The sequence below is a fragment of the Aulostomus chinensis genome, chromosome 5 (assembly GCF_037954235.1).
Source record: "Aulostomus chinensis isolate RoL2024-O1b breed Wild chromosome 5, RoL_Achi_v1.0, whole genome shotgun sequence".
Taxonomy (NCBI): domain Eukaryota; kingdom Metazoa; phylum Chordata; class Actinopteri; order Syngnathiformes; family Aulostomidae; genus Aulostomus; species Aulostomus chinensis.
The window spans coordinates 12,565,450-12,847,480 of NC_141324.1; the positions used below are offsets into that span (position 1 = coordinate 12,565,450).

General features: G+C 41.8%; 19 protein-coding genes, 2 long non-coding RNA genes and 1 pseudogene across 42 annotated transcripts; 14 read left to right on the top strand and 8 right to left on the bottom strand.

The window, feature by feature from the left end:
• The first annotated feature begins 11,059 nt into the window (after positions 1 to 11,059).
• Positions 11,060 to 16,332, top strand: rgs18 (regulator of G protein signaling 18). Its single transcript, XM_086203179.1, has 5 exons — positions 11,060 to 11,281; positions 12,353 to 12,457; positions 12,659 to 12,720; positions 13,316 to 13,482; positions 14,481 to 16,332. The coding sequence occupies exons 1-5, from the start codon at positions 11,160 to 11,162 to the stop codon at positions 14,733 to 14,735; spliced, it is 711 nt and encodes a 236-aa protein (XP_086059305.1). The 5' UTR covers positions 11,060 to 11,159; the 3' UTR covers positions 14,736 to 16,332.
• A 5,957-nt stretch (positions 16,333 to 22,289) lies between these two features.
• Positions 22,290 to 23,631, top strand: rgs1 (regulator of G protein signaling 1). The gene is made up of 4 exons (XM_086203181.1): positions 22,290 to 22,322; positions 22,539 to 22,623; positions 22,714 to 22,880; positions 23,455 to 23,631. The coding sequence occupies exons 1-4, from the start codon at positions 22,290 to 22,292 to the stop codon at positions 23,629 to 23,631; spliced, it is 462 nt and encodes a 153-aa protein (XP_086059307.1).
• A 3,447-nt stretch (positions 23,632 to 27,078) lies between these two features.
• On the top strand, positions 27,079 to 31,107 carry rgs13a (regulator of G protein signaling 13a). Of its 2 annotated transcripts, XM_086204872.1 has the most exons (5): positions 27,079 to 27,275; positions 27,363 to 27,422; positions 27,508 to 27,569; positions 27,655 to 27,821; positions 27,914 to 31,101. In XM_086204872.1, exons 1-5 carry the CDS (start codon positions 27,193 to 27,195, stop codon positions 28,097 to 28,099), a joined length of 558 nt encoding a protein of 185 aa, XP_086060998.1. In that variant the 5' UTR covers positions 27,079 to 27,192; the 3' UTR covers positions 28,100 to 31,101. The 2 variants fall into 2 exon arrangements, with proteins under 2 accessions (XP_086060998.1, XP_086060999.1); XM_086204873.1 differs by lacking the exon at positions 27,363 to 27,422 and having other exon boundaries at positions 27,914 to 31,107.
• Positions 31,108 to 35,202: 4,095 nt separating this feature from the next.
• On the top strand, positions 35,203 to 37,525 carry LOC147261233 (regulator of G protein signaling 21-like). Of its 4 annotated transcripts, none has more exons than XM_086204876.1 (6): positions 35,203 to 35,413; positions 35,519 to 35,595; positions 35,697 to 35,765; positions 35,858 to 35,916; positions 36,009 to 36,175; positions 36,367 to 37,525. In XM_086204876.1, exons 2-6 carry the CDS (start codon positions 35,543 to 35,545, stop codon positions 36,649 to 36,651), a joined length of 633 nt encoding a protein of 210 aa, XP_086061002.1. In that variant the 5' UTR covers positions 35,203 to 35,413; positions 35,519 to 35,542; the 3' UTR covers positions 36,652 to 37,525. The 4 variants fall into 4 exon arrangements, with proteins under 4 accessions (XP_086061002.1, XP_086061001.1, XP_086061000.1 ...); XM_086204875.1 differs by having other exon boundaries at positions 35,204 to 35,404; XM_086204874.1 differs by having other exon boundaries at positions 35,205 to 35,595.
• Positions 37,526 to 38,299: 774 nt separating this feature from the next.
• Positions 38,300 to 47,572, top strand: ro60 (Ro60, Y RNA binding protein). 3 transcript variants are annotated; one of them, XM_086203182.1, is made up of 9 exons: positions 38,300 to 38,409; positions 39,284 to 39,884; positions 40,556 to 40,776; positions 41,836 to 41,982; positions 42,062 to 42,199; positions 42,283 to 42,399; positions 42,838 to 42,954; positions 44,631 to 44,777; positions 45,630 to 47,572. In XM_086203182.1, the coding sequence occupies exons 2-9, from the start codon at positions 39,302 to 39,304 to the stop codon at positions 45,780 to 45,782; spliced, it is 1,623 nt and encodes a 540-aa protein (XP_086059308.1). In that variant the 5' UTR covers positions 38,300 to 38,409; positions 39,284 to 39,301; the 3' UTR covers positions 45,783 to 47,572. The 3 variants fall into 3 exon arrangements, with proteins under 3 accessions (XP_086059308.1, XP_086059310.1, XP_086059309.1); XM_086203183.1 differs by lacking the exon at positions 38,300 to 38,409 and adding an exon at positions 38,429 to 38,828; XM_086203184.1 differs by lacking the exon at positions 45,630 to 47,572 and having other exon boundaries at positions 42,749 to 42,954; positions 44,631 to 44,775.
• Positions 47,573 to 48,064: 492 nt separating this feature from the next.
• cdc73 (cell division cycle 73, Paf1/RNA polymerase II complex component, homolog (S. cerevisiae)) lies at positions 48,065 to 74,475 on the top strand. Its single transcript, XM_086203185.1, has 17 exons — positions 48,065 to 48,232; positions 49,109 to 49,214; positions 49,339 to 49,408; positions 49,527 to 49,589; positions 52,007 to 52,059; positions 52,485 to 52,573; positions 52,925 to 53,138; positions 55,400 to 55,498; positions 55,992 to 56,070; positions 56,852 to 56,916; positions 65,960 to 66,017; positions 68,701 to 68,736; positions 69,246 to 69,333; positions 72,393 to 72,554; positions 73,004 to 73,104; positions 73,437 to 73,578; positions 73,690 to 74,475. The coding sequence occupies exons 1-17, from the start codon at positions 48,102 to 48,104 to the stop codon at positions 73,724 to 73,726; spliced, it is 1,593 nt and encodes a 530-aa protein (XP_086059311.1). The 5' UTR covers positions 48,065 to 48,101; the 3' UTR covers positions 73,727 to 74,475.
• Positions 56,830 to 62,365, bottom strand: LOC147261236 (beta-1,3-galactosyltransferase 2-like). 2 transcript variants are annotated; one of them, XM_086203187.1, is made up of 2 exons: positions 61,672 to 62,365; positions 56,830 to 59,776 (listed from the first exon to the last, which is right to left on the bottom strand). In XM_086203187.1, the coding sequence occupies exon 2, from the start codon at positions 59,581 to 59,583 to the stop codon at positions 58,318 to 58,320; it is 1,266 nt and encodes a 421-aa protein (XP_086059313.1). In that variant the 5' UTR covers positions 59,584 to 59,776; positions 61,672 to 62,365; the 3' UTR covers positions 56,830 to 58,317. The 2 variants fall into 2 exon arrangements, with proteins under 2 accessions (XP_086059313.1, XP_086059312.1); XM_086203186.1 differs by having other exon boundaries at positions 61,615 to 62,365.
• Positions 74,371 to 76,060, bottom strand: LOC147261237 (uncharacterized). The gene is made up of 3 exons (XR_015115727.1): positions 76,035 to 76,060; positions 75,747 to 75,924; positions 74,371 to 75,316 (listed from the first exon to the last, which is right to left on the bottom strand). It is a non-coding gene; the product is annotated as an uncharacterized LOC147261237 (long non-coding RNA).
• Positions 76,061 to 78,834: 2,774 nt separating this feature from the next.
• Positions 78,835 to 84,378, top strand: LOC147261238 (complement factor H-related protein 1-like). Of its 2 annotated transcripts, none has more exons than XM_086203189.1 (7): positions 78,835 to 78,999; positions 79,088 to 79,279; positions 80,052 to 80,231; positions 80,333 to 80,524; positions 82,110 to 82,158; positions 83,158 to 83,183; positions 83,319 to 84,378. In XM_086203189.1, exons 1-6 carry the CDS (start codon positions 78,942 to 78,944, stop codon positions 83,162 to 83,164), a joined length of 678 nt encoding a protein of 225 aa, XP_086059315.1. In that variant the 5' UTR covers positions 78,835 to 78,941; the 3' UTR covers positions 83,165 to 83,183; positions 83,319 to 84,378. The 2 variants fall into 2 exon arrangements, with proteins under 2 accessions (XP_086059315.1, XP_086059316.1); XM_086203190.1 differs by having other exon boundaries at positions 80,052 to 80,111.
• Positions 84,379 to 91,482: 7,104 nt separating this feature from the next.
• Positions 91,483 to 99,441, bottom strand: zbtb41 (zinc finger and BTB domain containing 41). Of its 3 annotated transcripts, none has more exons than XM_086203192.1 (11): positions 99,228 to 99,441; positions 97,504 to 98,746; positions 96,407 to 96,614; positions 95,393 to 95,462; positions 95,124 to 95,271; positions 94,797 to 94,926; positions 94,612 to 94,707; positions 94,425 to 94,531; positions 94,192 to 94,297; positions 94,008 to 94,096; positions 91,483 to 92,967 (listed from the first exon to the last, which is right to left on the bottom strand). In XM_086203192.1, the coding sequence occupies exons 2-11, from the start codon at positions 98,711 to 98,713 to the stop codon at positions 92,345 to 92,347; spliced, it is 2,787 nt and encodes a 928-aa protein (XP_086059318.1). In that variant the 5' UTR covers positions 98,714 to 98,746; positions 99,228 to 99,441; the 3' UTR covers positions 91,483 to 92,344. The 3 variants fall into 3 exon arrangements, with proteins under 3 accessions (XP_086059318.1, XP_086059317.1, XP_086059319.1); XM_086203191.1 differs by having other exon boundaries at positions 99,119 to 99,441; XM_086203193.1 differs by lacking the exon at positions 99,228 to 99,441 and adding an exon at positions 98,832 to 98,885.
• A 1,672-nt stretch (positions 99,442 to 101,113) lies between these two features.
• LOC147261240 (protein crumbs homolog 1-like) lies at positions 101,114 to 109,419 on the top strand. Its single transcript, XM_086203194.1, has 8 exons — positions 101,114 to 101,270; positions 101,610 to 102,551; positions 103,526 to 104,076; positions 104,188 to 104,353; positions 105,291 to 106,191; positions 106,276 to 106,317; positions 106,411 to 106,533; positions 107,588 to 109,419. Exons 1-8 carry the CDS (start codon positions 101,222 to 101,224, stop codon positions 107,838 to 107,840), a joined length of 3,027 nt encoding a protein of 1,008 aa, XP_086059320.1. The 5' UTR covers positions 101,114 to 101,221; the 3' UTR covers positions 107,841 to 109,419.
• LOC147261241 (sentrin-specific protease 5-like) lies at positions 109,381 to 120,358 on the bottom strand. 4 transcript variants are annotated; one of them, XM_086203196.1, is made up of 10 exons: positions 120,166 to 120,358; positions 117,913 to 118,975; positions 117,718 to 117,823; positions 114,118 to 114,265; positions 113,988 to 114,035; positions 112,793 to 112,870; positions 112,501 to 112,638; positions 112,334 to 112,417; positions 110,106 to 110,156; positions 109,381 to 110,025 (listed from the first exon to the last, which is right to left on the bottom strand). In XM_086203196.1, exons 2-10 carry the CDS (start codon positions 118,673 to 118,675, stop codon positions 109,912 to 109,914), a joined length of 1,530 nt encoding a protein of 509 aa, XP_086059322.1. In that variant the 5' UTR covers positions 118,676 to 118,975; positions 120,166 to 120,358; the 3' UTR covers positions 109,381 to 109,911. The 4 variants fall into 4 exon arrangements, with proteins under 4 accessions (XP_086059322.1, XP_086059321.1, XP_086059325.1 ...); XM_086203195.1 differs by having other exon boundaries at positions 117,913 to 118,978; XM_086203199.1 differs by lacking the exon at positions 120,166 to 120,358 and adding an exon at positions 119,783 to 120,140.
• Positions 120,359 to 124,992: 4,634 nt separating this feature from the next.
• LOC147261242 (alpha-2-HS-glycoprotein-like) lies at positions 124,993 to 127,681 on the top strand. The gene is made up of 8 exons (XM_086203201.1): positions 124,993 to 125,070; positions 125,429 to 125,628; positions 125,925 to 126,035; positions 126,146 to 126,227; positions 126,316 to 126,470; positions 126,572 to 126,667; positions 126,790 to 126,861; positions 126,974 to 127,681. Exons 2-8 carry the CDS (start codon positions 125,431 to 125,433, stop codon positions 127,430 to 127,432), a joined length of 1,173 nt encoding a protein of 390 aa, XP_086059327.1. The 5' UTR covers positions 124,993 to 125,070; positions 125,429 to 125,430; the 3' UTR covers positions 127,433 to 127,681.
• On the bottom strand, positions 127,216 to 136,989 carry LOC147261243 (uncharacterized). Its single transcript, XM_086203200.1, has 6 exons — positions 136,583 to 136,989; positions 136,293 to 136,469; positions 136,079 to 136,200; positions 135,827 to 135,992; positions 134,058 to 134,173; positions 127,216 to 133,985 (listed from the first exon to the last, which is right to left on the bottom strand). Exons 1-6 carry the CDS (start codon positions 136,857 to 136,859, stop codon positions 129,669 to 129,671), a joined length of 5,175 nt encoding a protein of 1,724 aa, XP_086059326.1. The 5' UTR covers positions 136,860 to 136,989; the 3' UTR covers positions 127,216 to 129,668.
• A 1,668-nt stretch (positions 136,990 to 138,657) lies between these two features.
• LOC147261244 (profilin-2-like) lies at positions 138,658 to 143,613 on the bottom strand. Of its 2 annotated transcripts, none has more exons than XM_086203202.1 (3): positions 143,248 to 143,613; positions 141,959 to 142,151; positions 138,658 to 140,255 (listed from the first exon to the last, which is right to left on the bottom strand). In XM_086203202.1, the coding sequence occupies exons 1-3, from the start codon at positions 143,374 to 143,376 to the stop codon at positions 140,158 to 140,160; spliced, it is 420 nt and encodes a 139-aa protein (XP_086059328.1). In that variant the 5' UTR covers positions 143,377 to 143,613; the 3' UTR covers positions 138,658 to 140,157. The 2 variants fall into 2 exon arrangements, with proteins under 2 accessions (XP_086059328.1, XP_086059329.1); XM_086203203.1 differs by having other exon boundaries at positions 138,658 to 139,941; positions 143,248 to 143,611.
• Positions 143,614 to 145,993: 2,380 nt separating this feature from the next.
• LOC147261245 (TSC22 domain family protein 2-like) lies at positions 145,994 to 173,294 on the top strand. 4 transcript variants are annotated; one of them, XM_086203207.1, is made up of 4 exons: positions 145,994 to 148,425; positions 162,447 to 162,521; positions 171,301 to 171,352; positions 171,625 to 173,294. In XM_086203207.1, exons 1-4 carry the CDS (start codon positions 146,618 to 146,620, stop codon positions 171,982 to 171,984), a joined length of 2,295 nt encoding a protein of 764 aa, XP_086059333.1. In that variant the 5' UTR covers positions 145,994 to 146,617; the 3' UTR covers positions 171,985 to 173,294. The 4 variants fall into 4 exon arrangements, with proteins under 4 accessions (XP_086059333.1, XP_086059330.1, XP_086059332.1 ...); XM_086203204.1 differs by lacking the exon at positions 162,447 to 162,521; XM_086203206.1 differs by lacking the exons at positions 162,447 to 162,521; positions 171,301 to 171,352; positions 171,625 to 173,294 and adding an exon at positions 152,853 to 157,654.
• A 650-nt stretch (positions 173,295 to 173,944) lies between these two features.
• LOC147261246 (UAP56-interacting factor-like) lies at positions 173,945 to 179,138 on the bottom strand. Of its 2 annotated transcripts, none has more exons than XM_086204879.1 (9): positions 178,944 to 179,138; positions 178,652 to 178,792; positions 178,421 to 178,572; positions 175,235 to 175,383; positions 175,043 to 175,115; positions 174,910 to 174,965; positions 174,753 to 174,827; positions 174,495 to 174,621; positions 173,945 to 174,394 (listed from the first exon to the last, which is right to left on the bottom strand). In XM_086204879.1, the coding sequence occupies exons 1-9, from the start codon at positions 179,014 to 179,016 to the stop codon at positions 174,296 to 174,298; spliced, it is 945 nt and encodes a 314-aa protein (XP_086061005.1). In that variant the 5' UTR covers positions 179,017 to 179,138; the 3' UTR covers positions 173,945 to 174,295. The 2 variants fall into 2 exon arrangements, with proteins under 2 accessions (XP_086061005.1, XP_086061004.1); XM_086204878.1 differs by having other exon boundaries at positions 173,951 to 174,397; positions 178,944 to 179,137.
• An 892-nt stretch (positions 179,139 to 180,030) lies between these two features.
• On the top strand, positions 180,031 to 185,401 carry cpdp (CPD photolyase). The gene is made up of 10 exons (XM_086204881.1): positions 180,031 to 180,284; positions 180,420 to 180,760; positions 180,853 to 181,001; positions 181,498 to 181,680; positions 181,893 to 182,051; positions 182,422 to 182,620; positions 182,716 to 182,868; positions 183,242 to 183,363; positions 184,006 to 184,165; positions 184,267 to 185,401. Exons 1-10 carry the CDS (start codon positions 180,064 to 180,066, stop codon positions 184,413 to 184,415), a joined length of 1,836 nt encoding a protein of 611 aa, XP_086061007.1. The 5' UTR covers positions 180,031 to 180,063; the 3' UTR covers positions 184,416 to 185,401.
• A 5,487-nt stretch (positions 185,402 to 190,888) lies between these two features.
• On the bottom strand, positions 190,889 to 194,047 carry LOC147261248 (neuromedin-U receptor 1 pseudogene; annotated as a pseudogene).
• Positions 194,048 to 210,552: 16,505 nt separating this feature from the next.
• On the top strand, positions 210,553 to 212,723 carry LOC147261249 (uncharacterized). Of its 4 annotated transcripts, none has more exons than XR_015116092.1 (4): positions 210,553 to 210,607; positions 210,746 to 210,948; positions 211,178 to 211,321; positions 211,420 to 212,723. It is a non-coding gene; the product is annotated as an uncharacterized LOC147261249 (long non-coding RNA). The 4 variants fall into 4 exon arrangements; XR_015116093.1 differs by having other exon boundaries at positions 210,557 to 210,607; positions 210,798 to 210,948; XR_015116091.1 differs by lacking the exon at positions 210,553 to 210,607 and having other exon boundaries at positions 210,625 to 210,948; positions 211,420 to 211,493; positions 212,225 to 212,723.
• Positions 212,724 to 215,596: 2,873 nt separating this feature from the next.
• Positions 215,597 to 219,440, top strand: LOC147261250 (homeodomain-interacting protein kinase 1-like). The gene is made up of 11 exons (XM_086204882.1): positions 215,597 to 215,958; positions 216,094 to 216,285; positions 216,379 to 216,557; positions 216,633 to 216,756; positions 217,186 to 217,305; positions 217,651 to 217,737; positions 217,853 to 218,040; positions 218,317 to 218,559; positions 218,667 to 218,838; positions 218,946 to 219,119; positions 219,229 to 219,440. The coding sequence occupies exons 1-9, from the start codon at positions 215,746 to 215,748 to the stop codon at positions 218,824 to 218,826; spliced, it is 1,506 nt and encodes a 501-aa protein (XP_086061008.1). The 5' UTR covers positions 215,597 to 215,745; the 3' UTR covers positions 218,827 to 218,838; positions 218,946 to 219,119; positions 219,229 to 219,440.
• A 12,187-nt stretch (positions 219,441 to 231,627) lies between these two features.
• On the top strand, positions 231,628 to 263,801 carry ephb3a (eph receptor B3a). Its single transcript, XM_086203208.1, has 15 exons — positions 231,628 to 232,194; positions 240,028 to 240,092; positions 242,820 to 243,492; positions 245,450 to 245,605; positions 248,276 to 248,611; positions 249,366 to 249,490; positions 249,905 to 250,061; positions 250,242 to 250,350; positions 250,639 to 250,691; positions 251,505 to 251,627; positions 252,319 to 252,566; positions 255,894 to 256,109; positions 256,459 to 256,608; positions 258,123 to 258,316; positions 262,107 to 263,801. Exons 1-15 carry the CDS (start codon positions 232,131 to 232,133, stop codon positions 262,216 to 262,218), a joined length of 2,781 nt encoding a protein of 926 aa, XP_086059334.1. The 5' UTR covers positions 231,628 to 232,130; the 3' UTR covers positions 262,219 to 263,801.
• The last annotated feature ends 18,230 nt before the right edge of the window (positions 263,802 to 282,031 follow it).

Here is a 282,031-nt window from a genome sequence, read left to right on the forward strand (position 1 = left end):
ACTGCATCATGGAGGTCAAAACAACACAGTTTTCTGCAGTTTAATTTTAACAAAACTGAAATCATTCTGTTTGGACCTCCCAAGCAAACTCAGGTCCTGAAGAAACATCTTGGCCCCCTTACTGCATCTAGTAAGCCACTAGTCAGAAACCCTGGTGTGCTACTTTCCCCTGATTTAAAATTTGATAGGCAAATAAATGCTGTTGAAAATGGTAGCTTTGTGAGCTTGGATTGAAAGCTAAATTAAAATAGTTTTTAACTTCTTCAGATATTTAGAAACTCACACATGCTTTTATTACTTCAAGACTTGACTATGGCAGTGCACTTTATACGGGTATCTGTGACTCATCTCTTGTATGTTTTCAGTTGGTCCAAAATGCAGTAGCCAGACTGCTTACTGGAACAAGGAAAGGTGACCACATCACTCCTGTACTAGCAGCTCTTCACTGGCTTCCTGTGAGGTTTAGAATACAATCTAAATAGCATTGACAGTTTTGTAAAGCTTTACATGGGCGTGCTACAAGCTACATAATGGACATGTTATTCCTGCATGCCTCAACATGAACCAGATTCGCAGCCCAGGGACAGCTGATTGTCCCACGCTCATGACTGTCCATGAAAAGGGGCCGGGCCTTTAGAGTTTATGCCCCACGCTTCTGCAACAGTCTACCAATGGAACTCAGACCTGCAGCTTCAGAGCCTGTGTTCAAAGTTGGACTCAAAACATATTTGTTTAAACTTGCCTTCAATCACCACTGAGTTTGTGGGGTTTCTGGGATGGAGGTCCCTACACTTGTGTTTGTACTGTCTTATACATTGTTTTGTTGTTCTGTTTAGTCTGTCAGTACTGGTGTCTGTACATTTTATTCTAATTTGTCTCTTTCTTTTACTGTGAAGCACTTTGGTTTAAATGTGCTGCATAAATTAAATTTACTTACTTACTTTCTCATTTACTTACTTACTTACACATATGATCAAAATAGAAGTCATGCGTACATGAAACATCACACATGAGTTGCCATGCAAAATCAAACATGAGCTCAGAAACATACATTTCTCTGTAGAATTTGTGCTCACCAACTAACACTGGAAAAAATAATGTGTAAACTGATGTTGCCTCTGTATACAGGCAACACAATGGTTCTTAAAGGAACATTCCATGGTTATAACTGTGACAAGCTTAAAGGAATACGGGAAGGTTCTTTTCCCTAAAAAGGACACTTAAAACCTTTTGTTGTACTAATTTTAAGTCTGCACTAACATGGGCAAATTTAGGCATAAACTGTGAGGCAATACTTCTAGTTTGTTTGTTATTCTCTTGTTTCTCTGGCATTTAAGTTTGATGAGAAAAATGTGCAGACGAGACATGCGTGAGCAGATCTCTTCAGACAGGAAGTAACAACACCCGTCTTCCACTTCACACATCAGCACTTTGCCTCAGCACTTTGCCTTTTTCCACTTCCCTTTTCAATGAGCAACATTCAGAATGTTATAAAGATCTATTTGCATATTTGGTTAATCCACAGTACTGTTGGGTTATACGTCATGTTTTAGAAAAAACATGAGAACATTAATGTTGGGTACACATATGAGATTAACAATAAATCTGAGCTGAATTGCATTCAGACAAATGTTTCCTAAAACAACACAATCATCCCTTTGTTTTTCCCTAACTCTCTGCTGACAGTATATGCACAGGTCACAATGCTACTACAGTTGTTTCATAATTACAACTGTTTATGAGAATATTATTTCAAATGATAAAATTAAAGACTCCTCATCTTTTGAGCCCAGCTGGCAGCAGCACCTTGGTACTGCTAGTGTATCGATTTTGGTGGTTCTATCATCTGGTATGTTGACAAGAGGCAAATACATCGCGTGAAACTAAATGACTGCTATTCATTTGGTTTTAGTGATTCAGCTGCCCACTGTTTACCTGAAGCGAAAGGATGCTGCAGCTTGACTTTATTGGATCATTGGTGCACAGCTGCATACATACATTTGCAGCACACAATTTGTCTCTCATAATCAATGTGTGTTGTTGTTAATGGGGGTTTTAGGACAGCTTTGATTTAGCCTGAAGTTACACAAGTGTATGAGTTTCTCTTTGCACTATATGCTGGTTTCACAATTTACCGCATGGCAATGTACAGATGCAAAGTACATGCATTAAATCTATTGTAAGACAACAGTATAACACATTTCACAAATACTTCCCCAAGAGTGTGTGTGTGTGTGTCTGTGTGTGTGTGTGTGTGTGTGTGTCTGTGTGTCTGTGTGAAAGTAAATTGTAGTTCTGCAATTCTAAAATTCTACAATTTCATTTGGCAGACGCTTTTGTCCAAAGTGACGTACAACACAAGCAAGAATTTAGACCAGAGAGAAAAACCTTAGTAAGTATGACAAAGTGCTTGAAGTTCGATTGGACACAGGGGCTGCCATCTAGGTGCAGAAGAAGTGCCAGTTTTTTGTTGTTTTTTTTTATATAATGTAACCACAACTGACCATAACCAATTAATTCATTGTCAACAATATCTTTCAACATTCAACACATTCAGTGTTCAACATCATCAGTGCTAAGTATTCATTAAGAGCTGGAAGTTTAACCTCCTGATGTCACGGCTCAGGCGCGCTCTCCATCAGCCATGGCCGCGCTCCAACGCAGTTGCTCACAATCCACAATCAGCCCACCTGACACTGATGAGAACGCTGCACTCTATAAGAGCCAGCGCGCCCTACGTGCCAGTGCCAGAACATAGCCTTCTGTTGGTAACCCCCCGGTGCTCTTCCTCAGGACCTGACTAACTTCCCCGAGCCCCCCGCTCTGCTACAGCTCCGCTCCCATGGACCGAGAAGCTTCCCCACACTCTGCCTCCACACTCCCATGGACCTACAGTACTGTTCCCCCGACCCCCGCGCTCTGCCTCCTTGTTCCCACGGACCCAACCCGTTCTCCAGTCCCCCACTCTCCCAAGGACTCCCTCGCCTCTTGTGCCTCTCAGACCCTGGTCCTCTCGCCTGGCCTCGACCTTCTCCAAGCCCCTCCCATGGACTTCGCATCCACTCACTTGCATCAAACATCCCGCTGGTATGTTTCCACATAATATCTTCAAATAGTCATTGCACCATACATTTAGTTAGATACATACTCCATAGTTATTCTTTGTTTAAATAAATATCTAAGTTAAGATTTGCTCCTGTCTCTGTGCCGCCTCCCTCCCCGTACTGTTACATCTGACTCATTCTACCCCTGAGGACAAAGAGGGGAAGGGTCAGATTGAAGAGCCTAGGTGTTCCCTGAACAGTAGTGCTGTACAGCAAGTAATATGATGGTATTTAAAAAGGCTCTTCTCTCATGGGTTCCTGGTAAATTAATTTGAACAGCTAATGCAACTATGAAATACTTCAAGGACAGAGATTGTGTGCCATCTCCCCATTACACTGCTGTCAAAATTTGCTATTTTTCTGACAAAGTAAGATGGCATTTGATATTTACCGGTCATTTCACTACCTGTAGCTAACTAGTTGTCTATGCACCAACTACATGCATCCAGATGTCTTTAAGATGTTATTTGAGTGTCCGTGTGTTGTGTTTGCCCATGTAATTTTTTTTTTTGCCATTATTCAGTTTTGCGTTTCCTGTTTTACAGTCATCCATTGCATTCATTCACACATTCAGCCTTTCCCAGAAATGTCTGAGCATTTTCCCTGGAAAAGATCATGTGTGAATAAGACCCAGATTAAATTTTCTGGGATATCTGCTCTGCCAATTTTTGAACCTCAAGAATTTATAATATTACAGGGAAGGCTGTGATGGCAATTGACCTGTAAGTGTGAATGCATTGTGCTTATGTCACAGACCTGTCTGGACTGTGACCACTTTTGTAGTTTTTGAATTTCAATTATAGATTCAGTTTGGACATTATTTCTCTTGTGTTTTTGTTTTGCATTGTTTTTCATGTTACTTGTCAGTTCCTGTCTTATTTTGAAGTGTACTCCCATCATGCATTACTCCTTGTCTTTTTCTCTACCAATTGGATTTATGTTACTAATGAATACAATGCAACAAGCATTCAGTGTCATGGATGCTTTTTTGGGGGATCAAATAAGGTAACTCTATCATAGAGGTAATGTGCTAAGCAGTTGACAGAATGGTTTCCAACTGCTCCTTAAAATACAGAATTGTCCCTTATTAGGGAACTAAGAGACATGTCCATTAGTAACAAGGGATGTACTTTGCCCCTTATTTCTGAAAATCTGTCAGCACAAACTTTATCAAATTGAAAGTAGTCACATTGATTGTTACCAGCTGTTTTGTTCTCTCTCTGGCTGTCTGGAGTAATGTGCTTCCTGTTGACCAATGAGAAGTGCTTATACTGTTGCTGCAATACACCTGTGAGGCTGCACAGATTAAAAAAAATTATGGACACTACCCAGTCAGACTCCAGTTTGCCTGTGCACAAAAAAAAGAAACGCTTGCAAAAATACGGGATTGTATGGGGAAAAGAAAATGAATGTCTGCGAGCAGTGCGTGACAACGTAGATCAGGCTTGAGTTTGCACTGATCGTTATATTCCAAAGAATATACAGTATGTTGTTGCTTGTTGTTTCGCACTTCTGAAAAACATGTTACATGTTCTATATGTTTACTTCTATTCATATTTTATTCAGATTTGTTTTAATTTAATTGTATTCTAAAGAATGGTACACTGGTGAGAGTACTTTGCACTTTGTTCATACAGAATAAAATAGAAAGGATCAAATTCAGTGTGTATTTGTCATGATGCAGGGGTCATAAAAATGCTCAGTCCTCAGGTATCATTTTCGGAGATTTAATATAACACGCTGGGCTCGGTCACATGTTTATACCTGGAGACAACATGCCTCTGACTTCAGTGAAAAATCAGTTTCAGTTCTCATATCACCCTTGTGTAGCATTTTACTGAACCACCTCAGCCTGCCAATTTAGTTATGTCACAAATCTCAGCTTAGATCTCAACTGAGACTCAATGTGAGTAAGTTTTCTGCCTTAGGCAGATGCACAACAACAACATTCATTATTCTGCACAAAGAAGCTCAAGTAACATTGACTTTCAGGAACTCGTAATCTTCAAATTGAATAAAACTATTGTATGACTAATTCACCATTATGAGCTTTCCCTTGCTTGTGTTTATTTCAGTTCAAAACGAGGGAAACATTGTCAAGGTCTTCTCCTTGATATTTATAAAGACAGACTCTCTCGCTCTAACAAAGACATCACATTTGTCTCCATTTGTCCTGAACTCACCTTTTCCCAGTTGCTTTCAGCTGTGTCACATTGAGTTTGCCTTTCTCCACTAAAGCTCTGATGTGCAGGGAAGAGCTAAGAACAGACTCTGCGTAAACACTTTTTATTATCCATTACATTTGAGTCTTTCTGCAAAGTCTGTTCTTCCTGGTGGTGGGAGTTTTCAAAATGTCTGGCCATTTATGACGTCCAGGAGCCCCAACATCCCATGTATTAGCATGCTTGATGTTTTTGTCCAGTTACACATTTGGTCGATTATTTATTTTCATACCACTCTGTTAACAGCTTTGCTCACAGTCAGAGGTTAAAAAAAAAAAAAGTTTGGTAAAACCTAATTTCTGGCTTGGCATAGAGTCAGATGACCAAAATTTGGACACTTCGTTGCACAGATAATTTTGTAGTTGAGTCCATAGAGTTTTATTTCATCTGTTTTCTTTAGCAGTTCAGTGATATTAATCTTTGAAGGGTACTAAAGCCACAAAACATATAACATATTCAAGCTAGAGATGCTTTAAAGACAGTTCCAAGAGCAAAACCTTTCGGGCATATTTTCAGATGTTTTATTTGTGTCTTGAAGTTGTGTTGTAAGAATGTTTCTCCAAGAGTAGTGAGTCTTAAAGTAAACCCATTAACCCCAACCCTCATTTATTGATATTTACAATATCAATATAATCAATCTTTGGCTGAGGTGAGCTAGATCAGAACATTTTGGGTGTGAAATATGGTTGTCGCTGCATCACCAATGAACTGCCAATTTTCATGGTTGAGAGGAAGAATCAGTTAAAATTAAAGCTGCAAGCAGCGTTGTTAGGGCCTGAGCCCCTGCGCGGCCTGCGGCCGCATCCTTGACTCCGGCCTGAATCCAAGAGTGTCTTGGTCAAATCCCTGGGCCTTGAAGTTTAGGAATTAGAAGCCTGAGTCTGATCAGAGAGTGAGAGCAGAGCTGAGAGCTGGCCCTTTAAGAACCCCTCCCCCACTGCTCTGTCTTTGATCTGTGCTAGAGTGGAGAGCAGAGCTGAGAGCTGGCCCTTTAAGAACCCCTCCCCCACTGATCTGTCTCTGATCTGTGCTAGAGTGAGAGCAGAGCTGAGAGCTGGCCCTTTAAGAACCCCTCCCCCACTGATCTGTCTCTGATCTGTGCTAGAGTGAGAGCAGAGCTGAGAGCTGGCTCTTTAAGAACCCCTCCCCCACTGCTCTGTCTTTGATCTGTTCTAGAGTGAGAGCAGAGCTGAGAGCTGGCCCTTTAAGAACCCCTCCCCCACTGCTCTGTCTCTGATCTGTGCTAGAGTGGAGAGCAGAGCTGAGAGCTGGCCCTTTAAGAACCCCTCCCCCACTGCTCTGTCTTTGATCTGTGCTAGAGTGGAGAGCAGAGCTGAGAGCTGGCCCTTTAAGAACCCCTCCCCCACTGCTCTGTCTCTGATCTGTGCTAGAGTGAGAGCAGAGCTGAGAGCTGGCCCTTTAAGAACCCCTCCCCCACTGCTCTGTCTTTGATCTGTGCTAGAGTGAGAGCAGAGCTGAGAGCTGGCCCTTTAAGAACCCCTCCCCCACTGCTCTGTCTTTGATCTGTGCTAGAGTGAGAGCAGAGCTGAGAGCTGGCCCTTTAAGAACCCCTCCCCCACTGCTCTGTCTCTGATCTGTGCTAGAGTGAGAGCAGAGCTGAGAGCTGGCCCTTTAAGAACCCCTCCCCCACTGATCTGTCTCTGATCTGTGCTAGAGTGAGAGCAGAGCTGAGAGCTGGCTCTTTAAGAACCCCTCCCCCACTGCTCTGTCTTTGATCTGTTCTAGAGTGAGAGCAGAGCTGAGAGCTGGCCCTTTAAGAACCCCTCCCCCACTGCTCTGTCTCTGATCTGTGCTAGAGTGGAGAGAGAGGAGAGCTGGCCCTTTAAGAACCCCTCCCCCACTGCTCTGTCTTTGATCTGTGCTAGAGTGAGAGCAGAGCTGAGAGCTGGCCCTTTAAGAACCCCTCCCCCACTGCTCTGTCTTTGATCTGTGCTAGAGTGAGAGCAGAGCTGAGAGCTGGCCCTTTAAGAACCCCTCCCCCACTGCTCTGTCTTTGATCTGTGCTAGAGTGAGAGCAGAGCTGAGAGCTGGCCCTTTAAGAACCCCTCCCCCACTGCTCTGTCTTTGATCTGTGCTAGAGTGAGAGCAGAGCTGAGAGCTGGCCCTTTAAGAACTCCTCCCCCACTGCTCTGTCTTTGATCTGTGCTAGAGTGGAGAGCAGAGCTGAGAGCTGGCCCTTTAAGAACCCCTCCCCCACTGCTCTGTCTTTGATCTGTGCTAGAGTGGAGAGCAGAGCTGAGAGCTGGCCCTTTAAGAACCCCTCCCCCACTGCTCTGTCTCTGATCTGTGCTAGAGTGGAGAGAGAGGAGAGCTGGCCCTTTAAGAACCCCTCCCCACTGCTCTCTGCTGTCTGTGTCAGAGTGGAGAGAGAGGAGGATCAACAGAATTGGAGTGGGGACAATTCTACAATTCTACAATTTCATTTAGCAGACGCTTTTGTCCAAAGCGACGTACAACACAAGCAAGAATTTAGACCTAATTAAGGAAAAGTCCATAGGAAGCACAAAAGTGCTTCAGCTGTGATTTGGTCACAGGTACTGCCATCTAGTGGTAGTACCTGTTTTTTTTTTTAATTTTTATATAACAGACATACAACATGACACAACACAGTTAGTGCTACATAGTCACTAAGTGCTGGGTCTTGGACCCTCTGACTTATTCCACCCCACAGGACAAAGAGGAGGAGAGTCAGGTTCAGTGCCTCGGTGCTCTCTGAACAATTGAGTCTTCAATTGTCTCTTAAAAGTAGAAAGGGACTCAGCAGAATGCACAGAGTTTGGTAGTTCGTTCCACCATTTGGGAACAACAGAAGAGAAGAGTCTGGCTAGGGATTTGGAGCAGCGCTGGGCTGGAAGCACCAGGCGTCTTTGGCATGCAGAGCGTAGTGGGCGAGAAGGAGAGTAGACCTGGATCAGGGATTCCAGGTAGGCTGGAGCCGTTCTTGGGATTGTTTTGTAAGCCAAGAGAAGTGCCTTGAATTTGATCCTGGCTGCCACTGGAAGCCAGTGAAGAGGAAGAAGTTGGCATACGTTGGTCAAAAGTAACACATAATACCATATTTTTGTAGGGATTTTTGTCAGGAATGCAGTGGTGTGTTTGTTAAAGCTGTGGGATGGATGGTGTAGACGTGAGAAGCATTTGTTTGACAGTATGTAACCTGAGAGGACACGGTCTCCCCAGCCTTTGTTTCCAGACACACTCGTTACTGTACGATATGGAATCTCAGCAGAAGTAAAAAATGTTTGCACAAGGTAGAGTCCTTCCTCCGGTCCGTGCTCTGGATTAAAAATAAATGATCCACACAAGAAGCGATGTGATGAATCATGTATCTGAGTAATGCAACAGTACACAGTATGAGTTAACACCATTGATCATTTTCAAGGTGCTGCATTGCTGGAAAATAAAACAGCTGCGTGATGCAAAGCTGTTGCCACATACTACTGTGCAACAGTGTGGGGCTCTAATGTAAAATGATATGGGTGGCTGGTGTGTTTTAGCCATACTATTACTGTTAATGTACATTTCAATCATCTACATGTTAATCTGTGCTCATTTTATCCGATTGACACTTACAATTCGCCAACCTAAAATTAAGCAGTTGGCTGCGTTACCAGTGCACTCTGAGTGGTCTGGCTGCTAGCGAGGGCAGAGGGTTGCAAGTTAGATTCGCTGAAAACATCTCAATATCTCGTGTTTAACTTCTACAGATATATTTGAGCAAAAAGCAAACCTGAGCATAACACACCCACATAAAGACTGAGACAAGATTATTTCTCTGTAGTGCAACATGAGTAATCAGTAGAGTTTGGCAGCATGCTTTAGCTGCTTCCAGCCCCTGGGGATCACTTTCAGTATCTGTCTCTGTTAATCCACTGTAGGAGGTTTTCTTAATGTTTCGCATTGTGACAACACCTGATAACTGTTACTTGGTGAAAGCACACTCCTTATAAATATGTGTAACAGTCCTGGCAGCTGAGACCACCCTTCCATCAGGCGGAGAATACGATGAGTGAATTCTGGTTTGCAAGGAGATTCAAGCTGGGAGGCTTGCCATCAGGAGGACTGGATCTGCAGAATTCTCATTCTGTCCATAAGACCTGACTGAGATGGTTGGGCCTTCTTCTAGGTTGATTTAGGGAACTTTGGGGAAATAATACAACTTGGGCTGTATTGTTTTGTCACTTTCTGTTCGTCTTCTTTGTGTCATGCAGATTACAGGTACGTCAGGACCTGTCAATCATATTCAACTCGAGGGTTTTAACAGTTATGCGTTCGGTGTGACTATTCACCCTCTGCTTATTAAAGTGAAATAAATAAAATATAAATAAATAAATATAATAAATAAATATATTAATTTAACCTCAACGCCAGCTCCATCAATTCCATGAGCCCTCAGCCCTCATTACCACAGATAATTGAGAATGGAGGAAACATAACATCTAAGTTCTGTCTTGCTATGTTGTTCAATATGAGTTGTGGATATTAAGAGGAGCAAAACACATTTTTCTCATAATGCCTTAAATATAGAATATGTGGTGGTGGCAGAACCAGGGAGAAAAAAAATCATTTTGTTCCCGAATGGACTTGAAACACATGCACCATCAATTTAAACAGCCTTGATTTTATAACTAGGCTCATTGTTTTGTGGATTTTCTGCAATTACAGCAGCTGTAAGACTAAAGCCATCATTAGATGAAGGACCAGGCTTTAAAATATCTTTTGCTATTAGAAAAATGCATCTGAATCTGCTTGATGTAACCATAATTACGACATCTCCTTGTTTCCATGGGTAATCAGAAAGGGTACCCCAAAGCTTTTAAAACATCCCCCCATACAAGGCTCATCCTCCAGTGATTACGATTGTGACTTCTGATGGACTGTCACTCGTGGTGATGGGTGAGTGAATGGGGGCCAGTTTGGATCAGTTTGTCCCCTTTGTCTGACTCAGGATGTTAGTGATGTCAGCATCCAGCTTACTCGTGCAGCTCCTGAGCGTGAATTTGTCTGCTACATGTTTGTGTCAACAAAGAGGGGTGAATCAGTCGGTAAGCCCCTTGGCACATAACAGAGTCAGCCCTCGTCAAGTGAAAAATGCCAACATACAGTGCTCTATGCTGAGCAGAAGCTTAATGCCTCATCAGGCTGCTAATATTTGTAGCATAGCATGAAAAAACTTAAAAGATATCACCTCAGGAAACAGACATGTTTTTTTTTAATATTAACTGGTTAGTTACTGGTTAATGGGTGTCAGGCTAAAAGCAAAATTTAGCAAAAATGACACCATTTGAATGTGTATATACTGCATAGAGAGTAATATGAGGTTTCGGTGGATTATATCGAAAGGTTGTTTTAATATTGTTTAAAAACATTATGGTTTTAAGAATAAAATTCTGATGAGTCCGACCCCAATGCAGAATTTACTAATCGTAAGTAATAATAACACAGGTATTATTATGGTTTCAAAGGCAGAATGAAAGGAAAAGTTGGATCCCAAGAAGGCTGCTTTGTTTCTGTATTTGTGTCCTTTACCTCACTGCACCATACCACAACAAAGTGCTTGAACTCTGCTGTCTTTGTCAAATTACTGAGTAAAGTGTTGACAGGATGTTGAACACTGAGTTTTCTGTATTACCGATAGAGCTTTTAACAGTAAGAGGTTACACCATGACAGGAAGTAGAGCAAAAGGTGTAGGAAGTGAAATGTGAGCTGGGTTTATAAAAGACAAGGTGGTTCTTCGTATGATGGGTTAAATATTTTTCAGAGAGCTATTTGTGGCTTGCTGGCTCACACGCTTGATATAGACAGAACAGCATGGAAACACTTCTGTTTCTATTTCCTCAATTCAACTACATGGCCCCAAAGGAGGAAGCAAATTTCAAAATGCTTGGTCCAGACGACTTGAAAGCACCAACAATGAAAGACGATACGAGCAGGTTGGTGTGTGACCCTAAATCATATTTTTTTGTGTTGGCTCAGTTTGGAAATGGATAATTTGAACAATTTAGTAACTGTTACAGCTGTTGTCAGAAATCTGAGTGTTGCAACTAAGTCATCAGGTTACACGGTAGTTTTAGAGATCTTACTTTGTTCATCATACTACCATCACATCAGACGGGGGATCTTTCTTTTAATTTAGTGTGATTTAAAGTCACAGCAACTGATATACATGTAAGTCTGACTTTTACACGCTACTGTCCTCTTTAATGAGTGTAATCGGCCTTGTTATATATTCAGTTGTGCATATGGGACTTGTCTTGTGATGTGAATAAAACCACAGAGATGTTGTGTAATTGCTTTCACAAAGGAGGTTATGTTTTCAATGCCATCTGTCTGTCTTTTGGCAGGATTTCGTAGAAACTTTCAGACTGATTTTCACAAAGCTTGGTAGAGGGGTGGAGCATGGGCCAAGGAAGCATTCACCCATTACATTTTGCTGTGAATCCTAATCACTGGGGCAGATATGGCATTGATTTTCTTTGTAATTTTTGTGGCAGAGGGGAATAGATACGTTAAGTACCCAATTTTTAGGCCATCGTGGCAACCTTGAATTGCAGTTGACGCCTCCCAGCTTTTTGAGATTGACTCATTCGAGTGTTTCTCTGATGTCGGTGAAGTCTACCAAACCCTTGACCAACATTTCTGTCATTCTCGTTTCTCTTTTACCTCATGCTATTGTTTCCAAGCGTTGCTTCATCATGTAGTCTAAGATTTTGAGTAATAAGCAGGATTCAGCCATTGCCGATGCCCACTAAGAGTGTGTAGTGATATGTTAAAAATAAAAATCTCACATGACATTTTAACTGATTTCTCAGTAGATATTACATGGCCCTTGGTGAAGGTCTGTGCTCTCTTAATTCTCTGCTAGTTCATATTATGCCATGTAAAACACTTGGAAATACGTCAGTGAGTAGTAATTCTTTGATAAGTTGCTGAATTGGTGAATACTGCCATAGCAGCGAATTCAGCCAGCTTGTGAAACTTGATGTACTCTCCTTTGTTCGCAGACAGAAAGACAAGGAGAGGAAGAGCCGACTAAGCCTTTTTCTCACCAAGTCTGGCTCTCATGAAAATGTCAGCCCTCATAAAAAGACAAACACGTCATCCAGCAAGTGAGGCAAAATCCCTTAATTTCATGTACTGATAATGTTGTTTTGTCATATATTAATCATTTATCGCCTCACTTTTGAGCACTGTCTCAGAGTACTGCACATTTACAAAAACATGCCATCTAGTTGTTTCATGAGATGAGAGTCTGAAACATTTTCGCTGCATCATTAAGGAGGAGCTGATCGCTCTCTGATTTTTCTCAGCACCTCACCAGAGGCAGCTTTGCAGTGGAGCGACTCCTTTGATGAACTGCTGAAGCACTCAGGTCAGATTAAAGCTCCAAATTTTTCAAAAATGTTGTGTTGAAAAGCTGTCCAAAGCAATTTCTTCTTCTGTCAACAATTTGCTCCATTTGAATTGTAAACTGTTAGGGAGCACTGCAGGAAATAAATAGTTAATGGCAAGAGAAGTGAGTTTCAGTACATCTTTCTGTGTTTAGCACAGAGAGTAATGCAGAAACTGCAACTTCCTCATGTAAAATTACACTTTTTCGTCACATTGGAACACTTACCCTTAACAATTTCTCAAGTGAGGATAATAAATGTCATGATTGATATAACCAAAGCTATTACAAATTCCTGTATAATTAAATTGTTTATACAGAAAGCCCATTTAAGTGGCTTTATGATGTTATGGAAAGTTTATTCCCCCAATTCATTGTTCTACAATCCAGTATGAACCTCACTCCCGCAGCATGCAAAGTAAATGTACCAATCTAATCAGCTATCCATTTTATTTTACTCTAGGTACTAACGGTGTGTGTGTGTGTGTGTGTGCGTGTGTGCGTGCGCGCGTGTGTGTGTGTGTGTGTGTGTGTGCGCGCGTGTGTGTGTGTGTGTGTACACGTGTGTCTATCTCAGATGGAGTGGAAACCTTCTCTCAGTTCCTCAGAACGGAGTTCAGTGAGGAAAACATTGAGTTTTGGTTGGCCTGTGAAGAATATAAGACATATGATTCCGAGAAGAAACTGCTGTCCAAAGCCAAATGCATTTATACAATATTTATTGAATCGGATGCCCCTAAAGAGGTATGATATGTTTATTTTTCATAAACTGCATGGATGATAAGTGGCAAAATAGGCCATAAAGTGGATTTGAATATGCCTAAATAGACCCTGTGGTTTTGCATTTTCTTTGGCTTATTTGTCACGGAGGTCTGTTGGTGGTTTGAAATATTGATGTCATTGCAATAAAAATAACAGTGGAGAATACTGAAGCACTACATAGTCATGAGCCCACAGCTGGCTGACCTTTCAGAGCAGTTATTAGGAGCAGCAGCTTGTTAAGGTCATGCATGGAATGCATGCACTACTGCAAAGCACCAGGGTTATTTCTGTGAGTGCGGATTCAAAGGTTTTCCATCGTTAGCTGATGGTGTGACCACCAACCAGGGCCTGCAGCAGATTGGACTGTTAGTAGCTGCTGTCTGGTTTGAGGATGTAACATTCTTCTGCAGAACTGGAGAGGTTATCACCCACACACTTTCAGTCCAAGATGAATGCACATATGAAATTTAAAAAAGTATAGTAGCATCCACGCATATACCGGCTTGAATGACGAGTATGGAGATCCAAATGTAAATGAATTTGACCTTTAATACTTGATGGAATGTAGTGGAGTGTATTATACATTTGAACTTTGAGAGCAGCTGTTTGGGTGACTATTGTCAGATGCTTAAAAACTTTTGTTAAAAAAAAAATTCACAATCTAGTCGTGGTTATTATGATCGCCTTAATCATTATTTTCATCATTCATAAAACTAGGAGCTGGAAAATTGACTCCGTTATCTATGATGATAACCGCAATATATTTTGGGATCAGATGTGTCAGTAATTGTTTATTTTAGCTTTAAACTCTGTTTGTAATTCATAAAGAATGAGACCAAATCCCAAGCTCATGCTTTCAGATCCAAAGTGTGTATGAACATTTAGTTGTGTGAATTTAAGGAACTGCCATGTGACCGTAACTGTTCATCTGCATCCTTTTCATCATTATATTTCCTCTTATGTTCTTCTGTCTAACTCAGGTAAACATTGACTACACCACCAAGATGGCTATCCAGAAAGACATAGTAAAGCCCACAAAGAGCTGTTTTGAAGCAGCCCAGATGAAAGTCTACAGCCTGATGAAAAAGGATTCCTACCCCAGGTTTCTGCAATCTGACATTTATTTGCGTCTCACCAGGAGGAAAGCCCCAGGAGCCACCATGTTTCGCAGAAGGTCACGCTCCTGTGTATTCAATGAAAGAGGCGAGGCCACAACGGAACCTTCACCGTGGTAGTTTATAGACATAGGAGCTTGTTTGTGAAATAGTTTACAGTAAAATAAGTCCTAATGTTTCATTTCTTTCTTGAGTGAAGAAACAGCATTCACTTTTTTATTTCTCCATGAAGTTGCTAGTCAAATAACCCTCCTTAAAACTATAACTTGTTGGTATTACACCTCTGTACTCTGAGCCGGGGCTCAAACCCAGAACCTTCTTGCTGTGAGGCGACAGTGCTAACAACTGCACCACCGTGCCGCCCTTTTTTCTACTTCATTATGTTCCAAATTTAAACATCATTTTCCACTTTTATAATAAGTTAGATTAAGGTTGATATGTTTCTTGATAGTTTAGGAAAAGCTGAATGCAAGACTGATGATAAAGCCTGTGCATCATGTGTTAACAGTTCAGTCTGATAGGCTGGTACTGACATGGTAGTGGTCCTCGTGTTCTTGTCTAACTTTTAGCAACAAAGCACAAAGAAAAGTCCCTAAAGTTATCACATACTGCACTTCTGTGTAACAGCACAAACTACTAGCCTTTGGTACATGGCAGCATGTGTGTTTAAAGATGAGAAATTTACTTGCTTTGAGCCAAAATGAGTGTATTCATTGTTAATTTAAGTCATACTAAATAGTCAGGATGATTTTGATGTTTAGTTCAAGAAATGTTTATATGTCATGTAGCTAGTTTTTGTAGTTTGTTTGTAGTTAATGTTAGACTTGTGGCAATACCAGAATCATATTAACAAACTGTCATTGTAACTAAAATCAATCCTTAGAGTTATTTCATTTCATTTCATTTCATTAAACAGCAATCCATTTGTTTGCCACTTTGCTGGATTTTGACATCAGAAATGAAGCATTTTTTTTAGACCCATGGTCGTTATGTGAGCATATACAGTACACTATTTGTAAAGATTCTGAAAGAGGATTGGACACTTTTTCCTGTGACAAATTGAATATCCTTCCAGTCTCTCAGGGCTTGTGATTCAAACTGTATTATCCATCCATCCATCCAGTGGGGGGCTGGAGCCTATTCCAGCTGACATTGGGCGAGAGGTGGAGTACACCCTGGACGGGTTGCCAGACCCTTCACATTTTGCAAATCTTGAGTGATAATGTCAGACTGGATATAGTATCAGATTCTATATACTGACTGTATCCAGCCAACTGTACAACCGAACCATTACTTGTTGCCTTTGTCTTCTATTTTAGCAACAGCACCTTAAACAATATTAATTCAGTTGATAGCTAATTTGACCATATCTCATTAAAATAGATTCATGATTTTATCTTAATCTCAATGCCTATCCACCTCCAGAAACTAACTGCAAAAGCCTGCAGCCATCGCAACTGCAAGGCCGGGAAACTTTTTAATGAGGAATATAGATCTCTTACTTCTGTCATCATTTGAAATACATCCTTTTTCAGACACAGAAAATGCATATATCTTCTTTGAATTGTAATGTTGCATCTCAATAATGAAGCTGTATGGGTGAGCACACATTTTGGTAAATACAAACACATACAGTATATATCAGTTTTGCCTTGCTGTTAAATGTAAAATGTACATATTATAATATGTTGAATTATCTAAATAAACACTTTTTGTAGATGTAGTTTAATGAGTCTTTTTAGTGTCATTAATAAGTTTGAATGGCCAAATGTAAATGAGATGAATGGAGCCATAATGTGTGCATATTACACCAGTGGGGAAAATTGTGATCCTCTGTGGCTCCCTATTCTAAATCACTAAAAAATTAATAGAACTTATCAACTCCCACCACTCTAGCACAGAATAATTCATGTTACTGTATATACAAGCACAATTTTTACCTCTTGCACAAACAAATACATATTAATTCAAAATTGTCCAGTTGAATTCACCCCCAAAACTTGTGAAAAGAGAATATGTAGTGCCTGCATAAAGCCAGATACACTTGCACGCATACTCCCAGGTTGTTCAGATCATTAAAATGAGATGTCAAGGTTTCCAGGATCATTCTGAAGGATGAGTCTACCTCCAACTGAAGTTACAGGCATTTTAGAAAAACCAACATGGATTACCTCACAGTTCACATAAATCATGCATCAGTGGAGAGGGCAGCAGCATGCCCGTAGTGCACTTCATGATGTCATCTTTTCAAGTAGTCAAAGAAAAGGAAAACCTGATGATGTGTTGACAAAGGTGGGAACACAGGTAGCCTGCCAAATTCATCACAGCTCGAGATTAGTTGCCTGCTAAGAATTTTAAGTTCCTCCCCTTGGTATTTAAACGTATGATTCAGTCTCCTCTAAAAACTTTGAAATAATCCACAAGTTTAAGACATGCTGTAGAGCCTGCGACTAGAAACAAAGCAGCTGGCTTTGAGATATGCAGCGTAGATCAATACTTGACTATGTGGAGTTTAAAACATTTATTGTAAGGTGTTGCTGAAGTTTTACAGATCCTCTCAAAGAAATCGGCTTCCATTTCAAAGATACCTCACAATCTCAGATAAAGCCTGTCAGTAGTTTCATGCCCTTGGGCTCCGGACTGCACAGGTTCCCATATTAAGAGGCAGTTTGTTCCAGGGTTCCCCATCTCAAAGCTCTTTCATCTGATTCTACGTGAGCCAAGTTTAGTAAAGGATTTTCTGACTCTAAGGAGATATTGAGTTGTGAAATTTCCCCCATACAAATCAGTTTGCTGTTCGCCTGCAACAATATTGACAAACCCGCATAAATTTCAGGGCAAATGCAAGCACAAGTTTCCCATCAATCTGAAAGTTTTAAGGTCTTAAGGAGTTTTTAACCCTCCCTCAACACTGTACTTAAATTGATGTGTTTGGAGCATATTGATGGAAAGAAATTCATCCAGTTGAATTAGTCCTACTTGTTTAAAAACTTTACTTCCTTCTGAAAGAGGTTCAAGGATTGAATGTTCAACATTGAGAATGCTTCAGAATTCTGCAAGTATTAAATAACTGAGAAATCATCTTTTCATTTTAAATATTGTTCAAACTTGCGAGGGAAGCTTTACATCACTTACAATAGGCTTGTAGAGGCATGCTGAGGAAAATCATTACTGACTAGAGGGCATTTAGAGAGCACATACATCCACCAAGGTGAACTCAGCCAAACCCAATGTAATAAAAATGCCATTCTTTGTGATGCCAAAAAGATCTGATGAAGATTTTATGAGTTTCTTCTTGGTCGATGCTCCTCATCTTCACTGGGTTTGGTCAAATTTGGCCCCCCTATTTTTTTCTGTAATCCTGCTAAAAAACAAAACAACGAATGGACAGCCAAAAATATTTCTTCCTGGGTGGAGGTAAAAAATAGGGAGATGGCGAGATGGCGAGATGGTGCACTGTGCAGCAGAAGAAATACATCTATCTGTACAGAAATGGCACTATGTTTTCAACATAGGAGCTACAGTACATTTAAGTCCAGGGTGTTCAAAGTGTTAGGGGTGAAATGAGGTGAAAGACAATTAGTTCTCATAGGACATCGTATAGAAATGTCAATACAGATGAAATGATCCTAAAGGGGCATTCAGAAACAAAGCTACGTGTAATGTAAAGAGGCATAACAGGGACACATTTTCCCAAGATACTAAAGGGAGACCCACAATCTCAGACTTTGACAACCTCCACTCGAGTCTGATCTTGCAATCATTGTGGGATCTTACATGATCTTGTGAATCCAGCTGTCTTGCAAAGTGACCTGATTTGGCCGAAACTGTAAATTAGAAGCAGGAGAAAACATTCAAACCAGTTCAAGATCGAGGTGAAAAACTTCAGTTGTTGTATTTAAGTTCCAAATAAAATGATTACTTCTTGGCCATTTGAAATTACGTAACATCTCTATTGTGATGTGTATCTTTATGAATATTAAACTACTCAACTATAGGCCACAACAGTCACTGGTGCACCTGCTTCAGCCTTTGATGCAGACTTTTTTCCCTCAGCCTGATTAAGATTGTGTTGTTTTCCTTGGCAGAATAGGTGTTCATCGTAGCTTCTTTCTATTGTTGTTTATTTGTCTTTATATGTTACAACAGGAGGAATAAAACACTCCCTGCTTTCCCATGCTCAGAGAAAACAGCTTGAGAGAAAGATGGCACTTTCTGATAAAATCATATACACTGAATGTCTGTCTGGGGCTCAGAATGGCAATCAATTCCTATCCAATCCCCACCTTGCTGTCTGTTATGAGCTGGACCAACAGTGCAGAGAAACACAGACATCTAAATGGTGTAAACATTTACAGGGAAAGGCGAACACTTGAGGGAACTGTATAATAGAGGAGGGCTGGGGAGGACTAGAGTGCCACCTGGTGTGTTCTAGAAAAACTGCAACTCAGTGTGATTCCATAGTGAATGTGTATTGTTTCTCAAGCACGTTGACTTTGTTGAAGTGGGCATGAGAACAAGCTAGCTTTTTCTCAAAAGCTTCCATTTTAGGTTTGTATCGATTTCCTTTGTCCTCGGATGCTTTTTATTTTTATCTATTATTTTATTTATTTTATTTATTGACACCGTGTAAATAATATTTGATATGTATGATAATTAAATCACAGCAGGAAAAAAAAAACTACTGAGACGCTCTGCAGTGGATTCACACTGGCAGCACTTCTCACTAGCCATCATATCTTTCCTGGCTGTGCCCTTCTTTGAAAAACAAATTTGACGACCTTGTGAGTCCACACATATGCAAATAGGGGCAGCCTGGGTGTTTTCCATTACCTTATGATTTACATTCTTGGTGGGTTTGGGCACATCACACCTCCCCAAGTGGTCAGGGAGGTTAGAACATGTTCAAATTCTCACAGTGGACATCCATCCATTTTCTTCCGCTTGTCCTGTTCAGGGTCACGGGGGGCTGGAGCCTATCTCAGCAGCTTTTGGGCGAGAGGTGGGGTTCACCCTGGACGGGTCGCCATGGCGTCCATCACAGGGCCAACACATATAAACATACAGCAATTCAAACTCACAGTCACACCTACAGTCAATTTAGAGTATCAATCAGCCTCGTCCCCTCTTGATGTCTTTGGACTGTGGGAGGAAGCTGGAGTACCTGGAGAGAACCCACACAGAAACAGAGAGAACATGGAGACTCCACACAGAAAGAACCCATGCCCAAGTTGGGGCTCGAACCTAGAACCTTCTTGCAGTGAGGCGATAGTGCTGACCACTGCACCACCGTACCGCCCACAGTGGAAATGTTAATTGAAATTGATTGATTCACTGCGAGATACGATGGACAGGTGTTTCCATGTCATTCTCTGTAACTGTGTGGTGGCGCATCAGAATTGTGTTTCTTGTCTTGACCTATTTAATATGAAAAGAAAATGTCCCCATACCATATGAAATTACTAATTATTGTGCAAAAGCATTTGTGCATTCCACCTGTGAGAAAGTAAAGTGTGCTGCACATTCTGAATTAAACAATAAATACCAAATTATCTAAATAACATTTATCAGTCAACATTAAAGTGTGTAAGACTTTGAATAAGGCTGCTGACTCGGCACCGGGATGATTTGTGTATAATTGAAACTGAGTGACTATTTACCTCATGACTGACTGTGAATGGCAATGCCAGTAGCTCTGCCCACCACTGCGGTCCTGGCTGTAATATTTCAACCACTACATGAAATTTTGTTCAGCCTTTCTCAGAAGATGTATCCTGCTGGGTTTGATGAGTCCAAGATTCTTCCTGAAGCACGACAGCAGTTCTTGTTTTTGTGAACGGTTGAATTGATTAGCATCAAATTCAGCTCTGTGGTACGAGAAAGATGAATCATGCTGATCATATAGTGCCATCAGCGGGTTTCACATATCGTAAAAAAAAACAACAACTCATTAACTTGATGGATTGGCACAAAGTTTTCTACAGACATTTGTGGATCCTTGATGATGCATCCTAATTATCTGCTTCATATGAGAGTTAACCATCCATGAATTGCTATGAAAGTTAGAACAGACACAAACGTCAATAGATGAGCTTTATGGTAATAACTTGGTAATCCCTTAACTTTTCCTAATCCTTTGTGCTTTGTGCAGCAAGTGTGAGATACTAGTAGTCAGCAGGTAGAACACTGTGCAGAGTAAATGTCACTTCCTGACACCTTGAGTTCCAGCTGAAATGGCATTTTGAGTGTCGGACTGAACAACAATATTTCTTTGACTGTAGACATACATAATAAAAGCTTACGACTGATTCATGAGGGGACACGCACGAGTGTGAGCAAGTTGGTTTAACTGAATGCACCAGCTGTCCATGCTTATCCATGCTCAGTCGCGGTTGTGCTGTACCAGGAAATGTACTCTTTAGCTTTTTTTGTGCTCAAGTGAAAAGTTTAGGTTAATGGACACAATATCTATAATGGATAGCACATACATGGTTTTGAGCGGACAGTACCATTGAAAATTTTTAAACTGACATTTATGGACTAATTTGCTGCCCTTAGCAATTGGTGGCATGGGGCACCATTAGCCTCGTACTGAATATACGTGGCTCTGCTTTTCTGCTTTCTAGAGTCACAAGAAATGATGCAGTGGTGAAAAAACATTTTGAGCTCAAGGCACTTCTGGAGAGTACTTGAAAGGCAAAATCAATTTTGAATGAAGGGTTCCTTTTTGTGACATGCTTGCGGCAGTTTCTAGTTCCTATGAGTTTTCGCGTGTTTGCTAGCAAGCCCACATGCTACTGTACATGTTTTGTTTTCTCTCTCGCAGGGCACGACTTTGCTGATCCCTCGAGATTTACACTACCACACATAACTAAGAATGTGAACATGGGAGCATTGTACAAACTAAACAATTGTCATGATGCTATTTGATGGCATTAAGCTTACTCTGCCACCAGAGCTGCAAGCGTTTTCATCAAAATCACTAATTTCATGGATCAGCGATCGGTGAAGCTCTTGAATAAATATTATCAATGAATCACCTTGATGAATAATGAAAACAGCAGGCATGCAAATGCCAGAATGTTAAGCCTTTTGTTAATCGTGAATTTGTTTCTCATCATTTGTGTATGGTCAGTATTGTATCCGAAGCGGCATTATTTATTGCTTTAGTTAAATCTTATTCTGAATTTCCTGCATAGGACTCCTCTACAGACTAGCATGGTTTCAATCAACTGAAAAAAATTATTGTAGTGCTTTGTGTTAAAATGGCTAGATATGTGCTCATTAGTGACAAAAAAAAATTTGCTAAATATACAAATATGCAATACATAGAATATTTGCAAATGTTTGGGATGAGATGAGGTCAGCCAAAATCACATTCAGTCTCCTCTTTGAGGTGTGACAAACATGGAAGGATGCCCTATCTGTCCCAACAGCAACACTTTGCATACAGATTTCCATATATTCCATTCATGTTGGGGCGGGGGGTCTTTTTGATTTGTTCAGTCACTTGACTCCCTCATTTCCTAACAATCACAACCCAATCTTCAGTTTGGCAGCATCTTATCTCTGTCTCCCTTTGCAGAGGACAAGGAGATGGCGATAAAGTGAGTTACCGCATATTTGATTATTGGGCCTTTTACCATTGTCAGCAGACAGCAGCTTACAGAAGCTATGTGGAAAATACCAAGAAGGTTCTCACTCACTGTAAGTCTCATCGCACCATGTGTTCATTTTGGAAAAGGGCTGGTAATGATGGCAAGCAGCTCTCAGGTGCCGAGTGTATTAAAAGGAGTGTTTACAGGTCATTTCAAGGCATTGCAGGCACACTGCATGCTTTGAATGATTAATGATCTGTCAGTGTAGTTATCAAGGCTGTGTGTGTTCACTAGTCTAGTGATGGATCTTAATGCTCTTTTCAAGGGTAGGTTGTGTTGCTTTCCCAAGGATCCACTGGAGGATGTTGAGACATGGAGTGAGTCTGTGGACAAAGTCCTCAGTTGTAAAGGTGAGAGCCTCTTTTGAGTCCACTTTTGAGTCCCCCCTCTCTTTAGACTCTTTCACTTACTACCACCTTTCTCTCATCTGTGGTTTCTAGCTGGACAGATAGCTTTCCGGGAGTTCCTGAAGTCTGAGTACAGTGAGGAGAACATACTGTTTTGGCTTGCTTGTGAGGAGTATAAAAAAATCAAGACAATCCCAGAGATGATCTCTTCTGCCAACAGGATCTACTCAGAGTTTGTCCAAACAGAAGCGCCAAGACAGGTACCTGTACAGAGTTGCAAATGTGCAAATATTAATTACTTGAATAGAATGTCACAGAATGATATCTGGGGTGTGAAAAACATTGGGCACCTTTTAATGGTTGAATAAGTACAAAATGGGACTTTAAGTCACCTCAAGTTGTTCTTCCTAGAGCACTTAACTGCAAAAAACAAGTCTTGCCAAGTCCAATATACAAACATGTAACATGAGCATCTCGGTCAGGCAAAGAGGCTTGTTTTTAAGTCTGTCATCTTATTTCATAAAACCCTTCGTTTATTCTTTCATTCCATATACTGTACTGGCAGATTATTTTACTTTTTTTACAAGCAGGCAGGATGTTTTTATTTTGAATGAATAAAATGACTGGATAATGCTATCCGAAAGACAAGCCCCTCTATTTAATGAGGATGCTACTTTTAAGGCAGTCCGTCTTATAATGTGTAATTAATTTTTAATTACATTTTTGACAACAAATTTGACAAATGTCATTTGTAAGACTTTGATTTTTTTGTAGTGCAAGGATGGTGATAAGACTTGCTATAAGATGCCCTCGCGTGGTGTTGTTTGATTTCAGATCAACATAGATTGCGGCACCAGAGAAAACATAACAAAGAACATCTCCCAGCCGACCATGACTTCCTTTGATACAGCACAGAAGCTCATCTACAGCCTGATGGCCAGGGATTGCTACCCGCGCTTCCTTAAATCTGACATCTATCAGGGACTTCTGAGGAGAACTGATTCAAGGTGACTGTTTTCCCACTGACAGCCTCCCAGACACCCTCGCAAAGTACTCTCTCCAACGCTGATCTGCTGTAGCACGCTTTGATTTTCAGTGCGGATAACTGGTTTGTGCCACACAATCCAGAGCCTAAGTGTAGCTGAAAGAGCTTTTCTCAACCTGTGTGATTCAGTAGCGTCAAAGGGAATAGGTATTATGTTTTATCTCTTTAATTATGTAAGAAGGTAATAAAATTTGGTGCGCTAAGATCTGTTTTATCTGCCCTCTCTACCCTTAACTCTACCCTATAAAGTTAAGAATTCCTTTTCGTGAAGTATTATCAAAACTATAAATTCTAATAAACAGCAAAATTCAACTTGCTCTTGCAAATAAATATCTGATTCAAGAATTGTTTGTCTCTTTTTTCTGTATCTCTTGTCTATTTGTATCAAAACGAAGGCTAAATATACTGGATTGAATGACAGTCGTGTGGGTCCACTTTGAAATAACATTCAAATGGCTCGTGTCCTGAAAAGGCTTGTGTCATCACTTAAACAAACAGCAGATGGCAACACAGTCATTCAAGTCACATCTCTGTAGACAATGTCTGAGGAAACTTCCTCTAAATTTCCATGTTGTTTTTCTACAACCTCTTAGATGCAGTTTGAGGAACTTTGAGGTGTCTAGGAAAATAAGAACCCAATTATCAACTTGGACTTGCCCCGTTCCTGGGTGGTTTTCATGTTACGAGGTGGGGGGGGGGAAAAAAACCCAAGCAAGCTCGTTGTCCTTTATGAAAATATTTCTTCAAATCAAGTTTGTAATATTAGTTTAGGCCACAACATTCCACTCACAGCAACCTGCCACCTCCTATCAGCAGTTTTGCAGTGTTCTCGCCACAGACCACAGCTGCGTAGGAATACAGGAGGAAGTGTTTAAAATGCCTCTGACGTTCATTCTGCTTGGAGAACAAAAACGCACAGTCCTCCTCAGGTCCTCCTTCATTTACTGTATGCGTTTTCTTTTTTTTTTTTTTTTTTTTAATTTCCACGGGTAAATGGTAATTGTTTTGAAAACATCTCTTATAATTTTTGGCAGACCACTTGTTTATGTTTTATATGTATTTTTCTCATCTATTCACTTTTATACACTGCCAACATCATGTCTGCTGCTAGCTTCCTTGGAGATTAAGCCACAGTGGAATATGCTCATGCTACCAGATACAATGTTCAGATTCAAGATTCTCTTTGACTTGACTTGAGAACTTAAATAATTGTAACAAAAACATGTAAGTACAAATGCAAAGCTTGCAAAAATGCTGGACTCACATGTAGCTTGTGGCAACGAGTACACAGGGCTTAAATTAAAGCTACATAATGCATGGGATTGTCCTTTGCAGCTTGACATCTCTGTGTTTTGATGTGTTTTTGTGTGTTTTTGGAAAGTGGAAGTACAGGCGCAGTGGGGTGTCTCCATTACACTGCAAGACAAACATTTTGTTCTGTTTGCCTCAGTGCCATTGAATTTGTTGGGGGATTTATTTTAAGAGTGGTTTGGTAGAAACTGTGCTGTGCAGACAGTTAACCACAACTTCCTCCAGTTTATAAAACTGTCTGCATGCACCTCTACACGAAAGGATGGTTATATTTGTTTGTCCAATTAAAAACTGGGGGGAAAAACCATGTGATCTGGCGGTTATCACTTGCAGGAAGTGAAAACACGCACACAACTGAAAGTACAAAAAAAATGATACCTCACCGAGTGACAGCAGTCATTGAAGGAAACTTTATAGATAAGTGTTGCAAGTGATAAAGAAAATGTCGACGATAACTGTTTGGGTCAGCACAACAAGCTATCAACAGTCGTGTTCTAACACACCGTGACGCCGGCTGTCAGCTGCACAAACATGATAAAGAATGAGTCAACAGCTGTTAACCTCAAAAGCATTTACACGTCTTCAAGATTTATTGATTTGGAGGTCTTTTAGATTTCCCCCCCAATATTTTTACATTACTTTATCAATGTTTATTTAAAAATTGCAATATACACATCAACATAAAAACAATTTTCAGCGTTCAGATTTGAAGTCATTGAGCTTGAAAATCAACTGTGAAGGGGGCTTTTTAAGATGATTACTGTGCATGATATGCTATGACATTTTTGGACACATTTTACACTTGATAATGCAGGTGGATTGGACTATGAAAACATTTCACTACAATGCCACATAAGAATACTGACTGACCAGAAAGTCATAAAGACAGATATTCATATACAGCATTTTCCTTTCATAAAAGAACAAAAACCTTTGAAGGTTTTAATGTGTCACATAGCATCATTGGGTTGTAGGCATAAAATAAAACCGAAGAACCTCATCTCAGCCATGAACAGTTAATAAATAGAATTTTCTGAGGACGTGAAACTACTGTAATCTTTAAAAGTTATGTATAACTTTACTGAAACTGATTAATTCTTTCAGGGGAAATACTTAGTGGAGGACCATCCAGTGCTCACAACTTTGAACAATTTAATGTGTGACTGACATGAAAATATCATTGACATACTTTGCAATGTTTCAATAAGTACTTCGCTCCAGTTTCTGTAAGACGCAAAATCAGCTAAAGTGCATTACATATGTGTGTTTCTCAGCATTGTGCATTAGTTCTCCCAGTATATGACAACAACAAATCTGTTTTCCATAGGTTGAGAGACACACATTCATTTTGTTCTTGAGGAACAATAAAAGGACATTGATTTAACAATACAAAGAATTTAACATTTTTAAACAAGTTTTATGAAACCAATAAACCTGATCAAGGACTCTAGTCTATTATGCGTCCATGAGTCAGTGCTGCACTCCGGTCCCGTACGGTCAAACCCTGGCCCATGATGATCAGGGGATAAAAGAAAAAGCCACTATGATTGGAAGCAGTGAAGAAACCGCTGCCTGTACCGTAGATAAAGTGAAGATTTGAGTTTAATTCGTCATGAATTCAAATTTTCCTTTGTTAAAAGAAAATAATTGTTTGATTGTCTTTGGCTATCACTGTGCTTAAAGGGAGAGAGGGGAAACTTTGCTAATAGGATGCTTGTGCAAAGATGCAATCAGATGTTCATTGAGTTTTTGTGTTGCATGACGGTCACTACCTAATGTGCAAGCATCTCCACCAAGCTCGCCAGGATATCTTAACCATGATATTTGACATTAGAACATCTAGTTAGAAAAAAATGCCAGAAACAGTACAAGAGGAATTGGTTGTCAAAGAAAAATTCAACTGATGTGAGAGTGTTTGCGTATCTGTTACTGAAATCTCCACCGCTCCATTTGCATTTTCGTACAGCACACAAAAAACCCATTAAGCAGGTTATATTGACGGGGACTTGTAGTCGTAGTCAGCCCACATTTGCGTCATCCCAACTTCCTCTTTTTTGGTTTTTAAATGAGAGTGAGACAGTGACGCTACACCAACCTGATTTCAGACGTCTGCCGGATACAGAGAACAGACAGAGCGACAGCCGAAGGTTTCACAGCTCTTCTGAAAGCAGGCCAACATACATGGACGTACGACAGCATAGCTGAGCATTACTGCCATGCCAAATCTAGTCACATCACAAGCAAGGGAGCTGCAGCACCTCAACATGGACACTGAAAAAAAGAAAATGGAAAAAGAAAGGTAAATATTGTACTCAACTGGTGCACTGAAAACTTTTTTTTTTTTTTTTGATGCTTCGTTAAAGTTTATGCGTGTTTGGTTAACCAGGGGAGGAATCCTGAGGTCTCAACTGCAGTATAGATCATCTCATGTTACCAATACCAAGGGGTACGTGTAGAAACCTCTTGGTTCATTGAAAAAATTTCATAGGACTTCATGCATTCAGTGATGACATTGCATCCCTCCTCTGCAGACTTTGTCTTGAGGACATGGCCCAGTGGTCACACTCACTACAGAGACTTCTAGCATCCAAATGTAAGTTAATCAGTTGCTCCCAATGTTAAGTCACATCAATTGTCAGTTCTTAGCGTAGCTAATTGCTGCTCTTTTTCATGTTTAGATGGAATGCAGATATTTCAGGCCTTCTTGAAGTCTGAGTTCAGTGATGAGAACCTTGAGTTTTGGGTGGTTTGTGAGAAATACAAGAAAATCAAGTCTTCTTTTAGGATGGCATCCAGGGCCAAGGAGATCTTCAAGCGTTACATTCAAGCTGAAGCGCCAAGAGAGGTGAGCATGTGTTCATGACAGCTGAAGCAGTTAGTAGTGGCCAACATATCGCTAATATTCAGCAACCCTTATTCTATTTCTGTTGATTTCAGATTAACATTGACCACAAGACAAGGGATCTGATCAGGCGAAACATCCTGGCCCCCAGCGCAGTGTGCTTTGATGAAGCACAGAGGATTGTTTACGGCCTCATGGAGAAGGACTCTTACCCCCGTTTCCTCAGGTCTGACATCTACATGGCTTTACTGGACTCCATATCTGAATCGGCGAAAATGTAAAGAAAACACAAAGACTGTGTTTGGAGACTGTGAGGACATTCTACCTTAGAGAAGATGTGTGACAGCATCGATGTTTCACTTTGCTCTGGGACCACCAGGGATGCCTTTTTGACATCAAAAGGACATGTGATGCTGCAGCCACACTGGACTGGATTTATGAGAGGTAGCAGCCCTGTAGGAGATCAGTTGAAAACAGTTTGTTGAAGCAGCAAGCGAAATATATGATGGTGAAAATGGCTGCAGATTAACATGAATCAAAAGCGGTTGTAAAGCAAAAGGCTTCCCACCTTAATATGCAGGATTATTGAAGTCTTGTGAGTAACACCAAGATGTTTGAGTGACGTGATCAACAAGGAGGCCAGTTTCCGTTTGTGAAATTTTTTATGTAAATATTAAAATGGATTTGTAAATATGAAATCAAAAACACACTGAACCTGACTGTGTAGAAATTGTAGAGCTGGAGTGCAAAATGAAGTCCAATTCCCACAAAGTCATAAAAACCCATCATTTGAAGAATTCATGATGACCTTCTATCACAATTACACTCAAACTTATTATGACTTAAATGAGTGGACTGGGATAATACTCATATATACACATCCAAAATATTGAATTACCATTCGTTGTGTGTGTATTCAACAGGACCCCATGCAGCATTTTCTCATCATCTTTTTTATAAGCGATCAGCCTTTGGTGTGTTCAGTCATATTTCAAGTGCTACCACCTCCATCTATCCACCCATTTTCTACTCCACTTATCGGTAAAGGTCGCAGGGAGGGCTGGAGCCAACTCAGCTGACTTTGGGTGAGAGGTGCGGTTCACCCTGGACAGATATCCAGTCTGTGGCAGGTGCTTCCGCCTTTATGAGAGTATTTTAGCCTTTGTTTTTGTATTGGAGGCACATTATGGCATTCCATTGAGCTCCTAATGAATTCTTCTAAATGGAGCTGAAAGTTTTAAACACACACACACACACACACACGCACTCACATACACAAAGTACCAATGAAGAAGTTTGCCTGTGGAAATGTAACATATATCATTTTGAGAGAGGCTTCAGATATTAGGAGGAAGTGTTAAGACCTGACTGCTTGACCACATCCTCTTTTGATTTCATTTGTTCTTCCTTATGTCTGTGCACTCTCAACATACACACACACACACACACACACACACACACAAAATGATGCCTTTAAAACATTAAAACACTTAGAGATGCTCAGAACATCTTTTTCAAAGTCAAATAATAAATGATAGTTCCTGCTATATCCCCACTTGCTCTGCTTTTGTTTATTAGGAACTACATGAGGTAGATTTGTTGAAGTGAAGTTATTAAAGATAAACACAAGGTCATATCTGACAGACAAGATGTTTCAAATACCTTGTAACCACAGTCATGAGTAAGCAGAAGAAAATGCAAACTTCAACCAGCAGGTTGCTGAGTTTCTACATGCATCATGAGACAGAAGTCAGCCGTTTGAGCACATGGGCTGTAGGTCACTGGATTACTGTCTGATGTTTTTGCTTTACCAGTTAAACAAAGGAAGTTCTGTGTTAAAAATATTCCAGTGCAGGTTAAAAATGCTCCAAAGCAGAAACAATTTCAGCCAGATACATTTTTTGTGAGTTTAAAAATACTCATCCTTGGTATGAATAGTTCTTGAAAGAATCAAACCTCAAGGAAGTAGTTTATTCATTTATTGTTCCAGAGGTATAGATTAAATTAACAAGTGAGTTCAATATAAAGAGAATACATGTATCCATTTTTTTCATACTTCAACTTTCGTATTAAAATTGAAATTAGGAGAGGCTGCACAAGACTTGAGCCACTTGAAAGTGGATTTACCTCGTCTGGAGAGAGTTTACCCAGCATGAAGTACATCGCTCAACCATCATGAAGTATCAGGGTAAAATAAATACAGGGTCACCGGGGCAGCAGGTCTTTGTCTGAGCATGAAGAAAAGGAACATGCATGTTAACATTCAGATTCATGCAGTCACCTCAGCCACAGTGTTACTCTGCTCAGAACTGCAAATGAAAGGCTGCCATAACTGTATTATGTAAAACTAAAATGTGATCAAAGGTATGACTCTTTGAGACTGTTCAAGCAACCAGTCATCCAAACATATAATACTGTACGCAGTTATCACTACGACTGTTTATATACTAGTACGGTCACTGTTTAGGGGGATTTTATGGCCAAATTCATCACACAAAGAGCATGGACTGAATGCAAAGCATCCTCCCATCTCATTCAGAAAATTATGACAGTATTACTATCATTACACACACACACACACACACACACACACACTGTAATTCAACCCTTCTTGATTTGGTTTACTCAATGTGAGTTCCAAGTCACACAAACAAATTATTTTGTAATAAATCTAATTTTTTTTTTTTTTTATTATCAATCTTCACCTTGATGACATCTCTCCTCTCTCTACCACTCCTTCGGACGTTCAGGCTAATCTATCTTTCTTCAGCCAGGGTCACATGCCTGAGGTTGTGGGGTTGCTGTAGTTCATGAAAATTCACTCAACTACTCCATTATCTCCGTTAGACCCTTTTTCACCTTTTGAATTTCTAGCCTGTGATACATGGCGCCCTGCTGCTCTTCTTCCTTCTCAAATAAAGATCCCTCAAGCTCAGTTTTGAGCTGATGCAATGCTTTTCTAGCTCTGTTTTTTTCTGCTCTCCCTTAATTATACTTGCTGTAAAGATTGAAGAAGCCTTTAGAGATGCTCCAATCATGAGTGCACCTCCTCATATGTAATATTGTGTCTGTCCTCAACAGAATCATTTCGGTAAAACTATGTTGCATTGGTCAAAACTACAAAACAATTTAAAAAAATAAAATAAAGAGAGGATACAGAAAAACATGGCAGAGGTGGAAGTGATCCAAAAATGAGGACAACTGAAGGGTAAATACATACTAGATGTCAATACCTTTCTGATCTCATGGATATTCTAGCTGGTCGAGGCGGTCGGCCGCCCACTCTCCAAGGTTTCACCCATCACCGAATTCTTATACTCTGATACACTGATCTACCCTTCTGCTGATTATTATGTCTTGTTATATTTCAGTATTGCCTTGGTCTTGTATACCCCAGTGTGGAATGCCACAGCACAAGTGTCAAAAAGGTAGCATATTCAAGAATCCACGCACCCAGGTGACTTTGATGTCCTCTACAAGGTGTTTGAAGGTTTCCATCCCACTTATAACACAGAACTCCTGTCCACATATCACAGTATCAAAGAGATTGTCTGCCAAAAGCCTGCTGTCTGTCACAAGATCCAGGACTATGTGTCACGATGACAGGGCCCTCTCTGTCTTTGCAATTCTCTTTTCTTAATGCACATCTACTCATAAAACCTTTACTGTGCCTTACTTATGCAAGGTCATCAATCTAATTTTCCTGAAGTCTCTTTGGTCCGTGTTGTCAACATTTGCTGTGATTATGTGATTTTACAATTACCATTTCTACCAGGAGGTTCTCCATTCACCTGCCTGTTTGTATTTCTGCTGTAAGCTATGACAAACATTTTACCAGGCTAATTTTATTGACGCTGCGTGATGGGATAGCTATGGATCGAGGGAAAACTCACTATCTTTTGTGCTGGAATTTTTCAACATACTGAATGATTCTATGTTCTCTTGTGTTTCCCTTGTTGAACGCTGCAAGGCACATTAACAACTGTGCTGTGTGTTGAGTTGAGTATACGCCAATAATCAGAAAGTTCAAAGTCTACTATTTAAATCTAGCCTCTCTATTTATATCTGTTGCATAATGGAGTGATATGACTTCTTTCTTGGAACCATTTTGTTTTATAGGTTACAGAATGTTACTGAATTATTTGTTACAATACAATACAAAAGCTTACAGTGTTAATGTCCGAGCATTATGCTGACCCACTCTCAGTTTTATTGTATTGTAACAATCGATAACAGAGAGTTTGTGTATTCTGGCCTTGAGCGTCCTACAAAATCTGTGTTTTTGTATTGACGTAATGGTGTAACATGCAAAAGCAAACATACATATATTGTGTTTTGTTTCACGGCTCAGTGTATATGTCTCGATCTACTAATGAACTGAGCACTTGACACAAATTGGTCCCATTCTTAGGTTTTATATTAAATTCAGTTTCACTTCTCTCAGGCCATTTATCAATACACAGTATTATAATGCTTATTTAGACCAAAGAAAAGACATCAGGTGACATTAGTACATTATAAATGTAGGTCACACTTCACATGTACATTCATGTTGCATTATTCACCGGTTAAATATGTCACAACAAAGTTTTAGGTAAGATTAGCTTTTAGATTGCTTGTGTTGTACGTCGCTTTGGACAAAAGCGTCTGCTAAATGAAATTGTAGAATTGTAGAATTGTAGATAAAGAGCCAGAAAGTTAGAGGAAGTGACAGTCACTTTGATTTTGAATAAGATGTTTTATTATCTCTATGAACAAATTTAATAAAATTATGAATGGATTTTTTTTTTTTAGCTTTGATGATAAAAAGTCTTCAGCCAAGGAAGCACCATTGTTTTATATAGCCATGTTTTACATGTCAGTCCACTACCACTGACTAATTGCGTTGTACCAAGGATGAACCTCAAGTGTCCTCTCACTTTTATGAGTTAGGCATTTGCAGTTTTGAATGAAATGTCCAAAGAGCAACCCTCTAAAGATGAATTGCAATAACTTTAGTGATCCCTTCCCATCCAACCTGATTATCAGCTCAGAATTTGTAACTGATCCAAAAACAATGACACAAAATCAGCAGGTCACAGAGATCAGCTTAGCATGCTAATGTTAGCCCTACACAGCAGAAATATTCTGGGAGGCATGCACTCAATCCCAGATGATGGTAACTGGAACTGGTGCAGTGAGTGGAACCACTGAGATGTGTGATTAAATAAAGAATGAAAAAAAAAAACATGGTTATGGAGTGAGAGGATGGCTGAAGGAGTTCAACAATAAAGAATAAGCAATGACACAATAAACTGCTTCAATACTTTAAACTTGTCTGACATGAATATAGTTGTTCCATAGAACATGGCTCTACATCTCTAGCTAGGCTCTTCTCTGTTGTTCCAAAATGGTGGAATGGACTACCCATCTTCATACGATCTGCAGAGTCCCTTTCTACTTTTAAGAGACTCAACTGTTCAAGGAACGCAGAGGTACTTAAATCTGACCCTTCTCCTCTTTGTCCTCAGGGGTTGAATGAGTCAGAAGGTGTAAGATCCAGCTCTTCATGAATATTTAGCACTGATGATGTTGAATATTGAATGTGTTGAATGTTGAAAGATATTGTTGATGTTGAATTATTGGTTGTGGTCAGTTGAGGTTAAATTATATTAAGAAAAAAAATGGCACTTTTCTGCCACTAGATGGCAGCACCTGCCGCCAATCAAACTTGAAGCACTTTATCCTTCTTACTAAGACTTTCCCTCCTCTGTTTTCTTGCTTGTGTTGTATGTTGCTTTGGACAAAAGCGCCTGCCAAAAGAAACTGTAGAACTGTAAACGACTGGCCAATTTGACCCGGTCCCACACCATTTTTTAAAAACTGTGTCAAACAGAGCCACTGGTGGCATTAGCCTGAATAGTGTCAACGCCATTGCAGATGAATCCACATTATTAAGTAATCACTCATTTTTCTCTGAACTCATGTGCATCATGTCAGTTGTTTTGTGGTGAAATACTAAAGCAATGTAAAGAGCAAAACCTTCTGAAAACATTGTACATACAGGTCTACTCAATGCTTGCTACCTCCTTTTTACAGCAGTAGAGGTGTAACGATGCATCTACAGATCAGTGAATCGATTTCTTTTCCTACGATTCAACTGCATCGATCTGTGCTCGGCAAAGTGACCTACCGAACAGCATATCTCGATTAAATCGATACTGTGAAAATGTCCATTGGATTTAAGCACGGCAAACTTGAGAGATTGTGTGTTTTTGGCACTTTCAGACACGTTAAACGTTACTCGATTGAGTCTGCCTGTCCGTGCGGGCTGAAGCGCAAATCTCAGCAACAACACAGCATGGCGGATGGCAGAGGAGAGAAAGAAATTTTCCTGCCATCGTTTCGGTCAAGTGTATGGAAACACTTTGGCTTTTATGAAGGCGGAGGAGTTTAAAATAAGTCGGTCGCTGTTTGTAGAATAAGTAAATGTGAAATAAAAACAAAGTCAACACGACTAATCTGTTCAACCAGCCACTGAGGCGCCATGGGATTTCACACTGGCTGGCCGACCAGGACCGTCCAGGCAACTCCTCCAGCGTTACCACTGCTGCAGCACAGCAAGGTAACGCCAGCTCTGCAGGAAGCTCGAGTGTTGCTAGCATGTTTACAAAGAAACTCAGCCGAAACTCAGCTCGTGCAAAAGAAATTACACAAAAAAATCCAAATATCCATTATTTTAAACCTGATTCCCTTACAACAAACAGCAGAGATCTATGAAACTTCGCCTGAACTGTCCCGTATCCAGATAAAAGTTACTGAATCAATTTCAAGACACTAAATCGAATATAGTAATATTGTTCTAAATGAATTAAAATAGTCCTTGAATCGAATCGGCGACCATGAATCATGATTCGTATCGAATGGTTGTTAAAATGAGTCGTTACACCCCTACATAGCAGGCTTACAAATATGGTAATAAGTAACATCTAATGGGAGTGCAGGTAGAGGGGTTACACAGCAGGAGGTAAAGTATATCAGGAGATTTAGGACTTACAAAAGTTTGGGAACCACTCATTTATGTAATCAAAGAAAAAACTGGGCTTTAAAGCCTGGGTGATTTCACCCAATTTTGGCAGTGCTTTCAAAAAGAATTTTGTAAAAATAAAAACTCCAGACAACATTGTAAATAAAGACTTTCTCAGTTTCTCAATTTCTGACCCACAACAGACAACAAACTCATAAACTCTAAAAAACTCATGACCACTTGACTTGTGACTAAGAATAGCTCAGTCTTGAATGGGGAACTGAATGACGTAGAGACAGGATGACTTTCAACAGCCTATGTAATGCATTTAAGTGTGGAGAATATGATAGAGGGTTTGATATACAGCGAAGTTTTGTTCTATTATTAATCATTAAGGAAGAGCACAAGGTTTGACGCATTTGGAATTCATGTGGTTCCTTAATTGTGCAACAAGGCTGCATTTCAACAGGTTAAAAATAGCAAGACACAAGGAGGAAAGGGGCTGAGATCTTTGGCTGAGAGCAGAAGCATGATGTCTTGACATCACAGTCGAATCCCACTCTGGCATTAGCGCTCATCGGTGAGAAGAGTCAGTTCCATTCCAGTTGTGAGCTACAAGCTAGGAATTTGATGGGAAGTCATAGGATTTTAAAGCATCATGTTTACTGAGAAACATTTTATTTCTCATTCACAGAGGTAGTATCATCCAAATTAAACCATGAATGGGCTTTGTGAAACAGCTCCCGTGGATCTTCACGACACAAAGAGGATGTAAGTACAGCATGATTTGTTTGTGAGAGACTTCCTAAGAATTGTTTTTGTTTCACACATGGGATAGTTGTTTTGAATTTCCTGTTGTTTCTTATTTGTAGACATAATGCATGGAAGTCCAAAATGCATAACTTGATCCACAATCCATTTCCGAGGAAGAAAATAAACAGGTTTTGTTTTTATCATACAGTATATTAAGGTTTAATGTCTAAAGTAAATAAAATATCTATACACTCACACACATATTCTTTTCTTTTCTCAGCAGACATGCAGAAAATGAAACAAGCTCAGGTTCGCTTGACACTCTCCTTTCCCAGAAAAGTAATTTTAATTTGCTTCCAAGCTCTACAAAATGAATATCATCTTGGCTGGCTGTGTTCCTTCTAATGGGGATGTGTTCTCTTGCTTAAAAGGTGGGCAACTGGCATTTCGGGATTTTCTAAAGTCAGAGTTCTGTGAGGAGAACCTGGACTTCTGGATTGCCTGTGAGGAGTTCAAGGCTTTGGATGATCTGGAAGAGTTGACACACAGAGCAGCACTCATTTATGACAAGTTCATTAGTCCTGAGTCTCCTACACAGGTAAAACAAACTTCTGTGGGATAGTTGAGAATGAGATGGTTAAAGAATGTAGTCTGTGAAGACCAGCATTAAAAATAATAGTTTTTCATTTGTATTAATAGTGCAGGTGCATACAGAGTGTGTACTGTACATCAGATATCTTAAGTGAAATACAATTTGAAGTTATGTAACAGTTCTTCATGTCTTTGCAGGTAAACCTGGAGTTCTACACAAAAGAAATCATCAGGCAAAATCTCCACCAACCAAGTCCATCATGCTTTACTGAGGCACAAAAGAAAATTTTCAGTCTAATGCAGAATGGTGCCTACACGCGCTTCATTCAGTCAGGACGATTCAAATTACAACACGATACAACTTCTCAGCAAAGAAGCCTTGAGAAGCACCAAAAGGCCTTGAGGATAAAGAGCACTGGGGATCTAATACAGCATAAATCCAAACCCATCACCCTGCACAGTGACCTCTATCTTTTTGTATAATGACTGACACCATACATGTTGATGCTCTGGTGTTTCACCACCACAGGTTGAGAGCCACTGTTGACAGACACGGCGCAGGCTCTCCCCTTCCCGAACAATGTTGCTAGCAAGACTAAAAGCTGTACCGGAGACATGACAAACTGCAGGCAGTACTGGTGCAAGGTGAATGCTCGACACCAGCTAAATTAAAACTGTGGTTTAAATCCTCAGCGGCTGAGACAGCTCTTATCTTCGATGTTGACCTTGGTATTTACATGATTATATAAGCCAAATGCACATGACTGCGGGATTGTTATGTATGTTGGGACTTACTCGAGCACCTAGAATATATATTTATGAACACTGAAATGTGATGAATAATGAAGCATTATATGATTTTTAGTACATTTTGAAGGACAAAGTGTTGCACAAACTGTGCAAGTGAATAAATGGGTGACACTATGTCAAACACATCTCTACATTTTGTCTTCTACTGCCACCCTGTGGTGACAAGGAACTACCAACATGCAACACTGTGAAGAACATCAGCAACAACAACAAGAAAACATAATTATGGGTAATAATGACTGATAATAATTTCATTTATTTTTTTTGTCTCACTGTTACCTCTGCCAAAGAGGTTAGGTTTGACCTGCTGCATGTTTTTTTTTTGTTTTTTTTCCCGTCCATTAAACTTTAATGGACGATTAAAGTTTGACTAAAAATCCAAACAGATTCTTTTACCCTTTCTAATATTTTCAGGTCACAAATCTCCTTTGTGTAGATGAGTTGAAACTCACCTGAGCTTTTCTTCACATGACCAGAAAACCTCAAGTTCTGTAACCTGATGCATGCCATATACCCGCAGGTCCAGGTTCTTTTTTGTCAGATCAACACCAACAATAAAAACTTCAGTGCCTTGTGGTAAAAAGCAGTCAAAGTGGTGATTTAAATTTCTTTCCATGTGTAATTCCATGCAGATCTTAAGCTCTTCATCAGTCTTCAGGTCAGTCGTTTTTCCATCCATCCATTCACTTTCTATACCGCTTATCTGAGAGGTGCGGTACGCCCTTGACAGGCTGTCAGTCCATCACAGAGCCATCAGGAGCAATTAGGGTCTCAGTATCTTGCACGAGGATATTTCGACATGGTTCCCAGAGGAAGTTAGGATCAAACCAGCGACCCTTAGGCTGCTAGATGGCCACTCTACTCTAGCCATGCTGCCCATGACTCATTATTCTCATTTGTAAATTTTGTAAATTGAAACCTATGATCAAAAACTCTCTTTTTTCCCTTTAATAGATATTTTTGGGGCGGCACAGTGGTACAGGGGTTAGCACTGTTGCTTCACAGCAAGAAGGTTCTGGGTTTGGGCAAATTATATGGTTCTTAAGAGGGTAGTTTGTTCTCAAGTAGCATGGACTATCTCCTCCCTTGAGAGAGAGAGAGAGAGAGAGAATATATATGTATATATATATATATATATATACATATATATATATATATATATATATATATATATATATATATAAAGAGAGAGCGAGAGAGAGAGAGAGAGATAGGCACACTTACCAATATATATATGAGTGTGACTATCTCTCTCTCTCTCTCTCTCTCTCTCTCTCTCTCTATCTATCTATCTATCTCTTCCTCCGTGTGGTGGTACTCTGTCTCCCAGCATCCATCGCGGCACCGCCCCTGTCTCACTGTCACTGACCCAAGAAAGGCGGCCTTCTCGCTGATAGCTCTTAAGCTTGAACCCGGTGCTCATTTATTGTGGTAAGTTTATTTTTATGTAATGGGATTGTTGAGCGGAGCTTCTTCGATAGTATTAATCAGAGCCTGTATGTCTGTAGCAACTCTAGGACAATTTACTGAGAGTTAGCTTAGCTGAGGCGGGAGCAGCCCATCCCAGACGAGCTCCATCAAGCCTGCTGGCTCAACTTTCCGGTGTCCGGCCAGGAAAGCTTGGATGTAGGACTGTAGTTTGTGGTGTTCGCAGACTGGGATGCTTGTATTTCCATAGAGCAGGACCCGAGAAACATTACAAGCGGATCGCATTTGTTTTGCCACATGCCCAGCTATGGACCTATTGAATGTGTATTTAACATTGTTTACAATGCAAGTTAGCTCAGCTAACACGACTAACTTTGCACTGCCCTCTCTTGCCAACTGAACCTGGTTGCAAACCTGAAAGGGTATGTTTATGATCGATTTGTTTGGAATAGGCATGAGCCACATTTTGCGTGCTAAAGCTTTCTACCGTCTTCATTAAACAGGTCCGTGCGGCTTGTATTCGTGGAATGTGTATCATCATGTCCTCTAATCGGCTTTACGCTATTTCTGTCGGTGCACTTAACCAATGCGGATGTATTGCCCATGAAGTCAGCGTGATCTTGTGCTCATGAAGGCTTTCTCGTTGATCATTGATTTCCAGGCAGTTTATCCACGGTCATTCTTTTCGACACTTTTTGGTAATACGGCAGAGGTGGATGCTCTGCAATTTCAATGTTGCTTCTTCCAATCCCACAACAGTGCCCTCTCTGGTACCGTTCTGCTCAGTCCTGATTCGTACTGATCCACTGCTTCAAGGCTGTCCTCTTTTACCTGTACAGTAAATGTATTAAGTACATTCCTCCATCTGCTGTTTCAGGTGGGATCTAGAGTGTCAATGGAGCCATCAGGAAGTTCTACAACACATCAGAGCAACCATACTCTGAACTCAACTGGTGGTGGTTGTCCACGGGAGGTCAACGATAAGATCAGACTGTGTCGCTTCCTATGCTATGGCTCAGAGGGAGATATATATACTGCCAGAGAGGAGGGGGGTGTCAGCCTGGAGAGCGCTGGTGCCCTGCTTTCCCTGCTTCAAGAGGGCCGAGGTGCTGAGGTGGTTGAGGAGATAAAAAGGTTCGCTCAAGATGGGCGAGCTGTGAGACTTGGCCCCTCCTTTTTTGCATTGGCTTTGTGCTCCCAGCACTCTGAGCTGAAAACCAGACAGGCAGCGTTCAAAGCCCTGAAGGAAGTATGTCGGGACCCTGCCCATCTGTTTTCTTTCATCCAGTACAAGAAGGAACTGAAAGAGGGCATGAAGTGTGGAATTTGGGGACGTGCCCTGAGGAAGGCAGTGTCTGACTGGTACAATGAACAAGATGCCATCAGTCTGGCTGCAGCTGTGACCAAATGTAAACAGAGAGAGGGATGGTCACACCAGGATATGCTCAGGCTCTCTCACACCAAACCAGCACATGAAGGTGAATTTTAACAAGCCCTCATTATACACAGAACTTAACAGTTGATGGGCATAATATCATTTTTACATTATGGTTATTTTTTCTGTGCAGTAAGTTATATGTGAGGACACAGGGCATCGTTAACCCTCCATGTAGTCTGTAGCGAAGCCTAATGATTATAATTAACTCATTGTTCTTTATATTTGTTGTGTTCCTGTCGTGACCTTTAAAGTATTTGCAAGCCTAGATGTTTGCCAGTCACTTGCAGTACACATAGATGTCAGTGTTTTTAAGTTGTTCTCAAAACTTTGTAAAGTATAATGCAGTTAAGTGTCTAAAAGTCACTGTTGGAGATGTATTCCTTTTAATTGCTTATCTTTTGAAATGTGTCATCGCTGTTACGCATCAGACAGCAAAAAACTGAAAATTGGAAAGGTTTAAGCACAATACCAACTCGATGTTTTGTCAGCATCAATCAAGACTTGACTGCTACCACCTAAAGTCAAGGGCGTGTCTTCCGAAAATGAGAAAATATCAAAGTGATGACGATCGACACAAAAACTCCACATCATAATAGACAGTCATCAAAAACAACATAATATTACAAGCTACAGCATATCAACTTTAATTAACACGCTGTAATTAAATGTATCTAAAGGTGTATTATTGCTCCTACTGTCACTGTCTTTCAGCAATTGCCTTGATCAGCAAATATGTAACAAAAGGATGGGCAGAGGTCCAGGGGTCCTTCGCAGATAAAGAGAACTCAGAGGAAGTTATTAAAGTGCTTCAGTATCTTGAAGTGGTGGAGAAGGTCAAGCACAGTTGTGACGAAACGGAGGTCGTCAATTTAATAGAGGAACACAAACTGGAGAGGGAGCAGCTTCTGACAGACCACCTTAAGTCTAAACAGGTTAGTTTTTAACTGCTTCAGATTGCCAATGTTCACAGTAAACTGATTTCATACATAAATTAGCGATGCCCCAATTCCATCTGAGTTTTCGCTATCAGGCATTTATTAAGGTATCAGATCAGGCAGGAAATAAACCTGATCTTTTGCTTTTGGACACTTCTGTTCAGTCAGCTTTCGCACAGGTGTTGCACACAGGGAACACAATCACAAAAAAACTCACATGCAGGCACAGTAGAAGCCACAAAGGAATATCATTTCACACACATCAGACACCTGCTGCTGTGAATGGAGGAATCTTAAATGCTGCATGTCTCTATAAGCATCAGCATCAAAGCTCAGATCTCATGTGTAGGAAAATGTGTATTTAGTAGAGTAGTAAATAAGCTGCAACGCAGGCCTTGACTGTTCACTTAGAGCGATCAAACCAAAACACACACACACACACACACACACACTCTTCAAGTGCCACACTCAGAGAGTGCTTAAAGTTATGATAAACTTCTCTGCCATCAGAAAAGCCACAAGGTCACAGCCACTTCTGTCTGACTCCTCTCACATCATCTATTTAGAAAAAGCAACATCGCAGTGTTACTCTGACTGGTTTGTTCGTATCACTGTCTGTTCACTTTCACTTTGAAAAATTGGTGTTTATATATATATATATATATATATATATATATATATATATAATTTTATTTTTTCAGATTATCATTTTATTGTTATCATTATTAGCCAGTATTTTTCTCTGACTTAGTGATATATGGCTGTGCACCCGATGTGTCACTGGGTGCATGGATTGATTGATGTGCTGCTGTTAATCACTTATCATGACGCAAACCTTTGACGATTTAACTAATAGTATGAACCTTAAAATGTTCATTGCTGGTTAATCGGGTCACGTGAACATCCCACACACACTCAGTATTAATGTATCAGAAATGGATTGGAAACAAAACAACTGGGTCGGGACATCCCTAACACAAAATATTGAATGGAATCGTGTGTAATTTTGCAAGTTATATTGAACATCCCTTGAGTTTGAGGTGTGTATGTCTTGAGGTATGGCAGGCGCTGCTGAAGGAGATGCCTCTCCAGTCAATGCTTAGGATCTTAGGAAAGATGACTGCAAACAAGGTCCTTGAACCGGGGAGTTTAGAAACACAAGCTGTGTGTGAAAGGATCCAGAGCGAGACTGCACTAAAGAAGGTACGACCCATACATCCTCCTGATTAATTTAGCCAGTATTTATTATTTAAGTGTATCATGTCTCTTCTGAAATTTCTAGGCGAAGATCCACCCTTTCAGTATTCTCCTGGCTTCTGAAAACTACAAAAGAGGTCAAGGTTATCAGGGTAAAACAAAATGGGAGGCAGACAGCAGCATCCTCAAAGCCATGGACTCGGCGTTTTACAAGAGTTTTATGGTGGGTTGTGTTTATATTCATGACTTTTAACACATCATGCAAAAAAAAAAATCCACTAACAAGATGAACCCTTGTCACCCCAGAACGTGGAGCCAGTTGGTAAATGCTTTGTAGTGGCAGTGGATGTGAGCACATCACTGAGCAGCGTTGTGCCGGGGACATCGATCAGTACAGCCGTTGCTGCCGCAGCTATTACCATGGTAAGACAAGTCAAGAGACAACCCAGCGTGCTGGTGATTGTTTTAGTGTCTGGAACTGCTGCGCATGTAAGCAGTGTTCAGGCCATCTCATCTTTGGGGGAAGTCTGTGTCAAGGAATTGGTCTGTTGACTCATACCGGGAATTCCTGCAAAATTCCTTCCACGGCGTGATTATCTTAGTCTGTAGGCCCCTCTGGTATGATTAGCTGATCGGCAAGAAGGTTACTGATGTTTGCACTTAAACATGTGAAGGATGTGTGTTTTTGTTTTATTTAATTAGCAGCAATCGAAACTTCGGGCGGGGGGCGGGGGGCTGTTTAAGTCTTACTGATAATGTTTGATTTTTGCAGGGCTCTGTACCAAACAAGAATGTCCACTTACATCTGGAGAGTGTGTTTGGGTGGGTGGTTATTTCTTTGGGCCTCTGTGTCCTCCACAGATTTTTTCAAGAACAGAGGCACACACTCATGTGCTGTCCTACTCTGAAGGATTTTTGGTTCCATGCTCTATTTCTGCTGACATGTCTCTAGCACAAACAACAGTCGAACTAGTTAAGGTAAGGCCCTCAGTGCTTGCGCTCCACTCATTTCCCCCTCCTTTTACGGACACTTTAAAGTTTCAGTCTTGTATTGTTGATGTTCATTAACTTTCAGGATTTTAACACTTTTTAAATTCCCTTTTGTTTAAAAAGTGCCACTGTTTTTAAATGATGACTACTAAATGTTCGGTTATGTCCCACAAAAATGTCCCATTGAAACCAATTACAGCCAGAGGGCACATGCGTCAGCTCGGTCAATCCCAAAATCTATCGATTACTCTTCAACCTAAAGTCTATCATTTACCAAAATCTATACACAACCTTTCAAGTTTGCCTAATAATACTCAGAAAAACTAACTCGGACCTCCCATAACCTCGGTGATTGTGATAAACGACTCCCTTGAAAGACACATATTTTGATCCGCACAATTTGCAATTATACAGACCCACGCTAAATTGCACATTTTATTTTAACTTTTCATAATAAACATGCATGTATTTTTTTCACAGTTGTATATCTTTCTTGTGGAGAATTATCAAAATCTACATAACTGTCCCATTGCCAGTGTTGTGCCTAATTACTGAAAAACTAATTACCGGTAGTTATAGTTACTAGTTACTGCAATTCAAAACCAACTCAGTTACTAACTCAGTTATTAAAACCAAAAAGTAAAGCATTACTGTGAAAAGCAACTATTTTGTTACAAAAAAAAAGTTCAGAACTCTCATCATTGTAAGCTCTGTTCGACTTGACATGCATTTTCATCACTGAACTGAACTCCGCTAAGCAATATGGTCTCTATTCATACAAACACTAAGATGTTTCAGTGATTGGTTGATTAACTTTAGCCTGGCTAGCAGCACCACTCCCTCGTTGAAAAGAACAACTCAGGCGCTGTTGCTTTGGTGTGTCTGTGTCGGTGTCTGTGCCGGTCCCTGACCCGCTAGCTTTAGCAACAAGTTCCGTCGCCGCCTCATGCTGCGTGCCTGGATGCTTTAGTAGAGTAGAGCTGCTGTGTGCGGCCGCAGAGAGGCTCTTAGTTCCGAGACACAAGTTGCATTTAACATAAACATTTTTCTCCTTCTGCTCAACGAAGGAGAAGTAGTGAGCCTACTTCCGCGTGAAGAAACTCGCCCCAGGTTCCGCCATGATGTCTTGCACGTTCTTGCTGTTGTAAACAAACACGCCCCCGCAGCGCAGCTCACGCTCCTCCTGTCTCTTGCACTTCCCCCAAGCCCCCCCCCCCCCCCCCCCGACACAGGAAGTAAACACAGTGGCTCAGCCGAGATGGTAAAATAACGTAAAATAAACTCATAAACGGATCGTTTCGTAACTATAACTGAGTTATTGAATTTAAAAAAAATAATGCGATTGATTATTAGTCACTGCCAAAGTTACTTTTTTGGCAGTGACTAATAACGCAATAACGCGTTAGTCCCAACACTGCCCATTGCACAATGTTTTAAAAAAGTAATTTAAAAAAGAAAATCCCGGATCTTTGTCAGATCCACTCAAATTAATAACAGCGTTAGGGTTATTGTTGTGTTTAATTGAGATGTAGTTACAGTTAGTTAAATATCCTCACACATTTAAGTTGCAATCGTTTAATTAGAAAATTCGGTCAGTTAGGTAGCAGACTGTTGACATGCCTTGGCCTTGAGGTCTGACCTCTCTACTCAATGGTGTGTTCCAGATCCCAGGAGGGAGCACAGACTGTACTCTTCCTATCACTTGGGCCACGGAGAATGGCAAAGCTGTGGATGTGTTCCTTATTCTAACCAATAACCCCTTGTGGACATTTACTGCCAGCCCTGTGGAGTCTCTAAAGAAGCACAGACAAGTACCTTCATTATTCATTCATGTGTACTAGGGGAGGGGAGCTTCTTCAGATAATGACTACTCTCACAGTACATCAGCCGAATTAGTTTGTGATAAATACAGATTTATTCAGATACATTGAAGGAGGTTCTTTTTCAAACTGGAAACACTTTTCATGCACTTATTATGTTTCGCATGTTTTCAAACGTATATCATGTTTGTTGTCGACACGATTATCGTTCTGTGTCCGGCATCGTTAACTACCAACAGTCTCCAGACACAAGATGTACAGTAATGAAAGTCAGTGAAAAAAAAAATTGCCGAAGGATTTGATGCCTTTTTTTTTTCATGACATAAAAGAAGACATGGGATTTATTTTCATTGCACAAAGCTATTCCCTCACCATTGAGTGCAGTAATGTGATGGTGTACATTCATGCAGGGAGAAGCAAACCTGTTGAAATTCACTCAGCTAACCTGCTGACCAGTCTTTCTCTTCATCCATGAAGCAGGCAGGCACAAATTCCAAAGTTGTGTTCTCTAATTCTTTTGAGTGGAGCACCATTAAATTCTGATTGGTTTCCACCTGCATGGTTCATAGCTCTTAAAATTGTCTAGATTTCAACTATATCCTGATGCCCAAACCAGTCAAGTTGCTCAACCCCTGCTGGTTTCCATAGAATATTTATGACTTTCAGTAACTTCAATGGTCTTGCTGGTCGATGTGTGAATGTACAGCAAATAAATAGAGCGGAAATAAAAAAAAATTAAAAGAATCCCTTTTTTTCTTTTCTTTTCTTTTTTTTTTTTTGCTTGCACACCCAATGTTGTTGCAGAACCAACAAAATCAATATGCATGTGCCTTTTCTCAACAGAAATCAGGAGCGTATTCCAAATTGGTGATGTGCGGGCTGACATCCATCGGGCATGCCATTGCAGACACAGAAGACAGGGGTTTACTGAGCATCTGCGGCTTTGACCTTGGCGCTTTGAGTGTCATTCGTAACCTAGCACAAGATCTGATGTGATGTCAGTGTGATGTTTGGAAAAGCCCCTGAATGACATCAGTAGAGTACCACATGAAGGCACGAAGTGGACCGACATGGCTCATTTAGCATGTTAAGAGTGCCCTAAAAAAGCACCAATCCAAAAGACGGTGACATTTACAAGTCCAATTTCTTTTTTTGTATGATGTCGCTGACAAATTGACAAGGTGTCCAGCAGGCTGGACAACACTGGAAAAGTTATGTGCATATGTTGTCTTCTGAAACTTAAAAAAGGAATATGATAAGGCATTATATGTAACTGCACATTGTGCCGTCAAGAATTTTAAGTGCTTTGATGGCTCTTGGTGAGACATTCAAGGTTCTGATGCGCCAAGAAAGACGATGTTGCGAGTGTCTACACTGATGCACGATAAAACTACTATTAACAATACAGATACTTAGCACCTTGACTGAGCAGAACCTACACAAAAACTCTCCCCAGATGAGTTAGACAGCTATTTTTAAATGATGTATTTGCAGTTGTCATTGTTGGTGTGGACTGCCCTCAACAACCTTAACAAATTCTACTTACAATATCTTAGATGATCGAATAGCAGGAACAGAGCAAGAGTCAGGATGTTAGATTAGTGCAACTGCAGGTTTATTGCAAGGGGATTTGCTATTTCTAGCACATCTTTGATATGACTTAGCAGGTTTGATGTGACGGTCGAGGCATTTTAAATCTTAAAGCCTGTCCCTTTTGTTTTATCCAGCATCAATAAGAATCATTTAAAGACATAGCATAAGAGAGGGGAAGCACCCAAAGTCATCAGAATAACTGACATTTCGGATTATTCTGTTAAATTATGTTTTTTTTTATAATGATGTTAATGTCTAGAAGTGTGTTTTAAATACCTCTTGCCTTTAGTCCACCTACAATTATGATTCTATTACTATTTGTTTTCCCCATGCCAATTTTTCTTAAAAACTAAGATGTCTGTGCTGTTCTTGTCAAACTTGTTCTTTGAAAGAATAACCTTGGTGCTCTTAAAGGTGGTGATACATTATTGGGAAATTATTTAGGTTATTGTTTTTGGAGATATGGAATTTTTCTCATATTTTAGTCTGAATTCTATGCATCACACTTGGGCTTTTACTCCCATATTTTACATCCAGGAAGGACAAATCAAGTTATTAAACAACTTTACCTTTAATGAATCACCTAGCGTAGTAATTTTCTTTATTTTTGATGTAAAAGTTTCCGTTATGCAAAAACTAACTGTTAAATGTTCCCATAATGAAATGAACTGAATGTACTTTTGTAAAGCATGTGATAGTAGAATGCTTTATTTGTCTTGAAACACAGATTAAACATTGGGCTTGGAGGGTTTTGTGTTAGGGGCCACTTCATTTTGGGGTTATGCAATGAAATCACCAATATTTTATTGAACAATTGCTGTATTCACAGAGAGAATTCACATTCCACTTTTCAGCCCCCATCCTTTAAGGAAGGAGTAAATTTCTGACCATATTGCTGTTTAACATTTTTTTGTCTGGCATTTATACTGTCATTTTCAGTGTTAACCCATGTCCAATCCCCCCCCAGGTCAAAGTATGAAAGTATTACAAAGCTAAAATATAGGGATATGATATTGATACCATGTTTGTCGTTGACAGTCTGACAACAGATAATTACAGAGTTATGGTAGTTCACAAGTATTTCATCAGCTGGGTCAGTGTCTGATACAACATGTCTGTTGTATCCATTTTGCTTAACATGTAAGTACTTGACTGTAGTAGCAATGTAAACCCTAATAAACACTTGCTGCTCTTCAGACACTAATATGTGTTTGGCTTTACCTGTTACACAAACTTATTTTCTGGAAAGCCCTGCATTGATGCCAAGTGTCCAATGCATTATCTTTAAAATTCTGATTTTGCCCACACAAGTTGGGCCATGATCTCACCAAATATTTACCCAGTTTAAGCAGTTGTTTGTGAACACGTCTACCCTGGTGCATTCTACCAAAAGTAGTGTTACCGCATCAACCATTCGTATTTAGAAATGATGAAGACGGCCTTAATAATACCATTGCTTATATTATTTGTTTTTCAATATTCAGTGGAAGCGTCCATGAACTGGACCATTTTTGTTAACATAAATTATTAAGTATATTATCGTCGGAATATACCTGGTAATTCACGAAGAAAAAAAATCAACAACCACACACTGGAACATTTGTCTAATTTAAGTAAAATCAGTCCCGAAATATTTTAATTAAAATCAGGCGTTCCCCGAGTCCACATCGTGTTGTTATCTGGGGGCCTTGCAAAAGCACTTCTACATCAAGAGAAGTGAAGATGGCGGATGTATTGAGTGTTCTTCGTCAATATAACATCCAGAAAAAAGAAATCGTCGCTAAAGGAGATGAAGTTATATTTGGAGAGTTTTCCTGGCCGAAAAATGTCAAAACCAACTACATAATCTGGGGGTACGTCAATGTAAATATATCTATATGTATTTTGTGGGCCTCCGGCTGAAGCTCATCCGTGCCGTGTGCTGCTTGTCTGAGAGCTCCGATGCTACCAGATGCTAACATAACTCCGCGATTCGTCGTACTTCAAACTTAATACAGGGTGGTTACTTTAGCTTTGTGATTCAGACTTGTTTCCTAGATTAGAGGTCATAGTGAGCAAGTATTTGTAGATGTCACCCTATCTTCTTCAAACTTTTAGTTTGTCGTTACAATATGCACAACAAAAGTTACTGTAGTGTGTGATGCTAATGTTAATCACGCTAGCTGGCGCTTAGTTGAAATTTCCTTGATACTCTTGTGAATAATGAGAAATTAAATAAGGATTTAGTTTCTAAAAGTACTTATACTGTAAAAATAATCTCTTACAGTTGATTTAATTGTGTTAACCTGCAGGGTAACTTGTTTGTTGTTTCTTAATAACATGTCTAATATCTATCACAGTACTTTGTTTAAGGGCTGGGCAATATATTTATGTCGATGGCGTAATGCAAGGCTAGATTATAGATTATTTCTATCATTATAGTAATTTGAATATCGTCGTATTGCATAATTGTGTTCTAATCCTGGTTTTGAATGCCTCATCAGATTTAAGGTCGTAATTTCTGAATTTTTAACTTGAACGAACAGTTATATTTACATGCTGATCATTTATCAAAAATCGCATTGTGTTAACATTTTGTGAAAGCAACAATAGTCATCCCTACCACATTGTCACAATATAGGCATGGAGGTATTGGGTCAAAAATCTCATGACATTGGATTTAAACCTGCATCAGTTTGTTGCTTCTATTAAATCACTTATTTACATTTATTACTCTGTTATATCCTCAGAACTGGTAAAGAGGGCCAGCCCAAAGAGTACTATACCTTGGACTCTATCTTGTTCTTACTCAACAATGTACATCTCTCACATCCGTCCTATGTGCGAAGAGCTGCAGTAAGTATTATTGAATAGGCTGGATTTTGTCAACGGCCATTTTACAGGGTGGAAAGTAATTGAATTATTCTTTCTTTTTATTTTGGTGAAATAATAGTTTTTTGTTTTTGTTAAATTTGTGTAGACAGAGAATATACCTGTTGTCAGGCGACCTGACCGAAAGGGCTTGCTGTCCTATCTCAATGGCGATAGTTGTAAGTACTCAGGAGATGAACTGTAAGGTGTTCAGATGTTGTAACAGACACTCACACGTTCCACATTCAAGCCCGTGATGTAGGAGGTTAATAGTTGGTGTTTTTTTCCCCTTTACAGCAACATCGACCAGTATCGACAGAAGTGCACCCATAGAAATAGGTTTGCAGAGACCAACACAAGGTAGGTTTGCACTGTAATTATTACTTGGGATTTTAAGTTCCACCGGTTAATCATGATTCTGTGATTTCAAAACAACATCCAAATCATTTCAGACTTTGAGCTTGATTACTGTTTATGAATGATTTTGTGTTTATATGTTAAAGGATACTGTAAATATTTTTGAACTAAATCAGGGAAAACACAAATCAACTGTTTATGGCTGTTTACTGAAAATTTCAAACATTTAAATCAAGGCACATAGTGCTTGCAATAAAGATATATTTTGATAAAGTCTGCAATTTAGTTTTCAAGTAAAAAGTGTTTGCCTAAATAGCATCTTTACAGCTGTATATTTATTTATTTATTTTGGGGAAAATATTAAGTTAGGTCATTGACATGAGCAAGATGAAGTTGGTTAGAAGTTCTAGATCTGTGGTATACAAACTATTGTTTCCCTTGGAAACCCCAAACTAAAACTTTACGATGTACCATGAGCCAAAAAACAAAAACAAAAGTGTCATTCTGCTGCTTCATCACAATATGAAAACATAAATTAATATTTAAAGATAATCTTTACTTCACCAAAGACAAACAAAACTGTATGAATTGTTATTTACAGTATATGCATTTTTTTATTTGGGAAAACCCTGTTCTAAATATTGGTTTCCATCTAGTTTTGGATATTGAAATGCCAGCTGGTGCATCTTGGACACAGCTTAGGTGATGAATCCAGGGTCATAGGGTGTGTCAGGTCTTAAATCATTTGACACTATCACCTGGGCAGCCCAGGCAGGGGTGAGCCACCCCCTACTTGTGTCCAAGTGGAGGGCTATACCACCCCTCTTGATCCACAACCACCTTGATGCTTTTCTTCAGCTTAAATTATGTTCTTGCTCTGATACCAAGGAGACAGGGTGACTCATTTATGGACTACCCTGGAAAGGCTCTTGCAACCTACCTCAATGAGCTTTCAGCAGGCATTTCACCCATTCCTTCTGCAGTCCTCTACCCCATCAAGATACTTAGCCATGTTGCTCTTGTAGACCTCTTTCATTCAGTCTTCCCAAGGGACGGTGGGTTCCAGTAACACTGTTTGCTTGTAACACTCAGATGTTAAGACCATATCTGGCCTGAGTGTCTTTCTTGCGATATGGTCTGGGAACTTAAACTGCCTGTCTTGGGCCACCCTCAGCTACCAGTCTTGAACTGTTTGGGTGCTGATGTTTGGATTCTAGTACAGTTGCTGTCAGCTACTTTCCTCAGCACCTGGTAATGGTGGCATCTGCTCCTCCCTTCTCCCAAGGCTTTTGGGCAGCATCCTGAAGATGTGCTCTAAAGAACCTCCTGCTGGATACATTGGGCATGCTGGGGTATTGGCTAAACCACAGCAATGTAGGTTGATGGGCTTTGAAGGACATCATACAATGACTGGATCAGAAATTTGAGTCCGGCTGGTTCTGACCTCCGAAAGTTCTACTGATTTGATCCTACAGGCAGTTGAGTGGTCCTGATTAGTCCAAGCTCCATGCTTGTGCCTAGCCACTGTCCTGGCATGGGGTTCCTCTTCCACCTCTGCACGGATCTCTCCCCTGATCAGCTGAAGCCCCCCCCCCCCCTTTATATCAATGAGGTCTTGTATAGCTACCAATCCTGGGTCGTCCAGATGCCACAGTGTCAACCGGGATGCTGTGCCTCACTTCTGCGGTTCCACTGCCTCCTGTGCATGCTGCTTCCTCCTTGTCCTGGCTCTTATGCCTGCAGAGGAGAATGGAAACTGCAGCTCAGTTGTTAGCCCATAGAGGGCAGAGAAGCCATAGGCATCCTGGCACTCATGTTGCTGTGACTGTCAAGTGGTCCATGAAGGCTCTCATTGGAGGTTGAGGAATGCTGTATCTGGACCAGGAGCACCTGCATCCCACTTTTACTGTGTTGACAAGCATGGTCATTCCCAAAGCAAACAAGGACACCGATATGGTACAGCAAGTGACGATGGCTTTCTCTAGGTGATGTCATGCAAATGTTTTGTCCCTGAAACTGCTGTAGTAGTCCAGTATGAGGTCTTTTGATCTCTGGAACAGGATGTCTTGTCAGCACTGCTGCTGAAAGTTTATGTGCAATGGATCCATATGTGTTGACAAGGTTAAGTCAGACCTGGATAATTACTCTGCCCTTACTGAGACTGCATCAAATAAGATCTCATAAGATAAACCTTTATTTGTCCCTCAATTGGGAAATTGGCACTGTTAAAACAGCAGAACCAGAGAAGTAGCAGCAGAAAAAGTACAAGAGCAATAAATAGCAGAAACTATAATAAACTACAATCAAGCTTAAACTGCTTTTTTTTTTTTAGTTTAAATGAGTGCTTTCAGTGAGATAGACATCTGTATGTAATCAAATAAGTTTTGCACTGTCAGATAACATTCTTCGTTCTCTTTTAGTCAAAAGAGCAGCAGATGAGGTGTCTTCTGAAGCCAAAAAACCAAGAATTGAGGTAAATTTACATTAATTATACTGAAATGTTGAGCATGTCACGTTGATTATACAGCAGTTAGAGTCAATATGAAATTATATTTTATTGTAGTTGTATACTATATCATACACATCATCTCTATGAGTCAGTGTCCTGTGTCCCCTTTTGTCAAAAACTAGGGAGGGAGCAACTTGCCTAAGTGCAAAGAAAAAGCAACAGTAGTTGATCATGTAATCGTAAGGTTCCATATATAATACAGTATAAATAAGCATCCAGTAGAAGATTTTTAAATGAATCTTGCAGTACAGTTTTTATTCTAAATAAATAAGAGACTGTAAACGACACGCTTACACAAAGAATTTGGCGGTTATATGCAAAAGTGCAGTGTATTGTGATTTAATTTGTGGTGTGCTAATGATAATTACATCGTTTATTGTCATCCTCAGGATGAGGAACGTGTGCGTCTGGACAAGGAGCGTCTGGCTGCCCGTCTGGAAGGCCACAAAGAAGGCATTGTACAGACTGACCAGATCAGGTATAACCCTTTTTACTGTGTAAAATGGTAAATGGACTCAATTTTATATAGATCTTTTCTGCCTTAGCGGCACTCAAAGCGCTTTACAGTGTCGTCACATTCACACACTCACACACTGATGATGGAGGCTACCATGCAAGGCACCAACCTACTCATCAGGAGCAATTATGGGTTCAGTATCTTGCTCAAGGACACTTGGACATGGTCACCGGGGTCGAGGATCCAACCAGCGACCCTTTGGTAGCTAGACGGCCGCTCTACCCCCTGAGCCATGCCGCCCAATGTAGATGATTATTGCATATTAAAACCTGTGCCCGCACAAAGACTTGACTTATTCTCCTGTTTCACCAGATCCCTGTCTGAGGCCATGTCCGTGGAGAAAATTGCAGCCATCAAAGCCAAGATTATGGCAAAGAAACGCTCCACCATCAAAACCGATCTGGACGATGACATTACCCTGAAGCAGAGAAGCTTTGTGGATGCTGAAGTGGATGTCACTAGAGACATTGTCAGCAGAGAGAGGGTGTGGAGGACAAGGACAACCATTCTCCAGAGCACTGGAAAGGTTAGAATCCGCTTAAAATTAATGGTATTAATTATCACAGTTTCCCTCCTGATAACAAGATCCCCAAGGGTTTGGGACCACACAGTGTCTGTTAGACCAGGAAAGAACATTTGCATTTGAATCATAAATTCAAGGTTTCAGCTCTTTAACTTTTGACCAAACATAACTTTTTGAGTGTATGAATAGAAGTATTCAGACTCTTAACCAATGGCAACACATGATATACCATTTTATCATATCTGTGGATTTGTCATTTCATTGATACAAACAGGATAAGACCAACGTCCCAAGTGTAATGGTTTTGTCCTTCATCACAATAAAAAGGTGTGTTCTAAAAGCTGCAGAACCAAGCCACATTGAAGGATTCACAGGGATGTAGGCTTGCACCAAATATAGTAGCACAGCTGTTGATGTTTCCCAAATGTGGATTTTTTTGTTGAAGGCTCGTGTCACACGTTTAAATCAGTGTCAAATAAGTCTTACCTAGAATGGTCGAGCATTCTGCACAATCATAGAACATGAACCTGTCTGGTGTCATTTCTGCAGGTTTTAAAGACAGATGGTTCTGTTGTCCATTATGAGAGAGGAAGTGCAGTGAGGAGATGCTGGGCAATCAGATCTACATTGAAATAAGAGTGTATCCATTCTGAATAGTCAAGAAAATCAAGATGGGGCTGTCAGTGTTGATGTTACGAAAAGGGAAGGGATTTATCTTTTTATTCTAGACCACTTTTCCTCACTGCTCTCAAATCACCTCTGATGTATAGGTATCAAACAAACCTAGTCGTGGGGAAACTTCCAACGTTATTAAAATGTCCCAAACATGCCAGATAATGTTATTTTTAACCATTAGATGGCAGCAAATTACAATTTTTCTACCCTTATTGATTCCTAAAATGAGGGCTTTCCTTGGGTCGTTGAAGGATTTTGGAAATACTCATCTTTACATCAATAAAGTGGTGATTGGCTGTAATTTGAAAGCCAAAAGAAATTGTTTGGATTTTTATGTACATAACATCATTTTTTTTTTTTTTATATACAGATTTTGTTATTTAAAATTGAAACACGATCAACAGAAAGTTTCAAATCATGTAGTGGAGGAATACAATTTCAATGGACAGGAAAATATTTGAAATTTATATGAATTAAGTAACAATTGAAATCGACAGCTGCTTCAGAATACAGCATTTTGTAAAGACCAGTTGATCTCTGACTCCTGTTTTGATATTGCTCTGCCCTAAATTTTGCTGTTAGTGTCAGAACCCTCGATGACTTAATCTGCATTAACTCAGGAAGAGGCTAGCGGCAATGTGACAACAACAAGAGTGTGGAAAATCTGAGCAATTTACTGTCTTTGCCAAAGTGACAGGAGCTGTGTGTACGCAGCTGCAGCCATCTCAGGGTCTCTTCGACATACCAGCGTGTCCCTGTGTGTTCAAGAGGAGGAACACCATGGAGGCAGTGTGTCTGTGTAAACTCAAAAACCTTCTTTCAGATATGGTACTGAAGGGATATGCTGATCCACATTTTGGCAAGCAACCCAATTAAATGTATTTCACAATTCTTTTGATTGTCATTATCAGCCACCTAAATGCTTAAATCACTTTCCAAATCTGATCCATGCCAATGTCGTCAAATCTGAATTCGGATCTCTTTGCCCATTGTGGTCTCATTATGATTCTATTCTTATTCTTTTTAATGTTGTTATTATTATTATTATTGTTACAGACAGTGTTTTTGTCTGTCCTTCACGCTACTGTCTAGACAACTGATAATGTTGGCTTCTACAGATTGTCTAGACTAGACAGGAAGACAAAGGGTTGTGCTTGTATAAATTTTGGGTATCGATAAGGAATCGTGAATTCTTCAATCTCAGAGGAATGAAGATACATCCTAACACTGTTGACGTTGGCAACATCCCAGGTTTCTACCTGAAGAGTTGCTTTTCATCCTACATGACACGCGTGATGTTATGAAACTCAGTTTACATACACATACTTTGAAAAAAATAAGAATATAAAAAGCTTCTCACTTTGTATCATGCGCTCAAGTGCCTGAAATGGCAGTATCTTAATGTACTCTTGTAGATTTGGCCAATATGTACAAGTGCTTTAAAGGAATTAAAGGTGTTTTATATGATTTGTCCATTTTACATCAAAAACTGTCATGTGCCCAGAATGAATTTTCCACCAGGAATAAGAAAAACAATTTAAAAAAAAAAAATCTGTACAGGTCATTAAATCTGTATTGCTCCTCTGCAGAACTTCTCCAAGAACATCTTTGCCATCCTTCAGTCGGTGAAAGCCAGAGAAGAAGGGCGAGCCCCAGAGCAAAGACCTGCACAGAACACCGCCCAAGTGGTGAGATTTTAATTGTTTTCATGTATGTTCTCTAGCCGAACAATTTGGGAATTAACCTAATTGCAGTTTTTCTGACAGTACAATTGCAATTTGATTTGCGTTTGTTTTTTGTTTTTTTTCCCCTCCAAACTTCAGCGAAATAGTCACAGTGTAATAATTTTTGAAATGTGATTGATCAGTACTACTTGATGTCAGTGTATTTATATATTCAGTATTGTTTAAACTGCATCTGGGATCATGGATATGGTTTATGGGTTTCTATCTTATTATTCATCCTAATAACTGTTTATTAAATTATTGTTAATTTCACCATTGGACTGAAAAACAAATAGATGCTGACTCCAACTCAGTTCTAGTGACTCTCTGCCTCTTCAAACATACTAATCACATTGGCAAGGATTAACTTGATCGTTGTGTTGAAAGGCCTGTGGTTTGTATGAAGCCTGTGTTGGCAGTATTTATTGACATCTTTGATGATTTCCTATCATCCCAGGACCCATCCCTAAGGAACAAGCAGCCTGTCCCCGCAGCCTATAACCGATATGATCAGGAAAGATTCAAAGGAAAAGAGGGTGAGTTTTATTTCTGCTTCTGTGGCTAATTTTAGTCCTGCACACTTAAAAAGGAGATTGTGTTTGTGTGACCATTTTCCAAGTAATTAATGTTTTTTGCACACATCTGAGTGGTGACACATTCCAACAAATATTCACGAGAAGTCCAAGACAAGTGGGTCTGGTCTGAAATGATTGACTTCTCTCCTCATGTAACAGCTCACGTTGATCTAGAGACATGATTTATGTGTTATTTTGAAAAAGGACCTGCTCCTCGCAACCCCTGTTAATAATAAACTAGACATCTTTTGATGCTAAATACATCTGGAATGACAACTTTTGTCTTGAGTGATTATTGAAATTCCATGGAGTTTTTTTCCACCTCTGCCCACTTGTGAGCATCCAAGAGGAAAAAATACGGCAGCCACAGGGGCTAATTGACACACTTACCTGTAGAGGATCTCTGAAACACCACGGCTACAGCGAGAGTTGGGGGTGTTCAAAAAAATTGAATGCGGCCATGATGATGCTGTCATCAGAGCTACAAGTATCTTCTCCACTGTTGTTGGGTTCAGCTTAGCAGATATCTGTACTAAATTGCATTGGGATAAATGACTGTCCTTTTTTTAGATGGATTATCATTTGTAGTTCAGTGTTTATTGCAGACTGTTTTAAATACTGTTATGCATACACAGTACTTGTTTCATGTGTATCTGTTGTCACTGTCACACAATAAGACACAGTTAAAAATGTTGGTAATTTCGGCCAGTAATCTGGAACTGACTGTGTGGTGTCTTCTCAGAAACTGAGGGTTTCAGGATCGATACCATGAGAACCTACCACGGCATGACTCTTAAGTCAGTGACGGTAAGAACAAAGATTTTCTTGTTTTGCTTGCACTTTCATAAAAAGTGAGAAGAATTTAACTTGATACAAATTCCCATTACACATGTGGACAGACCCCAGCAGTATCATCTCTGGGCAATAGCTTTACTGAAGTCTGTTCTCAATAAAGAAAAAAACAGGATGTGTGAGAAATGATCAAATTAAATGATTGTGGACATGTTATAACTCACAGCATCAGTTAGTTACTGGTTCAATTATGGAATTAAAAGTCATATTTTAATACTTCTAGAATAACTTCTGACTGATAAGCAAGGTCTCTGTTGCAGCATAATGAAGCAGACAGGGAATCAGCACAAACAGGAAATTCTTTATCTGATTCTTTTGAATAAAGCAGATCATTGCAGTGTTTAAACTAACTTCAAAACCACTTTTTTCATCATGTTGCATCTCCATGATCTTTGCTGGAGTTTTGATGAGACAGACCCCACTCAAGTGTAGGGCTGGGTAGAGTTAGAAATGTTGGAACCTTTACTGATACATTTACTAAGATAATGGTAATTGAATGAAATCAGCATTTGTAACAAATATTTGGTAGAGTTTGAGCTCTTTGACATTTTCACACTCAAAACTGATTCAAAACATATTCATACCATGAAAATCTAAACAATTCCACCAAAATGTGGGTGAAAATAATTTGTCTGGTAATACTCTTTAGATGTATGTTTCACCATGTTGACATTTCAATCAGTTTTACATCATAAAGGATATGGTACAACTTGAGATTTGCTTTTCAGTTATTGGCATTTTGACTTGAAGGATGAGGAATCCTGCAGTTCTCAATAGTATTGAAACAACTTGATTAATAGCATAACAGCGTTCAGAGTTTGATACCCTGCTCCACTCATAAAAAGGTTGTTTTGTATCAGCTGTGAAACGTAAGACAACATTGAATCAAATTTGAATTTATTGTTTTCCATCTAATTGCCATTAGGGGCTCAGTATCGTGCTCAAGGATACTTGGACATGGTCACTGGAGAAAATGAGGATCGAACCAGCGACCCCTCAGCCACTCTACCACCAAGCAATGCTGCCCCTTAACAACATCAACCTTTTAATGAAAACATTTTGGCACTGTATTGACCCCCTTCAGGTTTAGCCTGTGTCTGCATATATTAAAGACACTGTAGATTTGCCATTATTACAAAAAGCACCCCAGTGAAACAATGGCAACGCTGATCTTTTGTAAAATAGTACTTTTTACATAAACTGTCCAGGTTTACTCAGACCTATAAACACGTCATCTTTATACAAAATTGGCAATTATTTCTATTGTGCTTCATCAGTGTTTTCACAACAATAATGCAGAATTTATGTTTGTATTGATTAAGATGTATGTATTGATGATATCAGCTATGTGCTTTTTCAATTACTGCGGTGGTCTCCATTCATTCTATGGGAGTGTGCTCTTCCCGCTCTTTCCTTATAAGTGTTGATGCAGGCATTGTGTTTGTTGCTCTGCAGGTGATGCCAATATTTAAGCAGTTCATTGGGATGAAAGCCATGTGATGTGATCAAATGGCTGTACTTGCAGCTTGAGTAGGACACTCGCCAGTGGTTGAACAAGAATCCGTTTGGTGGTGGGGTGGGCTCAATCCGCAGTTTGGCAAGGCATATTCCCACATACACATCCTCTAGATGCAGATAGCGGATACTTAGAGATGCTCTGTAAATTTTCTGTGCCAAGTCTCCAGAGAACACGTATCCTGTTCCAGAGCAGAAGGTGGGATACTTCTCACTTGGGTACAGCTCAGGGGGCATGTACCACTTGCTGTTTTTATTTCGGTTTGGGGCAAATCCTCTCATATTGTTCCCTGTGAAGTAGTCCTTTTTGGGCCTCAGTTCTGGCCTGAGCAGCTTGTGGATGAGGTACTCTGTGTTGACAAACATGTCACTGTCCGTCTTCATGACATAGCTGGCCTGCAGGCAATGCAGTGCCACCCAGTTCATTCCCATCAGTGTCTTTATGGTGAGGTTTTTGTAGGAATCAAGAAAGTCCTGCTGAATGATATCATGATGCCTCCGGCTCTCTGCTTCAAGCATATTTTGCTGTAGATTCCCCAACTCCCCCTCATTCTTACCAAGCAGAAACAACCGGATGAACCCCAGAGATGGAGCCACACTCTCATTTCCCCATGTCTGCCGTATAGCATTCCTTGCTTCTACCTGCCGAGCCTCTGTGGCTATCAGCAACACCAGAAATGGAGACAGTCTGCTCTTTGTACATTTGTCCGGCTCATTGATTATATATGGAAAAGGCCCATGGGTTATTGTGCCATTAAGGTTTCCCTCCTCACTTTGGCTACTGTTTGCCACCAAAGAGTTCTCAAAACCCTGAGGGTGGGAGACACCCCCCCTCTCTTGGGAGCTGATGTTAGCTTCAGCCTTGGAAGATGGCTGAGGTAGAATTACAAACCTCCAAGTTGAATGTTTGGCGCTCCCGTTCCATCTGACATTGGTGGTATGAGGTCTACCACCTCCATACACCACAGGGTGGCCTCTCCACCATGGCATGCCAGTGAACCTCGGCAGCCAAACCTGATAAACCAAAAAGATCAGAACGCCCAGCAAGGAAAGGAGATAGAGAAACTTTGCTGTGTGTGTACAGCAGTGGCGTCGTCTCCACTGCATGGTTCTGGCGGCGATAAATCACTGTCGGATTTCCAAGCTTCTGATCAGGTTTCAGTCACTGCTGGCAAAGTGGTCTGTATATGGGGGGCTGCCAGAGGGGCTTTCATATATTTAAATGACTTTTGTTGTTTTTTGTCAGATTGTTCAGGTACGAAGGGCCAATCCGCTCAAATGTTGCATGTCCAGTGGTTGCCTTGGAGACAGTGGAGAGAAGAGGATATATTCAAATAATTATATAGACAGCATGTCACACACATTAACCTCTTCCACTCACAGCATATTTTGAGGAAAAAACGCCTAAAAAGACATACCCATAGTAAATGTGGAATTACTACACTTTACTAAAGGCTATATGCATGTTCTTGGTGTCCTTGGACATCTAGGGACTTCAGAGAATGTGTTCCAAGTGTCAGAAGTGTTGTATCTGTCATTAAGCCTGAGTAAATTGGAATAAACAAGAGGAAAAATTACATTTTTTTTTTACTCTCACCAAAGTATTTTTTTTTTTGACAGAGGAAAACACTATGCTAGCAATGATTTCACCCAGACACCACTGATTAGCTTCATCCACTCCTTGAGCACAAATTTACCAAAGTTGATAGAATTTGGGCGAACAGTGAAGCCTACATCAAGGATTTTGTAAGGATACACCCTGGCGAGAACTCAGTTTTCAAATTGTGCCAAAGGGATTATTTTCTACCTCCTGATGAAAACTGGCTCCAAATTACAATAAATTTTAATTTTAGTTGTCTACTTCTAATTATTGAAGCTTTTGGCTTTTGTTCAGCGGTCTGCCTTTGTCTGTGGGGCGCTGCGTGTAAAAGACGGCGAGACCGCATAGTTTGCGCAGGTTTTACGCTCGAAGTTTTACGTAGCTGGGATTTGTAGTTCTTGGAATGGTAGGTGTCGATCGATTCAGTAGCTTCTCCCCTTTCCAAAGACTACAAACACTGCCGTAAAGAAGAAGTCTATGCGGCACTATTCAACTTTGATTCCGCTGTGGTCGCAAAATTTAAATGTCCCGATTTCATACCAAAACAGATTAAAATCACCACAAAAAGGTAACGTTTGCACTAAAACAGACACCCGACCCTGTTTTGTGAGCATTAGAGTCCAAACTTTGATAGAGAATTGAAAGTAAACTTTGCCGTTTAATTTCAGTACATTTTTACAGCGCCCAATTGCGTCCAGCGTTTTTCGGCCCTCCGGGCTATAAGGGTTAAGGTCAAGATCATCAGTTTTATACTCCTATTGTTGATTCACTGGAGACATTGTATTAATATGTTAGATCTCTTTTGGGCATAATTTTGTAACAGAGTGCACACTATTTTGTAAGGGTGAATATCTGTTTTGTGGTTAAAATTCTCAGCAGTTGTTGTTTGTGTCAAATACATGAACAAGACAAACACTCAAAAGGGTAGCAGTATTGGCACCAATTGTGTTCATTTATACCACGTTAGAGCAACTTAAGCTTTCGTTTACATTTTATGTGGAACCATTAGACTGTCAGATCTGGTATCCGCTCTAGACACCTGCACTACTGAGTTTCTTTGTTACTGCACCACATATCTCTTTGTAATTGGTGTAAAAATGTAAACATCAACTGTTTTCACACATTTTGCCACTTACTGATTCCATGAACACTAAAGTTTTGTTTCCTATTTTATTGTAGTTTAATGTATTACTAGCGGGAATATTTAATATGAATACTATGTTTAATTTTTTTGAATGATTTGAGCAATATATGTGTGTACTTTTTGCTTGTAGTAAATACAAGCTATCACAGGAAATATGCGGATTAAATAATTTGGTAACAGAAATTATGAAAGAGTGTATTTGCATATAGAGCAGTGAAGTGAGATCAAAACTAAAATGGTCACTGGAGATGCATGTTTATGCCAAGTGTGGACACTGACAAGAGAATGTTTCTCTGGCATGCATCAACAGAAATAAAGGTCTTTCCTTTATAAGACCCACCCTTTACATTCTGTATGGTACATGCACACTGATTTAATTACAAAGTTGTCTTGCCTGTAGCGTTGCCTTTCATGTATGTTCGCTTTTTAAGCCTTCATAACAGAAGCTCACCCACACGAATCCAAGCATTCTCATCTTTCAGGCGTCCATTGTTCCAGAACGTGGTGAATTTTAACTCATGCACGTTTATCCCCTTGTTTGTGTGTGAAGCTGTTCTTCACTGACATTGGATCAAATGGCCGCATAGTCCTCTTCCAAGCACATGTAGTTATCCACTACACATAGACACAATCTCGTCTGTGTGTGCTTGGGCAGAACATGTGTCAGAGCTCCAGCGTTGCAGTCTTTCTGTCTTCCTTGGCGCATTGTCCCCAGAGGCTTGATGCTAACGGTGCTGCGCTGATGCTACAGCCTCTGGCAAAAGGGAGAAGAGTCAGCAATTGGAAGTTAGCTGCAGCCCAGGGTCCTTTCAGTGTCCTCGCTTGTCATTTTGTGTACATCATAGCAGCGGTGGATAGATCTCTTGATCCATCAGCCTTTCATTTCTCTGCTCAGCCTTTCTTCTCATTTCAGTGCTGATCATTGTCGCCTCTCGCTCTTCCCCTTCAATTCACGTGCTCTCGTATTAACATCCTTCTCCATGTGCCTCTCTACCCCTTTTGTCTCAATTTTCCTCTTCTCACCCAATTCAGCATCCCCTCACGCTCTGTTCTTTGCTCATTATATTGTCTGTTACAAGTCTAGAGGGGTGAAATCAGCGGGGGAGGAGGAAGATGAACAGGATGTAGTGCTGTGTGTTGTGGGTCTGTTCTGAAAGGCAGCTCGAGGCTTGGTGGCAGCACGCTCTCCCACCACGTCATGCCGTCTCTGCTGCTATTGCTTCCTGTTCTGTTAAAGGGGAGGGGGGTTGGGCTCCTGACCTATTTGTATTCGCACCCTCTCACCAGTAAGAGAAATAAAAGTATTATGTCAATTTGGTGGGCTGTTAAACAAGAGGAGAAGGGAGCTTTCATGATGAGCCTCAGAGCCCTTGATGGTTCCTGATTGGCTGATCCGATATTATGCAATGATGCATTTAGGCTGTTTTTTGTTTTTTGTTTTCTTTTTTATGTATTGCATGCTGAATGATGATGATGAGAACAGTAAGTCAAACGAATCTGCCACAATCTTTAAATTTTGGTAATCTGCAACACTTAGCATTCACTGCCCTGCCAAGTCATGGACCCTCCTACAGAGATGAAATAGACGGGCACAACTTGAAGTAGTCCACACTGTCAACATTCTGATTGGTTGCCACCCATCTGCTTCTAAGCTCATCACCATAAAATTGCACATGTTTCAATGTAATTCAGAATGCTGTTAGTAGCTGCCACTGATATCCACTCTTTCAGAAAATGCTCACTTTGGTGCCCAAGCCAATTCTTGTGTTAACATACAGTTATAATGCCAGTTAGACTGACAGCAGTCAGACAGCTTTTTTTTTGCAAAGAGGGCAAGGGCAAAATGGATGCTTATTTTTCTCATCTGATGGTAATCAGAGTCCCTTCACTCAAGCCCTTTTAACTGACTCCTTTTAATTTTGTAGCTTTTCTCAGTGGATTTACACAGGATTTTAATTCTCTGAAATGTTGGGTGTGTAGGATGTGTCTTATAAGCTCACCACTTAGCCATGGAGAGGTAAAGGGCAATGGAATATTACGCTGGGAACAACTCCTGTCAGGTTAGGAAAAGATGTAACAAAAGGTACAAGATTTCTGAAATGCCTAGGTTGTTAAGCCGTTAAAGACAGCCTTTTCATTGCAGGAGTATTTGTCCATTGGTACACCTCAGATACAGAATGGGTGGAAATGATTATTTTGGTGACAAATTATTAGGGTTGAATCCAAAGCCTAAGAGAAATGCATGATGAAACAAAGAGGATTTTACTTGAATAATGTAAACTGAGCACAGTAACCTCAGCAAATGGTGTACATCTGTGCTCTTCTGATCTTGTGACACATGACCACTTATAGTTTGGCAAAGATACTAAGATATTATAAGACTTTAGGGATCCCTAACTCAAAGGAGAAATTTTCTTAAGATGCAAACAATGCATCTTTGCTACCATAATGATAAAGAATTTCATCTTGGATCCTTTGAACTTTCTTGTGCCTAATCCTCATAATTTGTATGTAAGGTTAAAAGATGGTCTGACCCCAGAGCCTTGAAGTTGGTCGGAGAATGAACCTGTGGGACCTTTCATAATTCTTTCATAATCGTAAAGTTGTAGTCTGAACATTTTACTAATCAGTAAGTGTTCACTTAAACTCACAGCGCCAGCGTTGTCTAGATGGGTAGCTGTGTATAGACTGTATGAAGGTCACATCCATGCAGAACGTTCTAATTCGGTATTACTGGTCATTGCCAACATAAGTATGATAGTTTATGAGGGGTGGAACTCAGATGTTCTGGAAGAGCTGACTCAACCTCATCTCACAGCAAACCTTGCACATCTGTCGTGGACGCCCGGTAAAGTGTCCGGTGTAAGCCATCTCTGAGTCTTCAGCCTGTTTCTTGTGCCTGACGAATTCCTTCATCACATAAAATTCCTCTACACGTAATAAGGCAGAATGTGCGCTACAACCTATTTTTTTAACAAACCATGCCATGCTCCAAGCTGGCCTAATTAAACTGTAATTGCTATGTAAAGCACACTGAGAGGTGTGTGCAGTCATTCTCAGCAAAATGCAAAAAATACTCAATACCTTCAGTAAAATGCAGGGTAGAGTCTCTGAAGTCACTTAACACATAAGTAGTCACCTGTTTTTATACTATAACACTTAATTTAACAAAAGAGGCTTTAGCTATTTCAGAGGAATTTTTATTGGAGAAAAACCTTTAATAACAACTCTGACAGTGTTGTACCATTATCCACTTACCATCGGGCCAATGCAAATTTCTTGGGAAGACACTGCATGTAGTATACATCTCTGTAAAACTGAAGTTTCCATACCCGTTTTTGTCAACCCAGTGAAACGTTTTCTTGTTGAAGTTTAACTCTGGGATGTTAGGATTGTTGCACACTTGCCAGTATTGACACAAATTCAGCCTAAGGTGGACCAGGTCTTCATGTGTCTGTAGGTCCCGTCAGCTCCTGCTCGCAGGAATGTCACCAGATGATAGATTACTGTTCAAGTGAGACCTCAGTCTGGTCACTCGTTTTAAAATTCTTCCCTTTTCTATACAAAGTGCAAGCATGCACGCACCCATCCAGACCGATGTACCAAACAGGGAATCAGTAATGAGGCGGAAGGAGAGGAGGATTAGCAGCTATCACTGTAGTGCCATGTTTTCAAATGAGGATTCCAATAACATTGAATCCAAAACAGCCACAGCCTTAAAATGTAACTTCTCTGCCAAGAAGTGCATCCATTATCTCCATGACAGTCAGGGCAGGAAGTATTACGTTTTTCAGCTAGTCTCACTTGGGTTAAAACCCCGGCTCAGGAATGTTTTCAGGGAATAAGGCATGCATTTCCACCGCAAGGATGAGTAAATTAGAATTTGATGTTCGCGGTGAACTGTGAAAACACCGTTTTGAGTACCACTAAGGTAGAAAGAATTGTATAAAATTGAGCCTGTTTACTTACCATTTAAAACAAAAAAAACCTTTGGAGATAATGCATAAAACAGTGCTTATAGTGATTTAAGAGTGGTGTAATGTGAATATTCAGTACTGATGATTGCTTCTTCATGTTTGCTGCTTTGTTTAAGTGGTTGACACGAATGGAACAGTACTGATGCTTATTTTACTATTTGTCTTACTATTGGTCAGCAGTTGACAATAAGTGAAAAGTATTGATGCTTATTTTACTGTTTGTCTTACTATTGGTCAGCAGTTGACAATAAGTGAAAAGTATTGATGCTTATTTTACTGTTTGTCTTACTATTGGTCAGCAGTTGACAATAAGTGAAAAGTATTGATGCTTATTTGACGACGTTATGCTGGACTTTATTTAAACGGTCATACATGACATTTAAATTTTTTTGTCTTGAAGTCAGTCATTTCATAAATTACCCTTCTTAGTACCTTAGAACAAGATTGATGCACAGTGACTATATTAAGGGTGTATCTTCAATCCAGGCCAAAATTTCATGATGTCGGTTGCACATGTTGGTCGTCTAGGATTAGCTAGCTCTAAAATTGGTATCAGGCTCAAAAGTCCCGTATGAGGTGACGCCCTGCTTTGCTGTCATCATCATCGTGTCTTGACTCACTGACCAGTGGTCCTCAACTTTGATAACTTTAACACCTCAGTTTTATTAACTATTAATTCACTCAAACACAAAGAGCACAAATTAGTTTGTTTAAAGGCTTATCGTGTTTGTGAATATGACCTTTGGCTTTCATTTTTTCCAGGAAGGGGCTTCTGCTCTGAAGGCCCAGACCCCTGCACTGCAGCCTGTCCCCCGTCCAGGTCTGTTTGAAAAATGTCCACGTACATGCAGCATGCTGCTTATTGCTCTCTTGTTTAATCCTGGTGTGGGAATGTTGCTTTTTTTATTTTTCACAAGTTACCAAAACAATTTTATTACTTCCTCTTAATAAAGCTCCACAACAATAGACAGTTTAATTCTTTAAAACAAAAATAAATGGGAGTAGTTAAAGATTACATCCTCATGTAAAGGCAACATCTAAGGTTGTTTAGCAGGTACCGTATAAAACCACTAAGGATATAATCAGCAAAGTAATGGAATTCTTCTTCCTCCAGAAACCTTCCCAGTGACTAGATCCTGGGAACGTACTGAGTGACTTTTACAAACTCACTGTCCAAAAAAATGCAGTGATGCATCATGTTCTTTCAGTATCTCATTTTTCATGCATTCCTCTTCTAATTGTAAAAGCAGTGAAAATCTCCCACTGGAGGACATTGTCAGTATTTTCTGGACGAAGCCGCCCTTCTTGTGTACGTGTACCGTCACAGTTGGGCTTTATTTTCTCATCACTCAGAAAATATTCAGTCTTCCTACAATGTTTGTCTTTTCATTCTCTACAATTCCTTCCTGTCACTGCTTGTGTATGGTTGACCTGACTTGATGTGCAGCTGCTTGAGTCCAGTCTTTCCTGCTGGTGCTGCCTGTCAGCTGTCTGCATTTGTCAGTTATATGAAGCCCACTTGGTATGGGTATCGTTTGGATTGTACTGATTCCGAGTCCAGTTCCAACTCTCAATATCGATTCCTGTTCTAAACGATTCTCGATTCCGATTCTTTGAGATGGAAGTCAACAGGTCACGGTCTATTCATCAGGCGATATAATTTTTTGTTCGAAAAAGCCTTAACAAAGGCCAATTTATTTATTCACGTTGCCAGTTTTAGTCAAAAAACAAAGATGTGCAGCCCAGTCGGATGTATATGGATATGATGCATGTACGACTCTGCTGGCTGGGGTCATCGGCTGCTTCACGTAGCAGCAGCAGGTTGTGACTGGCTAACGTTAGTGTCACTTTGCGAGCGTTCAACAACTATAAACAGATACACACAGTTTTAAGAATTGGTAGTCTACCACTTTAAGCAGGTTTGTTAGGAATGAGACAAGCATAGTTTTCACCTACCAGATTCTGTTTGCAACGAGTAGTTGCTGGCTGATGAAGGTTGAATGTCCGAAGTGGAGGAAGCAACGGGAGCAGGAGAGCGACGCAACAAGTTGAACACAGTACACTCGCTAATTGTTCCACCATGCAGGTGAAGGTGTTTCGTCATTTTTGTGGTGCATCCTCCTTTGGCAGAAGTTGTTTTTTTGCAGATGTTGCACTGTGCTACTCCGTCCCTTTTCAAATTAAAATGAAGCCATTCTTTCGATCGTTTTTTGTAGTCCATGTTCAGACGACTGATATTCTTGCTAGTGGGCGCATAGAGAAAGCCGAGCAGAGTAATACACACCCCGAAAACAAACTAGTGCGGGCACTCAGAACCAAAAAATAAGAACTGAAATTCTGAAAGCCGCTTAATGGTTCAGTACCCAACCATAAAGCCCACTACCCACAGCTTCTGCAGGGACAGTAATGAACAGTGAGGAGAAATAACATTACCTCACCAGCTCATCTGTCAGCCTGTAGATTTATACCCAATCTGAAGCTACATTTGAGTGTTTTTCTTTTCTCTTTTCCCTTTATATAAAAGCTTACAACATATGTAAAATGTCTAGGTGGGACGACCATTTATGGTCTTCTGGTGTAATTGTAGGTTGTTAAATGCTCTCAGACAACAGAAGACCACTCAGTCAGTTTCTGAAATCTGGGCTTGTTCCCCATTGGCTTGTGGCACATACTTTCACATGACTATAGCTTAGAAAATATGCTTGATTTCTGGATCAAACTGCCCCCCTGAAAGAGACTTTTGTTTGGCAAAAGAATTGCATGTCTGTGTGACTCCTCAGCAAAGAATTTTGTGCCAAGATGATGTTCTACAGCTTTTTAAAGACTGTGACAGTGAAACACAGTTGCATCAGTGTGTGTATGCGAGTCAGTGTTTCCACCAGGGTTTGGTGAGACTGTGGTGGGTGAACCTTGGACCTTGTAAGGGGTGCAGGGGCATGACACCCACTCCCCCACCACCCGGAAGAAGATTTTGTACATTTTTGAGCTAAATGCTTCAATCTGGTGCACTTTGAGAGCAAAGTAAGAGGCTAGATCTATGATGTTTTGTGCTCAAAACACAAAATCGGCTACACATACATTGCATACATTAGGGCCTTCAGAGAAGTGAAGCATAAGTGGTTAACTGGGTTGAACTGGTTTACTTTTTAGAAAAAAAGATATACTGGAGGAGCATACATTAGGGCTGAACAATTAATTGAAATATCAAAATGGCAATATAACCCAGTTCAAAATCACAGTATAACCCAGTGCAGTATCAAAATCACAGTATAGCTCTCAGGCATGTCTTGTAATCCCTGGCTGTGCTCCGTCCCACCTGAGGACACATCACAATTGTTTTCAATTCAACATGAGCATACCGCGCACCAATACTCTTGGATGAGCTATGCTAGCTCTTGTGACATTTGTTTGAGGAACAGTTCACACCAGGAAACCAGTTTCACTTTGAGTAACTAATGTTTGTTTTTGTCGTAAATGGATTTTCATTTCTTTTCATCTTGTAGTTTCACAAGCCAGACCACCACCCAATCAGAAGAAAGGCAAGTTACTTCTGTTTGGCATTGATGTGAATTACTGTCTACTTTTACAAATGCATGTCATTTACGAGATGTTATATTAATTTATGCATTTCACAATGAAATACACTGAAACATTTATATCGTAATAATATCCTGCATTAAATGCTGCCTTAACGAGGATGACGAAGTTCATTTTCCCGAACATTCGTTAAAGAAATGAAAACCTCCTTTTAAAATGAAGCATTTATAATCCTTTGTAGAGAGAAGTTATTACTTGGCTCTTACTCTACACTGCTGTCATTTGTTCATGTGTACCTAATAATGACAGTTAAGTAAATGACATGAGTGTATTATGTTATATAAACCACTATTATTTACATGTCTTTGCTCTAGGAAACTGCCCCTATGGCTCTTTCTAGCTTGTTCTCTATGTTGTCTGATAACTTAATAGCCTTTGTTTTTAAAAAAAAAACAAAAAAAAAAACTTTTTGATATATAACCGGTATATAAGACCTTTTATTACTTGACAGGGTCCCGAACACCCATCATCATCATCCCTGCCGCAACCACCTCACTAATCACCATGCTCAATGCTAAAGATCTTCTGCAGGATCTAAAGTAAGTCTGTTACACTACTACTTTTTTGATTCTCCTCATGGTGACACTGTAATGAACAAAAGGCAGCAGTTTTCTGCTGCCTTTGATGGTACAGTTGTTTTCTGAATTGACGGCAACATTTTTATTATCATTAAAGCACAGTTCATTCAGTATATCACACTTCATTGGGATGTTTTGATGTTTTTTTAAACGTATCATTCCATCTCATCGGATGTATCGGAGAGTGTAAACTTTAAGCTTATTGCTTGTTATTCATTGAATTTAATAAACTGAAGTGTAATTCAGCGCCTCATGTACCCCCACTACGGCTTGATCCTTCCAGTTGTGCCATCATCTCTCTCGAATTGCATCAGTTTAGTAGTGTGTTAGCAGGACAGCAACAGCCTATGACGCACAGCAGCCCACACGGAAGAGCGAGACACACTTTTAATAGAATTCATTGTGAAGTGTGATAGAACCAGGAATGAAAGCACAGACGTGCAGTTCTTACTGTGGCGAAAGGATGAGCTCGTTGGTAATAGAATATCAATGATAGATGATTTTTTTGAAACTACAAATAACAGATATTAGCACAGCTACACCGATGTGCAATGCTGGTGTGGCCAGTTTAAACAACCTTCAACTCGTAGTTTGACTAAAGGATGAACTGATTAGATTTTTAATACTTTTTAAGATCCACTTCATTCATGTATTTAAGGATGCTAAAATACCCTCAACCAATGCTGTGTATCTGACAGTAGTTTTTTTCTTGCAGAAAGCAGTTCAAATTTCCACGATAAAATCCTTGAAATGAACGTATGGGGTTTTTTTGTTTTGTTTTGTTTTTTCATGTCACGTGTTAAACGGCTGCTTAAACTACAAAGTCCACTCACACCGTTTGTGATCTGGGGGCTGCAAAGTTCTGCCACCTGATCCTTCTTGTGTGCTGAATTTGGGCCCAGAATCAGATTTGAAAATGTTTTTAATTCCACAAATCAAACTCATCCCCTCATGTAATCTGATTTTCGATGAGTACAAGATTCTCTGTTACCACTGAATGTGAAAACAGCCTTCTAATGTCACCGTCTGCAAATCCAACATTCTACAAAGTGAAACTCAAACATCCAACAGTGAAACAAGAAGATATTTGTGATTGTAGGCCATCTGGACTACATCATGTTTTTTAATCAGCTGCCAGTGGGACATATGCAACTGCAGCAAATCTGGGGTTTACCATACATCACACCTTCTGGGTTTTTCACAGAACAAGCTGCAGTACACCAAGCCCTCCTACAGACACTCGCATCAACTCTTTTGGAGAGAAGTGTTTAATCATAATCACACAATAGTCTTTTCCCCACTCTTTGTCCACCAGTACACATGGAGTGAGCAACTCTCAACAAACACAATGTGGGTTGAAGACAAAAAGCTCCAGCGCGTGGGGGGTTTGTTACCATTGCTGAGAGGTTGTCTGAAGGGTTTTTTTTTTGTTTGTTTGTTTTTTCGTGTGTAACTGAAGAAAAAGCTTTTTTTTTCTGCACCATGTCTTGTTACATCATACAGTAGCACACAATAGCGGGATAAAGGAGGGGAAGGAATTAACAGATGCAATTATGCGAATGCAGCTTTCCCATCTCCCACTGCGTTAAGTAGAAATGGAAGCTAAAAATTCTCTCTATGATCTGACAGCAAAACTTAACCCAACAAGTGTTGATTTGAGCTAAAAGCGAACAAAAATGACATATACAGGTAAGATCTGCTTTGGCGCTCTTTCTCGATGGTAGCCAGGTGCAAAGTCAATTGAAATTACTCGCTCATTCATGGGAGCATTGGACTGAGAATGTTATCCTCTGGTTTCAGCTCCAAACTGGGATTTGAAGTGATGGTAACTGTTCCAATTAAAACCTAACCCCTACATTGGGTCCACTTCAGAGACTGTAAATCTAAGTTCCATGGAGAACAACTTCTGGGGAGGTTATGTATTATATGTTTCTGTCTACTCCTACTCTGCAGTGAAAAAGCGTTCAGAAAATGCAATGCTATGAAATGGATATTCAGTTCAGCGCTGATTGACCTCTGACTTTAAGGTAGATTGTAGGGAATGTATTTTAATATATTATTATTATATTTTCTATTTTTCACATATGTGAACACTTTTAAATGAACTGGATGTTCTCACTTCGTTATTTTGTGTGTAAATTACTCTTCTCAGTTCATGTCTTATATTCGTGCATGTTTAGCCCTGACTGTATATAAAGATGCCCTCCACTCCCTTCACTTCTTGATAACAGTTTTTCTTCTAGTAAATAAACAATTTCCTGAAACCTTTTTATTTATCAAGTATTCTGCAGCACCTAAACATAAAATTTAAAATGGTTTGTTTGTGGTATGGATATAAAATATGTGTGTTGTATTTGTGTATGTTGGTGCACAATTAGCCTTTAACGAGTATTGCATTGTTTTTTGCAACCTGAAACTTGCACACGGCCGTACTGCAATTAATTTTGATTTATGTTACTACCCTGTTCTTAACACTCCAGTCCTACCAAAATTCTTTCAGCGACACTCACGTGTGAGTGTTTTTTCTCATCTGTGTGGCGGTTAACATGATTTCCTACTTTCACTTTTTTTTCTTTTCTTTTTTTTCTCTTTTTGTTTTTACTCTTGATATTGTGTTGACTGGCAGTAGTGCTTGCATCCAAGATGGTGGCAGATGAGCCTGCACGCAACCCTCATGTGTTCAGGGTAATTGGCAGCAAATGCAGCCCTGGGATGAAATCCTTCTCTAAGTCAGATTTCAAAATAGCTTCTGTTCTGCAGTGGTTTGACTTTATTCAAATTGGAACAGATCAAATGAAGGACGTTATCTCGTTATGTTATGGAGGACAAGGGATGCAAATGCTGTCTGGTCCTGCCTAATGCTGGTCATTGTGGGTACACATGCACAAATAAGGCAAGATTCTCCTTAAGCAGGTTACGACAGTGTTGTGAGTGTAATTTGTGCATTTCGTTAATAAACAAAACTGATAAGGCAGAACGTTTTTAGGAAAAGGAATAAGTAAACCTTTAAATCCTACCAGGTTCGTCACATCGGATGACAAGAAGAAACAAGGCATCCAGCGCGACAATGAAGTTCTGCTGCAGAGACGCAAAGATCAGATCCAGCCTGGCGGCACAACTCTGGCTGTCACTGTGCCATACCGCATCATTGATCAGCCTCTCAAACTAGCTCCTCAGGACTGGTAAGGATTCGTGTGAAATATATTCTCATGACACAATAACAGGCACCTGTGTAACGAGCCAGCCAGGACATACTTCCCATGCATTACCATTCGTTGTGCTAAGCTAACGAGCGCTGAGCTGGTCTCCGGGCCCCCAGCTCCTTAATGCAGTACAAAGGGTATCTTTATTTTTGTGCAGACTTAAAAGGGGAGGATGTGGTCTTCCATCAGTCTCAGTCACAGCTGACATCATTCTCCCATGATGTTAGAACTAAAGGTCTTTTATGTTACACAGGTCTCCTCAGCTCACAAACCTTGCAATGCAAGGGTCTAAAACTAACACGTTTCAAAAGAGTTAACCCATGACATGATATCCAGCCCACGTACCTGCCCACTTCATATCAACTGGTGATGAGTAGCTTGGCTTCCCGTGTCTCTTTCCAACATTGATCTGTGGATGTCACTTGCAGGGATCGAGTGGTGGCCGTGTTTGTGCAGGGTCCTGCCTGGCAGTTCAAGGGCTGGCCGTGGCTGTTGCCTGATGGATCACCTGTTGACATATTCGCCAAAAGTCAGTCACGGACTGTAAAGAGTTTCAAGACCTAACTAGTCATAAAATACAGCTGAAGCATGTGAAAGTACCCTTTATTTATTTATTTTTATTTTTGGCAAAAGTAACACTCTCCAAAATGGTGATTATGTAACATATAATTTTTTTGGTTGGTTTGTTTTTGTTTGGATATCGGAACAGGCATTATTCTGCATTTCCTAGTGTTTTTTTTTTTTATATTATTTTTTTTGTCACAAAAACTATTTTGGACAATCTATTAAGAAATGTAGTTGCAGTTGTAATTACACCCTACCATTTGTACATGGTTGTGTTTATGTGTGTGCTCCTTCCAGTTCGAGCCTTTCATCTGAAGTACGACGAGGCAAAGACAGACCCAAACGTGCAGAAGTGGGATGTGACCGTCCTGGAGCTGAGCCGTCACAGACGTCATCTGGACCGGCCTGTCTTTCTGCGCTTTTGGGAAACCCTTGACAGGTATTTGCTTCTTCTTTCTTGGGACACTTTTTTTTTGTTGTTGTTTTTTTATAGATTATGTAAAACCTGAAGTGGAGTTGACACCTTTCCTCCCCCTTCTTTGTTCATCAGATACATGGTGAAACACAAATCTCACCTCAGGTTTTAAGAGATCGCAGCATCCTTCCCCTGGAAACCTGACCCTGTCATCCAAACCGCCACCCCCATCTTCCAAAATGATCCCCATGGTAACAGGAGAAGAATGGCAGAGTATCCAGTGGACTCCTCCAGACAATTCTTGGAGGATTCCTGATGCAACATGCTGGATACGTTGCTCTGGACACCACAGACAGAGGAAATTTAGGGGATTTTTTTCTTCCTTTTTTTTTTTTGTGACTGTTTTCTTATGATTCCATGTAGTCTAGCAAACATACCAAAATCTGTTTTTTTATATAAAAAGCAAGATATTGTGGAAAAGATTTCAACAAAATAAGCATATGTGGTGGGGTCAAAGGGAGAGGAATCGACTGAAATTCCTATGGGTAGAAACAAAATGACCACTGAGTTTAAGGAAAGAGACTTTCCTGTCTCGTAATTTTTGATTTCAATTAAATTCTGGGTGTTGGTGGTCTGAATGTACATATATGATATAGCCTGTCAGAGACACAGCTCTTGGAGCAGAGAAGTGGACACAGGTAAGTGATTTGTTAATACGTTAGAAAAACTGGCTCAATTAGTCAAGCAGACAGTTCTCAGTTCTGTTGTCGGGACAGCTGGGCACATCTGTGGAATATGCGATGACCTTGTTCTTTTTCTGCTTTGTTGATGTTGTGATAGAGAAGAGAAATGATGGAAACTATTGCTTTAAGTCATCCCAGGAAAACAGACAATAAATCCTCAGTGAAATAAATCTGTGCACTTTTGTTTTATTAAAGCTACAGTCTAGTGTACACCTATGTAACGGCTTGTAATTGCAAATATCTGATCAGCCAATCACATGGCAGCAACTCAGTACATTTAGGACTGTAGACCAGGGTCAAGAAAATCTGAATCTGTTCAAACTGAGCATCAGAATGGGGAAGAAAGATGATATAAGGGACTTGAGATGTTGCGTGGCTGTTTTCGCCAGTCAGGCAGGGCTGATATTTCAGAAAGTGCTGACCTGGGATTTTCATGCAAAACAATCTCTTGGGTTTACAGAGAATCGTCTGAAGAAGCAGCAGTATCCAGTGAGGGGCAGTTCTCTGGGCCGAGCACTGTTAGCACTGTTGGCTCACAGCAAGGAGGTTCCAGGTTTGAGCCCCAGCTCGGGCACAGGATCTTTCTGTATGGAGTCTCCATGTTCTCCCTGTTCCTGTGTGGGTTCTCTCTGGTACTCCAGCTTCCTCCCACAGTCCAAAGACATCAAGAGGGGACGAGGCTGATTGATACTCTAAATTGACTGTAGGTGTGACTGTGAGTGTGAATGGTTGTTTGTCTCTATGTGTTGGCCCTGAGATGGACTGGTGACCTGTCCAGGGTGAACCCTGCCTCTCACCCAAAAGCCACTGGGATAGGCTCCAGGTGGTATCTGGCACTGTTGTGTAACAATAATTGCAGATTTTGTTGGGGCTGGGCTGGAGTTTTCTGTCTTTGTAGGGCTATAGTGTAGACATGCCTGCCGGTGGACCCACAGTCTGCTCTTGGTAGATCAGTCGTGTCACAGCCAGAAGCATCAACACACATCTGAGACTGTCCGCCTTTTCACATCTGTTTGCCCCTATGATGACATGGAGTGGAAAGTGACTGAAGAGTGTGTAACATTCACTGAAGAAAAAATATCCATCTCATGAAACTCAAAGATGAAACCGCTCTGCTCCTCAGTGGTTAGCTGAGAAACTTTTTAGTTTACGTTGGCTAGCAGCGATCTGCCATGAGGTCGGGATAAACTGAGCTTGGGCTCAGTATCGTGGTGGTACCACAGATTTTGTCAACTGCAGATGTATATTCACTGCAAGGCTTCTCTTGCAAATGCACAGTGGAAATCTTTTCAGTGATTTTTCCTGCTGAAGCAGCAGATTAAGTCTGTAGGGATTGTTGCCTAAATGAAAACTAATGAACTCTTTATCAGCAGTGCTCAGTCAACACAGCAGGAGATTAAGAGCCTGCCTCTGGCTGTTTTTGGAAAAAAAAAAAGAGCAGAAAATCACCTGTGACAAGACTGGAGGCAATTCGAACAACAATCAAAGGAAAAAGAAAGATGTTCCACGACGTTCTCAGTGGGTTCTCTGAAACCACACCAATGAATTTCATTCGTGTCAGCAAAAGCCCCCATCGATGATCCATCAGATCAGTTGTTTTCAGTCCTGGAAAGTTTGAGAAGAAAATCTAGAATGTGAGACAAGGTGGAGATTTAATGAGAGGAAAAACAAGAATTTAGAGAATGAGCCTCCTCATTAATCAGCAGGTGCAGACGGACAAGTAGAACGGATTCACACCTCTGAAGACAGCACTGTTGAAGTAGCCCTCAGAAGAGAGTCAGTCCTTTTTGGCCCACTTATATTTCTGCCACTGTTTAATGATGTCGAGCAATTCTTGCTGAGCCAACAGAAATGTGGTAAGTCAAATAAAGAGGCTGCACATGCAGTGCTGTCAGCGGAAACGGAGGTGGCCCTTGGAAGCAAAAACAGAAAAACACTGGAAGACACATAAGAAAAACGCAGAACACTCAATATCATTTCACAAAATTCACTCGCAACTCAGAAAGTTCACGTTTATTATAGCCAGCTGGTGAAGGAAGTACAGTCTCTGATGGGCTTTGGTTACAGCGAGACTGGCGTTCAGGTTCCACACACACACACCCGTTCCACAACCTGGCCATTAATGGAGATGAGAAGGTGCTGGACTGCATTTTTCCTGAAGTCAACAATGAGTTCTTTGGTTTTGGTTGCACGAGCATAAGTTTATTGTCTGCACACCTCTGCACCAGCTGTTCTGCTTCACTCCGGGAGGCAGTTTCCTCCCCATCCGATGTGAGGCCTGTAACAGTGGTGTCATCTGCAAACTTTAGCAGTTTGACGGATGCGGAATTTGATGTAAAAGTGTGAGTGTGAAGGGAGGAAAGTAGAGGTGACAAGACACGCCCTTGTGTGAAAACACCAACACATCCATCCAAACGGTAACACGCGACAATGAAGAAAACGTGAGCTCCAAAGAGAAAATGGATGTTTTATCATCAGCAATGTTATTTTTGTTCTATCACAGATTTTTCTGTCTAAATGTTTTTCCACATTTTTTTCTTAAATGTCTCTATGATATCCTATTTCATAAACAACCATTTTGTATATGATTTGTTACACTTTTTTTTACTGCTTTACAGTACCGACTTGGTAATTGGCGTCATGATATTGTGTCATATTAAAAAAAAGGGCCTCAAATTAAAGCTTGTTCCTGCTTAATGTCAAGATATTTTTATGGGGTGCACACATTTTTTTTTTTTTTTTAATAAAATCAGTTTTTAAACACGTGTTTTAAAAACACTATTTACAGGTGGATTTATCTCCTGCTGAGCCACAGGTGAGAAGTCCTCCCAAGAAATCGGCAGCCTGTTTTAATGAAGTGACCGATGCCTGCTAGTGGCTGTAAAAATTGTAGCAAAAGTGAAGAAGGAAAGCGCGAAACATTAAAATGAAGAGGGACCTTCAAATAACTACGTACTGTACTGTACTCCAGCCATATATATTCATCCATCCATCCTCTTATTCCTATTATTAAGGGTCACGGGGGGGCTGGAGCCTATCCCAGTGTCAGCGGGCCAGAGGCAGGGTTCACCCTGGACAGGTCGCCAGTCCATCACAGGGCCAACGCATAGAGACAGACAACCATTCACACTCACAGTCACACCTACAGTCAATTTAGAGTATCAATCAGCCTCGTCCCCTCTTGATGTCTTTGGACTGTGGGAGGAAGCTGGAGTACCAGAGAGAACCCACACAGGAACAGGGAGAACATGCAGACTCCACACAGGAAGATCCCGTGATGGAGCCGGGACTTGAACCAGGAACCTTCTTGCTGTGAGGCCACAGTGCTGACCACTGCACCACTGGACCACCGATATATAGATATGGATATAGATATAGATAGATAGATGGATAGATAGATAGACGGATAGATAGATGGATAGATAGACAGATAGATAGATAGATGATAGATAGACAGCTAGATAGATAGATAGATAGACAGCTAGACAGCTAGATAGATAAATAGATAGATAGATAGATGGATGGATAGATAGACAGCTAGATAGCTAGACAGCTAGATAGATAGATAGATGATAGATAGACAGCTAGACAGATAGATACACATACATACACAGTGCCTGTATGTTGATGATCTATGGTTGCATGTCTTATGTTGAAAACAAGCCATTCACAGACTGCGTGCGCCATCTGCAGTGTTACTGCACCGACCACAAGAGGTATTAAACACAACTGCTGAGCAGCAAATTCCTGAAAGACAGTTTGAAATTTCAAACCAAATTTGCGATGCTTTGTCCTCAGAGGTCTGATTTGGAACAAAAATCAAATCGCGGGTCTTTATTTTTTCAGGTGTGATTGGCTGGATGAACTCTAAAATCACTCCACAGTTACAGCACTCAGTTATTGCCTTCCAAATGTTTCACAATCTTGTGCTTTTTACAGAATTTCACCCTAAGTCTCTTTCGTCTGACCTCTGACCTCTGTCCTGGCTGTGTTTGCCATTTCATCATCTGTTACCGGTGATTACAGCAGTCCGGGAAATCCCTCTAAAATCTAAATAAACGAGTTCATGCTGTTTGTACCTTGGCAAACAGATTCAACAAAAACTCAGAACTGTACATGACAAACGTTTGCTGGAATTCAATTCTTTCTTCGGAGGTTTGGAAGCAACATAACACAAAAACACAGAAAACCTAAGACACCAACTCGTAAGTACAATATTTGATCAATGCAGAAACAATCGTCACAACGTTGACTCGCAGTTAAAGGTGGTTACGAAAATGCGTGTTTCACACAACTTGTTCATTCACGCTATTGCTTAGTGAGAATGTCCAAATTGTAAAATACTAACCATTGGTCTATCAACCCAACTGAGAAAACTCATAAATAACACAACACAATTTCACTCATTGTGTCATCATTCTGAATCACACATCAGCAGTCATCACGTTACAAGAAATGTATAATTAGTTAACCAGTAAAATCAGGGGGTTCTCGTGTACCGGCTGTAGAGGTGAGTCAGAGAAAAACAAAGATTACACCACCGTGACCTCATTGAGAAACTGTTCCTAACAATTATTAACTAGTTCTGATCTGAGTGAGGCCCTTTGCTCATTTTGGAAAGGCTTATTTTCAATTGCTGTCAAAATGCATCTTGGGCGTCTTGGATTTTTCCTCCTGGTTATTTTTCCTGGAGTAGTTCATTGTGAGAACTTTATACATTCTATCACTACAAATCCTTTCCACGTGTTGAAGAATGCACATCAGTGTCGTGCTCTCTCTTGCTGTTTCAGCTCAAAGTGCAGCAGAGCCTTGTCCTGCTCCCAAACTGGATAATGGGTTTTTTATCCCTCATCAAGAAACTTATTCTCATGGCACCAATCTCACTTATGCCTGCGACAGAGGATACAAACCACTGAGAGAGGGGTGGTGGGCCGAAAGCTCATGTCAGCATGGTGAATGGTCTCATGAGCCACAATGTTTGGGTAAGTATTTAATAACTCTCTCCCCCGTTCGCTCTTGATGCAAAGCTGAACATGCCGATTGGGTTTTTCCAACATGAACTAAGTCATACTTTACTTTGTTTTTTTCTATCCTCCTTGAACAGTTCACCATGTTAGTAGGTTTATAATGTATTTTGAACAGAAGTATCTATTGTGCAAAGGTCGCTCATCTCTCACCAGATGAGGGAATTTTTCTAACGAGCTCAGCCGTAGTTAGGGCCTCATCTTGGGGAGAGAGGGTGCCAGCGAGAGTGAAAGTGAAACCGATGCTGTCCGTGGTCCCGCTGCTCACGCTCTACGGAGTAAATGTCCATTTGTCTTGTCTCGTCAGTACTATAAACTAAAGGAAGAGTTCACTGCTCTGGTTTGTTTTTCAAGAGTTAAATGAAGTGATTGTCGCTCATGTCTGTGTTAACTGTAAGTCAGGAGGTGAGGAGACTCACTCAAGGTAAGCAGAAAGACTTGAAATCCTAACATGCCTTAAAGAAAGCAAAAAAACATTTACCAAACTGCCTGTCCCCATGTCCTCAGCACAAGGGAGGAATGCTTCACTATTTCCTCCTTTATGTATCCGACGGAGACATGAAATGCGAGTTTTTTTCGTGAGAATTGCATTCATTTCGTATGGTTTTTTTTGTTTGTAACATTTCAGAATTATAAATCCCTCCATATGCACATGTAAGACTAAAGATAGTCATAATGATAAAAGTGTCCAATTTTCTGTCTCCTCTTGCCCCCCCCCCCCCTCCCTCAGATGAAAAGGCCTGCTCTCCACCAGACATACCCAAAGCAAACTACACAGAAAGTCCAGAGGGTTGGTATGAGGAGGGAGTCACAATCAGGGTAACATGTGACAAAGGGTATGATTTGAAAGACTGGGGCGCAACAGCCAAATGTATCAATGGAACATGGCTCTCTGTGCCTGTCTGTGAGAGTAAGTCTATCACATGATGAGGCATCAGTTTAATATCAGTCAAAACATCAACCCTGAACATTTATTCTGTTCTTACTCATGCTTCATTGGCTTATTTATAGGAAGCAGTTTATCCTGCAGCACCCCCCCCAAAGTCCCGAATGCTGTAATAATTCTTCAGCAGTACCAGGACATTTTTGCTGTTGATACAGAACTGCAGTTTCGGTGCAAAGACGGATATGCCACTGAAGGAGCAAACACCAGACAGTCCATCGTTTGCATAGCTGGAACCTGGACACCAGCACTAACCTGCTGTAAGTGAACATAGCTGTGAGATGTGCAGTGATGAAACCGCTCGAAAACTTGGTAATTCAGCTTAAAAGGTGAAACTAGTATATTATATGGACTCATTGTGTGCAAAGCAAGATATTTCAAGCCTTTATTTGTTATCATTTTGATGATTATGGCTATCAGTGTATGAAAACCTCAAATTCAAAATCTCAGAAAATTAGATTACATGATATCAATTTTTTTTAAAAAGGACTTCAAATACAGAAATGTCAGTCCTCTGAAAACTGCAATCATATGTACTCAGTACTTGGTCTGGGCCCCTTTGCGTGAATTGCTGCCTCAGTGCGGCGTGGCATGGATGCTGTCAGCCTGTGGCACTGCTAAGGTGTTATGGAAGACCACGGCGATAACGGCCCTCAGCAGGTCTGCATTGCTCGGGCTCATGCCTCTCACCTGTCTCTTGGCAGTGCCCCATATATTCTCTGTGGGGTTCAGGTCAGGCGAGTTCGCTGGCTAGTCAAGCACAGTAGTCCCATGCTCACTGAACCAGGTTTTGGGACTTTTTAGCAGTGTGGGCAGGTGCCAAGTCCTGCTGGAAAATGAAGTCAGCATCTCCATAAAGCTTGTCTGCTGAAGGAAGCATGAAGTGCTCTAAAATGTCCTGGTGGCCAGCTGAGCCACCAGTCGACGACATGACTCCCCAAGTAAACACAGCCTGGACTTCAAGCATCTTGGATTGTGCGCCTCTCCGTTCTGCCTCCAGACTCTGGGACCTTCGTTTCCAAATGAGAAGCAGGATATGCTCTCATCTGAAAAGAGGACTTTGGACCGCTGAGCAACCAACCAGTTTTCTCTTCTTTTTTTTTTTAGCCCAGGTAAGATGCTTCTGACATTGTTTGTCGTTCAGGAGCGACTTGACATGAGGAATATGACATTTGAAGCCCATGTCCAGGATCCATCTGTGTGTGGTGGCTCTTGATGCACCAACGCCAGCCTCAGTCCACTCCTTGTGAAGCTCCCAAACACTTTTGAATGGCCTTTTCCTGACTTTCCTCTCCAGGCTGCGGTCCCCGCTGCTTGTGCACCTTTTTCTTCCACACTTTTTCCTTCCTCTTAACTTTCCATTCATGTGCTTTGATACAGCGCTCTGTGAACAGTCGACTTGTTTTGCAATTACCTTTTGAGGCTTTCGCTCCGTGTGGAGGGCATCGATGATGATTTTCCGCACGACTGTCAGGTCAGCAGTTTTCCCCATGATTGTGAATCCTACGGAACCAGAATGAGAGACCTTTTTAAAGGCTCAGGAACCCAGGTGTTTTGGATTAATTAGCTGATTAGAGTGTAACACTTTCAGCCTACAATATTGAACCTTTTCACATTATTCTAATTTTCTGAGAGTTTGAATTTAGGGTTTTCATAAGCTGTAAGCCATCATCATCGTAATTAGAACAAATAAAAGCTTGAAATATCTCACTTTGCATGTAATTATACACACACACACACACACACACACACACACACTTGCACTCCAATTTCACTGTATGCTATACAGTGAGAATAAAGGCTTGTGATCTTTTTGATCTTGATAACTCATACTTTTCTTCTCAGTTAGAGAAACCGGACCAAATATTTGGCCTGGAGATACATCTGGCATCCAGTAAGTAGATGTTGGTTTTTAATATGTTGTACCAGAGGCTTCTGTCAGGGTTGTCACATCTCTCCCTGGAGGTGGGTCACCCTTGATGATAGCATCATCCGAGGACAGCTTCACCTCTATCTGTGTTGATGAAGCACTTGCTTTTGTGGGCCCTTGCATGCTCAAAAGGCAGTTTCCGTTCCTCTGTCTTGAGGTGTTGGTCTTGGTGGTTTCTCCACCTGTGGTCAGCTGCTGGGCCCTCCAAGGACTTGATGTCACTGACCAGGACCTTCATGTCTTTGTCAAACAGACAAAGAGCAGATGGGCTGTTGGCTTGTTGTGTCCAGCAAGCACCGTCTGCACAGTCTTAGCAGACATGCTTGGGAGGACAATAAAGGTTCAGCGGAGTCACTGTGATATGCGCTGAAATTGGAGAAGCCCTCTCACATGGACTCTCTCAGATGGACACTTGTTCGAAGAGTGCCTGCTCCCCGACACTCTTAATCTGAGGATAAAGGAGAAGCTGTTTATGGTTGTCAACCTGAAGTATGAATATCTAGTTCACAGCTGTTGTGCTGATTTCTATTAGAGGATGTTTGTCACGTCAAACCTGCTTCCTCTAAGCAGTACATTCACCTTGCAAATGTTCTCAGGCCATGGCCTCTCATTCTGTCTTCTTGGCCCTTTCTTACTTTCCTTCTTTTGACTGTTCTTTGGCCCATAGCACATCCCTCCAACGAGTATTGTAAAAATCAGACTCTTAATTCTGCTTAATCCTGCTAACAGATGAACAATTGCCACAAAAGCTATAATCTCATTGTCATTTGTTGTGTTGACACTAATTGACACCATATTGTCACCTCAAGGATAGAACAGATCCTCAGCAGAAATGAAGTGTGTGTGTGTGTGTGTGTGTGTCTGTGTCTGTATGTCTGTGTGTGTGTGTGTGTGTGTGTCTGTGTTGAACTGTCTGGAGGAGTATCTACTGATTCACTGCTATTATTATGTTATTATTTTTAGGTTCTAAATACCAGGTGCACTAGCAAGTAAGTTTGTCTGTTCATTCTCAATCACATTTTTCGTGTTGGATTACACTACTTTTAACTGTGCAGTTTTAAAGCAGAAATTAACACTAAAGCATTTGTTCTCTGTTGTTTCTGTAATTTGTGTGTTGTAACCAGCACCGGTGCCCGAGGCGTCCGTTTCCAACAAAGCTTGGCAACTTGGAAACTTCAAGAGAAAATCCAAGAGAGGACTGAGTTGAGATTTAATTTTTCTTCAAAAATAATGTCTTCAGTTTGATTCAGGATATTAAATATACATCTGAAACAATAATGATTCATCAGTACTGTGCATGCATAAAAAAATATTCAACGACCAGTAGTGTGACCAAAGTCTTATCAAGAAATTCCAACTATTGTCTTCAATGTCAAGTCATCATAATTGTGACGGGAGGCACAGGAATCAGGACCCAAGATTGCTGAGTGGCGCACAACGTGGTTTATTAAGGAAACACAAAATCAGTTCTCCAGGGAACGAAAAAAGCTCAGGTCAAAGAAAGTCAAAACCAAAAAACGTCTCAATTAAAAATCACCAACAACGTGGGCTCAAAAAGAGTCACGAAAACCAAAAACAGTGGCAAGGCACCGAGGAAAACTCAAAGTCTTTACATAAACGCACGAAAACTAAGCGAGGGCGCGGTGAGAGGCCGGAGATCTGGCGAGGGCACGAAAGAGCTAGAGGTTCCGTCTGAGGCCCACGACAATCACCTGGCGCAGGCGACGGGGTGAGAGAGGCAGAAATACTGGAGTGATTAGGAATGAGCTGCAGGTGTGCCGGGAGCCCCGTGCCCTCACCGATCGCCCCGCCCCTCGCCACGCCTGCAGGGATGGGAAAAAAGGAAAACAGGATTACACACAAACCCAAAACCATGACAGTAATCAGATTATTAAGAAATGGATCTTTAATTCCCATCACTGAGACAGGGTCATAGGAAAATATGGAGACGGCATCAAGAGACTCACAAAGATGATGTCAGTGCTTGTTATGTTTGTGTATATGACATTAAATTCCCTCAAATGTACACTGTTATGCGTGACTGACATGTCACACTACTCATCACCATTATTGTCACTATGATTGCTTGTATCTTTGTGTTTTTCATTTGCCAATGTAAAGGACAATGACGTGTTCTAATTTAAGCATCTTGTTGGACAAAATAAAGAATAATCGCCTTTCATATTTACGTGTACCACTCATTCACTGTAATTAAATTTGAAAAGGGGATGTATGGCTGGATGTATGTTTCTGACATGCAAGATTCATAATTCATGGTGTTTCTTATCACTGTAAAATGTAATTTGTTTGCCTCAAAATTGCTCATGTTGACAAAGTTCGATCTTGAGTTGTCTGTTGTGTCAGTGATATTGGAGATCTATTTACATGTCCTCCAGCTGTCAGCAGCACGTTGTAAATATCCTTAATTAAAAGTTTATCGTAGAACTGAGGAAGATGATACGAGAAAACATGATTCTTAAGGATATCTTTTAGAAATTGGTCAGGAATAGAAGGAGTGCAGTGTGCGTGTTCATTCTAATCAACCCTAATTCATAAAAAAAATATCTGTTAGAAATCTTAATATCGTAGCCTTAATTCTACTGTAACTCACACAGAAGTTACAAAACCTTTCCATTATAACCTTAACTTTCAACCATAGCATGGTGATGCTAAATGAAGAATAATTAGGTTCTATGCCCAGAGCATTATGGATATGTCACTAGTTTTACGGCAATCTGCTGAAAAATTTAAATTCATAGCATGGAAAAGATAAATCTATTTAGAAAATGCAACCTTTCATTCTTTATTCACTTCTTGAAATTATGAAAGTAAAAGTAAACGTTTCAAAATGTCCGAGTCCCAAGGAGCAATTACAGCGTGACCTGTAGCCATGTAGAATATTAAAACTGAGCCTTGATCTGAAACTGGAATTGCAGCTGATTCAGATTGTAGGAGGTTGTGATCAGGCTTCAGCTCACTAGATGAAGAGGACATGGAGATCCAGCAGATGGCACCCACACTCTGAGGCTGACCTCGATGAAACCCATCACCACCACCGTCCCTTCCCATGTGTGACGGTCAGTGTTGAACATGTTTTTGTTTTTCATGAAATACAACTTTGCCGACTGTCTCCCCTGTTATTTGAGGGCTGTTACATCTCATGACTCTGCTTTGGTATTTCACAATGCTGACCTTTGATCAGAGGGGAAGTCATTTTGAAACTTGGACTCCAAGCAATCAGATCTTTGCTGAAAACTCTGTTGCTGTGAAATTTATGGACAAATGAATCACGGTGGGAATTTCCTCAAAAAATGATACGTACAAGAAGAAGAGAATATTAATCCGTCCGCACAGTCGAAAATTAATAAAACCCAGATGGAAGATGACGGCAGCAAGGGAAGCAGCAATATTACTCTAATTACATCACACAACATTAATTTGTGTATTTTATGAACTCAGCATTGTGTTTACTATTTCTTAACCTCCTAGCTGATAGTGGCCAAGAAAAGACAACAGAATAATAGATGGTTGATTTGAAAATGGCAATTTTCCTCCATACTGTCACCTTCTGAAAAATAATAGCCTGAGTCTTTTTTTGACAGCACTATTTTTTTTTTTTTTTTTTTGCCTAAATCAACTCCTTTATGATGTTTTGTCTCAATTTTTTTGTGTTTACTGAAAAACTTGGAAAAATGACTTGGACGAATATTTTAAGAAGGTGACGACGTGTCAGATTTAAGGAAAAATTACTTACAAATACTTACAAATTTGACGCTGTATTAAAGAAGTTGTTCCTGTTGGTTGGGATAGAAGTCCGGTTGAATGCTACTTACAACTACCCAAAATGCACCACAAGGCTTCAAGATGGTATGAGATGGGTCGTTGGGCAAATAATAATGGTAGCAGTAATGTCAAGATGATATAGGCGAAGGATTTGTCTTGTACACTACATGAAAAAACACGGGAGGGGACTCTTCACTTAACAATGATTTATGCTGGAAGTGTGGGGGAAAAAGTGGCACATTTATCCATGCATAATGGGATTGTTCTAAGATCCTTCCCCTGTGGATAACGTTATAGACGATATGAGCAAACTGTTTAATTGTGAACTTCCCAAGTCACCAAGACTATCTCTCCCTGGAGACAGAACTATGGTACCCCAGCTAAACAAATACATATTTTTTTGAATATTAAAAAAAAATTTAGTCATAAATCCCAAACCCAACATAAATTTCAATTCATTTGAAAGCCTTAATCTCAGTTTGTCTCATCCAGCCTGGAAAACTCTACAGCCACTTTTATTTATTATTGTGTACTGTCCTCCTGGTCCTGACTCTGAATTCTTATCTGAATTCTCAGAGTTTATAACCAGTTTAGTTCTCAAATCAGATCAAGTCATGATTGTAGGTGACTTCAATATTCATGTGGATGTTGATAACGACTGTCTGGGTGCTGCATTTCTCTCGCTTCTAGACTCAATTGGTTTCCATCAGTCTGTTCATGAACCCACTCACTGTCACAACCACACCCTCCACCTCGTCCTGACGTATGGATTTGAAGCTGAACATCCAGTTGTGTTTCCACAGAACTCTCTTTTACCTGACTATCAATTAATCACTTTTGTATTTGTACTAATCAACGACACTCCACTCAGGAAAACGGTGGTTTCCAGATGTTTGTCTGATCAGGCTGTAGCTGGATTTAAGGAAGCGATTCCATTGGCGCTAAATTCAGTGTCATGTCCCATTGTTACAGAGGACGCTGTTGTCAACCTTAGTCCCTCCAAATTGATTATTTTATCCATAGAGCAGCAGGCACCTTAAGAACAACTTTGGACTCAATTGCCCCACTAAAAAAGAAATCTATAAATCCAAGGAAACAAGCACCTTGGTACAATTCAGAAACCAGACAGTTTAAATAAAAAACCCAGAAACGAGAGAGAATATAGCGCTCCTCCAAACTGGAGGAGTCTCACATCATCTGGCAAGACAGCCTTAAAGCCTATAAGAAAGCCCTTCTTATAGCGAGAGCAGCCTACTACTCAGCTGTAACAGAGGAACACAAGAACAACCTCAGGTTCCTCTTCAGTACTGGAGCCAGACTGACAGAGAGCCACAGCTCTACTGAACCAAGCATTCCTGTTTCCCTGAGCAGGAAAGATTCACGGACTTCTTTCTTGACAAAATTCTCCTTATTAGAGAGAAAATTCACCTCCTCCTGCCATCAGCTGACAACATGGCACCGATAGCCTCAGAAGCCTTAGAGGCAGCTATAGAACCAGACACACACTTGGACAGTTTTTCTACCGTTAGCCTTCATGAGCTCAGTTCAATAATTTCCTCCTCTAAACCATCCACCTGTCTTCTAGACCCCATCCCAACTAAGCTGCTTAAAGACTCTCTACCCCTCGTTAGCACCTCTCTCTTGGACATGATCAATGTGTCACTGTTATCTGGTTCCGTCCCACAGTCCTTTAAAGTAGCAGTAATTAAACCCTTCTCAAAAAAGCAACCCTGGATCCAGAAGTTCTACCAACTACAGACCAATATCAAATCTTCCATTTCTCTCCAAAATCCTGGAGAAAGCAGTTGCTAAACAACTCTGTGACTTTTTCCACAGCAACAGCTTATTAGAGGATTTCCAGTCAGGGTTCAGGTTCATCATAGCACAGAAACAGCACTCGTCAAAGTTACCAATGACCTCCTACTGGCATCAGATGAGGGACTGGTCTCTGTGCTGGTCTTGTTAGATTTCAGAGCAGCTTTTGATATCATTGATCACCATATCCTTCTACAGAGACTGGAACCTGTCATTGGCATTAAAGGAACTGCACTAAACTGGTTCAGGTCATATTTACTCGGTCGATCTCAGTTTGTACTAACTAATGATATCCCCTCTGAAACCACTGCAGTCAGTTATGGTGTTCCACAAGGGTCTGTGCTTGGACCAATCCTCTTCACCCTTTATCTGCTTCCTCTAGGTCACATTATTAGGAAACTCTCAATTAATTTTCACTGCTATGCAGACGACACACAGCTGTACTTAACAATGCATCCTCATGAAATAAATCAGCTGACTAAACTGGAGGCCTGTCTAAAGGAAATAAAAATATGGATGACCCATAATTGCCTTCTGTTAAACTCTGAAAAAACTGAAGTCATTGTGTTGGGCCCAAAACATCTTAGAGACACCCTATCTGATGAGATAGGTACCCTGGAAGGAATTACCTTTGCCCCCAGCACGACCGTCAGGAACCTAGGAGTTCTCTTTGATCAGGATCTGTCCTTTAATGCCCACATAGAGCAATTTTCTAGGACTGCTTTCTTTCATTTACGAAACATTGCTAAGATCAGACACATCCTGTCTCAAAAGGATCTCCAGGCTGGATTACTGCACTTCCCTCCTATCAGGCTGCACCAGTAGGTCCCTAAAGACTCTCCAGCTGGTCCAAAATGCTGCTGCCCGCTTGTTGACTAGAACTCGTGGAAGAGACCATGTCTCTCCTGTACTGGCTTCTCTGCATTGGCTCCCTGTCAAATTCAGAATAGAATTCAAAATTCTCCTTCTAACTTACAAAGTCCTCGACAGTCAGGCTCCTTCATACCTGACAGAGCTCATAGTCCCCTATTATCCAGCTAGAACCCTTCGCTCCCAGGATGCAGGGTTACTGGTGGTTCCTAGAGTTTCTAAAAGTAGAATGGGAGCCAGAGCCCTCAGCTATCAGGCTCCCCTCCTGTGGAACCGTCTCCCAGTTTCAGTCCGTGATGCAGACACCCTCTCAACCTTTAAGAGCAGACTAAAGACCTTCCTTGTTGATCAGGCTTATAGTTGGGCTGCTTAGGCTGGCCCTTAGATATGCTGCTATAGGCTCAGGCTGCTGGGGGATCTCCCATGGTGCACTGGGCTTCTCTCTCCTCCTCTCGTCCCTCTCTGTCCTCCTATATTTGTCATACATAAATCATATTCATACGTATTACTAACTCATCTTCTTCTCCGGAGCCTTCGGGCTCCCCTCATCCCAGATCCTGGTGCTGCTGGAGGAGGCTGCAGACCTGAAGAGGCTCAAACTGCCACCCGTAGCTCCACCTTGTCACGTCCCCGTCTGTCCATCAGTCTCTTCCCTTTCTCTCTCTCTTTATCTCTGTCCCATTCTTTCCTTCTGCATATCTGTCTTCCACCATTATCTGTCTTTGTCTCTGCCCTGCTCTCCTGCTCTCTTTCCCCCGAACCGGTCAAAGCAGAAGGCCGTCCCCATTGATCCTGGATCTGCTCAACGTTCCTGCCTGTTAAAAGGAAGGTTTTCATCGCCGCTGTTGCAGGATGTGCTGCTGATGGAGAATTGTTGGGTGTAAATTCATTGAAGGACTGTGGTACTGGACCTGCTCTACCTGTAAAGTGTCATGAGATAACTTTTGTTGTGATTTGGCGCTATATAAATAAAATTGACTTGACTTGACTTAAAAAACTGGCCTAATGACACGTGCACGGACTATTCTGAGGTGTTGGAAGGAGCCTCAGGCCCCCATCCTGAGTATGTGGAACACCCAGATGATGGGGACCATGGCATGTGAGAAGATGTTGGGGAGATTGAATTGGGAAAATGACACAATGAAAGAAAAATGGGATGTTCTGGTGGACAGATGTGTTGAGTCGCCTATCCTACCTGCATATCTGCCTGCCTGCCTGTTTTGTTTTATTTCCATAATTAATTTTTTTATTGCCTCTATTCAGTCTGTTTTTTCTGTAATTTGTTTGTCTGTTTGTATTTGTTGTTGGCAATCATGAAAATTTAATAAAAACTTTGAATTATATATAAAAAAAAAAGAATTAAGGACACCGTATTTGTGATCCCAATGCAGGCTCTGTGGGGCAGGAAAACCTTACTCTCATCGAAAAAGATAAGGGGGCAGGGCCCTGTACAGCGTGGCCAGGTTGGACCTGAAAAGAGGTATCAGGGAGGCCAAAGCGGCCTATAAGACAAAAATTGAGGACCACTTCACAAAGAGAAAATCACTTCACAAACTACAGAAGTAGCAACCCTGTGACTGCAAGGACTGATGCCTGGCTGGCAGAGGAACTCAACTGCGTCTTTGCCCTCTTTGAGTCGGACAGGCCCTCAGGCGCCACACCACTCCCACCGCCCTCCAGCACTGGCACACTGTCACTCTAGGAGCATGTGCTAAGGACAGTGAACCCATGGAAGGCGACTGTCCCTTTCCCAGGATCTTTACCCTGTCCCTGTCACAGGCCTTCACATTGGTGGCAAAGAAGACCCAGCAGCGTCTCCACCATAGAGAGCATACTGGCGTACTGCAGGGGGCCAGCAGCAGACAGGAGAGCGCTGCAGAGGGTCATTAGCACAGCCCAGAATATCATTTGTTGCTCTGTGCCCAGCCTGGAGGACATTGCCAGCTCTCGCTACCTCAGCAGAGCCGTCAGCATCATAAAGAACTATGTGCACCCCAGCAATCACCTGTTCGACCTGCTACCCTTGGGTTGGCGCTACAGGTCACACAAAGCAGGACAAAGACTCAAAGATGATGGCTTCTTTCCTGGAGCTGTCACTGCAGTAAACAATCACAATAACAAATAACCTGCTTCACTACATTTTTATATTGATCATATTGATCATTAGATTGTTGAAATTGTTGTTCACATCCAAGTGAAGAAACTGCTTTATCCATGTGCAATAACTGTCTTATCCCTTTCTTGTGCAATGTCAATATCACACCACTGTTTCAACACTGACTTTTTTACTTCGCTGCAATTGTGTGAACATATAGAGAGATGGATAGATATAGTATATTTAGTTTTCTTCTAAATATTTATACAACTGTTGTACTTGTCTTTCTGTTAAATTGCACCAAAGGGAGTTGCACTCCAATGTCATTGTATGCTATACAACGACAATAAAGGCTTTTGATTTGATTGATTTTTGATTCTGATTGTTAGAGGTTGGCCGAGGAAAGAGGCTTATGGTTTCAATATTCTTTTGTGCTGCTACCTTTTGTTTTGTGAACACTGCTGAATATCCCCAGTGAATAATGTTGGACAAAAATATATAAAAGATGGTGAGATGGTGACACTGGAACGTGCGAAACATGACGGGTGATGGTGGAAACACTCAGCGGGGCTGTGAGGAAGTGGCAGAATGAGGTTTACCAGATATCAGTGTCCTTGATGCTTGTGACATATCATGTATAAAATCCCTTGAAAAGATTTTCCAACAGTATGATTACTAAAGGCAAGCTAAAATAAAGACTTCTTTCATAAGTGCAACTTTAATAAAATTACATTATTTTATTTATACAGGTAGATGGAGTTAATATGAAGCTGAAAGAAAAAGCCTGTCAACATAAAGGGTGGAGGGTGAGGGTTCCGTTTTAAGTTTTGTTAATTACAGAGGTACATTCTATTACACTGATCACAAATGTTCTATCTCGTAACCAGGGTTACAAAGGAGGGATCAGAGATGTGATTGACGTGAAATTTCGGCACAAACGACTGAATCCTCGAATCTTAATGGATAAGCAGTTTAGAAAATGGATGGACAGCTGTGTCTGTGTCGGTGTGTTTTCAGTTTTAAGAGACATTCTCCCTGCATCCAGCAGCCCTGTCTTTGTGGTTGGCAGTAAGAGAAGTAATGAACCTCTTACAACCGCAGGTGTGTTAAAGTCTCCTTGAGCAAGGAAAACTGCTCCTGATAAAATAAATCACATCTCTCATGGCAGCCTGAGCCAGCAGTGTATGAATGTGTGTGTGTGTGTCAATAATAAGCAAACACAAAACACTTCAGTAATAAACAATTTCATAAAATTGTCTTTAGGTTCATATTCATTATTTTTTCAATTTTCATTTCCAATTGTCAAAATAACAATCCTTAAAAACCTTGTGGCAACATAAACATGAAAATGATTCCAGCTAAATTTCCATTTATGACAAAAAGTTCAAAAGAAAGCACATAAAACACTGACATGCAATGGGGCTAAAATCTATGTACATGATCCTGTGTCTTAAATTCAGTTATTTTAAAGTTAACAATTTTTAAATGTAGATCATTATTAGTGGTCTTATATTGTTGCTCCTTTTGCATTCATAAATAACTGCTTCAGATTTTTGGATCCCGAGGCCAGATTTTGGTGGCCATACCTTAGCGATTGGGATTAGAGGTCTGCACTGAGGAAGTTGTGTCCAGTCCCAGCAGAGTACCCAGGTAGGATTGCTCCCGGGGGTCCAACATCTGATCAGGCCTCACAGGATGGACAATGTTGACAGGCTGCGGCGTGAGTGTGTACTTCTCCAAGAAGGCCAGGTCTGTAGCAGCCTGGTAACCGGAGTTCTGCTGCTGTCCTTGAGCCTGCAAGCTCACAACACTGGGAGTTTGGGGAGAGTGAGATGTGGCCTGGTTAGCATCCAAGTCACCCTGCGCTCCTGCAATCTGGACAGGCACTAGCGTGACAGGAACACAGACATTCGATGGTGAGGGGCTGCTCTGGAGAGTTGGCTTAGCTTTAGCACGATACAGCTTTGAGGTTTCCTGAAAAGGAATGGAGCCTATTTTGTCCTCACTGAGCACCCCAAGGGGCTGCTCTGTGAAGCGGGTGCTGTGCACGTGGTCAACGTGGTACTTGAGCTTGTCTTTTCTCTTAAAGGTGGCACTGCAGTGTTGGCAGTTGAAAGGACGAGCATCCGAGTGAATCACCATGTGCTTTGTCAAGGTCTTCTTAATTCGAAATGTCTGATGGCACTCTGGACATCTGTAGGGTTTCTCACCTTTTACATGAACACAAGACAAAATATAGCAAATATTTCAAAGATAGCATTGCAGATGAGACATCACAAGAGGACAACACAGTATATTTTTGATGTAAATGAAATGTTTCTTACGTCAGGTTCACCTCATGTAAACACTAGGTGGCTCTAAGACTTACATTCAGCTTGTAGATGTCTTCAGGCTGGAACTCACACCGAATGTGTGAAGGTCGGAAAAGATTTGACAAAGCGAGGCACCCCAGTGGCGCGCTGGTAAAGTGTGTACCATGTAGGCCAAGGCCTGGCAGAAAACTTGGATTGATTCCAGCCCAGGTTCAATTCTGCATGTCATCCCCCTCTCCCTTTTCCTGTCATTTCTTCACTATACTATCTAGCAGAGCATTAAAAATGAAAAAAAAAATTGACCATGTGGAATTCAGTTACAACTGTATCCTGTCCCGTGGATATAGAGGCCACATTGTTCCAGGGACAATTTAACAGAAACTCATGGTTCATCACAATGACCAATCACCAAGTTCTCAAGTTGTTTCTGACCAAATCTGAGAAGGACGAGTGCGTCAGAGTGTAGTTGCTTTTAGCCAGCAGGTGGAGCTACAACTTATTTGCCCTAAAATGTATTGGGTTCTTCCACAACCACACATAATTTTTGTGTTAACCCGCTAACAGACAAATCATCACCTGAATCCGTTCAGCCATCAGACTGCAATTTGACAGTTTTGGTTTGGACTCACAGTCCCGTTTTCAGCCTTGACAAGTAGCTGAGCAAAGAGCAAACCAGCAGTTGGCAACTACACGGTGAGCACGGAGGAGCTCTGAGTGGCTGAAAGGAAAATTCTAGTATTTTTCAAGCTGAGCTGCAGTGTCTGAATCAAAGTGATTAATAAGGACCGAAAATTATTTCAAAATGTTCCAAATTTAGGTAAGAGCATTATGACAGGCAACAAGGCGACAGCTGCAACTTAATATTACTGTCCATGTTAAAGTCTCTTCCTTTACCAGTGGAGGTGTGTATTTTCAGTCATCACCTGATTTCATTTTACCTGAATGGGTCCTGAAGTGCATTTCGAGACTTGACTTCCCTTTGAATTCTTTCTTGCAAACTTCACACTGATGCACGGCTGTTTTATACCTTTCAAATGAAATTGCGATACATTCATTTTGGCAGGAAACAGAATATCACTCGAATACATAAAGGATTATCGTGCCACTTTTCTGATAACATACTTCTGCCAAACTTTCTCTCCCAAATGAACACTTTTGTAGTGGACTGTTAAGTGATCGTGGCGCCTGAAGCACTTCCCACACTCTTCACACTGATGTGCTTTCTCACCTGTGATAAAGATGTGTTATATTAAAAAAAACTGCAGAGGAAAAACTTTTGATTGTTAATGGTAGCTTTCGGTGTGAACATTATTCAAATTCAAGAAAGATGAGCTGCTGCATATCTAACGCTGTACCAGAGTGTATTTTCTGATGCTTGGTCAGGTGGTCATGACGTATGAAGGTTTTCCCACATTCATCACACTCATAGCGCTTGTCATCATGATGGACTCTCAGGTGGAGCCTGTAAATGGAACAGATCGCTGCAGATTTGAGAGTTTGAAAACATCAATATAGAAAAGCTTCAAATGCCACAGGATGCACCTGTAGGAGCTGCCATGACGGAAACTTTGCCCACAGATACTACAGAGGTGAGGCTTCTCTCCACTGTGGATCCGCATGTGCTCTCTCAAGGTTGTCCTACGAGAAGAAAAAGACACCTTTCAAAACGAGAAATGTGGACTGTGAAGGGTGATGATGAAAACGTGAAGGAAGGCAGAGAGGCATACCTTTCTCTGACTGATTTCCCACAAACAAAGCAGGTCCACTTTCGTTTTCCTCCATGTGTGCATTCAATGTGCCTCTTTCTGTTGCCGGTGTCATTAAACTGTCTGCCACAGATCTCACAGGGAAAAGGGCCTTCAAGAGATGGCAAACAAACTTTTAACCAACACGCTGAGTACTTAAATTGCACCATCACTGACTTATCAATACAATTTCCTCCTCATGAAATCGAATCATACTTGTCTTCGTTTCAGTATTAAATTATATTTCCACTGACCAGAGAAAAGTTCTTCTAACACAGAAAATAACTTATTTTTCCACTTCGTGCTCACCCAAATGGTACTTTTCTTGGTGCTTGAGCCGGGCAAACCTGGACTTAAAGTATTCGTCACAGAAGGAACATTTGAAGGGGCGATCTTGGGTGTGTAGGATCATGTGCTCCTGCAAGTGAGGCCTGCGGGTGAAGGTCTTGAGACAAATCTGGTTCAGGAATGAGAGGAGCACAGCAGTGTCATCTTTGTGACTGAAGTTATAGATTATTAGTGTCATTACCATTTGCAGCTGCACGCTTATGTTGAAGAAGGAAAAAAACAGGTCTTACCGCACATTTCCAGCCTTCACTCTTCCTCTTCCTCTTGGTAATAAACTCCTGGATGTGTTCTGGATGAAACCTGACAGAGCAGTGAGATATAGGATCAGACAGCATAACTACCCTTTTTACCAACAACGCCATCAATTCATTTCATCAGTCACACAGCAAATGCGAGAAACTGTATTTCCAGAAGCATGGTTCTGATCATTGGAAAACTCCTACAATTCAACAAACAAAAAAATGTAATAAACAAAACAAAACAAAAAAAAGATTTGCTCTGATTTGGTAAATTGTCTACTTTGTTGATTAATTTGATCAACATGTTCAGAAGCCAAATTCAGCAGCCAAGACCTGTTGTTCACTGGGATCACAATGGGATTGAGATTTGAGATTAATTTGATTAATCAATTCATTTGAGATTAAAGCCTGACAAATTCAGGAGTATTGGAGTTGATAACAATACCGATATTTAGGAATAAGATAATTCTGATATTTACATGTTGACAAAAGTTTGTTCTTGATTTTCTCCTTGGCTAATTATGATCACTCAAACATGGTTGTCAAACATCTGTGACAAATATGTAATGACAGCAAGACAACTGACATTGTAGGAATAAAGTTTATAATCCAAACTGATGACATGAGTGCACTGAGTGCAGTGAATCTTAAAATTCACTTCACATAAAACTTGATATCAGCCTATATATTTTCACAATGGTGTCCCAAATATAGTCGGCAAAAACTTCTGAAAATGTGTGTAAAAGAAAAAGGATGTTTACAGTAAAAATAAATGTATTGTCCAAAATCGAATGGCTTCAATGCACTGAAATAATAAATTGCAATGAAAAGACAATACATTACGCTTTCATATCAGCGCATGTTTAGTATATATATGATTGAACAACACTGATCAATATTATCTGCCCAAGCAATATACGGTATCGTCACAGTTCACTTTAGCTTGACAAACTTTGTAAACTGGATGCAAACTCAAAACCCAAAGTGGAATTTGCCTTTTCTCACCTTCTGACATGCTTGGCTAGGGTTTTCTTGCTAGCATGGAGTTTGCTACAGAAGGGGCACTTATGCTCTTTCTTCGGGAGGGGGTCATCGTTTGCATGCTTCCTCTTGTGTGCAGTCAAGTTAGACTTGGTGGAGTAGTGCTGAAGACAGATGTCGCACTGGAATGGTTTCTCCCCTGTGTGCACTCTGGTGTGACTCTCATACTTCCCTGATAAATGCAGGATAAATCAAGGTCATCAGTGTCCGGTGTACACTCATCAGTAAGTACACTGAGAGACCATGACTGCGTATCATAGTTTGTACCAAGCAGTGACATCTAGAATTCTACATTTTAAAAAAAGATTCTTTCGCCATGGACTCCCTTTTAGCGCCTGTCTCAATTGACCCTTACATTATTTCAAGTATATTTAACCTAACCAAGGACAAAGCTACCAAGGCATTTTGTTACCCAAACTAAGAGTAGCCGAGGATTTTTTTGTTACCTAAACCAAACCAAAGGATTTCGTGGCCAAACCCTAACCAAGACAAAACTATTCAAAAGTATTAAATTGCCTGAACTTAACCAAGGTTACCAAAGATTAAAAAAAAAAGAAATCAAGAAATTTGAACACATTAATCCAGCCAATCAATTTCCTGAATCCAAGTCCTGTGTCAAATAAAGTGCCCTTTTCTACATTGTTTAAAGCATATTAAAACTAGGCTTAGTACCAGACTTAGTAGAACTAGTGTGTTCATGGCCTAAACTGACACCACTATCAGTTAATAATGTGAAATTATAGGATCTATTTTTCTGTTCCTCAAGTGACAGACTCCAAAAATTTGCCCATTCCAGCCACTCACTTTCAGTTTGATGGGGTTAGGAAACTCAAGACATTCTCTGGGGCTGTTGATACCTTTTAATTGTTTTGGAAAATGATGAATTTAACCAAAATCATATCAAAAAAAATTTGAAGACAGTAGTAAGTAGTGTCATTCTCCCCAAAGAGGGAACACAGACTATATTCTTTCACTAATAGTTAATAAAATATTCTTGTCTGACTGTGACTGTAAGTAAAAACATGTTCGCTAAAGTCTGAGGTGGCACAAAAACTACCCACCTGCGCGGTCAAAGGTCTTGTCACATTTCGGGCACTTGAGAGTCTTCTTGCTAGAGGTTTGAATGATGACTGGCGCCAGCCCTTCAGGGTATGCAGGATTCTGCCGTGAACTTCCTGCTGCTACCACGTTTGCCTCCACTTCTCCAGCAGCCTGCTGCTCAGTCCTCTCTCCATTAGAACCATCTGAACATTTGTCTGCTGCACAAACCTCAGCAACTTTATTCCGGACCACAGTGTCCTCAATGATGTCTCCCTCCTCTCCCTCTCCCTCATTCTCCTCCTCGCCCAATACTTCTTCCCCCTGAGTTGATTTAGAGGTGTCACTCATTGCCAGTTTGGGCATTTGGTTCTCCACTCCTGTTTCTTCCATTCCTTTTTTGTCCTGCTCACCTGGTGATAAAGTCCTTTGTGTCTCACCAGTGGTGTTGATTGCTGACTCAGAGACATCTTTCTTATACTTAGTGGAGGTTCTCCTACTTCGAGGGGACCTCCGCATGGAGGAAACCCTCCGACCGAACATTTTCTCTGTCTCAATATGCGTATCATTGTGAATTGAAGCCAGATGTCCCTGCAAAGATTTTTCTGTGTTACACTGACGACTGCATGAGCTTTGGAGGTCCAAGTTGACTGCTGGCAAGTCAATGGACATCATTTCCACTTCTGGGGACCCGCTTGACTCTTCTTGGGTCTGGATCCCTCTCACTAGGGTGTTGTCTCCTTCCTCGCTGAGCAGCTTTAATATATCCATCATGTCCAGGAAGCGCGCTGCTTCAGTTAGAGCCAGGCGCTCTGTCTCTGCTATAACACACTCAGAGGTGTACAAAAGTCCAAGCAGGTGCTGGAAGACAGAGGCTTCCACATGGTCAAGAGTCACAAGTGTCATGGCAGGGTTCTTGGACAGCTCAGCATGGAAGTAGCTGCTCCCATGGGCCAACACCACCTTATGGGCACTGTAAAGCTTTCCACCAACCGACACAGACACGTCACAGAACCTCTGCCGGGTTCTGTCTTCATTCAAGAACTTGAGGAGGTTGTGACTGTGCTGCGACATAGTCAGGTGCCTGTTTTGAGAGGACGGCTCTGGGACGATCTCAGAGTTTGGAGGGGCGTTGGAGCCCAGCACAGGACCTGAGGCTGGTGCACATCCATTTCTGGCACTGCTCTTTCTTCTGCGTTTGGGAAGCAAAGGGTTACTGGGCTTGTTCTTCATTGGTGTTAGTGTGTTGGGGTGCAGGAATCACCCCTGAAATTTAAAAAAAGAGTGCTGATTAGACATTAATACAGCTGAAACAGTGGGTAGGATTTGCTAACATTCAAGTGTAGATTACTTTATTAATGCAACGCTAGAACTCAGGAGTTATATATGAGGATGGCAAGTTGTCATAACACTGACCAAATAAAACACTCAATAGCTGTTTATTTTCTATTATCTGGTCTTTTCATACAGTTCAACATTCTGCACTGGCACATTCGCTCTCCACCTCAAGGACCCCTAACATAACATTACCAAGCTGACAGGCGGCGGGCCCCCCTCCGAGGAGCTGTTGACAAACGACCACAATGCTACCCGAGAGATTAACGTTCACATCCGGATGTTTGTGAACAAAAATCTTACCTCAGTAATACGAGCCGTCTTTACAAAGTATCATACTAGCCAACTGACATTACTAACGTCGATTTTAGTCGTACAAATAATAATTTCCTGAGTATCTGTAACGTCCCACCTTCTGGTTCCACCAGACATGACGTACATCGTAACAAACAGCTAGCCCATTGGCTGTCTGTGCTTTTGTCCTCTAGAGCTCTCGTGTAGAGGTGTAAACTGTAGTAAATTGTAATAAACGTTGGAAAAAATACGAGCTTTGATGATGCAATCTCTACATTAGCAGTAAAGTATGAATAACGCCAGAAAGAAGACGTGTTCTTGCCGAGCTAATTCAAAGCGTTCACTACACCAGTGTATCTTGGGTAATGAAGTCCAACTACCGATAAGCTAACTGATACCTTCGTTACTCATTCGTCACTGCTGGTCCACACACGTGCAGTATGTCTATCACTTCTATCTGTTTAGTCAATAAAACCACAACCAAGTCAATGCGACGTAAAGAAATTAATAATATTATTTATGCCCCTGTTCCATTTAGGTGGGCACAGGTGTGGGATAGTGTATGTTGGCTCACTGAAATAGTTGATTATTTACATAAAATGAGACAATAATTAGCGGCAGGGTAGTGCACTGGTAAGCACTGTCTCCTCACAGTTTTGAGCCGGGGTCTTTCCCTGTGCCTGCTTGGGTTCTCTCTGGCTTCCCCCCACAGTCCAAAGACACCAAGAGGGGACTAGGCTGATTGAACACTCTAAACTGACTGTAGGCATAGCTGTAAGTATGAATGGTTGTCTGTCTGTCTGTGTTGGCCCTGCGACGGACCGGCGACCTCTGGCCCGAAGGCAGCAAGGATAGTCTCCAGCCCCCCAGCGACCCTTAACAGGATAAGCGGTAGAAAATTGATGGACGGATGGAGACCATAATTAACCTGATTAATAAACCTTGCCGTAACCCGTTACAATGGCTCTACGAAAAAGACTAATTCTGGGCTATAGTAAGTTTTGAAAGAAGAATTCAGTTACTTGAGTAAAAGGGAAAATACTCAGATAAAAGAGAACCCTGGTAAAAGTATGCATTCAAAATTCTACTTAAGTAGAGAAGTATTGAGGTGACAATTATCATAAGCACAAGTTCAAATTCTACATGATGTGTGTGTATTTTAGTGCTTGGACCTGTAAAGGTCGTGGTAAAGTGGTGTGTGTTTCAGTTCAGCAGCACTGATTAAATGTTTAACGATTAAAACCTAATATGTTAGAGTACAGCATGTGTCATCTGCAACATTTGTCTTCAAAGTTACTGCAAACCAATGGATGTAGTGCAGTAAAAAAAAAAAAAAAAATCCAAAATTTCCTTTGAAATGTTGTGGATCAAAATCACAATGTTCATTTGTTTTGTCACTTTCTGGTTATTGGTTATTGCAAACTGTGACGTGTCACTGTGATTCCTGAATGAAAGTGAGCTGTAAGTATCACCCAAAAGGGTGGTAAGGAAAGATTATTTATGCACAAATGGAATTCTCCCAAGGATCTTCAAGGAAATTACAATAACAAATGTTCCTCCCTGAACAGAGCCAGTGACCTCAGTTGATGTCTTTCGAAGACGTACTGGGCCTCGGGCCAGCCAACTGCAGCAGCCAAAGAGTGCTTAATGAGGACATACCACTTTGTATCCACATGCACGTGTGCATTCCTTTTCTTGTTTCACAGTCAATTATGGAGACATAAATTGTGGGAGGGCATCCCTCAACAGAAAAACTTGCCAAACTGAGGTGCAGGTTGTGTTTTTGTGAAGCTCATCTTTTCATTCAACAGGGTTGCTGACACTTACATAACAGCAGTCTATCTAAGAAAGATGTTTGGAGTTGCTCAAATTAGAGCTCTGGCTGGACCTTCCCCGTTTGCCAACACAATTAATGTGTAAGTCATTGTAAGTGCATTAGCTTAATCCCTCCTATCTGGTTCGCAGCGCTCCAGGCATTTTACTGAACACACACTAGCAAGACAGAGCAGAGCTGAGGATGGAGCTGCACTCGCACCTTTTCTCCACCTGCCTTTAACCTGGACTGCAGATATTCTTGAATATCTATTTAAACCTGGAGATTTGTTGAGGACAATGTTGAGATTCACCGTGCATGTGTGGATGTTATGGTTGCTTTTTGCAGGTAATTTGTATATGCAATATTAATAGATGAGTTCTGATTAAATTGATTGCAAATGAAAGTCATCACTTTAAACATCAGACTTGCTAGATGTGTTGTATACTATCAATAAGGTGTTTAATGTATTTATATGCTGATTAGTCATGTTTTTTTTCTTTCATTGTCACTGTTCGGCTTAACTAAACCAGTGCCCGTTGTCATGCACAGCATCATTTTCTTCAGTTGAAAAAAATGACATATTTCTAATATCGAAGGCATGAATCTTAATGATCTTTTTTCTTTCAGTTCATCTTAAAACATATGAATATTTAATTGTTTTAAATCATGTCATTATCTCTTCAGGTGCTTTATCTGATGATGCCATCAGTGGATGTGAAGAGCAGCCATGCCAAAACGGTGGCATATGCGAGAGTTATGGTGGAGGTTTCAGATGCCTTTGTTCCCAACAGACCCTAAATGGGCGTCTGTACGGAGGGGAGACGTGCACAATTGAACTCTCAGGTTGTGATGACCACCAATGTGAAAATGGAGGGATATGCTCCCCCCTACTTGTAAATGGTCAGCACTCGTATGCCTGCATCTGCCTTGCTGGCTTCACAGGCCCTAAATGCCAGACCCCCACTGTCTTTTCATTTGAGTCCCCAGGCTACATGTATGTAGAGACTCAGCTCCTAGACCCAGAAGCCCCCCTTAATGTTACACTCAGCTTCCGCACAGAAAGACCTGTGGGCATCCTCTTGCAGCACCGAGTGGACAACCTACTCCTCAGCATTGAGCTGATAGATGGACGTCTTTGCCTCCTTAGCCTAAGAGACCAAGGATCCAGCACGCTGGTCCAGGAGCTCCCAGAATACATGTCCAACAACAAATGGCACACGGTTGAGGCATCACTAGGCGGTGTAGTCAGCCTGATCAGGCTACTCTGTACTGAAGGAAACTGCACCAGAGACACCAGCACAGAGATCCAGCTTCATGAGCCAGCCTATGCTCTCCCCCAGCCACAGACCATTCGTCAAAGCCTCTTCATAGGAGCAGAATTCAGAGCCGACAGTCCAGCTGCTTTTCTGGGCTGCTTCAGAGATGTGTTTGTGGACTCTCATTTGGTGGTGCCCGTTATAACACCAGAAGATGCAGACACGCAGTCAAACCTCACTCTGGGATGCAGCGACAAAGACAAGTGTGATGACAGTCCCTGCCAGAACCGAGGACGCTGTGTGAGCCGGGCATGGAGGAGCTACTCGTGTGTGTGCCACAGACCATATGAAGGCACGAACTGTGCTGAGGGTGAGACACACACACGCACACACACACACACACACACACACACACACACACACACGTGTACCTAAGTCGCCTTCATGGTATTTACATCAACTTGCATTCATTTCCTTGAGACTAACCCAACCTTAACTAACCCTAATATTAACCACTGATTGATCATTTACACCCCCCAATGCACACACACACACACGCACACACGCGCAATATAACTGTATGCCATTGTAATGTCTCAAAATCAATCCAATCTGTTTATTTAGTTAGTTCTTAATGTTGTCTCTTCATTTTGGCCTCATTTCCTTAAAGCTGAGCGTGTGCACGTCCTTGCCCCAAACAACAAAATATAATAACAAAAAAGCAATGGAAAACCTCTCAAAATAAGAGTGAATTTTAGCACCACTTTGAGTAGCTTTACACCTCTAAGAGATGTTGAAATTTCACTGATGTGTCAGAGACGAATATCACCTCACAAGTGTAGGAGGCAGAATTTGTTCAACTGTCATATTGTACACCAATGTTTGTATTTTGCATAAAACCAATAAAAAGATGGTTTTAAAAAAAAAAGTGCAGTTTCCAGTGGTGCATGCATGTTTTATGAGACAAACTTACAAACGCGTATGGGTCAAGTCAAGTTCAAACTCATGCATGTCACCCTTGGAGTCTCACTGGGTATCAAGGGAGCCAACCTACTGGATGATAAAGTTAGCAGGTAGATTTTAAAGGAGCTTACAGAGGAAATAGAAATAGCACAGAGTTCAGCCACTGTTATGCAATTAGGAGGCAATGAACTACACCTGTGCAAGGATTTAAAAAAAACGTGAGTTTCAGCTGTTGACCTGGAACAACCACACATTGACAATCAAGGCTTTGCAGAGGAAATATCAGTGGTTGGCATCTTGTGCATCTTGTCGAAAAATATTGCAGACTCTAAAATAGCTGTTTCTCAGGAAAAGCATTCCTCCCTGGTGTTTCTATTACAGAGTACATCACTGCCCGATTTGGAAGCAACGAACAGGAGAGTTATGCCATCTTCTCATTAGACGATGATTCTGATGATTCTGTGACCATATCAATGTTCATCCGCACCAGACAGCCCAGCGGCCTCCTCCTCATTCTGGCCAACAGCACCAGCCAGTACCTCCGCCTGTGGCTGGAGCAGGGTAAGGTCAAAGTTCAAGTCAACAACTTTGAGACCCTGCTTGGCCAGGGTGTTGTTAGTGATGGACATTTCCATTTGGTGACTGTAAAGTTGGAAAGATCCGAAGTTATTTTGATACAGTCAGCCCAGAACCAGGGCTCTTTACCCATCAGACACATCCAGACACATCCTGGGGATCTGGTGTTTGTTGGAGGACTGCCAGATCCAAGGGCATCTGCATCATTTGGTGGCTATTTTAAGGGATGTGTCCAGGATCTGAGGATTAACAGCAAACGACTCCAGTTCTATCCCATAACCACTTCAGTGGAATCATATGACCTTGATCAACTCAACGGTGTTACACAAGGATGCAGCAGTGATGACGCCTGTGCTGTGAGTCCTTCATGAGCTATCCTACTACTTGCACCTGTTCTGATCAGTAATGGTAGAAGATGCTGTAGAATTGACAGGTATTGATGTTTGAGTGCTTTTTTTCTCCACCAGGTTCACCCCTGTCTCAACGGTGGAGTGTGTTACTCCATGTGGGACGACTTCCTCTGTAACTGCCCCCCCAACACTGCCGGCCAGCGCTGTGAAGAGATGAAATGGTGTGAGCTGTCTCCCTGCCCCGCCTCTGCTGTTTGCCAGCCTTGCTCACAGGGCTTTGAGTGTGAGTGTCCTGTTGTTGCACTATTCCTGTCTCAAAAGACCATGGTCTTAAAATACACCACCATGGAGTGAAAAAAAAAAAAATCTTGAGTCTGTCAAGGAATGATTGAAGAATATAATCAAAATACACTGCATATAGGCACTGATACAACTTCTACTTGAAAACATCATTTTGTGTAAGACAAATATTTTTCCTGCATATTTCTGATCTTGGTTTGTATCCTACGAGGGAAAGTCTGCAGTGGGCGGTCCCTCCAGGCCACTCTCTGGTGTAGGCACACTTTAATTACACTTTGGCTGATTACAGGAGGGAACAGAGTTGAAGCAGGGATCTTGCACAGGATTCCTCTAAGACGCAGTAATCCCTGGTCAGATTAAGTCTGCCACCACATGCCTGGGGAAGTCTGTGATGACAAGTCTTCCCGGCGATATCACATGTCTATAGAGAGGAAAGGAAGGAAGCTGCTGATCCAGAGTCACTGCAAATCTAAGCATATCTGTGCTCTTAATGCTTTCAAGTGCCTGTATTTGAGCATATACTTAGAATAATAGATGTCCTCACTCTTTGGCATTCATTGTATGATTACTGACTTTTTGGGGGTCAGTTTGGAAGTTGTGTGGGGGGGACATATTAAGAAATCTAGATTATGATTTCTGGTAGCTGTATTTGCAGCATTTACATTTAAATCAAAGTGATACTCCCTAAATCTTCATAGTATTTCTCAAAAAGATTTGCAGTTATTATTATACAATGAATGAATTCTAGGAGAGGCTGTAAATTGAAATGTTTCTATAACCATGTGATGGACCACAAATGGACCCCTTCCATTTTGTCAAACTTGAAAGGAGGATGTCTTCACCCTTGAGTAAATGAGATTAATGATAGAAATAAACGGAGAAAAGAAAAAATAAACATCTCTTGCATTCCTCTGTAACAGGTTTGTCCAATGTGACATTTGGAGCTCAAAGTGGAATTTTGCACTACCGGAGCAACGGGAAGATCAAGCGCAGCCTGACCAGCATCTCCTTCAACTTCCGTACAAGACAGATTGCATCCACTATACTGCATGCACAAAAGAACTCAGCCTACCTCACCGTCTCCCTCCAGGACTCCAGTGTGCTCATGGAGCTGCAGGCTGGGGGAGGTGAGGTTCCTGCCAGGATTACTGTGCAGAGCCGGGGCTCAGTAAGCGATGGACAGTGGCACTCTGTGGAGCTCCAAGTGGATCATCAGACCTCCAGGTGGATCATGGCTGTGGATGGAACTAAAGAGTTGTCCAATTTAACTGCATGGGACCTGGACTTTGTGAGGGAGGAGGCAGACATCTTCCTTGGGGGACTAAATCTGGAGACTGGAGTGAGTCTGTCCGGCTGCCTGGGTCCTGTAGAGATTGGAGGCCTCTTACTTCCTTTTCACTTGGACACAGAGCTAAAACTCCCCAGACCCCAGGAGGAGCAGTTTGCAAGAATAAACACTGAGACTGCCCCACATTATGGGTGCTGGGGAGCCAGTGTGTGTGCATCCAACCCTTGTCAGAATGAGGGGGTGTGTGAGGACCTGTTTGACCTACATCACTGCACTTGTCCTTCTGAGTGGACAGGGCCACTATGCCAAGACCCGACAGCCCCTTGTTTCTCCAGCCCCTGCATCTTCGGCATATGCACCAACCTATCTGGCGGGTACAAGTGTGTGTGTGAGCTGGGATACAGTGGCGAACAATGTGAGGTAGAGTTGGATTTATGTGAAAATAGTAATTGCAGCAATGGCGCCACATGCCTCAAAGGCTTCCAGACCTACGGATGTCTCTGCCCTCAGAATCTGACAGGGCAATATTGCAAGTAAGTTCCCACCATTTTACTGTAACACACACTAAAACGGCTTAAACAGCTTAAATGTACTGATAATGAAAGTGTCTCTTACAGTGAGAAAATTCCCGAGATCCCCTGGTACATTGAGACAAACCCGTAAGTGTCTCAAGTCTAAATGCCAAAAATAAAAACAGTTCCTTCGTCTCACGGTATTTGGACACTGATGTTGGTTTTCTTTTATCTGTCCAGTCTTCCACAGCTGCCTGTGTCTACATGTAAGGGCACAAGGTGGAACTACAGCTGCTTTAATGGAGGAAACTGCTCAGTAGCAGATGACAACTGTTCCTGCCTGCCTGGTTTCACAGGACAGTGGTAGGACATGCTTACTTCACAATACTTAATCCTCTTTGCAGCCCGAAGGTCACAACCTCGTGGTTTCTCAACCTGCAGGTCACAACCAAATGGCCACACATAGGTCCTGTAGACATGCCAACAGGGAAACAGGGAAACTTTAAAAAACTGATACATTGATGTATGTGATGTATTTTTAAAATTCAATTTATACTTAATAGTTTAATTGATTTTTGTTTAATGTATTTCCATCCATTTTCTACCACTTAGCCTGTTAAGGGTTGGGGGGGGGGGGGGGCCACTGTTATCCTAGCTATCCTAGCTGCCTTCGGGCGAGAGGCGGGGTTCACCCTGGACAGGTCACCAGTTCATCACAGGGCCAACACATAGAGACAGACAACCATTCACACTCACAGTCACACCTACAGTCAATTTAGAGTATCAATCAGTCTCGTCCCCTCTTGATGTCTTTGGACTGTGGGAGGAAGCTGGAGTACCAGAGAGAACCCACACAGGAACAGGGAGAACATGCAGACTCCGCACTGAGAGACCCAGTGCTCGAGCCAGGACTTAAACCCTGAACCTTCTTGCTGTGAGGTGACAGTGCTGACCACTGCACCAACTGCATACAGTTAATGTAATATTCTGTAATATTTTTGGAGTAACAATGAATGGAATGACTGTATGTTATTGTAAAAAATGCATTTTGAGATGTAAAATTATCAGACTAAATTCATCAACACTCTGCAGAATGCTTTGTGTCTTTTAATTCTGTCTTACTTTTTCTGGCAAGCAGATTTACTGTTACTTATTTACTGTTTTGTTTTTTTTTGAAGCCACTGGTTGCTAATAAATTTGCCATGAATCATCTTAAAAGGGGAAAAGGTCAATGTTCTGGCTAGAAAAACTATCCTCAGTATCTGATATTTTGTGATATGTCAGTACATTCTCAGGCATGTCCACCAATTTTTTTCCTATCCATGTTTGATTGTATCTTAATCACTACACACTCTTGTGGCTGATTTATGTTCCTTTTCAAAAGCTGTGCTTTTTTTCTCCTTTCTCTTTCTTTCAGGTGTGAGAGGGATGTGGATGAATGTGCCTCGGAGCCCTGTATGAACGGAGGCTTCTGTGTCAACTACATCAACAGTTTTGAGTGTGTGTGTGATATGAATTACTCTGGTATCCACTGCCAAATGGATGTCAGTGACTTTTACTTGTACATCTTCCTGGGTTTGTGGCAGAACCTGTTTCAGTTGGTGTCCTACCTTGTTATACGCCTAGATGACGAGCCAGAAATTGAGTGGGGGTTTCATGTAAATGATTAGGCCTCTCCTCAGATGCTGTAATCTATCCGGATTATGAGTCTAGATTAAGACTACATTTGAATAAGTTTGAACATGAACAAATTAAAAAAAAAATTTTTTTAACGCCGCAGGCAACACTGTTAAACCAAATATATCAAAAGGACAAGAGCGTTGAGGGGCGCATGCCTCCATCAGTGCTGTATAGATGCAGTTGACAGATACAGAGGGAGTCACCTAACTGGTTCCTTACATGTTCACATTCAGTGCCACTTGTAATATGAGATTTTTCACATTTTAGTGTTTCTTGTTTATCCAACACACAGGACATTTTTTTGTCTTCTTGCAGCACAAAGCACAGTTAACACAACAATTAAGATTGTTCCCTTTTTAAAGCAAAATACCTGTGAACCCTTTTTTTCCCAGTATGATTAGTGTACTGACAATGGCAGTAACAGAAATGTGTCAATTATAAACAGATTGATCCGCTAATTAGTATTTACACCCATCCACCCATTGTCTTCCATTTATCCAGTTAAGGGTCGCAGGGGGGCTGGAGCCTATCCTAGCAGCCTTTAGGTGAGAGGTGGGGTTCACCCTGGACAGGTCACCAGTCCATCTCAGGACCAACACATAGAGACAGACAACCATTCACACTCACAGTCACACCTACAGTCAATTTAGAGTATCAATCAGCCTCGTCCCCTCTTGATGTCTTTGGACTGTGGGAGGAAGCTGAAGTACCAGAGAGAACCCACACAGGAACAGAGAGAACATGCAGACTCACACAGAAAGATCCTGTGCTGGAGCCGGGACTCGAACCTGGAACCTTCTTGCTGTGAGGCCACAGTGCTGACCACTGCACCACTGTGCCGCCCGAGTATGTACATGTTGCACCATATTTCTTTCAGTGTTTAACCTGGTCATTATACTGAAAAGAGAGTTTCCTTGTGCCTTATTATAGATTTTATCTGGAGCACAGCTCTGTTGTTGAACTTTAAGGGTAAAGATGACACTGATACCACTTTTTCCTTCTGGTAATAATATTGGCTGAAAATAAGTACTGATCTGATACCACTGTATTGCAATACATTCATTATTAGTAACGCAAGTGAACAGTTTATACTACTACCTTTTTTAATGTATATGTCAGTCGCCCCTCCAAACACACTACCGACATTCTGCCAGCTCTCTCCTTCTAACATTACATTTCAATCAATTCTTAACTGAAATAAAACCGTAGTAAGTGAGAGCACAGCACAACTTCCTGTGTGAGCTTGGACTCCTGTGTTGGAACAGTTCAAAAGAACTGAGTTAGGAAAAGAAAATGATAACCAAGCAAGCTGAAGTGGCAGGGTCCCATTTCAGGGCTTACAAACCATGTGGCATCAAATCAAGACACATCATTTTCAGTATGGTATCAGAATACTCAAGCTCAGGGAAACATTTACATACAGCTATCATATTTCAGATTTTTTAAAAATGTGTTCATAGCTAGAAATGTGTGTATTACAAAGACTTCTGTATCGTCTGATAAACTGATGGTCATCGTGATGAACATAAAATAAACTCAAGTATCTGCAAACTCTGATTTTATTTAAAACTTTAACATATTTTGTTCAGCAACAAACAAAAAAATAATTTTTACACAGTCCAGTTCACATAGTTCGGATGTCTTTTCTTTCATCAGCAGGGGAACTGTGACGCAAACTAATCTCAAACCACATGAGAACAAAACACCTCTAGATGGAAAATGCGCAAATAAAATGTACAAATATTCAGACAGAAAATCAGTTACAGCTAATCACAAGAATAAATAGAAAACAACTTGATTTATAATTGGGGGTTCTTCTAGAAGTTCAGTCAATTCAGTAAGGCTCTGTTGGTGCTCTGTGGCCTTAGGTAGATGTCTCACCGTGAATCTTAGACTTTGTCTCTTAAATAACATGCTGATTAAATACAGAGAAGATAAATACAGGAAGAATTAGCATGAAAGTTGTTTTCTGATTGAGTAGTGGACAGACACTCGTCTGACAATTTCAAAATGGAAGCAGCACACGATCATAGACACACTGTACATGTAAATGTAACATCCTCATCGGCTGTGGAGCTGACAGTCACAGAGCTCTTTGTAAATCCTCTTGCGTATCTTTGGTATGTCTTCCTGGGAAAACTGGAGGGGCTGTGCCAGGGCAAGGCATCTGGAATACTGAGAGAGGGAAGTAAGCGCAAGTCCGTCAAAATCATGTTTGGGATTAAGGACCACAATTCGGAAAAGTATACAAGTACCTCCAAGACAAAAACTCCACAGTCGTTTTCATTCGTCTGTTGGGGGACTTTCTGTGAAGAACGGCAGTGGGAGGGAGATATGACATCATGTCAACCATGAGAACATTTAAATGGAAGAAAATATTCAGATATTAACCTCATGAAGACTTTTATCTGACTATGACACTATCATATAAAAAGCATTTTCTGATCTACAGAATGAAGATCATGGAGTAAGCAATAGTTGAATCTGGGCAATAAAATATTAGAAATAATTGCATAATTGAAACATTCTCCAGTATGAAAAAATAAGTATGTATGGAAAATGTTCGATGATTGGTGGTGTTTAATTTAACGACACAGCAGGCTTTTACTTGAAAAGCAGCTGTGGGTTGTGACACGGGAAGCAGCGTGCGCGCTCCTTTGAGTTGACGTTCAAAGCAGCTAGGCTAACAGGCCAGTAGCCTGAGCTTAAAAAAGAAACTAAACAAACACAACAGGGTCTTCGCCTGAAGTAGCTTCAGGCTCAGGCCCTAATAAACTGTCCAGCTGGAGAAGAAGCAGCAGGAATGATCAACGCCAACAATGAAGACATCGTAGAAAAGAGAGGCCATTCATTTTCAGTAGTTCGGAGAGTCTGACAAAAAAACTTAAAAAGGTAAACTGCCGAAGCCACACACCAATGAAGACTGCAACCGCAAACAACATGAGCCACTGGTACACTAGAAATTACAATCATCAATGGACCACAGACAAACAGCACACTTGTATCCAGCAAAGAGACACTGCAGTGTCAGAGCAGGCGTCACATTAACATTTTCATCACAAAGGTTGAAGGAGATTCTCAGAGAACTTGAGCCCAGAGACCTTTGTAGGGAGGTGATGACATTAACGTCACTAGTGGTATGGGATCCAGTCACGTAACGGGACCTCATATGTGCCTCGCGATTAAGTTAGCAAATATTTTGGTTACGTATCGCATAAACACCATAAAAAAATGGTTGTGCAGGCTGATCACAACTCATATTTACATCAGTAGCTTGACAGTCAGATGACGGATACCTTAGTTGTCAGGAGGCTGTTTCATGCAGTGTGCTGCACTCTTTTTAAATGTCTAACAATTGCAAAAAAGTCTACAAAAAGTATCACAATTCACTTTGAGGGATTTGTGCATGACTAAAAGAATATTTCTTGAGATCACAAAAGAGAGCTCATTCTTTTGAGTTTCAGCCTTTCTGTTGGATGCGGCCTATAATAAACTAATATTTCAGCAGATTCTATGTATGGCTTACAATGTAGGTGCCCGTGTGACAATTACATCCTCACTTAATTCAAGGAAAGTAAAAAGAGTGAAAGGGAAATAACTTTTACATACTGGTCAAGCAGTTTGTTAGAACACTATGAGCCTCGCACAATTTCAGTCTTTTTGGGCAGCAATGTTTTGAATATGTTTTCAAGAAGAAAGGGAAGTATTCAAATGGATGTGCAGAACAGTTCGTATTAATTCAGTGATCATTTAACACAGTTACAGAAAGACGAAACCATTGTGTGTACATATATAAATATATGCATACATATATATATACACATATATACATATATATATATACACATACACACATATATACTGTATATACATATATATACACACACACATATATACATATATATATATATATATGCACATACACATATATAGACATACATTTATACATATATAGCTACAATTTTTTATATGTATATATATATATACACACACATATATAGACATACATTTATACATATATAGCTACAATTATATATATATATATATACATACACACACACATATATAGCTACAATTATATTGTATTAGATATATACATATAAAGCATAATTATATATACGTATCTATGTATACATACATATACACACATAAATATATACATGTACTGTATATATACACATGTATATATATTTGTATGTTGTATACATATATACATATAGATAGATAGATAATTAGATCGACAGATGGATCGATAGATAGATAGTATTCTTAATTTGGGGGTTTAGTTACCCTTTAAGTCATGTGAAGACGGTCACGGTCACATTTAAAAAAATAAAACAGTCAATAGTCAGACAATTTAAGTGTATCAGGTGAGAGTCAGCAGCAGGTGGCACTTTATACCTCTTTATGACCAACACAATTTTTGCCATCTAGTGCCACCAGTCTTTGTAGTCAATATGAGCTAAAATGAAAGGAAACATACCTCATCAAACGAAGCTGTCCAGCCATCCTCAAAGGCTGTTTGCTGCTTCTCCTTTGCTTCAGCCATCAAGTATTTCAGGATATTCTATGGTAGGCAGCGCAAGAAGCAATGACACTGAGCACATGAAAATGATCACCGTGTACATTGGCGGAGAGACTTCTTCTTACCCGTGCCACCTTTTGTAGTGCATTCCCTTGAGAGTCGTACAGGCAAATCTTCTTTTTGACGATGTCAGCAGTCACCAGACACCAGTGAACTTCCAGATGGATGGGCACTAGGAGCAGGTTCTTTGAGAACAAATCCACCTGCTCGAGACGAGAACAAGGACCCAAATTTAATCTGCTCCTAATGACTCTTGCTCCATTTCTCAGGCAATCTCATTTTCAAATATCAGAGCTAAGCTGCATGAATGCCAAGTCGATACATCAGCAACTTTGATCACATCGCCTCCATCCTCACCTGCTTGGTCCATCGTTTTACTCCTTCATACCCCTTGGTCATGAGCTGCCGGTGAAAGAAGCTGTTGAGAAAATGGACCTGGAAGTGATGGGAACAAAAATTAGAATAATGAAACAAATACTTATAAAATTAGCAGTGGTCAGCACTGTGGCCTCACAGCAAGAAGGTTCCTGGTTCAAGTCCCGGCTCCATCACAGGATCTTTCTGTGTGGAGTCTCCATGTTCTCCCTGTTCCTGTGTGGGTTCTCTCTGGTACTCCAGCTTCCTCCCACAGTCCAAAGACATCAAGAGGGGACGAGGCTGATTGCTACTCTAAATTGACCGTAGGAGTGACTGTGAGTGTGAATGGTTGTCTGTCTCTATGTGTTGGCCCTGCGATGGACTGGTGACCTGTCCAGGGTGAACCCCGCCTCTCGCCCGTTGACGCTGGGACTTGACTTGCAAAATCATTTAGGGTTCTTCAAGCACTGTGAGAAGGTCACGATAGCACACAGCAAACTGTGTCAACCAAGGCCTGAGACACACTTCTTGTGGCCTTCTCTGCAGCATGTCTCTGCTGCGTCATTTTTGGCGTAGTTGTTCACACATGCTGCATCTGTGGGCAGCACTGCCCGTAGCGATATATGTGTTGCTACACAACATCATCATTCAAATAACAGGAAATGAATGAATTCTTACAATAAATGTGCTTTGCGGCATTTTTTTTTTTTTGAAAGACCTCCAAGAGATGTTGAATCTACAGTCAGTGCTGCTGATATGATGTCAGTGTGACTGAGGACCGGTTATTTCTCTGTGCATCGTGTTTCACGCAGTGAAAACTGGCGAGCCTCATGATCAAAAGGGTTGTGCATCTCCGGTTTACAGTGCGGCTACTCTAATCTGCTTGTCACCAAAAAAATGAGTTGATGTGCATTAAACATTTGTCTGACACAGATGCTGGACACGTGTCCTGGGTGTAACGAGACAAAGACGGCGGTAATCCTGTCCCTGTTTCAAGTCTCACTGCAAAGCTAAGCTAACAGACTACTGTTGATAGCTTTATGTTTAGTGCGGATAAACGAGATTGAATTAATCTTCAAACTGAACATTCCGCAACAAAGCCACTTTCCAAAAAAACGACTGCTTTATTTACTGGCAAGTCTGAATGATACATAAAGTTGTAGCACTTATGATTAGAAATGACATCTAACGTTACCTTGTGTTGGCCACAGTCCATGATCAGCTCTCCATACATATTCATAACCTTCAGAGGAAAACAGATGATACACCAGTTACACCAAACATTTACGTTTTCGGACCGTCACATCATAGTTTGAGATGATCACCTGGTCATTGAGCCAGTTCTGATCTGCCAATGTGGACAAATCATCCAGTGTCAGAGTGTGTTTCTTGAAGACCACACGGAAGGAGGGAACAGGTTTCTGAACCACAGCAGATCGGTATTTAGTCACCTCTAAGTAGATGAGATTTTTCCTGCAGAAGCAGAGGAAATAACTTTACAATAATAATGATAATAATAATGAGTGAAGAACATTTTAACCATGCAACCACACAGCCGTATTACTCTACTTGCCATTTAAATCCTTAATTTTTGGACATGAAGGATTTTGATTATAGTTTCTGCTCTGCATAACTCGAGTCATCACGAGTATAAAGGCTGTGTTTGTCACCTTTTTCTTTTCCAAGAATTATAGAACATAGCCCACAGACCTGTGACATGCATGCACGTGAACAATACAGATATAAAACTGTATCACTATACATATATATTTTCTATGTTAAAAATATAAGTGCAAGGTGAAAATAGTTTTGGCCACAAGTCACATTTTCATACCATCTTGAAAGCCACAGAAACTAACATTGATTTAAAATAGAAACATTTTATCTTGATAATAATTGAATACCAGCAATACCAGTAGTTGTTTAAACCAAAGAGCAAAGGGCTGGAGGGCTGCAACGCTCAGATAGTAAAAAGAGTAATTTGAAGATGCTCTCTGGCAAAAAAGACGGTAATTAAAATTTTTTTTTTTTTTAAAAAGCAAGGTGCCAAGGCGCTGCTCTTATAATTAAAAACGCTTTAATGATCAAACTTAAAAACAATACCAACATGTTTCGGCCAACATCTCGGCCTTCATCATGAATAAATGAATGGACACTTTTGACACTGCTTCCTCTAGATCACATTATTAGGAAACTCTCAATTAATTTTCACTGCTATGCAGACGACACACAACTGTACTTATCAATGCATCCTCATGAAATAAATCAGCTGACTAAACTGGAGGCCTGTCTGAAGGAGATAAAAACTTGGATGACCCATAATTGCCTTTTATTAAACTCTGACAAAACTGAAGTCATTGTGCTGGGCCCAAAACACCTTAGAGACACCCTACCTAATGAGACAGGTACCCTGGATGGCATCACCCTGGCCCCCAGCACGACTGTAAGGAACCTAGGAGTTCTCTTTGATCAGGATCTGTCCTTTAATGCCCACATTAAGCAAATTTCTAGGACTGCTTTCTTTCATTTACGTAACATCGCTAAGATCAGACACATCCTGTCTCAAAAAGATACATAAAAACTAGTCCATGCTTTGGTCACTTCCAGGCTGGATTACTGCACTTCCCTCCTATCAGGCTGCACCAGTAGGTCCCTAAAGACTCTCCAGCTGGTCCAAAACACTGCTGCCCGCGTGTTGACAAGAACTAGTAGAAGAGACCAGGTCTCTCCTGTACTGGCTTCTCTGCATTGGCTCCCTGTCAAATTTAGATTAGAATTCAAAATTCTCCTTCTAACTTACAAAGTCCTCAACAATCAGGCTCCTTCATACCTGACAGAGCTCATAGTCCCCTATTATCCAGCTAGAACCCTTCGCTCCCAGGATGCAGGGCTACTGGTGGTTCCTAGAGTTTCTAAAAGTACAATGGGAGCCAGAGCCTTCAGCTATCAGGCTCCCCTCCTGTGGAACTGTCTCCCAGTTTCAGTCCGGGATGCAGACACCCTCTCTACCTTTAAGAGCAGACTAAGACCTTCCTTTTTGATCAGGCTTATAGTTGAACTGCTTAGGCTGGGCCTTAGATATGCTGCTGGAGGCTTAGGCTGCTGGGGGATCTCCCATGGTGCACTGGGCTTCTCTCTCTTCCTCTCTTTCCTCTCTGTCCTCCTATATTTGTCATACATAAATCATACTCATCCGTATTACAAACTCATCTTCTTCTCCGGAGCCTTCAGGCTCCCCTCATCCCAGATCCTGGTGCTGCTGGAGGAGGCTACAGACCTGAAGAGGCTCAAGCTACCACCCATAGCTCCACCTGTTCATGTCCCCATCTGTCCATCAGTGTCTTCCCTTTCTCTCTCTCTCTTGATCTCTGTCCCACTCTTTCCTTCTGCATATCTGTCTTCCTCCATTATCTGTCTGACTGTAAGAACTGTAATAGTGTGACCAAGGTAACAGGGTTTACTCACCCAGTTACACAACAAACCTTCACATCTTGAAGTGTTCTCTTTGTGTTGCTTTCTATGTTGGGCAGACTATATGTCGCCTTCAGGATTGACTTGCATAATTGCAGAATTTTGATTATGCCATGGTGAAACATTTTAAGGAAGTACACAACGATAATCTGGCTTTGCGATGGATCATGTTCCTTTAACTTCTAGAAGAGGAGATAGACAAAGAATGTTAAATCAGAAAGAGAGTTGCTGGATGCATAGACTTCATACAATGACTTTTCCAGGTCTTAATTAGGGTCTTAGGTTAGGTTGAATTTATTTATATGTTTTTTCTTTCTTTGATTGCTTTGACTCATTACCTAATTGAGGCCTGTTCGACTACATGGGTTGACTCTGCCTCCTTCACCTGGAGTGGATCAGCTGATTAATTGGTGTGTCTTTGAATCTTGTCTGTCGCACTGTTTGTTACCCTTGCCCTGATGAAGGCCTAGATGTTGGCATTGTTTTCAAGTTTGATCATGAACTAGCCTATTTAAGTATAAAAAAAGAGTGCCTTGGCGTCTTGCTTGCTTTTTGAGATTACCAGTAGTTGTTGCATGACTCAGAAATTGAAAAAAAAAACCTCTGAAAATGCAACACCAAAACTTGTAGGATTCATACTCCAGCCCAAAATATAAATGGAAATGGAAAAATATTTCTCTTCAGTAGGAGCGTAAACACACTAATTTTTTAAAACTTGCAAATATACCAGGGGCAGCAAAATATTAACAAGAATTATTATCATAAACAGGATTATACCAACATAATTAATAATATAAAATAGCACATTGTGAAAATGTAGAACTGGGGAGTTCTGGTTGTCACCTCTACCTGTTATGTGTCTACGGGTAATTCAGAACCATGGACAGCACCCCAGCAACGTATTTATGAATGGGAGGTGTGGCTGAAGGTGTCATTCATGATACACACTGAGGAGGCAGCTGAGGAACTTCTGATTGATATTTTTATGGATAGACTCAAACTCAAAAGTCAATTATCTTGGTTGAAGTATGAAAAAGGAAAGCTTCTAGTGTGAGAAATCCACAACAGCTTTTATTTGCTGTTTTAAAGGGAATTTTTGATCCTCAGCAGTGCCGAATTGTGGTTTCAATTGGAAAGTACTGCTTCTGTGCAGTTACGCGGTATGTGGTGTGCGGATGCATCGTAGGAATTTGTACGGTCGAAGCTGTGGATCCAAACGAAAGGACGACCTGAAAGGAATAATATAGTGGTAAAAATATGACATCTGCAACCTACAAGAAAAGGGATAATTTTGTGTGTGTGTGTGTGTGTGACTTAAACAGGTTTTTTTCAAAGACCCATCCTCAGCAGGCCATCACCGATACCCATATCTACTAAAGGTAAGGCCCTTACTGTGGATGACTACCTCATACAGACCAATTTCAATAAATCTGGCATAACCCTTTAAAATGTACCTGTCTTTGAAATCCATGTTAAACCTCCTTTTCAAGTGTCTCAGCACGTCACTCATCTGTAGAGGGATGAAACTTCCGTATATCCTGTAGAAGTCATTAAGAAATTCTAGAAGAGATTGGAAACACAGTCATCTAAGACAACTGTAGAAATTCAGTTCATTCAAGCTGTGTAAAAATGTCATACAGAAAACATACCCTGGATCTCCTTCACCAGTGCATTCAGGCCAATGTCCGTTTGGGGCCTTGTGTTTTTACTGGTGATTCTGTCGTCGGAATCTGGGATTAGACCCTGAGAAGCAGCGGTGTGTTGTCCTGATAGTTCCTTAACTGCAGCTGGAATCATTGTCCGTTGTTTCTTGTGTAAGAAGTGTGTAACTAATCCACATTCACCGCCGTCTTTACTCTTTAGGGGTCTGACTGCGAGAGAAGGTTCTGGGTTCTCTGTAGTTTCACTAAAAGTTTCTATTCCTTGAGAAGGCACCATCCCAGTTGTTGGGGTTTGACTGATGGTGAAGTTACTTGTCTCTGTAACCCGGCTGTGCAGGGACTTAGATGTCATGCAGGATTCTGATGAAGCAGCAGATTCACACAGTGTTAGGAGGACATTCTGTCCTCTGGGTGTGTCTGCTGAGTCTTCACTAGCACATCCCACAGGTGATGCAAGAGCAGAATGACTGACTTCGGAATTTTTGACGTTTGGAACTTTTATTTTACTTTTCCTTGAATGTGTTTTTAAGGTAAGGGAGGTGCCAAAGCTCCCACTCACTAGTTTTTTACCGAGGGTCAAACCAAAACGGCATTGTTCTCTCCGCTTCCTCCACATCCAGAGCTGTAATTTACAATACAAGCGTCTCTTTGCCCGCCTGGTGAAATGAGAAACTCCCTTGACTGAAGACATGAAGTCCTTCCTTCTCTTGATGCATTTTGCTTTGTTTTGGCAGCTCTGCGTCTGGTGCATCTGAGACGGACTGACTGACAGACTTCAGTGAATGACAGAGGATCACATGAGAGCATGAAGTGTAGGGTCTGAGCCAGACACCTTACAAACAATGCTGCTGACTGTGGACTTGTTTTCTCTTCTTCGGGAGAAAGAGACACTCAGGTCCAAGTCCATGGTCCGTCTTGCCTTGGTTTAAGTCAACTGTGTTAATCCTTATGGTCCACAGCTCTAAACTTTGACATCGTGCTGAATTTCCTCATCGCACAGTCCTTTGATTCCTTCCTGATTCCCCTGTAGAGACTTGTACAATCTGACCATCTGCTGCACAACATAAAGAATTTTGTAATATAAACAAACATGTCTTTGCCAAGGTGCAACTCGGTTCAACTATATATTAATAGATTATTTTCAGTTCATCAACAGAAATACAGAATAGTAATAACAAATAGAAGAATAGTTTCATTCAAATTAAATAAATGGAAAAAGGGATGAAAGTACATAGCAAATATGCAATGTTTGGTTTGCACGTCAACATGTAGCACAACAGGAACAATATGGAGTCAGACAATGAGTCCAGACCCTGGCAATTGAATTTACTGGCTGTTGTCTTCTTGCTGTAGTTTTTTGCCTCCTACAATTTACATGGATATTTTAATACAAAGTGCATTTCTATGAACTTTAACATTAACAAATTCAATCTCTCATCAAATCTTAATCATAAGGTTATTTAATACTATCAGTAACTGTTACTATTAAACAGAAATTACATGTTTTATTGTGAAGTATTATTATTTAGCTGTATCTTCCCACAGTTTCCCACCCTACCAGACAATAATGACAAATATTTTCTTGTTTGCATCAGCAAGTCAAGCGAGAAATGAAATTTTCAATGCATTTACCCAAGTATTATTTACTCATGCTCTCAGATTTGTACCTCACTAATCTGGACAACATATTTGACTCCTCAACTACATGTTACTACACGCATCACATGTTATTTGTGTTTTTCAAAATCATCAGAGGCAGAACGATAAATTAATCGTAACCATAATAATCAACTTCAAGCTTCAACATGAAGTAATAATATCAATATGAGGAAACAAAATTACAAACAAAAAAACTCACCACCAACTTGGGCCTTTCGGTTAAATTTCAACACATATTGCTGATAATTATTGTGCACTCTTCCTTGATTTTTGAGTTTTTCGCTACGTAAAGTGACCTTTATTACCTTCGTTAATATTCCTCAAAGGCACTAAACAGTTCTCTATGTTCTGTCACAACGTATTTCAAGCAACACACGACACAGTGAAATCGTCTTTGCTTCTGGTACTTTCAAAATCCAATATATACAAATAAACAAGTAAACCGAGATGGAAAAAACAAACGTCTTTTCAAAAGCTGTGCATCTACACGTGTCAAACACATCCGCTAACACAGCGAGGAGGTCGTAAACGAAGTGTGCGGACACAAATGGTGAGCAGCTACCCGCAAGCGCTCTTTCTTACCGTTTCCGTCTCGCTTGGTTCACGGAACCATGGCAACGACTGGAACTGTCGTTGCATTGTCGTCTACCATGTTTGCCTCCAAGAGATTTTGCCACAAAACTGTTTAATTCTCGGTATATTCCACCGTTCTGAGCCGAACCCGAGGCGCATTTGGCGACATGTATACAATTCATTGCACGTAAAGAGTCGCATGTTGATTACGTCGTACTAGTGCCGACCAATCAGAGTATGCTAACAAGATCATGGATATTTATCTTTGTTTTGTTGGAATGATTTCCAGTTCGTATGAAGCAACTTTATATTTACCAACAACTTATCATTTGTTTGGTGTCACTTTTTTTAATTTGAGAATTAAATCATGATATAAATTCTCTTCAGGTATGAAATGGAATGTGACTTTAGTTCTACAACATAAATGGAGAGAGGCTCTTAGTGACCTGTGATAGACAAGAAGCTGGTTGCAAAACTTAAAATAATAGCCACATAAAAGGTGAACTTTATTATTAATTGAACCTCACTTCCTGCATATTGGAAGTTTGGGCTTTTTTACTTCAAACTTCACATTCCGAACAAAAGGAAGTCCATTTTTAGATTTTTCAAAACGTACAATATCACAAATGTCCTTGAAACACCAAGAGTGAGATGTGTAGATGTCTGTGCTTGGTAGAGAGGTTTTAATGAATGCAATACTGTAGAAATAAATACAAATTACAAAAGGAGGATAAGTCTATTATTGTGTTTTTTTAATAATACAAAGTTATTGCTTCTTCAATTTGGAATATTTATTTGTGCAAGAAAATAATTAATTAATGATCAAGATTTACTTTATTCAAAGGCACAAAAATTTCCTTAAATGTAAGTTTTTTTCAATTATCGTAAATCTCATTTTTAAGAGTTGTATGAACGACAGTGACTGTCCATCCATCCATTTTCTTCCCTTTATTCCTGTTCAGGGTCGCGTGGGGGCTGGAGCCTATCCCAGAGGCTTTTGGGTGAGAGGTGGGTTCACCCTGGACAGGTTGCCAGTCCATCACAGGGCCAACACATTCAGACAACCATTCACACCTACGGGCAATTTAGAGTATCAATCAGCCTCGTCCTCTCTTGATGTCTTTGGACTGTGGGAGGAAGCCCGAGTACCCAGAGAGAACCCACACAGGAACAGGGAGAACATGGAGACTCCACACAGAAAGATCCTGTGCCCGAGCTAGGACTCGAACCCGGAACCTTCTTGTTGTGAGGTAACAGGGCTAACCACTGCACCACCGTGCCGCTGCCTAACAGTGATTTTTTTACTTTACAATTTATTTTTCCATTGCTATATCTATCTATCCTATTACACTGGCCTGCGTTTAAAAACTTTTTTAAAAAGGTCAAAGGTTTTTCACCTGATTTGTGTATATTTTGGTGCGCTGAATCCAAAAATAACACCCATTTTCTTTGATCAGGTCAAGTTTTTAAGATGTGATAAGTGCACGTTTTGACCCTCAAATAGTACTAATTCAAGAAAAACAAGGCTTTAGCTGGCCCAATCTTTGATTTTATATTAAAAATGAAACTATGGCAGCTTCAAACTGAAACAATTACCGAAACTGAATATATCTTTTACTTTAGGGAACTGAAACTGGAACTGAACTTTAAAAATGTTCTGTATACACCTGGGTGTATATGTCTTTAATTCTTGGAAACTGAAACTGAAGCTGTTTCTGTTCATACGTGGATGCTCATTTATTGTTCAGCAGAGCTCCAGAATGGATCGAAAATGTACAAATCATCCTGACAGGTTCTGTTATATATGTGGCACTGTGATTCTTCCTGGTCACCATGCAAAAATAACTGATTTTGTGATGAAGGCATATCATGCTTACTTTGGAGTTAAGCTTGGAGACCAGGACAAGCCATTTGCGCCCCATGTTAGCCGTAAACAATGTGTTGAGAACTTGCGGAATTGGAAAAATAAAAAAAGGAAAAGTATGCCATTCGCTGTTCCTATGGTATGGAGACAGGGAAAAGATCATGTGACAGACTGCTATTTTTGCATGACAAATCTTCAAGGAATCAATCGCAAGAACATGCATTGTGTTAAGTATCCTGATATTCCATCTGCCATAAGACCAGTCCCTCATGGTCCAGACCTACCTGTTCCTGATCCAGATGTTGCAAAGGAATCTAGCTCTGAATCTGAATCTGATAACACACCTGACAGAACAGATGGTGAAAAAAACATGCCAGAAGAGAATGACCGGCCAGTACCTCTAACCCAAGCAGATCTCAATGACCTCACACGAGACTTCAACCTCTGAAAAGGAATCAGCTCAGCTTCTGGGTTCTCGTCTTCGTAAGAAAAATTTGCTCTCACCTGAAACAACGTCCTACTGGTACCGAGAGCAAAGACAGAGAATTTAGACAGTTCTTCACTCGCCAGAAAGACTCGTCGTTGGTTTACTGCAACAACATTGCTGATTTGATGAAATCAATGGGGCTGGACTATGTTGCTACAGAATGGAGACTTTTTCCATAATGGAAACAAATATTCTTCAATCCTAATTGGTTATTCTATGTGAATGAAAGAAACCCACTACAACATGGATCAGTTGCTGTCTGCTCTGAACTACCATGATCATGGTTGGTTGATGTGTGGAGATCTCAAGGTCGTTGCATTGGTTTTAGGACTACGGGGTGGGTACACAAAGTATCCATGCTTTATGTGTTTGTGGGACAGTCGGGCTGACGATCAACATTATATAAGGCAGGAATGGCCAACAAGACAAGGGCTGGAACCGTCCTCTTGTTGAGCCAAACAAGATATTACTTCCACCCTTACATATCAAATTGGGACTTATGAAGAACTTTGTAAAGGCAATGGACAGGGAAGGCAGAGGGTTTAATTTCTTTGGCAGAAGTTTCCTAGGATAAGCTGAGAAAAGCTTAAGGCTGGCGTTTTTGATGGGCCTCAGATACGGGAACTCATGAAGGACTCAGTGTTTGATGCTGTGCTGAGTGCCACTGAGCTCTCTGCTTGGTTGTCGCTTAAGTCAGTAATTACGAACTCTCTTGGAAACAAATCGAAAGAAGTCGACGAACTTTTGAAGAACTTTCAAAAATTAGGGGCTCGCATGTCAGTCAAAATGCACTTTCTACAGTCTCACTTGGACTATTTCCCTCAAAACTGTGGAGACTTCAGTGAGGAACAGGGAGAGCGCTTCCACCAGGACATTCGTGTCATGGAAGAATGCTACCAAGGCCGGTGGGATGTGAATTTTCTTGCAGACTACTGTTGGTGTTTAAAACTGGACGTGGTGGCTACTCAGCACAGGAGAAAGTCACTAAAAAGGCCCTTCATCCATGATAAGCTTTTGGGTAATGTATAATCATTATTTTCTGAAGTTTGTTAGATAAAATGCTTGCTTTTTGTGAAGCACATTATCCGAAATAAAAGGTAGTAAATAGTAATAAAGGGAGTTAATAACAATTATTTTACAACCCCACATCTCAAAAACTTGACCTGATTGGACAAAATGAGCATGATTTTTGGATTTTGCAGAGCAAACTACCCTAAGATCACCTATCACATGCTTGACCTTTTTTTCTTGGCAGGCCAGTGTTCCAGTCTTCTGCTCACTTTCATTCATCCATCCATCCATCCATTTTTCTACACTGCTTATCTGTTAAAGGTGGCGTGGGGGCTGACGCAGAAGGCGGGGTTCACGCTGGATGGGTCACCAATCCATTGCTGGGCCATCAGGAGCAATTAGGGGCTCAGTAATTTGCACAAGGACACTTGGACATCGTCGAGGATCAAACCAGTGACCCTCCGGTTGCTAGACAGCCACTCTACCTCCGCCCCACAAACTATACTTTCAAATTACTAGAATGACACATTCCATTAACATTGGACCTTAGGACACCCATCCATCCAGCCATCATTCATCCATTTTGTACCACTAATCCTGTTAAGGGTCGCGGGGGGGGGGGGGGGACTGGAGCCTATCCCAGGTGGCCTTGGGTGAGAGGCGGGGTTCACCCTGGACAGGTCACCAGTCCATCGCAGGGCCAACACATAGAGACAGACAACCATTCACACTCACAGTCACACCTACGGTCAATTTAGAGTATCAATCAGCCTCGTCCTCTCTTGATGTCTTTGGACTGTGGGAGGAAGCTGGAGTACCAGAGAGAACCCACACAGGAACAGGGAGAACATGGAGACTCACACAGAAAGATCCCATGATCAAGCTGAGAACTTCCTTGCTGTGAGGCGACAGCACTCGTGCACCACCGTGCTGCTCCCCCTCTTTGGACCCAACTAATAAATTAAATGACCTCATTAATTTTTGTTGTCTCTGCAGAATAATATTGTGACTATTGACACAGTAGATTTAAATTTAATGATTACTCCTGAAACAAAACTCACAGATGTAACACTTTGCTCTGTAGTTCTTAATTATATTCTTCTTAATAACATAGTCTTGATATACTCTAATACCATTCTGAATGGATGACATCTTTCTAATCATTGTCATAATTGAAACCCCTGCACACACCACTTTACATTTTCCTATCACTCAAAACACAACACATTGGTCTAATATATAACTGCCATTTTACTAAAGATGCCAGGTGCAGAAAACCAGAAAACTGAAATGTGAAACAGTGAAAGATAATAAAGCATAGAACTGCAGAAACAATTGGTTCTTCTCGATCTTTACCTTGTTTCTGTTTGTAACCTAGAGTGACATGATTGGGCAGATTGTCTCCTGGAGAGTAAATATGTAGGAAGCATCAACTAGAGTCCCCCCCCCCCCCCCCCCCCCCCCCGTGCCAACATCCGTTTTGTTTCAGCGTCATTGAGCAGACAACTGCTTCCATCTGACCTCTATGGAAAGGAATCATTGGTGACCCAAGGTAGAGCCCTTCTTACGTTTGTAATAGATTTTCAAGAGTAATGTTAAAGGTTTAATCATCAGCTGTAAATCATAGATTGTGGCGTTCTTTTTAGTCTCATCATAATCACAGTGAACCATACCGGATTTAAACCAGAGGCCATTCATCCCACAGGGCTTGGTCAGCATGCATTTGTTTTGGCAGCAATCCTAAAACAAAGTGCAGCCCACATGTGACGCAGGAGTCAGGAGGGACAGTCATGGTGTTTAACTTGGTTGTTTTTCTGTTTAAAGTACAAGATATAAAGCGAATGCTGCATGAAGTTTGTCTTTCTTCCTTTGCTCTTAACCGCTTGAGTGGTCTAATCCCTCTCTTACAGAAATGAATCCTCTGGGCATCACCATGGTTCTGGGACTCCTGGCGGGGATATGTGCTCAGACCAATGTGCTATATCCCGAATGTGACTCTCCTGAGGCAGAGGAGGCTGCACTGGTGGCGCAAGGTTTTCTAAATGCTCAGCATACTCACGGCTACAAATATGCACTGAACAGGATAGATGACATCAAGATCTACACAATGGTGAGTCAGGTTTTGTCAGGTGCTAAGTAAGACGCAAAATATTTAATTTTTGATTACTTAATTTATGTTCCTAAAAATGTCCATCTTTATGCAGATATTTGTACAAAAATGTAACATGAAGAAAAATTTCAATATTTTACTCTCCAATGTCTTTAGAAGCTAAATATGAATATTCGTGCAGGTAAATGTGAGACGATAGCATTTATTTAGCTGCTGTCATACAGTTTCAGCAATTTTAACATTATTGATCTTGATTTTTTTAACAATAAAGTATATTTTGTCTTACCTCTCCTCAGCCTGATGGAGATAGAACATATGCCCTGGACATAGACCTCTTGGAAACAGACTGCCATGTGTTAGACCCCACACCTGTTGTCAACTGCACAGTCAGACCCAAAGTACTGACGGTGAGACTTCTAAATATCAGTGTGCAAATGTTTATATCAATTATGGCAATGCAATCAAATGTGAAGATAATATACATGTAATGCTATTTACAATATTTTATTCTTTTTAGGCAGTAGAAGGGGACTGTGACGTGGTGCTGAAGAGAGTTGGAGGGGTTCTGACTGTCACAGCATTCAAGTGTAAAACTGAGGGTAAAACTCTTAATAGGAACACTTGCAGAACACACCCACACAAGTGTCACTCACAAAAATAATTTTTTTACCCTCTGATGACATATAGAATCAACTGAGGACCTGTGCTTGGGTTGTCCTGCCCTGCTTCCACTGAACCACACCGTAGCTCTGGACTTTGTCCAGGCTTCTCTGGCAACCTTCAACAATAGAACAGTCAACATGACTTTCACTGTTCTTGAGGTTGGGAGGATGTCTTCACAGGTGGGCTCATGTCATCTGCTCAAAAAAACTGTACGAGCTTAGATGCAAATATTTTCTTAGTGCATGTCAGTACTTGAGTATATTTCCATACCTTGTTTCAGATTGTGTCTGGTGGGCCAGTTTACCTGGCTGAGTATGTGGTAGTTGAGGCAAATTGCACTGATGATATCTGTGAACCCCTGAATGACGCCATGGCTGTAAGTGTACAAAACATTGAATTTCCCACAAGAACATGATTTTGGAGGTTTTTAAAATACTTCTACAACAGTTCAAAACTGACAAAACTAAGGAAAAATAATGGTTCTGTTTCCTCCATCAGGTACAAGGCATTTGCACTGCTAAAGGGCTGAGCATTGCTCACACAGTCGACTGCAAGATTTTTCCCTTTATGGTAAGAGATACTTATTATACAAATATTGTTAAATGATGAACAGAAAGTGTGATTATACAATGCTAAACTTGTGATTTTTATTAAGCCAATGTTCATGCAAAACATTTTTCAGACGCCTCTTGTAGATGCCAACAGCACTGCAGCTGCAGCTCCAGCAGTCCATGTACACAGGGGTAGCCTCTCACCCAAGCATGGTCTGAGACACCACAAACTGACTCCGCTCCACAACCCCCATGTCAGCAGCCTTTTGTCTGCAGAGTCAGCAGAGTCCAGTGAAGTTGTACCTATAGTCCCTGCTGTAGTTCTTGACCCACCCCCACCAGTAGCTGATCCAGCAGTGCCTGCCCCTGATCCAGCACTGCCTGCCGCCGATCCAGCACTGCCTGCTGCCGATCCAGCTCCAGTTTCTGAGTCTGCATCAACCTCTGCTGCCTCAGCCAGTGAAGAGACTCCCCTTACTTTAGTAAAGCGAGATTTACCTGTAGCACCTGCCCCTGAGTTTATTTACTCCACTGTTAAAGAGCCAATTTCCCTTGTACCAGTGTGCCCTGGAAGGATCAGATTCTTCTAAATGTTCTTGTTACAACAATACAGACTTTGTCCTGCTTTCTTCAGATCACTGGCCCTAGTTTAATTTATAGTTGTAATTAAATACATCCTGTTGCAGGTAGATATACCAATATAACTCGCCTGCTTAAGAGGAATAGCCATTAACAAAAACGGTCCAATTGCACAAGAGCTTTTTGTATTGTTAAACATCTGTTGAAACCTGTAACTGGATTGAAGATTCACATGTAATGCTGCTTAATAAATCTTTAATCTCAAAAGTGTTGTTCCCTGTGTCTGAAGACCCATGCCCATTTTTCTTCATTTAACCTGGGCTGATACATTGACAAACAAAATGGAAGAAACTGTAAAATGTCTTGTGTGCAGAGAATCAGTGACTGTTATTCGGGACCACTCAGTTAAGATAGGGGAATTAACAGGAGGTAAACGCAAATCAGGGTCAGAACTATATACACATATAGACTGAGAAATTCATTCACGTCATTCACGAAAGTCTCTGCATGTCTCATTAAAGAGGCAGAGATTCTTAGTGAGCCGAGGATGACTTGACACCAATGAGGGCAAAAAGACTGATATGCATAGGAGTGGTAACTTTAGACAGTCTTTTTACTGTATCCCAGTCATGATTTTGATTCTGACAGGGAAACTCACTGATAGCTGTGTTTTTGTGAAAATGGTTTAGCAGCTTTTTGGAATACTCCTGCAACCAACTATCTTATGAATTTGCAAAGAGGTCATTCAATGACCTAAATTAAGTGTTTTCAGTCACAACTTCACTTTGAGCTGTTACAGAAATGCCATTTTATAACTAAAATGGCTCGTGGCAAAACAAGATCCAAGTTAGGATACAAAGGGAGTGATGTTGATAGCATAACAATGAAAAATTTTTAGGTTTTTATAGCATTGTAAAATTCTGTGACCTACACCACCTAATGCTCCTCTTAAACAAAAATATAAAACCTCATTGGTGGTACTGCGGCAGGGATAGCGCCTTCATTTACAAATAGAATCAGTCTCCCTTATAATTACAGCAACAGGGTTAGTTTTACATAAAACCAGTTCATTTTCTTACAATGCTGAAAAAAAACTTTGCGATTGAATTTCCAGGAAAAGCTGGGTCTATTTTGCATCTACAACCATTGTGATGACAAGTCCACTCTAGTGCCTCCCCACCACCCTGTTCAGACCCTAAAATGCATTGGCCCACCAGGACTCTACCCAACTCCACCATTAGTTGCAGGTTTGATTGAAAGTCCATACAGAAACATTTGAGGGCACCAAAATTAAAAAGGCATCTATTCATACTATACATCTTTTGAGTGATTGCAACACAACTGTTTGTCGATGGTGTTTACTCATGCCATTGACTCTGTCTGAACCCGCTGACATTTCCACTTAGAGCAAAATAATCTTTTCCCACATTGTAAACACTGAAGTCTTGAACAGTAAGACACGAGTCAAATTCAAACTGCTTTAAAATAAGGTAGTTCATATTTGTATCTAAATTGCAAAGCACTTTATCAGTGTTTGAAATGAGTGACATCTTTAAAATATCTGGTAACAGTCAAGTTAATGTGTTGACATAAAACTAATAGTTTCATCATTATTTATACTTGTTTTTTGGGTTCAACCCATATATTAATGAATGTTTTACTCCAGCTACACGAATGGGTCAACGTTCAGGAGGCACCAGTTCATTGGAAGTCAAAGGACAATGCACTGTTCAATTAAGAAAAGCAAAAAAGTTAGATTCAAGTGAGCTGAGATGATAAAATTCAGAAAAAGTTAGACTCCATACCACAAGAGATAGGGATTTCCAAAGATTCTATAATATTCACCAATTTTTTTGGGATAATAAAATAATGGTCTGGTATAAGTTGAATTTGTTTATTCACATCTAGGCAGCTTAGTTTTTGCTTACAATTTCAAATTCCTCTTGGGGTAGGTTGGTTCCTTTATACAAAAATATACAATATTAGCATGAATATTGCTTCAGACATTCAATGAGAGTCAGGGTGACGTACCATGTTCTTCATAGTTGGCTGCAGAGCTCAGCTGTTCAAATGACTTCCCAGGAGCATGTGAATGAAGCCAACAGCTGGAACTCACAGGAGCAATGAATTCCGTCTTTGAAAGACTGGAGGAATTTAGAACTAGATTTTGTTGCCAATTCATCTTCCAGCCTTAACATGTCGTCAGCAAAACCAGTTAAAGGACTGGTTATTCCTTTCCCTAGTCATTTAAGGGTGTTGCCGTTTTTTTGTGGGGGGGTGCTGAGGATGTTTGTGATGCCTTGCAAGATTTTGTGCCTGGACATTTGTCACGTCAGGAATCGGATCCTTCAGGTGCAGCCGAGATTCACGCAAATTATTGGTCTCCTTACCAGGTGGGTCATGCTTTAGCAGAACATATCCTTTTGCTTCAGAATGGGACTGCCCAGTCTGATAAAGTTTGGAAGTACTTCGATATAGCTGAGGATGTGATGTGTTGTCAGGAACCAGTGACTTGTTAAAAGTAGGGGCTTGAGCATCTTGAAGCATGTAGTAAGTCATTAAATGAGGATCAAATTCACTTTGAAGCATAGGTTGGGTTTGCTCTTTGGATTTATTAGGTTTTTCTTTGGATGGGTGTAGTTCCTCAACGGTAGGTTTTTGATTTGCATGCAGCTGCTGCAAAGACTGGGTGATATAAGACATGGCATTTTGCCCAGGGGGATAATTAATGTTAACAGATGAAAATTTGCCAATTTGCTGTATCTCTGGCTCCTTTTGTGCCACTGGATTTATTGGCTCATTAACCAGAATTTGAGGTTGAGAAGGCAGGCTGGAATGAGGCAATTGGCTCTGTGGTAAACTTTGCAGTTCCTCATTTTGTTGTAAATATTGCCAATTGGAAAATTGTGGATTTTGTACAAAAGAGTACATTATTTCAGGATTTGTTGGCTTGTGGGGATTAATGCCCGATTGTGCAGCAAAGTTGTCATCTGGTGGCTGGACATACAGCCAATTTTCATTTCCAGATGGTAAGGACTGGGATGAAATTGGATCAGGGGTGATGCTCTGGGTGTCAGATCCTTCTGGTAATTTTTGGGGCTGAGCAAAACCTAAGCCACTGATAAACCTAGAAAATGTGAAGTCATTTGAAGAAATGAATGGGAGCCCTGGATAAATTGCAGGACTCTCTTTACCAGTTCCAGGAGGGACAACATGATGGAGATGTTGATGAAAAGCAATTTGAGGACAGCAGTTAAAAAAGCCAGTTGGGCAAAACTGAGGGCAATACATGGGTGACACATATGCTGTGCCTGGCTGAGAACCTTCGGGGATAACATCACTGGGTTGAAGTGTGGTGGACTTCAGGGGTTTTTCATTTCCACTTGTCCCCTCCTGTGGTCTCTTAGAAGGGGGTAATGTTACAGAATGGGGGCTTGAGGGCTGCTGTGGAAGAAAATATGGGTGTTGCATCTGCCCATTGTGAGGATTGATTGTTGGATGCTTTGTATTTTCAAAGGGACTTTTACCATTTGGCCCACTGACTGGTATTGCAGGTGGTTGAGGGTAAAGAGGTTGGTGTACATGTCCTTTCGGAGTTTCAGTGGGGGTTTCAAGGGAAGCTGGCTTTTTAATTGGTTCTTTTTCAGGCCCTGGCACTGGATCCAAGGGCTGAGGGTAGACTGGCTGCTGCCCTTGACCCCGAGGAGCTTCAGTTTGTGACGGCTGGGGTTGCTTAGGAGCAGATGTAGGCCCAGGGTAGAAGGGATAAGGGAAAACTGGCTGCTGCCCTTGACCCCGAGGAGCTTCAGTTTGTGACGGCTGGGGTTGCTTAGGAGCAGATGTAGGCCCAGGGTAGAAGGGATAAGGGAAAACTGGCTGCTGCCCTTGACCCCGAGGAGCTTCAGTTTGTGACGGCTGGGGTTGCTTAGGAGCAGATGTAGGCCCAGGGTAGAAGGGATAAGGGAAAACTGGCTGCTGCCCTTGACCCCGAGGAGCTTCAGTTTGTGACGGCTGGGGTTGCTTAGGAGCAGATGTAGGCTCAGGGTAGAAGGGATAAGGGAAAACTGGCTGCTGCCCTTGACCCGGAGGCGCTTCAGTTTGTGACGGCTGGGGTTGCTTAGGAGCAGATGTAGGCCCAGGGTAGAAGGGATGGGGGAAAACTGGCTGCTGCCCTTGACCCCGAGGCACGTCAGTTTGTGACGGCTGGGGTTGCTTAGGAGCAGATGTAGGCCCAGGGTAGAAGGGATGGGGGAAAACTGGCTGCTGCCCTTGACCCCGAGGAGCTTCAGTTTGTGACGGCTGGGGTTGCTTAGGAGCAGATGTAGGCCCAGGGTAGAAGGGATAAGGGAAAACTGGCTGCTGCCCTTGACCCCGAGGAGCTTCAGTTTGTGACGGCTGGGGTTGCTTAGGAGCAGATGTAGGCCCAGGGTAGAAGGGATGGGGGAAAACTGGCTGCTGCCCTTGACCCCGAGGAGCTTCAGTTTGTGACGGCTGGGGTTGCTTAGGAGCAGATGTAGGCCCAGGGTAGAAGGGATAAGGGAAAACTGGCTGCTGCCCTTGACCCCGAGGAGCTTCAGTTTGTGACGGCTGGGGTTGCTTAGGAGCAGATGTAGGCCCAGGGTAGAAGGGATGGGGGAAAACTGGCTGCTGCCCTTGACCCGGAGGTGCTTCAGTTTGTGACGGCTGGGGTTGCTTAGGAGCAGATGTAGGCCCAGGGTAGAAGGGATGGGGGAAAACTGGCTGCTGCCCTTGACCCGGAGGCGCTTCAGTTTGTGACGGCTGGGGTTGCTTAGGAGCAGATGTAGGCCCAGGGTAGAAGGGATGGGGGAAAACTGGCTGTTGCCCTTGACCCGGAGGCGCTTCAGTTTGTGACGGCTGGGGTTGCTTAGGAGCAGATGTAGGCCCAGGGTAGAAGGGATGGGGGAAAACTGGCTGCTGCCCTTGACCCAGAGGCGCTTCAGTTTGTGACGGCTGGGGTTGCTTAGGAGCAGATGTAGGCCCAGGGTAGAAGGGATGAGGGAAAACTGGCTGCTGCCCTTGACCCTGAGGCATGTCAGTTTGTGATGGCTGGGGTTGCTTAGGAACAGATGTAGGTTCAGGGTAGAAGGGATAAGGGAAAACTGGCTGCTGCCCTTGACCCAGAGGCATGTCAGTTTGTGACGGCTGGGGTTGCTTAGGAGCAGATGTAGGCCCAGGGTAGAAGGGATGAGGGAAAACTGGCTGCTGCCCTTGACCCTGAGGCATGTCAGTTTGTGACGGCTGGGGTTGCTTAGGAGCAGATGTAGGTTCAGGGTAGAAGGGATAAGGGAAAACTGGCTGCTGCCCTTGACCCCGAGGCACGTCAGTTTGTGACGGCTGGGGTTGCTTAGGAGCAGATGTAGGTTCAGGGTAGAAGGGATAAGGGAAAACTGGCTGCTGCACTTGACCCTGAGGCGCTTCAGTTTGTGACGGCTGAGGTTGCTTTGGAGCAGATGTTGGCACAGGGTAGAAGGGATGAGGGAAAACTGGTTGCTGCACTTGACCCTGAGGGGCCTCAGTGTGTGATGTTCGGGGTTGCAGAGGAGCAGGAGTTGGCTGTGTAGGTACTTCCTTTTCAGGCACTGTCATTGTGTAGAAGGGATAAGGAAACACTGGCTTGTGCACCTGACCCTGTGGGGCCTCTGGCTGGGGTAGTTGAGGAGCAGGAGGTGGCATTGTACCCGGTTCCCTTTCAGGGACTTGCACTGGGTAGAAGGGATAAGGGTAGACTGGCTGCTGCTCTTGACCCCAAGGAGCCTCAGTTTGTGGTAGTTGGGGTTGCTGAGGAGAAGGAGTTTTTTCTGTAGCTTCTTTTCCAGGCACTGGCTTTGGGTAGAAGGGAAAGGGGAAAACCGGCTGGTGCACCTGAACCTGAGGGGCCTCTGGCTGTGATGGATGAGGGGCAAGTGTAGGCCCTGTGTTGAAGGGATGAGGGAACACTAGCTGATGCCCTTGACCCTGAGGGTTCTCAGGGTGTGGTGGTTGGTGTTGCTGAGGATTAGGAGGGTTCTTTGTAACTGGTTTCTTTTCAGGCCCTGGCTTTGGGTAGTATGGCTGAGGGAAGACTGGCTGCTGCACCTGACCCTCAGTATTTTGGGTAACTGGAGGAGATGTAGCTTTCGATTCTAGTCCATGTGCAGGGGGCACATTGTCAGGTTTTGGATTAATGTAGAATGGGTAGGGGTAAAGATGTTCCTTTTGGCCAATTGAAGGTTTGGTCAATGGATGCTTTTCAGGCACATCTGGTTGAGGGTGCCAGGGTAGCAATGGAATGACTGAGTGGTACATTTGCCCCCCAGGTTTAGCTGGCAGCATTGTAGGAACTACTTGAGATGGCAAGCTTTCCTTTGTCTGTGTAACAGGATGCAGGATTGAAGCTGAAGTATGTGTTGGGCTTGATGGGGACACCCCTTGACCTGGTGTTTCAGTTTGCTGGTCTGGACTCTTTGCTGGGTTTTTTGTGGGTGCAGGTTCAGATTGTGACAGTGATGGACAGGAAATCTTGGTTTCTCCATCACAAGCTAGTTCAATGGTGTACATCCCATCCTGTAACACCAAATATCAATTGTTCACTTTATGCAGATGAAATTAGTGGGGGAAACAAAAGTGTACAGTTACCTTTTCCTCCACACAAGGTGAGTAGCGAACAGAGATGACAACACCTTCAGGATGTACAACCAGACTGATCCCGCATCTGGGTGACGCACTAGTCAGAGATTCCCAATTGCCATTCACTGCAAAGTAATACATTAGTTAAACACTCAGTTCCTCCCCTTTGAAAATAGTTGCATGCCAATAGTAAGCTATATTTGTAATGTTGACTACAATGTAAAACTCAAATGACAATATATGGTAGACAGTCTTCATGCCATCCTTCAAAATTTATAATTCTGCAATTGTACTGTAGAACTACAAGTAAACAGGTTACAAACCTATTTGAGTTATCACTACACAAACTCAATTGAAACAGTTAAAGCATGTTCAAAGTAATGTGATTATTGAAACTTGGGAAGGGCTCATTTCATGGGTTAAGTGTGATTTCAATTAAGTAAAAGACATAAAATGTGCATTGTGACCAACAAAACGAGCAGCACTCCCTCCTTTGTCTTCCTCTACAAAAATAGTTCCACACTAGGCTGTTATGTGGAGAGGTAGGAAATAGAATTTAGCAGCTTTGTTCATTTTCAGCAGGGCGGCCCAAATTTGGGCCATTAGGCTCACTTGGCCGATCAAATGTTGAAGTCGGCCCAACGCTAAAAACATGTATGAAATCAGTTTGCTGTATTGTATATGGTGAAGTAAAATGTTCTCATTGTATATACACAATCTGTAATTATCCTTTTTCATTATTTGATCAGGCTACAGTGTGATACTTTGCATCATCGGGTTGGCTGCACAAGTAAGAAAGTCAGGGCAAGATTTTTTTAAAAATTTTAAATCTTTCTAAAGTAGATCCCAAGGGTATCATGTCACAAAAGATGGTTGGGTCCTGCTAAATAAAAAAAGGTGAATATTTAACCCTGAAAAATGTTGTCATGCAGCTTTACGAGTTACGACACTGATGGTTCACAGAGAAATATAGGCAAGTAATCACAAAGCAATGTGGTGTATACATATAAAAACATTTTATTTAAATTATACTGTCATGATGGACTGCCAGTTCAACAGCATGATGTACAATAGAGTACTGTCTAGTACTGCAATCATGAGCCCCTTTCACACAGCACCAAGAACACGGGTCAACATGGGTTTTGGGGCACTCTGAAAGGGTCGACTTTGCATTTCGACCCGCGTCGACCGACTCGCCAAGTGACTCGGGTGTTGAGCGGTTCGGCTCGCCTGCAGTGTGAAAAAGGCAACCCGTCGTCTCAGGTTTCACTTCCTTGTCGCATCCTGATTTTGTCACTGTGCCGCCTGTCAGGCTTTGCCTGTAGCTTCTTCGGCTCCCTTTCAGACTCGCCAAAGCGCCATCCTCCTTCGCTGCATTAGCGCTCGGACATTTTCCATTATGCGCCGAGTTAGTATGCTTTGCAGAAGAGACAACATCGCAATGCACGCAACAACAACGTGGACGTTCGACTCGGCGACGTCCACGTTGTCGTTTGTTTATCTCGGCGTTCCACCGCACGATTGCGTGAAATGATTATGTGGTCAGCGCGATGACGTACGAATAACAAACAAAACAGGCACGCAGCCCTCACAGCGGGAGTTCAGACCCGGGTCTTCTGGAAGCTTGAACGTTCCCTATTGCCGAGCAAACGCGGGTCCAAAAACCCACGTTGACACGCGTTTTTTAGTGTGAAAAGGGTAATTGTTTCATGTTTAGTGCAACGCAGTGGACTGGCTGTCAAAAATGTTGGATTATCTTAAATAGATGTGCAACTTACAGTTTACTTTAATTTTGGAAGCAGATGCAGTCCATTCCGTTTTCACAACCATGCCCTCTGCATGGCAGGTAACCATTGGAGGATTGGATGTAGACTGTCTCATCAAAGGGCATGACATCCTCACCGGTAACCCCCACCAGCGCAATGGGAGTACATAAGCATCCTCCTGAAACCACAAGAGATAGATTCTTAATTACTGATAGTTAGGATCATAAAATACATGCACACCTCTTTCAAAATGTAGTATCCCACCTCAAGAGTAACAAAGCAGCCATCGTAAGGTGCAACTAAAACCATGTCTCTCCTTGTTGACCTGACAGAGTAACCACAGCTTGGTGGCAACTGGGATAGGGGCAAGGGAGAAAGGCGACTCCCTACAAAAGACAAACCATACTATTAACAATGCACTGCAAGTTACTCTGAGAATACTTATAAAAATATTAAGTGTGAATCCATGAGAACTTACCCCTGTCAACAAAAAGCAGAGATCCAGGGGTGGAAGCAGCATTGAGCACTTGAAGTTTCATGGAGTCACTTGTACATTCAACCTTTGGTTCCATTTTCAGAAGCTGGTCAACCATTGAGTTATGTGGCATTAAAACCCCATCACCTTGACCTTTAAGTGGAGTGGGAACCTCCCAACCTTTAAAAACCCACAATATACACACACGTGTGTGAGTAGCCTTTTTATTATTAGGGCCTACTAGTCTAAGAGGAGGTTACAATGAATTCTCTGAATAGGTAAGCTTTACTTACTCATATCAGCTTGGTAGTCTGAATGAACATCTGTGAGGTTCCTTGAGGATTTGGTTCTTGTGACTTTACCATCTTGCTGAGGATTTATCCCAATTAAGAGCTGGCCATGATACAGATGACTACCTTCACCTTGATGGCGACTCAGTGTTATCTTTTTTCTTAATTTAGCTGCAGTCTTAAGCCCTGTTAGTTTTGCGCAATGGCAAAGTGAACTAGCAACCACTAAAAGTCCTAAGCATAGTAAAATCTTAGAGCCCCCGATCTCTACACACGCCATTGTACCGAGAGAAAGCGCTGCACTCAGGTAGGGAAGCGTGCAGCGCAGGCAGATCTCTCCTCTACACAAACAGTTTTGGAGGCCGACTTCCGCCTAATTTGCGATTAAAGAAAAGTTCGACCACAACAGGTGTTGCTAATAATGTAATTAAAGGTGTGATCCCGAAAGAAACCTTTTTATTTTGACCTGGCTTTACGGGTTAAACAGGTGTAACTGATTATATTAATGGCTCCGTTGGATTTCGAATGTCGCCATTCCAGCCGGTCAGTGTTCAATTTAGAAGGCACTGGGCTACCTAAATGAACAGCCTAACATTGAAATGATATTAATAAAGCCTTTTATGATATAAGTCATTTTTTTCTGATGACACAAGTCCTATTGAAAGTCGTTCTTATCCTCTACCATTAGTTCACATCCAGGGCTGTCTGTTTTACTTTGATGAGCAACATTTGAATATTTTTACCTCAAAAATATAAAATATTTTTAATATCCTCACCCCATGCTTGGCAGTGCAGAGAGAATTTAAAAACCATGAGGATAAGAAGCAGTTATCTTAACATGCACAATTTTTTTTCCACATATATTGCTTGATTAAGCGTCTTGTTTGAAACCTCTGTAGTTTGATATTTGACCATTATCCTTACATTAGTTAAATGCTTGGATTTATCAACTTTATTCATCTTACATCTTATTAAAGCCACAAGTCATTGACTTATATGCTAATTACAAAATTCTCCAATTAAAAAAAAAAGTTAAATTGCTCATCTAGGGTAACACTGACGATAAAAATTAGCTTTTTTTTTTTTTCTCAGTGCATACCTCTGGATCTTTATGAGCCACTTTTAGGAAATGTTCAGCATGTTATTTTCTTTAAAACTGAAAACAAAGCCTGATGGCTATTTCTAAGTCTTTGCTTCTGACATTTCATGTGTACTCCCTCTGTCAATGACCCAGGCTTGCAAAAGCTTCAATTTTGGCAGAACACAACAGATGTCAGGAACAATGAGTTACAAATGGCCAACAGGCTTTTTTCCTGTCAGTAGACTAAACTGTGGGATACAAAACAATGGCCATTTTAATTTTGCACTGCAAAAGTATAGTACATCGTTAAAAAGAATACTGAATTGAATGCCAGGGTTAAACTAGACCGATTCAGCTCATGTACAAGTTTAATGATCACAGCAACAGACAGGCCATACTGGCTTTACCTCTGGTTGGAATAACTTTTATTTGATCCGTCTGTAAACAAGATGTCTCATCAATTCATGGCATTTGAAATAGCAGATTTTGTGGTGGAAAGAATTTCCAACTCAAAAAGAAGACAACACAAACTTTTTTAAATTCTGTACATATTCCACAAGAGTCTGGAGATTACTGATGCCAAAATATCCCTTAGGGAAAGTGCCATTCAAAGTTACTTCTTGCTGGGGTAGCAGGTAAAAATTCAACTTGTCATAGCAACACATCAGAGCAATTTTATGGCACAGAATACAGTTATTCTCAGAAATTTTTCACAAGACAACTTACAAATGTTCTTATTCCAACCAACACCATTTTCTATATGTTTTAAGTACACAGCATTTTTTTTCTTTTAAATATACTTCTAAGTACCTTACTATGACAATTTGTGAATACATCTTTGATGACTAAAGCACAAGGCAAATAATTCCAAGGTGTTGGAGCCCAACAGCCTGGGTTTACAGTCAAAATGCATCCATGTGGTAAAATGACATTGCCGTTTCACTGGTTAATGAGCAAGAAGTTAGCAACAAATTAGTGAAGAGAACTTTAGGTAGTGTTGAAGTCTAAAAAAAAACAACAAAAAAAAAAAAACAGTTAAATGTTTTACAGCTATCTGAAGTCATCTTCATGATACACAGTCAACAGGTGATGCTAACAATCATCTATCAGAATGAGCCACTGATAATCCTCATATTGACAATTGGTCCGGGGGGGGGAACGGGACCTTACACAACATTAGTGTGTACTTGTTTACAGCAAATTTTACTATAGCTGACAAATGTCTGCGCCGTCAGAGTTGGAATGTCCACTGAGACTCCAGGATGTGTTGAAGTGTGACAACTTGTCCTTACACTACACTCAAACAACCCAACACCACATCATTAACTTTTACAACCACATTCAGGTACAACAGCAAAAGCGTGTGATGGTGGGTAAAATAAATTGTGCTTTGGCAGCAAACTGCTACACATACAGACTTTGTTGTTCTTTCGTGGAGGCTTGACGATGGATGCAAATGAAAGGTTGATTTTGGCTATTATGAAGATGAGGGCTGGGACCTAGCTGCTTCTGAGGATATGCATGCAACTTTTTAATGCCAACATGCTGATGAGGAGAAAAACAGAACAGCATCTCTACGTAGTGCTCAAATAGCTCAACTAACTGGCCCCACCATCTACATGTGTACTTTCCCTTTGAATATAAGCTATTTGTAAAGTGAATGGTATGCAAAGCAAGTCCAAATTTGTTGTACACTTTTATTACACTTTGCAAGTTTTTTTTTTTTTGCACACTCCTTTGGTTCAAAAACATTTAAACAATTTTAATTCACATGCCATCACTTGAGTGACAAACCAAGAAATACAATGTTAAAGTGGAGAGGGGGAAACATACAAACAAAAAACAATAAAACAGGGTTGCGGCGATAACAAAAAGGCTGTGTGTGTGTAATTATATATATATATATATATATATATATATATATATATATATATATATATATATATATATATATATATATATATATATATATATATATATATATATATATATATATATATATATATATGTGTGTGTGTGTGTGTGTGTGTGTGTGTGTGTGTGTGTGTGTGTGTGTGTACAAGAATAAAAAGACTGGGGGGGAAGTAACAATGCTTGTAATCCTGGAAGCAGTGTCAACACAATATGGTGAGTGGGAGTGAGCTGTTATGTTGATGAATGGGTAGAATAGTTGGAGAAGTTGCTTAATATCCAGACTTCCTCAGGTATTCAGCCATTGAATGTGCTTTCTTGTTAAGATTTCCACCATGGACCGCCTCCTTTCCCATGACTAAAACCAAGACTGGAGCACACAAGGAAAAAAGAGAAATGAACACATTTGAAGAGTCTCCTCCCCCCACAGGATGAAGGGGAGGGACAAAGGTGACAGCATCTTACCACCCTTCATTGCTATCAAAAGTTTCCATGAAATTTGACTGCTTGCAGGAGAAATCTTAACAGCAACATTTCTTTTCTCTTCTTTTTGTCCCTCAATTTTATCTAAGTGAAATTGAAAACATTAAAACCCTGAATCCCTCAAGTATTTTGCCATCGAGTACGCCTTCTTATTCAATCCACCTCCATGGACCCCTTCTTTGCCCATTACAAGAACCAAAACTGAAAGAGAAAAGATAGGAAACAAAAGGACAGTTAAGAAAAGGTGAAGAGGTACAGCAGCCCATTCCAAATCTTTCAGTGATTCCACCAGTGTGCCGTGAAGGGGTAATTCACTGTCCTACAGCGCCACCTTCTGCAGGTTCTCTTTGCTATGGAATACTTTTCCAGTACGACTGCAATTCTGACTGCTGCCACATTATAATTTGGATTTGGTGTTCAAAATTTATCATAACTCCCTAGTTTAATCAACTGGAAATAGACAGGGAGGGAATTAATAGAGATTTTAATCCAGCATAGTAAAGAGTAGAATACCTCTGTAGGGCCAAGTACTTTCTGTGATACTTGAATTTGATGGAAAAAAATTGGAAAGTATCATAGCATTTGAATGCATGAGTTTCTACAGTTGCCAGTTTCTTGGGCAGGACTCAGCTCCTGCTCCAAAACACCCATCACAGAGCCTCAGAGGGCTGAAGTAGTGTACTGATATAAAAGTGATACGATTCTCAAATGTGATTTTGTTGCAGTCCTCGGTCAAAATAAAAAGTAGACAATAGTACGGCTCAATTTAGAGTTGGGAAAAATCCAGATATGTCAGGAGCCATATCACAGATTTCATAGGGCCCTTTCATGACTTACGTTAAAAAAAAAAAAGACATAACAAATAGAAGCTGCAGGGAATCTAAGCAGTGGCTTCGTGGCCTTTTGATTTTTGCAACTGAACATTGACGAGCCAATGAACAGTATAAATATAGATTACACATGATAGGTACTTGTACTACATGCAACAGTTTGTGCATTTGTGATGACCCTTTGGAAACGACAACATGCAGAGCAGGAAAGCAACAGGCGGAAATGTCTGAAGGGAAAAGCAAACATTGATTTGGAAAATAGAATCTGATTCAGCGTTTCTCATGTCAGGAATAAAAGACAATTATCCTTTTACCCAATACAGTTGAGAACTGTTTTTAAAAACGGCCTGTCAGGGTTTGTTGTTCAAGTGGACCCATACTGAGATAGAATGGCTTGCAAACGCTACCATCTTGTTCTCAGAACCCCAACTGCAGAGAAATACTGAAGCAAATCAGAAAATGAAAACCACAGGAGCAAACAGGTGGGGTAAGTGAACACTATCTTATATGAGGCTAATTCTGCTAATAGGAATATTAATGAAATCTATGGGAGAGTTGCAGTTGACAAGTCTGCATCTACGCCAGTAAGCCATCCGATGGCCTGTTGCCTAAATGAAAAGTGAGTACTACCGAGACACTGATTTTAAAATGGTTGCAAATCAGAGTGGTAGCAACTGACTATTATTTAGTGAAGAAAGAGCAAATTGGTATTTATATGTGCTTGCTTCTAATCAGTGGGCACTTGCAGATTTTCAACTAACATTACAGTAAAGCCAAAACATTCCTGTATTCACACGCTGATCAACTAAAATCAAGTAAACAAAAAGGTCAACTTGGGCTCTAAGGAATTGTGATTTTTTCTAAGATATTCTGACACTGCAGAGAACAAATTAACCATTCCAAGGAAATAATGGTGTAGCTCAAAGTTATGAGATTTGTTTTGACTGAAAACAGATTGATTGAAAAGAAGACGATATAACCCTTTGCTGCAAAATATGGGAAAGCAGACTTGTTTGATTTGTACTCCCTCATGTCTCCTGCTATATGGGATCTAAAGTGATGAAATCTTGTTACCTTTTCCGGCTCTTCCCACAGAGACATTGTATGTTGGTTCTCCTCCTTGGCTCTTTGTCCTCAAGTCCATTGTCCAGTCTCCATCATCCTGGAGGCTGTCTCTGAGGACTGAACACTTCTTTGAACCCAAAGTGAGGCCACTGGTGTAAAAGGTCTCCCTGTCTTTACCAATGAGGACATCAATTTCTTGAGACTGAAATACAGACAAAACCAGAGAACTGAAGCAAATTGCTTGAATTAACAAAATCATTCTGAGCATAAACCGGACTACTAGTCCTCAGTCATACATGCAGCTGCAACAAGTCGTGTAAGTGACAAGATTACAGAGTAGTGATAATCTCTATACTGTAAAACATTTCGGCAACTTCACCTGCAACAATGGCAAATACTGCTGATTTCAGGCTAGAGAATGATTTTTAATCACATTCACTTGTTACTTACTGTATGCCACACTAAATTCGATAATTACACAAGTGATACTGGGCACGTTTAAACGTTTTATCGGTTCCATAATGGGAGACGAATAAATTATTTTTCAGATTACTGACAGTAAACCTATCAATCTTGGACCACTAGTGTGATAAAAATTTATGACAATCCCCTTAGATGTTACTGTAGTTGAGGCAGTGAAATAAATTTTACAATTCAAGCAATAATCTAGGCTAATAGCGTAGTGAGTCTACATCTGCAAACTCACAATGAATGAATAAAATATCACACATGGACGTCACCTCGAATTATTATATGTGACAGTAGGAATAGCTTAAAATCATGAAGCAAATGTGTTCATGACAGGCTAACACAAACTCGGGCATACAGCCTTTTTAACTCACAGGTAACCGGAAAGTAGCGGCTTAACATTCGCTAATCACGGAGGCTGTGCACACAAAAGCATGCACGCTCCTTTAGCTCAACCAAGGCATTCGCTGGTTTTATTATTAGCATGCAGCTGATTTATTGGTCCCTGAGATGTTTATTAATGCTTCGTACATGTCTCCAGAATGCCTTGAGCATTTTGGCACACGAATACCTCAATAAATGGCGTTATGTGGTCCACACGAGGTCTAACCCTGCAGTTTCTCTGGCAGGAAATAGCTGCGACAGGCCACTTGAGAGCTAGCTACAGCGTATTAGGCTAGCATGGTACATTTAGCCTGCTCGTCGTTTATACCCTGAGAGGTAACGGAAAACAGTTACCCCGACCGGTGAGCATCTGCGTGGGTGATTAATAACAACAATGTCAAACGGAACCACACTTCCACCGCATTGGCCTCAGTTAGATTACTTACTGTGATATTATTGAAAGTACCGCCCGCGTGTGCTGCCCAAACATATTTGGCGTCCGTATAACCAACAATGGCGCTATCCTGACAGCTGCCATCGGCCATCAGGTTTTCCACGTAGCTTTGCCAAGACATGTTAAAGAAACTGCTGCTGTATAAAAATCTCTAATGCTTTGAAAAGGAAGGTCTCCAAATGAAAGAGAATCAAATTGGGGGGGGGAGCCCTATTGACGAATTTAGATTCTCCAATGTAACCCGCACTCCGACGTTATCCAACGTCAAGGCTGGGGCAGCAAAGAAAGCCAGGATAGTGAGGCAGCGGCTGGGTGTAGTCCGAATCAGATCCCTCCGCACAATGAGCTCCCGGCGCTTTTATGGCAGCAGGCGGCGGAATAAAGAGGGACTTAACGGCTCAGCCAAGAGTTGCTGTCTGAGGGAATGCTGGGGTACACATAGCCTACAGGCTGCTGGGGATTTACTGATTGACTCATTTTGTCATTCATTCTTTCATTCATTGGGCTTGTTTCCATTTTGTAAATAACATGATAAGATGTCACACTAGTAGGAGAGATTTTACAGTTGCCATCATGCACACAGGCAACATCATACTTTACACTTCCTGTGGGTGCTGGTTTTTGAAATTATCTTTCCCAAATTTTTGAAATGGTTGGAGCCTGGTTGAAACTGGAAAACCTTTTAAATCCACCTATACTCTTTTGATAAATCTTGAAAGATGAATATTTTGCTTTCTTTGTGCCAAATGATGTTCGCTTCTATTTCTCTGAGCAAATACATTTCTGAGGATACGGACATGATTTTATATCATTCTGTGTCCATCATGGTTTCATAAAATAGAGGAGATCTTGTGTCAGTTTTTGTGTGTCATACATAGATTTGGGGTTTTCAGAGAATTTTCTCAAATGGGTTGAGATAGGATCCTATAATCTTTTTATCTTTTAATTTCAGAAGTTATTTATATTTGAGTAGATGACGGGCTTCAAAACTGACGAACTAGCTCTTCCCATCCACATATTTACATAAGCAGAGGGAAATGTTTCCAAAAGGAAATTCTTACCTTTGATGACATCAGGGATCAAATATGATGCCTTGACAAATTCCTAAATTGTTAAGTCCATGTTTGCATCACCCTGTTGTCATGCTATGCCTGGCATTACAAAAGCGAATTGTTTCATCATGTCCTCTTTATAAGTCATATTAAGTGATGAAAACAAAAGGTCATTTTACTTTAATCCATGATCAAGTTTTCTATTATAGTTGCTCTGTTTTGGGGCTAAAAGAATCTGGCAGGCCCAACTGGATCCACACACAGATAACCTGTTACTCTACTTTGTGAGTGACTCTATTGATTGTTTTTGAATGCTGCCAGTAGTGTAGTAGTTTCATATGTCTCCTCTATGACCCCTGAAGGTTGATCCAACCAGGTCGCATCAAAATGTAATTTTTATTCATGACAGATGGCAGCTCAAGATTGTAAGGTCCCTTTTACTTTTGTAATTTCTTAAATTTACAAAATTAACATAACCAAAGAGCAATGTTTGTGGAAATGTCCGTTGACTATGGGCATGGCTCATGCCCATAAAGAGGAGCAAATAAGAGTCAGATCTAGCAGTTTTATGATGTGATGAGTAAAACACACAAAATGCATGATTTCTGATAAAACAGCATTGTTGTTCTGTTTCACTGTTCACTATCAAATAAACATTTTTTTTATATCTGGTTTCGAGACCTCTGACTAATTCAAAAATACCTTTTTGGAACAACTTTGAAATAAGAATTAATATTAATATCAATATCAATAGCCATAAAACAATCTTATTCGGGGTTATAAATCGGGATAACAAAAAAGAAAGAAAGATGTTTGGCACACTGGAAATGCATTCCTTTGCCACCAGGGGCCGTGTTTCCTTCAATTTCTGGTTTGCTGCTTCTCTCTGGTGCAGGGCCATAAAAAACTGCATAAAAATTGCACATAATAATTGAATGGTTAAAGTATTTTTATGTGTCACTCTATATATATATATATATATATATATATATATATATTTGATATAGTATTATATAGTTTTTGTTCACCTTAAGTGCTTCAGCTTCAAGTCAATTCCATTAGATGATGGGGGGGTCGATAGATCATCAGATCCCTATGGACCAGAACCAGCCAAGTTAGATTTGATGAACAATAATTGTGTATCTAAATGTGAGGGTCAGTTATTTACTACAGTATATCTTATTTGAAAGGTGATAGCTATTGCAAATGAGGATTAAGTGGAAGCGTTATATCAATGATCTGGAACAAATTAAAATTAGAAAAAGACTGTATGAAAGGCTGGACAACAATTTCACTGTGGCTGATTTTTTTGATAAAGCATTCTCTTGGTATTATCAAATGTAAGTAGACTTATGTTCAAGCATCTGCACATGTTGCACTTGAAAATATCTGCATACTGTAAGTAAAGTAAACATCTTTCAACCATGTGCTTGCTTTTTTGGACACTCAAGGACAGGAGCAGAGGGGTTGTTGCAAAATGATGCTGTTCTCCTTTAGTGTTATTACTTTCAAGGCGTACTCCAAAGTAGTGCTCTTAAATTATTTTATCCGTGAGGGACAACCAAAGTCGCTAAAATGTTCAATTTTCTGATTTTATTGATGGACCATGAAGGCAGCTCTAAACGCATCGTACGTAAACATCCTTGCGCACTGTAGCTACCCACGATGCAGCGCGGTTGCATACAACATAGCCATCTTGTCAAGAGTGACTGAGTGAGGGAGGTAACTGTGGCCGCTGTTTAGACTCGTTTGTTTTTTTGAAATTTGGGATTTTTTAAAAGCCTTTTTCCTCCCTCGACTGGCGTTAGCTTTATATCGAGGATCGCCTCCGAGTGTCTTCCAGCTGTAGAAGTGAGCGGGTACAACGGACTGCTTTCGAGAAGATGTCTCGCATACTTGTTCCTACGTAGGGGGAGTGTGCAGCACCCAGTTGGCTTGACTTGCTAGCTTGCTCGGTGAGTGTAGGGCTACGGGCCCACCTCAGCTTAAACTAGCTCCTGTTGCTGAGAAAAAATCTCTTCAACCGAAAACTCTGTATCAGACATTCAGGCTGCTGGTTTCTGCGTCTAAAGCCGCATTGCTGGACAAGACGACGTGAAGTGTTGCGTTGCGTTATGAGCTCATGAAACGCAACAGGAGAGAAGAAAAAGGATGGCGCAGATTCATCTTGATTCCAGTTAGACAAGCGGAGTAAAATAGACCCAGGTGTTCTGCCTAGTATGAGTTATCATTTTGGAAGCTTCAACCAGCTCGTCCCATTTTGACGGAGGAGAAACATAGCCACACAAGACTTGGATTCAGCTTGTCAATATGTCGAAAATGCCGGCCAAGAAGAAAAGCTGTTTTCAGATCACAAGTGTGACACAGGCCCAGGTGGCGGCTATAGGTGCCACCGACGACACGGAAAGCCTGGATGACCCAGACGAATCACGGACTGAAGATGTGTCGTCAGGAATCTACGACATGTCCCGGGCTGAATACGAACCAGCATGCGATAGAAGTTCGTCTGAAGAAGCCCTTAACAATGCTGGAGAGCCAGAAGCGAGCGGCGTCATGCCACCACCACACATACCTCAGTTGTCTGCGCTGTCAAACAGTCCCTTGGGGGAGTATCGAGTGTCGGCCACATCTCAAGGTGGTCATCAGCCACCCGGGATTGGCGGTCCAGCTGGTTTACCCCTCATCACTCAGCCTGGGGCTATGCAGCATCAGGCTACTCCTGGCACCAGTGCTGTAGCCAGTGTGTCAGTGAATGCATCCCAACCAGCTTCAGCTACCAGTTCAGCTCCTCCTGCCACCTCCACGGTGAGTTGCACTTCACGCTTCAGGGTCATTAAACTCGACCATGGTACTGGGGAACCTTTTCGACGAGGCCGGTGGACATGTACAGAGTTTTATGAGAAAGACTCAGAGAGTTCTGCAGTTAGTCGGACTGGTGATAGTATTCGGCATGCCAGTGCAACACTGGAACCTGCTGCAGACAGAGACAGTGGGCTTGGGCATACAGGAGGCTCTGTGGTTGCCTTGGCAACACACTCAGGTCAGGGCTTGGGCTCTATGGCAGATGCTTCATTTTCTTCATCCCGCATGCATTCAGTGGAGACACAACCACAGCAGCCACAAATCCTTCATCAAAGCTACAGCACCCGGCAACAGGGTGCTAGTGGATCTGCTCTGTCTAGCAGCAAGCCCACCACTGCCCCAGCTCAGCAGCAGCCTTCACTGATGGCGCTCCAGCCTGCTGCTCACCAGAGTGTTTTGCCTGTTGGGCAAAATGGTTTGCCTCAAGTTGTCCACATCCAGAAGTCTCCCATCATGCCCCCATCAGCCCAGTCTATTGCTTACCCTCAGCAGCAGCAGCAGCAGCTTCCTAAGGGGCACCACCTGAGCAGCCAGGCACCTGGGTTGAAGGCAGAGTACTATCAGCAGCAGCCTGGACTTTCCACTGGCCAGTCACTTTCAGTATCCAGTCTGCCTGCAGCGTTGCAGAGTGTGGGACATGGAACTTCGTCTGTCATGCCTCCAGCCTCTGGAGGGGCTTCTGTGCCAAGTCAGGTTGGAGATGTCGCTGGAGGTGGAGGAGGATCTTTACTCTCTGTACAGCCAGTTCCAGTCCTCCTTCAGCAGCAGGCTGGAGGAATGGGAGGTGCCGGGGCCTCTATACTGGTGGGGGGATCTACTTTGCCGCAGCAGACTGTCAGTCAGTTTGCCACCACTGGACAGCCTCAACCCCATGGCCTCCACCCGACATCGTCAGGTGTACAAAACGTGCCTGCCATCGCAGCGAGCTCCAGTGTTCCCAGCACTGTGCCCACTGCTGTGCCCAGTGCCTCTAGTGCAGCCATGCCAAAGGTGACAAGCTCCAATTTGCCTCCCGCTCAGATACCCCTCAGCAAGACTCCAGGAGCTTTGGGGGCACAGGGCCTCCTTGCATCTGGATTTGGACAGGTGGAGGATGGCGGTGGAAGGAAGTCAGATGGTCTTATCAATGTACAGTCTTCTGTTGTCTCTGGAAAGGAAGCAGTGAAGCCCCTCATGCCAGAGAGCCTGCAGCTTGCCACTCCAACTGTCAACAGCCTGTTTGGAATCCACATACCTGTTGACGGGGATGAGGACAGGTAACATTCATTTCTTGTACACTCAAGTAACATTTTGATTGAAAGATTTCTGGGTGTTAAATTGCATCTCTTTGGAATAGCAACAATATCACATATTCTGCCTTAAATGTACTCTTGTAGAATGGGGGGAACATTTTACTGGCTATTTGTTGATGTGTATCTTGCCATGTGAACCAAAGTGTTATAGTGTGGCTCATTGAGTTTTGTCAGATGAGCAGGGTTTTTCCCACAGTTTCGGGGGAAGGGGGGGTAGAGGGAAGAGAGAAGCGGAAGGAAATGTGCTGTTTCTCATATGTTCTTAACAAAGTTCATAGCACATGTGAAGAGAACACTCATGGCCTCCACTAAAGGCAAGCATATACATGAAATGTGAGTGCCTTTTTAACACAGTTTGGCCTTTGTTTCAGGTTTTTCCACTCCCACATCTGCTATCACTCTCCAAGGTGTTTCTGCTGCATACTTAAAAGATGTGCTTTTTGCTAAAGTGCTTGGAGTTAACTTAGCTCTTCTCCAAGCCTTAGGCCAGTATGGCTCTTCTCCACATATATGGCATAGCTGACCTTTTGTAATAAATGCCATTGAAAAGACCTTCTGATACAAACATAGCAAGGACTTTTTGATTTTGTTGTTACCACATTTACAGCATGGTTTCCACTGTCAGCCCCATATGGCTCCCCCAAGGAGCGTTTGCTGAGAGTTTTACAGCATTGGCTGAAATAACAGTTGATTAGCTTGAAGTGTAAGTTGGTGAATGATCATTTAGGTTGCTGTTGAAAGATACCTTAGCTGGGATTTACGCATTTTAATGGGGGACTATAGTTTTAGAGCAATTAAGGTAGAATAGTTTGACAGTAATCTTTTGGGTTTTAGTGCTTTGTTGCGTTCCAGTTAATGGGAAGCATGATCAGAAATGATACAGTGCCTGAAATCTCTGTTTTCCTTTTACAGTCTCACAAACGCACTAGGTTGTAGACAAAGCTGCTGCAGAGCATTGGCTCTGTTTCTTTTCTTGTGTGGGTGGACAGCCTCTCCAATATTGTGACGTGTTACAGCATGGCATGTGCACTTTGGGGATGCTTCTTGGTCTTTGATCACAATTTTATTATTTTACATAAATAACAAACATCAATTTACACATTTCACTGAATTTAGTTACTCTTTTTAAATGCATGACCAGAGTCAGAACTAACCACCATTAATGGGAAAATGAATTTACTTAGTAAAACCTTTTCAAATTTTTAAAAAAATTACCGTTTTATGCCTTTGAATTTAGGTCCATGGCAATACAAGCAACCGCAAGCAGTGTTCTTTTCTTTTTTAGTACCAGTGTATTGCTTGTGAGAAGAACCAGCTCTCAGACTGATAAGAGCAGGAGTCTCTTACCTCAGCACAAGCCTATCAGACATTGAGCAGTGGTCTGTCCACTGTGCCCCTACTCTCCTGATAAGAGCCCTTGTCAATGGGTGTGTCTATCAACTATGCTTGCTACTGAACGTTAACTCTTTTAGAATTAAGATGGGAAACAAATGAAAGAACCTACGATGATTCGTGTCAAACAAGAATGCAGATGCTGCTGCGCAGAACACAAGGGTTGTGAAGCGATTTGGTGACAAATATGAAAAGGATGTGAGAATCATATGTTGTGGCCGTTGCTGTCAACAGCTCTCTCAGACAGACAGCAAGCTCTCCACCAGCATCATCAAAACACCAAATGAGGGAATATCTTCTGGGAGGATGATGTTAATCACTCTTCTAGAGTTCCAGAGAGACTTGTATAATCTGTGCCAAACGTGTTGAAACTCTTCAGTCACACTTTAACTAACTTACTAAAACGCTCTAGTTCATGTGTAACATTTCTTAGTGTACCAAGGAGGCACACAGCTTCCTGCAGGATTTATGGGCATTATGAACAAGTGCAGATGCTGCTTTGTAGATACTATCCGTCCAATGCCTAACAGAGAAGGCATGTCAGTTGTTGCTGTATAGACGAAATGCTGAGTGACATTCCTCTGCTGCAGCAGGAGTCAGGACGAGGAAGCTGTAGAGGGAAACTTTTTGTGTCTCGCTTCAAAAGGCTATGCCCCCCAACACACACACACACACACACACACACACACACACACACTTTTATACCTCCTGATTTGCTTAAAGGGATAGTTCAGCCGAAAATGAAAACTGTTGGCGTTTCACAGGAAAAGGGAACAAATATTATTTTAAAATGCATAATAAATCAACAATATGAAGTATTCCAAATGTCCTTAAACCTCAACATGCCTTATTGTTAAAACCATTTGTAACACCACGTTTTTAGCCTCATCATTCACTGTAACCTGGAGACCACAGCCTTGACTCCATGTTTCTAGGTTTAAAACATGGAGTCAGTGATTTAAAAAAAAAAAAAAATTTTTTTGGAACACCATTTTGCATGTCAAGGTTTCAGGACACTTTGATTACTTAAGACAGCTGTATGTAGGTGTTTTATGATTTTACTTTTGTTTTTTTTTTAACATTTGAGAATCAGTCACCATTCAGCTTTTTTTTGGGTTTTTTTTTTGGTGAAACTCCAGCAGTGTTTTGTTGAGTAGAAAAGCACCCAATCCTCTTTCGGCACGGGGGTGATTAGACGATGACTGACTTTTCATTTTCAGGTGAATTATACAATTAATATCTACACTTGTGTCTTCTTCCCTCATGTAACCCTCGACTGCTACCTCAGTAGCTAATTTAAAAGACACATGCACCCCCACATGCCCAGTACAGTGTGTGTGTGTGTGTGCGTGTGTGTGTGTATGAGTGACGTTTACAGAGATTACACAACCTTGAAAATAGCCATTTGGTTTGTCCCGTTACTCCTCCACCCTTTAGCACTTTCTGCAAGTAATTAAGGCACAACAGTGTTGATATAGACTAGATTCTGAGGATGTTGTCCACATACTTAGAATATGAATCGCAGAGGCTAATGTTTCCCAGATGGCATCAGCAACTGAAGGGGTAAAATAACAATGTGGGGTTGTCATAATGTCTTTGTGCAAATCGCAGTGGAATTGCTTCTATTTTGCAGAATCATTTGCATAAATGCATTGCGTCTGCAGTCTGCGTGTAATCAAACTCATGCTGAGGAGGTTTGGTTCATTGTCCTCACATAATGAGAGCTTATGTAAAATCAGAGTCTTCAGGAGGTTTGGGAGGGGAGAGGAGTCCAGCTTCAAGTGAAGCAGTTACAGCTACTGGGAATTGAGTGTGTGTGTGTGTGTGTTGGGTGGGTGGATGAGGGGTGTGTCTTCAGCAGGGGATGGGTTGGCTCAGTGTGTGTGTAGTATCCATTTTGGGGGCGGGGGGCCCTCTCGCTAAGGAAAGCGGCACTGTGTGGCAATAATCTTGGACAAGTTCATCTATACATATTCATCATATACACTTCTAAATTTGTGTATTCGAGAGAGAGTGACACTGACAGACACTGGGGTTTTCCCCTCTCTTGTTTGACCTCTGGTTTACTGCTATATCCTGTTTTCACTCGCAGTCCCTCATCTTGCTCCCCACCTCCTATTCATTTGATATTCCTCGGCTCACTCCCTACTTCCGTGCCGAGGCTCTCTGGTCATATCATGTGACATTTGGTGGGCACATTTTCCCCAGAGTGCCTCACAGAGCTAAAGGTACATACAACTTTATTGAAAATCAGTGGAGTTGGTGCAAGAGTCCGAAACGCGGCTGCCGTCATTCATGCCTTACAGCTTGTTGAGCTGGGCAGTGCCTTAACTGGAAATCTTATTTTCATGAGGATTATAATGTTCAGTTTTGCTGAGGGTGTCATATTTTTAAGGTTTTTATATCACTTTGTATAATAAAAAAGATCGGCACCATGACAACATCCTAAACATTTTTAAAGGGCCAGTGAAACAGACGTCAGAGTGCTATTTGTTTCCACATATTTACGTGTATTTGGTGGCAGAAGGAAAAAGTTGTCGTAGAGATTGATTTTACATTCGCCCGTAGTGCTGAATGCTAAAATTCATCACATTATGGTAGTGAAACAACTCATTTCGTGGGGATTTTGTCTAGCTCAAAACAATTTATCCACAGCTCTTCAGCCAAAGCCTGGAAGTTAACAATAAAACAAGTGGAGGGCTAAAAGTTAGTCCTTTAACTTGAATGTGAATAAACAATGGAATGTGAGCAAACCAATCATGTGATGGTAGTGAAATGGGCCATTTGTGTTCCTTGATGCTCCAAGCAATTTTTCCACCGTTCATTTGATGCCTCTTGCGATGTAAATCTGTAGGAAAAGTATTTTTGAGCCATGGTGCATTGGTTGTTAAATGGGGAAGGGACATACATGGATACAAGATAGCTTTTTCATTGGATAAAAATAAGCACAAGCCCCTGAGTGCAGGATGAGTCATCCAATGTTTTAATTGTTTTTACAGGAAGAGAAAAGACAGCGGGCGGTGTGGTGGTTAGCTCCGTTGCTCCACAGCAAGAAGGTTCTGGGTTCGAGTCCTGGCTCGAGCACGGGATCTTTCTGTGTGGAGTTTGCATGTTCTCCCTGTTCCTGTGTGGGTTCTCTCTGGTACTCCGGCTTCCTCCCACAGTCCAAAGACATCAAGAGGGGACGAGGCTGATTGATGCTCTAAATTGACTGTAGGTGTGACTGTGACTGTGAATGGTTGTCTGTCCATATGTGTTGACCCTGTGATGGACAGGTGACCCGCCCTGGGTGAACCCCTCCTCTCCCCCGAAGGCAGCTGGGATAGGCTCCAGCCCCCCCGCGAACCTTAACTGAATCAGCGGTAGAAAATTGATGGATTGATCGAGAAATGGCAGCGATTTTGATGTGAAAATACTCTTAATATTCATCTGGTATTTATTTTGACGTATCAAGATATACATGAACACTTACCACATGGACACAGAACTGAAACTCAGAAAATGTGTTTTCATTTCATGGGGCATTTAAGGTTTATTAAAAAACTCTTTAAAAAAAGTAATTTCATCAAGAACTGAGCATAATCATCTTTATTAGTGCTGGTTTTATTGAAAGCCTGTTGATTTGAATGCATCAGTTTAGCTAAGTGTACTTTATCTACCAAATCAACATTATTTAGCAGTGTTGCAATAAGCCTCTGCCCCTACTATGAACACTTCACTCTCTGTTTCTGTGTACACTTGTCAAGTTGTTTGTCCTATGTTAGCCCTGCCTTCTCTTAGCCTTAAAGCTATTTTGAAAAGAAAGATGTATTGTTCTGGATGTAATGACACTTCTCGTCAGCAGGTTTGTAGGCTTTGCGTCAGTCATCACCTCTGCCTCAGGTATGGAAGCCCTCCATTGTCCTGACAAGGCAGCAAAATAAGTCAAAGATTTAATGGCTTGAGCTGCACGTTCACAACTGGGGACATGCCGTACTGTGTTGTAGATAAGCTCTGCTAAAATATGCTTTTTATCTTGTTTTTGGAAAAAGTGCTACCGAAGGGACTGAGGCTCACTTTTCAGCTATTTTGTACATCAGTGTTTTTACTTTCTGGGCATATCTGAGATAAGTGACTTGAGACTTAAAATAGGTCGTTGTTCTTATCTATCTTTTTTTTTTTTTCATAACCAGTCAACTGTTATTTAAAGAAATTATTGATTTACTAAACGTTTCTTTCATCAGTTTTGTCAAAAGTCATAAAACACTGTTGATATGTTCAGATGCTTATTTGGTAGCAGCATGGAGAGAACCATTATATGTGAGTAAATTGTTAATTTGTATTTGCCCCACATTATAATGATGATTTAAATTGAAAACCTTCAAACTGTCGTGAAAGCACACAACTGTTATGCTTGGTTCATTTGCTCAAACAAACCCAAGCATGCTACCTCCCTGGTTTATAACAGCCAATCATACCCATAAAAAATGGGCCATGCTGTGATTGACTTGCGAACAGACAATTCAAAAGGTAGAAACCCTCCAACGGCTCAACACAAGCGGCTCATCGCAGCAGTTTTTATGAGCAGTTTTAGTTGCATGTGCTGGTGTCATGGTTCATTTGCATACACACTCCAGCAACAGCTTTGTCAACTATCAGCATGTGCTGAAAAAACAAAAGGCATATTGTGGGACTGCGCCATCAAGAAAGGCAGCAATGTTGCATGTAAAATGTATGATGCTTCTCTTCAGTTTTTAGTTTAGGCTTTAGTATGAACACTATGCTGTACCATTTTAAGAACAAGCACACGGCTGTGTCTGTAAATGCCTCTCAGCCATTAATGACATTATTGATATGCTGCTAGTCAGAACTACTATGACTAAACACAAAGAAAGTCCCTCAAGGAGAGCAGTGAGTGAAAAGTCAAGCTAACTTCTGACAAGTGCCTCGTTTCCCATACATAGACTTTAATTGGCGACCTGCCCAGGAAGACACAATCCGAATTCCACTTGTTTCTCAATCGACAATGTAATTTTACAGTGCACAGACCATCTGCCCTCCAGCCCCATCCACCTTGTCACACGTGTGCATGTGAGTAAATTACTTCTGGGGATGAGGCATGAAATCACCAGCTAATGTTAATGTGCATAGAAATGAAGTCGAAACTGACTTTATGTTTTGTGAGCTAAATTAGAGTCAACAGCTGAAATTATATTACCAACGTAACACTCACTACACAAACACTGAACTCATAGTCGTCATTACTCCTCATAATTTCTTCATTGTCTCTGTGTTGCGTTTTATTCCATAACACAGTGCCTCTCCCCATGACAGGTTCAGCGACTCTAGCACAAAGGTTAGCCAGCAAGTTCAGTCATTTTAATAGATGTTTTGCTCTTCAGCATCATTAATTATCCTATCTGGTGATGACGATCCCTGGCTATCATTTCTGTGCACAATTAATGAGCAGGCAGCCCATGGTTAATTTACATAAAATGCATGTGGTTCATTTGAATAAAAGCTAAGTAGGATTTGTTGCAAATTAAATGGGCATAAAACTCTAACCTCAAATATGGTGAACCTTTTCAGTTTAAACGTCACTTGGAGGTGACGAAATCAACATTCAACACTTTAGTTAGACATGGAAAGCTAGACTAACATAACCAAGTTAAGCCATGCCTTCCTTCTGTGAGCCTTGAAGCCGGTCGAGAATCATATGGGCCAGCACTGAATTATTCATAGATATTTAATCGAGATACCCGATTTAAACAATGCGATTGGCCAAATGCAACAGCTGCAATTAATCTTAAGTAATAATCATTTAGTATGGTTCATCTCCCTAAGAGTTTTTCAATATGTGGCAGACAGTCATGTTAACCAATCAGAAGTGTGTGCTCCTCAGTATCCGTCACTGCTATCTAATGAGAAGTGACCTAAGGCCACGTGTGCCAAGTGTTGCAGTCTCCCAAAACAAAAAATGACACTACACCGGGATACTTAAATGGCGGTTTGCCATGTCCTTGCTTTATTAAACCATAAGTTAAATATAGCAAGGAATCTGTCTCTGTGTGATTTTTGATAAACTAAATAATCCGCTCCGCTTTGTGCAGCTCGCAGCAGAGGGCGGAGCTTCAGGGATAGGCTACCTTGCTACAGGGTTCAGGGAGAGTGGAGAGATGAGGCTGAGAGGAGTCCAAGGAAAATGTCCAAAATCAGACTAATACACAGTGAAAAAAGCACATTCATCAAATCAGCTGAGGCGACTCCTCAGGGGGTATTCTGGTACATTGAGTGTAGGTCATCCCTATTTAGGAAGTGACTGGAGGCCAATATACATGGAGTTACGTTCAGTAATTGCAGCAAATACCTGTTTGTGCCTTATGCACTAAGATCTCTCTGTTACCACAGTCTCTCTGTTCGGTGCATGTCTGTCAACCTTGTAGAGGGGTTAACAGCTGGGGTGGAGACCTGGGGCCGTTGGCCTGCATCCCAGATGGGGGCTAACTCGCCAGTACACTTCCCCTGGACCATGATATGTGCAATCAAAACTGAAGTCCACAACCAGAATGCACTGGGCTTGTTGCCTTCAAAGGCTGCTGTGTTCCAATGTCACTGTTGCACTTACTTGATGGTCAGCTTTGCATTGCTTATTTGATGATAATGTGCTGGACAACTTATGCAGTTTTTGCAGCTGAGAGGTGCTTGTCTGACTGTCATGGTGGACGTACAATAATGTGGAAGTACTGTACAATGCGTAACTTATGCGCTGCTCTGCTAGTTGATGCATTTTTTTGCATCACCTATTACACTTTTGCAAGTAGCTGAGTGGCCATTCTGGGCACAGGCAACACAGAGGGAAGTTCAGCTCTGTCCATTTGCATGCACTAGCAAAGCTGGTTTGCCTCTAACAGACCTAACAGATGTGTTGCATCATCAACAGATGACACTGTTGCTACTTCAAGTATCAACCTAATACAAATGGATTTTACACTCAAAAAATGTGACAAAAATGGCAAAATTAAGTTTTATGTTGTGTGAATGCAACGGTTAATGTCTAGTTTACAGTACTGCAATCAAATACTTTACAAGTAAAGCTTGTGTTTGTTTTCCCCATCTTTTCTCTGAGTTTCTTTAGTTGACTGCCCAATTTTGCCTGCCTCCTCACAATGTTAAACAAGTCAGTGATGATCAGTACTGCAAATTCTACCACGATTCATCGTCCCTTGGAAGAGGCTTTTGGGAGAAACCTTAAGACATTCTAGAGTTCCTCTGTATTGGCTGTAGCTAGCTACCATTTTCTTCTGGTGATCATGTTGCATTGGTGCACTGGGTTCTCCCTTCTCTATAAAGCAGAACATGTCAAAGAGAGAGGTTCCTCAGGAAGAATCCGAATAGGTTTGACCTACTTCTTCTCAGTGGCAGGTGGATGGATGTGCTGAGAACTTGAAGCCTTGTGAGCATCAACAATGAGAGCTTTCAACATCCTACTTTAACCTCCTGATCTTCCTCTTGCACCTCCTATTACTCTGCCTGTCCATCTACTGCCACTCTTTGAGAGTTACCCTAAAGGCCTTTTCTCTATCCTAACACGCTAAAGATCTCTTAATGAATGACCCCGACTCCGATGTGTCAGTTCAGCAAAGTTGACATTTAATATGATCAATCACATAGAAAGTTGAGTGCAACTGAAAACAGTGGTTCCAGAAGGCTACATGAAAAGGCATTCTGTGAACCTGCAGTTGGTTGCCTGTCCCCAGCAACTGCGTGTGTCTCAATAAACTGAAGTAGAGTTTTAAGAACATAAATATGAGAACTGAACACAGTTTAGAGCTCAGCTCAAGACTAATGAATGCAAATTCAAAGGATGTGTTCAAAATTGTACTTCCTGCTGGCACCTTAGTCTCCCTGCACCCACCTCCCTTTGCTCATCAGTCAAGGGTTTTCACGTGCTGACTGAATGAGGGAAGTTATTAAGAGATTCAGCACCCGTGAAACTGAACCTTTGATGCTGACGATATTTGACAGAGAAGTAAGTAACCCTAAAGCAAAAAAATGTGACATCAACAAACAAGGATGCACCAGAAGGTTATTTTCATCTGCTGTCAGGTCATATGTTTGCTTGGGGGCACAGTGTGAGCAATCATTGGTTTTTTGTCCGTTTGGGAAGGATTTGGAGAATGTTTTCCGACATGTACTTAGGTCCTGAGAGATCAGACTGCAAGTGGACAAATATGACTGCACTAAGGATGCATTGATGTCACATCATTCAGACCACATTTGGCCGTGTATAGATTTGAATGTGTGATGGGCTATGCTGAAGGACTGCATCATAATCTTTTAAACTGAGCTGCTGTTATTAGCATACCAGTGGGAGCTCATATTTATTATTATTGTTTTGATTCCCCCCTTTTCCTGCTTTTAATTTCCAACTGACCAGGCACAGGAAAAGCATCCTGCATCCTCAATCTCTAACCCGATGCATCACTTAAAACAAAAAGGAATCAAGCAAAACCTTCAAAATAAGATGCATTTCCATAATTAGACACTAAGTTGCCAATTTAATGTCAGTGTTAGACACATTAAACAGGTTTTTAAAATAATATGAATAGTATATTTTATTTCATCACACTATTTTTACAATATACTTTTAGAGACAAACTTCCCTGCATAGATACTCCAGTTAAAAGTGACACATTTAGTCTTTGCAAATGAAAATAATGGAGGTGTATATTTGCATATAGAGTGGGAAAGTGAGATCTTTCATTTTGCTAAGCGTGGATGGATGGATGGCCAAAGAGACTTTAATTTCTTGTCTGTCTGTCTTCCCCTAGTCCCCAATGTCAGGTCAAAACAGGGAATGGCACTTTGACTGCAGCGGAAGACGTTGAATAGTTTAATTAGGGTTACAAAGAGGTGCTTTCATAAGTGGATAAATGGATATTGTTTGCTGCTTGAAAACAGGCAATGATGATTCTTCCAGTTCTTACCTCATTCATGAGCTGCTTACTGCACTCAGAAGTCATCTGATCTTGGACCACTCTGATCCATTACTGGCTTGTACTGACTTTAGCTGTGAAGAAGGAGGTTTTCTGTGGAGGCGTGTGCTTTGCACATGTGTTTTTTTTTTGTTTTTGCATGGTTGCCCGCAAAGCAAAGTAGAGCAGAGGCATAGGAGGAGGCTTGTGAGAGTGTTTAGTCATGAGGTAATGTGACAAAGGGAGTTTGTACCAAAGATTTCTAGGAAAAGCGCCTTGGCAGTGCTTCAATATTCACACACATGCTGTAAATCAACTCCTTATTCCCTTGTGCTGTATGCGCAGTGTGCATATGTTCATGTGTGTGCGCGTGTGCTCGTTTGTGTGCATAGTTGAGTCTGTGTGAATGTGGAGGAGTAGTTTTGAAATGCACAAGCTGGGAATAGTGGTCATGGTGTGTGTTTTTGGCTTGGCCTTGTTTTACTATACATGTGGGGTCTAAGAACAGAGGACCACTATACTCATGAGGTCCTTTATGTTTTGTAGGGGCCAAAACACTGGAGCCCATCAGTTTATGGCTGCTAATGTTGATAAAGTCTTGTTGAAACGTTTGTATGTTATATATTTCCAGAGCTTTACTTTTCTAAAAAAAAATTTTTTTTAAAAATCCATGTTTTCTATCTTTTATTTTTCCATCATGGACAATAGCTGAAACCACATACTTAATAGATATCACCCCTATTGTGGTTCCTTGTGAGCTGATAATAATACGTGGATGTCAAAACTCTTTGGTAACTGATTGGTGCGAGAGTCACTGTGTGACACGTGCTGGCCTCTGTTCGTCTGATTATTTTTTGGTCATTCACTTGCTGTGTTTAGTAAACACGTAAAACCAGCGTAGGAGTGGAACAATTGATTCTTAGATTCATCGGGCTGGTGAAAGATGATATCTTAAGGTAAAAAATTACCGAATTGGAAATTTAAGACCAAATCTTAAATATCACGATCAGCAGTCATAGCTATATTTCCTGAGTTGTAGGACAGCAGGGCAGTGTGTGTATTGGCATGCATGGGTATTTGTTCACTGCTATGCTTCCACTCTTTCACTGCAGCTTTTATGACAAAAAGGCCAAGGGCATGATATTGGATTTTTGCCAGTGTCTGATACACTGATAATTACAACTTGTTTGTCCTGTTACAGATATATCCATATTTTCCCCCACCTAATTGTTGAAGCGCCTTTCAGGGAGAATGCGCGGTCTTGCCTGTGTGAAATGGAGGTGTAATATTCCTCTTTCCAAAAAAGCCGCCACTTGTGTGGGTGTAAACATGTGACGTGACGTGCAGTTTGAAGATGTGCATGAACAGTGACGTACAACATATACAACGGAAGAATATTCAGCCCTGTGACAGTCTGGCAAACCTCGTAGTGTCCCAGTCCAACCTCCCCCTGCTGCTGCTGCTGTTGTGGTCACAGACCCGGTGGTACTTTTTCCCAAGTTTTTCGACTTGCCGGTGATATTCCGTCATCTGGCGATAGCCACATCGACCAAGCTCCTCTGCGACCTTTTCATACATGCCATCCTTCACAGTCCCGTGAGGTGGTTGTCCACGGTCCTCTCGCTAGTGATGGTCAACAGCTCCCTGATCTCAGCGGCTCCCCAGGTGCTCATCTTGCTGAAGCGACGATGCGTCGGAAGAACATTTAGCTCCATGACTGTCTGTAAGTTTCAAAACAGCAGTTCGCCGCTCTGGCTGCCAGCAGTATTGGTGTTGACATTCTCTGAGGTGTTTGATGCGGGAGAACAGGTGAGCGTTATGTTGACGAGTTCACGTCTTTATCAAAATCTCCGCCCACCTTACGGCTGGTTGGAGGAAGAATATTGCCAGGCTAAAACTGACCCCCAATTTGCCACACTCTGTCGGAAAACTCGGACCGAGCCGCAAAAAAGATGGGTTAATTAGTGGCTCAGTGGCCAGTGTGAAAGTGCCGAGAGACGGTCAGGTCTCCTCTTCTGTAGAATGGACGAGTTATTATGTATATACTCTTGTCATGGTGCAGACATAAAATAAGATGCATGTGAAGAATAAGAATAACAGTTCAACTTAGGTTATCCTGGTTATTTTATAACTACGTTGAAACAAAATGTGTTAAGATTGTTACTTAAAAGAGGCTCGGATGAAGCTTTCTCTGGGACAAGCATAACAACCAGGGTGATTTTGGCTGATTATGCAAATTACAAAGTAATCATGGGAAAGTATAAGACAAATGCAACTGTACAGTTACAGCATTTATAGCAACCTAGAGATTTAATAAGGTGACATCAGCAACAAACCTTTCAGTGTAAATGAGTTCTTATATCTCAGGTAAGTTCATGCTAAATCCACATCAGTCACATTTCTGTGACTGGGACGTCTTGTTTCCCTCTTTGGACTCCATAAGAGTCCGTACACTTGGGAGTCTGTTCTTTTCCAATAGAAATCTCTGTAACCTGAGTACAACGAATGAAATTAACTTTTGCCAAAGATGTGAAATGACAGTGGACTCACGAAAAACAAGTTAATGTTAGCATCCAACAATTGAGCCAGGAGGCTATGAGTGAAAGCTACAGGCTGCGACTATTTTCACAGCTTATTCACAGCAATAACGTTACACTCCTGCAGTTTCCTGATGCCTTTAGCTCTGGGGTGGTCAGGAAGTGTTCTCTGGCTTTATCCAGGAGTGGACAAAAGGCCGCTGCTGAGGTTTGCCCTGGTGGGTCCACGTTGTTTTTCAGTGTCCCTCTTTGTTGTCACATACTCCAGTCAGACTGACGGCTCTTGGCTCCTCCCAGGATGGCTGACACTGAGCCATTATTGCAAATCGCCTCTTCTCTATCTGTTTCCGACACTTAGAAACATAACAAAAACACCTCAAACATTTTCTCTCCCCCTCTCAGCTTATGCAGCAGCGGATGATGACCTCATCGCACTGCGCACAGCTCCCTCATGCTGGAGACATGGTGGCGAGTATTCAGTTAAGGAAATAGAGGCCTAATGTTGTTATCTGTTATGGTGCAAATAATTGGTTATGACTGCAAATATAAACTGATACTGCAGATGTGCAATTAATATCAAGCACTGATACAGCGGTGCATTTGCTGACAGATACCACAACATTTTAAGCATATGCAGGTCGTGTGGTTCACGTAAAGTTTGGCCGTTAGCAAATGTGCTAACATCATGGCATAATTCTGAATAAAATTCCCAATGCAAGCAATACCAGTTAATAAACTGGTTGTCATGATCCACAAACAAAAATTCCTTTAGCCAGAGGTTATAATTATGTCCAAATTAGTATTATTTTCCCTACAATGTTTGTTTGCTTTTGAGAAAAACAACACAAACATGAGCAATTGTCAGCAGACTGTTGGTGGGTTGCCTGAAGGACCCTTCTTTTCCCATCTTTCCAGAGGCTGAAAGTGTTTTTTTCAGTGTAAACTACACCATATAAGCAAAGGCATTTTCTGGGAGACAGTGAAACTGCAAGAACACACCTCTAGGAATCAGATTTGAGATGGCGCACTGAAGAGTATGACTGTTTCAATTCCTTTTCTTATCTCTGTCTCTTTTCCCTTTTCCTGGATGTGGTCGACACAGGAACCCCTCCAAGGCGTTCTACCAGGCCTTCCAGTCTGGCAGCAGATTAAGGGACTCAAAGGCCCACAGTGATAGGTACAGTACTGTACTGGATTGGACTGGACAGGCCTGCACGAGTGTAAAAATGTGTGTGTGCAGTGTTCAGTAGAAGATAGCTTTGCTTTCTCCATGTGCATGAATTAGGTTTGGAAAAGAAAAACCCTGGCAGCAAGAGCAGGATTGACCTCAACAACATCTTTGTAATTCTCTGGTGCTTCTGTTTCTGTTCTGTTTACTGCCCGACTGCTACTTTCACAGTTTAACCACCATCTGACAAACCGCCTTCATTTTCAAAGTCTTATGCAGATATGTTAAGAGTGGAAGCAACACTCATAGTAAGTCAAGCTAGAACACAATATTCACAGTATCACATTTAGAATTCACTTTTCATTTCCATTTCCCAGTAAGCAATTCAGTAACTCAAAGTACTTATTTACAACATGTCCGATCATCTGACTGCTCTTGTTGCAGACCTCAGCAGTTAATTTGTGATGGTTTTCATTGTGGACATAACAGCTAAAACTCTGAAGACCAGACTATTGTTGGAATCTTCTGGCAACCTCAACTTGTTGCTTTCAGCATCTAAGATTTATGAAGCTGAGGAGCGTGTGCATGCAGCCTGTACCCTTTAGACACAGGGCTTAAATACCAAGCTTGAGTGAGGCCTGGTCTCTAGTGCATCACTCTCACTCTCTCCACTGAGTCACTGCTTCCGTCAGATGACTTTTATTCACAGTTCCATTCTAAATACGGCATGAAATTACTACATCGACAAGGGGCCATGTAGCGTGTGGACATAAAAACCTGTCAGTGTCAATACAGAGCAAACAGACTGAACACTTGCTTTGACTTTAACAAATATGAACAAGGAAGCACATGAAGGCCTACCTGATTGACAGGAAATGAAAGTGAGTGAAATATCCAGCTCAAACACTCACCGGCCAATGAACTCACACACACATAGTAACATCGGTCCACTTGTTGCTTTATTTAGGATAACATGATGGCATCCAGTCTGTGATGCTTTATGGACCTGTATTTGTTTGATTTTTAATCTGATTTAATGATTTCCTTCCAAAAGAGGGTGAACTGTTGCGATGACACGGAAATTACTTTTACAACATGTTTCACATGAGCAGAGCTGTTGTGGATACACTCTTCTGCTGAGGGCTGTTTGTTTCCATGGATTCAAAAATAGTCAGTGCTCTGTTTGTCTGTTTAGAAGATCTCAGTATTGATCCTTAATCAGTTTATGTTATTTGCTTAGGATCATGGCAGGCAGGGGGCATTTACTAAAAATATTATTTTGTTGCCATCCCGTGTTCAGCTTTTTAACATCTCTGCTGAAAATAACACCATTAGAAAAGCATGGGAATTAACTATTCTTTTAATGTACCTCATGTTTGTTTAGATCTAGTGAAAACGCTTCTGTCACATCCGTGAATCATTTGACTCTCCCACAACTTCATTGTAGCTCATATTTTAGGCCTGACCGACTGGCCTTCAGAAGAACCAGCCAGAAGCTCTGCTGCGCTGTTTAAATGTCAAAATAAAAGGCTCCCATTTAAGCATCCTTGTGACTCACTTGGCACATGATCCTGGCAGAGGACCGTGAGTGGTCGATGATGGCAGTTTGTACTCGGGCTGGATGATGCTGCCTATAAATAATCCTGTGATATTTTTAGACTATATCGTGATAAATGTTATCTTTATATTTTGAAATCTGATTTAAAGTACTTATGTTGGATTGAACTTTTTTTTTTTTTGATGGCGCGCCTTTAAATGTCTTAGGGGGTTTCTGAATGAGTGGCTCTCCGTTGTTGAAATTTGTATGCAGTAGTGTTGAGCAGTGGCAGCAAGTTCCTAGCAAAATACAGAAAAACAACAAAACCAAATGTCACAAAAGTTTACCAAAAAGAGTCAGTGGCCAAAAGAGGAGATAGAAACTAGAAACCCCCTTTTCTTAAAAGCCCAGACATTCTGAATTTTTAACTAACATGACCTGACAAGCTTTCTCTGCTGCCCGCGCCTTCTCAGATATTTCCAAACTTTGTCTTCACCTCCGGATAGAATACATGTCCGATACTCACTTGGACTTAAGAACTTTTTAACTGATTGTAATTTTTAAAAAGCTCTGTCCATTTTTACTGGGAGACTCTTCTTCTTTTTGTAACAGCTGTGTGCAACATGTCAGATATCGCCATCTTCTGGTGGCATTGCATAACTGTTTTATTCATCCCAAACCAGTTAGTGGAAACGTACTCGATTCACATTTCCCTTTCTGCTACCTATCCACTATTTGCCTACAATTTGTGTGACAATTATGTGGAAACATAATTGCTATTTATTAGTGTGGATACAAGCCTGGCTTGACTGGCTCTTGTTGTTGTGGTTGTCCCCACAACATAAATGGGTCTGTACTCAATTACTTTTGTTTATTAGTATTTATGGTACTTGACTCTTTTGGTGTTACACTTTTTAGATGGTCTGTGGGTACTTGTCTCACTGCTGTCTGCTGCTGCACAGAGGCCATCCAATGATAGAAATTAGGTCTTCGCTTAATCTTGGCACTTTTGTCCAATACTGGCCTAAGCCTGTCGGCTCCCATCAGTAATCAGGGTCTAGTTGGGATGCCTCTTGCTGTATGTTTACAGTTTCACTCTCCTCCTCAATGTTTGCCCTGATTCCATCCCTTTACTTGGGGAGGCACCTGGTTTTTCAAGAGCGCGTGACATTTGTCAGCCCTTGGCATTTGTCCCACAGTACGCATTGTACGCTCTCTGTGAGATGAATTGATGTTGGTCTGCTTTTACTTGCTAACAGAGACCTACAGTTCATAAATACCGGCGGTTCTGCCATAGAAGATGAATGACATCTATTTGATGTTCAGACGTGTTTACCCCCGCTGCTCCACTTGGCTGCGCTCTACCTGAGAGTAAACTTTTCTTTCTGTAATAGAGGCTTTTATTGACATTCCTATTTTACAGCTAAGATGGCATGGGAAACTCCAGACTCTATTTGAAGCTTATAAACGTCAGTAGACGTTTAAGTTTATGGAGGTGTTTGTTGCATAATCAGTGGCAGGATAAGTTCAAGCCCTCGTTAGCATTGTCTTTCATCTGCCCTTTAGCCCTTTCGGCTTTGACCTTCCGTACATCAGTGGTTCTATCATGTTTACAGAGAATTTAACAGAGAGGACTTAACTGTGCATTCAACATGTTTTGTTTTGAAGACATGCGTTCAAACAAGCTCTTGGTGTGACATGAGATCTTGAAGCTTAAATAAGATCCTGTGTGTCAGGAGTTGTGCTCTTACCAAGCACACCCACTGCAAAACACTCGTCACTCATGCTGCGGTTTCCAAAATCTTCCTCCGGTGCCAGCTGTTCTTGGAAATTCTGCTTGGAGCACCAGATGGTGTCCTAATATGGTTTTGACTTGATCGTTATCCTTGCTTGCTTCAATGTAACTAGTGTATTTGAAGCTGAAGTAGAGAGCAGTCACCCAAACCACCATAACTGAACAAATCAGCCGCTGCTCATTTTACCCAGGTTGACTCAGAGAAGCAGAACTGTATTTTATCATCCAAATCTTAGAAGTCTATCCAAATCTTTGAAAACACAATTACACGATTGATATTTTCCAGTCTTCATAGTTACTAGCTCATCTCTAGCTACATGGGTGATATTCCACGCTGCAGCTCCCACATTGCCTCCACTAAAGCAGCTGTAAGAACACTTTCGTAGCTCCTGTTATACTTGCACCGGTGAAATGCAATGTGATCAGGACATGAGGAAATACACCAAAATATCCCTTAAAAGCTGTCCAGTACACTGAATAACTTGGGGCTGAAGCATGAGCTCTTGGCCCAAATCTCCCTCCAAAGACAACTTTGCTCCCTTTCTGCTACAATTCAGAAAGTGTCTGTCTTTTGTTTTTAACATCCAGTATCTTTCCCAGAATGTGTCCATCTGTCTTTGCCATGCTTTGTTTATCTAGCTTTCATCACTGAAATCACGTGAACCACTTTTGCCTTTGGACAGTGAGTCTCTGTTTACGAACTGCTCAACCAAATATTTAGTTTACATTCAATGTGTAGTGTTTTACTCCTTCCTCATATTTTTGACTTCATTCATTTACTCACAGTTTGCACAAAGACCATGACAGCAGTTTGAATTGCTGCACAGGGATATGTGTTTTAACCTATTAAATTTAGAATACGAACAAAATTATTGCACAACAGATGTGCTAAGAAATAAATCTATCTAGTAACAGCAACAAAATAAGCACTTGAGGATATGACGTGTACGAGAAGGAGAAAATAAGACATGAATAAAATTTAAGTCTACAACACAGGGACTTAACTAGTACCCCCCTACTTAACTAGTACCCCCCTACTTAACTAGTGGCCCCCCTTATTGGTTGACAACACAGACCACTGCGTTATCTGGGCAACCATTTCTAGATTCTTTAAAAATTATTCTCACATCATATCGGTGTTTCTATAAGAGAAAATTGAGCTGACATTTTAAGGAGCTGTCATTGGCATGACTAACACAGACCTTAACCAAACACTTGAATGCATGAATTGCAGTTGATTTTCAACAGTGAAATTGTGTTGTTATGTTTCTGCACTGTATGAAGCAACAAGGGTGTAGCCCAGAGCCCATTCCTGCTCTGAGTTTTATAGAGTGAGAGATTCTTGTGTGCACACAGACTTATTAAACTCCTGTTAGGGGGGTGGGTGGGTGGGGATATAGGAGGGTGTGTGTGACGCCTCATCAAAATTAAGCACACAGTGAGTAAAACTATGGTTGATGCAGTATTTTTATGTAACATTTGTATTGTGTAACAACTTGCAGGGGTTACAGAGGGGCTTGACGAACACTGCTGAAGTGTTCTTGAGGTGTGTGTGTGTGTGTGTGTGTGTGTCCATATAGCTTGACTGATACTACGTCTTCAACAGATCTTCCTTCTTCGTTGTGTGTTGTGTATTGGCCTGTAGCTCATGTAACATGCTTTCATATCTGAAAGAGATCAAAGTCAGGCATACAGCATGAGAATGTGAGTGACAGACTTTCATAGCGGCTGAGGTATGGAGAACATTCCTTGCAGCTACAGTTCCTGATAACAATCTTCCTGAGCTCTTCCGCTGACCTCACACCCAGAAATTGGGTGGTGTGGAACAGAACATCTTGTCCTCAGGGGGAGTCCATTGTCAACTATGTGTCTACTAGCAGACATTGTTCCACCACCTGGTGGTGCTGGTAATCAACCCTATAAAAAGGAAATGTGATTCTTGACAATCAGACTGTTGTAAAAAAAAAAATATTTTTGGTGTTTCTGCTTTTGTTAGAACCAGACTGATTTACCAGAGTAATTTTTTTTTTTTTAAATTACAACATCTAAAGAATTATGGGGACATGGAAGGCCCAAGAACGATCAATGGAAACCAATATCCCTCTGAGGATTCCGAATCATAATCAAAATCTAAGTGGAAAATGAGAGCACAGGCTGATCCAACATCCATGAATTTCCTCAAGAGAACCCATAATGTGAGATGAGATGATGGATGGTCTTCTGGGGGATCTCCTCCCAGATGTGGATCAGCATCAGTCAGTTCCTGGACTTTCTCTGCTGTGATGCGATGTGGTGGATGCAATGATACATGCTGTACTAGAGGTACTCTATTAGATCCAGGTCTGGGGAAAGGGTGGGCCGGTCAAATAACATCAGTGCCTTTAGCATCCAGGAACTGCTGACACATTTCAGCCACATGAGGCTGGGCATTGTCCTGCACCAGATGGAACCCAGGGCCCACTGCACCAGCATATGGTCTGAAAATGGGTCTGAGGATCTCATCCCAGTACCAATCAGCACTCAGTTCCTCTGGCTAGCATGTGGAGGTCTATATGACCTTCCAATGATATGTCTCCCTGACCATCACTGACCCACTGCCAAAAAGGTCCCACTGAAGGATGTTTCTGGCAGCAGAATGTTCTTTAAAGTGTCTCTAGTCTTTCACATCTCTCACATGTGCTCAGTGTGAGCCTGTGAGAACAGGGCACCGATGGCAAATTTGACAATTCTGGTGTTGTCTGGGGGATGGCTGCACAAACCTTGTCTATGAGCACATGCCCCAATTGTGGAGGTCGGGCCCTCAAGCCACCCTCATGGGGTCTATTTCTGAGAGTTTGGTCAGAAACATGCACACGACTGGCCAGCTGGAAATCATTTTGTATGGCTTTGGCAGTACTCCTCCTGTTCCTCCTTGCAAAAAGGAGCAGCTAGTGGTCCTGCTGCTAGGTTGTTGCCCTCCTGTGGCCCCCTCTATCTCACGTTGTACTGGCCTGTCTCCTGATATCTCCTCCTCGGTCTTGACACGCTGCTGGGAGACACGGCAAACCTTCTGGGCATGTGCTGTCCTGGAGGAGTTGCACGACCTGAGCAACTTCTGTGGGCTGCAGGTACCACCTCATGATACCAATTGTGGTCTGTGGCTACCACCTACAAAACCTTTCCTTAGAAGGGGTTGTCTTGCACGGAAGATCATTAGGGCCACCCATGATGGAAAAAAATGAGAGGAGATCGATTTTTTTCATCATGCACCTTGAGAAAAAAATTCAAAATACAATGTCGAGCGTAAAGTTGACCTTTTGAGACTGTAACAACCAGCGCATGTGACTGCTCCTACAAAATACCGTGCGGGCGGATAGATGAACTGGTGAAACTATACTTCAGACTCAGCTTTAGTAACAAAGAAATACTTTCTCTTGCAGCTCACAAACACACTGTAGTCATCGGTGTTATGACTTTAAAGAGACTGTGCCGAAAACTGCGACTGTTCTGAAGGATAAACCACACAAGCTTGGAAGAGAATTCAAGACACTATATGTCACCTTTTTTCTCAACATTGTATTTTGACTTTGTTCTCGACATTTTGACTTTTTCCTCAGAGTCTCAAATCTACCTCCTCTTTTTTTTCCCTCATGGGTGGCCCTAATACTCTTCTGCAGTCTTGCTACTTATGCCTCTCCTTTTCACTTATTGTCTCTTTTGTACAACTGCAGGTGAAATGTATTCACAGTCATTATTGCTTCGTAACGGACAGGTTGATATGATTTGACCTGACTTTGAGCAGTATATAATAAATGTGTAACACATTTTTGGTTAAGATCCCTAGCTTTAAAGTTTGTGCTGAACAGGACATTCTGGAATTTAAACACGAAGGTGCTCTCTGGGGAACAAACAAGCTCATGGTAATATTGCTCTGTAAATGAGCTTAAAAAATAAAGACGCTGTCTTTGGTATTTTACTTCTGCATTCTTTTGTCTTCTGTTGATATCTGTGTCCTGTTTGACATTCACAAAATAAATGTCCCCTTCATATTGTCATGAGATAGGGCTGACATGGACACGTGTAATGATTTATTCTTTAGTTGGGATTATTAAATGTTCCCATCAGGATGAACTCCGATGATCACCTGTCAATTGTCAAAGTTGCAGTCCATCCTATGTATGCACAAATTAATGACTTTTCCATTATTGGTAGCAATTATGATATTTTAAAAATGTATTTTTTCCTTGTGTTAAAAATACACGTGATAATATTTAATTAAGTAATCCACCACCAACAACCATCTGGTTCACACTTCAAAACAAGTGGTTGCCGACTATTTATTTTGAGTATAATTCATTTGCCAAATGGATGGTATTCCATAAACACATTTTAGCCTTAATTTGACTGATAGCATTATTATTTAGTCCTGCATGTTTTCTATGGATATCACAAAAATCTGCATTTATGAATTCTTTTATCCTCGTTGAAAATGTGATTGGAGTCTTACACCGCTGCTGTGCTGCAGCCTGTAATCGCCATTTGTGGCAGTAGAGGCCGCTGTTGCTAGTGCAACTTTTAAACTTAATAAAAATCAGTCAGTGGAAGAAGCTTGGCTGCCTGACAGTGGACTTACTGAAACGGCAATTTTCTGCATATTTTTAACCAGGCAATATTATCAGCAGCATTTCATATGATACATACGTATTCATATTTCTAGAGGTGAACGGTTATCTTTGTAGGTCGATCTCGTCCAGGGAGACTGAGGCGGGCGGAGCCAGAGATCGCGTCATTTGTTCCCGCCTCCTCTCTCCGGTTCATATTTCTTTATTCTAAATGTGGTGTCCGCTACCTCGCTTCCCTCTGTTACGGTACTGCGACCCTCTTTTTGTCTCGGCGGAGGAAGCAGTCAGTTTTGTCGGACCAACCATGCAGTGTGCGGTGTCCTACACTTCCTTGTGCTGTTCTGGAGACCCTATCCGGTACTCGCGGCTCTCTCCTGGTGCCTGTCGCAGGTAAAAGCTGACCCGCCGGCAGAGCACCTGCTGCTGCTGAATTCAGTCAGATATGCTCGATTTTAGGGATGCGGGATTTTGTCCTAAACTCATACTTATTCTGTTAAAGTTGATGGGTGTGCTTTCTCAGTGCTTGACATGGTGGTGGGATGCTCGCTCCATGTGCTTCGGCTGCGTTGACTTGGATATGATGAGGCTGTCTCATTTCTCCTGACCCACATAGCCCTTGTAGCGTACATGACCATGTGTGGTGTTGACGTATGGTTTGATGTGGTCTGTCCTAGATAACCAGGGTGAGTCACTCCAGGTGATTTGATCCGTTCCTGTCTTCAGTCAGCAAGCTTTTAATTGAACACAGTTAATCTTCTACCTCTTTTGTAATGTTTAATTCAGCAGATGAGAAAAATGCATGGCAAATAAAGCTTCTCTTCTGACTTTTACATGACTATCTTTTTTGTTTTGCAGTGCCTCTGGAACCAATGTTGTTGCCATCGATAATAAAATTGAACAGGCAATGGTGAGTAGTGACTTCAGTGTACTTCTGAGTAAAGAAAGGGACTTCATATTTTTTTGCTGAAGTCAAGTTAAAATGAAGTATTTTGCTGGGTGAAGGTCTTGTTTTCACAAGGTCTTCTATTGTGTTTGTCAAAAAATGTGTAGCGCTCCACATGAACTGATTTGCACCTCAAGCATCAATCTGATGTCCTTGTGTGGAGCAGGTTATGACATCATCAACCAGCCACTATGTGCTCCTCACATCTGCCTTATCCTGCATCTGCTCTCCTCTAGGACCTGGTGAAAAGCCATCTGATGTATGCAGTGCGTGAGGAGGTGGAGGTCTTGAAAGAACAGATCAAGGAGTTGTTTGAGAGAAACTCTGTGCTGGAGCGAGAGAATGCTGTGCTGAAATCTCTTGCCAATAGTGAGCAGCTGTCTCAGCTCTCCACCCAGTCGTCCACCAGCTCCAGCACCACTCCCCCCCAGCAAGGACTCAGCCAACCCCAGCCACTGTCCCAGCAACAGACCCAGCCTCCGCTTCAAGTTCAGCCGCAGCCCCACCCCCAGCTCCAGCACCTCCCAAAACCCCAGCAGCTCCAGACTCAGCTTGATTCTAGCCAACAACAGCAGCCCAGTGTCACCTCGGCTTGAAGTGCGTCCGAGAAAAAAACAAAACCAACATCTTCTCTACAACTTATAAGTATATGTGAAACTAAAAAGAAGTCAAAAGAAACATTGTCCTCTTAGCCACCAGCTTGACCACAAAGTACAGTGCTTGTGTGTGTGTGTGTGTGTGTGTGTGTGCCCATGTCAGGGTGAGTTCTTAAGTGTGACTGTGCATCAGTGTTGAATGTAAGTGCGTTTGTGTGTGTGTGTGTGTGTGTGTGTGTGTGTGTGTGTGTGTGTGTGAGAGAGTAAGAGAGAGAGAGAGAGCGAGCGAGCAAAAATCTGTACTGTGGGCCTTTCCAGTGTTAATGCAATCATCAGGAGACAGACAAAGAGAGTAGAGGTGGAGCATCAGGGAGTGTCTGGGTGTTTTTTGGATCTGGCCGGTTTCCTGGATTGGTTGACTGCTGGGGTACGAGTTTGTGGGACAGGATGCCTTTTTTTCTTGGACAAGGCCTGAGCCAGATTGACCCGCAACCTGCTCAAACCACGGAGGTGGACATTGACAGGTTTGCTTCGCATAAGGGACAAACGGGATTTGATTGTCAAAAGAGAGTGATTATTTTTTTAAATGAGAGAACTGTGGGTTAAAGGGGCATTTTTAGCCTTGCTGTTTCATTGTGGAGAAGTGGGAGAGTGTTTTTCAGAGTGCCACCGCTGCCGTTACTTTTCCATCGAGTTCAACCCTCGCATCAGTCTTTTGAGTTCTACTGTTAACTGTTTTAATTTATTACAGGGCTGCTATTTTCATACATGAACAATGTCATTAAACCCGTTTAACAGTAGCCCACTTCTTCCTTTTACAGTATTGGAAATAATTGACCATACTTATTGACAAAAATCAATTCTGACAAATGTTAAACACTAACTCAAATTTACACTGCAGTTTCAATTCATAGTCAAGATCCAGTATGAATGTACTTTCTTTTGTAAGAGCCGTGATAGGTGACTTCACCTGCTGATATCAAATTGGAACGCGAGCAGATTGGCATCTCTCTAAAAGTGAAATAAAATCACTATACCTCCCTCCTTCCTTCATGTTTCCCCCCCACGTTTTTCCTGAGGGGGCCAGGAGAGGGAAAAGCTGTGAAATCATTCAATCTACTTTGTAACCAAAGATGCAAGCTGTGTAAATTGATTATTTTAAATGCACACATGTATTTTGTTCTTTATTTTGTTACTTTCTCCATCACAAAATTATGTTGCCGTTCAGCATGTTCTGTAAACTTCAAACCACTTTCTTACCTCATTTTTATTCAGCACTCTTATTGTAAGATAGTCTGTGAACAGTGTAAATGGGGGGGGGGGGCGGGGCGGGGGTGAGTGATGCAGAGCAGATGTCGGTGTCGGCAGAGAGAAAAAAAAATATTCTAGTGTTACTGACACTAGTCACAGAAAATGAAGTGAGCCATGTTTTTGTTCATTTAAATGGTGTTTGAATTTCATATGCCAATAGTTTTGTTACATTGCAAATTTTAATGTATTTAAATAAAAGCAATATTCAAATTCCAATCTGTTTCAGTTTATTGCAGGGGTGGGCAACTTTGGTTTTGTATGCTTTTCTTTTTTTTTTTAAATTTAAGAGAGTAAAATGCACACTTGTTTGTATAATCAAACCTCTGGGTTCTGTTTGTAATCTCCGTGCACCCAGGTACCATTCTTGTTCAAGCCATACATATGGAATCGCTCGAGATTTTGATTGTCAAAGCTCACATCATGGGTTCTAACCACTGTGGTGTCGGCGGTTTTTCCTTGTGACATTGCAGGGCACGTCTGAGTTAAATGAAAAAAAGGGTTCAGAAACCAGTCATTAATTGAGACAACCTTCACATTTTTCATCCTTCCCATTTTCGGAGGTAAAGCCTACACGTTTTGTTGGACAAGCTGTCCTGTCATCACAGTTAAAGTTAAATTCTCAAAAGACTTAGTCTGGGCTGCTCCAGAGAGTTAAACCATATTTCTTTAGAGAAATCCATTTATTGGAGGAAACATTACAAAACAAGTCTCAAAAAAGGTACATGCCTCCCTAAACACAGTTATCTCTTCAAAAAAATTCTTGCAGACATTCTTCATGTCAACATCCATGTCCAGAGGGGGCGGGGACTCTTGCTCCGTATTCATACACAAACAGCTGAATACAATGAAATGGACAGCGAAGCTTCCCCTGACTCTTGAGTTCTCAGTACCCGTTAGTCCCATCAGTCAGTGGGTATCCCATCCATGCATCTGTCAGATAGACGTGGAGTTCACTGTGAGGGTCTGGGAAAGACAAAAGCGCCATCACTCTTCTTGCAGGCTAACCCACGGTAACAAACCGGCTGCCTTTACTGCTTTGAGATGTGGCCGTGCGCCGGTCTTTCAAGATCCTGAATCGCTCATTCAAGGTCATTGACGTCTGCTGTGGAAATTCAAAATACAGGCGTTACCTAATTGATATGACAAAAACCATGCAAACAGTTTGAGTGAAAATTCAAAGAAAACATTTGAGCTCTCACCGGTTTCCCAACACTGTTGATGTCAAACTGCAGAGGGACTCCCTTTGGGATTTTCTTCTCCAACGTTTCCGCCTTGACAGGCGCAGAGGTGGCAACCGGAGGATGCAGCGTCCAAGCGGAGGGAGGCCTAGTCATGAATGGGATGTTAAAACCAAAAATTCCACCCTTATGTGCAAAATAGACCACTCTGTTAGACTGAACAAAGATAAGAGCTCTGTTTGAAACACTTGACAACAGATAATGTGGAGTGATATTTACTCAGGCTGAGTCCTGGCTGTGGGGTTGTCAATGGATACGGTCAAGATTCCATTGGTGGTTGTCGATGTACGCCACCTAGTGGATAAACAGAAAAAGTGCATCACACCCCACACAAACAACCGACCCAACCTTAAATGAAACATGGGTGAAAACTCACTGCCGGGTCCGGGCTGGAGCAGTGTGAAGACTCGGCTTCTGCACCTGGGCTTGTACCTGACACGTGGAACAACTGATATTTAGATTTGCTTCCAGGTACATGAGTCACTTGCTATGAGAAAAACAGAGGGTACCTTGAGTCCTCTGTGAAAAAGAAATGTTGCCTGGCGTGCTTCCCTCTGTGTCTGCTGGACAGGCGGTAGGGGTCTGTACAAGGGGAAGGTAACATTTTTTTTTATATTATGACACAGCTTGCATATCTCTGACTGTAATCAGACGATACATGGTCACGGGTGCATTAGGGGCTATGTACACATTTTCCTCACCGCCGCCGCAGCTGAAATGGTCTCCTGACTGAAGTAGTGTTCTGACTTCCCTGTGGCTCTGGCTGCCTGTACGGCCTCCTCTGGACAACAGGCTTCCTAAACTGGCTTTCGGTACGAGGAATGAAGGGCCTCGGCTTCTGTCTTGTTCTCTATGTACAGAGACACAGTAGATAATCCTTCCAGTAGATCTCGACAACTGCAAACATTCTGAAAAGCTGAGTGACAACAATGCCAGGCAAAAAGAAAAAAAAAAAATCATCACCAAAAAAAAGGTCATACACCAATATTTTGTTGGACCGCCTTTAGCTTTGATCATGGCACACATTCATTGTGGATTGTTTTGATAAGCTTCTGCAATGTAACAAGATTTATTTCCATCCAGTGTTGCATCAATGGTGCACCAAGATCTTGTATTGATGATGGGAGATCCCGACCACTGCGCGAACCCTTCTCCAGCCCATCCCAAAGATTCCCAAAGGGGTTAAGGACAGGAATCTGTGGTAGCCCATCCAAATGATGCCTCATGCTCCCTGAACCACTCTTTCACAATTTGAGCCTGATGAATCCTGGCATTGCCATCTTGGAATATGCCAGTGCCATCAGGGAAGAAAAAATCCATTGATTGGATTAACCTGGTCATTCAGTATATTCAGGTAGTCAGCTGACCTCATTCTTATAGCACAAACTGTTGCTGAACCTAGACCTGACCAACTGCAGCAACCCCAGATCATAGCACTGCCCCCTCAGGCATGATGGGTGCATCACTTCATCTGCCTCTCTTCTTACCCTGATGCGCCCATCACTCTGGAACAGGGTAAATCTGGACTCATCAGACCACATGACCTTCTTCCATTGCTCCAGAGTCCAACTTTTATGCTCCCTAGCAAATTGAAGTGTTTTTTTTCCCAGTTGGCCTCACTGATTATTGGTTTTCTTGAGGCTACACAGCTGTTCAGTCCCAATCCCTTGAGTTCTCTTCGCATTGTGCGTGTGGAAATGCTCTTACTTTCACTATTAAACACAGCCCAGAGTTCTACTGCTGTTTTTCTTTGATTTGATTTCACCAAACGTTTAAGCGATTGCTGATCACGCTCAATGAGAATCAAAGATGATGGTTTTTGCAATCTCCTTAGATGTTTTCTCTGCTTGATGCATGCCAATGATTTGACCCTTGTCAAACAGACTAACATCTTTTCCCTGACCACGGGAAGCGTCTCTCGACGTGGCTGTTTAGGAAAAAGAAGCCCCTCATTGCATCAGTTGGGGTTAAATAACTTGTTGCCAGCTGAAAGATAATCGCCCATGCAGTACTTATCCAATAGGAGGCTCGTATCTAATTGCGTATTTAAATCCAGGCGGTGACTTTTTTGGGCCAGGCAGTGTGTGTCCTGAGTCAAGATCAATGGCACAAATACAAACTTCATGGGCTCCTGAGGATGAAAAGAGTCTGAAGAAGTCCAAACTCCACAGACGTGTGTAATATAGAGACTGACTGTACTTTGTTTAAAATGTCTGTTTACACTTGGAAAAATGAACCAATTTAAAAAATGTTCCATTGTAAAGCTAAGCAGTCACGCATAAACACGTATTAAGATAAGTCAATTACGAGCAAAAGATTCATTTTCTCAGCTGATCTGTACTGAGACACTGACTCCCCCCCCCCCCCCCCCAAGTTTCCTATTTTTATCTATTTGTCAAATTATTTTTTAGACATTTCCTAATTCCATGACCTTCTAGATTTACACAACTGTATGAGAAAACATGCTTTTCGAGTTGCACAAACACAAGAGCATCATATTCCCCAGATCACTTCACATTCTGGATTAATATAAATTGCAATTGGATGCGGATTCATCTTAAAAAATCGGACTGTTTATAGCTAAGGTGCGCTATACAATTGGGGATCAGCATTAGGACTTGCATTTACAACATATTTACTTTTATGCTTATTATGAAGGTATTGAACGAAACAGGAACTTCCATTTGAAACTGATGCCTGTGAAGGTAGTCACACTGCTTCACTGTTTCATGGTTAAAGCGGTGAACGAAACATACATACAGATTATGGAAATACGAAATAAATGGACCTCATCAATATGAAGAAGCCCACCCACGCTTTCCCCCTTCACCACCCTCAACAACACTGTGTCTACTGAGGACACTTGAACGTTTCTTGAAACTCCAATCTCTCACAACTTGAAGCAGACCTCCCACACTGTCTGGAAAAGGGCCCAGCAGATGTGTTACTTCCTGCTACAGCTCAGGAAGTTGAACCTGCCACAGGAGCTGCCCATCATCTTCTATACTGGAATCATTCAGTCTGTCCTATGCACAGCCGTCACTGTCTGGTTTGGCTCGGCCACCAAACAAGACAGGATCACACTGCAACGGACAATCAGGTCAGCAGAGAGAATCATCGGGGCCGACCTGCCTTCCATCCAGGACCTTTATCAGTCCAGGGTCAGGCAACGGTCAGGCACCATCCCTGCGGACCATCACACCCTGGTCACAAACTGTTTGATCCCCTCCCCTGTGGAAGACGCTACAGAGCCCTGTACGCCAAGACCACCAGGTACAAAAAACACTTTCTACCCACAGGCTGACACTCTGATGAACTGTAAATATTCAAAGTGTCAGGAAATGAAAACAAAAAAATACCCATACTGAACTTTTCATTTCCACCCTGCACTTCTGTGTAACTATTGCACATTTTTGTACATATTTGTACATATACTGCCTATTTTGTACGTACCACTAAATGTATATTTTTCCTTCATATTTTTTTACCTAACTTATTCCCTTCCCTGCACAGTGAGCAATGCAATCCTGTAACAAATTCCTTGTTTGTTTTTTAACTTGGTTAGAAAAAAAGGGATTCTGATTCTGATGGACAGTCACTCTTGGATACGAGTGTCCTCTGGGGGAAATCAGAATTTGAGAGCAAGAGCATTAGAAAGAATTCACAACACCAGGATAACGCACGCCTGAAGCAGGAAATAATACATGCCAGTGATGGATAAAAGGTTTGTGAAGCAAACACTGGGTTTCATTCATTTACTTTTTAGCCCTAAATTTAGTCTTTGTTGAGCTACACAAAAGATGTCAGGAGAAAAGAGTTACAAACAGCCATCTGGCTGAAAGAACACACTGTGCTGGGGGGAACAGCAGCAGGATATCCTGCTGTACCTGGCTGATGGGAGCTCTGTTGGGTCGTCGGAGCAGAGCAGCTGGCCTCCTCGCTGCCAGTCCAGTGATAACCCCTTGACCACGCCTTCGACCCGGCAGGGGGAGAACCCTTCTGTTTCTTAATTTAGGCGCTCCACCCCGGGGCACGCCACCTAAGTTGAATAACATTAGTTAACGTTAAAAATGCACGGACATGTTTCGACAGAGAAACAAACAAAAGTTAATGATCACCTCTTTGGACGGGTCCACTATTCCTCGATGAAACTCCCTTTCCTTGGGCTAATAGGCCCTTCTTCTTGACTGGCCGGTGGTTCATTATGGCCTGTTTCCTTTTTAAATGTTGTTCTTTTTTGTTCAATCGAATGATGTCATCTGTTAAAATTAATCATACGAGCATTGTAAACAACCCTGTCTGAATCTTCCAATGCCATCCATCTACTTAGCAAGCTGTTAGCTAGTATTCCTGACAACCTGCCAATATTAGCTGCTACTCAGTAGCATTGATGCTAACTACACGTCTTACCAAGGGACATGTCGACTTTATCGGGAACCGCAGGTCTTCTCCCCCGGCCAGCTGTAAACTCACCCTTGTTCATCTCGATAGACAGCAGATAAATATAGTAGTAAAGTGTAGCCTAGCTTGTCTCTCTCTCCTCAAGCTATTAACGCTGCACGTACCTCCCCCCGACGTAAACTGTTATGCGCACGCTCGAAATACGTTCCTGTTGTATTGTGGTAAATGTAGTTCCAGAAAACCAAAACAAAAGGCGCATTCCATTCTGCCAATTATGCATCCTCCTCTCTGTCCTTCGTCCAGCGCTGCTGATAACATGGTGAAGAGCAGCGAGACCGAACACGTTGTCCCACAGGACAAACACATTATAGAAGTGAATCATGAAAACGCTTTACAATCAAATTTTCTGTTACAAGTGCCTCTGAACTCAAGACTCAAGAATGCAGCTACTCTCTTACAATCGGGATAATATTTTATAATGACACCCAAGAATTAAATCAGGTGTGATTTTTTTGTGTTTTCACAATTTAACTTAAAATATATATATATAGCTATTTTTATTGCTTGCTCATATGAGAGAGGCAACGTTTTTCTTGTTGCCGGCATTGACCTCGGGTGGCAGTCTGTGGTTATTGGAAAACTTCCTGTAAATTTGGGGTGAAGCCCATACGATATGAGAACATGTTACCATTTAGTTTGACATAACACTATAATGTTAAAAATGATTCTTGAACAATAGAAAAGGAATCGTTGAAGAGAATATTTGCGTTCCCTTTTACCTATGTATGCTTATATTATCCATATTTAGCAGTATTATACATATAAAATATGTTACATATTGTAATGAATGCACCCTAGATGTGTTACCAGTGCATTTAAATTGAAAACATTTAGCTTTCGTTGATATGAAGCATGTTAATTCCGGCTGAAGGGGGATGACTTGATGAACTGAACCTTTGTCAAAGCAGCCAGTTCGACACTAACAAGTCACTACTGGGTGTAAATCACATGAATAAATCCAACATACTATGGGAAACCAGGATATTCATGAAGGCTGCCGACACCAGCGTTGGCTGGGAGGAGCTCTGTGACGTAGGCCGTTCGTCGCAGCACATGCAAGCTAAATGGAATGGTCCCCGTGAGTTACAAAACCCAAACTCCTGCCCATTTAATCGGTTGTGTAAGGGTAACACACGGTACGCTTTCCCGTGTGTTTTCTCACCGAGCTGCAGAAACTGTAACCGCGTGCAACGACTACCGTTTGGCGTTAGTTTCTAATTATCGTGTATGCACAGAGTTCGGCGGCGTTTGCTTGGAGTTTTTGCTACACTGTATGGTCCTTTGGTGGAGGTAAGCGATGCTAGTCTGAACGAAAAGGTTAACGTTATCTCTGTTACCTTTCCTCACATTTGTGTTGTTCCTACTTCCCCCCACGGACGCGATGTAACTTGAGACATGATCCCCATCATTGTGGTTTGATTGCAGCTCATCCTTCTCACTTGCATCGAAGCGTTTCTCGGAGCTTGTTCGACTCAGATCATTGCAGTCACACACCAGTGGAACCATCATGTCAGACAAGAAGCGCAAGGCTACCTCTGCTGTTGCTAAAGAGCCCGGTGCCAAGCAGCAGAAGTTGGCCCCTGTGAAGGAGGAGAAGCAGGAGAGAGCCGCCGGATGGCTCCGGGAGCTTCTGAGACAGCAAAGGACAAACAATAAGGAAATGAAAGTCAGCAAAAAGCGTATTCGTTTTATATCGGACACACAGAAGGTCAAACAAGGAACAGAGGGTGTGCTGTACTGGATGTTGAGAGACCACAGAGTGCAGGGTAATCTCATGAATGGAAACGAGTTTCTCCTCTCGCGTTCGTCCGTGAATTCATTTGTAACATGTTTGGTGCGTTTTCCTTTTGTGGTTTAGATAACTGGGCTCTGATCCACGCCCAGCGGCTTGCGGTGAAGGAAAACTTGCCCCTGCACGTCTGTGTCTGCTTGGTTGTCCCCAAGTCAGAGCTGTCCACCCTGAGACATTACAGCTTCATGCTGAACGGACTGGAAGAAGTCGCAAAGGTACAAACTTCAAGAACTGTTTGTCTAATGTTGTATTTTTTCAGTGGGGGGGGGGGTGGCGCTGCTAAAATAATACCATTTTTTAATAATAATAATAATAATAATAACAAATAAGCACTTCTGCACTTGACTTATTTTCTCTCGTTAAACGTAACATCCAGCAGCAGCTCAGTGCCTGACGTCATCTGTGTTGAATGCAGAATGGCAAAATGGACACAGGGGGGCGCGCTCACGCTTTGCAGAGCACCATCGCTGACGGGGCTGTTTGCAGACATAATTTGATTATTTTTTTAAATGGGCCTTGAGTACTTTATTTTTTATCGATTGTCAGATAAAGCATCAGATCTGAGAAAATTGGGTAGGGATAATTACAGCTGATCAATTGGTGTTTAGATGTAGAAGACCATAATAAGCATGACATCCAATGTCCCTGGCAGTTTCCTAAACGAGTATTCCATGTTGTTGTGGTGGTGGTGGTGGTGTTGTGTTCATACAGAAATGTAAAGCCTTAAACATCCAGTTCCATTTGCTGCACGGCTCAGCGGGCGAGGTACTGCCTGGCTTTGTTTCTGACCGCAGCCTTGGGGCGGTGGTGACTGACTTCTCTCCTCTCAGAGAGCCGCTACAATGGTTAGAGGATGTCAAGAAGACGCTTCCGAAGGATATTCCTCTCATACAGGTATAGTGAGGAGGAGATTGTTAATGTCCTGATTCTGTTTGATTTCTAACTTTTGTTTTGGTGTCTTCCTTTTTGTTGTCATGATGTCTCCATCATTTTCTCAAAGACCAAAATGATTAAACGGACTTCAGTCACATTTTATGCCTTTTTATTATATTTCAATCCATTGGAATACTCCCGATGGCTGCAGTGTCTGTCCTTCCCTTTTACAGGTTGATGCCCACAATATTGTTCCATGCTGGGTCGCGTCACCAAAACTTGAGTATGCTGCCAGAACCATCAGAACAAAAATACACAAACTTTTACCCGAGTTCCTGTCTGACTTTCCCCCAGTTGAGAAACATCCCCACACAGTGACGAGAACCGCCAAAGTAAGTGTCGCTGTTAACGGTAAAGATATACTCAGTAAGTTGGCCAGTGTCAGTACAAAAGTCTGAATCAAACTTGGCAGGAACTGTGAATCACTCAGTATTTATCCTACAAATATTCACTGCTTGCTCACTGACATGGGATTTAGACATCAGTGAAATACTTAAGTTCATCTTTCAGCTTCTGTACAGTATTTATTGATAACAGAATGTAAAAACACTTATTTGACGACTCCAAAATGAAATATCCCCATCTTGATTGATATTAACGCTGCAGTCAATATTTCTACTTCTGAGTTGAGTTTTTCTCCTCGATTATATCTACACATTTTGTTAAACGTCAGGATGCATGGTAACAGTCTGAACCTTACAGCCAATCAACTGGGACGAAACCCTGGCCTCTCTTGAGGTTGACCGTACAGTGGGAGAGCCGGAATGGGCGAAACCCGGCACCACGGCAGGAGTGGCCATGTTGGAGTCCTTCATCGATGTACGCCTCAAATTGTTTGGCACCCAGCGCAATGATCCAAACGCTCCAGCCCTCAGCCAGCTCTCTCCCTGGATCCGCTTTGGTCAGTAATACACACTACACTATAGAATAGCCTCTGTTATTGCACTTCTCCATGATCTGTTCTTCTCATCTTTGCCATCTCCTCCACCCCATCAGGCCACCTGTCAGCCCAGCGTGTGGTACTGCAAGTTCAGAAGAGTGGGAAGAAAGCTGGGGAGTCTGTCTCTGCTTTCATTGAAGAGCTAGTGGTGCGCAGGGAGCTGACTGACAACTTCTGCTTCTACAACAAGCAGTACGACAGTGTGGAGGGTCAGTGGAGCTTAAAAATGCCAGTGTTCTAAGTTTTCACCTAACTGAGAAGAGGTTTTCATTCAGATGATCTGATTCTTTTGACTCTTCATCAGCCTGGTATGGTTGAGTTGTTAGGTGTTAGAATAGCATAAATTATACTCAGTGGAGTTGAATACGTGTACTAAAACTTGTTTTTATGTTGCACCCTTTTCTAACACCTCTGACATCGTGGTCATGCTGTAAACATTTCTGTCGCATGCTCTTGAACCCAGCTTAAGGGTTTGGGAGCACGTCACCTCTTTCACCCCATCTTGATGTGACCTCATTAGGATGAGTCTTAAGGGATTTGTTTTAAACTAGTTTCTGCTCTGTGTATGTGTGTTGCGCCCAGGTGCTCACGACTGGGCAAAGAAGACACTGAAAGACCACGCCAAAGACGAGAGGCCATATCTGTACTCACGAGAACAACTGGAGAAAGCCAAGACCCATGACAAGCTGTGGAACGCAGCCCAGGTATTTCTATTAGTTGACAATTTGTCTTAAATGCGGCATTTATGTAATGAGGTTTGTTCCTCCTCCCTGTTAACATGATATCTCAATAATATCGGCCTGAGCAACGAAACAGTAGCAATATGTGTTGGTGCAGATGCTTTAACAATGGCAGCAAGGAATGTTTTGAGTAGAATATTTGATAGTTAATTTGCTTCCTGCCATGAAAGCACATAACCAATATTTAAGTTAAGTTGTATGTCTTGGTAATGCCTCAAGGGAATAATGTTGAGTTCCAGGTTCTCTAAAAAGAGTTTTTATTCTTTTTTTTTTTTTTTTTTTTGAGCCTGGAGGAACGGATGAAAACTGCAGAGACTTCAGCTTCCTGTCATCGTTGCGTGACTGCAGTAAAGTCGTTCTTCTGTAGTTTGACAACATCTTAACACATTTAATGCTCATGACTTAAAAATCTTGCAGCAGTGGACAGAGTACTCATATCAGATACCGAAGCAATGAAAGACAATTTCTGAAGTATTCAAATACCTGTGGGGATGTCTAACATGAGCCTATCTGAACACACAGGCAAGCTTTAAACAGCCACGTGTAATACAACAACTGCACAACCATGATGGGTTCCTTCTACCCTGCTGCATGTCGTTATTTTAGTACCAGATGGTGACCGAGGGGAAGATGCATGGCTTCCTCAGGATGTACTGGGCCAAAAAGATTCTCGAGTGGACGACATCACCAGAGGAGGCTCTCTCAATTGCCCTGCACCTCAATGACCGTTACGAGCTTGATGGCCAAGACCCCAATGGCTTTGTTGGTAAGGGACGGATGTGTTTACACGTGTTGTTGTTGTTGTGGCTGACCTATCGGCTTCTTTTCTAATTCATGTCCTCTCCACCGGGTTCATCCTCCTTTCAGGATGCATGTGGTCTATTTGTGGCATCCACGACCAGGGCTGGGCAGAGAGACCCATTTTTGGAAAGATCCGTTACATGAACTACAAAGGCTGCCTTCGCAAGTTTGACGTCGCCCAGTTTGAGAGGAAGTACTGTCCCAAACATCTTTGAAGAATAAAATGTTTTGAAGGATTCAGAAGAATAATCTTGGTCTACTACATCCGCACCTCAGGGAGAATGTGTGAGGCAGCAGACTTGCTTTATTCTTCACTACCGGTTTTGTCATTTGTGTGTTGAACCAGCTGTTTACCTGGAGATTCGCTGTTGCTTGATATAAGAAAAGTTTTTCTTGATCTGCTGAAGAGCATGCAGGGTTGTTTTTTTTTTTCCTACTCTGACACGTTTTTATATTCTCTGTTGTTTGTTAACAAAAGCTGTTCTCATTAAAGAGATGTAGTTTCTAAAAAAAACATTCTTCCACAGAAAACTGATTATTCCCTCACACATTAGGTTTTTTTTTTTCAGTCACGTCTCTAAGACCCGCAAAAAAGGATATATTGCATGAGATTAATTGGTCTGACTAATCTTTATTAAAAACACCCAAGGTCACAAACATGAACTACAGAGTTGCATCACACTTTCAAATATGGTTGAAATGAAAAGGGATGTAATTAACCAACGGAATCTTGTACCCAGCCTCGATAGCAGATGGAAAATAGCCCCTTCAAGAATCGAGACTCATAACACCCTCTCCCATATTGCTATATGACACGCTCAATGCCAAGGCCCTTTGGTAATGTCAGGTTTTTCAGGAGAAATAAATCCTTGTCTCCCTTTAGTGCTCCTTGGTGCTAATTGGCTGAAACCAGCTTCGGTTCGGTCAAAAGGAATACGAATATTGCAGTGTGATGATCTCGCTGTAATTTACTGCTTTCAGGACCGAGTTTCTATGACAGAGAGGGTGCTAGGATGAACATTCAATCTGTGCTTGATAAATAGGCTGAATAAAAAGCAGTAGTGAGTGCAATGAATCCTATTTAGGGAGGTTCCAAGCAATCAAAGTCTTTTTGTCCCAGAGGAAATAAGACAGTGTTGCTTAAACCCATTGAACATTGTATAATAAAAAAAGATGTTGTGACTTTAAGACAATATGAATCATTAAAGCTGATCTAGTCTCCAACTGAATTTCATTAAACTGTCTCAGAAGCAGAACATGAAAAACACTAGTATGTGTTGATAAAATTTCACTTGAGAAAACAACCATTTACATTTTAAAGCCATCAAAATAATTTCCTCCGATTTTTTGGGAGATGTTCACCATCTGGCTGAATGCGACTAGCCAGTTCTCTCTGTACTCGTAGCATGGTTACAAGCTGGTGAGTCAGTTTGGCAGAATGCTGCAGCTGTAAGTGTACATTTTTTCAGCCAATTGAATGCGTGTTCACCGACAGGTGACATTTTGTAATGTGTGAGAAGTTGGTTTATGTGTCCATCGACCCACAGAGGCCTCACCCCGGTTCTGTGTCCTGTGCCCTTTGTCTGTCAGCATATATTTTCAGTGAGATTTCAGTCTCATGTTGCTAGGTTGTGCCCAAAGTTTCTGGAGGCAGAAAACATGCCTGTTTTTGAGTGGCTCCCTTTTCACTCGACACATGGACCACTGGGTACATCAGTGTGTCCCCATGCATGTCCGGAACTCTTGAAAATTCAACTCTTGTAGAGGAATGAGACACCAACCAAGACCATGGTCGTGTTCCCACTCACTCGCTGTTTATGCGTCTGCCACATTAATTTGTCTGAAGGTAAACTTTACTGTCGTGTTATTATTTGAGTTTCTAAGAGCCGCCGCTGCGGTCCATTTTCACTGCGCAGTTTATTGAACTCTGTTTGGTTCCCTGGAAACCTTGCAAAGCCTTTAAAGACTAATCAATCAGCCCTGCATCACAGAGATGGGAGAGCACATTTCTCATAAATGTGGCTTAAAACAATAATTCAAAATTTTTCTCACAATGTGCCATAACAGACAAGAGGTGGAGGTAAGACAAAAAAACAGATGAGATGCGGGACTTTGAGAAAAACTGTGCACGTCCTTCTGGAGGACTTAACTTCCATGTGTTTGAAACATTTCCGCTAAACAGCACTAGACAAGTGGATGGAATTTACGCATTTTCAGATTTATTTGTATTTGTGAAGCAGCCTTCATGCAAGGAATGAATGGAGAAGGGAGTAACAAAGAGAAAATGAAAACAGGATTGGAGCACCAGAGTCTGGGTAATGTGCATTGATATCCTTTTTTATAATACAACAGTTACAATTCCTTCAAAGGTTTTGTGCTCACACAGACAATTTCTGTAACGTTGTTCTTTCATATTATCAAAGAAACATGCTTACTTTTTGGGAAGTGCTCTTATTTTCCATCTTCTCCAGAGCCAGGCAGCAAGATAGACACCTTTCTCTCCTCTGTGTCTGCATGAAGGAGCTGGGGCCAGCAGAGATTGCTGGTTAGCCTAGCACAATGAATGATAATGGATGGGAAGTGTAAGCATACGTCTTTCAAAAATAATCAACCAGATAAGATTAGGGATTTGGGTTTGCCCAAAAGTAATCATCCTCATTCCCTCTTACACAGTTGGCCAGGACTAGAATGAGCAGTCTATCTTTGAGTGGAGAACAAATGTTTTGTTTTAGCTGCAGCTCTTTGAGCTGCTGCCTAAAATCATTGTTATCAGTAAAGTAGTTCAGACACTGGGCTCCATGTAAAAAAAAAGCCACTGTATGGCTCCAGGTGGTTGGTGCTATGTGTGCACCGTGTGTTCAGTGCATGTTCGGCCTCATTTTGGTATTTAGAGGCACGTAATCAGAGCACAAACCACAGCGCAAAGAGGCACTTAGACACCCGATTATTCATAGGTGTGTTTCAGGCACATCAGTCAAACCAATCGGAGTGCCACATGTCACTCCCTTTAAAAGCCCAGGGTATGTCAGGACTTGGCGTCTACACACATTTCATCTTGTTATTTATATTAGTGCTATGTTGACCTGCCCGTCCACTACCTCTCATTGTGCTAAGCCAACTATAGCAGTCAGCTGGTCGCTGTGGCTCTCAGTTCCTTTAATGTACACACAAAGGAGAGCGGGGTATCTATCTTCCTGTCTGACACTGGGAAAGATGGCATGTAACCCTATTTACCGAAATGTTGCCATGTTCCATTTATAAAAAAGTAGGATTTAGACTGCAGTTGATTAATCAGGTTTGCATGCAACTGCATTTACACTTAAACATCACAGTTCTGTTGCATGTGAGTCCAGTTCCCTGCCACAGCCCTGATGCTTTTCTCTGTTTGTCAAGGATTTATCCAGCTCACGTCTCTTCAGTCTTTATACTTGTTAAATTGACCTCTGCATCTGCCATTAATAAAGATCTCAAGTCACCCTCTCCACCACCATACTCCTGCATGTTTCCTCATCTCATCAACATGACTTCCTCTCCCAGTGTCTTGTGTTTTGGTCTTGGTGTCATAAGAAGAAGAGGAGTGCTGGAGCTCTTTTTAAAGTATCCATCCCTTATCATTTGGTGCTTTAGTAAACCTGACATATGAGTTTACTCTTGTGTTGACTGTGTCAATGAAGTTCCCAAATGATGTAACCCTCTATGCTTCAATTTGTTGTGAATCTAAAAATGTCAAGATAACGCATCTAAATTTCTTCCTGATGTGAAGCTAAATGCTTGTTTCCTTTAACTCCTGCTGAGCATCTAATCAGCCTTGAAAAGTTTCCTCTCCTGACATTTTTTTAGTGCTTAGCATGTTGACATTTTCAGAACACTGCTCATCTCTGTGTTCAGCACATAGCTCTCATTTGGCTACATTTACTGCAATTTCAAACATCCATCCATCCATCCATTGTCTTCCGCTTATTCCTGGTAAGGGTCGCAGGGGGGCTGGAGCCTATCCCAGCTGCTACGGGCGAGAGGCAGGGTTCACCATGGACAGGTCACCAGTCCATCGCAGGGCCAACACATAGAGACAGACAACCATTCACACTCACAGTCACACCTACGGTCAATTTAGAGTATCAATCAGCCTCGTCCTCTCTTGATGTCTTTGGACTGTGGGAGGAAGCTGGAGTACCAGAGAGAACCCACACAGGAACAGGGAGAACATGGAGACTCACACAGAAAGATCCCGTGTCCGAGCCGGGACTCGAACCCAGAACCTTCTTGCTGTGAGGCCACAGTGCAGCTGCAATTTCAAACACTCCTTGTTAAATGATTTGTTTCCTTTTCTCAAAGTGCCATGGGTGGTAAAAACAAGGCTTTTGAGTGATGTTGCCATGCAGGCTGGTCGTGAATATTTGCTGTGAGCTAATAGAGTATTTTGTTATGATGATAGAAGTAATATGTAGATTGCCGCTCACTGATAGCACAGTGTCATTACAAACTGATTTGCAACTTTCCATCAGCTCATCTTTGTCTCCTTCCTCTTTCATCTACTCTGTCATTATTAATTTTAAGATATCCACCCAATGACATCATTGTTTCCCACCCACATCTCTTTTCCTCTCTACTCCACATAATTCAATCTATTTGTACAGTGCGCCTCACCCAAAGAAACAGTGAAAAGTTTCCTGACACTATTATTTAAGCAGCATGTAAATATGATATTTACCCTGGAGATATTTCTGCTTGCACTCCAAACACACAAAAAAACAAGTTCAGAGACGCATTACATCTTTTCTTTCGAAATTACAACAGCAAAGGAACAAACAACAATCTTACCAGCAGCTCAGATGTTCAAAAGCAGGTCATGGAACCATAAAGCTATTTCAAGAATACACAAAGAGAAAAACATTCATGCTTTTGAGTAAAAGAGAATACTGCCTCTGATCCTGAGCGGTGAGGTGATAATATTCACATCCTTTATACAGGTACTACCTTCAAGAGAGGTAAATCTAAATCACACAAGCTTTTACTCACTTTATATGGAAGGTAACAAGCGGCATGAAAAATCATTTCACTTCATTATTTCCAGAGTTTAATTACATCCTTGCAAGGTTCATGATTATTAGCCTTTTCACAGGTTGAAAATACCTCCAGCCAAAAGTTTACTTTTATTTCTCTCTTGCACTTAATTGTCTTTCATTCTCCCCTCATCATCATCAGTCAGTGTTCTGACACTGGCACTAATGTGAACTCATTCTTGGCTGTGACAGCATGTTACTGTTGGATCAGAGAGCTGCACAGCATTTAACAGGAAAGGGTGGAAATTTTATGAACCACATAATTCTCTACATATTATAAATATTTGTACCCGGTCGCCAAAACAGAAATTACATACCTTTGAGATTGCTAATGGACTACATTTTTCCATACATTTATCTGCTACTTTTGCATTTGAATGATCATTTTCATGGTTCCCCCCTAACACTGACCCCGTAAGAACCAAATTTGCCACAATTCCTGTGAAATGTACAGTAAAACATGCAACATGCATTTTTTTTTACAATGGGCCTCATTCATGAAATATTCCTATGTGCAAATTTGTTCCTACATATGATAGGATTTTTTTTAGCCCTCAGTTTAGTATTACAGGCAGAAGGCAAAGCCTGTTTGTAACTCCTGTCTCCTACAATCTATTGGTTGCCTCTTGTACTTGCGAAGCCTGGGTGCTCCACCATAACAAGATGTCCACAACAGATGTCAGGATGAGCAAAGTTTTACAAATAGCTACCAGAATTTGCTTCCAGCATATAAGAATATATTGAGGGCTAAAAAAAAATAAAAAAATAAAAAAAAAAATAAAAAAATAAACATATATATATATATATATATATATATATATATATATATATATATATATAATAATAATGTAATGTAAGATTACATGTAAAGTGTAAGACTAAAATGCACTTATTTACCATTCTCCCCAGAGCCGGACATGAAGATTTTAGACTGCTGTTTAGATTAGCATAATGAATGGTAGTGGAAGGGAAATGTTAGCCTAACTCCATCAATGTCATTAAATAGTTAGGCTCAGGATCTTGGTTTGTTCAGACATAATCACCCTTATCCTCTTTTAGAAAGTCAGCCATGAATTGTAGCAGCGGTCACCCCTCTAGTTGTCAACAAATGTTTGACAAAGTTTTTCCATTCTGAATCAAATCACTATGTCAGTTTTGTCAGGATAATAGTCCCCACTATGTGTCTGATACTAACATTAAAATGTCTCGTTCATAGCAAGTGATATGCACAACCCTGCTAAAATGAATGCAGGCAAAGGTCGAGTGGATCTGATTACTTTTTGACGAAGGTATGTGAACACTTCCCTCCCACTACCATACATTGCTCTGGCAGATGGCAAAAAAGTGTATTTCCATAAAAGACGGGCATGTTTCTTCAAAGTCTAGTCACCCTCATGTGCAGGTTGATCTTCCAAGACCATCTGTGCTGCTTATATATAGAGAGAGAGATGACCAGAATTTAAAGAAAACCCAAGTCAGCTGTACAATACATTGGGCAAACAATTAAAAACAGCATCATCTGGAATGCTGTCTGGTGAATGCTTAGGCAAGAGCCTCAAACCATTCAGTGAGCCCTCATGTAAGAAGTCACATTTATTCAGGTTTTTCTTAAAATTGGCCCTTAATCAGGGAGAAGATTCATTAAAAGCTTTATGTCTGTTTTGTATGGTTGGATATTGCTTGCTCAAGGTGCTGTGTTGGGTCATCTCTATGCTGGAATGTGATGGCCAGGTGTTAGCATGACAGGCAATGTGACTGAACATTTCTCTGAACCTGGTGGACATGAGGTTGTAGAGGATCGGGTTGATGGCAGAGTTCAAGTAGAAGCAGACTCCGGAGATGATGTGGACTTGCTCAAATATCTTGATGTGCTGCTCAGATGAGATGTCAATGTAGCTCCACGTCAGGCGGTCCACGTGAAAGGGAGCCCAGCAAAGACCAAACATTATCACCAGCACACCTGACCAAATACACAGCACATGCAGGATCAGATCAGTCAAGAAATGAGGTAAATCATGACAAGGCCTCAACAGATATAAACACAGAGCACCCCCCCCCCCCCCACACACACACACACACACCCCAGTGTACAGGGGAAACAGATTTGAAATGACACATACACAACATTTTGGTGACTTGCTTGTTGCTTTTGTTCAGCTTCTGCTTGTGGGCCCAGGAGAGGCTCTCCGCTCCAAAGCTGTACCTGGTGTCCACCGTGGTCATGCTGGTCTCACCGTGTAGGTGCAAGCCAATAAGTATGTAGAGAATGCTGATTATTAGCATTGGGAGGAAGAAGAAGGCCAGTGTGGAAAGTAGGATGACCAGGTTGTAGATCCACCTGGGCTTGACCACATCTAAAGATTGAAATGTAACAATTAAGGTGAGAATAACTCATCCCCAAATTTTTGTTCTACTGATACAAAGGAGTGAATAACCTAGAAACAGGAGGAGATATGGGACGAGAACAGGGTCAGTAGTGAGTGAAGGGTCAGTGTGTATACCACTGAAAATATTCTAATCCTATTCTGCAAGTGCAGATGATGAAATAGAAATAATGAAATAACAAAATAGAATATAAGCTCTATACATACAGCAGATAGCAGACTGAGGGAAGTGCCGCCCGAACTTTGGAGGCAGCACCACAACTCCGTGCAGAATGGTGTTTGGCACTGCACACACCATGGACATAACCCACAGCATGAAGATGACCCTCCTGACATGTGCATGTGTGGTCATGTGTTTCACTTTGAGGGGGTGCACCACCGCTATATAGCGTTCTATACTGAGTGCTGTGACGTTGAGGATGGAGGCAAAGCAGACTGTCTCAAACAGGAAGGTTTTGAAGTAGCATCCTCCCTCCCCCAGTAGGAAGGGGTAGTTCTGCCACATCTCATAGAGCTCCAACGGCATGCTGAGCACCAGTAACAGCAGGTCTGACACTGCCAGACTCAACAGATAATAGTTGGTGGGTGTCTGCATCACCTTGTAGCACAGGATGACAGCACAGGTGAGGGAATTGCCCAGGACACCCACCACAAATATGATGAGGTAGGTAAGACAGATTGAAAGGAAGACAGGGGACCTCAGAGGCCCCAGGTGCTTTGCCAGGTACTGCTCTTCAGTCAAGCAAATTTCATCTACATCCTGTGTTGTAGCATTTGCTAGAACCCAGGAGATATTCATTCCGCACACCACAGCAGCCTTGGGGCAGTAGATGTCACTGAAAACTGTAGCACTGGTGGCAAGAGCTTCAAGGGAGCAGTTCAGTCCCAGCATCTTGCAAGAAGGCTTCTGGTTTCTCTGAACCTAACAGCAAGAATAAAGAGGAGAGAAAGCAAAGTTTACAAATGAAGTTTGGTATACTTATTAATTAGTAAGTGAGCTGATCACCTGTGGTTGCATCTCTATACAGATGTGAATATACGCAGGATGCACTGAGACCCAATCACCATGAGATCACTAAGCCTCAAGATTTGAGCAAATATACTCACAATTGTCACTTATAAAGATTACAAACTGTTTCATGTAAATACAATACATTTGTTTTTTGCAGCTAGTAATGACCTTGGTGGTTATTTACATAAAAGCCAAGAAGTGAGATCCTATCTGATAGAAGTGGTCACTCGAGATGGATATGGAGGCGTATTCGAATGGCAAGCATGAATGCATGTGCTAAAAGTAAATATGAGGGCTTCGCATCTGGACACATCTGCTCAAATCTATGAGATGTGATTCGCTTTGCTTTGACGTGACTGTTTTCACCGCGGTAGCAGGTCACTTACATTCTTATTTCACTGCTTAGGAGTAAAGCATGTTTTTGAAAATGAGAGTTTTGCTTCGTTATTTTTTATCATAGCAGAACTTTAGAGATTGATCAAATCCAGACCGTTTGGGATTACGCAAATTCAGATATGTTGAGCTACAAATTGAGCCGCCATATCCATCACGCACCTCGCATTCAGCAAGATAACATCGGCCATCTGATTCAGCCACTTGAGACCACATCATTGAGAAAGCATGTTAATGCTGGTTTTAACAGTGCCACAGTGACGATGTCATAGGATCCAACAGGTCTAGCGCTATTTGCCCGCATAAATCTCAAAATCAGTCATAGTACAGATATAATCTTGCCAAGTGTCTGGTGAAAGTGGAATACATCTTTAGAATCTACTTGAAAATTGAACTCAAAGACCAATTGGGATTTTTTTTTCATAGGCCATTGTCAATAAATACTGAAGGTCAGAAATCTGCTTCATTATGGGATGATGGAGTTTAGATTCTGCCAACTCCCTAAAACATGCTATATTTAACCAGTCAAGAGATTAAAATGAGCTCAAAACAGCCATCAAACCACTTTTATGGTTGCTGTACTGTATCACCACAGCAGCAGTCAATTACATTCAAATATACACGTAAGAATCTTGAATAAACAACCTGTCTGTTTTTCAAATTAGTTTGTAATCCTCTCTCCTTTATCACATAGATATGTGCTTCAAGTTTAAAAATTCATTCACAGAAATACCTTTTATGTTCTCCGTATAGGTTTTTTGTATGGTTTCTTGCATGAGTTTGTTCATCTGTTCGAACTGCAGTTCAGTCTTACTATTTAGATCAATTAACACTTTTTTTGGTAAATAGCAACAAGAAGAAAAATTCACCTGCTGCAGACTCCTGAAGGAATTGATCCTCTTCTGCTTTACCAAATCAACAACAATTGATGTAATTTGAAGAGACGTGTGATCATCGTAGTTCTCTTGGATCCTGGATTTAAGTGCTCTGCTACATCATCCCTACTGCTCTGGTGCATCAGTGTGTCAAAGCTGCCTGGAATTTCTCTATTTGAACACTGGTGTTCACCCCACCTCTCTCTCTCTCTCTCTCTCTCTCTCACACACACACACACACACACACACACACACACACACACACACACACACACCTACACACACACACACCTCATCCTGGTCTGCACAGTTCCATTTACTGAACTAATTTTACCCCTTTTCCCTCTCTCATTCTCCTACTCTCTCTCTCTCTGTCTCTCTCTCTCTCACACACACACACACACACACACACACACACACAGACACGCACACACACGCACACACACACATGTGTTATTATGTAATTATCCCTGTATCTGACACCACAGACTCGATACTTCGTCATCTCCTTTTCTATTATTTATCCCATTGAAAGACCCCAACAGTGCAGCAGAGTGGAAATGAAGGTTTAAGATTGCTTTGACCCCTCCAACCTGTGGCCTGCATGTTGGCCTAAAGATGACAGCAATTTCTCTTTTTCTGAAGTTAGGTACAAAACAATGACCCTTAACACATTCTAATAAAAAGATCTAACAGTAAGAATCAAACATCCAAAAAGTTGGTTTTCTTGTTAAGTAGCACTTGTGAATTGGTGTGAATTTTCAAAAACGTGTGAATTATCTGACTTTATTTGTAAAGGATTTTCCCATTACAAAAAATACAGTGCACAATACACAAATACAAAACACTGACACACACAAGCGCACACACAGGAATCCAAGACTAAACGATGAACACTTACAAAACATTTGGAATGAGGGTCTAAGTGCATAGGATATTGTTATGATGAAAAAGCCCTTTGAGACAAACTGGCTACACAAATAAAATTGCCTTGCCTCGGAGGCACTATGTAAAATAAGGAAATACTAGAGTCACAAAAAATGAAGAACTGACTGAAGATAAAGCCAAATAAGAATAAAATTCAAAGTAAAAGTATTTTCCATGAGTAAAATTTGCAAATACTGCAAAGTAAAAATGCAACACTGTTATGTGTTAAAGCATGAGGAAATAAAAATAATAAATTGGCAGATAAAGGAATCATTATAGAAAAAAAGGATAAGGTTAAAATGACCAAATAAATATTACCATTGTTGTCTTCCGCTTATTCCTCACAAGTAAGGGTCATGGGGGGGGGGGGGAGCCTATCCCAGCATCTACGGGCGAGAGGCAGGGTTCACCCTCAACAGGTCACCAGTCCATCACAGGACCAACACATAGAGACAGACAACCATTCACACTCACAGTCACACCTACAGTCAATTTAGAGTATCAATCAGCCTCGTCCCCTCTTGATGTCTTTGGACTGTGGCAGGAAGCTGGAGTACCAGAGAGAACCCACACAGGAACAGAGAGAACATGGAGACTCCACACAGAAAGATCCCGTGATGGAGCCGGGACTCGAACCCGGAACCTTCTTGCTGTGAGGCCACAGTGCTGACCACTGCACCAATGTGCAGCCTATAAATATTACCAATATATCAAATATAAAAACAGAAATACAAAGTATTAAAAGGAAAACAGTCTTCAAAATAAATTTCTAAATTGGAATAAAACAGGCCAAAACGTATAATTAAAAGCTAGCATTAACCTAAGGATGTGAGTGATTTCATGAGACATTTGCTACAGATATTCATGGATCCTAGAAGAAGAACTATTAACTTATAATCACCATCATTATCCACAGTCAAAATTACATATGGTTTTGTAATAAAATTGCAAAGATAATGACATTATCCTTACATAGATTTATATGTGTTCAGTGATAAACAAGAATTAGCATGCTATCTTGTAAATTGACATGTTGAACATAAATGCTAAACAGTGACATGTTTGAATTGTCACTGGAGTAAGTAGCCTTGCTGGTGTTAGCGTACATTTTTGTCTGTTGCTATGACTTTTTTATATGAATGTAGGATGACACAAAGAGATGAATATTATCAGCAAACAATGAATGCAATTCCCTCCAGTCAGGCTGCATCAATAAGTTTAGAAAACTCTCCAGCTGGTCCAAAAGGCTGCTGCCCATAGACTGACAAGAACTTATAGAAGAGACCATGTCTCTCCTGTACTGGCTTCTCTGCACTGGCTCCCTGCCAAATTCAGAATATAATTTCAAAATTCTCCTTCTAACATACAAAGCCCCTATTATCCAGCTTGAACCCTTCACTCCCAGGATGCAGGGTTACTTGTGGTCCCTAGAGTCTCGAAAAGTAGTCATCAGCCACCAGGCTCCTCTAATGTGGAGCCGTCTCTCAGTTTTGGCCTGGGATCCAGACACCCTTCTCCAGTTTGAGTGCAGACTTAAGACCTTCCTCACTGATGGAGCTTATAGGTAGAGCTGGCTTGGGCTACCCCTTAGATATGCTGCTATAGGCTTAGACCGCCAGGGGATTTCCCATGATGCAGTGAGATTCTCTCTCCTTCTGTCATCATTCATGTCCCGTACCGCAATGTTATTGACTTGACTTCTTACCAAGAGTCTTTTGTCTTGTCTTCTCTCTCACCAGCCCAGATCCCAGACTGCTGCCGCTGGAGGAGGCTCCAGCCCTGAAGAAGCTCAGGCTGCCACCCTTAGCATCAGTATTAGTACGATTCATATTAGTATTCTCAATACTGTACTAACATTAACATCAGCATAATGATAGCATTAATATCAGTGCTAGCACCTAATTGTGCTGCCCATATGTGCTGACATTGATTACTTAAGTAGCTGGTAGACATTACTTTTGGTAGCAAGTTTGCTATTATTGCTGGGTTTTGTTTATTTTTTAGTTGTTGTATGTCGTCCCTCTGTCTTTCTCTCTCCTTATCTTTCTCCTTCCATCTTGTTCATGTTACCCATCTGTCTGTCATTCTCTTTTCCCTCTTTCTTTCTCCTTGTCTCAGTCCCCCTAATTCCTTTTCTGTCTCTGCCTGCATTTTCCATCTCTCCTTTGCCCTCAAAGCAGATGGCCGTCCCCATTGAGCCTGGATCTGCTCCACATTCCTGCCTGTTAAAAGGAAGGTTTTTATCGCTGCTGTTGCAGGATGTGCTGCTGATGGAGAATTGTTGGGTGTAAATTCATTGAAAGAGTGTGGTGCTGGACCTGCTCTACTTGTACAGTGTCATGAGATAACTTTGTTTGTTTTTGGTGTTATGCAAATAAAATAGACTTAACTTGACTTGACACACATCTTAGTTCATCCCTGCAGTAAATTGTCAATGCTAGAGGATAAAATATCTTAGTGGGCGTGAACAGATGCACCTAATGACTCATGAACATAGAGAGACAGACTGTTTTAGGGTTTGTCTTGAGGATTGAGCTGATGATTACTGGAAACTGAATCATATGCATGTAAGTGAGGACACAGACAGCAACTGTTGTGTATGATACAGTTCATCATCAATACGGTCTCCTCAGAGAGAAACAGAATCATTTTTTAGTGCTTGATGAACACAGCCTAATGACTGTATTCAACACACACATTTGTCCCCAGAGTGCTGCTTAATTTAATCTGTAAGCGGATGGTTGTTTAGTGTCTATTGTTTCTATATATATTGCATTTCTCTTGTGCCCCTCAGTTGTTTATTTTGCAGCAGGCATGACAATCGCAGCAGGTGTGTATCACAGGCTGCTGTTTGCCCTGCCTTGCCTCTTACCTCCATAGCTTGCCTCTAGTCACTTTTCTTTTTTTTTCCTGGCTCATTTAGACCTGTAGCCACTCTTCCATCATCACTTAGATGCTTTTCTAAAGTAGTTTATTGTAATTCAAGACTGACTCCAATTACATCGTGAGTCATTAGTGGAAAGGTTGTTACAGCATAGTTTAGGATCCTGCAAAACTGATGCTGTAGCATGTTTTCTTTTGTTTTTCTTTCATTTTGACTCGAGTTTGCAGTTGTTTTGGATATGAATATTTTGTTCTCTAGATCTGTCACTCACAGTTAAACTGGTATCACCACAAGTCACTCTATTTAATCCAAATGCAGAGGTTTCAATAATTCCTCAGCAAGACATGGACATGTTAGTTGAGCTCCTGAGTCAAAAACTACTGAGACTTTATCAGATTCCTATGTGGTCAGCAGGTTAACCTTCCTCACCATGTGTAATGGATGAACAAAAAAACGAAATGACTTCCTCACGATCAAAGACGGAATTGGGAGCTAAAATGGCATCTAATACCAAACTCTCTACGTTTTGAACTCTGTAATATTGTGCAATTTTATCAATTACACAACTGCAATGGAGAAAGAAGACTGCAATCATTGCACATCAGGGCTCAGGCCACAAGATTTCATCTATGTTACAGACAGTAGCAACATGATTAGCCTGAAGCTTTTTTTTCTGCTCATATCCAATTCTGTCAGTGCTTATTCTCCCCTGGCATCAGAAAAAAGACAAGATTCTAGGACTGTTCTTGGACCAGATGTGTAAAATTAAAAAAAACACAGAATGTCCTGGTTGCTGTTGTTGAAATCTATTTCAATCGGGACAGACATTTGTGGAAGAATGTCTATTACAAGCAGAAGTAATAGAAAAAAGTCTCTGGGGTGTAGGTACCACAACACACCACCCCAGATCAGCTATGAGGTAGACTTGCGAAGACCAGGTGGAGATGAGGAGGAGGCGTATATACTGTATAACAGCACCAAACCAAGGCTGGGCAGAAAGAGAGTGGTACATTTAAAAAAAAGAATCACGTGCGACATGGGACAGTCAGAGGATTTCCTCATGGAAGAAAGAATCTCAGGTCCACCTGTGCCATCAGAAGATTCACTACACCATAAAGTCTCCAAATAAAATTCGGTTGAGTTTATGATGTCATTTTGCTTACGGAGCCGTGCCAATTTTTTTACTGACTTGCAGATTTAATCAACATACGAGAGTCTTAAAACTGTGAACGTTTGCCCAAAATGAAGGGTGAATTGCTCTCCTGAAGAGTTCTGTATACTGACTCTGATTGGGGGCAGCTTCAGTACATCTTTTGTTATTAAAAGCTATGCAGCATCATCTTGCTTCTCCATACTTTAAAGCTCTAAACTTACCATATATATGACAGTCTTCATTGTTAATGGTTGACAGTGAAGATCTTTACAGGAGAGAGGACTCATTTGTTATCTCAGAGCTGGAGATGCATTTTAAACAAAATCTACAATTGTGGATAACTTGGGACCACATCAAATTCATGGTTTTATTCTTTTTTAAGAATGAAGTAGAATGAATAAAAGGGTTTCTAAGTACAACAATTGCTGACAGTAAAAAAGACTGCTCTTCATTATTAGATTGGTTACATAGTTGCAGGGGATGCAGATGTTGGTATCTGATATTCTGTTAGAGGCTGCATAGTGTGTCGTGCAGCTGTCTAACAATGCTCACACTTATTTATTTTTTCCATACTTTATATCCTCTATTGTTTCTTTCAAATTCTGTTGGGAGAGTTCAATATTTTTCCATCTGCTTGGTATTTGTTTGTTTGTTTGAGTATATTTCAGATTTGGCCTTTTGTAGCGCTTCGTGACATAATCCCTATGATAAAAATTTCAGATTGCCTGCTATCCTAAACATAATGTTTTAAAATCAAAGCAGTAGGTTTGTTGTTTGTTTTCTTTTGAGATGACTATTAAATGTGAACAGCTTTATTAACTCCATCATCTGTAATTATTTGTGACAATAGTTTTTCCTTAAAGTCATCCCTCTTTTGCAGAGATTGTGGGAATTTCTGTCATCGCTACTGGCTCCACTGTCACTCTACTGTTTCTCCAAACTCGGATAGAGGCTATTTTTAAATTCAAGCACAGTTTACAAAAGAGTTTATGAGCCAGTTGTTCACAGACTTTCAAGAAAAGTACTGAGGAAAATTCTGCAGAAAGCGTCTGTCGGAGAACACCTATTAAATCAGATGACAGCATGACTTAACCTGTTGGGCCCTTCAGACCAACTAAAAGCCGCAAACATAATATTATGGTAAATGTGCTTACTGGAGAGTTCGCCTGGTCCTATCCTTACAAAAAGCTTTCTAGAATTTATATGCGCTGGGGTCGTTCTATCAAATTTTGTATAGTTGTAGAGAAGGACATACTAAGTGGACTCAGTGTGTGGTGAAGCTCAACGTCTAACAAGAAAAACATTTTCATTTGCTTCATCACAAATCACAGGCATGTTAACAGTGAGCGTAAGAATGCCCAGCCCGGATCGTTCCTGGGGCCCCACCCTGGAGCCAGGCCTGGGGTAGGGGCCCGTGGGCAAGTGCCAGGTGGTCAGGCATTTGCCATGGTGCCTGGTCGGGCCCAGCCCGAACTGGATTTGTGAACTCGTCCCCCCGTGGGCCCACAACCTGCAGGGGGAACCAGAATGGTCCAGTGCTATGTGTATTGGGCAGCAGACCAAGGCAGGGCCTTGGCGGTCTGATCCCCAGCTATGGAAGCTAGCTTTTTGGACATGGAATGTCACCTCACTAGTGGGGAAGGGGCCAGAGCTGGTGGAAGAGGTTGAGTGTTACAAGCTAGATATAGTCAGTCTCACCTTGACACATAGCTCGGGTTCCTGAACCCCAGTCCTTGAGAAGGGTTGGACTCTCTCCTTTGCTGAAGTTGCTCCCATTGAGAGGCAGAGGGCTGAGGTGGGCTTTCTGATAGCCCCTAGACTCACGGCCTGTATGTTGGGGTCCACCCTGTTTGATGAAGGGTTGCATCCCTTCCCCTTTGGGTTGGGGTAAGTGTCCTGACTGTTGTCTGTGGTTATGCGCCAAACAGCAGCTCAGAGTACCCACCCTTTTTTGGACTCCCTGGGAAAGGTGCTGGTTGGCGCCCCAACTGGGGACTTCATTGTCCTACTGGGGGACTTCAACACTAACGTGGACAATGACAGTGTGACCTGGAGAGGAGTGATTCAGAGGAATAGCCGACACTGACCTTGCAGTTTTTCCCTCACTAACATCATGTTCGAACATAAGAATGTCCATTGGTGCATGTGGCATCAGGACATCCTAAGTTTTAGATCTATAATTGATTTTTGTATCATCTGATCTGCAACCAAGGCTGCACAGTGGTGAAGTGGTCAGCACTGTGGCCTCACAGCAAGAAGGTTCCGGGTTTGAGTCCCGGCTTGGGCGTGGGATCTTTCTGTGTGGAGTTTGCATGTTCTCCCCGTGCCTGCGTGGGTTCTCTCCGGGTACTCCGGCTTCCTCCCACCATCCAAAGACATGCAATTTGGGGACGAGGCTGATTGATACTCTAAATTGACCGTAGGTATGAATGTGATTGTGAATGATTGTTCGTCTCTGTATATTGGCCCTGCGATGGACTGGCGACCTGTCCAGGGTGAACCCCGCCTCTCGCCCGTAGATGCTGGGATAGGCTCCAGCCCCCCCGCGACCCTTACTAGTAAAGAATAAGCGGAAGACGACGATGGATGGATCTGCAACCATATTTTCTGGACACTCGGGTGAAGAGAGGGGCCAAGTTGTTAACTGATCAACACCTGGTGTTGAGTTGGACCAGGCGTGGAGATCCGCCCTGGGTATCTCAAGGCTCTGGATGTTGTTGGGCTGTCTTGGTTGACACGTCTTCGCAACATTATGTGGACATCGGGGGCATTGCCTTTGGAGTTGCAGACTGTGATGGTCGTGATCCCCATCTTTAAGAAAGGGGACCAGAGGGTGTGTTCCAACTATCAAGGGATCACACTCCTCAGCCTCCCCAGAAAAGTCTATGCAAGGGAAATGGAGAGGAGGATCTGGTCGATAGTCGGACCTCATATTGAAGAAGAGCAATGTGGTTTTTGTCCCGGCCGTGGAACTGTGAATCAGCTCTTTACCCTTTCTAGGGTGCTGGAGGGGGTCATGGGAGTTTGCCCGACCAGTCCGCATGTGCTTTGTGGATTTGGAGAAGGCTTATGACCGTGTTCCTAGGAGCATCCTATGGGGGGTACCCCGGGGTATGGGATGGATGTCCCTACCAAAGGGCCATTCAGTCTCTGCATTAAAGGAGTAGGTAGGCCAGTCTGGTCAAAAATGCCAGGTCCAAATTTTTTTCCCAGTCCGCCCCGTCACGGGGTACACCTTGTATGAGATGCCAATCTGTCACAGGGCAATTAGGGGTTCAGTATCTTGCTCAAGGATACTTCAACATGGTCACCGGGGGAAGTGAGGATCTAACCAGTAACCCTTCAGTTGCTACTGTAGATGTTTCACTTTTTCCCTTCAAAATCACCAAATTTGCAAAACCTACTTCTCTTAGACTGTTCATCCCATCAAACTGAAAACTTTGCATAGAGGATCTATGGAAGCTCATTTTAAAAAAATAGATCTGTCAAAGGATTTTTGATCCTGCAAAAAAAAAATCATAAATTATTGAGGAACAACTTCCTATCTGTTTCAGTTTAAACAGGAAGTTGTAAAACATCTTGGTAACAAAAAGTTGCACCAAAGTTTGAATATTCCCCTTGCCCCACTGAGCCTTTGTGCCAAATTTCCATCCATCCGTCCATCTTCAACCGCTTATGTGAAATCAGGTCACAGGGGTAGCAACCCCATAGGGAACCCCAAACTTCCCCTTCCCTGGCCTGATTGACCAGCTCTGACTGGGGGTTCTAGAAACATTTTCCAGGCCAGCATGGCAATGTAGTCCCTCTACCTAGTCCTTTGTCTGCCTCCTTGGGAGGCTGGACATACTTTGGACATCTTCTTAGGTTGATGTTCAGGTAGCATTGTAACCAGATGACTGAATCACCTTAACTGGCTCTTAACACTTCTCCACTTATGCCAAATGGAGACACCAGCCATCATGACCTATTGTTCATGACCATAAGTGAGAGTAGAACAAAGACTTACAAATAGATTGAGAGCTTTGCCCTCAGGATCAGCTCTCTTTTTGTAACAATGTTGCAGTAGAGTGAACACACAAAACAACTCCTGCTGCTCTGATTCTTCACCCCATCTTGATTGCTCACTCACTCGAGAGCAGGACCCTGAGATGCTCAAACTTCTTCTCTTGGGGTAAGGACGTCCCTACCTCAAGTGGACAATCCTATCATTTTCCTGCTAAGAACCATGGCCTCAGATTTTGAATGCTGATCCTCATCCCTGCAGCTTCAAATTTGGCTGCAAACTGATTAAGGGAAAGCTGATGGTCCCAGACTGATGAAGCCAGCAGGACCACATCATTGACAAAAAGCAGCAATGCAATTCTCAGCACCTTAAGAACTTAAACTGTTTGAGTTCTTGGGTTTGTACGAACAATACATCCAATCCATACTAGATTTGGTGCAATATTTAACCTACCCACACTAAATGTATAAAATAAAAATGACACATCACAATCATTCACTAGATGGCCGTGGTTAAGAATATTGTGTAATGTTCAAAACAAAATTGAGTTAAATGTACTGAAATTTGCAGGATGGCTCAAGAATGCGTCATAGACAGAAGCCAAAATAATGTACTTCCCCCACTAGGTGCTGCGAAATTAAAAACAAATGCATTTAGACCCATAACCCTCTAACTGAAAATCAAAAATCTTACATCCGCATATATTCTGATGTGAGCTAATTCAAGTCATATCGACCACACCTATTTTTACTAGTGAAATTTTTTCATAAAATTGTGAAAATACAAAACTTTTTAAAACTCTTTTCTTGGGTTTATGTCAGGATGAAAATTCAGATACATTCTGATGAATGTTTTTGATCACCAAAAATTGTATGTCCGCCTGACACTCTGTGCTAATATTGTTTCCAAACCCACTCTATTTATCAAATACAATATATAACGAGTGTGCCCAGCAAACATAATAGGGTCTTCGCCCAGAAGTACCTTCTGGCTCAGGCCCTAATAAAGATACATTTTATGAACTCCTATAAAGCCACTTGTCCATTTTGGACAAAGGTTTGCACATATATATTTATTGTAAGTCTAATATTAAATCATTTTTGCTTTCAAGTGTTTGGATGTTATAAAAAGACAGTCGGACAAAACAAACAGCTTTTGGTGGCAGTAGAGGAAATGCGAAAGATCATTAGGGTTGGATTCATTACTTGTCTTTTTTATAATTTCAAGGCAATTTATCTGGTAGATGTTGAGCTATCTTTGTCTTGACAGAAGAGAGACAACCCTTTTGTCTATCTGATAGACCAGCAGACTGATACTGCCAGTCCCTATTGTGCTACCTACAGAGAAACTAAAAAATAGAGCAAACTTTGGCACCTATATGCCAAAGCCACATGGCACTGATATCGATATAGAAATTGAGCATACTAGTACATTGTCACAATGTCATTTTTCTATTCTCTGGGTATAGTTTACTTAGGGTTTCATCATAACTTCGCTTCCATTGCGTCCCTTTTGACAGACCGCCATTGCCTTGCTCAGAGTTTTGTTTGGGAAGCAGAGAGAGAGCTCCCTAGTGCAGACTTTACAGAGCCAGTCAAGTTGGAAATTGACAAAAGGGGCTGTGCTGCTCCAGGAAGTGTCTGAAGGGAGTTCTTGACAGTCCAGTTCTCTTTTATTACTTTCTTATTTTTCTATTTCATTTTTATGTTATTTTGCTGTTCTAACAGTTGCATATACACACAAATTGCTTGTACGCATACATGATGAAAAAGGTCTGATCTTGTTTTGATCAATTTCCTTTCCACAGAGTTGGTAAGGGCTGACGAAAAACATATATACGTGGAGTTCAGCTTTTGCACTCAACTTTCCTGACACTAGGAGGTGCTCAGGTTCTATGAATACACATTCACTGAAGGACTGAAGCACATGCCTACTGAGTCACACAGCCGGCTGCATTATGATGCAATATTCCCTATGCCCTCATGCCAGATAGTATTACCTTCTCAAGCAAATTTAGCTGTGTCAACAACCAGACATCTCTCCCACCCCTTGCTCTATGTCACCACCCGCTGCAGGGATGATTAGGAGTGGAGGGCTCAGAGGGTGAAGACAATCACAAGCACTCATTTTCATTATCACCACTACCTTTGCGCGTCGCGGGGGGGGGGGGGGGGGCTGGAGCCTATCCCAGCATCTACGGGCGAGAGGCGGGGTTCACCCTGGACAGGCCGCCAGTCCATCGCAGGGCCAACATACAGAGACGAACAACCATTCACACTCACAGTCACACCTACAGTCAATTCAGAGTATCAATCAGCCTCGTCCCCTCTTGATGTCTTTGGACTGTGGGAGGAAGCTGGAGTACCAGAGAGAACCCACACAGGAACAGGGAGAACATGGAGACTCCACACAGAAAGATCCTGTGCCCGAGCATGTGTAAGTTACTGCACCTGTTCTTGTTCTATGTCAGGCATCATAATACATTTGTCACTAGCACCACCCATGACCAAATTTAACAAGCATTAACAACTAGTAATTCCTAACCAAAGATGTTAATATAATAAATAAACACAGGGATCAGACAAACTTCTCCCTTATATAGATGAATAGATATTTATGAGAGTTTGTAAATGGATTTTTTTTGGACAGTCCTGCTTCTGTTTGTATTCAGTGAGCTTCAAGCTGTCTCTGTCTGACTTCGTGAGGCATAAGAAAGTGATGCAGGAGGGGTAAAAAAAACATTGCCATGAGCTCAAGGCATCTATTTATGAGTACTTGAAAGGCAAAACACACTTTTTGGAGGAAGCATCACTTTAAACAAGCTGTCTACAGCCAGACAGCTAATGAGGTGATGAAGAGCCTATCATAAGGTCACACTGAGATGAGTGCCCTGATGAGCTAAGAACGTTTCATGTCAGACGTCGTCATGCGAAGTTTTCCACTTCGAAGAGTATCAGCATACTGAACTTTATCTGGCACTCCCTCAAATGATGCTGAGGATGAAAGGGAAGACAACACCTGCAGCCTGTGCTGGATCAAAGAAGAAAGAGGACATCACAATCCTAATGGACGATTTTAACGCCAAGAGAGCATCAGAAGTCTTAGGGGATCAAATGAACAAAAATGTTTTGTGAAACTCTAGACCCTAAATCAGATATTGATCGGGGGAATTATCCTTCCACTCAAGTGGCTCCACAAGGCCACGTGGGGGTCTTTGGAGTACATCAAGAATCAAATCGACCACAGTTATATCAAACAAACATGACCACTTATCTCATCTGGTCACCATTTGCGACCAGAGACTGAAAAAGTCTGATTCGACAAACACAACTGCATCCAATACATGCACAAAATAGCAGGACTTCTTAGATAGAGAGATGTACAGACAATGGCAAGGTGAGCGAACAACAAGCAGTCTTGAGTGCAGTCAACACATAAAATTATGCATTATGACAGAAGCATACAAAACAAAACAAAAGCAAATATGGTCTGAGATGTTGGGAGGACTGATGTGATGCAGCAATACCTGTTTGATGCCCATGCTGATCAACAAAGTCTAAAATGATAAGTTACAATAAAAAGCTAGACAAGAGCCAGTTTACACCTTCCTTTGGATGAAGTGGGAATGGATAGGACAAACCCATCAGATTCTGACAGATGGGCAACACCAATATACTGGTAAACATCACCATCAACCACGTTAGCTAGTTTGCAAAATCTTCAGAAATCCTATCAAATTCTCTAACATCTTATTTTACAAATCCATTTTTTAAAGGCCATGAGTTTGCCCCTCCATGTCTATTTATTTTTCACATTGCATGTGATGCTGTCAGATTTACGAGGAACAAGCAAACTCACTGTTTGCTACCTTCAAAACCAAGTGGCCAAGAGAGAGTTTGAAAGATATGAAAAGTTCCTCTTTGAACGAAGACCATTCAGACACAAGCCACATTGTTAACTCCCTGTTTCTACTGTCAGAATACAGCAAAACAAAAAAATCTCATCATCGCTCACCTAAAACAACACAGGGACAAGATAAGTTTCTGTTCAGTTTTAGAACCATCCTCTCCAGTGCTTCACTTTCTGAAAGTATGTCAAGATATGTTCACTGGCTTAGCTGAAAGCAAAATTTTAGTATCTACCTCAACCAATCATGTCCCCAGATGTCCTGGCTCCTCCAGATGAAACCTCCATAATAACAGCACCATTTTTGTTCAACTCTTGAAGGAAGAGAGGAGCCTCCTCTCACAAGTATTTTGCAGCAGGGTGAGGAAATAAAGTGTGGACCTTTGGCTGTAATGTCTGCAAGCGAGGGTGCATTTGGCACCAGACAGTTTTTTTTTCTCCAAATGAGAAGTGTAAAAGGCAAAACCGTCTGACACCAATTACACTGCCTGTAGAGGATGTGGAAGGATAGAACAGCAGACAATGCTTAACTGGACACTTGTCGTGGCAGGATTGATCTTAAAAACTTGTAACAAGCTTGTCCAGATGCTGCAAGATTCAACACCAACTGAGGTTCAGTCAATCTCAGAAAAAAGTAGGCGATAAGAGTGTGGAGAAGTGAATGAGGTCAGTGATAGAAACCTGGAAAGATTGTTAATGCTAGTAAAACAGTAAGGAAATCACATAGATAAAGATCAATAAATCAATTCGTAAAATAGTGTTTTACATGTCGGAATTTTTCTCCTATTTGTCTGCATGTGTATGCGAGCAAAACTAGCTCTCTGTTCTGCAAAGATAGTCTATAAAAACCTCTTGAAGTGTGGTGTGTAAATTTGTTGACATGATATAAAAAATACGCAAGGAAGAGCCACCACTGATTTTCCCAATCTTTTACAAACCAAAAACACACGTTTTCTTTCTGTACTGAACTGCCTTGCTAATTCTCTTTCACGTAATCACAGTTGTTTTTCTGCACCTCCATTTAATGCCTAGTAGGCCCAGTAGGCTTACTATGGAGCTTGTGTTTCCTATTCCTAATTCTAAGCCTAACTTTAATACTAACCCCTAGTGTTAGGCTTAGAAGGTTCTACAATTCTACAATATCATTTGGTAGATGCTTTTGTCCAAAGCTACGTACAACACAAGTAAGGATTTAGACCGGAGGGAACGCCTTAGTAAGTACGACTAAGTGCTTCAAGTTTGATTGGCTGCCATCTTGTCGCAGATGTGCCAGGTTTGTTTTTTTCTTTCTTAATATAATTTAACCACAACTGACCACAACAATAATTCAGCATCAACAATATCTTTCAACATTCAACACATTCAATAGTCAACACTGTCTGTGCTAAGTATTCACTAAGAGCTGGCTCTTAAACCCTCTGATTCATTCTACCCCTGAGGACAAAGAGGAGAAGGGTCAGATTTAAGTACCTCTGTGTTTCCTGAGGAGTTGCGTCTTCAAATGTCTCTTAAAAGTAGAGAGGGACTCTGTGGATCGTATGAAGTTGGGTAGTCCATTCCACCATTTGGGAACAAAAGAGGAGAAGAGCCTAACTAGAGATGTAGAGCCATGCTGGGAGCACCAGCCGTCTCTCACAGCGGTGTAGTGGTTGAGAGGACGTGAGGACCTGAATGAGGGACTCCAGGTGGGCAGGAGCCATTCTTGTCACTGTTTTGTAAGCCAGGAGAAGAGCTTTGAATTTGATTGAAGTTGCCACTGGAAGCCAGTGAATGCCACCTGAAGCAGAACCTCCCCCCCGACCTGGAGTGGGCAGGCCACCCTTTTCCAGCTGAGGACCATGGCCTCAGATTTGGAGGTGCTGATTCTCGTCCCTGCCACTTCACATTCGGCAGCGAACTGTCCCAGCAAGAGCTGGAGGTCGTGGCTTGATGGAGCTAAGAGGACCACATCAAAGCAGAGACGACATCCTCCCGCCACCAAACTTGACCCCGTCCACTACCCGGCTGCACCTAGAAAATTTTTTCCATAAAAGTTATGAACAGAACCGATGACAAAAGGCAGTCTTGGTGGAGTCCAACCCTCACTTGGAATAAAACCTCACTTACTGCTGGCCACACGAACCACCCCATACTCCTGGAGTGCCCCCCACAGGGTGCTCCTGGGAACACGGTCATAAGCCTTCTCCAAATCCACAAAGCACATGTGGACTGGTTGGGCAAACTCCCATGCCCCTTCCAACACCCTAGCAAGGGTGAAGAGCTGATCCACAGTTCCATGGCCGGGACAAAATCACACTGTTCCTCCTCAATCTGAGGTTCGACTATCGCCCTGACCCTCCTCTCCAGTACCCTGGCATAGACTTCTCCAGGGAGGCTGAGGAGTGTGATCCCCCAATAGTTGGAACACACCCTCTGGTCTTCAAGATGGGGACCATAACCTCAGTCCGCCACTCCAAAGGCACCACCCCTGATGTCCACGCAATGTTGCAGAGACATGTCAACAAAGACAGCCCAACAACATCCAGGGGCCTTGAGATACCCAGGGCGGATCTCATCCACCCCCGGAGCTCTGCCACTGTGGAGTTGTTTCACTGCCCAGTGACTTCTGCCCTGAAGATTAGATGACCCTCCCCAAGTCCTCCACCAGCTCTGTTTCTTCCATGGAATGATGACGATGATGATGATGATGATTCAGACACTTTTTCCTGCCATAACACTCTGAAGGATCCACCTTTGAGGTAGCACTTGAACCCCAGCAGGACAGATCCTGACATGCTGAGTTCAGAGAGTGTGGAGAGGAGAATTGGATGGTTCACAGTGTCAAAGGCAGCAGACAGGTCCAGCAGCAGTACACCCGAAAAAGTAAGTCAGAGTATCTCTTGACACCACTTAATTTAATACATATATGCAATTTAAAAAATGTAATAAATTGATTTAGATAAACTTTCTAAGTTGCTAACTATATTTTTTTAAGTTCTGTCAGGTCCATCCACGTCAAGAAACACAAGACATGATAATGAGCTTGATTTGTTTATTATAGTACAAATTGGTGGTATGGCTCTGTTCAGAGGAGTCCCCTGATGATTTTTCATGAGCACCATGAAACAGGGGACCAGCAGCGTGAGGGAAGATTCTCCCAGTTCAAGACTGGAAGAGCAAACATACCGCCGTGAACAGAGCAGCAACATGACATGGAACGAACTATGCCATGTATACAGGACAAGGTGGAGCTGGGGAGGTGGAGGGTAGCAAGTTGCGAGCAGGAGCAACTGTACAGCAAATAGCAGCAGCAGCAGCAGATAGCAGATAGCAGCAGCAGCAGGCTGCAGCAGATAGCAGCAGCAGCAGCAGGCTGCAGCAGATAGCAGCAGCAGCAGTAGCAGCAGGCTGCAGCAGATAGCAGCAGCAGCAGATAGCAGCAGCAGCAGACTGCAGTAGATAGCAGCAGCAGCAGTAGCAGCAGGCTGCAGCAGATAGCAGCAGCAGGCTGCAGCAGATAGCAGCAGCAGCAGGCTGCAGCAGATAGCAGCAGCAGCAGTAGCAGCAGGCTGCAGCAGATAGCAGCAGCAGGCTGCAGCAGATAGCAGCAGCAGCAGATAGCAGCAGCAGCAGACTGCAGTAGATAGCAGCAGCAGCAGATAGCAGCAGCAGCAGACTGCAGTAGATAGCAGCAGCAGCAGCGGATAGCAGCGGATAGCAGCGGATAGCAGCGATAGCAGCGGGCAGAGCAGCATAGCCAGAGCTAGCAGAACGGGAGTTGACGCCGGGTGACATTTAAGTTGAGAGGGGCCAATCAGAAGCAAAGTGGTGAGTAAATTCTTCATTTAATTTTGTCAACCTGTTTAAAATCTGGAGGTGGAAATTTTAGTCGTGTAAATGCAATGATGTAAACTTAAATGACTTTAATCAGATTTACATTTTGTTAAATGTGTCATTGTTTTGAAGGATGGGTTGTGAGTCTGCCATGCATTCACCAGCACTGGTTTTGTTCATTCAGAACATAAAGCCTGAGATCACATTTATCAAGAAATCCCTCCCGTGAAGCTCAGCAAGGTGTCACTTGCCAGTGTTGTTGCACGAGTGCAGTCTCATCGGAGGGAGAGTTCTTTGTCCACCTCAGTCACCATTTGAAAAAACACGAGACTGTGGTACGTGTGTTTAAAAACTGTGACTTTAGCACCAATATCCATTGCACATTTGGCTCCCACAAAAGCAGAAAACACACTCCTCGCACACTGCAAGACTTTAAAGACGATGTGCTGAAGATGACTTGTGCATGTTCTCCAAATTCTCACTCACTTACTCACTCTAATAATGTGGCCCCCATTAATGTTACTGGAAATACTGTCGCTAATTTGTTCATGTTATGTTTCACAGATAAATGATGAGTTCAAAAGAAGAATTATGGTAAACCTGGAGGCGACTTTCATGGCCAAACTTGATCAGTGCACCAAGAAACTAATGGGTGTGGTTTCATCAAGAGGAGTAAGGATCAGGCAAAGGAAGGACCAACTTCTTGAGGTATGATAAATAGTGAGAGTTTACCTCAATGCGCAATGGGCAGTTCGACATACTGCAGATTGGCCTCATTTGAATACTTTATCCTGACACCCACACAGTTGAAATGTGGAGAGGAGCTGCCATTGTTGTATACCTCGGAGAGAAAGAAGAGGACCTCTTCAAAGCGTGTGGGGTCGGTAATGTAAGATTGCTCCAGCGCTACTCACTGCCAGTAGATGTTTTTTCAAGCTGGCATAATTTTTATCCAGGGTGAAACACACTGTGAGTCCGAGTAGAACACGTTGCCTGTTTGTATTTTTAAAAGACGAGAACAGAACCCACCTTCTCCTCTCCGGCTGCTTCAGGCGTACGCACCACTACTACATATTTTTGTAACCTGGCATTTTGGGACACCATATTTCATCAACAATAAAATTAGGTGCCAGTACATAATATGAGCCATCGAACGTTCTGGTTGGTTTTTCAACCGGAAGTTTACATTGTTCACTGCTCAGAGTTTCGAGTTACCATGAACACACTGTTACTCAGAAGCAGCTGGAGAAAAGTATGAGAGGTTTTTTTTTTTAATACAAACTATTTACCCTATTTGTGCTGTTAATGAAGTATTATGCTTGTTGTGATCATGATTTGTGGATATCGGAAGCTTTTTTAAACTCAGACTCATGATGTGTTAGACCCTGGGTTAAATTTACGCTGGAATTTCCCTTTAAGAATAATGAAAGCGTCGATAGCACTGTCAAGGAAAAGATGAACAAATGGCTGTGGGTAAACTGGTTCTTTTATTTTATGCAACATAACACAGTCAAGATACGAATTAAACATGAAGATGTACTGTACAGACAAAATTAAGGTCAAATGTAAACCATGAAAGACAATAATTCCCTTTTCTTTTCTTTTTAAAAGGACAACGAAGAGATCGAGACCGGCCTTGAAATTCCCATGAATAAAATGGCCACAGTTTGAGACAGGTCTACCCCCTAAAAATCGCAGATCCGTCTGTTTCAGAACACCGACACTGTCACATTTTCTTCAGGTGACGTGATTTTTGAAGAGGCAACAAAAAAATAAACAGAGTGTTTCTCTGTCAGGCTAGTTAGTATTATACTGTCCAGTATGTTCAACCTTCGTGACAGTTGTGACAGCGCACAAAAAAAGTGTTGTTTTATAAAAACGTACATATTTTAGCCCAAAGAGAATGTTTTTAGCTTGTTTTCAGACTGACTGATGCGGGCTTACTTATGGTGATTATACTGATGTTACTATGCAGCTTTTAGTCTCTTGCAGTTTGTCTCTTGCCCTCACATTTGCCAAGTTGGCTTTTGCTGTTATGTGTCTATGTAGACTTTACAGTTTCGATGGCAATTTTGAGCTGGTCACACTTACACACAATTACAGACTTTTGGCACAGAGGAGCAGTTGAAATGTTAGTTTGTTTTCTTACTTTGTTTTTGCAATGCTCAAGTTCAAAATAAAAATAAGCAGTTAATTGCACAAAAGCAGTGGTTGAACTGTCTTTCTTGAAAGCACCAAAAATATAAAAAATATTAATATATATATATATATATATATATATATATATATATATATATATATATATATATATAAAACATATATATAAAACAGTGATCGTATTTAGATCTGTATGGTTAGCTCGATATAGTTTTCAGGTGGTTCAATGAAGGTAAAACAGTGATCGTATTTAGATCTGTATGGTTCGCTCGATATAGTTTTCAGGTGGTTCAATGAAGGTAAAACAGTGATCGTATTTAGATCTGTATGGTTCGCTCGATATAGTTTTCAGGTGGTTCAATGAAGGTTAAACAGTGATCGTATTTAGATCTGTATGGTTAGCTCGATATAGTTTTCAGGTGGTTCAATGAAGGTAAAACAGTGATCGGCCGTGCGTAATGGCACTGCGCTCTGACGCGGCACTTCTGGACTGGAGAAGCTGCTGCGGCTGCAGGGATTTCGTGAACTGAAAGGGTAGCTCTTCATATATTGTTCATATACAGTAAGAATCGCCCACATTCATAGACCAATGCAGGCTGAACGTAAGTTTAGTACTGAACATATTTGATGATCGGCGACACATTGTCAGCTTTGGACACGTTACTGACACAGCGGACTGTGGACAGACAGACAAATGCAAATGAGATTTGCCGAAACCTTGAATATATTGAATGAAACTGTGAATATATATATATATGAAACTGTGAATATATTGAATGAAACTGTGAATATATTGAATGAAACTGTGAATATATTGAATGAAACTGTGAATATATATATATGAAACTGTGAATATATTGAATGAAACTGTGAATATATTGAATGAAACTGTGAATATATATATATATATGAAACTCTGAATATATTGAATGAAAATCTGAATATATGGAATGAAACTCTGAATATATATATTCAGAGTTTCATTCCATATATTAAAAGTTTCATTCAATATATTCAGAGTTTCATTCCATATATTCAAAGTTTCATTCCATATATTCAGAGTTTCATTCAATATATTCAGAGTTTCACTCCATATATTCAGGATTCATTATATATATATATTCAAAGTTTCATTCAATATATTCAGAGTTTCATATATATATTCACAGTTTCATTCAATATATTCAGATTTTCATATATATATTCAGAGTTTATTTCAATATATTCAGAGTTTCGTATATATATTCAGAGTTTCATATATGTATTCAGAATTTCATTCAATATATTCAGAGGTTCACTCAATATATTCAAAGATTAATTTCCTGAATGGTATGCCATAGTATATATATGTATATATATATACATATATATGTGTATATATATATACATATATATATATATACTGTATATAGACCATCCTCTCCCTAGCCACTTTCACCAGATGTCCAAGCTTTTCACCCTATCTCTAAGGGAGAGCCCAGCCACCCTGTGTAGGAACCTTGTTTTGGCCACTTGAACCTGCGATCTCGTTCTTTCGATCTTTACTGGTTATGACCATAGGTGAGGGTAGGAACCTAGATCGACAGGTAAATTGAGGGCTTCATTTTTTGGCATAGCTCTCTCTTCACCACAACGGGCTGGTTTAGCTCTCGCATGATTGCAGACGTCGCCCCAGTCCACCTGCCAATCTCCCGCTCCATCCATCCTCCTCCATCACTTGTGAACAAGATCCTGAGCTACTTAAACTCTTCCACCTGAGGCAGGACCTCTGCCCTGACCCAGAGTGGGCAGTCCATTGTTTTCTGGACCGGTCTTGAGGACAAACGTCTCAGACTTGCAGGTGCTGATTCTCATCCCAACTGTTTCACACTCAGCTGCAAACTGCCCCAGCAGGAGCGAGAGGTCGTTGTTTGATGGAGATAAGAGGACCACGTCATCTACAAAAAACAGAGACGACATACTTCCACCACCAAACTCAACAACCTGACAAACGGCAGCCTTGGTGGAGTCCAAACCTCACTGGGAACAAGTCTGACTTACTGCCAGCAATGTGAACTCACTCCCTCGGTACAGAGACTGAAAGGCCCTTTGCACGGGGCTATCCTCCCCATACTCATAGAGTACCCCCACACACACACACACACACACAGACACACACACACACACACACACAAACACAAATACAGGACGCCCCTGGGAACATGGTCATAAGCCTTCTCTAAATCCACAAAGCAGATGTGGATTGGTGGATTAGCCCAATGCCCCTTCCCGCACCATAGCGGGAGTAAAGAGCTGATCCAATCTTCTCAATCTGAGATTCAACTATCAACCATGACACTCCAGTACCTGGAGTGGCAGATTGAGGTGGTGGTCCCCTTTCTTAAAAATGGGGACCACCACCTCAATCTGCCACTTCAAAGGCACTGCTCCCCAATGTCCATGCAATGTTGCAGAGATGAGTCAACCAAGACAGCCCTACAACGTCCAGAGCCTTGAGGTCCCCAGGGCAGATCTCATCCACCCCCAGAGCTCTGCACAGTTGTTTCACTGCCTTGGCGACCACTACCTTGGAGATGAAGTCTTCCCCCGGTTCTGTTTCCTCCATGGAATACGTGTTGGTGGGATTGAGGAGTTCCTCAAAGTACTGCATTGTCCAACTATCTCTCCATTTGAAGTCAGCAGCCCACCACCGTAAACAGTGTGAGCAAGTTGCTGTATCCCCGTCTGAGGTGATGAATGGTTTGCCAGAACCTCTTTGGAGCAGATCGATAGTCTTCCAATCCAGCTTGAGATCAAAGACAGATCAAAGTAAGAACAAAGAAACTGGTTTCTTAGAGATCACAGAGCACGGAATTTATACATGTGTCAGTGACATCAAATCCCATATAAAAGAAATCAGCTTCATCAGTAAAAACATTTCACCCATATCAGCCACCAGAATCAGTTGTCACCCAGAAAGTCATCAGTGTAAAAACATGTTTTCTTCAGTTCACCATGGTCAGCCCATGACTCGCTGGCTACGCTCCAAGACTTCCACCTACCAGGTGGTGTCCCACCTTGGACAAGGCTCCTTTGGTCTCGTCGCCAAATGTATTAAGACAGATGTAAACAGTGACAGAAGTCAGAAGACAGTGGCCATCAAAATGATTAAGAATGAGGGATATTTTGCTAGAATGGCCCTTCAAGAGGTAAGAAGGCAACCTGAGGATTCTCAGCATCCACACTTGTGATAATACTTTGGGGCATAAGTCTAGTGCTAACCACTGCACCAGTGTACCGCTTCCTTTGTGACATTTCAAAATCTTATTCTCATAAATTTTCAGATTGCAGCCTTGAAGAAAATTAGCAGCCTGCACTCAGAGAAGAGCAGTCTTGTAAAATGGTATGGCCATTTCAACAACAATGGACACATATGCCTTGAGTTTGAGCATCTTGATCAGAGTCTTCAGCAATTCATGCATGAGAGACAGAACAAACCTCTCCTACTGGAAGAGATACGGCCTCTCGTCTCTCAGGTATCTTCTATCATGTCAAGTTCTGCAAGTAATGAAGTTCAGAAAAGAGATTTCTGATTAAATACTTTTTGACCTTGTTCTTTAACTTTTCAGATAGCAAATGCTCTTCATCACCTGAGGTCTATTGGAATCATCCATGCAGACCTCAAATTAGATAATATTATGTTGGTCGGTCGGAATGAGCCCTACAGACTCAAGGTTATTGATTTGGGCCTGGCCTTTGAGGTGTCTGCTGCCAAGGTGGGCTCATATATTCAGACCCGGCCATACCGGTGAGTAACTGCAACCATATTTGATCTCTCAGTATTGTCTTGGTGGCTGAAACTTAACTGTTGATGCTCTCTCAGGTCTCCAGAGATCCTGCTGGGAGCTCCGTTTAACGAGGCCATAGACATGTGGTCTCTCGGCTGCACCGCTGCTGCTCTTTACCTTGGTGTCCCTCTCTACTACGCAAGGAATGAATATGACATGGTGAGTAGCACATCAGGTCTGTTCTGTTTTGAACTTGGATCAAGATTTTATTGAACCTGTCAAGTATATATTTAGTATATTTTATCTTTACACGAGTGAATAAACTTTTTACATTCTTTCACTGTTCATACAGTCAAAAACTGCAAACCAAAAGAAGAACAAAGTGACAGACATACATTTTGCATTCGTTACATGTTCATTTCCTATTTCAGTACTGACATAAAATAATTTAAATAGTGAGTGGGAACATGTGGCATGTTGCTCCAATGGTATGTCAGAATGATGTGTCTTTCATAGGAACTTGGAGGTAATTTGTGACATGACGAATGTGACAACAGATATAGCTGCTTCATTGAAACATTCATACTTAATTATTTATGTAAATGAATGAATTGTTTGAAACAGACTTTCTTTGTGTTGTATCTTTAGTTGAGGTACATCATGTTGACTCAGGGTCAGCTCCCAGAGAACCTTCTGGCTTCTGGAAGCAAGACAGAAAAGTTCTTCCAGAAATCCTCTGACCTTCACACCACCACCTGGACATTAAAGGTATGGAACTCTCCAGTAATGCTTGAATCTTACGAATCCACACACTTCTTCTAGTGCTTCATATTTGAACAAACAACATCTCTTACTCATCATTTTTCCTGAGAGATCCTAGATAAGGGTTGTTTTTCATCGCCTGATAGGTTTTTCTAAAGAATCAACCTCTAATTGGCCTGTACATGGTGCCTAGTTTAGACATGTGGAGTTAAGATCCAATCAGAGGAAGAGAAGCAGGCTCTACACTGACACACATAAAGCAGTGGTTTAGTTTTGACTGAGGATTTTGAGAGGATTAAATAAATGTTTTTAGGTGTGTCTCCTGACATAACTTTGAACTCTGCCCCCCAGTCAAAAGAACAGATCCTAATAGATGCTGGGATTGTGTCGAAAGAGACCAGGGCAATCTGGTTTAGCAGCCTGGATGATCTCCTGAATGTAAGTGACCTCAATAGAAATGAATAAAGGTGTTACACGCTCAATAAATCCCAATAATGTTTCTATTTACTCTGAGAGCTGAGTGATCCATCTGAACTCTCTTTTGATTTTTCAGCGCAACAAAAACGTTTTCAACCGGGATAAAGATCAGGCTACAAGGAGAGCAGATACGTTAATGTTCGTGGACATGATTAAAGGACTGCTGCAGCTCGATCCGTCCCAGCGGATGACACCCTGTCAGGCTCAGGAGCACCCCTTTATTAGCATGAGCCATCTGATGGAGTTTCACTCCAGCAGCTCCTAGTAGGTCCAAGCTCTGAATTTGATGAACTATTCCTCCCTTATCTCTGTGATTGTGGATTTATGTGTAATGTCTGGGACATTTATGAATGAGCTCTTGCTACATTTTATCCTGCAAGTTTTTTGTAATAAGTTTTACATTTGGATTGAGTTGATGACGGGTGCAGGCCACACAGGCCATGTAGTAAACAGAACTGATCCATTTGCTTCATTTGAACATAATCCATTCTGTATATGTTATTTTTTCAAGGCTAATGGATGACTTGATTTTTCTTTCAGTGCACAGTCCTGCTTCAAAATCATGTCCATCGCTAAGATCAGGACACAGCCAGCTCCACAGCAGTCCCCCCCCAGGACTGCCATCCCAGTCCGTGAGAACCTTTGTCCTTCTCTTGCGAAGAGAAGCAGTCTGGACCACCTTCCCCACAAGAGTGGACAGAAGAGTGGCATCCAAGAGATGAAGAGGAAGCGCAGTCCTGGTCCCAATCCACTCAGGACTGCAGATCCTGGAGATCAGCACAGGTAGGCTCACCTGCATCACTCTTTAAAGACACAGAGATTAAACTTTTTCAGTAAAGTGAAACGCATCTTGCACCCAACAAAATAATATTTCCTTCTTACATGGCCAGCCGATTTCATCAGCTGGCTCCTCCTCCTGCTAAGAGGAGCAAACAGGACCCTCCTCTTAGCTGTGGCCACAGGGGTGACATCAGGGGAAAGGAGAGGGCACGGTCTAAAGATGAGATGAGAGCACCCCCCCCACCCCAAAGGAATCAGGACTGCAAATGATGATCAGCGCAGGTAGGCTCACCTACATCAGATTTTAAAGACTATTAGATTAACCTTTTTCATTCAAATCAAACACATCTTGCGCCAAACCAAATAATATTTCCTTCCTACATGGCCAGCCGATTCCCTCAGCTGGCTCCTCCTCCTGTCGAGAGGAGCAAACAGGACCCTCCTCGGAGCAGTGGCAACTGTGATGACATCAGGGGAAAGGAGAGAAAATGCTCTAAAGATGAGATGAGTGCACCCACCCACCCCAAAGGAATCAGGACTGCAGAAGCTGGAGATCAGCACAGGTAGGCTCACCTCCATCACTCTTTAAAGACTCAGAGATGATACATTTCAGTAAAGAAGAAATACATTTTCTGCCATTAAACTTCTTATTTGACAAATATTTTCTTCCAGGAGGAAGAAGCTTAGGTTGGGCCACACCCACAGCAGCGGCCTGTTTGGGCTGTCCGATCACAGAAGGACAACGAATGATGGCTGAAGCTGGAAAGCTCATGCTAGAGTCACCTGAGAAAACCTGGCATAAGAAGGAGAGAGAGCAGCAGCTCGGATGGACCTGTTCTTTTGATTTTTTTCAATGTTTGTTTAAAGACAATAAAATTGACATCAAAAACATACTCAGCTTGTTTTGTGTCAGTCCATTTGACAAATAAAGTTTGTTGCATTTTTCCTCAAAATTAGAAATATCAGTAATTTTTTGCCAAATTTTCAAGATTGATATATGGCTGTGATTTTCACACTGAACATCTTAATAAATGTGTGAATGAAATTCATTTCTTTCTGTCGTGAGTTGTGAAACCTCTTCTGAGACACAGGAAGTGCTCATCACAGCTGGTGCATGAATCTTTCCTACAAATTTCAATGAGGTTCTTGAAATGGTGCAGGAAAGAAAAGACACAATGTGGCTGAATCACAGGAGAGTTGGACTGGAAGTCTGAGTGGGAGTGTGGTGAGGTAAATGCCCCTTGACAAGTCCTACTAGCTGCACTAGACAACAGAAAGAGAGAGGGCAGGTGGATACGGCCCTCCTCCTGGCCTGTGTGGAGAAGGGCTGGGGCCTGATTGAGTAAAGGCTGGAGGCCTCAACATGAGAGAGACTCAACATGGGCCTGAAAAGAAGCCTGGCAGCTGGGGCAGTGGCGGGATGTGCCAAAGCCACAATGATGACGTACACAAGAATGAAGGAATGAATGAGCTCCTGGTAATGAATAAATAAGAGTGGATCTGGTTGGTTATTGATCAGGCAGCCCTCCTCCTATACCTGCCCTAGAGGGCAGTTGTTAGAACAACTTTGAAGGCATCAATGAAAGTTAAAGTGTCCTGGCTCGGGCACGGGATCTTTCTGTGTGTAATCTGCATGTTCTCCCTGTACCTGTGTGGGTTCTCTCCAGGTACTCCGGCTTCTTCCCACCGTCCAAAGATATGCAATTGGGGACGAGGCTACTTGGATACTTTAAATTGACCATATAGGTGACAGAGGATTGACCAGTCGCTGTGACTCTTTTACTAACAGGAGTGCAGTTTCAGTGGACATGGTCATGCCTAAAGTCAATCAGGTTGTTCTGCAGATGCTCAGAATCTTGGTTGAAGACTGCGTACTCAAGTATTTTGGAGAGGAATGGCAGAAGTGAGACCGACCTGTAATTTTCAACCTGGGCTGAATTGAGATTGGGCTTTTTGAGGAGCAGGGTGACCTGAGTTTGCTTAAAGGCAATGGGGTAGACACCAGTTTCCAAGGAGGAATTTACCATATGTGTGATTGTAGGTTTGAGGTTTGTTTGTGGGCAAGATGGTCTGCAAGATATTGGTAGGTATTGGATCAAAAGGACAGGTTGTAGGTTTTGAGATCAGGAGAAGTCTGGAGATCTCATGCTTGCTCAGAGGAACAAAAGAGCAAAGTGAGGTATCAGTAGTGGATCGGAGCAGAGTGAGCTGGTCAGGCTCAAAGAATTGGTTGCTGAGTGTGGCCACCTTCTCAGTGAAGAAGGAGGAAAACATGTCCAGAGTTGATGCAGTGGAGGACTGAATGGCTGAAGGAGAGAGTAAGGAGTTGAGCACCATAAACAGTTTTCTTGTGTCAGAAGCAGCACAGATCTCGTTCTGATAAAATGCTTCCTTTGCAGACTGTAGGTGGGAAGTGAAGGATGCGAGTTTTTGTTGGTAGGAGGACAAATCAGTGGGTTCTTGGGATTTACACCCATTTCTTTCTTTCTGCTCCCTCTTTGCTCTCTCAGAACTTCAGAGAGCCGTGGACTTAGTGGATTTTCCTTGGCTGGGTTCAACACCAGGGGGCAAGTTTGTCCAGAGAGGATGCCAGAGAGGAACAGAGTGTTTCTGAAGATTCATTAATAGACAGTGAAGAGAAATGTGTGTGGTCAGGCATGGTAGCGCCCACCTCATCCAACCCTAACCCTTATGAGTCAGTACCAAGTCAAGGACTTTACCACTTTTGTGAGTAGGAGGAGAAAGACCCAGTTTGAGGTCAAAAGAGGAGAGGAGTGCCAGAAAGTCATTCATCTGTGTCTTTTCAATTTGAATATTCATGTCTCCCATGACAATCAGTGTGCCATCATCAGGGATGTCAGAGAGTAACATATCATTTTCTGAGAAAAAAAACTATCCAGATTACCCCCTGGTGGACGGTACACACCCAGAATATATGCTTTGATAGGTGCTGTAATTTTTAAAGGATAATATTGAAGTGCTGGGTTGTTGTTCAGAGTTTGATATAAGTCGAACCGTCTGGAATTAACGTGCCTGTACCATCACCTCATCCAGTAGAGCGAGGTGTATGACTTAGTGTAGCGGACACAAAGGCTCCAGCTGGTGTAGGTGTGTTTTCTGGGCAGATCCATGTGTCAGTCAGGGCTAGGACCTGTAGTAAAAACAATAATCACCATAATGATAATAACAATAACAACAATGACAAAGATAATAATAATCTAAAAGGTAAAGAACAGCTCTATAAACATAATAGGAGTCCTCATTATTTGTTTCTTTAATTCTTTGATCAGGTTGCAAAACAGTAGAGTTTGCGCGGGACTTCATGGGTCACCATTGGCTGGCTGATGTAATCGACTCACGACTAATGTGACAGAATATGTTCTTTTGTTTCATAAAGTGTCATGCACTTGAAAAGCTGACCTGTAATGGAAGCATCTTATAAACATTGTTGAGGTGTTCCTGTGATCTATAAAACTTTAGATAATATCCAATGAAGGGAATTTGGGAATATCATTAATTAATTACCTTTTTTTTTAAGACCACTGGTGTACTTTTCTTTGGTCCATAACCCACGAGGTAGGTGCTGTCAGTTCATCACAATAAAGTCAAGGCTCCCCAGGTAGAGAGAAGTGTCTAGTATCCTTTGCTACTCCACCTGCTGCTGGTGTCTCTGATAACCCATCAAGGAAACAGGACAACAGCACCAGGAGTGAACTGTCATGATGAAGTGTTAAAAGGGTTAACAAGTGGAGCTAATAGATTCAAAATGATACCTGATTTCATGTTTCCCTCGTACATGCAGCATGACCACAAAAGTATGGACGACAGACCTGCTGGCAAGAACGTGCGCATTTAGTCACTTGTGCTGGTCAAAATCTAATCTGTTTACACCCTTGCTTTGACCTTCCATTGGTTTAACATGTGAAACCATTTCTCAATTTGAAACTTTGCTTGGGCCAACCATCTATTATCAACCAGGACAGAGCTCACAAACAACAAACATGTTTACAAGACAAAGCCCATGGCGCCAACAGCAGACGTGCTGTCTTTCACTCTCAGTCCTCAGAAATTAAATTTGTCTCAGTCCTGTTTGATGGTGTCCCTCTCTGCAGCATCTCAGCTGATGAAAAACAATTGTCTGTATTCATTCGCTGCCTCCACTATTCCCTGTTCCTCTCCTCCGCCTTCCTGCGGGAGCCCAATTGGCTGCACTCCGTGCTGGTGAGGGATACTAACATAGAAAAATTAACAAACATGCCAAAGCCAGTAATTGTTAAAATGTAGCAAATGGACCCCATGTGAACCAGGAAAATAAACCCAGAAATCAACAAAGACCCAGTTTATCTAAATTCTAATACTTTGCTCAGTAATAGAAGAACATGGTTGAAATGCCATTTCATAGACCCTGGTGTAATTCTTAGCCCACCGGGGTCCATTTAATCAATGCTACAGACATGGGCAGAGAGAGGGAACAGTCTGCAAATGGAAGTGGAGTTCTGAGTCAGCTCACAGGAGATTAAAAGAAGAGGAGGATGAATAATGGAGGAGGAGAATGGTGGGAAAATTGCCGAATGTGGCGAATCATCAATAACGCCTCCTGTGAATAATTCTGAAGGAAAAAAGACTTCTGTAGAAAAACTGTCTGTGCCCACTAAAATGGAATTGTTCTTAATTAGTTTTTTGCTGTGTATTGCCTCACTCTATGGATGAGCTCATTATCACACCAGTAAGCTCCACTTATTTGCAGCTTAGATTACCTGCAATCCTGAAATCTCCAGTTGAAATCCGCCCCCACTCCCCCCCCCATTATGCAAGTTCCAATAAAATAACTGACAGCTTTCCACTGATTAGCTGTGAAGTTTGGAAGTCGGAGGAAGTGCAGATGGTGTTTTCTGGAGCTCCATTTCCCACCAACCTGGAGCTGTGGCAGACACTCTGAGGTTTCCATCAAATAAACACATCCAGCTCCCCAAACCAACATCCATTCACATTTAATCAATCAGATGTACACTGAACAATAGGCTGACAGTAGTTTGTGAAAAGCCCAGCAGTGTCTTTGCCCTTCAGTGTCATGCAACAGGCAGCCCCCTGTCAGGACATAATCATGAATCATTACTTTTCCAATCAATGAAGCCAAACGCCATGCCAGCACTATTTCGTGTCTTGTTTTTGGGGTTGTTTGTTTTGTTAGCAAAGAAGGAGATATTCAGATATTCAAATATATGCAGAGTTTTGTGAGGAAATCTTCTCCTGATTGTGTCCCCATCACCTGTCAGTGTTACCCCTCAGTAACTTCATCTCTTTGTTGACAGATCATTTTCTGCTTCTCTCAAATTTGCACTCCTGAAGAAGACAGATCATCTAGATGTTTTTGGTGATGTGACAGAGCAAATTTTCTGTGTATGCCCTAATATTCTAGCACATTTGCTATAACATACTGTAGCTGTGCGAAATACAATGATAACATATATAACAGCCAACAGTTAACAGTTCCCTGAAGATTTCTGTGTTGGACTCTTGTTTTAACTACCTGATTTGCCAGCACTGTTCTCACGTTAATTCTTGTCCTTGGTTCATTTTCCCACTCTTTTTGATGACCTGCCTGATCCTCAGTACCCCAGGACCTGCAGGTACCCTTTTCAAGATAAAACTGCACGCGCACATCAGAGCAATAACCCTGCTGTTTCATCAGTATACTGATATGCCACACTTGTCCAGTTATTGATTATCTGCACAAAGGGACACTAACACTAATTTGACTAATTTTGTTTACAAAATTTGTGAGAAGAAACCATTGGATCTCATGAAAAATGGGAGCAAAATCAAAAATGTTGCTTTACTTTTTTTTCTTTTTTTGGGGGGGGGTGGGGGGGACTAGCTGTGCTTGAACCCCCTTCAGTATGGCTGGTCTAAATTTCTTTGTACTGTTGCTCTTTGGCAGATAATTCCATGACTTCCAAGTGTGTTTTCTCTTATGTGTGTTTATCTCTCCTACCTGATTAGTTATGATCAAAACTGCTGTTTTCAGGTCCCACGTGACATAGAAGAAGGATATTGGAATGAGGGGAGAATCAATTGCTTACACTGAACCATGATACTGCAAAATGAAAAAATAATAAATGCAAAATTAAATCTGTATTAAAATGGGTACTCAATGACAAACATCCTGTCATAACAAATTTAGTTGTTATAACAAAAATTCGTACGATAACCATTTTTTAAAGCCCAGCCTTAATATTATGGTTTTGGAACTCCCCCTAATTATTCCTCTGTTCTGGCAAAAAGGGTACTTGAGACTGTCCATGTGTGTCTGTCCTCATCATTAGACAACTACCCCACTCACTCCGGAAATTACTGACAGGCAACCATCATGTATAACACCCAACAAAGAATGCATTTTTACACTGCAATTACTGTACATGTCATATCCACTGTGTAAAAGATTCTAGACCTTCATTGTTAAACAACTCTGCTTGATGTCAATTCATCTCATTCCTCACCGTTGACAAGATTTTCCATGTTTTCGCTGTTAAAAACTACACTTGTAAAAGTACTCTCTGGTGCACTTCCATCTCCGTGGGACAGCCAGACCCTGGACCCGCTGCCCTCCCTTGAGACATGGTGATGTCCATCAGATCAGCGGTTGTCAAAATGATCAAATTAAAGACACACTTTACACACAAGTTCTTCCATTTAAATATATAAGAAGATGTATAAGATTACGTAAGAAGAAAAAGATTTTATAATAACATTTTTGAAACATAGCTCAACTTCTTAAATGACAGCGTGACAACAGATGTGTGGATTCTTCCAGAAAAGATCAGTCATGCTCATGGCCATCTCCCCAAAGGTTGTGTTGTAAGAGAGTCTCAGTGTCCTTCAGGGTTTGTTTGTCATACTCAGTTATCATGTTGATGGCTGCTCCCTTTTGCCTGAAACAACTAGCTCAGCCAATCCTGTGGATGTAGCTCTTTTGTTTGTCAGCAGGTGATAGTTGATGACCAGGGACACTTTTTGCACATTCGTCCTTCTGGCCAGTATGTCCCAAGTTATGTTGTAGTGCTCACTGCTTTTCACAGCTGAGACAGCTCAGCTAGTAAAATACTGTAATTTTTCAGTAAATGATTCAGTTCAGTGTCTTCACCCCCCCCCCCAAAAAAAAATCACATACACACACAGCTGACGTCTGACCTCTTAGACCTTGCCGCTTAAAACCCTTGCAAGCTTCTTGTTTGTTTGATTCAGTTTTGTTGCGAGTCCTACTCTCTGGTTTGTGACTGCTGCATTAACTACAGTTTCTAAAATGGGATGACCTTATGAATTTGAAATGGCAAATGTGTTAACCAGCATTTGGCTAATGTACTCATTAAGCAGTTACAGAACATCATTAGAGTTATTTTGTGGCCATATTTATGTTCAGTGAAGACAATTTCTATTGGCTAAATATTGAAATGCGTTACAACAGGCCCACATAATGCTAGTTAGTAGCTTAAAGCACTCCCTCACTTATCATCCGACAATGTGTTGGATTGTCAAAAACTACTGAGGCTCCTCTGGGAAAGAAGCTATGAGCACATAGCCCTCACACCTTGCGGCCCAGAAGTTGTACCATAAAATATGCATAAACTGTCTTGAAATGACACAATCTTTTTTTAAGATTCAAAGACTCAAAGAGTTTTCATTGTCAATCTCTCTATGTCAGACATACAGAGGAATCGAAAAAAAAGTTTCTCCCTTCCTGGAAAATGTCTGTGAGGGAGGGCAGAGGGTCTCCAGTGATCTTGCTGGCTGTACTCACTATGCATTGCAGGGTCTTCCTGCAGGAGGGAGTGGAGCCTTCATACCATGCAGTGATACAGCGGATGATGCCCCGGTAGAAGGAGCACATAATGGGGGGGGGTGTAACATGTGCTCTCCTCAGTTTGCAGAGGAAGTAGAGGTGTGTCTGAGTGTTTCTCACCAGTGATGTAGTGTTGCCGTCCAGGAGAGGTCCTCAGAGATGTGCAGCCAAGGAACTTGGTGCTGGTCACCGCATCCACAGCTGACCAGTAATGGTGCTGCTGTGGAGGGGGTGACCTCTCCTGAATTTAACCTCAATCTTTTTGGTCTTCCCCACACTGAGGAAGAAACTGTTGTCCTTGCACCACTGGCTCAATAAACTCACCTCCTTCCTGCAGTCGGCCTCATCCTCATTAGTGATGAGGCCCACCACAGTCGTATCATCCGCAAACTTGATGATGTGGTTGGTGCCATGGGTTGGAGCACAGTCTTATATAATGTGTAGATCAATCAGGATAAACTTATCTCCTTCCTAACCTAGCATTGCCTACTCTATTAGCACACTGCAAACTGTTGCAAGGCAGGTGGGCACGGGTTATTTTAAGAAGAGCCAAAAGATTTGTATTTCATTACGACTTTCTCCAACTGTTCCTTTCTTTCCTCTTTCCTTATGTTCCTGTCATGCTGAGCTCAGTTTGTTGGTCTTCAAAGTTTTTGCCCTCAAACCAGATACATAAACTAGAAACATCAATATAATCAACATAAATTACATTTGTTTTGTTTGTTTTTGCGTGTTAACATTAACAGACCGAAGAGGGACAGAGGTAATCTCTCACTGAGAGAGGGCTAAGCTACTACGCCACCTGGAGACTCTTCCAGGAAATATGTACAACTGTGGATGTTACAAATATCAAGCCATATTCACGGCAGATGTTTTGGCTTTTCAAAGCCAGAGAAGCCCAGGTGGAATGAATAACATGAATTACATATGGTTGAGCCTGGTCCAGAGCTCTTGTATCGTGCATGTTCAGCTCACATGGCTCACTGGGACACTTAATGAAATAAAGCAATCATTGAGGTTATTTATAGCCTTACTTTTCCTGCTTTTATAAAGTCCAGTTCTTGTCATAAAAGGGGCCGCTTGACATGAGAACTGGAAATGTATACTAAAGGGAAGAGAAATTAATTAACGGTTTAAAATAAAATACAGTTGTGGCTGGTGAGTGGCTGTGCTGCGGAATCTTCAAGGGTGTTCCTGGATATTCACATGTGCGGGAGAAGCAGCCTGAGCACACTGATGCCACACTGGTGAACTAGTCATGCGGGGCTACGTTTGACAGGCGTGACAGGGATGAAGCTAAAATGTTCCCTACTTCATTTGGTTTACAAAAAAAGAAATGTAGAAGACAGATTTTTTCCTCCAGAACAAGTTCACATACATGTAGTCATATCACCTAAAACTTTATCAATCGTCATTGGAGGGCAATCGTAGAGAAAATATGATCGTAGCACATGTGAAGAAAATTGATTAAAAGTTCAAGTTTTATTTCAAAATTAAACTTAATTTGAACAGCTAATGTAGGATTTCATGCATGCATTTTCGCGAAATACATTGCAGTTAGAATCAACAGTAGCAGATCATGGGCTCCACTTATCACACCCATTGGCCCCCTGCAAGGATATTATTCAAAATCAGAAGCATGAACACAAATGTATAAGTCTAAAACAAGCAATACAAAATGAATGCATTCATGTAATATTAATGCTACACAAGCTCTCCATGCACACAAGTTCTATGAGCTCCTGCATGTTTATATGGGCTGCTGAACAGATTCCATAATTCACAAGTAGTTCTCAAGCAGGAGACCGTCTGGCTTAGTGGAGCTGTTCTGTCAGCCCTTCTTGTCAGCTTAACACCGCTGTCCCACAGAGCTGGTTTTCATTCCCTCCTCCACCTCATCCTTGGCTCTTCATGTCCCCTCTCCATGCTCTGTGAAATATGTATGTTTCCCCCTGGGCCCAGGAACTGATAACCAGATGAGAGGACTCTTCGGAGCAGTGATTCTTTATTCCACCAGTCGCTACAGCAACTGAAGCAGTCCAGTCAGCAGCTGTAGAGTTTGGGGTTTGACTGCTAGTTCATTCACGGTAGAGGGGGTCAAGATGCACCATGGATGAAGTTGAAGCATGACTGCTTCGGGCCCTTCTGTGGTCAAGAGATGCAATCTGAACCAATCCCCAACAACACAGTAAATGCACTGCAATTCCAGTGTTGTCAAGTGGTGGCTTGTCAGGATATTTTACAGTAATAAAAAATAAACAGCAAAGATATTGAATTCTGTCGAACCATTAAGCTGAAATTCCCTCCTGGTATGTACACTTTAAGATACTGGGGGAAATCAAGGACTGTTGAAGGGATTAATTCAGGAGCAGATTTGTAAATTTGGTCCAAAACACTCTTTATTCTCTCAGGACCCTCTTAGAAAACACACACAAACAAGCGAGTCACTGAGGGATATTCAACAAATAAAAATAACACCACACAGCAGAAGCAGTTGTCGATTGCTGCTCTGTCACGTCATTATCTACATGACCTCCACATAATGACTGAACTGCCGGTTAAAGAGAGCTGTTCCGTTACTGGTTGCAGTAGTGTGGGCTGACCCAAGCCTGCTGGGAACTGAACTGTAGTTAATTAGTGCACAAAGCCAGGGGGGACAAAGGAAAGTTTGGGGGTTGGGGGGAATGAAAGATGGGGAGGGAGGGTGAAGAAGGGTGAAGGGGGTCTTGAGTTTGTGAAGTCTGTGTGTGTTCCTACACAGGAGGGTAGTAGGGATGGCAGTGTGTGTATGTGTGTGTGTGTGTGGGGGGGGGGGGGGGGAGGGAAGCCTTGTCCCTGAGCAAGAGAGCTACCACCAGCCATCACACACACTTTTTGCTGGAGTCTGAGGAGTGAAAAAAGTTCCAGTGAGTCGAGAAGACCTACAAGGAGGAACTGCAACAGGATCGTGAACTGATGAGGCAGTCACTGAAATATCCCGTCGATGTCAGTATCTCCTTTCATGAATGTAAGTCCTGGGAGGTGACAGTGTGTCCTTTCACTGGGATTTTCTTTTATTCTACCAGAATAAAAAAAAAATAATCCTATTATATCAACTGAGATTTCCATCAGCCAGCTTCAGCAGGTACAACAGAGAGGAGACATTATTATGCAGTGTCAACGCCAAAGGCCACTCAATAACCCGCGGGAGGCGCTGTTTATTCATTGTAATCAAAGCTTCCATCGACGTTCGACCACAGTGCTTTTAATTCGAGCATCGATCGACTTTTAGCGCCGGAGAGTTTAGCCTACGGACCGGTTTTACCTGCTGCCACGACAGTAAACACAGCGGGTTGGTGGCCACCTCAACAACCCCCTCACACCTCCTCATTCTCTCATCGCCCCCGGCCAGCGTCATCACTTACACACACATCAAGAGGAAAGCTGACCGTCTGACGACTTCAAAATAAAAGCGACGGATTTATCGTTTGACATCACTCCCCCCCCCCCCACCCCACCCCCGCCTCCGTCTTAACAATGATGTCAACGCAAGGTATTTGATTTGGACATTCTAATGGTTGAAATCACTGTATGACATCATATCCAAGCTAGGATGAGGCTCATCTGTAGATAGGCATTGTTCAGGTGACTCACCTTGGAAAGGATTCACAACAAAAGGACCAAAAGTCTTACAGTGACACATTAGATCATAGGTTAGAGGGTGACCTGACCTGGAATAGCCTTAAAAATACCTTCCCACTTCTGAACTAATTTGCCGTCAACACTTACAAAATAAATTACACATCTGAAACAAAATGAATTGTGACAATAAAAGAGGCAAGTGCAGCTAGCTATGAAAGGATGAAAGGAAGCAGTCTGTGTGTGTATTTGTGTGCGTGTGTGTGTGCGTGCGTGTGTGTGCGTGCGTGTGTGTGTGCGTGCGTGCGTGTGTGTGTGTGTGTCCTTTACTTTTCTCGGCAACCACTCATCCAATCAACGTCTTGGCAGGAACAACTTGGCAGGTAATGCTGGGGATGTGAGGAAGTGCAGTTTGAGCAAGTGAGTGTGAAGTCAATTGGATGAACGGTTGTGGAGAAAGCAAAATAAGCTGTGACCCCTCTGAGGGTAGCCAAGACAGTAGGCTGCAGTCTTGATGTATGACACTGTGTCATTTCCTGAAGGTATTCTATAATGAAGTTGTCAAAGCAACTTACTTGTGGTTTGATTACAACCTTTTTGATAGCCATATATCAGTACTGAGTGAAGATTACTTTGGTTCTGGACACCAGGAACTCATTTCCAGCAGAACAATCACAAGTCAAAAATGATGCAAATGTCTCTTTTTCATTAAATTTAGATCAGATTAATTTTATTGACCCCATAATGTACAAGCATAGATATTTACACATCGAAGGAAAGGACCCTCTGAGGCATTTTCTAAAGATTCTCGAAAGGTGCCAATGTCCTGAACCTCTCGAACATCCTTTTTCTTGGTTACAGAAGTTGTAGAGTTAAAAGTTCCCTGTATGACTTAAAGAGAACGTTCCATCCATTTTCTACTGCTTATCCTGTTTAGGGGTGCGGGGGGACTGGAGCCTATCCCCTTCAGGGGGGGAGTGGCTATCTACAAAATCTAGTATCTACAAAAGTATCTACAAAATATTCATATAATGTATTTGTTGACCTTGACAGAATGTCCTTTGCTCTGGAATACAACCAAAAAACCCATCCCCCCATCCCTTATAGAAGTCCACGTCAAGACTATGCAGGAATGTTGCAGGAATGTTACAAGACCACATTCTTTTAGGTAGGGTCTAAATACAGCAATAGACCCATGTTAAAGTCCAACTCTAAATGTGTACTACAATACCAAATAATAACAGCGTATTAGTGCTGTAGGTCTGTACACCTAACAAAAAGAGGGATGATTCAAAAGTGTAGCGGAGACAAAGAGGACACAGGATCATTATAGACCATTGTTATGGTCATGGTAATGGAATATTATCCTGTTTTCTTGTTTTAGCCTTCATTATCCTGTTTTCTTGTTTTAACATTCATTGCCCAGTTGTCATGAGCCATAATGGCAAAAAAAAAGTACCATGACGGCTCATTCTCTGTTCGTTCGACCTTGTTTTTCTTATACCTAACCGTGATAGTGTTTTTTTTTTTTCTTTCTGACACATTCAGCCGTCACCATAGTTGAAGTAAAGCTAGCCTGTATTATTTTGAAAATCTTAACCGGATAATCTTTGTTCGTGGTTTCGAAATTGAACCTGCCAGAGCCCCCAGCCCCCTGTGCGTCTCTCGGTCCCAGTGTTGCCATTCCGACGCGCATCCCTGACCGAGCAGCAACAGATACGCGGAGCTGCTTCAAGAGGACTACGGCTGCTCCTCTGCGGACACCGATCCGGGTTTGCGTGCTCTGTTCGGGGAAAGCAGCAAACGAGTGATGCGCCCCTGCTTGGAGGCTCGCTGTTGGTAAAGTCAGATAAAGAGAATGAGACAGGGCACAGTGTAGCAGGTCTCATGTGCCATCGCATTCGGGAGGAATACACCAGTACATGATCGAAAACTGGAGGTTATTGTTGTGGATGCTGGTGGAGCGGGGCGGCGAGAGCCCTCGTCCACATCACTGAAGGCATGAGAAGCAGGAGCGGAACCCACAGCTCCTGTGCTGCGGTTCTCTGAGTCTCCGTCCATACCGAGTGTCCAGTCTGCATGCGCACCGCACCTTCATGTTGCAAACGCCTGGTTTATGACAATGGATTACTTGCTGTGGGTGTGCAGCCTCGTCGTTCCCGTGGTGCTGGCTGTTGAAGGTAGGTTTCACATGCCACTTTTGTTCAGCGCTGATGAACAATGGACTGTTAAGATGGATGTATGAGAGGATGTCCAAAAGTGCAGAGAGAGAGAGGGAGAGAGTGTGTGTGTGTGTGAACATGAACATTTATATATATATATATATATATATATATATATATATATATATATATATATATATATATATATATATATATATATATAAAATATATATATAATGTTAATCTTTGGGTGGGTTGAATGAAATCAGACCTCTGTGACTATAAGTTAATACTGAGGCTGCATCTCCACATGTATGAGCACCATCCTCTGTGTTTGTGCCGTGGCGTCTGTGTGATGACATTCTTGTGTTTCCATTGCGGCTGCCCTGTTGCTATTGTCCCTGTTGTCACACCCACAGGCTTAGTGTGAGGATGCCCACCTTCCCTACCTTTCACCCCTCACCCCTCTAGCACCAGAGAGCACAGGTTCACACCACACAGACAGAGTGAGACATCAGTTCTGTTGCTAAAATGATGCATGCCAAAGGTTTGAAACCTGCTGCCACCAGTCAGATGTGTGCACGCCTAAACACACGCTGGAGCGGATCAATGGCGGGCCCTGAAGGGACACACACATGTGAAACAGATTATGTGACAATTGTGAATTAAAGGTCAATGGTTTAACAAGTATTCCGCAGCTCTCCTCATCATCGAGGGAGTGTTGCTCCAGGGAGAAGCCCACCCTCGCCTGCGCCGCTACTCACCCGCCCAGCCTCCTCCTCCTCCTCCTTCTCTCTGAGCTGTGGCCACATCACCTCCCTCTCTCTTTCTTTCTTTCTCTCTTTCTCCCCTGTCCAATCTGCCTCCCCTGGACCGTGGCCAGCCTGATCCCTCATCAATTCTGGTGTCAGCGAGTAAATCAATGCAGCGGCAGCAGCCCTCCAAGTCCCAGTGGGCTCTCACACCAAGATGATCAGCCTGTTTCCCAGCCCGACCACTGACTCTTACTCAAGGCTCAGGGGTTAACTAATGTTTGTCCTCTGAGGATAAACACGAAGGGCAGATCATCATATGGGTTTAAATGAGGGGGAAAGGGAGGCCCTTTGGTTGCATGTCATTATTTTGCTGGATTTCACCCCCTGAATATGGTATTAGTTTCTTAAAGGCTGGCAAGGATTCTGGCATGGATGATGCAAGCTGAAGTGTTTACAAAAGCTCCAGTGATGACTTATCTCCTCATCTCACCAGCAGACTGCAGTAAAAGCCTCAGTAATGGTGACACGTTTATGCTGTGTTACTCTCATTTACAGTTTACTGTACAGTTATTTTAAAAGCCCATAAACCATAGTGATGACCACTTAGAAACCATTCTATTAAATAATCTGAAGGACATGTGATGTAGAAACACCAAGAATACGTGATGATGGTTTTCACATTCTTAGAGTGCTTCATCCACATTAACAGTAGCGCAATGCATCCATATTGATTTTGGAAGAATATTTTTGTATCATGTTAAAAGAACATATACGATAATATCTGTCATGGTAGAATCTTTGTGTGACTACGGTGTTAGTCATTTAGCCAAAAGAAGTATCAAAACACACTTTTAAACAAATACAAAGATGAATTTGAGGATTGTCATTTGGCCACAATATTCATGCTAAGGGGGCGGCACGGCGGTGCAGTGGTCAGCACTGTCGCCTCACAACAAGAAGGTTCCAGGTTTGAGCCCCAGCTCGGGCTCGGGATCTTTCTGTGTGGAGTCTGCATGTTCTCCCTGTTCCTGTGTGGGTTCTCTCTGGTACTCCAGCTTCCTCCCACAGTCCAAAGACATCAAGAGGCGACGAGGCTGATTGATACTCTAAATTGACTGTAGGTGTGACTGTGAGTGTGAATGGTTGTCTGTCTCTATGTGTTGGTCCTGAGATGGTCTGGTGACCTGTCCAGGGTGAACCCTGCCTCTCGCCTCACTAGAAAAAAATGGTAATGGCAACATCAATTTGTATGCTTGCTTGAGGTGGTTTTTGCCTTTTGTCTTTTTTTTTTCACAAAAAAAGCATAAACGTACAAAATGGGACACTCCCAATCAGACTCTGCTCTTGAAGGCTCCTCTTCTACTCATCTTTGCCAATGCCGCCATCTTGTAGTGCAAGGATGTTTTATCTATTTTCTCCAAACCAGATGATGGAAACACTTTATTCCACTTTGCTGGAAATCCACCGAGTTTGTGTCCAGAGTACAAATTGCTTGTTTTGTCCATCGCCAGTCTAAAAAATCAGTAATTTTATGTCATAAATGACTCTGCAACCAACAAATGTTTGATATTTTTGCTCGAAAACCAGACCTGAATCATCAATAATCAAAAACTTGGCTATTTATTTTCTTTCAATTTTCTGACCAATAAATTGCAGCAGTTCTTATTTTTAAATGAATGAGATTGAAAACCGAAACATAACGAGAATCGTTATCATTAACTCAGATAAACGACCACGTATTCCTCTTAGTTGATCAGGTCCTTCTATCAATACCAGCATTATTCTCTGACACTTGCAAATTAACGATGTCATGAGTCAGTTCCGTAGCAAAGGAAGAGATATGGAACACGTTCAAATATTATAGGCTTTATAATCTACAACACCGTATTCACACATGAACATGTCATAATAAAACCTGCCTTTCTCTTTTTTCCACATCGAAAACTGATCAGACGTTGATCAGTACATTGATAAAGAATCCTACCAACAGCAGAATCAGCATTGATGATGGTTTTGATCTTCATCATATTATATTAATTTCCATCAATAGATTGTCATACTTAAGATATGTACTCATGTAAAATATTAAATTTACTTACTGGTTTTTAACAGATATGCAATGATGTTATTATATGTTAATGAAATTATTGACATTTTCTACCGGGGTAGCACGGTGGTGCAGTGGTCAGCACTGTCGCCTCTCAGCAAGAAGGTTCCCGGTTCAAGTCCCGGCTATCTTTCTGTGTGGAGTCTCCATGTTCTCCCTGTTCCTGTGTGGGTTCTCTCTGGTACTCCAGCTTCCTCCCACAGTCCAAAGACATCAAGAGAGGACGAGGCTGATTGATACTCTAAATTGACTGTAGGTGTGGCTGTGAGAGTGAATGGTTGTCTGTCTCTATGTGTTGGCCCTGTGATGGACTGGTGACCTGTCCAGGGTGAACCCTGCCTCTCGCCTGAAGGCAGCTGGGAAAGGCTCCAGCCCCCCCTCGATCCTAAACAGGATAAGCTGTAGAAAATGGATGAATGGATAGACATTTTGCACATACTGATATTGAATCATAAAAATAACGAATTTTAATTTTTTTTAAAGAATTTATCTCCAACCCATTTGTAAAAGCCCATAAGTCATTTATTCAAAGAAAAGATGAGCAAAACTTTGCAGATATAAATATCAGCCATCACACTGATGATGATGTGTTTAAAAATGACCAGTGACCAAGATGACAAGTCAATATTAGCCTGTATACCTCGTGATAATCTTGTGTTATGACAGCCCTAATCCACGTTCCTACGTTCTGTACTCAGATTATCAACCAGAATACTAATGTTCTTTCCAGCTCACACTGAAAGGAGCAGCCCTGAAGAGAGATTGAATTAGGTCAGTTTGACTTGTTGAAAAGCTGCTCATCAAGTGTCAAATGAGGCATCACGCTCATCACTGATTCTACAGAGAGAAACATTCAATTACAATTGAAGCGTTGATTCACATGAACCCACAAGTCAGATCTTCAAGCCCAAACTATATATTTTTCAGAGGATTTCTAGCCACATGTTTGATCATCCCCTATCACTCGTCACGATATTTGGCGTTAATATTTCATATGTTTGCTTGTGTGCAGTGAGTGCCATCGCTGTACAAGACAAGGCCTCGCTTTCAGGATGCACAAAGTGAATAAAACATTAGCATGTGTGAGCTCCCAAAGTGCTCTGAAAATGCATGGATGTGTGGCATTTGGGCCCCAGCCATCAAATTTAAAAAAAGAGAAGAAAAGAAAAAAAAGCAAGACAGTAAATGCCACGGGTGGTGATGCTGTAAAGTTCCCTCTGCAGCATTGTTGTCTTACCCCAGGGGCAGAATGGCTGCACCGCCGCTGTAGTTTTATGGAAGGGGAGGGAGATTTCTGGATTTGAGTTATGGCAGCGTGGCGATCTCAAAGGCATTGTAAATCTAATGGGGAGGGAGTGGGAGCTGTGGAACAAATGGGATCTTTTTCAATCTTAACCGGTTTCTGGTGCAAAGTGATTTAGTGATAACACACGTTGGCGAAGAGTCCAAAACATTAAGAAGTTATAGTGCAGAAGGACGATGTTGACCTTGAATGTACAGCTTCGTCGTTTGCTGATGGATGTTTCTGTGCCTTCAGTAAAAATCCTCTCTTGAAATTCAAGGTCAAAGGTCAGGTTTCAGCTACAGAATTGCTGAAGGGAGTCTTGCAGGGTGCTTGAGCAGGATGAAATCCAGCTTCCACGGGGGCTTGAACCCAGCTTTCCAGAGGCATGATTACGGCCACCCTGCATGTGTAAGGTGAAGATGAAGGAGTGTCGGTTCGCTGAGTGTTGCCGCTGGGCAGCAGTGGAGGGGAGGGATCAGAACCCCGTGGGATGAGCGTGGTACTCGGATCAGCAGATGTGCATCTCTCCAGAGTAGCCACACAAACGCGGCTGATTTCACTGATTAGCAGCTAATCAGTGAAACAAGTGCCTTCACAGTCGTGACTGTAGTGACTGAAGTTATTCACATACACACACACACACACACACACAGCCATAAATATGGAAGTTTGAGAGCTTTTATATGATTCACACCACTTGCTTTTGTGTTTAAAGCAATTAATGTGATATCAAATTGTTTCGTGCGTGATTGCTACTTAAATATCACACAGAGGTATTTTCTACAAAGATGGAAGCAGCCGCTTAATTCCCTTTTGAGCTCAAGTACTTTTGTTTAGTTACTTTCATCAAGGAGGTTATGCTTTCACTGCTGTTTATCTGCCTGAGCACAAAAACCTACCTGACAGACTTTTTTCCTCATAAAACTTGATGCACTCATCAAATTTAGGTGAGCTGGAGGAAGTCTTTTTTCTACTTTTTTCTTATCTTTTTGACATTTTCCATCACACAAATAAATTCTTACACGCTACAACTTACCCTCAACAGACAGGAAGCAGTGCCTTATGGCATTTCGTAACACCTAAATATATCCTATCAAGCGTAAGGACATTCACGATGAAGCCCATTATGTTACGGCTAAAAGACAACTTCAACCACCTACAGGTACTTGATTCCAACAACCTTCATTTGCTCCACAAAAAGCATCGATCGTAGACTTGGCGCTGGTTGAGTGAATAATAGTATGGGGGAGACCAGGGCATGCAAGACTGTGTATGATAGAAAAACTCCATGATACATTCTTAGATTCAAATTGACATTCATTTTTTTTAAAGGCCAATCTGTAATATTGGACTGTATTTTTGCCAGTGCTTGGAGAAGAAACCAAAATATCAAGACCCAACACATTTTTTTTAAAGATAAATTGCTCCACGAATGTTAGAAATAAACTGTATTATTGCAATTTGAAGAGCATTTTATCATTTTATGACACTAATATGATAATATAATAGGTGCAGCATATTCATGCAAATGTAACCTGTCAAACAGAGAAAAATCTCTGTCTAGAATTAAATTGAAACCTCCACATAAGATGAAACACCACATAAGTACTGCACCATAGTCTGATCGGAAAACTCCTTCCATCCATCCATCCATTTTCTACCACTTATCCTGTTGGTGGTTGGGGGGGGGGGGGGGGGCTGGAGGCTATCCTAGCTGCCTTCAGGCAAGAGGCGGGGTTCACCCTTGACGAGTCGTCAGTCCATCGCACGGCCAACACGTTCAGGCATACAATCATTTGTACTCACAGTCACACCTACGGTCAATTTAAAGTATTCAATCAGCCTCAGCTGAAGTACCTGGAGAGAACCCACACAGCCACAGGGAGAACAGGCAAACTCCACACAGAAAGATCCAGTGCCCGAGCCGGGACTCGAACCGACAGTGACGACAGTGCTAACCACTGCACCACTGTGCTGCCCATGATGACTGTTTAATTCTTAAACAGCTTCAGGCATTAGAATATGAAAAACAATAAATCATTCTGAATAAAAGAAACTTATCAAGCCAAATGTTAATTAAACTGATGTAGGCAAAATTATTTTGTTAATCCCTATTTACTGAACCATTAATTGAAAGAGTACATATTTGACAGGTCCACACACACCTCTGTATTTTCATTAATTACAGATTAGAGCTCATATGTCACTGTAGCTCTTTGAGATATATATATATATATATATATATATATATATATATATATATATATATATATATATATATATATATATATATATATATATATATATATATATGAGTACACACATACATCGAGAGAGAGTGAGATCTATATAGATATATTGTTTCTGCATGTTTGTCAGTGATAGTAGCCGGATGAACAACAGGAGTCCTTCCAGCATTCATTCATGTACCCAATCATCCTGCATCATGCTTTATTCATGCATTGCCTAAGCGTGTGTGAGGGGACTAGTTTATCTCTGCAAATTCAATACCAGTTGTCTGCTCTTGTTTTCATTTACATGCACAGAAAAACTAATTTGCATAGAAAGTTTTTTTTCCTCGCCTTGACCACAGGACTAAAGTGAGGAGACAACCATATTTAGTTCTAACTCAGCCTGTGCCGTTTTGCAGTCTGAAGAGACGACTGTAAAGGGACAGCACAGTCACTCACAACTAATCTGAATTGCTCAGATGTTATTTATCCTGTCAGTGTAAAGATCACTATTCATTATCCATTAGCCGCTCTCTAATGAACATGCAGCAGAGACTGTAAACACTGTGCATTCTTTAGCTCAGCAGCTACAGATGGACCAATGATCTACTCGATCAATCAAACAACTCACACACACACACAAATACACTGCGTTGTCGTCCCTTTCTGAAGCAAAAACAAAGAATGTGGCTTTATGTTACGGCCCTCTGCTGTTGTGCTTCATCGGACGTGCTATTGTTCGACCCCCCCCAAACCCCCCACCCCCCAGCATCCTCCTCAAGCAGCGCTATCAACAATGTGAGAGCAAATGGTGCACAGCAGGCGTCGTGTCATTGAGTCTCTGTGAAGAAAGTGTAATTGTTTCAGTAAATATGCACTAACAACAACCTCACAATGGGAGCCAACACGACTACAGCTGTGTATGTATATAACCTGATTGTTGTGGGGTGTAATGAGCTCACTGGACTCGGTGACAACTGAGTGACAGCCTGACATTGCCAGCTGATCTGACTGTTGATCACTCATCTCCTCTCACCCCCTCACAAATGTTTTAGCAGGGGAGAACAACTCAGCTTTGACTAATCTTTAAGTCAACACCTGAAAGTCTCTTCCCAAATGAGCTATATTAAACGTAATGGTGCATTTATGACCTCTCCAAACTGGCACTAGTTAATGGAACACACTACGCTGAAGGCATCTTGTAGGATGCTGCATTATTAGTGCCACAACATCAGAGGAAGTGCTTTTGCAACATTTTTCTGAGCTTTAATTAGGCGGCTTCACAGATATTCATGATTGTCAGTGCAGTCAGGCTTTTCAAAATGGAGTACATGTGGGTGGAGGTTAATAAAGACAGGAGGAGGGAAGTTTTAGCGGAACTTGTGTGTTGCGCTTAATGCAACTATATCATTTCTCCTCCTCACGTAATTCAAATTCAGTGTATCAAACTTCCTCCTACTCTTTAATTTGCAGAAACCCTTATGGACAGTCGGTGGGCTACCACAGAGCTGGCCTGGACCACGTTCCCAGAGAGTGGGGTGAGTTTGCTTTGCATTCCCTTTTTTTTCTTCGAATAACATTTGTTCCATTTGCTAGTTAATGTCCGCCTTGAACCGCACACCTCCCACTGTTTTATATCTTTGTTTTTGCGCTGTATGTTTGCTTTCCTGGATACTAAAAAGCAAATTAGAAACACACCGGGTGACATTATAAGGAAGGAATTAGAGAGTTTCAGTATTTATAAAAAAAAAAAAGTTAAAAGCTCGATGAGTGGTGCAGAATCTGTGCATGTTATACTCTAAACAAACAAATGAGCAAACATGCAGATGAAAACAGATCCAGTCCCCTCAGTGTGTGAGGACTATTAGGTGGGCTGTACCTTGCGTGTCTCCACAGGATAGAGAGTCTGATAATTGAAAGCATGTGCCTGTGTCTTTTATTATATGGGCCCAAGAGCACATTACATGCAGAAATTAAGGTTTTCCATTGATACCTCCTGTAGGAACGGTGAGAAAATAAAACAACATGAATTTGACCCCAGGGCTAACAGCCTGACAGACCTCCCCCACTCCCGGCCAGTGTAATTTGTCTTCGCTACGTGAGTGCAAATTCAGTCAATGGAAATGCTAGGTTTCCATGGTAACGATCTTCGGCAGCCCTGGCTCCCTCCTCTCCCTAAAAGGGGCAGACTCCAAGTGTCCTAGCATCCGTGAAGTCATATGTCAGGAGCGGCGAGACAGCCCCTCTCCTCACGCCTGACAAGCCCATACGTTTGGGGCCGGCAATTATCATATTTGTCAGGTGGTGTGTCAACGTGTTGCTGGTGATTTACGACATCTAGCAATGACTCTTGGGCTCATCATTTGGGAATAAATTGCACAGGAGCTCAGAAACTTGAGATGAGTTATGCATTATTTTTTCTTCCAGTTGAAATAATCAATTTCTGGGAAGCTCATTTGTTATGGAAACGAAGCCAAAGGGGAATTAATGGGGGGAAAAAGATTGACTTCTCACAAAGTTATTTTCTAATGGACTATATATATTGACCAACAAGGTCATTTATCATAGACTGTAATGTTAATTACCACACATACCATAGCATGTGAAGACCAGTGTTACCAAAACATGAAGCTATTAGTAATAGCGACTCGAGTCATCAGTGCCTAACTAGTAGCTGGGTAAATAGTCAATACCAATTCGTCCACTTCCTGAATTATTCTGTTTGCGATATTGATTAAAACCATTTTTGCCAAATGAAAACAATATTTGCGATTACAGAGTGTCAAAAGATACCTAATACCAAAATAAAAAATACCTACTTAGTAGGCTGTAAAACTTCTTTAACTTGAAAAGTGCAAAGAAAAAATCCAATGAGTTAAAAATGAAAACCAATTATTTGTAAAAAAAAAACAAAAACAAAAAAAAACTGGAATATAATTTTTAAATTAATTTAATGATTTATAATTTTTAAATCTGTATCAAACACTATATTTATGGAACAGTATTAACAGAACAGAACAGAATTTGGTTGTTGCCAAGAAAAGTATCAACAGTCGATACAACAAAGTGCAGACAAAAAAAGGTGAAACTTTCTGCACTCTCTAGCTGCATATGTTTGGCACAGGAAAGTTGATATGAAATCCTTCCATCCATCCATTTTCTTCCGTTTATCTGTTAAGGGTTGCGGGGGGGCTGGAGCCTATCCCAGCGGCTTTCAAGCGAGAGGGGCAGGGCCAACACATAGAGACAGACAACCATTCACACTCACAGCCACACCTACAGTCAATTTAGAGTAACAATTAGCCAAGTCTCCTCTTGATGTCTTTGGAGAACAGGGAGAACATGGAGACTCCACACAGAAAGATCCCGTGCCCGAGGAGGGACTTAAACCAGGAACCTTCTTGCTGTGAGGCGACAGTGCTGACCACTGCACCACCGTGCCGCCCTTGATATGATATATTTTGTGTAATTTCAAGTGGAGTGCTGCCATGCTGCAGTCAACCTGACAGTATTGAATTTAGATGGCCTTTTTAATAAATAACTGCCTGTTTGCATTATAGATACACGGGGAATGTTTCAATTGAAAATGCCTGCTTTTATGCTCTCGTCTCTCTTAGTGCAGATAACAAATTTATATGTTATAGAAACCAAATCTCCTCTCAGATTGCACTTTCGCCGCTCCGTCCAGTTATGCATGAACAACATTTACTTTCTATTTTGTGGACTTAAATGTTTGCGATGATGCTATTGAAAAGCAGCGTCGTATTTGTTGCTCACATACGCCTAATGCGTGAAATGTGTTTTAATGCGAAAATGTAGCTATTAATACTGTGTAATGAATGGAATTTTCTGAGTGATTCATGCAATTAGACGCGTTTTAGCTGCCAATTATTCCTCACAGTCCATAAGTAATGTAACAACATAGTGTGTAAGTGTGTGTGTGTGTGTGAGTTTCATCTTCGTGTTTTGTTTATCAGATGTCATTTCACTGCTGCGGATGTCCTCTATGCTTGGGTGGTTTGCATTAGGTTGCTCTTCATTTAACATTACTCAGTACTAATTAACAACATATTAGATAAGTGAGTCTGTGCTGCGGCTCAGTTGTTACAGAATGATTAATAGACCTGTAGTCAAATTCAGAAAAAGCTTTAGATTATCATTTTAAAATATGTTTAATTGTAGTCACATATCGTCTTCATTCGTTGCTTCTGAATTCTGCTGCTGTCATGTCTTCAGCTCTCACACTATCTGTGTTTTCTCCACAGTGGGAGGAAGTTAGCGGCTATGATGACTCCATGAGCCCAATAAGAACCTACCAAGTGTGTAATGTTCGACAGTCCAACCAGAACAACTGGCTTAGGACAGACTTTATCCCCCGCAAAGGTGTGCTGCGTGTCTATGTGGAGCTCAAGTTCTCTGTGCGGGACTGTGCCAGCATCCCCAACATCCCTGGTTCCTGTAAGGAGACTTTCAATCTGTTTTATTATGAGTCAGAGGGAGACACAGCTACAGACGCCAGCCCTCTGTGGAGGGAGAACCCCTATGTGAAGGTGGATACTATCGCCCCGGATGAGAGTTTCTCCCTCCTGGAGACAGGCCGGATCAATACCAAAGTGCGCAGCTTTGGCCCCCTCTCTAAGGCTGGCTTCTACCTGGCGTTCCAGGACCTGGGCGCCTGCATGTCTCTCATCTCCGTCAGAGTTTTCTTCAAGAAGTGCTCCACCACAATTGCCAATTTCGCTGTCTTCCCTGAGACTGCTACAGGGGCAGAAGCCACTTCCCTAGTGATTGCCCCGGGGGCCTGTGTGACTAACGCTATGGAGGTGTCTGTGCCTCTAAAGCTATACTGCAATGGTGACGGCGAGTGGATGGTTCCTGTGGGCTCATGCACCTGTGTTGCTGGCTTTGAACCTTCTGGAGACAGCACTCAGTGCCAGGGTAGGTGTACTTAACGTGAAATTTATGCTTTTATTTAACCAAACCTCCTTTATATTCTCAGTACAAGTCACCTCTGATTGTGCCCTCCTCTCTGCATTTATTGTGTGGCTCCTGAAAGGAGGTGAAGGAGGGTGGAGGAGAGTATGAATTAATGAGGTGTTGCAGAGAGGAGCAGCATACAAATACTGTGAGAGCAGGACAAGTGAGAGAGAAAGATAGCGGGAAGGCACAAAAAAAGAGAGCCAATAGATTTGCGAGAGGAAAATGCAGATAACAGGAGAGAGAAGCGTTTGAAGCCCAGAGAGGAGAGATATTGACAGAGAAAGAGAGGAAGTGTGAATTGCCAAAGATGGGACAGCAGAAGCAGCCAAAAGAGGGTGAGTGAAAAGGGAGGGGGGCTGCTGCAGGAATTTAAAAGACGGCCAAACAAAGCCTTTTCTCACCTGGGCGTGAGAAATGGTGTCGAACATGCACCGGAGAGATCCGTCGTTGCCATTTGGTGGCTCAAGGTTAAAAGCTTGCCGCTGCTGCCTGATAAAAACCTCTCCAGGGCCTCAGCCAGCGGTCGCAATGAGGAAGTGTAATTTCCTCTGCAGCCTGCCGTTAGTTAATCTACAGCAGCTACACTCATTAACACCATTCAGACCAACGTGAGCCAACACTGCCACACGAGCATTAATCACACAGACATTTCATTTCTTACCTCCATCTCACTGCCGCTCACAGCGAATCACTGCATGAGATGGAGAGAAGATGAAGAAAAAGAAGAAGAAGAAGAGAGGGGGAGAACGCAGAAAAATAGGGACAATAGAGGAGAAGCATTCGTGTATCAAATACAGGGAAATCACTGTGCCCTCCAAAAGAGGTTAATGGATTGAAGCCAGGCTGTGGGGTGATTCAGCACCTTCTTGATGGAAGTGAGGAAAATGAAAACAAATAAAAGAAAATAATGATGCGTTGTATAATAGGAGACGAATAAATCAGAGAGGGTGTAGAGCCTTAAGGTCTCGGTGCATCATGAGAGAAACAAAGCACATTTTCATCTTCTTTGGCTTTTTATTGCAGTTTTAGAGCTACAATGTGGGGCCATTAGCTGTGCTGATTTTGTGCCATTGTTGGGAACTAGGGTGGAACTGAAAGTTCAAAGACCACTTAGCCTGACTAGTTAATCACATTCTCTCTCTCTGGCTGGGTTTTATGAGCCCTCATGCTGACAGGACAGATGTTTGCCAGAGACCCCACTTTTACACCACCACTTAGGAATGTGGCAAACAGTAAAATGTGGGGCTCTGGAGGCTGATATATCCCCATCTTTTGCTGCTAATCCCCTTTATCTGAATCCTTCTTTAGTCTAGGCTTATGCTGGCTTATCCTCCCGGCTCAATATCAGCCAGACTTGGAATTCAAATCACTCGGACACATCATCTATGATGACTCTAGTTTGTATATGTTTCTAATAACTTTTCTCAGCTAATTTATGTCTGGGCTGATGTCCGTTGTTTTGAATTGATTTATTGGCTTATCATGGAGCTGCTCTGCATCCATTTGGAGTCCTTGTTTGTATTCAGTAGCACTGTTTAGAGAGCAGTGGAGGGACCTGGCTGATTGATAGGTTTAAGGTATATCCCTTTCTTCAGTGGCATCCCTGTTTGTCTGACAACAGCAGTGTCTCCTGTCAGCAGTCCATCTTCATTGTTCTCCTCTTCAACATAAAACTTCGCTGTCAACACAGCATACTTTTAGGGAGATAAATGTCACCTAGAACAGAGAGTGAAAGAGCGAGAGCAGATACAAATAGAAAGATAATTTATACCAAAGCATTCACCATTTCTCAACTTTTAAGAACGACAACATAAACTCTTACAAGTTTGATGACAGATATGATTGGCGCTTGTCCTTTCCACGTGTGAAAAAAGCATATCATTATCCATCTTTATCTCTCCTCCCTCTCCTCCAGCCTGCATTCCTGGGACTTTCAAATCCAAATTTGGGGAGGGCTCCTGTGCCACCTGCCCTTCGAACAGTCGCACAAGCACCCGAGGAGCCAATATATGTCCTTGCCAGAGTGGTTTCTACCGTTCTGACAGCGACCCCCCTGACTCTGCCTGCACCAGTAAGTCATCCTCCACTGCTCAGACTAAAAAGGCTCAAGTTGTCTCATGCTGAGTGTTTTTTGACAAGTGGAAGGCTCAGGTAATAGATCTGTTCTCTGTGTTGTTTAAAATCTGAAGCTGCATGTCAATATTTTAAATAGAAATAGTGTGTTTTGTGGTAACTAGGCTGGTTCATGTTTGTTCTGCATGGACAGGCCTCTGAGAGAGGTCCTGCTGATGGAGAGCGAGATGTGCTGTCTTGACCGTGTAAAGTCACCCCCTGGGGCCTTTTGCCAAGTTAAATGACACAAGTGGCCCGCAACTCATCACAGGAACACTGTGGACTCTGACATTGACCAGTGTGCACACACATACACACACCCGCACAAGCAGGCAGTGAGTCAAGCACCACCTCCGACTAAACACACAGGCCTGACAGTTCTGTCCCTGCTTGTGCCAGGCAGCCTGTGCTTTGTGTTGGAAGCGGCATGTTGCACAAGCCAGGCTCAGCCAGTCGATGGCCGGCAGCTTGGGCTCAGCGTGTGTTTTAGCTGGGTGTCCAATTAGAAGAGACTCCACTTCGAACTGTCTCTGCCTAATTAGAAAGGACAGGGCGAGTGAAAGTGGCTCAGGGCAAGCTGGCTGATGAGCTGAATTCAGTGGACAGGCAGTTCCAACTGAAAAGGCACCCCCCACCCCCCCCTTCATGTAATAACATGGATAGCGCATTTGCAAAACCAATCTTTGTTGCCTCCCTCTGCGGTTATCATGCTTCACTCAGGTTTCAAACACCCCTCACTCAAAATGCTGTTCTGCTTATTGAAAGGCGGGGGCCCTGAGTTGCTCTGATACGAGAACATGAATTTCTGTCTGAGTGGATTAACCAAGTGTCACAAGTAGCGAGAGTTGTTCTGCATAGAAATGGATGCGGGTCACACTGTAGGGCTGCACAGGACTGTGCTTTGGTATAAGGAGCATTACTTAGTGATGAAGAGTGGAGTTCGGCTTGTGCATAACAAGTTGTATTTATCCTTCTGCTTTTGTATATGTTGATTTATTTATGAGTACCATGAAAAGATTTTCCACTCTTGTGATGTTTTACATGTTTCCTTCTGTTTTTCTTATTTTTATAGATTTTTTTGGGGGTGTGTAGAACATTTTTGTACTTTTATTCATGCAAAAGAACACCATAATAAGTCAAAGCCAGAGCACTTGCCTATTGATGCACATGAAAAATTTAATTTCATTAGATTTTATTTATGTAGCGCAAATTCATAACAGAAGACATTTCAGGGCACTTTACATATAGAGCAGGTCTGGACCGCATTCTTAACCTTGAGAAGAACCAGGCCAGATAGGGATGGCGGCCATCTGCCATAACCGCTTGGAGAGAGAGAGAAGAAGAGGGAAACCAGACAGAGCACAATACCATTTTCACTGTGTAATAGTCATAATAATAAAGTAATAATCATAAGTATAATAGTAGCAAGAGTACCACTATGTCACTACTACTACCAGTAAACAGTAATAATAGTTGTGTGCATCATAAAATATGAAATCTTATTGACGGAGAGGCAGTCTCGTCCTTAAGCAGCATAGCAAGGGGAAGGTTCAAGACTAGCCTGATCCAGCTCTCTATATAAGCGTTTTAAAAAGGAACACTTTGTGGGAAGATGGTTCCACAGGAGAAGGGCCTGATAGGTAAAATCCACTCTTTCTACTTTGGAGACCCTAGGAACACTGGGATCACAGTATTCTAGTGGAGTAATAAGGTATTATGGGCTCTTTGAGAGATGATGCTGCCTATCCTTTGGGCTTTATTTGTGAGGAGAGGGAGTTCAAGTTATTTACTAGATTTTAAAGTGAAGACAATCCAGTGTCAAGATGCTAATACTGACGAGTTAAAGTGTGTCATTAAGGTACATTTGGCTGATTAGGCCTCATAAATATAATTGTTAATCATCTCCATAAAGATGAAAGACTGGGGTGGGGTGTTATGGAGCACATTTAAATTGAATAATATTGGTCCGCGCACCAAACCTTGTGGAACTCCATGACTGACTTTTGTGTGCACTGAACTTTTGTTGTGAACACTCACAAACCCAAACTGATCAACTAATTAGGATTTAAATGTTCCATTGTGTGATAGGACCCGATGGTTTTACTGTCAAATGCAGCACTAAGGTATACAACACTAAGGTATCGCAAAACACGAACAGAGACAATTATTACATTTGAGAGCAAAATGTATCACATCAGTGGTGTCTCAGTGCTATGATACACTCCACATCCTGACTACAAATCAAAAACAGTTATGTCAAACGTTGCTTGGCCACTGTCCTTCTCCAGGATCTTAGACCAGAAAACCAGGCATCCAAATGCAGATTAAAAGCTTTAGATACAGATATGTTAAAGGACTGTGGTAATAATGACAAACTGATGCCTAATAAAGAAGCGCTAACTAATGGTAGAAAGCCCTAAAATAGCCTCATAGCAATGGGGTTGAGGAAAGAGGTTTATTTTGATACGTGTTCAACGTTGAAACAGAAAAAGGTTCAGTGTGTGGTTCATGTAGTGGCTGTCCTTTTTCTACGATCAAAACTACGGATTGATATTTTTTTTCTGAAACCGGGGAGGTTATCCTAAGCCAATATTATCCAACTTCTGTATGTATATGTGTCTTTGCGCAGCCATACCTTCAGCACCTCGCAACGTTATATCCAGCGTAAATGAAACCTCGCTGTCCTTGGAGTGGGAGGAGCCTGACGACACCGGTGGGAGGAGTGACCTCGTTTATAATGTTGTGTGTAAAAAATGCCTGCGAGACCGTAGTCCCTGCACACGATGCGATGACAATGTGGACATTGCTCCCCGGAGACTGGGGCTGAGGCAGAGGAAGGTGGTGGTGAGGAACCTGCAAGCTCATACTCGCTACAGCTTTGAGGTACAGGCTGTCAATGGTGTTTCTGGAAAGAGCCCCACCTCACCCAATTACTCCACAGTCAACATCACCACCAACCAAGCAGGTGAGCAGATCAGTCAGTGACATTGTATGTGTCCACAAACCAAGTTAATTCATAAAGCTTTCCTGATCAATACCACTTAACATCACAATGAAAGAGGCTGGTTAGAGGATCCTGCATTCAGTCAATGTCAATGAGTGTCTCATGATCTCTTAGTATCCACAGCAGCATTAACACCAACAGTAAACATTGTAGTACAAGCTCAGTGGGAGCGACAGATGGAAAATGCTCTCTTGGAGCACTGCTTTTCTGAGCAAGCAGATAAGAAAGCAGAAAGAAAAAGCAGATCAAATGTAAAGTAGACTTTTTATCTCCACCGTCAGCATTCCCCACTCTGTCAACCAACCTCTCACGATTTCTCTCACCTCTCCGTCACCTTTCAACATCTCCCTCTAATATTTGCAGCGTCATCATCCACCAAACTTCTGAGCACCTTTCACAGGCTATAATTACTCTCCCAGTAAACCTGCACTTAATCCACCTTACTGCAGTTTATGGACCCCGCACAATGGCTGTCATTTGAGTCACTTTCAGGCTTCACAAATCAATAAACTGCAAGGTGAAATGCATAGCCGACCGTTTTTTTGAAAACGACTCAGGTTGGATAATTTTGAATAATAATTATCTTACAGTGATGACTTCAAACGAGAAAATCTTGACGACGCAGACAGTGAAATGACAATCCCTCACCTCATAAATGAAGCAACCTTCCAGTGCCTGCCAGTTAATTCAAGCTTGTTCTGATGTTCACCCACAGCCCCTTCTGCAGTGCCAACGGTTCATCTGATGCGCTCCACCTCAGACACTCTGAGTCTGTCGTGGCTGCCCCCCGAGAAACCCAACGGGGTCATTCTCGACTATGAGATAAAATACCACGAGAGGGTAAGATCTCACGTTTTATCCTGATTTATGCCACAGCGCAATCCTTTTCTAATTTGAAAAGCAAAGAAGAAAAACAGAATAATGAATTGCTGCTTGTTGGAGAGTTTTGCTGTTGATGATAGAAATGACTGGTCGGACTCACTAGCTGGTCGAGTATTGAATCATCTGTATTGATCAAAATCCACGCTAATGCCTTGCTCATTGTTTGGCCTTTGATAATACAAAATGGACTTGACTGTATCTATTGGTAGTCATCAGTTGACATTAGCTTCAGGCTAAATATATGTGGTTAGCTTTCTGCATTCTGAAATTAAACAAAAATAGGAGAAAAAAAAACCCACCTTTGTGCTTGAAAGGCAAGTGCTAACTGAAAGATGTATTGCAACACTTTAACGGTTCTTTCTTGTGCTTCAGGGCCAGGCTATGTCCCACACCGTAACATCCCAGCACAGCTCAGCCAAGGTGGAGGGGCTGAGGGCTGCCACGCCTTACGTGGTGCAGGTCAGAGCGCGTACGGTTGCTGGTTATGGCCGCTATAGCAACCCCATGGACTTTAGCACCAGCCTTCACAGTACGAACAACTTCTCTGTTTCTGTTCTTGATGATCTGCTGCTACAGTTTTCTTGATGAGGGTCGAAGCTTAATAGTTTTTATGGCTGCCATTACCCATGCAGTGCGGGACACCCTCTAATCCCTGGAGTAGTGCTTTGGCTCTTATTTAGTCATTATTCCTGTGTGTTATTTGGTCCAGGTGACCCTCAGAAGTCGGTGCAGGACCAGCTGCCTCTCATCATTGGCTCGGCCTCCGCAGGTCTGGTGGTCATTGTTGCCTTGGTGGTAATCGCTGTTGTCTGCCTTAAGTAAGTGTTTGATTTTTATTACAGACGGCCCGAAGTACATGTTTCATTTTGTTAATTAGAGTCTGAACAAAGAGGCTCATTAAATTTTTACATGCTTTCAAAGAGTGTATGCTTACTCTTTACCTTCAAAGGGAAGCTCTGGAAATTAAAAAAAAAAAAATCAAGAGAACTCTGTGCCTTGCTTCCCCAGTATGTGATGGAGTGGAAAAAACCCTAGAATTCTGTACCTGGAAGGGTTCAGGCCCCATGATCTGAATGTGACTTCGTTTATGTGATGCTTGTTTACAGGAAGCAGCGCAGTGGCTCGGAGCTGGAGTACACCGAGAAACTGCAGCAATACAGTGAGTCTGTGTGTTCTGCTTGGGAACCGTCTCCTCCGCGGTTTATTGGTCATGCCAGTACATTTAACCGACTGATTCAATCAATTATTCAATCACCTGACCGAGACAAGAAACCATGTCTGTGGTCACACAGACTACGGGGTCAGAATGGACTTTGTTAACTTCATAAGATATGCTTATAGCTGCCTTTTAAAGTTTTAAATTCAGCATTTAATCAAATCTTCAGGTCTCAAAAGCAGAAGGGGAGAGATCTCTATTTAGTCCTGATGCCCTTGTTTTCACCCTCATTTGACAACCATGACTCGCATAACTGGGAATCTTCACGAGTAGAATTTGAAGACCTAATGACGGTATAACCGAGCTCAGAAAAATTCCATTTGATGCAAGAAATGTTTTGATATTTTAGGAATTATGATATTTGGCTTTCTTGCTGCCATCCCTTCCACATCTCTGTGTTAAATGACGCTACCTTAGCTTAGCTTAGCTTGGTATAAAACTGGAAATAGTGCAAAGTTAGCCTCATTACCAGTCTATTTAAGCCATAAATAGAGAAAACTATAGAGGCTGAGCCAGCAAGGTATCAATCAACAGCAAAGTGTTAATTAGTGAGTTAATTAGTATGCCTGGCTAACCAGTTTAGGCTGTAGCTTTGAAGTGACTGTAGAAATGAATCTTCTCAGCTAACATCTGTCGTTTAAGAGTCACTTTAGTCCAAATAATCACATTACATTTTTGTGAAGTCTTTTATTTGTGCTGAATATTGATATATTTTGATTTCTTGTGTTTTTTTTGTTGTTGATTTCTCCATCTCAGTTTCTCCAGGAGTTAAAGTCTATATTGATCCTTTCACCTATGAGGACCCTAATGATGCCATTCACGAGTTTGCCAAAGAAATTGACATCTCCTGCGTGAAGATTGAAGAAGTCATTGGTGCAGGTAAACAATGCCATTGTTTTTGTTCAAGGTGACAGAGATTGATTACAGTTTATTAATCATTTATTGGAATTGGAGGTAGGTTCAGCGAGACACCCTCTAAGGGAGAAAAGAGTTAGGATTCAGAGTGGGCATGAGAGCTGTGGGTGGGAAAGATTGAACTGAAAATCCCCTCGGTAGGTCTCCTCCCCATAGTCTGTTGTATTTCTCTCCAGCAGCATGTTGTGTTCTAACTTAACCTCAAATGACGGTCTGCTGGTGTTGGTTCAATCTTCCTCCCTCTCTGTGTTTATGTCTCTTTCTCTCTCTCTCCCTTGCAAACATTTGTACTCAGGCACCAAATACAAACCCCCCAAGTTCCTCGCCCGTCCTCTCTCTCCCTACACTGCTCCCAGGCTGCATATTCGATCGATACCGGTCACTCCCTCTCTCCCCAACATCTTTGACCCTTGACCTCCTGCCTGTCTGCCTCCTTTCCTATCATCTTTTTGATCCTTCTCCACAGTTGAAGTCGACCGCCGACTCTCTCAAATGAGCTCATTCACTCCCGAATCCGACCAGTAAACTTCCCTGTCCCTGCACTTTCTCCAACTTCCTGTACCCCCGTCCTCTTTCCTCTGCTCACTCAACCCTTCTCCCCCATCACTCTCACCACCTCCCTTCCTCTGGCCCCCACCCCCTTGTTTTACCCCAGGTGAATTTGGTGAGGTGTGCCGTGGGCGGTTAAAGCAGCCTGGTCGCAGAGAGATGGTGGTGGCAATTAAGACTCTAAAAGCTGGCTACACGGAACGCCAGAGGCGGGACTTCCTTGCTGAGGCCTCCATCATGGGGCAGTTTGACCATCCCAATGTCATCCGACTGGAGGGTGTGCTTACACGAAGCTGTCCCGTTCTCATCATCACCGAATTCATGGAGAACGGAGCACTTGATTCCTTCCTCAGAGTAAGCTTGGTGGGAGGTGCAACACCTCTGACAGAGAAGATTGCTTTCTGTTTGTATCGAAGCTGAGAGGAACACACACGCTGACAGTCACTCATGACACCTCTGGGTTATCGACATGTATTACTCGCCATAAAACACCCTGAGGCACTCACTTGCTGAGTGATAGAGATTAAATGTGCAATATAACAGTTGTCGACAGGCGTTGTCTGCTTGACGTAACTGACTGATGCTGACAGGTTTTCCAATGCTGGAACTCCTGGTGGAGAACTGTTGCACACCAGACCTTTGGATTCAGTGTATTAGTGAGTCTTTGTACGACTCCTGAATATTTTACTGATCAGTTTTCAGTTCATCCCAGCACCACCTACACAATTGCTGAACAAAGGCAGGATGAGAAATGAGGTGTCATATAGTACATTTCCAGCAGCGCGGGGGCTATTACATGTCATTTACATTCAATAAGATGTGTTTTCCTGCATGGTTGCACTGTGAAGAGGTGTAGTTACTGGAGCTGTTTGGCTGGATGAATGTGCTTATTGTAATGCTTTTGGTGAGTCAATGCAATTTTGTCAAATTGACATGAAATTATTCTTTTCTGTCTATTATGGCATACATATCTGCTCTGCAATCACTTGCCTCCCTTGACAAATATTCAGAAACCAAAAACAGAGGATTGCGTATTTTTGATTATTTGGTTTCATGTCGCCACCCACGACTTCTGCATTCCTTCTGCGAAATTCCTGTTCAGTTGTCTTCCTATTCTTTCATTATTTAGAAACAGTGCATCTTGTCTTACATACAGTGTGTAATGTGTTGTTCTGTCCCAGGCAGAGTAAATGCTAACATGTTGCATCATTAGCAATAGCTTTACAAACACTCCCATTGGTTTCCTGTTCAATTCTCCGTCTTATCGCTCCTCTTATCCTACAAATTAGCTTAGCACACCACCAAACCAACATTTAGCAGTGAAAACTAAAACGGTTATCATCAGTTTTTAGGCTATATGACTAATTAACTGTGGTATAGTGTGCTCATAGCTCCCCAAACTCCCAGCTAACACGCTATCATCTGCATTTTTCGTTCATATGCCCGTTAATTCTTTTAAATGATGTGGCTGATTCGCTGCTGCACGTTAAATGGCATGTAAACATATCAACAGATGTCCCTTTAAATTCCGGTGTGGTCATAGCACTTCAAAATCCCTGTTTTACATCATCTGCAAGCGCTTCGTTTGTTTACTTCCTGACTTATTGCCAGCAGGTGTAGCAGTGCTGGCAGCCTCCCAAAACACCCTTTGGCCAGCCACTGCAATGACAGATTATACAATGGGATTATAGTTGTCTTTTAGATATCATATTGACAACAATGCAACCATAGCACATATGCAAACCTTGCTAATAAAGGGGAGTGTTATGAGGCGCACACCTTCGAGGTGACTGGTGACATCAAAATTCAAACTGGGATAATCACAAAGACCGAAAATTTGGGCGATGCGATAATAAATATAAGTTTGACTCTCAAAGCAAGATGTCATCATTCATAGATTTTACATTTCTTCAACGAGGGACAAGTAGAAAATGGCAAGAAATTTTAAGTCAAACGCGAATAACTAATCCAACAGCTTTGTTTACTGCTTTAATTTTTTTATTATTTGGAGGGGATCTTTACCATAATGACTTAAGAATTTAGTTTTATTTGAGTCATTTGGGTTTTGATGATGGGTCTGACAAAAAAAAAAAAAAAAAAAGCAATTTCAAGATATTTGAAGGCATTGTACCAGGCATTTTTACAGAACAATAAATTCATCGATTTGAAAAGGACAACAACAAAACTGTGGTTGATATTGTGATTTAAGATAATTGGATAATAATTTGTCCACTATGGTCACATTTTTAACATTAAACTTTAGTATTTTTAGTGTTACTACAAACTCTCTGTTGGCTGTCAAATTTTTTTCAGCAATTAAAAAAAAAAAAAAAAAATCAGAGTAGGAATTGATGATGAAAGTATTTGTGTCCAGCCTGGGCTTCCCCTCCATCTCACTCGCTCCTTCCAGACAGCTGTTCTACAAATAATGCAGAAAACAACATCCCGGGGCCGCCTGAATTGTTCTCATCCCCGTCACACTGCCTGTGACTCAGTGCAACCCAGACCTCAGGTCTAATGAGGAGATGATAGAGTTAACTCATTCAAATGTGTGTAAAAAAAAAAAAAAAAAAAAAAGAAATCCATGCGTGTCACACACATGGGAGCATGTACTTCAAGGCCCTGCAGACGTGAACACACACACGACATATGCAGATGTGGACAAATTACAGACATGCAGAAACACACAGCATGAACTCAGCTTGGCTCTGAAGGCCTGATATGAATCATGGCTGTTTAAACATCCATCCATCCTGGCTTCCTTTGCTGCCAGAATTCACTGCGGCATGCAGACTACAAAGCAGAGTGTTTATGCTTTTGTCATGTCACATCTTGTGTTCTTTGCTATTGTGGAGTCAAAGAACGGATTGATTTTTTCTTCTTCTCCAAGTTCCATCATGTTTAGCATTCAGGTCTCTAAAGAAAAGCCTCAGTGTTTCAGCTTCGCAGGAGTGCTCTTTTTTTCGTCAGTTAATTTTATATTGACATTCCATTTACTATTTTTAGTTTTACAGTTAAGTGCTGAAGAGGGCTGATTTATTATAATCTTGAGTTTGTCCGACTGTTGTGAGCTTCATAGATGTGGAGAACTGTATATAAAAGCCCTCAGATTGTCTTCATGCTTCAAATTTCAGATTTGTTTCAGGCTCCTCACATAAAAGAGCAGATTCTGCAAATTAAATGGGAAATGGGAAAATTAACTTTGCGCAACATGTCGTTCTAATTCAGCCAATGGACCAAAATGCAAACAAAGGTCTTTGCCTGAAGACTTCACGTTCTGCGCACAGCCAGTACCTGCAACTAGTTTGTCAGAATGAAAAATCCCCACCAGTTTAGATTTCAGTGGTGCAGACACTCTTCATTTTTGTCTGGCTTCAATATTGAGCATTCTTGGCTTTAGTACGACAGTAAAGAGTCAAATTAATCAGCTAATTGGACAGGATTTTAAAAAGGTCAGCTGTCAGCGACTGTCAAGAGCAGCCATGAACCGCCTTGACAGATGTCATGTTTATGAGGCTTCAGTGATTGATTGGCTGTCTCTGGCATCCCCTCCCTCATCTCTTAAACACTTTCTTTCTCTTTCTTCAAATTTCAGCACCCTTTTTTTGATCATTTTGTTCACTAAATACTGTCTCCTCTTCTCTCAACCTCCCCCATTCTGCTCTTGCTGTGTCTTTATAGCTGAACGACGGACGTTTCACGATGACACAGCTGGTCGGGATGCTGCGCGGCATCGCAGCCGGGATGAAGTACCTTTCAGACATGAACTATGTTCACAGAGACCTTGCCGCCCGGAATATCCTGGTCAACAGCAACTTGGTCTGCAAGGTCTCAGACTTTGGTCTGTCACGCTTTCTGGATGACACTTCAGCTGACCCCACTTACACAAGCTCCTTGGTCAGTATTAATGTGTGTGTGTGTGTGTGTGTGTGTGTGTGTGTGTGTGTGTGTGTGTGTGTGTGCGCGTGACCCCTTTGTTTGCAGATGCTGTGCATGTTTAATTGAGTTAATTTGATCCACTTCACTTGTTTCACATGTGCTTGGGATGCTTATGTGACTGTGCCTTGTGTGCCAATATTTGTGTTAGTGTGCAAGACAGTCTGTGAAATCTGCATTAGCTTGTGTTTATGTGTGTGTGTGTGTGTGTGTGTGTGTGTGTGTGTGTGTGTCCACATGCTGTCTGCCAACATAACTGTAGCATCTCCCAGCATATTCATACCATCCCCCTCTATACGTGTGTGAGCAGGGAGGGAAGATTCCCATACGGTGGACGGCGCCCGAGGCCATCGCCTTCAGGAAGTTCACCTCAGCCAGTGACGTGTGGAGTTACGGCATCGTTATGTGGGAGGTGGTGTCGTATGGAGAGAGGCCATACTGGGATATGAGTAACCAGGATGTGAGTTGACATGTTGCATATCGATAGACCAAAGGCACATGCAGGGAGTTGTACGTCTAAGTTTAGTGCTTGCTGGGAGTTTCAGTGCGGCCGTTTGATTTCCAGCATCCCACCGGACCACGGCCTGTTCTGCTGTATTTATCTCCTCTCCGCAGATGCTGGTGCAGCTGTGTGCCTGTGTTTTACTTTTCACCACCTTATTTACAACCTTAGCCGGCCCACCTCCTACAAATCCATACAGCAAAGCTCTCATCTGACACACACACAGACATACACTCAAAGGCATACTTTTTTAGGGCTGTTGTTAAGCTATCTGCACCAAACATACGCGATTGCTGCAGCAGCGAGTTTGCAGCAAAGAAAAAGAAAACTGCTCTTTTCTGAGAAAAGCACTGTACACACCTTCCCTTAACTCTCTGAGGAGTACCTGCTCTGTATTGTGCTTCAAACAGAGACTTATAATGCTGATAGCAATAAAGCAACAAATGAAAAATGCCTGTAATGTATGTATAACTTTCATAACAAAACCCACATGCAGTAATGAAAGTATCAAAGTAGAGGCCCAGTATTGTTCCCGCTAGCCTTTGTGCTACAGTCGCCGCTCAATAAGCAACAGAGTCAACAAACACAAGCTATAAACAGAGGTGCTTGCAGACGAGAAGCACGACATAAAAAAAAATCAAAGGAGAAGCAGCAGGAGAAGAGGAGTGCAGCAGAAAAATGCTTTGTTTTTCCCAAATGGCAATTTTTTATTGTTGCGGGGAGTTAAAACCCACACAGGTCTTATGGAAGGAGATGCCTGAGCAAAAACCCAAAGAATGAGGGAACGTGTTCAACCTCCACTTATTGTGTCTCCTATCAATCACTTGAGAATGTTGTTTTTCTAGTCTTGAAAAGATACTAAAAAGAAGATTGTAATATGTGACAGCATGAGCAAGGAAACTGTCTCATGTAGGATATAATACAGTGTGTGCGGAGTGATTTTCCACCACACTAACAAAGGATCGACACAAAATAAATAAAGCCTGATTCTGCCTGTATGGATTATGTTGTGGGTTGATACTTTGTATAAGAAATGAGGCTGACTATGAATTTGATGTGGATGGAGCTGTAGTTGCTCTTTCGTACTCATTAGGTTATCGCTCTTTACGATGAATTGACTCTTTAAACGTTACCATACTTTACCTCACGCCAAACCTAAAGTGGAGAAGTTTACCTTTGTCAGTATAAAAAAAATAAGATTTAAAAGGTCATTTATTTGACAGATATTCCCACTATTCTGATTTCATTATAAAATTGATCATTTTTATTTCAAAATTATGACTTGACAATTGCACTTAATATCTTATTCTGAGTTTTTGCTTTTTCTTGATTTTGACTTAAGAATTAACTGGAAAAATTGCATTACTGAGGCTAAGTTTTAATCTGTCTGTGATCCTCTACTGGCAGGAATGGTTTCCATATCAAAGTTACTGGGAATTCCATGTTTTCAATCCTGGTTTTCTGTCATTCAGGTGATGACAGCAGTAGAGCAGGACTATCGGCTGCCCCCACCTATGGACTGTCCCATGGTGCTGCACCAGCTGATGCTAGAGTGCTGGATGAAAGAAAGAAACCTAAGGCCCAAGTTTTCACGCATCGTCAGCACCCTGGACAAGCTGCTCCGCAATGCCGCCAGCCTCAAGGTGGTGACCAGCACCTATTCAGGGTGAGTTGATAGCCAGCAGCTGCCTTGAAACCTGAAACCAGTGGAGCAGTTTTAACTCCATCCATCCATTCATCCATTTTCTACTGCTTATCCTGTTTAGGGTTGTGGGGGTCTGGAGCCTATCCCTGCTGCCACACATAGAGACAGACAACCATTCGCTCTCACAGTCACACCTACGGTCAATTTAGAGTATCAATTAGTCTCGTCCTCATTTGCATTCTTTGGACTGTGGGAGGAAGCTGGAGTACCAGAGAGAACCCACGCAGGAACAGGGAGAACATGCAGACTCCACACAGACCCTGAGAACCTTTTTTTTCCACAAAGAATTCTGCTGTTCCCACCATTGCAAGTTTGTGTTAGGACTTACTGTCTATGAGGTCTGTGCCAAATAATTAGGGTGCAACATTAGATTGCAAAATCTGGACATTTTTAGAGGAACCTACATTAAAAGAAGTGTGTTTTCAGCTGTTCTACCAGCAGTCAACTTTAAATACAGACACTTAAAATAGACCTTCTTTAGCGTTTGAAAACAAATGAGCATTGGATCTGTAATCAAGATTTGTACCAGTTCAAAATGATCTTTGGATGCAAGAGAACACAGAAAGTGGGCGTGGTTAAACTGGAGGTTCCCTTTAATGCGGCAAATGCACTCTTATACCTAATATTCATTAATGGTACAATTAGCAGGTGTAACTGATCCAATTAATTACTGTCCTGTTCTATTTAGTTTCACAGCCGGTCTGATTGGTCCCCATATAAGATGGGGCCCGCCTAACTGGACCAAGGCCATACTTTAAGTTATTAATTACACCTGTGTTTACCATGACCTGTTCAAATGGCTGCTGTGAAAAGGGCCTATAGTGATGCTTTCATGATGTAGACCAGAAGAGCCCAGACGTTTTCATTTGGAGGGCCCAAACTCAAACTAAAGGGTGTTGGGCAAATAGAGAACACATATTTTTCTGTTCAAATGTCTTTTTTCTCTGCTTCTTCAGTTTTTTCTTGTTTCAATCAACCCAACTGATGCCCTGCACACATTTAGATTTTATTCGGATCCTAGTTGATTAAAGAACATTTTTACCTCATTAAAAACAGCATAAAACGTAATTTATCCTTTTCTTCTTCTTCTTCTTCTTCTTCTTCTTATTATTTGGGCCTGAGCCAGAAGGTACTTCATTATTATTATTATTATTATTGTTGTTGTTGTTGTTGTTGTTGAGGGGCAGCAGCACTAACCCTCAGAGTTAGAGTGGCCATCTAGCAGCTGAAGGGTCGCTGGTTCGATCCTCACTTGCCCCGGTGACCATGTTGAAGTATCAAGATACTGAACCTCTAATTGCTCTTGATGGCCCTGCGATGGACTGGCGCTCCATCCAGGGTGAACGCCGCCCCTCACCCAATGTCAGCTGGGATAGGCTCCAGCCCCCCGAGCCTTAACAGATAAGCAGTACAGAAAATGGATGGATGGATGGATTATTAGTAGTACTTAGAGCAGTAGAAGTAGTAGTAGTTATAGCAGTAGTATGAGTCGTATGTTTTGTATTTTGCGCTTGCAGTTGGTCAAAGTTGCCTCCGAACCCCACACACCCACCCTGATATGGATTCTTTTCATGACACAGCAGGGCAAACACAGATGTGACCAATAAATTGATGATCTCTTTCTAGTTATTATGTCACATCAATTCCAGTGCACAATACCAGAGACACAACTATTGTTATAAAGTGTTTGTCTTGTAATGACGCGTCAGAATTAAAGGGCCTATTGGTGTCATTTTGCATAGAATAATTTTTTTGTAACATTGTAATTGTAATTCTCCTCTTCCTCAGTATTAGCATCTCCTTTACTGATTGCCAGGAATGGTGAGCCCTCTGCCTGGTTTACAGAATCTTTTTGTTTGGCCATTAACCGTGATGTGATTTGACGGAGCAGAGACATCTTTTTCCAAATAATATTAGCAAGTAGGGGAATTGAAAATGTATCTGTGTCTATCACAGTATTTGTGCAACTCTCAAAGTACATATTCAGTACAGTGTACATCCCTCCCCTCTGATCATGTCAGCCTTTATTGGCTGTTCGGCTGCAGCTGGCTGTGCCATTTTTGTTTGTGCTGTTGGCTGACTTGGCCGCTATCTTTGTGGAAAATATATGCACAAGGCTTTTGAAGTTTTTTCCACAAAAGCAGCAGAACTGTGCAAACATAAAAAGGGTGATGCAATTCCCTCCCTTTCACCTTGTGTGAAATTGTCCCTTCTATTGTTTATGACAGCTGTGAAGTGGAGGATGAAGACTCAACGTCGTAGAAAGAGCTGCGCCACTGGGTTGTTGGAATAAGATGTTGCAGTAAAAAAATTATAGCTGGCCTAAAGAGGAGCACGAGCTTGTTGGGTTTGTTTTGTTTTATGCTTTCAGTCCATTTGAGAGAGTACTTCTCTGAGCTGAAGGGCTTTGTTGCCAGACAGACGTCTGCCTCTTCTTCACTGACACTTCTCTTGGAAGTGTAGGAGTTAACTCATTGATAGGTGTCCGTCCTCACCATGATGAGTTGCTCTTCAGCGTTGTTTTGTGACTTTGAATGTCCCTGCTGATGTGTTTGTTCTGAGTTTTGTTAGCTTGGCACCCACTCAACAGTATGATTGCTGCTGGTGTTGATGCCCCATTCTCAGCTCTGCAGTGATGTATAATGAATCAAGCACACATCCTCAACTCTCTGACTATGTAATAGTTTCCTGCTTCCGACCGGCACAAAAGGCAGAATCACACTTAGAGTACCCAGGTCTTGTGCCAGCTCCTTGGCTCACAGTTTCACTCCAACACTGAGCCCCAAGGGCAATTCCTATGCCAGGATTGGGGCTCAGTGAGGCTAATTGTGTGTGGAAATGTAATGGCTGACCTCGGTTTAATTCCCCCAATACTTGGCTGGATGCTGGAATGTGGGTGATAGGACAGACAGCAGCCAGAGCTGCTGATGTGGAAAAGCAGGAGGTGATGAAGTGTGAGTAATAAGGGAGATTGAGGAGAAGCTAAAAGAGAGGAATGTGTTTAATTAGGTTGCTAATGAGCTTTTTAATGCATCAGGGGAGGGCGTACCCGATGCTGCGATAGGCAAATAAGGAAAGGGATGTGTGTGTGTGTGTGTGTGTGTGTGCGTGCGTGTGTGTGTGTATGCATGTTATGCTACGTGTCACTGTGTGCAGATGACATGCCAATGATTAATTTATGGCCTCATCTGTATGCAACAGCAAGAGATAGTCGGAGATGGAGCGGGAGAGAGAAGGGATTGTGTTGTCAGAGCATGATTTACAGAGCATCTCCTGCACACCCGAACATATCGCCGCTGCTGCTCCTCACCTGCCATTGGCTGCTCAGTGATGTTGAGGCAGATAATGGAAGGAGAGAGAGAGAGAGAGAGGGGGGGGGGGGATATGAGGTGCGGTGCTATTTGTAAAGTATCTTCAGCCACAAGGGCCTAAAACAAGGACACTGGCCTTGGAACAAAGGACACCGTCTCTGCAGTGCTTTTTCCCAGAGAGTTGAAAATTATGTTGAACTTTTATTAAAAATGAAAAGATAGATTTGATTTGGCATTTGAGTTGGATAAGGGGGGATCAGCAGCATTCAGTTTACTGTGGTGGTGCCGCAGGTTGTAACCATGGTGTATACCAGTCACACTAAGATAGATTGGACCTTTAGCTACTGGCCGGGAGCACTTAGAGCAGCAATAATGAGCTGTATCTCTTGTTTAAAGAGGACGTGAACCTGCTTCTGACCTGTGTGTCTTTGTGTTGGCAGGGACCTGCTGCGGCTCGGAGGGACACTGCCGGGACACAACAGGAAGAGTCCAGAGAGCAGCCAGGAAATCGTTAGGCAACAGATGAGCCAAACTCTTCCCATTCGAGTGTGAGCCACTGCAACCGGAGGGATACAGAGTGAAATAAACTACCTAGGAACTCTGACATGAAGAGCCTGTTGTAAAATAAAAAGATGAAAGAAGGAAGCTCCAGCTCCGGAGAGAGGACCACTTTGGAGATTTCTTTCCAGGAGCAACTGGAGATTTAATGTCCGTTAAAAGAGAACGTTCCATTGCGGTGTGTGTGTTTATTATTTGACACTTGTGGATTTGTGACTGTTGACATAAAGCCAAACTTCTTACCGCCCCTCTCAGGTTGTGTTTGCATGTCTGCATGTTTTTTCTGCTGGTTGGGAATCAGGCTTTCCTTCTCTTCAAGAGAGCTAACACACACACACACACACACACACACACACACACACACACACACACACACACAGAGGCATACACACAGGCATACACACGCATACACACACAAGAGGAATCAATGTCTAGAGAGACACAACAGTGCCAAGATGAAAGCAAACGTTTGCTTAATGACAGCTCTATAGACCTTCAGTTTTTTTGTTTTTTACCCAACCTATTATATTCATTCTTTTACTGTTTTGCTTTTTTGGAAACAAAAAAAAAAACAAACTTTAATCCGCTTCCTCTTATACTGTCTTCCACATGTAATGGGAGATATACGTGTTACTATTCTGTACAAAGCATCCAAGTCTTCACGTCGTCTCTCCACCAGGAGGGGAGACATTATTGACACTGTGCGGGACACGTCATGTGCATGCCAAAGTGGAATTGTCTTCATGAGAAAAATCAAGCAGACATACCAATAAGTTCCACATTAAATGTTGCTTTTGGTGGCATTTTGCTGTATGGACTTTTAACGTCCATGTTTTCTAATTTGATTCATATACGCATTGTTTTGAATGCTAAGTTATGACGGATCCTTGCAGAGAGGTGTTTTTGTGTTTTTTTTACAGGGGCTTAATGTTTTTTATTGCAATGCTTGTGTTTTTTCATACATTAACTAAGCAGACAGACATGAATGAATGAGATGAGATGGAAAACTTCTGTTCAGACAGAACCAAAAAAAAGGAGATTGCAGTTTTTTTTGTTTGTTGTTTTTTTGTTTTTTTACATGAAAAGCTCCTGTGATAGTGCAGAATTTTATATCTTACTTTGGCAAACGTGTTGAAATTGTAAAGGTCACTATACAGACAAAAGCTTTACAACCTTAATATTGACCTGACATACAAACATTGTTGTAAAGCTCATGGGTTCATTTCTCCTGACATGTGTCTTCAGCATGCCAGCTGTATTTAAACACTATATTTCTATTAGACCATTTACAACTATCTGACCTGACGTCAGCCTCTCTGTGACCCTTGTTTACACGCTTGTTTGTTTATTGTCAAGGAGCAAATAATAGGAGAGATTACAGTTCAATGGTCTTTACATATCTGAAACTATACTGTATGTCACAATGAAAGAAGAACATGTGTGTCTGTTAGGGCAGACTTTTTCCTGTGCAATTAAAAGGTGTATTAGATTGTTCAAAAAAATGCCAGAAAACTAGAACAAAAATAAGCATTGCTCTTTCAGTATTTTTACGATAATCATATGCAAATAAATTATTAAACAGGTCTCTGGTATTCTCTTTGATTTCTGTGAGTGTTCACCAGGCTGAAGTTTCAGGTCTTCTCTCATCCGGCCGAGGGATGAAAAGAAGGAATAGCAAGTGTGTTTTACCTCCTCAGTCAGAATATTACAGCAGCTTTGCATTGACTCATTACGTTTTAAGATTAATCACAGGCCGCTTGCCAAGTAACGAGGGGATTTTAGTCTGTTTTGCTAGAAATGCGTCGAAAAGGGAAAGTTAACGTCGCTTCACCAAATGTCATGTGTAAACTATCAGCCACGGCACAAACCTCAGCAGTGGTGTGATTTATTTGTTTCAGTGCAACCAGGGTTTTGCATTACATTCACCTTAAAGAAGCCTCCGTGGAACCTCAGTCAACCGAAACAAAAAAACCTTTGTTGACAACTTCCAAATTGACTGCTGCAACTAATCATGGTCGGCTTGATGACTTTGGACAAAGAAATGCTACCATTCATTGCGCTAACTTGTCTGGTTATTTTTTCAGTTCATTGTCAATGGACAAAACGAAATGAAGAAAAAAACTTGAGAATTCTCATTAGTAAACCAAGGCCTGTAGGCTGAAGGGAACGCTAACACCTCCGCCTCTTACCTTACATAACATAATCATCACAAAAGGATGTTCATGGCAACAATAAAACAGATCAATGACTGATCATTTATTTTAACATTACCAGTGTGTACATATAAACTTCAATTTTTCCAAAGCGTATTTCATGATCGAGTTATTCTTATAGTTTTGTTTGCCTGTTTTGTTTCACCATTTGTTAACATATTTTGTTTTCCCATTATAAATGTTCCTCTCATTAGCTATCTTCCTTTTAAAAAATATCCGAACACTGAGCAGTCATAGTCCATTTTAATGTTGTACATAATTTGTATTGTACTTTAGTCTACTAAGTCCAGTCTCAGGCAGCAAATGGAAGTTGGTGTCTTGTTCTTTATATGTTCTCTGCTGCTGTCACAGAGCGCGTCTTCACTGGGTCAATGCAAATGTCCTCCGAAACACACAGATTGAAATGTACAATTTATGCAGACATGGAGCCACTGCATGTAATCCCACTGGGTGACCCTCCAAGTGTGGCATTTATTATTTGTGTCAAAGCTTTACAGATAGACACTTAGTGGTAGTATAGCTGCGTTTTTGCTTTGATGGAAGCAAGAAGATAAGGAGGAAGCCTTCCAGAGAAAAAAACTGCCCTATTTTATGGAAGCCCATTGTCAAAAACGCAGACGGGGATATTTTAAACGTTCTCCATTGCCTCTCAGATCTGACACAATGTCAAAAGTTCGACTTTGCATCCTGTTTACCATGAAACATTTGAAGCTTTTCCAGCGTCTGGTTCAGTGCTCAGTAGGGAAAACGTCTGCAGCCTTCCACCGAAGCAGAGCTGGATAGTAATATTCAACACTGCTGCTTCTTAAAGATGATGCAAAATGGCAGCAAACCTAAAGGAAAATATCTCATTAACATATTACACACCATTAAGTGATGAAAAATCAGTCGAGACAGTTTCTCACAGACATTTTAATGAGCGTGCTTGGTGGAGAGAAAACTGAGGGTGTGATGGCAGGATGACAGTTTTTATTTCATGGCTGCTGGTTGCTCGTCAGTGACCTGACAGTTTGCAGTTCGACGTCAAATCCCTACATCACCAGAGCGATAGCCACGATTACCGTGAGATTAACTGCGGCTCAGCTATTAGATTGGATGCACATAATCACACGCAAACACGAGCCAAGACAGGGCACAAAGAGAGGCACGCTGCAAACACACATATGCATATTCATACGTGTAACTACACACTTATACTGCTCCACAACCCCCACCCCTTGACTCTTAGATCTGGTGGATTGGCAGTGATTTGCCAGATTTAGCTGCATCTACTTGTGTACCCCTTCTGAATGTGCCAGTCGGTTCTCCTTCAATCTCAAAACACTCGTTCTCCATCCTGTCCAAAGCAAGTTTAATGCCTCCAATTACAGGGGGTCTGCAAGCAGGCAGATTTGGAGCGAGGAGGTTTGGCAGGAGAGTTTGCTACGCATCAGGGCCTTTTAACAGAGTAGTGATTTGCTGGTGGTGATGCTGAAGCTGCCTGTGCCGACTCATCAATGGAAAACGACCCTCTTTAGGGTGAAGCGTGTGCAGTTCTAAGGCAAAACTGAGGAGAGACACAAAAATATCAGGCTTCTAATGACTTGATACCAGCTCTTTTTCACGCTATGTGAGGAGGAATGTCTGCATCTCTGCACCGCAAGCACAAATGGAAATCAAAGTCTTTTCAGCAATAATCTTTCTATAAAACTGATTCTATTTTAATTGAATATTCTGGAATACTGCACAGCCAAGTGTCACGGTGTAAAGGCAGCAAAAGGAAGAAACATGGCACACAGACAAGAACTGCAGCAATGATGAGACATAACATGTAATGATGCATTTATACGACTCTCAGGTGAAAACGACTCTCTCCAAAATGTTCTCTGTTTATTGAAATCATCTTTGCTTTGACCTTGACTGCCAATGACTTCCTTTTTTTTTTTAAAGGCTATCGTTGTAGAGTATGAAGTACATCATTCTGTAACACTGGCAATGTGGAGTTCTTTAAAGGTTAGGGGAGCCTTTTCAGGGACAAAAAGAGTGAAACACTTTGGGGAAATGAATGTAGCGTGTTCCCTCTTGGTCTTCTACAGAAACACCGTGTTATCCTACACTATGGGAACAATGTGCTCAGTCCTTGTGGAAGCATTCTTTATTCCCTTAAACTATACTTCAACTTTGTTCCTCAATGTTCTCTTACTGTCAACCTGAATCTAGTTAGTACTTCACATCTTGACCACTTCGAATAATTGGGGTAAGAGAGATAGGGACCGAAACGGAATGACCCATCATAATTATCTGCTAAACATTCTCCGAACCAATTTAACGTTCCTGTTGTGTGAAATAAAGTTCCACTCTCCTTTGCAGAACTGTGGGCATGTTACAAGTCCTGCATCAGATGTATGTGATGAGAATGTTCTTCTAACATAGAATTTGTTGCAAAACTTTTTACTCTCAAAAACGTCTTGGTGGTGTGTGACCATAAAATGACCAAAATCGAAAGTCAGGGGCATTTGAACTTTTATAACCTGAAGAGGATATTTCAAGAACAAAATTCAGAACAAAAGTTCAGGGCATTCGAGGAACATTATGCAACATACTCAGAACATCCCCACCAATGTGGGTTGTTTCATTTTTACAAACCCTTTGTGAACCCCAATTTTATTCATGCATATTTCGTTTGATATTATGTACCAGATTGAGAAAAATCTCCCTTTGCAGAATTAAATTGTAACCTCCACATAGCATGAAACAATGCATAAGTAGTGCACCATAGTCTGACCTTTATAAACTCCATCCATCCAGCCATTGTCTTCCACTTATCCTGTTAAGGGTCGCGGGAGGGGGGGGGGGGCTATGGGTGAGAGGCGGGGTTCACCCTGGACAGGTCACCAGTCCATCTCAGGACCAACACATAGAGACAGACAACCATTCACACTCACAGTCACACCTACAGTCAATTTAGAGTATCAATCAGCCTCGTCCCCTCTTGATGTCTTTGGACTGTGGGAGGAAGCTGGAGTACCAGAGAGAACCCACACAGGAACAGGGAGAACATGCAGACTCACACAGGGCTCGAACCCGGAACCTTGTTGCTGTGAGGCAACAGCACTTACCAGTGCACCACCATGCCGCGCACCCTTTAAATACCCAAATTCGTTATTTATATCTCACTTACAAAAGGCATAAAAAAATTCTCTTCAAAGATATCAATGACATATAAAGAACCTTTAGAAACTGGATTACAACTGAATTACATCTTCAATTAATTGGAACCAGATAATGGAAATCTTGTTGGAGGTAATTCATTACTCTCCTCTTCATGTGTTACACTTCTGATTTTTGAAATGTTTGTCTTTGCTGCAGTGCTGCATCTATTGACGACTATAACCAGGGAGGCAGCAAAACATCTCATTACAGAAACTGTCCATTTTCCCCCAAATGATTTGTTCATATTTAATTAAAAACGTCACCTCACAGGAACACTTTTAAAGAGAAGTGTCCATGTCTGCCGAGGTAAAGACATTTTACCTGCTAGCACTTTCTTCCTGAAAGCCTGGAGTGGTGCAGTGGCTCATAATTAGCATGACAGTGCACTTTATTCTCAGAAAGGCTTCTCCACCTCTGCTGTGTGCTGCTGGCTGCATCTCTGCAGTGTGAGATTCATTAAATGGACTCTGAAGCCCCGTCCATTGATTAACGGGTGTCAGTAGCCTGTCGGGTTAGAGAGGTGTTAGTATCAGTGAAGGGGATACTCGCTGATACTACTCCACCCCCGCCCCCCCAACCCACACCTCATACATACATGTTGCTGCCAGGGATGCTGCTGTGGGCCACAAAGACCTACAGATTGAGGAGAACCATCACAGAGCAAATGATATCAGGCAAAGGGGGCAAGGAGGGTGGAGGGTGGAGGGTGGAGGGTTGAGCGGGTGGGGATCATGTGTCCTTTTGAAGTTATATGGTCACCCAAAGGGTATTTTTTTATTTTCACTTTTATGCCAGCCACTTATATTTAGCTTGAAACTAATGGTGAATGACAGTTAACAACAGCTACTGCAAGAACACAACAGCAAACCGCCCCAGTGCTCAGTTATTCACTAGCTATTTGATTTGAGCAAGAAACGATTTAATGACAACCCTTCCCTAGTGTTGTATTATGTTAGCTTCAAGTTAAGTGTGCGTGTCTGACTCTTTCTGCATTCTGGAGTTCCAAAGAAGGGATGTGGCGTTGAAGAAAGTCTTCAAGGGCTCAGAACACCTAATTGTGAATACTAGAGAGGCAAAAAACACTTTGGGAAGATCATTAAGTTTTGAGTTGTATTCTGTTAAAGAATGTACATTTTAGGGAACAAGCCTCTTCACTCACTTAAATGTCTTCATGCCAAGATGCAGTGTAATAATACCCCTTCCCTGACAACACACACTTTTCAGCAAGGAAATGGTAATGTGTCTAAGTATTGATTAGCTGTAGACAAAAGAGTATTTGTTGGATACATTTGGTGAGTGCCGATGAAAAGAAATGAAATGGGTGATACCACCCTGTGCTATAATGAAACAACTCATGATCGGACCAGATATGGAGGTAGCATACCAATAATTTGGTCGCACAGCTGTAACTTCATCAACATTAGACTACATCTGCCCATTCAAATTCTGTCAAACAATCAGGATCGGCATGGGCTGCAAAAACCAGTTTGCTGTCTGGGTTAACCTAGCAAAAAGACATGCAGGCTTGTCAGTTAGAACCCTTTCAAGAAATATCCAGCCATCAATACAATGGCTGTTGGTTTTCTGATTTTATAGTTATTGTATTGGCTGGATTTAACCATCTGAAGTTGTGATTAATGGTTTGTCATCACAGTTAGTTAAACTTGTTAGGCAGAGGCGCAAAAGAAAAAATGACTTGGCTTAGGTAGAGGAAGCATCATCAGGTTGATAAGATAAGGTTAATGTTGTTGTTCATGTTGCAGATATTCAAACAGCTGCAAAGACAGGCTGATTATGCTGGTACCGCGATGTAGTTTCACCACGTTACTTTCCACCAACATCAATTGCGGTGTTGATGTTTTGGCTTTGAAATTAGTCTGACCTTTTTCCTAGAAAGCCTAAAGTTGTGGGTTTTTTTCCAAATCTGGTTGCCACAAGGTGAAATAGCAGAAATAATGTCCTCTGTATGATAATAATGATAAAAGAAATGGTGCCTGTTGCAGCATTGAAAGACCACATACAGCTGCCTGGGTGAGTTTCAAAGCACCACAACAGTGAAAAGAGGGGCCAGCAGAGATCATTAGCATGCATGTGAAAGGGTTTGAGAGAAAGAAGATTATGCATTTGTATGTTTGCTGATGAGATTGAGGGGTTTAGGCCCCCCCATCCCAGTTTGAATCACAAATCCTCAGTAGGGAGGGGAAAGGCTGTGGACAGAGGAGAGCAGGAAGAGACAGACTTTAGGCTTTTAAGTAAAAAAAAAAGGAGGGGGGGGGGGTGGGCTGATGCCATGGTCTCAGGACAGATGTCCCAAATAGTCAAAGAAAAGAAAAGAGGACCAAAGGGATTGGTGGATCCTGTGCTTAAACTTCTATCTCTCTAAATCTGCAAAGTATCTGTGTGGAGCATCGGGGCAGATCTGACCGCCAGGCTGCCACTCAAAGATTTGAGAGGTTGTTTTCAGAGCCCCTTTTGTTGTGGCCTGTGGGGCATGTTAGCAACAAGGCTGTGAGTGAGGAGGCTGGCTGACTGGCTTCAGGGACTCTCCTCAACATGTGGAGGGCCTATACAGTTCACTGAAAAGATGAGGACAGACAAGGAATAAGAACCCTTTCTTGCCGTCCCAGCTGAGACGGCCAGTATGTTGCACAGTCTTGTCCTGTTAGTGGGGTCAACGGAGCTGATGTTGACAGTAATATGTGTCACTGCTGGTTTGTAATTAAATAGGAAGAAGCCGCTTGACTGAAATGCAGCGAGGTCTCCTCTTGTCTACATCCCAAGGAGACACACATACACGCGCGCGCGCACACACACACACACACACACACACACACACACACACACACACACACACACACACACACAAAGGCCGATTGTTATCACCTGAAACTACCTGTATATTTGAAATAAATGGCCTGCCAAGCATTTGATGGGCTGGCTAGAAATCCCAAATGCTTATACTGCCTTGGCTGCTTCCAAGTAATCATCCCCATGGTAACACCTGACACCAGCTATTCATCATGCAGCCCGTATACACTCCAGCATATTCACAACAACCAGTCACACACTCAACTTTTTATGCCCACTGCTGACAAATAGCCATACGAAACACATCCATGCGTGATGATGAAATCAAAGAGATTAGCGATGTATCTGTTTTGTGTGTGTGTGTGTGTGTGTGTGTGTGTGTGTGTGTGTGTGTGTGCGTGTGTGTGTTTGTGTTTGTGTGATCATGCTCATGTCTTGTTGTATCATGCCATTTCCTCAAAAATAATTGTCAGCTGTTAGTGTTAATGTGACTGCTGGATGGTTAAGATGGTGTTGACTCTAATGAGTAGCTGTAGCTCCTGTCAGCCGCTCCAGCATGCATTATTAGTGAATGAATATTCAAGAATCAGAGCCTCATTTAGCATTAACACAAAGAATAAACTCTTGACATCAGAGGATAAAGCAAATAGTATGACTGTATGTTTCATCACTGTCGTTTTTTTTTTCCCTCTTGCTATGTTTCAACCATCTGTCAGAGATATGGACCACAGGCTCAGGATGAAGGAACAGAGGAAGAGTGGGGGGTAATTTTTGTAGGGTGTAGTCGTTCTCATCACTCCTTCTCGCTGTCAGGGCCAGTAACATGCCCTCCAACCCAAACAGCCTTATAGAGACTCAAAGCCATGCCTACTAGAAAGGAAAACAATCAAGGGCTGAAACACTAATTTTATGCCTCGTGGTAATTTTAGCACCTCGAGTCTACCAGAGAGGAGAGGGTATTGCCCCTGTATATCATGCTAAATCATGCATGACATCATGCATTATATGAGCATCATCACTGACATCATTGCTTGTATCCACATTGTAGACAGAGCTTAAAAAGAGTGAGAGCACACTAAAGGTGAAGCTAACATGTCTCAAACCATGAGGTAAAATTTGAAAGTAGTATGTAATGATAATCTATAGCAGAGATTTCTTGTCCTCAGAGGATGAGGATTTTGTTACTGTTCCTTTCCTGAGGTTGACATTTCCATGTCTCATTGAACTATTGGGTGGATTATAATAAATAATCTGATACACATATTCATGTCACCACCGGGATTAATTGTATCAACTTCGTTGGTTCGTTAATCTTCCCTAAAGTCTGCTACAAACTAACTGTTTGTGTGTCCATGCACAACTGTCATCATTGAGCTTTGCTCTGGCATTCCTCCCATGTGCAAGTCAAACTACATTCCGTTTTAGTTGGGGGTGGTCGTACACCACAATGTTGTTTGTCAGTAAAAAAGGAGAAGGGGAAGCATGCACATTTGATTTGTTTCTTTCTGGCTTAACAAGAAAAACGGTGCAAAAAAGAAGCTATAAAGTGGATGGGGAATACAGGACACAGCTGAAAGACATGAAAAGCATTAATGGTCATCATTTTCTTCTCGTTGGGAAGAGCTTGCTACAGCTGCATACACCATGGATGTGCTGGTGGTGGAAGACCAAGACCTGTATTGAAGTGTGTGCATTGGCACGTCTGTAAGCCCAGTTTTTGAAAACACTTGAGTTAGAAATTGGCTCCATTAGCACATCAACAATTAATTCTCTAGTACTTTGGTTTATAAATGAATACTAAATCTTTGAAATATTAGCAAGATATGTTTAAATATGTTTTGACCACTGATTTTGCCTGGAGTTGTTGTTTTCAAGAATAAGTCTTAGGACATGGTCAGGATTTGCCCTCTCACACGTGTAGCACATTCAGGATTACTGGTTGTCAGACACATTCTCAACAAACAGGGGTGCTTGGGTAGAGCATGCAGCAGGCAGGCTCGATGTGAGCAAGAATCGTATTTGCAGGTTTGGAATGAAGTCATACACAAATGCTGTAATTTTATTTTGTTGAAGATGAGGCAGTTGAATATTTGAGTACCATTCATGTCCCACAACACAAAACACGAACCTTAAACAATGTTTTTTGTTCCTTAATCGATTATGTGGATTGGTGTTTGATTTCTATTTACAATGACCGTAACCAGATTGAGTTCACCTGCTTTAATCCCACGTGGGCTCTACTGGATTTTCATACCACAGTGGAGTCTGATCCAACTGAATTGGACTCTTCATAAAAAGGAGTTTGCACGGTGGGGCAGTGGTTAGCGCTGTCGCCTCACAGCAAGAGAGTCCCGACTCGGGCACAGGATCTTTCTGTGTGGAGTCTGCATGTTCTCCCTGTTCCTGCTGGGTTCTCTCTGGTACTCCAGCTCCCTCCCACAGTCCAAAGACATCAAGAGGGGACGAGGCTGATTGATACTCTAAATTGACCGGAGGTGTGACTGTGAGTGTGAATGGTTGTCTGTCTCTATGTGTTGGCCCTGCGATGGACTGGCGCTAACTTTAATGTTGCATAATTCTTGCTTCCTTCAGGATGTAAAACCTGAATTTTAGAACCTTAATCTTGCAAAAACAGTTCAGCATTTTAAAGGCTTCACTGGGTTCAAACTTGAGGTTCATTGTTTTTGCGGTTGCTTCAAAGAGTAGAAGAAAGCTGTGAGGTTCACTCTCTGTACACTGCAGCTAATGAGGCAGTAGCTGGAGGACAGCCGGACCAACGTATCAGTCCGGGGAGAATTGACGTCTCATCCAGTCAAACAGTAGCCCAACATTTTTATGAGCTCCATCCTGAATTCCTCCAGGTTTAATGTCTCCATCAGACAAAGATCAAAAGGAAGGGATTAGAGCAACATAATAGAGGTAAGTGTGGAGTGGAGTCTTTGCTAAACTCCATCGTGCTTTTGATACCACTCATCCCTGCCAAATAGTAGCCATGGCAACAGAAGAGAGGGAAGTGTGCAGCATTGATAAGAGTGCGACAGGGGATGAAGGGGTTGACAGATCATTTTGGAGCAGTCTGACCCTGCTGCAGACGGACCGTCGTCTTGTCTGGGAAATTAATACCGTACGCAGATGGTGTGTAGAGATTGACGGTCTCAGACCCAGTTCTCTCTGTGGGAGCAATTTAACACATCATACTACAAAGTGTTAACTTCAGACAACTAGTGATAGTATTTTCACACTGTAAATGTCTGTGACTGTGGGTCTCTTCTTCAAGTCCTTTAGGATTTATTGGCTGTGCCAAGCTCCCTCTGCTGCACATTGTTAGGAAAATATGCACAAAACTCCCCTAACCTTGCCTTTAGGTGGGCTTTAGTGTGGCACTACAATAATGGATGCCATTCAGAGGCAATGGGTGTCGGTTTAAAGCAGGCATGAGGAGGCAAATATCGACACTTGATTTTTCTTAATTCAACTGCTTGTAAGAAGGATTTTGTATAAACAAGGTTAAAATAAATTACAGAAAACCACTGGGGATCATATATTTCCTATCCTCATGTCTGAACACACACACACAGCAAGATAGAAAGGAGGAAGAGGAACAGCAGTGTACAGTAGAAGGGCCTCAAGCCTGCCTCAGGGGCAGCAAGCCGGAGACAGCATATGATTTGACAAACAACGTTAGTTTTTGCACCACTGGTTCAGGCAGAGTGTGCTTAATTAGTAAAAATGGACACTAATTGAGCCCCAGCTGTATGTGTGTGTGGGGGGGGGAGAGGAGAATCTCTAAGCAGACACCAGCCCAAGAGCTCCAAGTCTCTCTGATCCTCCTCTCCCCCTGAGCTCCGTCTGTTCACTTCTGAGCGTAGAGGCTTGTTAGCACACTAGGAGATTTGTAAGGATAATGAAAAGTCGAGAGAAAATGGGAGATTCAACACGAAGATGGGTGAATGCAGGACTTGTTCTTAGCTGAACAACATGTCCAGGAAGTGTTGCCGTAATCACCAGTTTTTTAAAGCCCAATAATATGTTTTACACCCTTCAAATGAAGCCGCAGCAATGCACTGGGAATTTCATTTTTGTGTTTGATGAAGTGCAGTAAATATGATTTCAGGAGCTCTGCCAGACGGACGCCATTTGCTAAATGAATGAACAACAAACTTGAAAGCTGAATTTACTAAAGCATGTAAATGAGTGTGTGTATCACACTAAATATATATATATATATATATATATATATATATATAGAGAGAGAGAGAGAGAGAGAGAGAGAGAGAGAGAGAGAGGGAGAGAGAGAGAGAGAGAGAGATAGTCCAGCATTTTGAGGGTGTACACTAAGCAGAAAGAGTGAGGATGAGGACTAGTGAGGGTGAAACATCTTATGTCAAGAAGATGGCCCCTCTGGATTAGCTGCTCAGTAAATGCCTCAGACAGCCGAAACTCATCGAGAGTTAGGAGGGAGAGGAGCAGACATGGACGGACAAGCCCCTACACGACATATACAACTGCCAGATTGAGGAAGTGGCTGATATCAAGAAGACCTACCAAATGCTAGACTGTAAGACAGCACAGAGGCACCCATTTTGGCAGCACAAGAGCAGGCCCTAAGCACAAGAGCTATAGAGGCCAAGGTCTACCTCACTACATCAGACCCAAGGTGAAGGCTGTGGAAGGATGCTCCTGAGACAGTCCAACACAGAGTAGCAGAATGAAAGATGCTAGCTGCAAAAGCATACATGGAGAGGCACAACCAAGTGGTGGGGATAGTGAACAGAAACATCTGTAACCAGTATGGACCATCCATCCATCCATCCATCCATCCATCCATCCATCCATTCATCCATTTTCTTCCGCTTATCCTGTTAAGGGTCACGGGGGGCTGGAGCCTATCCCAGCTGTCTTTGGGCGTGAGGTGGGGTTCACCCTGGACAGGTCACCAGTCCATCGCAGGGCCAACACATAGAGACAGACAACCATTCACTCTCACAGTCACACCTACAGTCAATTTAGAGTATCAATCAGCCTCGTCCCCTCTTGATGTCTTTGGACTGTGGGAGGAAGCTGGTGTACCAGAGAGAACCCACGCAGGAACAGGGAGAACATGCAGACTCCACACAGACCCTGAGAACCTTTTTTTTTCTCCACACAGAAAGATCCTGTGCTCCAGCCGGGGCTCAAACCTGGAACCTTCTTGCTGAGAGGCGACAGTGCTGACCACTGCACCACCGTGCTGCCCCAGTATGGAGTAGAAGGACCCAAATCCCAGTAGGACATACCACCAAAAGTGGTTGAGAACAACACAGCTAAGATTCTGTGGGACTTCAGCTTCTAGACTAACAATCAGCTACTGGCAAACCAACCAGACATAGGAGTGGATCCAGCAGATTCCAGGAACAACACCTGAAGCCTCAGTCCAGAGGAACACAGTCCTAGGAACAGCTAAGATACTGTGTTGAACCCTCAAGCTCCGGGGCCTCTGGTCGACGACCCAAGCTAGAGGATGACACAGAACCACCACTCTACAAGGGTGAAGATGGGACATTTTCTTCATATGCTCATTTTCATGTTTATATATATTGATAACTATTGAATGCTGTGCCTCTGTAGACTTCATTTATTGTTTGAAATTGTTTGGTGCAGCATATTAGTGCAGATTTGTCTACTCTGCAGTGATAATGGCTTTAATTGTGAGATGGGTGATTCACTGACAGATGCTTAAATGTACACGTGCTTTCACACGTCTCATCAAAATGATTACAATCATTACACTGTGTCACAGCTTTTTTCTTTGTTATGACTCAGTTGTTGATCATCGTGCAATATTTATCTTATTGACAAACAAAATCATTATTGCAGGCACATTAGGGTCAAGGAGATTTATGATACTGCCCACAAATACATTTCTAACTCTCCACTGAATCATCTTTTTAATATTCATCCTCTTGAGTGAGGTCATGTGATTAATCCCATCAGTCTTCTAGAATGGCAACATTTTTTGGAAAGCATTACATGACAGGCTCACCCTTGAATCATCTGGGGGGAGTTTTGTTAAAGGGAGGTGATTCAAATTTGTTAATAAAAGTGAAATCTGTGAAATCTGCTCTTTTTTAGACCAGTTTAAGTCTTAATTGTGCCTGCCCAAACCACAATTGCACAGCCATTTTAACTCTGACTCCTGAGAGCTTTTTCTCTGAACTCAGTTGAATAAACTTTCTGTTTTCATTCGCATTAAACGAAAAAAAAAAAATCCATCATGTTTGTGTCTTCATCTGCTCATCAATGGTCCGTCAGGAGTTTAGAGCGGCTGTAATCTTATTTTATGGAGAGGAGGATGTTTCCTGTATGAACAATCAATTTAAAAAAAAAAAAAAAAGGGTGTGTGTGAACACACAGGTTCTCTCTGTGGAGGGTTAAGACTGTGACTAGATAAGAAACACTAAGGATTCACTTCCTCTATATTTTGTGCGATGTCACTTGATAAGGGAGGAACAGGGTTGATGTGATGTCATCATCTGCTGGATTACTGATATTTCAAATTTTGGATTATTCATGATGTGAAGAGAAACCTTTAATGATGAATTATTGAATATAATAACAATATTATTACCAAGGAGACAGAACAGTTGTTCACAGTCTTGCAAGCTGGTGGCCCTTTTGTTTCAGTAAACATCGGTAAGTGTATTACATTGACCGTTTATAAAGAAAGCACAACAGCTTACAACTGTAAGTCTGACAAATGTTTGAAATCACTCTCTGCCAATCTATTTTTTAAGGTGTTTTGACATAATTTTTGCGCCATTTTGTGCATATGACCCAGTTATTTTGGGCTTCACAATGCAGTTTTACCAGAGCACTTCATGCATACTGTACTTCCCTCTGTTTTCACCAATGGTTTCTTTGAACTGATAAACAATTTTGTTGTTTCAGGTAAATACTTAGTCCCACTTCTCTCCATGTACTGCTTCTCCGGTTGTTTTTCTTCGTCTGTTGTTTACTGGGTAACCATAGCCTGCTTCAACTTCCTCTAATTGGCCTGGAAGTCTGAACCATTCAAAAAAGTGCAGTCACACTGCTCTAAATTTTTGTTTGACCCACTCCAACTTCTATCGTGGTACGAACCATACAAGAAAGGGGCAAAAACACCATTAGTTTAAGTTGTTATTTTACAGGCAATATATATTTTTTCTCACGGTGCCAGGAAATTAATTGGATCTTATTTGACAAGTAAAGTTTGGGCATCCAACAAAAATGAAAACAAAATCAATGAGGTAAAAAAAGGACTGTGTCATGTTCCATTTCACAGGTGCTCTTGCTTTGCGATGGAATGACACAAAGATATCAGAAATCCAGCGTTTCGGAAACAATTTGGTTTTAGGAAGACCAACAAGAAACAGTAACAAGAAATAGCATGACGCTTCCGACACCCCTAAGTAATCATGTTAAATAATCATCATCATCTAGATATGGATCTAAACAATTGTGATTATGATTTTATCTCTTAAACTCGCAGCCCATTTGAAGACAAAATGCAATGTCCTTTCATAATTTAAAGTGCACTCTCCTTGTGTTTTCTGTCTTCTTCATCAATAGATAGAGTGGGAAAAAAATTGAAAGTAATTATTCAACTTCTTTTAAGCCTTTTTTGAAAGATTGCGATTAAACTACTTGAAAACTGTGTCTTATTGCTGCTGTTGCCACTTTGAGGTCCATGATGAAACGACCTTCTGTCTTCATATGAAACACACACCTTTCTCTCCACTGATTTGCATTTAATGATGCTGATGAATGCAGCAAGGAACACAGTTTAATCTAATTCGGAAACCTTAAAATTTTCAGACTTTATTTTTCAAATGTAGCGTGCAGGTTACCAGGAGTCACTGCACGATCAAAGCAAGATGTGGCAGTCTCGTGAAGTGAAGGGCACGCTTGATTTAATTAGCCCACAGATTTTTTTCTCCAGTGCAGACTCATAATCTTCTTGTTTTTCCTCTGCTGTCTTGCCATTGTTTTCGAAGGTACAGTAATGAAAGTCTGTACTGATTGCTACTCATGGATCTGCCGCTCATTTTAACACATTAACATAGTTTCCAATATCGAGATGAGCTCTTGATGAAAGCTATTTGATTAGAAAGTGGCAGATGGTTTCAAATGTAGGCTTGAATACCTTTGTAAATTCATGTTGGAAGTGTTTTATAATACAGTCATTGATTGCAGTGCTCCTGGAAAAACTTGTTTATCATCGTGACAATGTGGCTACGTTTATATTTTAAATGTGAAATCAAACAGAATGGAATCAAAAATAGGTTTGAGAGGAAAACTATGAACGCATAGCATGGCAGCTATCAACTTGTGATTAGATCATCGAGGAACAGGCAACGGCAGGTCTGAACAGGGTCCCAGGGTCAACTCCCACTGGGGGCCCCATACTGTACCCTCTGTACGATGCCCAGGCATGGTATGCTGTCATAGCCCTGGCTGGGTTGGAAGAGGTTGCCATCAGTGCCGTTGCACGTACATGAACATACGCACAGGTACAGAACATGAACATGACAATGAGGATAATCTAGTCAGTGAAAGGATTCAGTGCGATGATACGATGCTGATAATAAAGTATCCAGCCCCAGGAAGTAAACTACAATTTTGCTCCAAGTCACGAACACCACTTGCTCCATCAGATGATGCTATGGACTATTGTACACTGAGCCTGTGTCAACTCTTCTTGAAAACTATGCTGCAGGGGTGCAAACTTGTCTCAGTTCAGTCCAGTGAGTGTTACATAAGTCATTTGAACACGCCAGCCAGGTTAAGCCTAGAGCAACGTCAGTGTCGGCCAGCTGGGTCCCCAGAGAAAGGAGGGGGACAGTCATCCTTTAGAATAGTATGTTCTTATTCATTCAGTGCCTGGTTATCCAAGGAGGGCTCAGTGGAGGGCAAGTGAACTTGCTCGCTCATAAATAAACCTGCTGCATATTTATATATACTTATATTTTCAGATTAGCTGCTTTATTGTACATATATTCATGTTCCACTGCTGCCATTTACTTTTAATTCTTTTGTGTTTTTTATTATATTCAGTGTTTATTCTGTATTGTCTGTTTCGCTTAAGAGTGATACCAGCCGCAATTTCATTGTACCTGCACGTGACGACAATAAACATCATTCTGATTCAGATCTGCAGCTCTGACATCTCATCTGTCATCCAAACCAGTTTCTCAGTTCTGACTGACTGAATGGGAGTTCCGGTGATTTGGCCTGGTTGGTGGTCAAAGTACAAAAACCAACATCAACACTGAGCTCCTTTTTTCCTCTCCCAGGAGCTTTAACTATCGATTATTTTTGTATTTGGTTACAAGAGCACTAATGATTAAGGGGTGTGGATGAACTTAAAAAGGACCCCACAGCAGTTACGTACTCACTCCAATCAGAACTGAAGAAGCCTCCAAGATGAGAGGAGAAATGTCCTCTTCTCTCCTTACATGATGAACTTGATGATGAGAGCTTGACATTGTGTTTGTACTCGACTGAAGAATGAAAGTGAAACAATTGTTCCTATTGAGACTGATCATCTTTTTGAGGATCCTTCTTTTGAATGCAATTTTATATTAATTTGATTTTGACGTTCCTTGGTCAGTGATTTAGAGACAGCATGGAGTTGTGGGTAATTCCTCCACCATCACAACCACCCCACCCACCCACCCACCAGTAATAATTACTGCTTCAATTACTTACTGTTTTTGGACTGGTACAGCTCACTTGTTGGCAATTGTGTCCAAATGGGACTTTAGTCTAATTAAAAGAGGTTGGGTAATTTCATAAAACAGCAGGGCATTGCAGTTTTTAGTGATTGTTATTTAAGTAGGTGTAAATAACAAAGATTTTAATAACTGTTTTCAGCTGCAGCTTTGTTCGGATTTATTTGCAGCAGGTAAGACTCACTCCACATCTGCTCATCTCCTGATGAAGGAATCCAGAGCAACAGTGTGGTTCATTTGCGTGGTTTTAATCGTTTTTGGTTCTGTGGTGAGACAAGCTCATATTTGCAGATAGAATCAATTAATTGTTAGTTTTGCTCTTTTCATGGAATGTGTAGGTAATAAATGAATACCAACTGAGTTTCTATTCATAAATCCTGCATCTTTTATTTCCGTTTGCGCCGAGCCAACATTTTCTCTCCTCTCTGCGCCTGAATTTATGTTTCACCATTACTTTTCCATGAATCGCAACTAGAGACTTAAAACGCCCTGCGGCCCTCAAGCATGAAAACAGCAAGGTCAGTATTTACTCTGGCGTTTGTAAAATAAAGCTCATCTCAGCACTAGTGTCTCCAATTACGACCGAACACTGGATTCTTCCTTAACAGCTTCTTTCATATCTGACACTCTTCATTTCACGTAATGAGAGTCTTCAAGATGTGAATAAAGGTATGCATATGATTTGGTACAAGCGTTGAAAATGAGATGTGCCTCAAGGCTCACTTCAAACAAGACCAAATTTGCAGCTTTCTGGTGCTTTAAACCAGACATCTGTTCTTCGTCCCTCATTGGGCCGAAAGGGAGCCTCGCTTCCAAGGAAAGTCTTTCTACATTTTTGCCAACTTATTTGGCCTCATCGACCAGGGAAGCCACTCAGCCTAATGGCTCTGTCATCTGTCGGCTCATCTCACAACTTGCAACTAAAACCTTATGACGCAGAACATCAGAGAGAAGTCGAGGTGGAGGAGAGAGAAACCAAATCCTTGACTGGATTCACTCCTTGCTGTTAACACTGTAAAGTCACCTAAAGTTTATAGCCTGTTCATTTGCAGGCAACCCAAAGAGAGACTCAACTCCCCCCGGAATCTTTAGAAAGCTCCTTAACTTTCTGACCTTCCTGTGTTTTATGGACTAGGGAGCGATTTGACATGTTTTCGTTTCTCAGCTAAGATGCAAGTGATATGAGAGAGGAATCAACATCAGCAGAGATGGTTCGCCATGTCTGCCACGCTCAACTTATCTCCCTGAAACATCTCGACCGCAGTCGTCAGCCTAGCTGGCGTGGAAGTCTTTCCAGCTTTAGTTAATCATAAAACTGGCTTTAATGTGCATTGTGCAATTACCTTGCAATCTAAGGGCCCTGTAACAGAGATATTCAGGATGATGAGGCTGAAGCAGAGGCTGGGGCAGTCATCTGACTGCATCAGCAGCAGACAAGGGTTAGGGAGTCTCTCAAAGCCTGCTGACTTGCAGATAAAGAAACTGTCATGGAGTTTGTTCTTCTAATTAACATCTCATACACTGAGACAAACACCCCATCAATAATGCAACAAGCTACAATATTAATGTCAGATGAGATGGAGACAATCGACAGGGGGAACTATTTTAAGCTTTAAGTAGAAGAAAGGGATCCAGCTAAATGGAGCTATGTGTGTCTGCTGCCAAAGGGAGGGGGGAGAGGGCCAACAATTTGTTAGTCAGGATGAACAAATGGTGACAAACGATGGCAAATTGGAGTGAAGGCCCCCTGCAGAGGCATAGTCTGCCCACTGGGGTCCCAATAGAGGTTTTAGCTCGGGAGAATAAAGACACATATGAAGTTATCGGAAAAAATTCTGGGCG

What these genes read in the sequence shown, in the direction of transcription:
- rgs18 (XM_086203179.1), top strand. Translation starts at nt 11,160, where the DNA reads ATGGAAACACTTCTGTTTCTATTTCCTCAATTCAACTACATGGCCCCA. An exon ending in ACAAACACGTCATCCAGCAA is followed by an intron (nt 12,458 to 12,658) that starts GTGAGGCAAAAT and finishes GATTTTTCTCAG; the next exon opens with CACCTCACCAGAGGCAGCTT. An exon ending in TGAACTGCTGAAGCACTCAG is followed by an intron (nt 12,721 to 13,315) that starts GTCAGATTAAAG and finishes TGTCTATCTCAG; the next exon opens with ATGGAGTGGAAACCTTCTCT.
- rgs1 (XM_086203181.1), top strand. Translation starts at nt 22,290, where the DNA reads ATGTGGAAAATACCAAGAAGGTTCTCACTCACT. An exon ending in CAAGAAGGTTCTCACTCACT is followed by an intron (nt 22,323 to 22,538) that starts GTAAGTCTCATC and finishes GCTCTTTTCAAG; the next exon opens with GGTAGGTTGTGTTGCTTTCC. An exon ending in CAAAGTCCTCAGTTGTAAAG is followed by an intron (nt 22,624 to 22,713) that starts GTGAGAGCCTCT and finishes TGTGGTTTCTAG; the next exon opens with CTGGACAGATAGCTTTCCGG.
- rgs13a (XM_086204872.1), top strand. Translation starts at nt 27,193, where the DNA reads ATGCCAAATCTAGTCACATCACAAGCAAGGGAGCTGCAGCACCTCAAC. An exon ending in CATGTTACCAATACCAAGGG is followed by an intron (nt 27,423 to 27,507) that starts GTACGTGTAGAA and finishes CCTCCTCTGCAG; the next exon opens with ACTTTGTCTTGAGGACATGG. An exon ending in GAGACTTCTAGCATCCAAAT is followed by an intron (nt 27,570 to 27,654) that starts GTAAGTTAATCA and finishes TTTCATGTTTAG; the next exon opens with ATGGAATGCAGATATTTCAG.
- LOC147261233 (XM_086204876.1), top strand. Translation starts at nt 35,543, where the DNA reads ATGAATGGGCTTTGTGAAACAGCTCCCGTGGATCTTCACGACACAAAG. An exon ending in CACTCTCCTTTCCCAGAAAA is followed by an intron (nt 35,917 to 36,008) that starts GTAATTTTAATT and finishes CTTGCTTAAAAG; the next exon opens with GTGGGCAACTGGCATTTCGG. An exon ending in GTCCTGAGTCTCCTACACAG is followed by an intron (nt 36,176 to 36,366) that starts GTAAAACAAACT and finishes ATGTCTTTGCAG; the next exon opens with GTAAACCTGGAGTTCTACAC.
- ro60 (XM_086203182.1), top strand. Translation starts at nt 39,302, where the DNA reads ATGGAGCCATCAGGAAGTTCTACAACACATCAGAGCAACCATACTCTG. An exon ending in CACCAAACCAGCACATGAAG is followed by an intron (nt 39,885 to 40,555) that starts GTGAATTTTAAC and finishes ACTGTCTTTCAG; the next exon opens with CAATTGCCTTGATCAGCAAA. An exon ending in ACCACCTTAAGTCTAAACAG is followed by an intron (nt 40,777 to 41,835) that starts GTTAGTTTTTAA and finishes GTATGTCTTGAG; the next exon opens with GTATGGCAGGCGCTGCTGAA.
- cdc73 (XM_086203185.1), top strand. Translation starts at nt 48,102, where the DNA reads ATGGCGGATGTATTGAGTGTTCTTCGTCAATATAACATCCAGAAAAAA. An exon ending in GATCTTCTGCAGGATCTAAA is followed by an intron (nt 69,334 to 72,392) that starts GTAAGTCTGTTA and finishes AAATCCTACCAG; the next exon opens with GTTCGTCACATCGGATGACA. An exon ending in TTTTGGGAAACCCTTGACAG is followed by an intron (nt 73,579 to 73,689) that starts GTATTTGCTTCT and finishes TTTGTTCATCAG; the next exon opens with ATACATGGTGAAACACAAAT.
- LOC147261236 (XM_086203187.1), bottom strand. Translation starts at nt 59,583, where the DNA reads ATGCAGTGGAGACGACGCCACTGCTGTACACACACAGCAAAGTTTCTC.
- LOC147261238 (XM_086203189.1), top strand. Translation starts at nt 78,942, where the DNA reads ATGCATCTTGGGCGTCTTGGATTTTTCCTCCTGGTTATTTTTCCTGGA. An exon ending in TTTTCCTGGAGTAGTTCATT is followed by an intron (nt 79,000 to 79,087) that starts GTGAGAACTTTA and finishes TTGCTGTTTCAG; the next exon opens with CTCAAAGTGCAGCAGAGCCT. An exon ending in TCATGAGCCACAATGTTTGG is followed by an intron (nt 79,280 to 80,051) that starts GTAAGTATTTAA and finishes CCCCTCCCTCAG; the next exon opens with ATGAAAAGGCCTGCTCTCCA.
- zbtb41 (XM_086203192.1), bottom strand. Translation starts at nt 98,713, where the DNA reads ATGAAGAACAAGCCCAGTAACCCTTTGCTTCCCAAACGCAGAAGAAAG. An exon ending in CTAGCCAAGCATGTCAGAAG is followed by an intron (nt 95,463 to 96,406) that starts GTGAGAAAAGGC and finishes CTGCTCTGTCAG; the next exon opens with GTTTCATCCAGAACACATCC. An exon ending in GGGAAATCAGTCAGAGAAAG is followed by an intron (nt 94,708 to 94,796) that starts GTATGCCTCTCT and finishes TTCTTCTCGTAG; the next exon opens with GACAACCTTGAGAGAGCACA.
- LOC147261240 (XM_086203194.1), top strand. Translation starts at nt 101,222, where the DNA reads ATGTTGAGATTCACCGTGCATGTGTGGATGTTATGGTTGCTTTTTGCA. An exon ending in GTTATGGTTGCTTTTTGCAG is followed by an intron (nt 101,271 to 101,609) that starts GTAATTTGTATA and finishes TTATCTCTTCAG; the next exon opens with GTGCTTTATCTGATGATGCC. An exon ending in TTGCTCACAGGGCTTTGAGT is followed by an intron (nt 104,354 to 105,290) that starts GTGAGTGTCCTG and finishes CCTCTGTAACAG; the next exon opens with GTTTGTCCAATGTGACATTT.
- LOC147261241 (XM_086203196.1), bottom strand. Translation starts at nt 118,675, where the DNA reads ATGCACCAGACGCAGAGCTGCCAAAACAAAGCAAAATGCATCAAGAGA. An exon ending in CACTACAAAAGGTGGCACGG is followed by an intron (nt 112,418 to 112,500) that starts GTAAGAAGAAGT and finishes TGCCTACCATAG; the next exon opens with AATATCCTGAAATACTTGAT. An exon ending in GTGGAGTTTTTGTCTTGGAG is followed by an intron (nt 110,026 to 110,105) that starts GTACTTGTATAC and finishes TCCCTCTCTCAG; the next exon opens with TATTCCAGATGCCTTGCCCT.
- LOC147261242 (XM_086203201.1), top strand. Translation starts at nt 125,431, where the DNA reads ATGAATCCTCTGGGCATCACCATGGTTCTGGGACTCCTGGCGGGGATA. An exon ending in TCAGACCCAAAGTACTGACG is followed by an intron (nt 126,036 to 126,145) that starts GTGAGACTTCTA and finishes TATTCTTTTTAG; the next exon opens with GCAGTAGAAGGGGACTGTGA. An exon ending in CCCTGAATGACGCCATGGCT is followed by an intron (nt 126,668 to 126,789) that starts GTAAGTGTACAA and finishes TTCCTCCATCAG; the next exon opens with GTACAAGGCATTTGCACTGC.
- LOC147261243 (XM_086203200.1), bottom strand. Translation starts at nt 136,859, where the DNA reads ATGGCGTGTGTAGAGATCGGGGGCTCTAAGATTTTACTATGCTTAGGA. An exon ending in TCTGCTTTTTGTTGACAGGG is followed by an intron (nt 136,201 to 136,292) that starts GTAAGTTCTCAT and finishes TGTCTTTTGTAG; the next exon opens with GGAGTCGCCTTTCTCCCTTG. An exon ending in CACCTTGTGTGGAGGAAAAG is followed by an intron (nt 133,986 to 134,057) that starts GTAACTGTACAC and finishes TTGGTGTTACAG; the next exon opens with GATGGGATGTACACCATTGA.
- LOC147261244 (XM_086203202.1), bottom strand. Translation starts at nt 143,376, where the DNA reads ATGTCTTGGCAAAGCTACGTGGAAAACCTGATGGCCGATGGCAGCTGT. An exon ending in GTACTTTCAATAATATCACA is followed by an intron (nt 142,152 to 143,247) that starts GTAAGTAATCTA and finishes TCTGTATTTCAG; the next exon opens with TCTCAAGAAATTGATGTCCT. An exon ending in TGTGGGAAGAGCCGGAAAAG is followed by an intron (nt 140,256 to 141,958) that starts GTAACAAGATTT and finishes TTTCTCTTTCAG; the next exon opens with TTTTGGTTCTTGTAATGGGC.
- LOC147261245 (XM_086203207.1), top strand. Translation starts at nt 146,618, where the DNA reads ATGTCGAAAATGCCGGCCAAGAAGAAAAGCTGTTTTCAGATCACAAGT. An exon ending in TCAAAGGCCCACAGTGATAG is followed by an intron (nt 162,522 to 171,300) that starts GTACAGTACTGT and finishes TTTGTTTTGCAG; the next exon opens with TGCCTCTGGAACCAATGTTG. An exon ending in ATAAAATTGAACAGGCAATG is followed by an intron (nt 171,353 to 171,624) that starts GTGAGTAGTGAC and finishes GCTCTCCTCTAG; the next exon opens with GACCTGGTGAAAAGCCATCT.
- LOC147261246 (XM_086204878.1), bottom strand. Translation starts at nt 179,016, where the DNA reads ATGAACAAGGGTGAGTTTACAGCTGGCCGGGGGAGAAGACCTGCGGTT. An exon ending in TAGTGGACCCGTCCAAAGAG is followed by an intron (nt 178,573 to 178,651) that starts GTGATCATTAAC and finishes TATTCAACTTAG; the next exon opens with GTGGCGTGCCCCGGGGTGGA. An exon ending in CCATTTCAGCTGCGGCGGCG is followed by an intron (nt 175,116 to 175,234) that starts GTGAGGAAAATG and finishes CCCCTTGTACAG; the next exon opens with ACCCCTACCGCCTGTCCAGC.
- cpdp (XM_086204881.1), top strand. Translation starts at nt 180,064, where the DNA reads ATGGTCCCCGTGAGTTACAAAACCCAAACTCCTGCCCATTTAATCGGT. An exon ending in AGGATATTCCTCTCATACAG is followed by an intron (nt 181,681 to 181,892) that starts GTATAGTGAGGA and finishes TCCCTTTTACAG; the next exon opens with GTTGATGCCCACAATATTGT. An exon ending in CAGTGACGAGAACCGCCAAA is followed by an intron (nt 182,052 to 182,421) that starts GTAAGTGTCGCT and finishes TGAACCTTACAG; the next exon opens with CCAATCAACTGGGACGAAAC.
- LOC147261250 (XM_086204882.1), top strand. Translation starts at nt 215,746, where the DNA reads ATGTTTTCTTCAGTTCACCATGGTCAGCCCATGACTCGCTGGCTACGC. An exon ending in CAAGGAATGAATATGACATG is followed by an intron (nt 216,757 to 217,185) that starts GTGAGTAGCACA and finishes TTGTATCTTTAG; the next exon opens with TTGAGGTACATCATGTTGAC. An exon ending in TTTCACTCCAGCAGCTCCTA is followed by an intron (nt 218,041 to 218,316) that starts GTAGGTCCAAGC and finishes TTTTTCTTTCAG; the next exon opens with TGCACAGTCCTGCTTCAAAA.
- ephb3a (XM_086203208.1), top strand. Translation starts at nt 232,131, where the DNA reads ATGACAATGGATTACTTGCTGTGGGTGTGCAGCCTCGTCGTTCCCGTG. An exon ending in CCACGTTCCCAGAGAGTGGG is followed by an intron (nt 240,093 to 242,819) that starts GTGAGTTTGCTT and finishes TTTTCTCCACAG; the next exon opens with TGGGAGGAAGTTAGCGGCTA. An exon ending in AGACAGCACTCAGTGCCAGG is followed by an intron (nt 243,493 to 245,449) that starts GTAGGTGTACTT and finishes CCTCTCCTCCAG; the next exon opens with CCTGCATTCCTGGGACTTTC.